The sequence below is a fragment of the Diadema antillarum genome, unplaced genomic scaffold (genome assembly GCF_040938485.1).
Source record: "Diadema antillarum isolate AM-2024a unplaced genomic scaffold, OU_Dant_1.0 seq00000547_RagTag, whole genome shotgun sequence".
Lineage (NCBI taxonomy): Eukaryota > Metazoa > Echinodermata > Echinoidea > Diadematoida > Diadematidae > Diadema > Diadema antillarum.
This window is the reverse complement of record NW_027271493.1, coordinates 291702-580059: the sequence shown is the minus strand read 5'-3', so window position 1 is coordinate 580059 and position 288358 is coordinate 291702. Positions and strand designations below refer to the sequence as shown.

General features: G+C 38.1%; 5 protein-coding genes across 5 annotated transcripts in view; 2 read left to right on the top strand and 3 right to left on the bottom strand.

The window, feature by feature from the left end:
- Positions 1–24987: 24987 nt before the first annotated feature.
- Positions 24988–45321, top strand: LOC139734784 (leucine-rich repeat-containing protein 56-like). Its single transcript, XM_071645576.1, has 13 exons — positions 24988–25123; positions 25733–25899; positions 26511–26598; positions 27985–28142; positions 30570–30652; positions 34919–35033; positions 37239–37452; positions 37976–38128; positions 38739–38851; positions 39634–39788; positions 42285–42559; positions 43044–43272; positions 45115–45321. The coding sequence occupies exons 2-13, from the start codon at positions 25777–25779 to the stop codon at positions 45302–45304; spliced, it is 1896 nt and encodes a 631-aa protein (XP_071501677.1). The 5' UTR covers positions 24988–25123; positions 25733–25776; the 3' UTR covers positions 45305–45321.
- A 16645-nt stretch (positions 45322–61966) lies between these two features.
- On the bottom strand, positions 61967–247553 carry LOC139734804 (uncharacterized). Its single transcript, XM_071645589.1, has 30 exons — positions 247345–247553; positions 246893–246947; positions 245526–245663; positions 209535–209596; positions 208849–208922; positions 208105–208187; positions 205175–205257; positions 204367–204500; positions 110656–110788; positions 108493–108614; positions 101230–101353; positions 99461–99598; positions 98082–98192; positions 96219–96388; positions 95624–95783; positions 93711–93812; positions 92901–93026; positions 86134–86270; positions 85322–85388; positions 84348–84584; positions 83205–83336; positions 82035–82101; positions 80970–81119; positions 78548–78844; positions 77994–78066; positions 76769–76850; positions 76693–76736; positions 65768–65861; positions 63407–65191; positions 61967–62143 (listed from the first exon to the last, which is right to left on the bottom strand). The coding sequence occupies exons 1-30, from the start codon at positions 247393–247395 to the stop codon at positions 61967–61969; spliced, it is 5208 nt and encodes a 1735-aa protein (XP_071501690.1). The 5' UTR covers positions 247396–247553.
- On the top strand, positions 156341–164156 carry LOC139734799 (tetratricopeptide repeat protein 22-like). The gene is made up of 3 exons (XM_071645585.1): positions 156341–156578; positions 161085–161265; positions 162112–164156. Exons 2-3 carry the CDS (start codon positions 161085–161087, stop codon positions 164154–164156), a joined length of 2226 nt encoding a protein of 741 aa, XP_071501686.1. The 5' UTR covers positions 156341–156578.
- A 13869-nt stretch (positions 247554–261422) lies between the features above and the next one.
- Positions 261423–273115, bottom strand: LOC139734783 (prostaglandin reductase-3-like). The gene is made up of 12 exons (XM_071645575.1): positions 272946–273115; positions 271315–271402; positions 270676–270774; positions 269670–269768; positions 268526–268565; positions 267707–267735; positions 266801–266875; positions 266196–266267; positions 265495–265556; positions 263780–263879; positions 262974–263159; positions 261423–262415 (listed from the first exon to the last, which is right to left on the bottom strand). Exons 1-12 carry the CDS (start codon positions 273071–273073, stop codon positions 262344–262346), a joined length of 1050 nt encoding a protein of 349 aa, XP_071501676.1. The 5' UTR covers positions 273074–273115; the 3' UTR covers positions 261423–262343.
- Positions 273116–280618: 7503 nt separating this feature from the next.
- LOC139734781 (prostaglandin reductase-3-like) overlaps positions 280619–288358 on the bottom strand; it is a 14910-nt gene continuing 7170 nt past the window's right edge. Inside the window, exons 8-13 of the mRNA XM_071645573.1 lie at positions 287659–287733; positions 286320–286391; positions 285474–285535; positions 282041–282140; positions 281301–281486; positions 280619–280755 (exon numbers count right to left, since the gene is read on the bottom strand). Coding sequence (XP_071501674.1) covers positions 280684–280755; positions 281301–281486; positions 282041–282140; positions 285474–285535; positions 286320–286391; positions 287659–287733 — 567 coding nt within the window. The 3' untranslated portion in view covers positions 280619–280683. The remainder of the gene's footprint in view (positions 280756–281300; positions 281487–282040; positions 282141–285473; positions 285536–286319; positions 286392–287658; positions 287734–288358) is intronic.

The following is a 288358-nucleotide window of genomic DNA, read 5'->3' as shown; positions in this document are numbered from 1 at the left end:
CACATTCTACAAGCTCTGTCTTTTTAGTGGGTCTCTCCATTTTTCGCACTTTATGCAAGGTTATGCATGTACTTCATTTCGACCACTTCTGTTTCTTTTTTACTACAATGTATAATTACTATAAGGTTCTCAATTATTGTACAGTCTTTTCACTACACAATGTTCTGTTTACCTTATTCTCTGTTATCAAAGGAAGTGAAACATATATGTTTTGTCGAAAAATGAAATACACTTTGAATTGAATTGAATTGAAATGAATTGAATTGAATACTGTGTTTCACATTACTATAAAATACCTCCGAAAAGTTTGAAATGAAAATCATTGTTAATTACAAATTGTTGCAGGGCCCTCATAATGATAATCAAATCATTCAGTAGGCCCTACATGATTACTATATTGGAAATAGCAATTACTGGAACATGATTCATTATGCTGATAACTAAATGCTATTGCCATTATAGCATCATGACGTAATGGTCTTGCAAATAGCAAATCAAGTAACTTTTAATGCTAATGTGATGATCATGTACTAAATAACTTCATATTCGCCCACCCCCTCCCTCCCCCTTAAAATAACACTCCGCCTTGTAAGGGGATGCAAAATGTGATTGGTAAAAGCAATACGATGCGTGAGTACACCGGATTTATTATTTTCTTTAATCGTTTTCATATCATTTTCATATGGGCTTACACTGCAAAGATTACGATGCATGCCAGAGCAACCCGTGTGGCAACAATGGAACATGTGTTGATGGGTACAAGAACTACGAATGCCTTTGCGATGTCGGGTGGACTGGTCCGCATTGCTTATCAGGTGATAAACCATTTAACTAATCATCTCTCCTTCTCTCACGTCCTACCCCTGAACCATCTCTCTCTCTCCCATCCTTCCTCTCTTTACTCCATTTCGTTATCTCTTATTGTATTATCTCTTCATTTCAGTTTTTGAAAGTCGTTTTGAAAATGGCATTTACCTCTTTTTTTTTATTTGAAAACGTTTAGTCTACAAAGAATTAATCGACATAATATTCTGGGATTTTCCGAGGTTTTCATGGGAACTGAGTCTTAAAACCTTGACAGTAAGAAACAGCTATGCAGAGCCATCATATAAAATAGCAAAAATAATAAAAATGCCCAATGTAAGTTACCCTCGAAATGCACATTGATAAAATGACAAGCTTTCTGATGTTGTCTGCATTTACAGTAAATTGTTCATTATTTACCAAAATAATTGTTTCTCTTATCTCTAATTTCATAGATAATATTTGATATTTTAGTGCAGGAGAACTTTGTAAATAAATAGAAATAGTAAAACATTCGAAAAGTGCGCTCTTTTTGTTCATATATGCACACCGGTGTGAGGAAATATTTTGGATGTGCCTGCAGGCATATAAAGGACACGGTATAAGATTTGCACAGAGGTAATCACTATCATTTTAAAGCTTTTAAAGTTTTGAGTAACTGCGCTATCACTATGAATAAACGCGCTTTTGTTTGGTTGGTTGTTTGGTTATTTGTTTGGTTGTTTGTTTGTTCTTTCAACGTAGATATCTTGGAATGTTCTAGCAACCCGTGTGGTAACAACTCCCAGTGCTTTGATTACACGGATGGCTACTCTTGTGTCTGTGACGACGGCTGGGAGGGAACGAATTGTGACATTGGTGGGTGTAAAGTTTGCAGCGAGTCCTCCCCATGTCTTGATTTTAATCAATGCTGGAAAGGGAAGGGGCATAGAGGACAAATACTCAATCGGTGGACACGAGCGCAAACAAAAAAGCAAAAGCAAATCAAAACGAAGAAGACAAAGGCGACAGCTCGTACGCTATACTATATTTTATTCTGTTTTTAAATTAAGTGAATGCATGAATGTCGCTCGTATTTACTTAATTGATATGCATAAACATTTTGTTGCCGTGAAGAGGTGTGGACAAGCAACGTAAAGAAACACAAAAATTTATTTTCATGAAAACAACATATTCTATCAACTTGATACTGACACATGTCAAGGGTAGCAGTTATTCCCCCTGTTTTCCGAAAGCGATTGGTACATGGTCAAGTGATCTTTTATTATGCGTTGTTGTCCCCACATATTACGTCATGGCCTCTATAGCAGTCTCCTCATCCAGCGGTTCCGACACCAAAACTTTAAAAATTCATAGCTTTTTCATAGATTGTCCGATTTTCCTCAAACTTTCATTTATGTGTTCTACTAATGTTGTTGCTTTCAGTAAATCCACATTTCTCACAGTCACGTGGATATTTTCGTAATTTTTTTTTTTTTTTCAATCTTCTTCAAATGGGAGAGCCTCATGATAATCTAAGAACAACGGTGAAAATGGGTCTGATGCTAAAATTGATAAATGATTATACTGTCCATTCTAAATGATAATCGATTTTAATCATTATCATAGCAAATATCGAACTCAAAATGATAATTCCGATATTTACATCGATAATTAAGATAACTAAGATAATAATGATTACAACTGGCGTACTGGTATCTCTGTTTAGTAATTACAATGATAACGTTGTTTTTGGGTGGAAGAAGACAAGAGATTTAAGAAACAATGTTTTTTACCTCTTGTAAGGCAGAAATACGTCGTAGTCGGAGCATCTTCAGATACACTGTATAACGTAATAAGCTGGCTGGAACTCTCTTGTCTAGTTTACTTCGCTTTTTTCAAAACGAATGCCTCAGCAGAAAATTTGACATTCTGATGATTATGATTTGATACCTTTCTTTTTTATTCATTTTTTCGTTATATGATATGATATAGTTTTGTTTTGATTTGGATTTTTTTTTTTCGTCTGTAAAATACCACGTTGTCTGGTATGTGTTCATGTTCTATGTTCGTTTTTGATAGTTTGCTTCACTTGTTTTTTCACCCGTTATCGTCATTTTGGCATTTTCAACCTCAAAGACAGGAACGAGTGTGTCAGCGACCCGTGTCGCCACGGACAGTGTCAGGATGAAGAGGATGCCTTCACGTGTATCTGCGAGGCAGGCTGGAACGGGACTCTTTGCGAAACGAGTGAGATTTCACGACTATCTCTCACTTTCAGACATCTTCGTCATGAACAATATGATCATGGAAAGAACTACGAAATAAGTAATAAGAAGACGACACAATCCATTTGCAACATAACCATTTCTTAAGGGGCAATTCCTGGTCATGTTTACGCTGATCTTTATACAAAGGGTAAAATCGGACCAACCTAGAACGAAGGAAGTTTCAGCAAAATCGCGCATAAACCTTCATAGTTGCACTAATCTAAAGTTGGATATGTTCTCATCGAATACGAACATGTTGGAAGAGGGAATGAAGAGAGCACGTTACAACTCTTTTAATGAATTTGTGCAAATATTCTGGTTTTATATTAAAAAAACAGCATGTTTTTGGTATAGGATTTAGCACCTAAAACCACAAAGTTGTGCCCTAAAAGTTCCGGTCATAAATTCAACTGAAAATTATTATTCTAAAATAACATGTATATTATGCTTTATTCAGACAGTTCAAAGACATTGTTCGTTCAATAACGAACAATATTTCAGAATGTGTGATTTCTCCGGCCACGCAATTATCCTCTGATATTCCTAACTAACATAATACTCCGGTCTTGATTCTTCAGATGTGAACGAGTGTGCCAGCAACCCTTGTGTCAATGGAGTGTGTGTGGATGGTGTCAACCGTTTAACTTGCCGATGCCAAGACGGCTGGGTGGGAGACTTACGTGATCAAGGTGAGGATCGTGTCAAGAAATGGAAGCCCAGAATCACAAAATCTTTTTTTTTTCATAGATAGTACCACGCCGAAAAAAAAGAAAAAGTCACGCGTTTCTTTTCCATGTTTTTTCGATAATGTAAGGTCTTGGCTACAGATGCAAAGAGGAGACTGCATCTTCCTCGACTTCCAGCAACCAATTTTTGTTAAAAGAGTCATAACAAAAACAACAACAGCAACAAAAACAAAAAGTCATGATGAACAGGCGACTGCTCGCAGAAAGGTTGGCAAAATGTCGTCAACTGGTTAGTCTGGGTACCGACTCTTTCCCTTGGTGCAATATACTTTTCTGATTGCGATAATAGTTATACAGACTGCGCACCAACCGATGACCACATATCACAGTTCGCAGCGTATCGCAATGCTCGGATGTCACGCCCTCTTACAGCTTCCCGCGTGCACTGACTTACCGCTACGAGTAAGGTGAGTCGACACGTGGGACTATAGCAACTGCATGGTTGCAAATAATTAGAAATTGGTCGCCTTGAGTTTGAAGATCGCTTCCCTTAGCTTGAAAAGAACAAGGTTGCTTGGTCATGCGAATAAGGGTGCCGTTGCTGTCATTCGGCTAGCTGTGGTCTTATATAGGCCTGCCTTATATGGTATCCCTTGTCCATTCACTTCGCTGACACCCCCTATACAATAGACATGTCTTTGGGAGCGTAGTTATCGATTCTTTGGTCAAGAAACGGTGCATGAATGAAATTTAACTCATTGAGGACGGGCTGGTTTTTGCTACAACTTGAATTTCCCTTTGACACTTGCCCGAGTATACGTGCGCGGCCGCGGGACTGCGTTTAACACTATACAGTAATTGGCATCTGGATGCGGCACGTGGATGCAAACACTATACAGAGAACGTTTGATAATCTGGGCGACGACCACTTTCCAAAATGATAATATTCCGCAGTCAGTTTTTAATTGGTCGGCAACTGGAGTCTCTGTGCTAAATGCCAGAACTCACTGAAGACAAATCTTAAAGAGGTTGACAACCATTAATGTAATCGGTAATTGTCAGTGTTGAAATGTTCTTTCAGTGTACCGTGGTTTGATGTAACTGATATGTTGCTCAATGTGATGCATTACAATTTAGCCTTCGGGCTACTACTTTGCATGTTTGATTCGATAGACTGTAATCAAATCAATTCACATTAGGCGACAAATCAAAGAACAGAAGAAACTATTGTCGAAAAGAAAAAAAAAAGAAACGGTCGCGAAGCGATTGTTGAACGCTACCAATTAACCATATGCCGACTTTCAAAAAAAAAGACAAATCGAAACTTCTCACGCTCTGTGACTATTAGCTATAACTGACCAGTGACTTCAGATATCCTATTCGTAGAATGTTCTTTTCTTATATTGTGACTCGTGCCTTACGGGTACTGCATAGACAGACAGGTTCAAAATGTCCCATAACTAACGAAAACTTTTTGTTTCCCTTGTAGATTCTCTTGTGGTGGATAATAGTTCCCCCGTGAAAACAAAGTTGCCCTGATATTAAGGAAAAGGTGACAAGTTAGATTTGTCAAAGAGCATGGTACCCATGAAAAGGAAATATAAATGATGCCCGCAATTCACGAGCATTTTAATGGCCATTAGCACTATTTTAACTTTCTTCTCGTTTTGGGCTTTGTGTTTTTTTATCTCATTTTCATTTGCCCAAAAGATTTTGACGAGTGTTCATTGAATCCGTGCTACAAGGGACAATGTGTGGATGGACTTGATAATTTCACATGCATGTGTAACCAGACCTCCTCGACTTCAACAACACGCACTCCCTGCAAGAAAAGTAAGTGATTCACAACACAAGAATAATAATTATGTACGAAAACAAATGATCTGCCGTTGAAGGGCTGTCACTGCAAAACTACATTATTGTTATAATAATATTAATAATAATAATAATAATAATAATAATAATAATAATAATAATAATAATTATTATTATTATTATTATTATTATTATTATTATTGTTATTATTATTATTATCATCATTATTATCATTATTATTCCTACTACTATTATTATTATCAATATTATTTATTCGGCTTTCAATCACAAATATCACATTACATTTTTCAAAATCAGAACATACACTGGAGTGGTAACGGTGCACCAGGTTGGGCAGCTCGGGTCTGGAAAGAGCCAACTAAATGTCAAAATAATTCTTATTTATTTATTTATTCATTCATCTATCTATTTATTTATTCATTCATTTTCTACTATCTATCTATCTATCTATTTGGCTGTCTCTCTATCATATATCAATAATGATAAGTTAGTTTGCTATCTGTATACTTATTCGTCATATCATTTCTTATTCATGTGTTTAAAAAAATGCTTTTCAAAGGCGCCTTACATTTTACATGGATGTAAACATTATGAAAATACAACGGAATTACTGTCAATATGTACATGAATTATGCAAATCGAACTACAATGTACATACAACTAGAAAGTGAATGAATCAATATAACGTATCGTTCACATACAAAGTCAGAACATCCATAAATATGATAGCTGCAGCGTAAAGATAATCAGATATCTGCATGCACTTGACAGAGGCAAAAAGTAGAAAATAAAGATAATAAACCACCTGCATTCGTTAAATACACACAGATGTTTGTTTCTGTTCAAATCAAGTCGAATTCTACCGCGTTGCAATGTTCATGAGAGTATTTTGAGCACTAAAGGGGAGTGCATTATAGAAGATAGCGACAACGTATACTATGTAAATGATGGCCTTTCTTATTCCGTCCTTGGACAAGGTACCTCGAGGGTCACTGTGTTGAATATCGCATTCTATATAGTTTTCCAGTATTCAATTTCATACGAGGTTCCAACAATGGTTTTCTGGACCCCTCGGCAGAGCAGCAGTGTCTTGTAGGCACTGCTCAGCAGGGCCATCCAGCCGTATCTCAATTATCATGTATGATTGTTATTTGTGTATTTTTATGTTGATTTAATGCGGGAATAAATACAAGAAAAAAATTGTCAATATACAGTACAACAACGATGGTAATTAATCATATTGAATTTTATAAGCGCGTATTCAATATAGATATTTAACTCGCTCTTCCTTTTCTTGTCACTTTAATGTCACTTTAACAATCTGTGCATGAACAGTCTGCGTGAATCAAGAAAAATCTTTACTAATTTTGTACTTAAATATGAATGCAGAATACAATCTGCATCTATTGCACGATCAATATATTTCTCTAACTGAAAGCAATGATTAAAATGTCCCAAGTACTTGCGGATTTTGGCGCATTCCGGCAATAATACACTGACAAACGGCTACAGCCTAAATCCTACACTCAATATTAAGTCTGATGGACATTCTCTCTTGTTTGTTGCTTTCCGCTGTCTCACTGATTTTAGCTGGCGTCAACGAGTGTAGGCATACTCGTGATCCATGTCAACACGGACAGTGTATCGACACCGAGGACGGTTTCACCTGCGGCTGCGATAAGGGCTGGAGTGGAACACTTTGTATCACGTGTAATGACACCAGTGTAATATTCACGGGCATCTATCGGATCGGATAGATGTTTAACAACTTTGCGGTTAAAGTTTGAAAACAACCGTTGAATTTTGTTGAATTAGTTTTCGACAATCTCTTCTTACTTTCATATTACGCAGAGTCCAAATTAAGGTAACAATCCAGTGAGATCCGAAAAGTTATATCACTTTATAGGTATAGACTCAAGGTATGGCAACTTGGTGGCCACTTTATAAGTCTCAGTGGTCTCCGCAACGTCTCCTGGAGACATGCCGGGTCTCCAGTGAGCCGTGATGGAGTCGAACATGATCGATTTTTTTTTCTTTCGGATTTTTTTTTTCAGTCTCCAGATGGTTTTACGGCCACGTGGCGGCCAAGTATCTGAATAGTTTTGCATGTAAAGTTTCCATGACGTCTCCGCGACTTTGCGGAGACTTGGCCCCCTAAACTGATGGTGAGATCGCAATGACGTTTCAGCGACTTCGGGGCGAATAAGTTGTCATTTGGTTCCGATTTTTTTTTTCTGAGTTGGTGAGAGGGCAAACCTTTTCTTGGTCTTAAGAGTCGCAGCAGTCGCGGTGAATTCTCCCCCAATGAGACAATAGATAATATTCAACTAGAAATGTTGTTATAGGATGGCTCTGCATTTAAGTATCAGATGCTTGTTTTCAAAAATTCACCAAAAAAAAAAATAGTTATTTTGTGCCACCTTTGAACAGGCAGAATAAAACTCATGAGATCATTCGAGACGAGCGGATGATCCTCTCGTCTCGAATACAGACATCCATACCAGCGGCGGATCCAGAGGGGGGGGGGGGGGGGGGCGCCCCAGGTACCCCCTCTTTATTTTTTGTTAAAATAAAAGAAATAATAAGAAAAAAGATGAGATGAAACCCGGAAGTAGCACCAGAAAAAAATTTTGGGCCCCCTCCCCCCCCCCCCCCTTTACGGTATTCCTGGATCCGCCCCTGCAGACCGTGGTTTGGTTGGACTTAAAGTGCAAATTCCCATAGCTCGGATGTAAAACAAATCCAGAAAAGTAAAGAAAGCTGGAATGAATTTCAAATTAATAACCCCATGTCATCGGCAAAGAAAGACGAGTATAAATTATACGTAGATCATGCAAAAAAAAAAAAAGAGAAGAAAATAATACATGAAGTCCCAAGGACTAACACAATATGATGATAGAATACGGGTAGGGGCGTACGTATTCCGTTGGATGAGTAGAATTAAAACGACAGAGAAACTAAATTCATGTGTCAGGAAGAAATGGTAATTGCAATAATGATAACTACGGCAACAAATACGAGGTTAAATGGGAAATGATGAAAATGCTAATACTTATTAAAACGTTGTATTATAGCTGTACTGATGATGATTATTGTAATATTGATGATGATGATGATGATGATGATGATGATGAAAAATAATGAAAGCAAATTATTTTAAAAAAAGATAGTGGTGGTGATAGAATTATGTATATGCATTTGTGTACCTTAAAAGATTTCAACCCCTGTGCCGGAAACCCATGTGAACACGGTAATTGCACATTCGAAACAAAATCCGGAGCGACGTGCAGCTGTCATGAAGGTTGGACCGGCACACACTGTCAATCGAGTAAGTTCTTCTAAATGCTACTATATGTCGTCTAGTGTGCTTACATGCTTACATGGAGGAAATTTGTTGCTCTCAATTTTTGTTGTTTGCTTGTCTCGTTTGCTTGTCTTGTTCTTATTTCGTTTTCAATAAGCCAGTTCGTAATTAGCTCTTGTACACATCGGTACAAATGACCTTTTTTCTGAGTTGGGTAGGCACTTCAATCGTTTTCAAAGCGACATAGGCTATAATGCATATCAAACCTTGCCCGACGCAACAATTTATGGAATTCATATTCAAACAAAGAATGAACTTGCGTTTAAACCAGGTGACGTACCTGGGGCCTGTCTTATAAAGACTTGCGATAGAAATCAATCACAAGTTTTGTGTGTGCTGCAATGCAAGTTGCGATTGATTTGGGGACTTGTGATTGATTTGAAGGCTTTATAAGACGGGGGCCAGAATGACCAATTGACATTTCAGGAGGCATCCATTTCATTGTTCTGTATTGAATGCATTAACAACATTTTCTGTTGATATTGCCAACTACCAGGCATAATGTCAGGTGGATGTGCTGACAAGCACCATCTACATCAATATAAGGATACATAAATAATCATCGCATCACAGATGCTTAAACTCAGTGACTTAACAAACCAAAATGTCTGTACGTACAAATGACCTCTTCCTGCTCTTGCGCAAAGTGGAACTACGAACTGGTCTATCTGGCAGCCATTTACCTCATCTGTAATATTCATTTATTGTGTGGAAGATAGAATACAATAAATAGGTCCTGTGAATACACTTCTCCTCATGGAAATAGAGAGGAAAGGTAGGTGCGCGTAAACTGAGGTGTTTGCTTTTCTTCCCACATACTCCATGCGGAATTTGTGTGTCATATGAAGAGTTTGTTTGCAAAAACCGATAAGTCCATATTTGCCAAATGGAGATATTTGCGATTAAAGGTCAAGAAAAATGAAGAGAATAATAAGAACATTTTTGCTTCTTTTGACCATAACTTCAAAAATGTACCTTTATATGTTGTGACCAATATATCATTTACAAGGTATCATTTTGTACTTTATGACAGAGACCGTACTTCAAAATCTTCAAAAATGGACTTATCGGTTTTTGCAAACAAACTCTTCATATACAAAATTTGTGGAAAGCATTATGCAGACAAGCCTGCCTGAAGGCCACCTGTCCATAGCAGCCTTCCGTATGCGGCCACTAAAAACAATTTCCAGGGGAGAAAAAGTATAATAGTGACCACTAGTCTATAACGACAACTTTTTCGGTCTTCCTTTGGAGGCTGGTATAGACAGGTTTGACTGTAGAAAACACGTTGTCTTATCTCTCAATAGCAATGCTGTAACTCCAGATTTTGGGATAAGTATTCTCTTACTTCAAAAAATCCTCCGATTGTAGAATTTTAGACATCTCTATACCTTTATTACGAAATAATTTACAACAGACTTTTTATTAACATGTCAACGCGTTCGATCCACATCGGTAGTGAGAATTCGATCAAATAAAAAAAAATCGGAAATACATTCATGCATATTCAACACCTGATTAGATAATAGACGACATGTAGTATGGGGAAAGTACTCAACATGTTTTACGACAAATTGTGATTAATAGCTCAATGACAGTAGTGTGACTCATAAGTCGGCAGTTCACGAAAGATCAACTGAAACACGCTTTGTTTTGGTTTTACACATGGTCAATGCAATTACCAGTGTCTGCTTTCACTCACGATGTTTTCTATTTCCCTTCTGTCCTATATCTCCTCAGATATCGATGAATGCTCTAGCAGCCCGTGCCGGAATGGAAAATGTATCGACGGTACTGCCCGATATTCTTGTATCTGCGACGTTGGCTACAAGGGGAGACGGTGTAGCCAAAGTAAATGATTAGCGTCATGTCAAGAAATGTTTATTTGAGGCTCATGTGAATTTCGGGGGCCGATGAATTGGCCGCGCACCAGGAAACCAAGAAACGTGTCTATTTTCTTTTTTTATCTTCTTTCAGCTTTGTGCAGATTTTAAAGCCCTAAAAGGTTTACCGGATGGTGTACAACGCGTTTAAAGCATCGATGTTCTTTGTGCAATGACACCTATCTTGTATACGTGCCTCATTTTGTGGGGGAGAAAAAAACCCAAAAACGTCAGACGGAGGTCTGGACTTGATCTAGAAAGACAGGAAAAAATGAAGACAACAACAATCAAATTTCCTATGTCACCTCATGAATCTAAGATTCCAAACGCCAGATGCAATTAGAGAAATGAATTATTACGTGAGATAATAAGCTACTTTGTGAGGCTATTTGTCCTTACCACTGATGAAATGCATGTGAGAAGAAAGAATGATTATCGAGACCCATTGAAACAACAAAGCTATATAGAGAATGAGAAAGTCTCCTTTTTTAGAACAAACTCACTTGAGTATTACTTTAAAGGGATTGTATTGGTTGGGACCTAATTTCAGGTTTCAAACATTTTTGGTGAGATAATGAGAAACCTCTTATGAAATATGAAAGAGTATGTAATTCCATGAGGAATTTAACGTTTATTTGATAGAAATTGGTTTTGAAATGGCTGAGATATCGAAAATCGCTTTGTTGTACTTTTTTGTGGATGTTTCAGTCATTCCGAACCCGATTTCCATCAAATAAACTTTGAATTCCTCTTAAAATGGTATGCTCTGTATACTATTTCATAAGTGTTTTCTTGGTATCTCGCAAAAAGTTAAAAGCCCAATTCTCATCTCCACCAATACTGTATCATCCCTTTAAAATGAAAGTCCACACCATATCATATTCACACCTTGACCTGTTAAAATAAAGCAACACTATATTAAAAAAAATGAACAAGATCAGACTTATGAATTGTTTATATTTCACACATCTTTACGAAACAGTAACTACAACTGCGGCATAAGCAATACTTCTTATTGTTGGCCTGTATAATTACCGAAACATTCATCGTTTTGTTTGTTTCATTTTTAGTTTACTTGATAAAGCTAAGGTAAAGGTAAACACAGCGGGACTTTGTCCTTCGACTCAATTACGTATAATTTGTCGGAATGGGGATTTTTTGACATGATTTGTGCAATCTCATGAGGAATCACTTCAAACAATGTCGAACAATTAAATTCAACATACCTACCAAGTGAGTTATTTCTGTTTTTGAAGAATGATAACATGAACTTACAACAGATTATCATTTAAAACTGCCAAAGCTCCTTCACTACACTCAGGTACGTGTCGTTTGTCGAAATGGGGATTTTTGAAATGCTTTATGCCGTCTCATTTAATGAGTATTCACGTCAGAGAATATCGAACAATACATTTCGACCAACCAACACACATTATAGTCCAGATGAGTTATTTCTGTTTTTGAAGAATGATAACATGAACTTAGAGTAGATTAATCATTCTAAACTGCCAAATCTCCTTCACTATATAGAATTGAAGTTCTGTTTAAAAGAGTCTTGTATGACTTAAGACCTTTACTACAGTCCGAATATCTCACTGCATTATATATATATTTTTTTTCCAACTGCTGTTCTATCCATTCTTTGTCACAACTGTGATTCAGATATCGACGAATGCGAAAGCTCTCCGTGTGAGAACGGCGACTGTGTCGATCAGGTAAACGGATACCGATGCGACTGTCACGCTGGCTGGAGGGGAAAGCATTGCGCTATAAGTAAGGTTGTGTGTCTGTCACGTGAGTGTTTGTTTTTACGTTTGCGCTTACATATTCGTTAGTAATGTGCGTGTGGTGTGCTGCATGAAATTATCGTTTTCACGGAAAGATTTTAGTCCTCCAATAAAAAAATCCACATGCACAAATAGCTATAAATGCCGACTTTGAATATTGCCTTTATGTCATTGCGGGAAACTTTGTGAGGGGTGTTAGGGGTGAGGAGGGGGAGGTTGGTTGGAGGAGTATATGCTGTATGTAGTTTGTGGTAGGCCCATTCATGAGGAATCATGTCAACAACAAAAAAAAAAAACATATCGAACAATTTATTTCAACCTAACAACGCACTTTAAAGTCTGATGAGCTTTTCTGTTTTTGAAGAATAATGACATGAACTTATAGCAGATTATCATTCTAACCTGCCAAATCTCCTTCACTGGATGAAATAAAGGCACATTGAAGTTAAAAGAAACTTTTAGGACTTTTAAAAGCCCGTTATTACAGTCCGAATGTCTCACTGAATTATCTTTTTTTAATCTCAAACATTCCACTGTTGTTCTATTCATTCTTTGTCACAACTGTGATTCACATGAAAATCAACGAGTGCAGAAGCTCTCCATGTGAGAAAGGCGATCAGGTCAACGGATAGCAGTGCAACTGTCACGGCGGCTAGACGGGATGGCATTGCAGTATAAGTAAGGTTGTGTGTCTGTGTGTCTGTGTGTTTGTTTTTATGTTTGTGCCTGCATTTTCGTTGGTAATATGCGTGCAATGCGACGTGAAGTATTGCATGAAATTATTGTTTTCACGGAATGATACAGACCTCCAATACAAAATCCACATGTACATAATTATAGCCAAGTATCTAAAGGGATGGTACAGTATTGGTGGAGATGAGAATTGGGCTTTTAACTTTTTGCGAGATACCAAGAAATCGCTTATGAAATAGTTCAGGGCATGCCATTTTAAGAGGAATTCAAAAATCATTTGATGAAAGTCGGGTTTGGAATGACTGAAAAATCCAAAAACAAAGTAAAACAAAGCGATCGTAATAAAAGGTGGGTCCCACACTTTATTAGAATCACTCTGTTTTGGATATCTCAGCCATTTCAAAACCAATTTTTCACCCAATAAACGTTGAATTTCTCATGGAATTACATATACTCTTTCATATTTCACAAAAGTTTTCTCATTATCTCACCAAAAAAAAAAAAAAATGTTAGAAACCTGAAATTAGGTCTCAACCAAAACTATGATCCCTTTAATGCCGACTTTTAATATTCAGCCTTATCATTGCTGGAAGTCTTCCTGGTAATGTTGGGAGTAGGGAGGAAGAGGCTGGTTAGAGGGGTACGCTGTTAGTAGGGCAGAATAATTATACAAATGTAGCATAGATTGGTTTTGAAAAGATTCGTCTCCACTGATGAACATAGGAACGTTGTGCCTTTGTCAACAGAATTTTCTTTGCCTGTTTATAATCGCGATTTATCAAATAAGTAGAATATCGTTTCACTTAATAACATTTCCCGAAGTAATCGCAGCTCACAATCAGGTTTAAAATCTGTACCATTCTGTATTGGATAACAAAAAAATGTCGATGTGATATGTGTCTCTTTCATTCTTGCATTTGTTTTTTTTTTTCATTATTGCTAGACGTTGACCCTTTCTTATGAATAAAAGCGATGCAATTTTATTCAGCATCATGCAGTTGGAATGAATCGAAGGGCGCGCGCACGCACACACAGTGATACTACAGCGTGAATGTTTTTCTTTGACAATATCATACACCATGTATAATCCAGATATCGACGAGTGTGCCAGCGATCCCTGCAGCTTCCCCTCTTCGTGCCGTGATGGGGTGAATCGCTACTCATGCGATTGCTGGAAAATCTTCGGATGGAACAAATGCTAAACTTGAATAGTATATCGGCGTCTTCTTGGCCGCCATTTGTGACTTTTCCAGAGAGCTAAACGAGAAACCACGCCGTATATATGGGACGAAGGTCTTTTTAAAAATCATTGATTTCTTTTTATATTGAGCAAGTTTAGATAAACATAGGTTTTCCCGTCTTGAGCACCTGTAGAAAGTATCCTGTTATTACAACTGACAAGAATATCCATGGCCACTTTGACAAAGCATATATACGTTTTACTACACGCTGCATTTAATTATATACATAATTGGTTTCTGAGTCAGCAATAAAGCTGTTCATTTCATGAGTATAAGGGGTTTTACACGTGCATCTGGTTCCGTAATTGTAATGAGTAAGTATGTAGATGTTTTTGTCCTTGCATATAGAAGAATGGTGGTATAAGAATGCATGGACTACCTCGTTTCTACACTAATTGTTAACTTTCATGTTGCGAATTCAGATACATTGGCTTTCTTCATGTGAATATACTAGATGAAGTGTTGTGGTAGGATAACGATTTTGTTACGACCAAAATCACTCTGAGAATGATCGCACAAAAGAAACAATCAACTGATGTTCAGGCGGTTTATTAACAGTGATATTGTGGGTAGTTAACAGACTGGTAATCGGCGTCACATCAGTACAATAATGATCACGAGAAACAAATATAAGTCAGTAATGGAATCACTTACGTACACATTACACGCAATATCCCTGGAAATGTCCAAATACGATGCTTGATGCACAAATGAATGATCCGCGATGCACCGATGAATGATTCCTTCGACGTAAATCCAGAGGCACAGGTTACAATAGTCTGCGTTATAATTCCAGGGTATATGTCCACAATAGATCCACGGTATAATGTTCACAGCGAAATGTGCAGAATCCAACGACCACGTCCAGTCGATGCGTTGAATGATGATTCACTTTATATTGTCCAGCTAGGAATCCAGCCCGTTACAGCTTTGCCGTAGCAATGTCCATTGACATAAGAATGGAGTCTATCTCCAGTGTAGGCAAATTAATTCTCTGCAGGCAAAATGTCTCCCAGGCCTTATCTCCACAAATATAACAGGTCAGCAGGTAACACAGGACTGACTATAACAAGTCGCTTCAGAGCCAGAAGTGACGTAACTCTCAGAGCAGAGGTGTTGGGTACTCTGCCTACTGCAGAATTTCTCTAGCTTATATACTATCTATTCACCCCTTCTAGCACATTCTGTAACTCTCTCCAACCTGGGACCACACATTCTAGCTAGTCCAAGTTCCAGGAATCCTGGATGACTCACTGCCTAACTATGTACAAAACATCATTACCAAGAATAACTACCAATCACATTGGGCTACAGGGACAGTGCCTCACTCAGCCAAACATGTAAGCACTTCCCAGAACTTTCTGGAACAGGTGAAATCATTCTAGATTGAGTGAGCTATATTGTATTTCCTGTTGCATGCATACACTGTATAGCTACATTGTATACCACCTAGAAAATTCTCCACTTATCTGGTCAGCCTGTATGTACTATATCTATACCATATAGAATGTTCTCCATGAATCTGGTCAACCTGTGTACATACACATTAAAACAGCCATGCATACAGTACATCATACATATATATATAACTACTAGTGTGTACATTTGTGACAGTAATGTATATGCTTTAGTGGAAAAACTTTGTCTTTTGAAGAATTGCACAAGGTGTCTTGACACTTATGTAGTTGGAAATGGATGTTTAAATCCGGTGAGTGTATTTGTCGCGTTCTTAATTGTGATAATCTATTAGTGGATTTTAAGTATTCTGAACTTAAAAGGCAATTCCGAAGGTATACTAGATGAAATGTATCAGAAGTGTATAAACGTGATAGCGCTTACGAAAATTGTGATATTGATTTGATGTGATAAAGGGCAATAATAACATCAGATTGTCCGAAACAACATTAAAAAAATTATAATCAGTTATGTTAGAGTAAGAAAGTGATACAACTATATACTATCATATTGGAAAGAGAGATCTTATCTAAATACTGATTTTGATTAATATGATGTTTTGAACTAAAAATCGAAAACTAAGGAACAGCTAAGGAACAACTAAGTATCAAAAGTAATGCTATTATATAAGACATTACATTGCATTTAACCAGATGTAATCTTTTCAAATGGTAAATTGCAAGTGAAAATTTGTGCACATTTTGTTCTGATACTCACGGTCGTTTAGTCGTGTTCTCTTGGAGTGTCCTAAACTGTCGCTGTTTTGGAGAATTGTAATATCACACATTATATTCAATTCGCATTCAGAAAAAAGTCAAATTAGAAGTCATCGATTATTGAAATGGAATAAAAGAGTCCAAATGCAACGAATATAAAGAAAATGATGATATATGCCAATTATGCAATCTATACATAAACAATACATGATGCATTTTTTAGAGGACATACATAATAGCTTTAGAATGTGGGTTAGTTCTAGAAATGGAATACTCTAATTAGACGATGTTCCTGAGATTATATCAAATATGTTGAGATCATTCACTCTAAATTCCTTAGATTGAAATATCATTTTTGAATTATTATTTCAATCATTGAAGAGTCGAAGGTTTGGATTGGGCATGATTTAAAAAAAAAATGATCATATGATTATGATCTTACCCCCCCCCCCCCATAAAAAAAAAGATTACTTATTTTTAGCAATAATGTTAACTCTGGGAAAACTCTTCAAAGCATCCAATCTCTTACCAAAATAAAATGGTAAAGAATTAGGACACTGTAGTATAACTTTTGACCTTGAAATGGAAATTCTAAGTCTGTTCCTGCCGATTTTTTTCTTTTTCGTTCTTGATAAAAAAGTTGTTGTTTTTTTCCCCCCATACTGTCCCTATCGAGCCTGGCGTAAAAATGGGTATCTGGCAATGCTGGGAGTAATGATAATAATGGGACTTTTTGGGAGAACCATGCAAACAATGAAGCGATATATCTTTTTGCTCTACAGCATAATAATGATAATAGTTATAATAAAAATAATTGTAATACAATTATATCATTGTTGATCATTAACAATTAAAATGATAGAGATGATGAAAATGATGATATATTTGATAATAATATCCAGCTCTAGCAACTTGCCATGGATCTACAGTGAATGACGGTGTAGAAGGAATATATAGAGCATTTATGAATAACTATCTACTAGTAAGTTGAAAAGACAAGGGAGGGATATACCAAATCAAAGAAACATCACCTATAAAATAGGGAATGTTAAAGAATCTTGCAATGACTATACACACACAATATTGTTTTTGCTCAAGAAGTATTTTCTTAAAGCCGTGTACTGAAATCAAAATAAACTACAGGTTTGAATATTCACCTTTCGAGTAATCAGTAAACAGTGGAAAAACGTGTTTGTACGTAATGCAGAAATAATATTGCGCCTGAGTTGCGCCTGAGAAAACCATTGACTTGTCTGTCCGCTAGAATGATAATTGCGGTGTTATTATATTAACGTACGTGTGACTTGTTGCTTTTTGATGATTAAAAATGGTGTGTTGAAATAAACTCAATATTGTAGTACTGTACAATCACCATCGACATTGTTTCTTTTGTAAAGTATACCGTAATGGAATTAAGGTACTTCGTGATTCAGCACTGAGTCTGAGGATGTAGGTGTGTGCCGTTGGTTGTATGTGTGACTTTTCTGTGAAATCAAAATCTCTGTTATTTCCGCTGAAGTCAATAAACTCCTACAGAGTTCAAATTCATGATAAATTCATTTCAGTAGATATACACACACAGCTTGCAGTAAGTTGTTGTTAAAACAAAAGAAATAAAAGGAAAACAATGAAATGAAACCCGGAAGTAGCACCAGAATTATTGTTTGCCCCCCCCCCCCCCCCCCCCCTTTACGAAATTCCTGGATCCGCCCCGGACAACAGGACAAAGTACGAGAAGAAATGAAGAGTTTGTTCGCAAAAACCGATAAGTCCATTTTTGAAGATTTTGAAGTACGGTCTCTTTCATAAAGTACAAAATAATACCTTTTAAATGATATTGGTCACTACATCAAAGGTACATTCTTGAAGCTATGCTCAAAAGAAGCAAATATTTTCTTATTGTTCTCTTTATTTTTCTTGACCTTTAATCGGAAATATCTCCATTTGGCAAATATGGACTTATCGGTTTTTGCAAACAAACTCTTCAAATTAATTTAAAGATAATAGAAAATAGGAATGTCAATTTCAAGACAACTGCTGACTAACTCGTATTGATGAAGGGATTTCTTTGATTTGTTTTGTTTTGTTTTGTTTTGAATAAGAATAGCGTCACTCAGAGGAAGCAACATTTTAGTTATTTGTTGTTGTTCGACCAGCATACTCCCGTGTAAAGAGTAAAAAACAAACAAACAAACAAACACAAATCAAAACAAAACCAGAGATTACATGATTATTATCACAATCATTATTGACCTCTGAGCAGAGTTGACTTGAACACAGTTGCCTTTTACTTCCTTCCTTCCTTCTTTCTTTTTTCTTTCTGCATCTCTTTCTTCCTTCCTTCCTTTCTATCTTTCTTTATTCATTAATCTTATTCATGTATTTGTTTATCTATATTCTATTTCTTTCATTGCTCTTCCATTCATTTTTCCACACTGATATAGAGGTTAGTTTACACACATTAAATCAGAATTCGTTGGCGTACTTGGTATGTAACTTTTAATCTAGATACGCGACCAAAAAGCCAGACAGAAAGAATGAAAATGTTATTTTCGTTGAGGAAGTAATTCTGGACATACATATACCAGGGCTCGACACTAACGGTGGCCCGGTGGCCCGGGGCCACCATAAATGAAAGTCGGGCCACCAAATTTCAAAAAAAGAGGCAAATTTGGTGGCCCGCCTCGGGCCACCAAAATTTTTTGGAAAGTATGTCAATAAATTCATAACTTTTTGCGCCGGAAATTAGCACTTAAATTTGTTCAAAGGATGGATGAAAAGGACTGAACGAATGCCTGAGAGTGAGTGTTGCAAGTTTGTTGAAGTTTATTTATGAGTAGATATGTCCAACTTCTAATTCTTACTATCATAAATCTTAAATATTTGACTCATTAAAAAAAAAGGACTTTTAATGTTTTTTATTGTTGTTTTTTCGGGACACCAAATTTTTCTCTCGGGCCACCAAAAAATTTAAATTTAGGATTTTGGTGGCCCCATCGGGCCACCAAACAAAAAGTTAGTGTCGAGCCATGCATATACGCCTAATCATCGAAGATTAACTACAGTAGTGATCCTTGTTAACAAAAAGAAGAAAAAAAGTATCGGAAAAAAACACCAATCACAAGCTGGGAAACATCTATCTACATCATTCACGTTGTACGCCAACATAGAGTGTAACGAAAAATCGTGATTTAAACGAAATCGATAAAATGGACATCGGTTTTCGCAAACAACTCCATTTTTGTATGCATGCTGGGCTTGGTATAGTAATTGCACAATTGTCATGCAGAGAAATGTTACGCAATATAGTGTAAAAACGATAATTTTTTTTTTTTTTTTTTTTTGCTATTATTATTTTTTTTTTTTTGCTTGTCAGCTGATGAAACCCATATGTGGCACCAAAAGTATAAAGTGCCCCCCCCCCCCCCTTCCACTTTTGAAAACGTGGCGCCGGCCATGATAACGACAGTTGTCCTGGTATCAACACTCCCCAAAAACTCCATATACTCTGGGTTATGACAGTATACAAAATAATGACGCACAGGTCTGAGTGCGTCAGTCGGAATTGTGTGCATAAGGTAACTATGGAATGCTTAACCCACGAGGCGAAGCCGAGTGGGTTTAGGCTAAATTCCATAGTTACCGCATGCACACTGTATTCCGACTGACGCACGAAAAGACATGTGCGTCATTTGATTTATAGAATGGGTAATTTTCTTGTCAAAAACCCAGTTTTCTATCGTGTTACCCGATGACAAAATTACTGGATGCATTTCCTTTTGGCTTTCCGTAAAGGGCATGCATACCCGTACTTACCGTTTTCAGAGACCCCAACCCCAAGCACCTTCTGATCTGGAGATTCTCCCGCCCGAAACCCCTAGCAAACGGGAGACTCCAAGTTGATGTGTGCGAAGCGCGAAGTTAGGGTTCTAGATGCTCTCTGGTGCTATCTAAGGCTTATTTTTTCAACATATACGATATCAATAAGTAAGAAATCCTTTCCACCGGGAGACACAGAGCCAGGGCGGGAGAAATCAAATCTCAAGCGGGAGAACGGGAGATCTTGCAAAAATGGGTTTTCGGCGGGAGATCTCCCGTCGAAAACGGGAGAGTTGGAGTCTCTGCGTTTTTACTGGATGCATGGCCAGCCATGCATAAGTTTTTACTGGATGCATGGCCAAGCCGAGTGCGCGAACGCTTGCTTTAGTGCGCGAACCTTTGTTACAAGTACGCGTACTCTTGCTAAGTGCGCGATAACATGTTTACCACTGGCGTTCAGACGATCAGCGCGTAGAGAGATTGTATCGTTTTTACGATCGACCGTCCACACGTGTCTTGATATCCCCCGGTGAACGGGGGACAAATCACTGCTAGGCACCGTATGCGCGTACAAAATGGCATTTTGAGCATGCGCACTCAGCTGCATGAGCTGCGCGCACTGTCCCCCACCAGAATTTCCCTGCGTTCAGACGATCGCTGCGAGGGGAATGTCCCGTTTGCCAGGACATAATCCCATCGTGTGGACGCTCGGTGGGACATTCCCCTGTCCCCCGGCAAGCTTGTCGAGCCCGGCAACAAATTCTGGTGGGGGACAGTGCGCGCAGCTCATGCACTGTTTTTCAAGTGCGCATGCTCAAAATGCCATTTTGTACGCGCATACGGTGCCTAGCAGTGATTTGTCCCCCGTTCAGGGGGATATCAAGACACGTGTGGACGGTCGATCGTAAAAAAGATACAATCTCTCTACGCGCTGCGAAGAGGGGGATCGTCTGAACGCCGGGTTTGTTGCCGGGCTCGACAAGCTTGCCGGGGGACAGGGGAATGTCCCACCGAGCGTCCACACGATGGGATTGCCGGGGGATGTCCTGGCAAACGGGACATTCCCCTCGCAGCGGGGGATCGTCTGAACGCAGGGGAGGTGACTCAGCGTGTGGCCAGTGAACACATAGCTCTCGACCAATCAGATCGCAGGATTCTCGCTACCCATTCTATAATATACAAATGACGCACAGGTCTGAGTGCGTCAGTCGGAATTGTGTGCATAAGGTAACTATGGAATGCTTAACCCACGAGGCGAAGCCGAGTGGGTTTAGGCTAAATTCCATAGTTACGGCATGCACACTATATCCAACTGACGCACGAAAAGACATGTGCGTCATTTGATTTATAGAATGGGTAATTTTCTTGTCAAAAACCCAGTTTTCTATCGTGTTACCCAATGACAAAATTACTGGATGCATTTCCTTTTGGCTTTCCGTAAAGGGCATGCATACCCGTACTTACGGTTTTTACTGGATGCATGGCCAGCCATGCATAAGTTTTTACTGGATGCATGGCTAAGCCGAGTGCGCGAACGCTTGCTTTAGTGCGCGAACCTTTGTTACAAGTACGCGTACTCTTGCTAAGTGCGCGATAACATGTTTACCACTGTGACTCAGCGTGCGGCCAGTAAAAATGAACACATAGCTCTCGACCAATCAGATCGCAGGATTCTCGCTACCCATTCTATACTAGTAATAAAGTGATGACCATTATTATCAAAAATGTGTAAATAGCGACGTAGAGGGCGACAAATACTTAGTGGAGTGACTCTTGAGAAGGTGGCAAACAAACAGTCGAGGATCGCAATGTCTGTTCGGGAGGGATGAGAAATGCGAATGTTTTTCGAGTAAGTTGATTGATTATTTCTGTCCGTATTGGAGCATATTTACTCTTAAGTAGCCTCTTGTTGTGGCCTTTATACATCTTAAATTGATACGAATTCGTCAATATTTCGAGATTTAGTTAATTTGCTGAGGTTTTTCTTCGTTGCGTACTCTTATTCAGCGCGACGATACCACAATCGCAGAATTGATGAATGGACACCGTACATAGTAAAGCTAGCCGGGGTTTGCACGCAAATGTATGGGAAACGGCTTTGAAATCCCTAGCAACGTGACGCTTGTACAATGTACTATAGTACGTAAATGAAGGCAATTGATTTCAAACGACTGACCTCAGAACATGCAGCAGCAAAACCATCATTTACATTATTACAATGTAGATTGGCTGCCATAATTTCACACTAGATCTAACTAGATTTAAAAAAAACCAAAACTGGAATATGCTATGTATTCTGCAATTAAGCCAAAGTCAGCTGCAGAAGCAACTAGACTACACTCTTTTGGTCTTACACTTAGACTAGACTACACTGTCTACAGTCATGACAGTTGACAGATTCATGTAGGGCCTATGTCAAAAAATCGATGCATTCCTGTCAAAGTCAGAGTCAGAGTATGGACTATGGTTGGGTGTCCAGCGCATCGACACCCTTGACTAAGGCCTAAGACTAAAGTAACGTTAATGTTTTTCTGTCAATAGCAGAGACTCCAACCCAAAGCACCTTCTGATCTGGAGATTCTCCCGCCTGAAACCCCTAGCAAACGGGAGACTCCAAGTTGATGGGTGCGAAGCGCGAAGTTCCTAGGGTTCCAGATGCTCTCTGGTGCTATTTAAGGTTTATTTTCTTCAACACAAGATAGAAATAAGTAAGAAATCCTTTCCAACAGGAGACAAAGAGCCAGGGCGGGAGAAATGAAATCTTAAGCGGGAGAACAGGAGATTTTGCAAAAATGGGTTTTCGGCGGGAGATCTCCCGTCGAAAACGGGAGAGTTGGAGTCTCTGCAATAGATAGACTTTGACCGACAAATATGTCTAAGGCGAAAAACTTCTCATTTATGACATTTGCTGGGTCAGTTATGAACAACTGACCCAGCAAATGTCATTATTATTATGAAAAATTTTTCGCCTTAGACATACTTGTCGGTCAAAGATAGACTCTACTTGAAATATCTCACAATTTGCCAGAAATGTTACTCACATGTAACACCGTTAAAGAAAATACTCTGAATTTACAGGCATGCATTGAAAATGCGATTTGTGGTACACACTCCAACTCCAAGATAATGCGGCTTCGAACGCGTGGGTTATTTTGATGCACGCAAGCAGGGCTTCAGTTGCACCGTGAATTTTGAAACCAACAGTAAACACCCCTGACCCCTAGTTACTCTACCCTCCATTGACAATAGTTTGTGTGAAAATAACATAGAACCAGGCCAGGTCTAATGCTTTTCCTACAATGTACACCTATGTGCTATTTATAATGCACAGTCTGACGCCACAGTAACATTGTTTTGCTGTTGATCTCTGCAGCTCTTTTATTATATTGTGTTTTTCAGTAATACATTAAATTATGTATTTTGACATCTTATCCCTACCTAGCTAGGCTAACGAAGAATGCAAAAGCCAAAACAACTGCACGTAGTCTCATGCCTGAAACTTCGTTCTTTACGCGCAATGCTATGAATAAAAGAGGTCATTTTCAATGTACAGTGTCAATGTGTTGGACACCTACAGTGTTGTACAGCAATTGTACATGTACACTGTACATCTACTGTATATGCCATATATTTTGCGAGTCTAAATCTTTGCGAATTGGGAATTCCCAACGATTTTGCGAGTGGTTAAATATGCATTCGTGGAGTCCTGTACTGAACGGAGAAATGTAAACTCGTACGTCGCATCTACATTGGGATCGGAGTCAATATCTTTGAGAGTCTTTAATTTCCCGTATAGCACCTGACTTGCGAAATTCGCGAAAATAAAAACCTTGCGAAATATTTGGCGTATACATGTACTGTACATTACTATTCTATAGTCTATGCATCAAATTCACATACAAATGTATGGCCAACTCTGCAGAGTAATTATCTCAAATAGTAGCAGTTAACTGCAATAAAGAAGACAAGGTGTTCAAGTTTGACATTTTGACATTTTGACAAGCATTTATAAATACAAAACTGTAGCTCACCTAAAAATGTATAGGTGGATGTTCAGACTTCTGCATAGTACATATCTGTATTTCACAAACTGGAACTTGTGAGACTATTTTTGAGTGGCCAAATTTGTTTTTGAAAAGGTCACAGTCTTGGAATGAAAAATCAATATTCTGTCTAAGTTGCCAGAGAGAGGCAAGAGTTATGTCTTTGGAAGCATGCAAATGATTTGCTTGCCCATTATGCTAGTTGATGTCTTGATTCCGCAGAGTTAAAAACAAGCAAAACTCATCTCACCCAGCTAAGCGCATAAAATTACTTTCTCCAAAATATCAATTTTAACAGTAATGTATTGTACGTGAATGTCTATTTTGTGTGTGTGTGTGTGTGTGTTTAGCTGTTAGCCTGAACATGACACTTGTCGGATAATGGACAGATCTGGCTGAGTGTGACCCGGTTCTCCCTGCCGTGTGTGGTCTGGAGGTAGAACTGGTCCCCTGTGGGTAGTGACTACCTGTGGGAGTCAGGTTCTGATCACATGGCTGCAGTCCTTTCCATGTTTCATCCGATGATCAAGTTTCCTCATCACACAAGGTACACTGCATGTCTTGTCATGTAAAATTGGCTGTCCTACCTGTAAAGTTTGACTCAGATTATTCTTGTTTTTCTAGCACTCTACTGTGGATATATACCACCCAATTTGTAAGATTTGAAATTCTCTGCATGCAGTCCATGGAGAATAAGGCATTGAATGTTTATTACAAACTTTGCAAAGGAAGTTGCTGAGGGTTGTTTATTCGTTTGTTGTTATAATGATTATTATCATTATCACCATCATCATCATCATTATCATCATCATCATCATCCCAGATCATCATTATATTACAAGGGATCATTCAGACTATTCATACTACTTTTCATTGTGAGCAGGGGAAATAAATGTATTCTGTGTATGAATGTGCAGAAATAAGTTCATGCCTTATCATTATGAACAAACAATTACAATGTGTCTCTTTTGAAGAAATTAATTGTACTAGTTGTTATAGTTGAATTGATATTTTAAAAGTTTAATTTAGCTGAAACATAGCTCTATGAAACAAAATGAGACCATATTCTTGAAGTTCTTGTCATACATTACAGAGAGTCTCACATTTGTATACATTTCAAAGACCACTGTAACAATTTCTTATCTGTATCTCATAGTGTCAGTTGGAGAGCAGCAGTGGTGTGTTTCTGTCGGCCAAACCATGGCTCGTGCAGGGGTGCACATAACGGAGTATGGAGGGACCCAGGTCAATCCAGAGCCCATCTCCATACCGGAGCCAGAGAACGATGCATTCCTTGAGGATTATATCTCTCCCACCAAACTGGTGAGTCCTGAAATCGATGGCCAGTACAAGGAAGCCTTCCCCAGAAGGGCTGTCTACAAATGTAGGGTCTGGGCTGTGGAAATAGCACAGTAGACTTTGTGTAGAACTACAATAGTTGAGGGCTAATTCTCAATCCAACTGTTTTGAACGGGGTGCCTCTAACTCTGCAGGAAATTGGCTAATAAAGTTCTGTCCAGATAGAAAGCAGGAGGCCAAAATTCTGTCATACAAGTAGAATCTTAGTACAATATGTACTTTGTCTGTAATTGTTGACTTTGAATTTGCTGAGTATTTTATTTCATTCTTACTTGGATAATTATATTCTATTAGTCAAGATTTCTTTGTCATGTATTATTTGTCATTTTACAATGTACATTGTATATTCATGTTTGAAAAAATAAATGCTGAAAAAAGTGTTTGTGTGAATATGAATGTGGCTTTGTGTGTTCTACTGTCCATGTCCTAATGGTGAATACATTATTAATTAAAATATACTGAATTTAAGAGTTGGAAGGTCATGAAGAGTGCTTGTTCACTGTTCTTCAAAATAAAAATCAAATAACCGAGCGGATGTTACTCTTGATACTGTGTATTAACTTGACTTCTGGCAGAGAGCTCTGACTGGGATTGAAGATCTTGAGGATGTCAAATTTCTAGAGATGAAGGTCGACACTTCAGAAACCAGCCTCGGGAACTTTGGTGAGACCCTTATGTATCTGATAAGACAGGCACACATTGCTTTCCCAAAAGTGAATCAGATGTCACACATTCATCTAAGGGCCCAGTCTCACTGGCATTTAGGAAGATTTGTATGTGTGCCCAAAATCGGTTTATATTTGCTGAACATCCACAATATTTGTGAAACATGCTTGTTATGAGTTGGCTGACGTCCACACACATCCTCAATTATCTGCAGAGGCATGATTTTCCGTCGCCAGGATTTTTGAGCTGCACAAAATTTTGGTTGCAAATGTTCAGTAAATGTAAACCAATTTTGTGTGCAATTGATATGCAAATATTTCCAAAGGCCAGTGGGACCAGGCCCTTATCTTGATATTCTATGTCTTTTTTAATTAATGTAATTAATTACCTTCCCCAAGAGAGGTTATGTTTTCATTACCGTTTGTTTGTTTGTTTGTTTGTTTGTTAAATCTGTGTGCGAAATAACTCAAAAATTTATGCACGGATTTAGATGAATGGGAGGCAAGAAAAAGATGATTAAATTTTAGTAGTGATGGGGATATTTTTATGGATTTTATGAAGGATTTTTGATATTTTGGCAGGTAGGGTCATTGAACTTGGGAGTTCAAGCTGCGCATTTTTGAGGTTTTTATACACGCACCAAAGTGTGTGCTGTAGTTTCTGTTAGGCAAGGTGTGCCACGCAGCTGAAGGTTTATGATGTAACAAAGGCATCTACATTGGGAAATCGGGCAATTTTTCAGCATGCATACTAATACGTATGGGTGGAAATCACTGATCTTTGTGGAAGAGCAAGATCATCGTTGGAAATGAAGTAGCTGCTTGGTGGAGGTCTGCGCTCTCAGAGTGCTTTTCTAGTTGATACTTTAAATATGGAGAAATCATACCATGACATACAAATGTATGTAGTATGGCAAATGTATTGTTTGCATACATCACATGCATGCCACCCTCATACACTCATATCTTTTTTCTTCTTTTTCTTTTTAATATGCTAGCTTGTTATTCCTGAAATTCCATCAAACATTTTGATCCAGACTGTATAACAATAAAAAAAATAATGCATATCATACAATGTACATTGTCATGCTCAATGATATTGATAAGCAACTCCTAGTTCATGAAGAGTACGTCTCACATGTTGAAACTCATTTTATAGGAGGCAATGAAGTAAAATCCATAAATACATGTATGTTGCCTATTCTATCTTGTTTTTCTTTTTCTTTTTATCATGCTGAAAAGGGGCCTTCCTGCCAAACATGTGACTAGTACCTTCAATGTGCCCACATATTTGCCCAGCTCTGTGATAAAACTCCTGCTGCATGCTAAACATGAATTCTTTCTCTCTTCCCGCCCCCCCCCCCCTTCCTCCTTGGTGCGATAGGAGCCATGCTGCCCAACCTGAAGCAGCTGAAACTCAACGACAGCCTCATCGCTTCAGTCAGGGACCTGGGCACGGCTCTGGACAACCTGACCGTGCTGTGGATGGCCAAGTGTTGCCTCTGTGACCTGGACGGTCTCAGCTCCATGTCCGCTCTAAAGGTCAGTGAAAGAACCAACACTCTGTCATGTACAGAGTTTATATTAGCTTTTGAGTGCTTTGTATTTGCTGACTTTACACTCTTTGAGAGAACCACTTCAAAGCCATGCAAACCAAAGGAACCTTCATTGAAAGAGCATAGAGTAATTTTTTTTTTTTTTTTTCAAAGGGAAGAACCATGTTAAAATTATGGAGAACATATGTTTGCCTATAATGCCTCTTCTTTTGTGGCATAATTCACTTCAGAATCTGACAAATTACAGACATCAATTATTTTAAATTTGTCTTAAAATGCATCTTTTTATACAGTCTGAACAAACATGTTTGCCTATAATGCCTCTTCATAGAGATGAGAGAGGCATGTATGGATGCAGCACAAACTTTTGTGGCATAATTCACTTCAGAATCTGACAAATTACAGACATCAATTATTTTAAATTTGTCTTAAAATGCATCTTTTTATACAGTCTGAACAAACATGAAGCTTGGTACTGTTGCAGTTATGTATTCTATTGTAGTTTTTTTTGAGTGCATAGCCTTACAAATATGCTATGTGTTATGTGCTCTGAAGGCATTTGTATTAATATTTTTTATCATTATTCAGTGGACATATACTTTCAAGGAAACCAATTTTCCATTTGTTACCCCGCATCACAAAACCAACAAAAAGTCACACACCCCGACTGAGTTTCTGTATTTCTTGAAAAAGCAACTCTTCTACATTTTGTATGTGTTTTGTTTTGTTGTGGGTTTTTTTTCTGTTTTTCTTGAACTCTTTTTTTTTTTTTAAAGAGTAGTGTCATTACAAATGCAGGTGTGTCTTAGTAACCTTCTTTCATTTCTTAGAAACCCTGCACACAATGTTTAGATACTATGCAACTTTTAAAAGAATGATGCTACTGCTTTGAAGGTTAGCATTAGTCATGTATAAAATGTGCTAACAGCAGGTGCAAAATTTCTGCTTAATCTAATAATTCCTTCACTTTGGTTGCTATAGCATTTAACATCCTGTATTTTTTATTTTTATTTTTTATTTTTTGGTCCCATTTATTGGACAGAGCACAGCTTGGTGAAATTAATCACTTGAATAAACTCTACACTTCAAAGCCTCTTATCTCAGTACACACATTTCTAGAGTGTGTGCTTTCTTTTCTCTATGTAGATAGGGTTCACAGGTAGGAAAGTCCAGTGTATAAAGTTAGACATAATTTTAAAGCTTAGGGTCTGCTCTTTCAGAGTCTGCCCTTAATTAAAAACCCATGTGTGGCATTTTTGGTGGTTTTGTGATGAAGGGTCACAAGTACTGTTGTCCATGATATCGTCATGAAGTGTACATTGTAGTATTAGTAGTCTTCTTATCTAGCGATAACGGCACTGAAACTTTAAAAATGCATAACTCTTGATTTGATCGTCCACTTTTCCTCAAACTTTCACCTTTGTGTTCCATTGATATTGCGGCTTTCAGTCAATCCACATCTATATTTGGGCTTTGGTTTCCTTTGACTCTATGAGATTGACAAGCTATTGCAGCAATATAGTACAGATGTATGTGTATCAAACTCTGAGATGAGTTATGGGCATTCATTACTTGGCACATCCATGATATCAAGACAACATTTATGTGAATTTAGTGGAAATTTGTGATCTTGCATGATCCTGTTTAAATACTTCTGAAGAATGAGAGATGATTGTTTTACAGCCATCAAGCCTGGGTGGGAATTTATCATCTTTTCATCATCAAACTGGCAATTCAGAATTTCACTGCGCATTTTGGATTGGAGAAAGATTACAAGAGTTGTAGGTGGAGCTGTCAAATTTGTCAACTTCGTTCAAAGTAGGGAACAGATATTGTACCTATTTTACTAATTTTAGGGAATAGAAAATACAATCTTCTTTAAATATTTTACTAGTTTGAGGATTAATATTATTTGTAAACTACTTCAGAAGGTGTAAGCCTATTGAAAATCATGCAACCACGTCTAACAGCTGTTTGGTATTAAAACACATTTTTTTTTTCTTTTTTGAACAGAGAGACAAGTGACTTTCTATACTCTGTGAAAATCAGCGATTAATAATGTGAAGAATTTGTTTAAAAAAAAGGTACATCACAAAACCAATGACATGTGGTTAATAGACATGATGGCAGCAGTGCTAGTCTAACAACAAGGAGTTACAGCTTTTTTGTATGCTTTATTCAGTGATGAACCATTGTGGGATTGTGTTGTACAGAGTATTTGTCTAGTGTTAACTACTTTCCCTGCAGGAGGCATCATGGGATGATTGCACATGTACAATCTGTGTGCTTCATGTATGAGTGAGAGTAGAACTTACATCTTCAGTAGTTCTTTTGCAGTCGGGCGGTACTATGACTCCACAAAGCTATCCATTTTATTCTCCTAATATTTTCTTGTCAATGTGCCACTTTGCAGGAACTGTACCTGGCCTACAACGATGTAACCGACATCAGCCCCTGCAGTATGCTGGAGTGTTTACAGTTGCTAGATCTTGAAGGGTGAGTTGTCCAGTTCATCGTTAGCTGGACATAATCTTCCCTCAAGTTATGCCCATTTTTTGTCCCCGCCGAACGAGTTCGAGCAGGGGACTATGAAACGGGCTCCGTACGTGTGTGTGTCCGTGTGTCCGTCCGTCCGTCCGTCCGTCCGTCCGTCCGTGCGTCCGTGTGTGCGTCCGTGTGTGATCAAAATCTTCAATTTGCTACTTCTCTGTCATTTATGAGCCAATTTTGATTCTGTTTGCTTTATATGATAGCACTACATGGGAGCTTTGAAACTTCTACACAGAATTTCAGTCGTGACCTTTGACCTTGACCTTTGACCTATATTGTACATTTTGCTAAAAATGCTACTCCTTCGCCATTTCTAACCCAATTTCGATTCCGTTTGCTTTATGTGATGGCACTAGGTGAGGGCTTCAAAACTTCTACACAGAATTTTGACCTTTGACTTCTTTGACCTTTGACCTTGATTTTTGACCTGTATTGTACATTTTGCTACAAAATGCTACTCCTTCGCCATTTCTAACCCGATTTCGATTCCGTTTGCTTTATGTGATGGCACTAGGTGAGGGCTTCAAAACTTCTACACAGAATTTTGACCTTTGACTTCTTTGACCTTTGACCTTGATTTTTGACCTGTATTGTTCATTTTGCTACAAAATGCTACTCCTTCGCCATTTCTAACCCGATTTCACTTCTGTTTGCTTTATGTGATGGCACTAGGTGAGGGCTTCAAAACTTCTACACAGAATTTTGACCTTTGACTTCTTTGACCTCTGACCTTGATTTTTGACCTATATTGTACATTGGCTACAAAATGCTACTCCTTCGCCATTTCTAACCCGATTTCGATTCTGTTTCCTTTATGTGATGGCACTAGGTGAGGGCTTCAAAACTTCTACACAGAATTTTGACCTTTGACTTCTTTGACCTTTGACCTTGATTTTTACCTGTGGGCAAGTCCAAGATAAGGTCCCCTCAGAAGGTAAAATTTCATCTTTGCTCAATATTGACATGTTTGGTATCATTTTGAAGCTTATGAGTTGAAGTTTTGATTTCCGTGGAGGAAAAAATGATATTATGTAAATTTATGCAAATTTCAAGGGCTTCATTTGCATAAATATGAAACACAGCGTTACGTATGGGACATTTTTAAAAATTCATATTAATTCAAAGGAAAGCAAATAATATTTTATTAATATGTGGACATAAGAAGTTCATCACATAGTTTAACTTGGTATAAAAATTTAGGGATTATGCAAATTATTATGCAAATTAGCTCGTGTCCTATCATGAGATGTCCCATACGTAACAAAATGAGGTCATTTTTTTAGGTTTTTTCTGAAATTGCTAAGGTTATTTTAATGCCCTTTTGGAAAGTTCTAATTTATTGTTTAGAGAAATTAAATACCAGAGAAAAAAGAAAAAAAAGTAAAAGAAATATTTTTTATTAGGCATTGAAATAATGTTACGTATGGGACAAATGCGTTACGTATGGGACATCCTCATACATATTGCATGTGAATGCATGTAGCTAGCTGGGAAGGTCTCTCAGTACACAAATGGTCAATCATCCTGAAGAAAGCATCCCAACATTGTAGCTACTTTTTGAGTTATAGACACTTGAAACAATACATGAACTTGACTGAACAATTTTCAGAAAGGGGGAGGGGAAAATGGCAAAATACACAATGAAAAAATCAGCATTAAAGGGATGGTATAGTTTTTTTTTTTAGAAATGGGGATTCAGTTTTCAACATTTAAAGAGATGATTGGAAACCAATTATATGAATAACTTAAGAGCATAAAATCCTAAGACTAGAGGAATTCAAAGTTTATGTGATGGAGATCCAATTTGAAATGGTTGTGATATACACGTATATGGAAAAAAAACAAGTAAAATGATTTTTTTTTTTTATTGCAAGTGATACACAAATTGTCCTTATTCAGTTTTCAGTAGTAGCCACAACAAAATTCATGGGTATACATACTGAGTTGTGACTCTAATCAATGACTTGACTGCTAGACAGACATCATAATATCTCAATCACTGGGGTTCCACGCAGCAGGTATTGCTTATTTATTAAACTTAATATTTCTTGTGTCAAGTTGTTTTTTATTGAAACTAAATGGCAAACTGCCCTTCATCAATGCAAGTAAACACTTTAAACTATTCAATTTTTCAGTAGTAACTATCCTGATAAAAATAGGGCATATATACTCAGGTTGGTCATAAAAAATATAGAATATGATCGAAGGTGGTTATGATGGTAAATATCTGGGGAATATTGTTCCCTTGTCAATCAGGATCAGTATTTGAGTTATTTCAACTGATTCCACCTCAATGATTATGCAAAAATTTGTTTGAATGGGCATTTTGCAAAATTATTTTGCAAAATACCCATAAACATGGTTCTCCACACACTAAACGAATGGGGGACAAAGGGCATGCATACCCAGGTTGGTCATAAAGATATAAAAATATGATTGAATATGATTATGATGGTGAATATTTGGGGAATATTGTTTCCTTGACAATCTGGATCAGTATTTGAGTAGTTTCAACTGATTTTACTTCAATAATTATGCAAAATACCCATAAACATGGTTCTTCACACACTAAATGAATGGGGGACAAACTGTCCCATACGTAACTGTCCCATACGTAACACGTCATGTCTGTCTTTAATTAGATCCTGTAATTAGAGCTTTTTGCCTAATGACATGAAACTTACCTGTGATAATCTTGAGTGTTGTGACTTTCATCACAGTGAGTTACAAGTTGTAGAATGATATACTTTCAGAGAGTTTTGAGGTTGAAAAAAATGTTCAAAAAACCAAAATTTTTCTGGTCCCATACGTAACGGCACATATTTTCTCTTCTAGAATAGAATTGTCTAGGTAATTTTTCTCAATTTTTTACATGATTATACTTCTTCTAGATATCAATCACCATGATGAAGTTCAATATGATCAAAGGCCATTAACACTATTTTTCAGGTCATAAAAGTCTCTGAATGTCCCATACGTAACGTGCGCATTATCTTGGACTTGCCCCTATATTGTACATTTTGCTACTAAATGCTACTTCCGGCGGGGACATATATTACGCACCGCGTAATTTCTACTTTTCCTTGTTTTCCCCTGTTTCATTGATTTTCTAGATGTTTTGTGAAATCTTTTTGCAGCTATGCAGAGTTTCTTATGATGTGTATTTCACTTTTTACTCATTTCTGTCCAATTGCTTGTCCTGATAAAAATTGCAACAAAAAACTGTAAGGGAGACGCAGTTTCAAGCTGCATGTTATATTAATGTCTTGAAAATGAATTAAGGGGGGGGGGGCAGCTCTGATTGCATATGAATACCTCCTAATGCCAGTACCACTGCTTGGTCAGAAGTAAGTAAATGACATGGTTATTAAAATTTTCAGGAGAAACCAGCCCTAGTTGTGAGGAAACTGAAACTAAGAAAATCCTTTAAGTGACCCCCACAGCCTTTGGATGGTTTTGAAGTATCTTCTAGTTGCTATGAGTAACGATTTGGGGTTAGGAATGGGGATGGGGTGGGGACTATGATTCCATTAAACCTGGGAGAGAAATCCTGCCATGTAATATGTGTTGACATTCCAGCCTTATATACAGTCAACCCATTTTTTGTCAAGGATGATGCTGTAAGGAATATTATTGATGCAGAGACTCCAACTCTCCCGCTCTCGACGGGAGATCTCCCGCCGAAAGCCCATTTTTGCAGAATATCCTGTTCTCCCGCTTGAGATTTAAATTTCTCCCGCTTGAAATGATTTCTTACTTAGTGTCATTGTATGCAGAAAAATAAGCCTTAGATAGCACAAGATAACATCTAGAATCCTAGAGTTGGACCCTGGCAGCTACGAACTTTGCGCTTCGCGCACATCAAGTTGGAGTCTCCCGTCTGCGAGGGGTTTCAGGCGGGAGAATCTCCTGATCAGAGGTGCTTGGGGTTGGAGTCTCTGTTGATGATCTTAGTCACCCAGGGGGCCCTGTCATAATTATTACCCCCAGCATTGCCAGGTATCCATATGCACACATGGGACAGGGAGGACATAGTTAACCAAACTGTTTGTCCTAGGATAAATGAACCAGGCGGAGTTCAATCCCCAGACCTTTCTGTTTACAATCCAGAGGCTAATTCACTGCACTACAGTGCTACCAGATGTCCTCACCATGCATGTAGGCCTACAAAAGCTGAATGGGATTTTTTACATCTCCTCTTTCCTCCCTTAGCAACAACATTGACGATGTTGCCCAGGTGGAGTTCCTGGGCCTCTGCAGCAAGCTGCGGGCCCTGTCCCTGGAGGGTAACCCGGTCTGTCTGGCGCCGAGCAAGGACTACGACCAGGTAAGGGCTCGCAGGTTCTACTCACTCCCCATTAATCTTGTGTCTTTAGGCAAGTTTGAGGTTCAAGGCCCCCTCGTGTCGAATGTGACATTTGGCAAGGGCTCGTAGAGCTGCGGCAGTGACACATGGATGTTTACCTACTACATCAGCATCCATATATGTACCACTCTTGTCATTTATCAGAAACAAACAAACAGACGAACAAACACCCGTGTATCTTCTGCAATGTTTGCTGATCCCTCTTCTCCAGTGGTGATGGATTTTTTAAATTCAGATTCTCCGAGGGGATAGCCTTGTACATGTCACATTGTAAATAAGCTCAGCCCCAGAGAAATAAATTGGAAACTAAACCCAGATGAAGAACAGTCTTCCAGGAGCATGCCAATATATATACACATGGTGCTACATAACTTTTGTTACCACTTGCCCCATCAGACAAGCAAATTTTCAAATTGTTGCAGAACACTTGCCGGAACACAAGTTTGTTTGCCTGAAAGGAAAGTCCAAAGATATAAGAAAATGATATTGAAAATTACTTATAAGTCAACGGCTTGATAAAACACATGATCCTTTGAATCAACAGCACATGTACACATGTAGGTTCCCATGCTTAAACACATTGGAGCAAAAAATTTGATTCGATTGAGTGTGGTGTTGCATTGCATTTAGATGTCTTCACGCAAGTGTTAAAAAGTTGCTCAAATGAAATGAAAGATCACAAAACAGTCATTATCTTTGGACTTTTGTATGGTTTGACTTCATCAGATTGAAGGGAAAAAAGTGAGAAAAAAAATGTTGGCTTCAAATTTTTTGCTTGGCCAAATTTGGCAAGCATTTTTCACATTGTTCCAAAACACTTGCCTGACTGATTTTCACTTGCCCCGGACAATTGGGCAAGCTGCGCTTTATATGTGGCACCCTGTATATACATGCCTCATCCACGCATTGTATAACATTGACATAAAAATGAATGCAGAAAAAGAAGAAACTTACCTCCTTTAATCTAATCTACTCATCATCTTTGTTAAAGGCTCTCGATATGAAAAAAAAAAAGTATCCATTAATTTGCAAACTTCCAGTCCACGTGAAATTAAAGTCAGAACAGGGCAAAAACACTCCTCTACAGTGACTTAAAGAGGAAGGCTAGTAACTGATCAGTGGGAATCAGTGGAAATGCTGGGAGATGATTGTTCCAATCCTTATGGGATTCATTCAAGAGTTCATTGTATATCTATTGTTGTGTGAAAATGATTTGCTTCAGAACGGTCTCATATTCAAGTAATGTGCAGATTAATGCCCCGTCACTGACCAGGGACGCTAACCTGGAAGCATTAAACTGCACATTACTTGAATATGAGACCATTCTGAAGCAAGTCATTTTCACACAACAATAGATATACAATGAACTCTTGAATGAATCCCATAAGGATTGGAACAATCATCTCCCAGCATTTCCACTGATTCCCACTGATCAGTTACTAGCCTTCCCCTTTAAATCCCCAAAGGACAACACTGTCCTCATACTCCTAAATGCCGTTGTCTGCATTGAATACTGTACATCAACAAATAACAGATACAAACCCTGGGGGAACCATATTTCAATTGGAAAATGGGCGTCGTTCTCATTATTATTAATAACTGCAGTTATCCTATTTCATAAAAATGTACATTCCTGTGTTTTAGATTGCATCATTTGGTTGTTTAATGACAGCAATAGCCTATCTCATTAATGTTCATTCCTGTGTGTCCCAGAGTAAATATTTGGTTGTTTGTGCCTTCCTCTCTGTATTCACAGTATATGTTTTGTTGTGTGTTTTAAATAACAAGAGTAATATTCATAAATGTTTATAAGAGTTCGTCATGATCCCCCTGTCAGTATGACACAGTTTCATTTTTACTACTACTACTACTACAACTACTATACTACTAGTACTACTACTATTACTACTACTACTACTACTACTATACTACTCACTACTTCTACTATTACTACTACTACTCTTACTCTCACTACTACTACTACTACTACTACTACTTACTGTTGCTGCTATTATCACTACTTCTACTATTACTACTACTGCCATGAAAACCACTACTACTATTAATGATAAAATTAAGTGTAGCAATGGTCATGACTTCAGTACTTGCAGGGCGCATTCAATATACTCTCCTGTCATTTACTGACCAATAAACCTTTCTATCCAGGATAAGAGCGGGCCATACAATTACCGTGCTTCGGTCTGGAAGGCGGTGCCGCAGCTGCAGATGCTCGACGACGAGGTGCTTGACCACGCGTCGACATCGACATCGAGCCTGCGTCCCAAGGCCCTCAACCTCAGCACCGACTGGCTGATCGTCAACAACTCCATCAAAGATTCGCTGGGTTCGGTGGACAGCGTGAACTCGGATGACAGTGGAGGTGAGTCGCGGCCTGCCAGATATTTGTGGAAGTGAGCTTGTAGTCACGTAAATTCAATTGATTGACTGACTGATTTTATTTCTGCGCTTCTTTTGCGTACATATCAATATAACTCAAAGTCAGCTGAAGAAAGAATATTGTTTAGAGCTAACAGTAGAGCAGGTATACAAGTGATTAACTAAAATGTAAACATTATTCCATGATAACACAAAATAAAGATGAGCAGGTGATAAGTTATGCATATTCAATTTTGAGGCTTACCTATGCCTGCCATTCCATAGACTAAAAAAGCAATTTTAACCCATTGAGGATGGTTCGATTTTGCTATAACATGCATTTCCCGTAGACACCTGCCCGAGTTTACTCGGGACTCGTCCTCAACGGGTTATAAGTAACTTGGTTTTGAACATCCTACTGCTCTTGAGAGAAGTTCTTCAAGCATCAAAATTTAAAGGACTGATAACTGACTGATTCATGACAAGTTATCATCATTAGTAATTCTATTATTTCTTGAAAATGGAAGGTCCGAGGCCAAAAACGGCAGCAAGGCCAGGATCAGCCTCGGGCAGGAGACCAAGTTCTGGCAGTCGACGACCAGGGTCCAGCTGGGGAAACCGTCCAGGGACATCGGCAGGCGCAAGGCCGATGACGGCGGCGGAACGGCCGGACACGGGGGGTAAGGAAACTTCTCTTATCATTCCAGTCTCTCAGCTTGGACAATGAGGGCACTGTAGGAGGGACAAGTTACATTTTCACCGCATTAGTTTGTCTTTGTCTCCCCACTTTGGGGAAAGAAAAAAGCCCAACAACCATGTGTGTTTCTCATGCTCAGCAAACACTATAAATCTCGCATGTCATATTTTACTGTGCAACTTCGCCTATTTTATCAGACAGTAAATGCAGAGTTCGAGGATCTGCAGAATGGCAGACTTTGCAGTACCGGTGCTCTCAACAGCCATCGTTAGCTGTACAACAGTTGCAACGTCTGTTGCTGTGAGTTGATGACAGATTTCATCATTTACCACAGATTTGCAAGAATCCAGCAATTTAGTGCAGAGATACTGTGATATTGACCTGAGGGGTGCTTCATAAAGCTGTTCTTTAAGTTACGAATGACAGGAGAACGACTGGTGATCAGTTCTTGTGCTAAATTATTGAAATTCTGATAAGTATAGCACATCAGAACGTGTTCCAGTCATTCTTAAGTCGTTCGTAACTTTAAGAACAGCTTTATGAAACACCCCCCTGGTGTAAGTTGTGTGGTTGGTTGCTCTTGATCCGTCCAGGTTCAGACATCAATGCAGACAACGATGACACCAGCGGTTTGACACACGGCAGCCATGGAGTCATCTGCGGTAATCCCGTCAAGGCGCTCAGGAACCGCCGCAAGAACAACAAGGTACCAGGCAGTTGTTGCAGTTTCTTGCCACATCGAGTGCTTGGTAGTCGTGTGGGAATATTTCTCCTGGTACCGCAAAGCAATTTACTATGCATTTTGAATGTGACTGCTGTCTAAAAGTCATTTATGGAGCAATTATGAAACATGAGATTGTAAACCGTTTGTTCAAAATATTTTTCTCTCGACTAAAATTTGCCATCCAATTTTGACCAGAGAAGTTATTCTCTGTTCGTTCTTTTCATTAAAGTAATCAATGGTTATGACAATGTATCTGTGCAGCACTGTTCCATAGCCCATTAAGATCAAGAAATCACCAATGGTTACCTTCTGTTACAGAGTTGCCATTATTCTAAGATTACTACTGAGGAAAATTTTGAGGTGTAACCCCTCATCATCATCACACATTGTCTCTCACTATCTCACATCACCTACCTTGAATTTTTATCATTTGATGATGATGATGATGATGATGATGATGATGATGATGAAACATCATTTGTATAGCGCCATTTATCTGTAGAAACATTCAAAGGCGCCCAGCTCCCAAAAAGTGTTGCACATCATTCACAAAGTTGCTTGAAAAGATAAGTCTTCAGTTCAGACTTGAATGTATTGAGGCTGCTGCAATTCCGAAGCTGGACTGGTAGAGAGTTCCACAGACGTGGCGCAACAGAAGAGAAGGCTCTACCCCCCATTTGATAGAAGCATGCTCAGTGTCATTTCCAATCTATCTCATTCCCTCCCCCCCCCCCCCCCCCCCCACAAAAAAAAAAACCTTCCAGAACCCCATGGTTCCCCAGAGCACCACACTCTTCATGCTCCTACAGCACAGGCCGGAGCACACCTACGACATGCCAGAGGAGGATGACCCAGACGACGGCAAATCCAAGGAGGACATCTTTGCCGACCTTCGAACCTGGAAGGCAGAGCATGAGAGGTAGGTAACATCCTGGTAGAAAGCACCCTGTTATGTAACATTTCCCCCTTTCTTCTCACCCCCATCCTTGGCATCATTACTTTTGCAAGCGCTCCCTTCTTCTGATATCTACAGTCTGAGTTTTGTTTTCATCTGAGATACAGTTGAACCTCTATTATCTGGCCTCCCTTTATCCGGATCTCTCTATTATCCGGACGCAATCTCGCCGTGATTTTTTTTAATAATTACGGGAAGAAAGGGGGATTCCCAACTCCTTGAGAACTCCTACCCAAACACACATGAATTACATATTACTTCCAATATGATTAGCATACATTGCATCAAATTTCCTTCCAAATTGCTTACCTTCAGACATTTCAACATCCCGAAACATCCCCAAATGTAACAATGAAAAGGTTGCAGTATACACATTGCTACATGTGGTACTACAATGGGCTACATCAGTACATGTGTATGTATATGTACATGTATAAAGCATTGAGTTTCCCGTATCCGGCCAAATCCCTTATCCGGATGAGCCCCGGTCCCGACTTGTCCGGATACAAGAGGTTCAACTATATGTATACAAGTATAGATGAAAAAATTGATGAATAGATTGACATATAATTTTGTGCATACTCAGGTAGATGGATAGATAAATACATACATCGTAGATAGATGAATAGATAGAAAGATAGATAGATGATTGAAAGAAAGATAGGGGGGTAGATAGATAGATGAATAGATAGAAAGATAGCTAGGTAGATAGATAGATAGATAGATATTATTAGTTACCCCCTGCTTGTTCACGAAATACGGGCAAATATCTACGGTCTGGTGCAGTATTCCATGAGGCCGAAGGCCGAAAGGAATATGGCACCAGACCGTAGATATTTCCCGTATTTCGTAAGAACAAGCAAGGGGTAACGATTTTATCTTTTTAAGTGTAAGTGCTAACCTTCTTCTCGCTGATTTCCCCTCGTGAATGATGTTGAAATCGCCGGCTGTCAGCCATGACCATGTTGACGTAGGCCTACATCTCGCGAGCTGATTACTGTGATGCGCGCATACAAATACGTACATGTACACGTACACGCCATAAGATACTGCAGTAGCCAGATAGATATAAGTTGCTGTTGTTTATCAAGCGTCTAGTGGTCTCAGGTTATGTGCATAATACGCTTGAGGACCGCACGCTGTCCATTTGTTTTGTACAGGATTAGCGCGCACTTTCCTATAAGCGTCTTTGGTACACGCGCATAAATTGCTTTGGCTGTCTGTACATACAGATAAAAAAGATCATGACGTCATGATCACGACCATGACGTATACATCTCGCGAGCTGATATGTGATTCAGTACATGGTACACGCCATGATTGCACCAATGATATAAGATTACAGGACCGCACGCTGTCCATTTGTTTTGTACAGAATTAGCGCGCACTTTCCTATAAGCGTCTTTGGTACACGCGCATCTGGCTGTGTAATACAGGATCATGACGTCATATCACGGAATACGGGATATATTCAGTGGTTGATTGACCAATGAGATTACAGAATTCACCATCACTAAAAGATAAAAAGACAGATAGGTAGGTAGGTAAATAGAAAGGTAGATAGATAGATAGATGAATAGATAGATAGATGAATAGATAGAAAGATAACTAGGTAGATAGATAGATAGATAGATGAATAGATAGAAAGACAGATAGGTGGGTAGGTAGGTAGCTAGCTAGCTAGCTAGCTAGATAGATAGATAGATAGATAGATAGATAGATAGATAGATTGGTATATAGATAGATTTGTAGTAGATTATTAAGAATGCCATCTAGATTGAATGTTGATGGCCCAACTGTAGACTGAAACTTGTTGCAATTGCTGTATATTAAGATAAGGCATTTCTTATTCCAAGACAAATGAGGATTAAGTTCTTGGTCTTGAAGCATAACTGACGTAGTCGGGGGACTTGAACCAGGAATATCGTCATTGATAGTCTGTTATCTTGCCCACTGTGCCACAACATCTCCTCGTGAATCAGAATCAGAGTGGAAACTAACATCCCAAGCGTTAAGGAAGCAATACAGTGATATTCACAACAAAGCTGAGCTTGACAACTAAAGCTGAGACTTATGCCAGGAAAATAGAGATTCCTTTGATAGTGTACCTGGTCTGGTCTTCATCAAATGTTGTCGGCAATAGATAAACTATCAAATGGTATTGCCAAGAGGTACTGTAAAACCATAAATTTTCATGTGCATGAAATGTTCGAAAGTTTGGCGAGGAGCCAAGATTCATGGAATCAAAATACACACAAAAGTTCTTGTCTACACTATATGCATTGAATGCCAGTGGCAATTCACAAAAAAAAATGTCATGCTGTGAAAAAGCTGTCGGTTCCCATTTGTGAAAATTGCATGCCATAGATATTTCTGGTTTTACAGTAAACTATTATTTCATTGCCAAGAGATACAAACTTATGAATTCATCTCTTCCTGTGAACACAACCTTTTTTCTAGGCGAGTCGAGAGTCGTCTCAAAGATCTGGAGCCTCAGGTACTGACTATCACTCACAGTGATGAGGAGGAAGGAACTAACAATGACAATCTGCCGGGATTGTCTGGCCAGAGGCACAAGGATGACGATTTCGACGTCGACGATGACGATGAGGATGTAGACGTCGGGGTGTACATCCCGCCCACGCCCACGGAGTCGCCAGTCGAAGAGAGGATGCCTACGCCACCGCGGGCACCCAAGTCGCCAGTCAAGGGGCCCGTTCGACCCAAAACGTCAAGTGAGTACCGCACTTAATTCAGATTCATCCTGTCATAATGGATTTGGACAACTCTTGGTTTGAAGCCATAACCCTGTATGCTTTAAAAGCTCTTCAAAATGCAATTTGGCACAAAATTTACGTGGACTTTGAACTAGAGTGAAGTGAGATTTACAGATTAGTAAAAGTTATATAGAAAATACACGTAAATGACTTAAGCCTCAAAGGAGAATATAGGATTTATGATATTTCCCATGTTTTCACTGAATATTGCAATACGTTGCCACCAAACACACAAAGCAGATGAGGTGATCACTTCTTCCTACAGCTCTGTAATTGCTTTTAAAGTGAAAATATGATACTAGTCAAGTTTTCAGTCAATAATTCAGGATCTATAGCCCTTTTTCCCCCAAGTTGTGCTTCCTAGTCCAGTGAAACACTACACACACACACGCACAAAGTTGCTGCAAAGATTCCAATGATTTTCTTTCCATGCACCGTTTAGTTGGAGACTACAGGGTGCGGCGATTCCGCCAGCGGTCATTTGATGAGTCCACCCCAGTCGACCTACTCCCCTCAAGGCCACCCTCCATGGAGGAACGGTCATCATCGCTGGACGACTCAGGCCACATCAGCCCGGGGGCCTTCCGGGCCACCTTCAGTAACTCACCCGTCCTGGCCCGTCTGGAAGACCGGCCCTACTCGGGCCCAGCGGCCACCATGAGGACTATGCAGTAAGGACATTTCTGTGAATACCTGTGCCTTAACTTATGATGACAAATGTTGCTGGATTGTACTCTGTTCTATGTACTCTAACTCTCTAATTATCGGGCACCTAACTCTCCAATTATCAGGCACCAACTGAAATTTTGTCTTTCCCATAGCCATATTGATAGTTATCTTATTGAATTTTCTACATGTACAGCCAATCGTGCTTAAAGTGTATCTTTGGCCAAAAAATATTTTTTGATATGTGTAAGAGCTACATTTCAGTAACCTATTACACCAAGAATCAGAAAAAAAATGTTCAATATTAGCAAAGAAAAATACATTTAAAGTTATAAACATACCACTAAAACCAATGGGTCTGAAAGCAAGACTATAACTTTGCTATTGTTCCCAGGCTGCCTAATCTCTTGCTGGTTCCTTAATCCCTTGCTGGTTCCTGAGAACAAAAGAAAGTTGATAGTCTTTCCTTTCAGACTCACTGATTTAGTTCTTATTTTCTATATCAAAATATACTCTTTCTTCATTTATATGTAACATTTTTTTCTGATTGTTGGTGCAACAGATTACTAAAATACATCTCTTTCACATATCAAAAAATATTTTTTGACCAAAGATACACTTTAAGTCAAATCTATTTAGACTGAAGAAATAGCTTGGACTTAGGGAAAATTCAACTTATGAAGGATTAAAATCGATAATTGACTTAAAAATTATTTTATTGAAAAGTCCTTTGACTTAGGCAATTTATCTTATGCGAGATTGACTTAGGCAAGGTTGAATGTACAGTGGAAACTCGATATAACGAGATGGTCGGGACTGAGTCGTTTTCCTCGTTATAGCCAATATCTCGTTATATCAGTGGGCATAAAAGAAAGCATAACATAAAGACATTAATTTGCACACGTGGGACTACCCATCATCTTTCAATCAATACTGATAACTTGGTTATGTGTGTGAGGTAATTACTCACCTTTATGGGTAAGAAGATGTTTTTCGCCAAAGAAATCTGACATCAAGAATGTTTTTCTTATTAGTTGTAGATGTTTGAATTTGTAAATCTATGTAGCTTGCGATTGTGTGAAGATCGTCTGTGGATTGGTATGTGGTTATGGTATGGGTATGTGTTGTGTGTGGAAAGCTTGACTATGGTCTGCACAATGCTGGGTGTGTGTGTGACACATTCTGTATGTACATTGTACATTATGACTGCGTGTGTGTGAGTGTGAAGATGGGGAATTCCCTACGTAGAAAGCCAATCACAGCATCAGATTGCCTCACACTTGCTAAACGTCATGATGTCATGTATACGGCTGTCCCACCACATTTTCTGCATGTATCAGTGCGCACACACACACATATACACATACAACATGCGGTGCTAGCTTTAGAGTGAACTGAAGAAAATAATATGTGTGTACAAGACAGTTTTTGGCGCATCGAGCTTTACAATCTCGGAACGTGATAGCACAGGCGAAGTAAAGCTTTACCCGAAGACATTTTGGTTTACCTCGCTATAACAGGTTTGATTGGCTATGTTTTTCTTTGTTTGGAAATCACAAAATTTATCTCGTTACAGCAGTTATTTCGTTATAGCCGATCTCGCTATAAGAGTAGCATTTTACATAGACTTGTGTGGAAGGAAATTTGGGACCGGGAAAATTTCCTCGTAATAACTGATATCTCGTTATAGCAGTGTTCGTTATACCGAGTTTCCCCTGTATTACATAACCTCATTCCTCTAGTAATGTATTGAGGTTTAATGGTGCATGCATTTTTCAGCATTTGTCAGTTAAATTGTTGGCACTCACCCTTCCATTTGTTTTTCTTGTGACCTCTTGTCTCTGCAGTGCCGAGCCGGCTGTCGACAAGAACTCGCCAAAGTCCATCGACCCCCACAGGCCGATCATCCGCTCCTCCGTCCACACCCCGCCCAACAGATTCATGGGATTGATCTCGCGGCCGGTAACCGCCAAGGCGGCGCTTCAGCGAAATGCGCTGCCACCCAGAACTAAGAAAAACATGTCACCAAGCATGTGAATGATGTTCTCTGTGCATGTGAACTTTTAGGGAAGAAAAAAAAAATTCACTGCTCTTTTAAAGCGAGAAAAGGAAAAAGTCTATTGTGTGAAAAGAGCCTCTATTAGACCATGTGATGTTACGCTGGTAATTTCATCATCTACAGAGCTGTCAAGGCTCCCTGATTGTGCAGGGGGCTCACCATGAAAACTTTAATATTGCCTTTCCCTGACTGGAGAATATAAAAGCCCTCCCAATTTGGAAATAACCTTTCGCCCGTTGTGATGCATGCTACACACAGGCATCTCCCTGGCCGGTCCTCGAAATCTCCCCGAGTTTGATGTGCATATGTTTGGCAGCTCTGCATCTATTCTCTTCATGAAATAGGGGATCTTCCGATTGTGTAATGAGATGGACACCTCAGGACCGGAAGCAAAGATGCGCTCTCTGGTCTTGGAAGACTGGATGCCATGAAGCAGGGGCTTCTTCTCCTTCTCCAACTGTCTTGGCCTCTTCAAAAAGGCATGTTGTAGTGTCAGGGTGACCTCAGGGAGAGTGAGCTGCACGACGAGTGGATTTTAGCGGTGGAAGACATTTGATGTGTGAGAATTCTCATTCTGGAGTGAGAGTCATACTGCCTCCTCTGTTCCATCATCCATGTCATCCAAGCATGCGACCATCGTCTCTTCTTCTGATGTCATCACGTTGTTAAAGTTAGTTGATGGATCCCCCTTTTTCATAGGATTGAAGCACTCTGCTACAAAAGTGATCTGCAGTGACCAGAATCACTGTAGCAGCAGCCTGGCAACGAGCAATAACCTGCGCGCATCGTGTTAGTTTTTACATAATTTTTGCCATAAATTATCGCTCATGATTATTGCAAATCTCACAGAATTGAGGCGTCCAAGATGCCTCGATTTTACATAGTGTCATCAGCAATGGGGATCAGATGCAAAATGTGGTTACCACAGCAACCACAGCCGATTGGCTGCAGTGTTGAAGTTGTTGCAGTGGTGCTTGCATCTAGTATGCTCTGATTGATGTTAGTGTCAGTGTCTCACATCTGGTAAGGCCATTGAGTATTGAGAGGGGGAGAAGAAAGGAGGATCGGGCTACCGGTATTTGTCTCCGGCAGTCACCTCAGGCTTTTACATGGTAGGAGGATTTTAGCCTAGGTCTAGCTTTCATACGTTCAGTTTGAAGACCATTATGTCCTGTACCCCACCCCTTGGATATACAGCACATCTGTGCAGAGAGAGAGATAGAGGAGAAAGGAAGAGATGAGAGAGAAATATAGGGAGGTAGGGAGAGCAAATATTGTATACGCCATATATTTTGCGAGTCTAAATTTGCGCGAATCGGGAATCCCCGATGATTTCGAGAGTGGTTAAATTCGTGATCGTGGAGTCCTGCACTGAACGAAATGAAACACGTACGTCACATCCACACCGGGGATCAGAGTCAATATATTTTGCGTGTTTTTAATTTCGCGAATAGCACCCCACTCGCGAAATTCCCGAAAATAAAAACCTCGCAAAATATTCGGCGCATACAGTATATGCTTTGTTGTTTAGAGGCCACTGGGCTATCTGTCAGTGTGTATGATGCTGATAGCTAGTGTAGGCCGTAGACAATTTATCACTCATTTGCATTTTTTATTTGCATGTACATGTATAGTCCGTCCAGTGAATGGTGATACAAATTGTATGTCAAGCCAATTCTTGAGTAACAACTACAGGGGACAGTGTTGTACACCTTGTTTGGTCATTGTTACTAGTTTGTAGATTATCCTCTATCTTTCTCATGTTTTCTAATTCATGAATAGTGCATGAGGTACCGAGACAAGTAGCTGTCAAGCAGTGTGTTTTGAATTCAACCCAAACTTTAAATAGTGTGAATTACGTGGTTGCAGAGAAATTGATAGAAGACATCAGGGAAATGCAAGGAAAAATTAGACAATCTGTTCAAAATTTATGAATTCTTAAAGTTCTGATTAAATTCATGCGCCATCATTGCTGAAAAAAGAAAAGCCAAAGAAAAAAGCTACAAAAATTTGTGGTGTTGCTGTATTGGAAAGACATAAAGTGAATTCTGCAAAAGATCATTTGTATTAAAAAAAAAGTAAACTTTGCCCTGTAAATGACATAAATTGTATGTGAGGGATCCCCTTGCCTTCGATAACAGGCGAGTGGTCTTTCATGATAAATTATCATAATATATAATGATAAGAAATAATAACAATTATGATAAGAACTAAAAAACTTCATGTATTTTGGCATTCAATGCATTTGTATATTTAGAGTAAATTGCCTTTTGAATAATGGTGAACTACTCGACAGATTAACACCAAGTCTGTGCTGAGTACATACTGCAAGGCTCTGGTAATGTGTGTATCATTGTAACTGCTACAGCTGGGATTTCATGGCCTTATGGTTGGCCTTTCTGTGTGGCATTTTGGATAACTTGAATCTGGCCCAAATGCTATTCCTTGTTAGTTGGTCAGACATTATGCCTTTTTCTAGATTAAAGGAATTTGATGTGTCCTCCTTCCCTTACATTTTAGTAGGTAGATTCTCAACGGTTCACTGCTAATTGCAAGTGTAGTGCTGTGGCCATTATAATGCATTGCATCTGGGGAACGTTAATTACTAGTATTAGAGATTCTTCTATCACGTGAATGCAGAGCCATTTTGCTATATTGTCTGACTGCTATTCGTCAGGTAAAGATGAACAGTGTACATGAAAGATCCTTTGCAGTGGGCCATGTGAGGCTGCAAATAGTGAAACGTTGCAGAGACTTATTTTTGGAGCCATTTTGCTTGGAATCTTTGAGGCGACATTGTCGCCTGCATTCCCTTCCTACAACCTTCTTGATCTCATTGAGTATAGTATCATTTATTTCCGCTGAAGAAATTAATATGTATTTTCTTTTTGTAGACAAAGAGAAAATGAAGAATATTGTGTTGAAAAAAAATGCACCATTGGATCAATTATTGTGAATTCTGGTCTGGGATAAAAGTGTATAGTACAGATTTGTTTTTTGTATGAATTGGGTGAAAAAAGAACAAGCTGTTATTTTTCGTAATATCCATAGTTCATTGATACGAGACATTTGACATTCTTGTGCCTTTTAACGATCAGTCGCATTTGCTCTGTTGTGTTTTCTTGTTGTTTTTTGAAATTTTCTCCAACTTTTTGTTTGATTTTGTACACATGAATGCAACTTTTGGAGATTTTACATGGTCAGAAAATCCCCAAGAGAAGCTTATTTGGGAATGGCCTAGACCTTCTTTCCCAAAATTATCCCCAAACAGGTTTTTGTCACTGGCTTCTGTGGTTTGCATGAACATCTACATGCATACTTAGCATTCAGACCAGGTTTGATGAGGTTTTTTCGGAGGGAGTTTGTCTCTAAATTGGAACTGCACTGGAGCCCGAGGACATCCTAATGCGTCTCTGAAAGTTCAGATGCTGATAGGGTCTGAGCAAAAGGCTGTGATTCCCTTCAGGAGTGTGGTCTAAATTCTCTTTATCTTCATGTCCTTAGTCCGTGTCGAAGGGTTAAGGTTTTCCGATATTGCTAGGTTTTCTTTCTGCTCATAGAGCAGGCGGCAGGCTTGTTTATCTTTTATCATTCTCATCCAGGACGGCCCGTTCAAATGTATGCCTGATGAGGTAGGTGACAGACCCTGTGTTGTCCTCATCAATGAGTTTTCTTGTGCCGAGAGGGACTGCAAACTTTGCAGCCATTACTGGGATCTTGTCTTCCTGACTGGAGGAGACATCACTTCCTGCTGGTAACAGGTGCAGCACTGTAACCAAATGCAGCTGAATCTGAAGCTGGTGTAGTAACAAGAGAGCTAGCGATACATAATTTCATAGTTGTAATCCATTCCAACAAATTATTTTTCCTCTTCTTCTGTGTCAAGCAGACTCCTCACATCATGGCCATGAATCTGAGGAGGAGGCAAATGTTCTACCAACATCTTGAGTGTCTTCAATCGATGTTCACATGTTGGGCCACAAGCACTAGCGCTAGGTTCCGACATTGAGGTCATGGTCTGTTTATGCTCTACATGAATGCAGGCCTGACTGTCCCCAAGCAGCTGTTTCGTCACTGGAATCTGAGGTTTGCACAAGTTAGCAAACTTAGCATTCAGACTAGGTTTGATGAGGTCTTTTCTCAGGGAGTTCAGCTCGAAGTTAGAACTGCACAGGAGTCCAGAGGCATCCTGCTGCATGTTTTTCTGACAGTTCGGAAGCAGAAAGGGTCTGTGCAAAGGCTGTGATACCTTTCACAAGTGCACTCTGAATTTTCTGGAGCTTCAGATCCCTATTCCTCGTAGAAGGGTTTAGATTTTCCCCAAATTGCTAAGTTGACTTTAGGCACATCAAGCAGCGGACAGTTGGCTTACCCGTCTCATCCAGTCACAGTGTCACTAGTCCATGTTGAAGGAAAGTTTTTTCCATATTGCCAGGCTTACTTTTGGCGCAGCCTGTTCCAGAGTATGGCTGATAAGGTAGGATACAGATCCCGCAATTTCCTCATCTATGGGCTTCCCAATGCTGAGAGGCACTGCAGATTTAGTGGCGATTAGCTGGAATCTTTTCTTTTCAAAGAGAGGGAGGGAGAGCATCACTCCCTTCAGTGGTAGTGGCAGCACTGTAATCAGATGCAGTGGGGTCAGAAGCCGGTATACAGCCCAGAAGGCCATCATCTTGTTCACAGTCATAATCTGACAACAGAAAATCATCTTCCTCATCTCCTCCCATTTCATAGAGACTTCTCGTGTCAAGGCCGTGAGTCTGAGGAGGTGGCAAATGATCCACCAAGTTCCCAAGCATCTCCTCCAGCATGCTCAAGCAATGTTCAAATGCTGGGCGACCACCACTAGTTCTTGGGACAGAAGCAGACCTCCCAACCATACTGAATTTGGAGGCAAGAATCTGAATTTTGATCATTCCCAGCTGTTGCTTCAACAGAAGTTTCCTATTTTTCTGAATAATTTTACTACACACTCCTATAGGAACTGCTCTTTCTTTCCTTCTTTTGAGCCAAATCATCCCTGTATACAATGTAGTATTTTTCAGTCAGAGAGGTTGGGAGGTCTGTAAAAGCTAGTGGTCCCAACATCAGTTGTGTTGGATGAAATCTTTACATGATTACAAGTCTGACGGTCCATCCTTGGAGTAGGTACTGCATGAATGCATTCTTGGTCAGCAAGAAAACCTCTCTTTTTTTTTATGTTACTATTAGTGGGCTTCTTGTGGTCTGAAACCTCCGTGTTTGAGGACGTCTTAAAGTTACAAACTTCTGTGCTATCCCTGGACAGGAAGTAATCTTTGGAGCTTTGACCAAGACAAGGGCTTTGCATTTGCCTTTGTCTTTTCCACCACTTGCAGCACTCACCACTGCCTTTTCTCCCTGTCTCACCTGGCACTCACTACAACTGTATCTTGGCCCGTGCTTCCCAAAACAGTTTCCTCCCATGGATTTTTTTTTTTTTTTTTTTTTTTTTTTTTATTTTTTATGATGTAAAATTTCCTGAAGTTACATCCATGGTTCAACAAAATCAAACTAAAACTTGAGGAAGGTACAGGAACAATGGAGAAACACAGCATTGCGAATATTGCTGATTGTTAAAAAGGCGTGAGAAAGTCAAATATCTCATGTTAACTCACACTCCTCTTTATACTCAAGTAATGAAAACTAAACTTCAAACTTTTATAAAAGTCCGTATGTAGATTTCGTGATTTGTGTCATATTAGTCATGTGCCTGAACAAGATGGCATGTAATCATACCGCTTTTATCCTCATCAAATAAGAAATGAACCTCATTCCTTGCTATGCCTGTTGTATTCAGATTTCAAATGAATGGACGGTAATACTAGATTGAAAAGCATGGCTTGATTTGCTTCGTGTGTTGACAGATACGTAGAAATCTTTACAGTCGAGATAGCTACCTTGGGTGTGTGTTTTTCATTGCAATGTGTAATGCTGTGAATTTTTGTGGCCCTCAGAAACCTACAACTTCAGTTTGTACCATGCGATCATGTTATAAACCCAGTAGAGGCAAAATATAGGTATTCACAGGTGATTCATCGTAGCATATGTCTTCGACAGCTCATCGTCACACTCAATTTAGGTGTGCACCTGTAGACTTGTAAAGATTTTAGCTTTGCTCTAGCTCATCTGCTTTTGAACTCAAATGCGCTTGCACCATACACATTTATAATGAAATGTGTTCTTTGTAGCTGCAAAACACTAATGTTGGTGTTTCATGAAGAAGAAGTGTTTTGTCTGTAGCAACACTCAGTGTCAGTAATGCCTTGTCTTGCATTTAACTCTTCCGTCCGTAGCAGCTTTAAAAAGATCGACATTCTTTGCTCTGATATTCCGTCTTTCATTACCCTGATTGGCCTTATTATGTGAAAATTAGCTGGATGAATGATCGTCAATTCTTGATGGACTGTTAACAGCGCAGTTATCCGAATCATACTGTAAACCTTGATTGACAGAATGCAGCATAAATTTTCCTCATGAACTGCAACATATTTGTTGGTGGTTCGGTAAACCCATGCATGTCGAAAGTTTGTAGCACACAAGTACAATGTACATGTGTACTTGACCTCTAGCAAAGGGCTTTTTAGTTTCATTATCACAATCTCGCAAGTCCATGAAATCACAAATATTTCAATATGTCCCACAACACTTTTCTTGTATTAAAGAGTAAAGACTATGACTTTGGACATAATTTCATTTCTTCATGCTACCATCCCTCTCCGCCCATCATTGCTTTGCTTAGATTTTGAGTGAATGGTACACGGTAATGAGGTGAGAGTTTGTTTTAAATAAATAAAACATTTGTGTGCAGTTTTTTTATAAAAAAAAAATTATTTTTAATGGGGGTCAAGAGTGGTGGATTCAAAATAATTGCAAGTTTTGAGAGAAGCAGAACATGATTGTAGCAGAACAGGCACAATGAACCGCAAACATTGATGGGAGACAAAGAGAATAATTACTGTATGTGTACTTGACACTTTAATATGCAGTGTAGACTTAAATGCATTTATGGTCATAATTGACAGGCTTATTCAAAAGCTTTGTAAGTAGAAACAATCTAATGGGCGAAATATAACATGGCAGAAATTATCTGAGCATGTTGTTCATAATTGAAGTGAAATCCTTGCATCTTTTGCACCATCTTTTTTACACCGCAAAAGCAACCACATGTGAAGTACAATGAATTCAATGTTTGCAACTTGATCATTGTCTCTGCAGCCAGCATGTGATCACAAGTAATCTTGGTTTGCAGTGACTTCAAGGACCTTTTTATAATATACAACAATTTTCAGTCATATAACAGGGCTCGACACTAACGGTGGCGCGGTGGCCCAGGGCCACCAAAAATGAAAGTCGGGCCACCAAATTTCAAAAAATTGCAAATTTGGTGGCCCGCTTCGGGCCACCAAAATTTTTTGAAAAAATATGTCAATAAATTTGTAGCTTTTTGCGCCGGAAATTAGCAGTTAAATTTGTTTAAAGGATGGATGAAAAGGACTGAATGAGTGCCTGAGAGTGAGTGTTGCAAGTTTGTTGAAGTTTATTTATGAGTAGATATGTCCAAATTCTAATTCTTACTATCATAAAACTTAAATATTTGACTCATTAAAAAAAAACAGGACTTTTAATGTTTTTTATTGTTTTTTTTTCGGGACACCAAATTTTTCTCTTGGGCCACCAAAAATTTGAAATTTAGGATTTTGGTGGCCCCATTGGGCCACCAAACAAAAAAGTTAGTGTCGAGTCATGCATATAATTTCTTTTCCTCCTGTGGTAAAGAAAATTAAACCTTCTCAGGAATTTGCTTGCCCAAATCAGATGTCTGCAGGGCACAAAATAAACAGAGAATGATGAACGCACTTATACTACGGTACATCCGAGATTTTAAGTCTTGTTATTTATCATCTGCATGAAGGGAGTCAACTTCAGTGATAGAAATTAAAGATCAAAGCTGAAATAATAAGTGCATATTTTCAATTCGCACTCTTGTATTGTCCTACAGTGTATTCAAAGCAGCAAATCGTGACATGAGCATCCCACCCCACCTTTCAAATCAATTGCCGCAATAAGAATTTGAATTGTAGAATTGCAGTTGTATTAGACCGGGTGATTGGCTGTGGTGAAAACCTGAATTTCTCTTTTAGAGATTCTCTACTTTATAAATGGTTTGCTTTCTTGGCCATCATTGTAGATTTTGTCGAATGAAAATGCCGAATTGCAACCCAACACATACATATCACCTCTGTTGTAATAAACAGCAATATTAGGAAAACAACTTGGCCTGAAGTCACAAAGGTGTGTAGTTGAAGTAAAATACATGGTGTGGATTTAGTTTATGGAATAAAACAAGCACTGAATATGCCTATCTTTTACACATCAGCATCAACTTCTTATGGGATGTTTTGTGGTGTATGCAATCTGTCAAGCTAATTTACAAAGACAATGTTCATAATCCATGAGCTAGACTGAAACTACCTGTATGAATTCCGGCCTTTGTGATAAAGAGTAAACAGTGTCTTGGCAGACGTCATCCATCAAACATTTTCTGTATTGATCTACTTGTGATCGAGAACAATGTCTTGTCAGTGTGTCTATCATGAGTATGTTGTCATTACCCACACAATTCAATTCAATATAGATCATTTTGCCATTCATCAATAGGATAGATGACTTAGTGTGAAATGAGAGAGGAGAGCATTCCTGAATTGGTGTTGTCCCAGGAAAAGCACCTTTTAAAAAGAAATGCCATCTTGACATGAATTCAAATAACTTTAAATATGTCTTTATGAAATAAGATGTAACGATGTAAATTGTAGTGTATCACTACAACTATTTTTGTGACAAAGAGTACATGGTACAAGAATGCAGTTCTTGTATGCCATTTTGAAGTGTGATAAAATATTTACAAGGTGAATAATTATTTGTGTTCACTTGACAAGATTTCTAAGTTTCAATTAGCAATGGCTACGAGGAAGCTACAGTAGCTCCTGTACTTTGCCAAACTCTTTTGTCTTTTTATGTTGAAGAGGAGTTTAACCTTTGTATTCTTATTACATGTTGTAATACCTTGTGCCTGTCAAAATCTATTGGACAGCCTATATAATGGCTGTATACAAAGAACATTTAAATGAAATGTTCCAGTATGTGTTTGTGTTTGTAACATCATGCCAGGACACTATGTAGTACACGGTGTAGTACACCTACATAATATGTGTACACTCTGTGTATTCATTTGAATTTTGTTTCAAGAAGGAAGGAAGAGAGAGGTGAATTCTACACGATTGTATAACTGTAATTGAGCCAAATTGGATGTTCTGTTTGAAATGTCATCCTCTTTCTACAGTCAAATACGCCTACATATTTCTTAATCCGTGTAGCATGAATAGAGTGTATTCTTTCATTTAGATGGGTTGTTTGATTATTACTCATCTAGTCCAACTTCCATCCTTGATACATTTGGCCATGTCGCAATCATACAAGGCCTCAGTGTTTCTGTTGATATTGTATTTTCAATGCATCAATTTAGCTTCTGTGAGACAGAAAAGAGAGAACAGAAAAAGAGAAAAAAAGCAAGACTAAGCTACATCTGTACCATCAGCCAACATTGCATTCTTGTGGTTCAGTTTTTTTCTGCACTATTAGATTGGAGAGGAAAAAAGAAAAGAAAGGAGTTTCACCATACAATTTGCTCAAATTGTTGCGTTAAACTTGGTCTAACTTCTTTGAGCACCATCAGATGTGGAGGTGGGGGTAGGGGAGGGAGAAATTAACAAGGTGTCAATGTATTTCTGGAAAAGGCACGTCATCAGATTACTGGTAATGTACTACCCTGAGTACCTGGTACCCATGGACAAAATTACTCTGATGTTGAATTTTAAAAACGTGACATTTTCTGTGTGATATTAAACATTTGTTAGAAAGGTCTTAGCCATGATTTCTCTGTAACATTGTTTCTCAGAGAACTGTGTATAAACATCGCATGAAGTGGAAACACCAAGTGGACATTGCAAGTATAAAACCAAATGCAGAAAAAATCCTTAATCATTCCTACAGAGAGTGGATTCTAAATCATCTAAAGATTTGTCACTAAACTGAGTAACTACATGTTTGTTCCTCAATATTCAAGCATATGTGTTTGTACTGTCAATGGACTGCATTGAATTGTCCCTATTTTTCACTAATTGAGAATGAGATGCATTGTGTGAAATAAAGTACTATCCTGTAATAACTTGAAATCTCTGGATGACATGGAGTTGTGTGTGATTGCATTCTCTGCATTCTTATAAAAATCCTGGTAATTATTCCAAATAACAGACAGTTAGCCCTGGAAAATTGATAACATCAAAATGGAGCATAAAGTTTGTTTGAATTTCTGGTACACAATGGACATTTAAACGCAAATCAAGCAAATTGATTTTATCATGTACATGAGTAACATCAAATTCTGCAACACGTGTAATTTTAAAAATGCTAACTTCAAAAATAATATACCTGTATGTGCCATATAATTAGACTTTTTTATAACTCTTTTGGCTCTCTTTTGTAATAAAATCATATTGTGCATCGATAAATCATTTTGACCTGACATATGAAATATAGCACTTAAAGGTTCCAGCTTCTATACTATTCACACTTTGTTCCAGGTTAGAACACACAGTAAGAAAATAAACGAAACAATCTAACAATATTCACATGAAATGCAGTTTATTTATCTGTCACTTTCACAAGGAAAAAAAGACCACAACATCATTCACATTGTAAAACCATTACTTTGCATATTTTGTCTCTTTCTCCTCTGTAGTAATGATACACATCTATATCATTCACAGTATGTACACAATCATAGTCTGATTAAAGGCTTAATGCCCAAAATATACAATTCCACACTTTCAATGTAATCTTCTGGTGACATCATCTCTTCACAAATTTGCATAGTTCATATTTCTCTCTTAGTTACCTGTATTATCAAATTTCAGATGATTTTTCTTTGTAACTTCCTAATATCACATGAGAAATTTACTTTCGCATAACATATACATATGAGACTTCTAAAAAGCAGGCATGTACATGTACTAGTACGCACAATAGTAACTGCATTGACGCAATGTATGCATCGTGACACAATACCAACTTGATATGACTATAAAATGCATGTACAGTCAACTCCAAGTATAAGTCGGTGGTACCTGTACTGTACATGTAAATACATTCATGCATATCATCGCTGGGGTGACAAGACCTTGTATCTGAAATTTTGGTGAAAATGACTAAGATTAATGGTGAGATAATCAGCTAAGTGATGTCCTGTCCAAATTCTAGCTGTTTTACCCCAAAAATTAAGCCACCATGGCATATCAAAGGAAAGGCCATCTCATTTGATATATAGTGCTTTGGCTACCATGTTTTTTGCTCTCCTGAACATTTGACATTTTGTAGATACGAGGTCTTGAAGCCCCAGTGACAATATGTCAAATAAATAATCAGCGAAGTCGATGATACAAAAAGTCCCAAGTTACATTCATAGCTAAAAGAGTGTTAATTCCTCTGTATATCCAAGAGTTGAATATCGCCAGCGTGGATGCATTTCTTCAGTGCCATCAAAAGCGACCTACATGAAGATGACATTACAACATAGTGTTGTAAACCATACACTGTAGATTGGTTCCATATCATTGTGTTATCGAACTATTATCAGTCCTCCTAACTTTCAGCATTACAGGAATGATGCCAGTATTCTGTTAATTTTGTCTCATTCCAGCTTTATTTTGTCGCTCTGCCCTGAATCTCATTCTGTCGTTCAGAGGTCATGTTCTCCACAGTGAAATGACTATTTGCAGCAAGCACACCTTTCTATTTGTGTATGTGAGTTTGTTTTTTTTCTAGAGATTGACACATTACTTGAGATATCAGTTTGATGCATACAATGTACGTGCACCTGTAATATTAAACCAATTTTGCCTGTATATTAAATACACAGAAAACGGAGTGTCTTCAATATAGTTCTGCACATACAAATTCTGAATACAATCACTAGTGTCAACCTCTCATGGACGTATCTCTGAACAAACACAAATATCAACTTAAATATATACAGAACAATATCTTTCTTCACATGTACAGTGTACTTCACGTTGGAAAAATTAACAAGGTCTGTCCTCATATTAACAGAACCGTCCAAGGGTCTGTAAGTCCTCAATTATAACACGCTGGACATGCTCTTTGAGAAAAGGTTCACAAACGCTCACTCGACACGGAAGCAACTCAATTTGCTCATGGAATTTTTGGTGCATAAACAGCTGCGACATATTTTAAGGCAACACTGTTTCCAAATGCCAGTGAGATAAATGCCGCAGAGCAAACCTGGGCCACTCAATTTGTAGATCTTTTCTCCAACATATCAAAATTCATGGCCGGGTGCTTTTGTAGACCCACGTAATGAAACATTTCATTAACCTGCTCCCTCCAATTAAGTTTCTCAGGCAGTTGCTGCTAAGCAAGTCTCCAGCAAGCTTTGTGGGTGTAAGGTGCTCTTTCATGAACAAAGCACCCATATAATTTGAATACATTACAGTAACAGTCTACTGCAAGACAGCCATCAAAATCGATGTGTAAATCTCACCATTAATGTCCATACTATGAACACCAAAAAAATTCAAGACCTAGTAGTGTGGGAATACCATGCAGTGGTTAGGCTGGCCCAACTGGGATATACAATGTATATTGTACTGTAAACTTCCATATTTTTTGCGCAATAAATTTTTTCGCACTGAGGGGCTCAAAAACATATTTGCGGATTCTTGAATTTGTGCTGCACTATTGTCAACCCATCAATGTGCAGAGAAAATTGTGAACTTACATTTCCGTGGGTTTTAGAATTCGGGCTAGCCGAAAGGAGTGCGAAATGCGCAGAATTATTGCAGCATGAAAATTTGTGCATTTACAGTATACGGGGGATCCCCACAGCAATTTTTTGTACAGCTTTATCAATGATCGCTACAGAATCTCGAGTCGAGTGCAACGTTACCGATAGGTGTATCCTGATCACTGCACACGTTCGCTAACAGACTATTCTATTCTAGCATGCCTGCACTAGTCATGGTTTTCTCATACATTGCATACCCCAGTAAGCAGCGCCGAATGAAGATTAAAGGGTGTGTAAAGTTTTGGTCAAGGTGAGGATTTAGCTTTTAACGTTTTGTGAGATATTCAGAAATCACTCTATGAGATGTCAAAGAGCATGCAATGCTAAGGGGTATCAAAAGTTTATTTGATGAAAATCGGTTTTGAAATGGCTGAGATATCCAAAAACAAGGTGAATCAAAGAGATCCCAATAAAGGTGTGGCCTGTTGCCTTTTATTGTTATCACTTTTTTGGGATATCTCAGCCATTTGAAAACCAATTTTCCTCAAATAAACGTTGTATCCTTCTTAAAATTACATGCTCTTTCATATTTCATGAGAGGCTTTTCATTATCTCACTTAGGAATGTTCAAAACATGAATCCACACCTCAACCAGTACTGTACAGTCCCTTTAATCCGATCAGAGCAACCTTTTTCTCCCCATGCTGCCAGGTCTTAAACATATTACTGATGTCTGTCTTTTGAGTATAAATCATGGCACATTTATAGCTACTGGAATGTTGTCAATAAAATTCTCCTGTCCAATGATAAACATCTTAACATTTTTCATAACACAAAAATGAACTATCCTTCACATTTACTTCATAAACTAAGATCAGTTCTATCTCGTCTAATAGTTTCGTGACCTAAAGTGTGACTACTTTATTTCTTTCTAAAACCAGTGTTCCAAAGATACCCACTATCTATCTAGAATATCACATATGTTTGTGGATTAAATAGAGTCAACATAACAAGGTAACAAGGTCTCACTTCAAGTTTTCACTTATTTCAAAATAAAAGAATGATCAGAAGTGAGACAGAGAGGGGTGCTTATTTCACTGCCTTGATATTAATTGCTATTGCACTTAAAACTGAGACTTAGGCCTACACAAACCACATATTGTACATTGACAGGGCGGATCCAGGAATTCTGTAAAGAGGGGGCACCTTTACAAAATTAAAGGGTGCGCACGCGCCCCTCCCCTCATTTTTCTTTTTATTTCTTTTGTTACAACAAAAAATAATGGGGGGGGGGGGGGGTGCGCTGACTGCCCTCCTCCTGGATCCGCCACTGCATTCAATCATTCAACTGTTATTGTTTCTACAAAACCCCTGTAGCTACTGTATATTTGAACTACAAATGTACAGTGTACTTGCTTTGTCCAAGGTCTGTGACTGGTTGAAGTTAAATGATGTTTAATTTTGCCTTCAATCTGCTTTAGTGACCTATATTTTGGGAATAAAATGGACTGTAGTGGATTTGCCCCCCAAAAACTGAAGTAAGTAATGTTGGAAACTACAATATTTGTAAGTCCTAATCAAGCTTCACAGAAATCTGCAGAAGGGACAATGCCTATAAGTTCTCTTTATGAACATGGAGTTCGGTCATGGATGTTTGTATTTATTATCAAACAATATAAGACTAACATATTTTAGGATATTGAAACTTTTCAGAATCTTTATGTTGCAATTATCAAATATAAATCCTTCTAAATGACAGAGATAATTGACATTTGTTTTGCAATACTTCTGTGTAAAAAAGATTCAGCTAACATGTTGGACATAACAGCCCTTCCTTCAAACCTACAGTGTCATACAGAATTCATCATACATTATGCAATGTTCGATGCATGTCAGGGAGTGGTTTTGACAAAAAGGGAACTTGTTCAGGCTACTTGTAAAAGAAATGCAGTGACTGCAATGCTAAGTTTTCATAGGCAAATAGTGGCAGCATTAACAATATGGTGTCCTATGTAGTGTACATACATGTATCCCAGTTTGTGTTTTCATTGTATATGGTTTTCAGCAAAGCATTTCAATACTTTTATTTCTTTTGTGCTTGTGGTTCAACAAACCTTTTGCAGTTCAACTATACACAAACTTCTGAGTCAATCACCAGCATTACATTACAATTTTTTTTTTTTTTTATACACTCTCATCACTGAAACTAAGCTGAATCTTCAAAAAACAAAACAAAACAAAACAAAACAAAACAAAAACAAAGAGATTCTTCCTCATCCTGACTTGTTTACTAAAATATCCTTACCAGGTCAGCCTCTTGTTTTTCACTCATCAGGTAATGTAATTTACACTAAAAAATCCAGCCTTTTGTTCCTTTTGTGCTTCTACAAACATTCCTTTTGTATCTGCACCTGTTCTTTTGTTACAAGTTACCTACACCTATTATAGTCTCATGTTTACCTTTCTACTTACACCTGTTCTTGTGATACCAGATCTCTACACCTCCTTTGTCTGGACACCTGCTAGCTACACCTGCTTGACACCTGTTACCCACACCTGTTTTATGTTTCATTGCATATTCATTATGCAAATAATTATGGGAGTCAGTCATCATAAAGGGGGAATGGGTACATGCTCACACAAAAGATTTGATTCACCTCATGAAACATGACACCCTGTGATGTGCTTTTGTGGTTTTGATTGTAGGGGAACATGGAATATATAATGATGGATTTGATTACAAAATGGACCAAGTGCCATCTTTTTTCCCCTTTTTTTTTTCAACATTTTCAAGCACACTGAAGTCCATCCTCAGAGAGAGAATGAAACTAAACCTTTCCAGTCACACCTCACTTTCATAAAAAACAAGGAATATTCTTGAAGCTATTATGAAAATATCTCACATTTTCTATTTACTTTGTTTGTATGTTTGTCTTATTTTTAAAGCAGCTGTAATCACAAATATCTTAAATTAATGAGAACGGAGTTAACTCCTTCATGCGATCAAACTCTTCAATTGTACATGCAGTTATCATTTCATGGCACCTGAACAGAAGAAAATGAATAAAAGTTTTACAAGGATCTCATCAATTTCTCACAGTCAAGTCAGGAGGTGGCTTTACCAATAAATGCAAATCTTATCAAAACTCTTCAATGCAAACAGCCATCTACCAGTCCACAGCAATCGGGAATGTTTAAAATGTAAAAAAAGACAGTTATTAACTTTGAAGCCTCATTACCATATCAAAATAGTGCAGTATAGTAGCCCCTGACAGTCATGGACAAATCATTGCCTGTATGTGGTCTGGGAAGCTGTCTGTTTTTGTTATCTGTTTTTCACAGCAGTGTTAAACCTGATCTCAACTCAACTCAAGAAAAGATTTGACATTAACCCTTTCTGTGCTACAGACTTTGGACAGTGTTTACAGCGCTGTGGGGTTAAATATGTGCCAATCGGCACTAAAAGCACACAAAGGCTCGAATTCACGAAGGTGGTACAAATGAAACCATGGTTTAAACCATGTACAAAAACCATGGAGCGCCAAGCATCGTATGGAATATATCGTTACGAAATAAGTCATTTCGTCGACGAAATGATTATTTTGTAACAAAATGAACATTTCATCCACGAAATGATAATTTCGTTAACGAAACGGTCATTTTATTCCGTGCGACACTTAGTGCTCCATGGTTTTTGTCCATGGTTTCATTTGTACCACCTTCATACCTCCCAAAAAACCTACCCCAACCCCACCATCTACTTCTTCCGGTTGTACTGGACTCGGAGGAATGCCGGCTGCGTCCTGTGACCTGTAAACCCCCCCTGGTGTATGACGACCTTAGGCCGGTCGTCCCCGCCCTCGGCGAGGTAGTATTGCTTGGCGGACTCCATCAGCTGGGGTGACTTCCGCCCCTTGGCCGACTTGTGGGACAGCTGATAGAAATGTAGAACAGTCAAGAAGCACAACTATGTTACACGTTATAGCAGAGAGGAGTTAATAGATGACTTCATTAAAGTGATTACCTCTTAACTTTAATTTTACACCAAACAATCCACACAAGTCCCACAGAGCAGCAATTTGTTTGGCACGTAATGAGTTAATAATCATCTAGCGAAGTCAACATTCAGTCATATAAATCAAGGAGGCTTCAAGTAGCTATCACGAAGGATTTGTGTACGACACATAGTTCCTAATTCACAGTTTTCATACACTATTGCAGGGCTCCACACTAAATTTTTTCTTTGGTGGCCCAATGGCGCCACCAAAATCATCAATTTCAAGTTTTTGGTGGCCCGAGAGAAAAATTTGGTGCCCCCCCCCCCCCCCAAAAAAAAAAATAAATAAAAACATTAAAAGTCCTGTTTTTTTTGGTTTTTTTTTTAACGAGTCACAGGCTCACAGCATGCATTTATGCATTTCCTGGGCAAAAAGTTACGAATTTATTGACATACTTTTTAATAAATTTTGGTGGCCCGAAGCGGGAAAACAAATTTGCCCTTTTTAAAAATTTGGTGGCCCAACTTTCATTTTTGGTGGCCCCGGGCCACCGGGCCACCATTAGTGTCGAGCCCTGACTACTGTCAGGATGTGAAAAGATATTCAAGTTTGCGGGAGGTCTTCAGCAGAATCAGGGAGACTTGAATGCTATGGTGACCTATCAAATCTTTTCGTCTGCTGAAGACAAAAAGGTGACAACTTTCTTATAGAAGTTTGATAGTCTCCACTTTGAAGGGATTAATAGACTAAGCTTAAATTAAACATATAACACATTCTATCCATAACTAGTGCCAAATTTCAAAGCATTTGCACCATCCTTTCAAAAGTTATTAGCATTGAAAGTGAAGAGAGGGTAAAGGATTTTTAAGAAATGAAAAGGAACCTCGAAGACACATCTAATCACACAATTCTACTAAAGAGTGTTCCAGAAAAACTGCTAAAAACACTATTTCTCATTTGTTTTATTATCTCAAACTTTAGAATTGTGTAGAAGAATTGCTCTTTCAACAAATATGAAAAACTTTTGAATAGGATGACTCATTTCACCTATTTTGAGTCCTCAGGTAAAATCAGGCTGTGTGACCTTTTGTTAATTATGTAATGCATGGTCACATACTTGTCTATTAAGTACAAAAAAAAATCAAGATATTGCATAAAGTTTGTGTGATATGAAAGAGTAGAGAATATTCCAAGCTTACTTTCATGACACTGTGAGTCTTTGGTCTCGGTACAGCAGCAGGTCTCCCAGGGGCCCCTCCGAACATGTGGTCCCCAACCGCAGCACTGCCTCCCCGGGCGGACAAGGGCCCTGGGCCATCGGTGGGCGAGCGAGGGGTGCTGCCCTGGAGGGTTCTCTCTAGGCTTCTATTCTGCAGGGCCAGCTTGGAGACCTGGAAGTACTGAGGGTCGTCGTCCGCTTCCACGCCGGCCGGAGGGTCCCCCTGTCGGGGATGCTGCCGGGGACTGGATTCCCCCCGCCTCTTGGAGGACAAGGGGCGAGCTGTGGCTGGTTTCTTGTCCACACCCCTTGCTCGGGGCGAGGGGACAGCTGTCATTGGTGTCATTCCAACGCCTGGGGGGACTGGATTGGTGCCTTCGTTGCCAGGTTCTGTGCCAGGTTCTAGGGTCACTTTGTACGGGTTGTCAGTCATCGATATGAACATGTCAACCTCATTTTGATCTCCGTTAGTAGGGCTGCTCAGTTCGTGGAGATCCTGAGCGCTGGCGTAGCCACTCCGCGCCCTTTCCTTTGGGATTGGTTTCCTCACCTGTAGAGACCCATCCACGCTCCTATGGATGGTGGAGCGATCCAGGAGTCGAGGGGACTTCTGCAGGGGGCTGGTGGAGTCCATCCTGGAACGAGACGTGGGCGAAGCCTGCTGCTGGTGGTAGAGGGCTTCAGGGACGTGGCTTGTTGATGGAAGAGGATGCGAAGCATGGAGAGGGTTTGCTGGATGCATCCTCTGGGAGGTATCAGTGGTACTGGAGGCAGCGGGTGGGGCAGAATATTGCAAGGGATTCAGCTGGTGTCGGGCATTTCCAGAATGTGATGGACTGGATGGAGAATGGGAAGGTGGGGGAACTTGATTGTCATGTTGGTGTCTAAGATCTTGGGCGTGGCCAGTTGATCGGACAGGAGTTAAGAAATTGCTACCGTGAATATCGACAGGGGCGGTTCTCCTGTCCCCACTGTTGCTGGCATTGATATTACTAGAGAGAGCCACAGCAGGTGATGCACTATCTCGGATGTCCAGGTCAGGGGTTATATGTTTGAACTCTGCTTTCACATCGGGACGCTTTGAAGGGAGGTTTCCTTTGGGTGAATCCACACCTGTTTTGGGGTTGGCCGTTGCATTACATGTAGCTTGCCCAATTGTTTCTTTCCCTAAGTTTGCTTTGCTACGGTCATTGCTGGTTTGGCTTTTTCCAACAGCTCCTGGACCACAATCAGTTGGATCAGAGATGTATTCCTGTTCAGCTTTATGCTGTCCGGTATTTGTGGTTTGAGCGGGGATGAATCCGTCGTCACTTGTTGAGGGTAACTCTTGGCTCTCACCATCCTCTGGGCTAGTACACGCACTGTTGTTACTATTGTTCTGGTTGATCGCCATCTGCCGGCTGACCGGGCGGAGCGTGCCCCGGTAGCTGCGCGGACTCTCCCCCGTCTGCGAAGCAGCCACTGCTGACTGGACCTTACGGCCATATTTGGCCTGGAGTCTCGCGGCTGATCCCAAGCTGGTGGGGCTCGGGTGCTGCTCTGGCTGCGAGGTGGGCGAGACGCAGGAAACCGCCGAGCCGTAGAAGTCCTGCGCCTTCTTAAAGTGGTGGGAGCTAGGAGTGAGGTTCTGCTTGACGTACATGGCTGGGTCGGAGATGGGCGTTGCCTCCGTTGTGCAGCTGTGGTTCTTAGCCTGGGGTGCCCCCTTGGGCCAGTTAAGGGTGCTTGAGGTGAAGGGAGTCTCACTAGAACTGGAACCAGTTTTCTGTTTTCAATAGTACATTAAGAGGAGATATGACAACATACCAGCACTGTTAATTTCAATTTAATCAATCATTGTATTCATGATCAGGTCTGAAGCAAATCTAAGAACTGACAGATCAATAACAGAAGCTTCCTAAAGAAAAACATATGCCCGATATACCATTTGCAATATTGTTCTGCAAGTACCAATATGTAAATAAACCTTGCAAATGACCATTAACTCTAGCATGGATGAATTCTAGCACCTTTCATGCAAGTGTGAAGAATTGGTGTCGGGGGTTACATAAAAAATAATAATGTAAGTACACTGTGAACAACAGTTACCATCAACAGCACTTCAACCATCATGACGACTCTCATGTCATGCAGTACTTTGAGCATTTGATAAAAATGGAAAATTATGGCACTATGGACATGTACATTGTGTACACCTCCAAATCTCATGTACATTATCATTATTTTTTATCATAACTGAATGTACAGCAGGCATTGAGACAAACAATGTACAAGTATATTATGCTCTAGGTCTCCAGCCTATAATCTTGAGATCATAACATAAAGACTTATCATACGGTACCTGGTTTGCTAGTGTCTGACCAGCCACGAGGCGGGATTCAGCTTTCTGGATTGTGGCGAGAGGTTGACAGGTACCACTGGACGATTGGCCTTCCCTGCACAATAGAGGGCGGAAGACTTTACAAAATTAACCCCACTTTTTCCTCTTTTTTTTTTTTTTTTTTTTTTTTTTTTGGGGGGTCCCTAACCTCAAAATTAGCTGATTACCAATGCTATAACCTCCCAGTTACCTGATTACCAATACTACCGAGAAATGTACAAGCTGAAAGGCAACATACACTGTACTATGTCTTTAATTGTATCAGTTAAGGTTGAAATTGATTTTTCTCTTATTACTCTTTTTCCCTCTCCTCTTTCGATCCTCTTTTGTGTAGATGTTTCCATGGGGAAGAATTTACATGTATGTCCTAAATGTGGACAGGTTGTAAAATACAAACATGAAGGAAATGATTTATTTTTCTCACTGACTCTCCTTCTTCTAATGCATGAAAGAAGTAAAGAACTGAAGAGTTTGTTTGCAAAAACCGATAAGTCCATATTTGCCAAATGGAGATATTTACGATTAAAGGTAAAGAAAAATAAAGAGAATAACAAGAAAATTTATGCTTCTTTTGACCATAACTTCAAAAATATACCTTTATATGTAGTGACCAATATATCATTTGAAAGGTATTGCTTTGTACTCTATGACAGAGACTATACTTCAAAATCTTCAAAAATGGACTTATCGGTTTTTGCAAACAAACTCTTCAACTAATCCATACAATGTACAACCCATGATAACTTGTAAACCAATCCATCGGCTGACCTGGGTAAAGTCATTGGGATTCTGCAGTAATGCAGCCATTTTAGTAAAACTCCTGAAGTCTAGGAAGGCCACTTTGCACTTGACAAACAATGTCTATCCATTTTGATACACCAGAATTCTCCAGTCCTTGCTTAATTGAGTGAAAAGAGATACCATCAGCACCTACACTTTGAGGAATGCAATGACTACCTATGATCAAATAATTTGTCAGTCCCTTAAACAACAGTAGACATGATTCAGGGAGACAGAACAGTAATAATACCCATGGAATGGAAGCATGGATTATACTAAACCCTCATTCCAAATATTTCAATATGTCACACATGCAAAGCATGCATATATACGACATGCTGCATACACATCAGATATGCTACCAGCCCCTCCTTTCTCAACCCCCCCCCCCCGAATACATTCTATGACAGAGTATTGAAGTCGTAGGTTAGAGCAAATCAAATTTGGTAAAAAACAGGTTAGGATTAAACATTGTTAGAAAAATTACAAGTTTATATCACGCATGTATCTAGATACATTATTTGCATACATGTATGGCAGGATATGATATCCAGTGTGACCACTTAAAATGTGAGTGGTCACTTTAACCCATTGAGGACGAAATGATTTTACTATGATATGCATTTCCCATTAGACATCAAGTATGTACACTTGTACTGTTGCAGGAGACATAGTCTTCAGTGGGTTAAAGGCATATTTACACTGTTAGCATTGGATCTTTAATTCAAATGGTAAGCAAAGCACTAAAACATGGCAAGAATAACACTAAAACAAAAAGGGAGAAAAAATCAAATGCAAAACAGGGCTAGCAAGACAAATGCATGTAGTAATTAGAAGTAGTAAGGATTAAAGCAAGCACTGTTACATAATCAGCTCTAGGATGAAGTGCAGGCATGATGCATTCAACATATATGAATCTTTAGTGCAATATACTATTTGGTGCACATTGTGAATTGGGATAATTTAGTTTAGAAAATACAGAAATCAATATCTAATAGCATGATCTCCATTCCAGATGTGCTCTTAAACGTCACGTAAATACATGCTGCCATTAAGTACACAACACAAATCTCTATTGCGATTTAAACTTTAAAGAGGACATCTTTTCCTTCTTTATCTGAATTTGCCATGAACTTAAATCAAGTACTAAAGATCAGTTTGAAGTTAATTTGACTAGAACTGGGAACCACTGATTGCTTGGCTATAACGGAGACACATTACACATTTTTTTTTTCTCTCTCACTTGATATATATGTGTAGAGAGAATATGGTACTATAGCATACGATCAACTTGTACAATGCTAGGGGACTTTGGCTGATGAAGTGCATGGGTAAACAAAAGGTTGATAAGCCAGTACTATTCATGCATTGCTATTAAGCATGCAGTGATAACAATTATCTAACTTGCTTGTACAACATTTGCGATTTATAAGTCATGCTACAAAAAAATAAACTGTGAGCACATCTTTGACAAACTACAACATGCCCTTTTCCTACTCATTCTTTCCTCCTATTCAAAAGACTTTAAAATCATCTATACAAATGTACTTCAGCAAAAAATTGATGCATTTTGTCTAGAAGCAGAGCTGAATGTAACAAAACAAAAGAATTTATAATCAGAAATAATTAAGACAGTTGTAAATATTAAGAACATCAAACTCTTTATTTGGGCAAACATGAATGTATTACAGGGTCACACTCCAAACATTGTCAGTAATTTCAAGAGAAAATAAAAGGGGCTGACCTAGTCAAATGTTAAAACCACAACAATAATTCAAACTGATTTTAAAAACAATCATCAAGGACTGTAATCAATCAATTTGGATTAATCTTTGACGAAGGACGCCATCACAGGTTATGGCAGCTCAGCCAATCACCAATCTGGAGGTGTTTACATTTTATCAATGTACAAGTTTCACATAAATATACATGCATATACCATGATCACAACCGGATTCAGTGTGTGAAGTAGTCATTTTTGTCACAGCTCTGTTATTTTATCAGAACCATATCATGGTTGTTTCAAGATGCCTAATTATGCACATTCAACAAAAATGTTGTTAGCTCTGATTGCATATGTGCGCAAACACACAATATTTCTATATTTTGTGATACGTCGGGGCAGTTTCACCTATACTTGTATACGGTACATGTACCTTTCATTAATTGTGCTCGAGCAGTAGCAAATGAATGTTAATGCAAGAGGTTGTATTTACATAAACAAACATTAACTTTATCTGGTTTCATAATGGAAACTGAGATTCTGAAAATACAATTAACAAAACAAACATTTAATCAAGGAAAAATATCAGACCAAAAAAATTTAACTTGCCATAATAGGTGGTATAACAGCCTAACATTCAAGAAACTATTCTATTCAATGTAGTTCACCAGATTCTGCATCAGTTTTCACCCATCTCTTCCCTACACTTTATTATCTTTCATTCGAAACTCAGCTTCCTCCACACGGGCAAGACTGCTCTCCATAAGATAAGGACATAACATAAACAAATTTCTGTTCCACTAAAAACGCAGTTGAGCCATCCTAAGTACAGCGCTCTGCCAGCTGAAATGAAGAAATGATTAAAGAACAGCAAAAAGTCATAATCTAATGCAGACAGGAGGTAAGTTGACATTCACCATCACCGATTCTAGTCCCTCTTCCCAACCAAAAACATCATGGCACCAGACAGCAATGGGAAAAAAATATTGAAGACGGTTCGAAAAGAAAAATGGAATGTGCATACCAGTATGTGAAGCAAACTTGTGATAAAAAAGAAAGAAAAAAGAAGCCAATTTCAAAGAAAACAGAGAGGAGAGAAAGGTATCATAAATCAATGCATAGACTATACCAAGAGCGACTGTAAACCGAAAACCAATTCAAAGAGCAAATGATATCGGACTCCTCAGAAGCATTCATAGGGACATTCCCTTCTTCAAGAATCCTTTTATACCAGGATCAGAGGAATTCTTTGGATTCAAGACATTCTAGAAATAGCTAGTCTTTAGTCAGGCCTAATGGCTTACAGTGTAGTTCCATTTTCCATTCTGCACAATGTACAGTGCAATTTTGTTACAATGACCACAGTTAAAACATGACAATTTCATCGCAATGAAGTGAAAAGTCAGGCTCCAATATCATCATCTACACATCTTCACATACTTCATTTTTCAAATTATACAAATAGGTCCCTCAATCACGTTTGGTATGGCAATCAATTAAATGTAGCAGTACATCGATTACCTAGTGTTAATTAACGGATCACGTGCAAATTATCCATTATTTTACGAGTAAGGTGGGCACTAGGTTGTCAATTCTCTTTAAATATAAAATGGGGTGTTTGGATTGTAAACTTAGATTACGATACATGTACATGCAACTGATATACACACTGTGTAGCACCTGATGATATATCTGAATACATGTACATCAAAATATGACAATGCCGTGTCAAATGCACTCATCACTGTATACAGTATTGCTTTTGTGTGTGTGTGTGTGTGTGTGTGTGTGTGTGTGGGTATATGAACATGACAAAAAAGTCCAATGCCTTGTTAGAAAAACAGGTATCACTGATAATACACAAAAGAAAAGGTAAAAGCATTATATATCATTTTCCATAACGACAGATTGAATCCCTTCTCTCTATGTTTGCCTGATGTTGGAATTCCTACAGTAGTGAGCTATGAATTAAAAAGCAGTTGAAATTGTTCCGTATGAAGAAAAGTACAAAGAAAAAGTAACAATAGGTGCATTCGCATTTTTAGAATTCTCACAGCATTAAATACCATGGTAATTTGTTGGCTCTGTTCTCACTCATGAAATACCTCAGAACAATCTGGTAACCATTGTGCAAGCGCACATCTCCAACGGGAAAGATACAAGGTGAGTCAGGTCATGAGATTTATACACCTCTGTATGATCTGTGGTATCTTGTGACACAATTTGAACTCAATCTTGCATGCATAGTCCATGCGTAGCCTGAATACCATCACATAAAGTACCACAGTATTTTGCAGGATTTATGGATTCACATTAGGAAGTACTATACGCATTACTGTGGTATTTCACCATCAATGTGGATGCTACTAATAATTTCTGTGCAAGGAGAGTGCAAAGAAAGAATAATCCCTTAACCCCCTCAGAACCACTGCCTCCGAATGCAATTGATAGTATTACATAATAGACTCACCTTTCATCATCATGTGGTTAATGACGGAAGATACTAATAATTACACTGTACCTCTTACATGCCAAAGAATCATATGGAATATACATGAACATGCACAAATCCAATATTACTGGGGCATGTTTAACCTTGAAATATCAACTCAATAAATGTCTAATGAAAGTGTAGAAATGAAAAACAAATCATTGGTGAAAAAAGAAACGCATTGCATAGTATACCTTTTTCATCTCAAATATAACTTCTGCACATATTATTTGTACAACTGTACATACACACACACAGATGCACACCTTATCTCTTTCTATCTTTTTCTGTTTGTCTGTTTGTCTGTCTGTCTGTCTGTCTCTGCCTTTCATTCAACATTCAATCTCAAACTTGAAGGTTGTCAATGAGGGTATTCAAAACACACCCACCCATGGTGGACATCAAAAAAGAGTTCCAGTTTAAACATGGGAGTTGGGGGGGGGGGGGGAAGGTGGTTAGTACAGCTCACCACCAAAACCTCACATACTAAAGGGGGGCGGGGGGACAATCACTCCGCAAATGACAGCCTCTTTATACCACCACCTGTTCTGGCTAATCCCCATTAATAGTAAGACACTCCTCAACACCTTGTCTCACTTTGAACTCTACTGACAAAGACCGTACAATGCACACTCTACAGAGAGCCGTCAAAAAATACTACAAAACCACCCACGAACCACCATGGAAACATGTACACTACAAGGTAGATCTCTACAGTAGCTTCATGACAAACTGTCATATACAAGTATGCTAAAAAAAAACCAACAACAAAAAAACACTAAAAATAGAGTTGGCTACAGCTATCCTGGGGCAATACATGTAGAAGACTAGGAAAATGGCCTGTCATTATATGCTTCTGTAAAGCTAGCAAAGTCTCTGCATTTATAATCTTATCAAAGGAAATTCAGTAATTTGTAATAATTTTAATTTGATATTGCCAAAATATCTTACGCACCTCTGTTAACTTTAACTTACGGAAGATTTATGCAAGGGTTTCGAAAGAAAGAGGGCTTCAAAAGCGAAAAGAAGAGAAAATGCACTATCACATGCTCATACGAAGGAACATGGAAACCAGCAAAAAGAAAGAGCAGCATAATTCTGTGAGGTAATTTATGCATATAAATGAATATTAGAATATCAAGAATATGGCATATTTTTCACCATGCATACTGAATGTATACATAGAAAGTGTACTGAACAATATGATTATTCACTGTTACTTTAGCAATGTATATCATTTTCCTTAAATTATTTGCATGGCCCAATAAAGTTTCACATGGATTATCTACAGATTTTTGGAATTTCAAATTTGTCATAGACTTGTTGGTTCTCTACGTATTTGTAGCTAAATATTATGATTACCACATTGAATTAATCGTTTTAGTCGAAATATAATATTCTTGTCAAACTCCATCTACCCAAATGTTGTGTGATACACTTTGTATATCAATTTTCATGAAATTGTAAAATACATGTACTTCGTCATTGGGATGTATTTCTTGTGGAAACACAGAACAACTCTTGATTATCATTTGAGGATTTTTACTTTATTTTCTCCATTTTTAAAACAGAAACATAATCTGACCGATTAAAGTAATGAGAAGCATGATTATGTTAATACTCAAGACAAGGTTCAATATAAACAGTATTCACACACGAGAATAGTATTGTCAGTAAGCTACAGTGTGTAAACCTTCCTTGTATATTCTGAGCAATTAAAAAATAAATATAAAAAAATACAATAATTTCTGTGTGTGTGTGTGTGTGTGTGTGTATGATGACACAGACTGACCTACGATACATATAGTAAGCAAGACCCTGAAGGATTTATTGAACCAATTCCGCCAAAATGTAAATAACTGAATATCCTGATGTTAGATGTCATATGAAGAAATACAGTTTGTATATACGCAATACATACATAAACACCTTTATACATTTCAAATAGATACTGTAACTGTTAATAAATAAATAAATGCATAAATAGAAAAAAAGATAGATAAATAACAGAAGAAATAAATTGATCAAGTGCACCACAAATTACATTTTACTGAACATAATTTCATGACGCCAAAAGTGCATCAATTTTGAAAACAGAAACACTATGAAATGCCAATGCACGCAGAACAAGCAAGGTGAAAAAACAGATAAATGCAAGTGCATGATACATGAATAATACATGCGTGTGGATGCAGCAAAATGAAAACAACCCAAAAAACAAACAGGGGGCAGGTGATCAGGTAAAAATGATTATTAGCTCAAGGACTTCAACCAACACAAAACATCACCAAATTTTGAAAAAAAAAAAAGTCTTTGCAGGTAATGACTGACCCTTGCTCTATTATGGAGCCTTGCGATTGACCGGCACCTTGACCGAGTGTCATGGGGGCGGCATTTGTGGTTCCCGTGACGATGGAGAGATGGAGGGGTATTCCTTGAGATGTCGCGACCTCTGACCTTGCTCCTTTTGGTGCATTTGTTCATTTTTTTTTAGTAGTCAAATTAAAGGAAACGATGTCAAAAGCAGATGAAAGCGATAGTGGCATTCTATAATTACACATATTCTAAAGGCTGGACTCATTTTCAATGTGTACACTGTCGATTACTTCTAATTCTTTCTTTCTTTTCTTTTTTTTGCTTCTTATTTCTATGTCCCAGGAATTAAAACACTCTGTCTATGAATAAAACTGAGCTGACGACTTACAGCAGAGCTGTAACTTGTCAGTTGTCAGACAAAAAAAGTGATAGTTCTCAGCAGAAGGCTAAACCTATCATAATATTGGGTACATTCACTGGTTAAGTCCCTTTCAACTTTCTTGGCAACTTCATTCAAATCTCGTAACTTTGAATTGAGCTAACTTTACAACTTGCAGACAGGTCTGACTGCAAAATAAACCTCTTTTATAACTCTAGCAATCACACTGTGGAGGTAATATTTTCTGGCACAGGATTTTTTCAATATTTTTTTTATTCATTAATATCTTTTCTATCTCTCTCTTCTTCTTTTTTTTTCCTGGTCAATTCCACACGTAAGGTTAATGCTGAATAAAAAACAGTGCATAAATGCTGCACAGCACAAATTTTGTATGCATAAGAATTCAAATTGAGACAATCACTTTCAGAGAGCTTTTTCTTCCGTGGGATTAACACATGTGCTTGTACATTGTGTATTCAGAATATGAATAACAAAAGACAGTGATCTTTTTTTCTGTGCTTGCAAGTTAATCGGACATCAATCCAACACATGTCGTAACAAACCAGCAGGAAATAGCAAAAAAAACAAAAAACAAAACAATTGAAAAAAAAAGGCCACGGCATGTTGACTGTAATGGGGGCACATGTGTATGATTGTGTGAACAGCAACTTGATAATTGGGAATCCTGTGTTGGTGAGAGTTGTGGTATGTAGGGACATAGTAAAATAGCTCCAATACACAACTGTGATCTTGCATCACTGGAAACTTCCAAAACCTTCTAAATCAAGCATTTTCTCGTGTGTGCTCTTTTTTTTTGGGGGGGGGGGGGGGGGAGAGGTAGGGGCATCAGAGGCTTTATTATATGTCTGTAAGTGTGTGTGTGTACAATATGCATGTGTGTATGTGTGTTATTGCAAATGACTTCAACACTTCTCAAAACAGTGAAATGCACACCAATATTTAAGTGTCACAGCACTTTCTCACTTATTATCCCCTTCAAACATAGCCACACGTTGAAAAGATCTCTGATGATTTCAAATTTAGTCAACTGACTTTCTATTCATGATGTAACACTGAGAAATTGATATTTCAAATGAAAAAAGAAAACAAAACAAATAAAAAAACAAGTGAAATCTGAAATACTCTGTGTGCTGAAGAAAAACTGTAAATCCAGATTTTTTTTTTTTATACAATGTGCACTAAAAACACAACTTGTGTTTATGATCGAGTTACTTTGAAAATTCATGGAAACACAAGCGAAAGCATCCAAACCGTATCTGTTTTGAGGCGAGAAATGAGCAATCTCATTTTCTCTGAAATATTTTCCCTTCAGATAGGATGTCACAACTCTCATCAAAGTTGCAGAATCAGACTGAGAGAGAGAAAAATTTCAACATTTCACTCGGGAGAATCTCTTGGTGCATCAAAGATCCCTATCTTTTACCTTCATTGTCATCTTCTGCAAGGGCATTACAATGAGCAAAAAAAAAAAAAAAAAAAAATGAAATAGTTATTGAAATTGATCATCAATCCTGAGCATAAGTCTGCCTTTAAGTTCCCATTTCTCTTCGAATAACAGAGCAATTATAAAACCAATTATTCAGCTAGCAATGTCCACTTTTGATACAGAAAGAAGCGAGTTGAAGTGGTCAACTTGTGTGCGATCGGTCGGTTTTGTCAGTTAGACTTCTGGCTGTGGCCAGATACAATGTAGGCAAAAACTGAAACTAAAGTAAACTGATGTTTTGCATATATATATTTTTTTTTGATGTGGACAAACTTTGTAATCTTCTGAAGATTGGAATTCCTTTGGCTAAAACTGAAACCAAATTCAAACTGATGTTTGGGGAGTTTAATTTCATTTTTCCTTCTCTCTCGATGTAGAAAAACTTTGTTATCTTCTGAAGATATGAAATCCTTTTGTGATTGTGGTCATCTTTCTGTGAAGGGATTAAGCCGTTCGATTCCACAGGAATGTTGCATCCTTACATACCTACATGGTTGAATAAAGGTTTCCTTTTTGGTCTATCCCCATCTCATTACTGTATAAAATTACACTACAGGTACAGGTACTGGAATGTCCATGAATTCTCATTTTTTTATTCTAAATCATTTCAACTGAAAAGAAAATGAAAGTATTCCATATATTTAATTCTATATTCCTACATTTGTGAAAGAGATTCTACCAAGCATGAGTTCATAACCAGACTTCACACTGCGATTTGAAGCCGCAGTACGTACATGCATATCCCTTGCTTTCTTAAACTTAATCCTGTAGTGTAAATTTTCAATAACTGATGATGTAAAAGGGACACGATCCTGGACGTTAAATCTATGACACACTCACTACACATGGGGCATTCTCTCAACTACACTTTGGCACATACACATACATACAGTTACCATCCCAACTACTTCATCTGCTTGTATAAGAATAATCTCGTGTTTTCAAGCTGAGGTGGAGTGATTAGTAGCCACTGCATGCCCCTATACAAACAACACATTAAGATCTTGGCAAGAATATGCTTTATCATACAAAATAAAACATTAATTTGGCAGACAAGCCATATGGTATCCCTTTGCATTTGTTAATATGTTACATTTGTCCATTTTCACCCTGTATGCAGGCTGATATCTAATTATTTTTATTGATATTATTATTATTATCATTATTTTTGATAGACATGTAAAATTCCATGCTGGCAATTCCACTCGATCAATGAAGCAAATACAAAAGGCTGCATTAATATTTTGTGCACATCATTTTTATTGATGTACATGTAACACTCAAAGTTTTCTGTTTTTTGAGAAAAGTCATCTCAGACAATGTTGGCTATCTTCACAAAGAAAACCCGCCCACTAGCCCCCCCCCCCCCCAAAAAAAAAAAAAAAAAAAAAAAAAGGAGGAAGAAAAACAAAAAGAGAACAGGAAAAAAAAAATTACATAGTCTCACAAATTATGTAAACTAAGCTAGGGACTATCAGTACCACTTGCTATCTCAAAGCACTGCAAAAGTTCAAAGACGACCGGAAATTTGCAAGTATCATCCAAATTCTACAGAAATTTCATACTCTTATGGAGAATGGGTTAATTTTTAAAACTTCTTTCTAAAAAAGTTTTAGACTTCATTTCTTGTTAGTTTTCATTCTTTTCATTTTACAAAGATTTCATGTGAAGCTATAAAAGTTGTCCTTACCTCTCCGGCTGATCAGCTCCTGATAGTTTGCTGGGGTTGTGGCCGTCCTCGACCGAGGTATGGCCCCCGAGGGCGCCCCGTCGGGAGAGGAGGAGGATAGATCGCTGTGCCGCCCAGGGACCTTCATGGGCTGTCGGGCCAGTTCCAGCGACCTGTTCCTGTCCAATGAAATAAAAAATGCAAGCATTTAAGAAGTTGTGGGGGATGGGTAACTTCTCAGGTCTCATACAAGCTTGAGAGTTGACACTGCTCTCCTTTTCAAAAACTATCCATGGATTGCATTACCTTTGTTTTTCTTTTGTCTTAAATCTTAAAGAATTATAGTTATTCATACAAAATTCTATGTATTGTGGGTGCACTGAAAAACATGTTTCATACTTAAGTGTACTATTGTAATAACAAATAGATTGTCAGAGCTCATGTTAGTATTGTTTTCTCAATTTCATTTCACATTTCTATGATATTCTATTTTTCCAGAAATTTGAAATAAAGAATGATCAGAGCAAAATAAAGGTATAATTTCCTGAACTGTTGTACATCGTAAGAGGAACCTGGACTTCTCCCAGCCCCTTGGATCTACACCTATACTGTATACACCATATATTTCGCGAGTCTAAATTTTCGCGAATCAAGAATTCCCGACGATATTGCGAGTGGTTAAATTTGCGATAGTGGCGTCCTGTACTGAAAGGAGAAATGTACACGCGTATGTCACATCCACATCGGGATCAGAGTCAATATTTTCGCGTGACTTTAATTTCGCAAACAGCACCTGACTCTCGAAAGTCACAAAAATTAAAACCTCGCGAAAATATTCAGCATATAGAGTTTTCTATGACTTGTCGGAAAATGTTTAGGGTTTTGTGAAGTATTTCATGAATATTTTCTGAACTCTGCCAGGAGTGCCATGTAAACACTTCCCAAAATTTGTTGAAACCATGCCAAATTTTACGACTGGAAACTTGTCTACACTACAGTGGTAAAAGTATAATCCCGACTGACTAAAAAATCAGGGACTGTTAACCATTTACGTGCCGAGTTACGTGCCGAGGCACTCGGTTTAACTTGCCAAGCTTTTTAATCAGCATTTTCAGCAATCTCTCCAAACTTGATCTAGTTGTAAAGTTAGCAAACCCACTCAGGTGTAGCAATGTGCCTCAGTCCAACAGGAAGGCCATGGTGACATACTTGGAATTAGGGTACTGTGTAATTTTGATTGTTTGACAATTACTCTCAGATATCTATGACAACAGGCGAAGTCAGACACAGTAAGGGTTCATCAAAGAATTTGTTTTACTCACGTATCCTGGACGGCGTAGTTGGTTGACGTCGGACAGCTCCCATTTCTCAGTATGAGTGCTTCAGATGACATGCCTCCAATGAGAAAAAGAAATATCCATACAAACACAAAACGATCCTCAATAACTATCTCTGAAGCTTCCTTCTCTTATTCTAGTTTCATGCCTTTTCCTTTATTTTTTTTCCAATTCATATTTTTTAGTTGTCTTGGGGAGTATGCCCATGCAAACAAAGTACACTTTGTTACACTTTCAGTGAGAAAGTCCTCACTGGATCCCCTCTCAATGTTACGAAAAAAAAAGAGGAAAAAGACAGACAAAATATTATTCTAGTGTTGACTCTCAGTTCAATCTGCCTCCAATTTTCATAATATGAATCAATATGCAAATGATGCACAGGTCTGAGTGTGTCATGTTTACTGCTGTAAACCAGCATGCTGCCAGTAAAAAATCAACATATGCATGTAGTTCTCGACCGATGAGATCACATGATTCTTGCTACCTATTCTATAACAGATATTGTTTTGTACTGAAGAATTTGGAAATGAAGATCTCACCCCGTTTGACATGGTCTGGGTGTGTTCGCTGTCTCCGGGTGTCTCCTCGCGCCTCGGCTACGCCGTCGGCAGGCGACACGATGGTCTTTGTCGGGCTGGCCAACTCGCGGCGCGACAGGCGCGACGGGGTGGCGTACCCGCTCTTCGGGCGTCCCGGGTGGCCGTGGGGTGCTGTGGTGGTGATGAGTTGCGATTGGTCGGCAGAGCGGCGGTCCCTGGCAGGGGCCGAGTGGTAGGTGGCGCTCTCCGCGGCACGGCGTGTGTCGATAGCTGTGTGGCTCCAATTGTATTTGTCATCTTCATAAAATTCAAAATGCACATCAGAAATTCATCTGTAAAGTGTACATTAACACTACAACTTCTATTGTAGTCCATAAGGCAATTTGAAATATACAATGTTGACAAAAAGGACATGGCCTAATGACTGTAATATTCTATCATATAATCATTGTTGCATCATAACAACAAAACTGTCAGGATTGGTGGAATACAGGGGACCTAAAAACCATGACAATTGCCTTGCTACCCGTGTATATCAGGGCCCTGTTTTATGAAGAGTTATAATCGCTTATATAGCTGATTTCAATCATATGAAATTGTAGTTTAGTTTAGTTTAGTTTAGTTTATTCTTTATCAAAAATCACTACCGTCACACAGACGGCCGGCCTAAAAAGACCTATGAGTGATACACATACATCAAACATTATAAGTAATACAGAATATATAAATGTATCATGTAAGACATACAGACAATAAAAAATAATTTAACATAACAAAAGAGAGAATATGTGACCCGCTACAACAAAATGGTCCTAAAGTCGCGCACGGTCGAAGCCGTGAAAATCGAGTTTGAGGTCAGAGCATCAAAATTGGTCAAAACTTACGATTTTATGAATTTGACATATTATTAGAGTATGGCATGTCTTCTATCATCTGTCGAAATTTTGAAGCAAAATGATGAAAGGAAAGACCAAAAAATAGCGTTTTTCTGGGCCATGTTTTTTGGCGTTTCAAGGAAGCAGAAACTGGTTCGAACATTTGGATTGAGCGCCACAGATAGGCTCCGCCCCTAACAGCGACCAGAGTGATCTCATTGGTCAGTTTGCTGCTTGCCGCTAACCGAAGCGTGAAGCTCGTACACTGCCCAGTCGACTGGTGCGTGCTGGCGGGGTGCGCTATGCCCAGCCGCTTCTCCTCATCCTGGTCACTGATTGGTCGGTGAGGAGACCGCCGACGCTGTGTTTGAATGAGCATTTTGGGGGTTGCTAGGGCTTACCTTCTATTGTCCGGAGGTGAATACTGACTTGCGTGTCCCTTGATCGGGATTGCGTTGCAAGGAAAACTTTAAGGGCGCTTTTCTCGAAACAGTGATTTCCCAGACGTCTCGACATGCTCTCTTTTAAACATCGATATCTCCGCAGCCGATTATTTTTATAAGATGTGTCATATATCAATGTAAAGCAGAAAGATTAGGGAATTGTGTCATGCAATTTTCAAATAATCGACCTCGCCCGACTTTAGGATCATTTTGTTGTAGCGGGTCACATATGGTGGGCTAAATAATACATAAAAGAGATATTCAGTTGTGGGAATATAATAAATTGTTACGGCACGTTAAAATAAGGTTGGCAAAACTGGCTACTTGACAGCACAGTGACTCTGATGACATTAAAAAAAAAGAATTGTTGGTAAATAGGTAACAATATGTCTAAGGCAGCCTTTGTGGTAAGGAAATTTATAATTGAGTTTGTCTTTTGATAAAGCGGGGCCCAGGTTTCTCACTATATCAGGGTAAAAATCAATACAGACTTGGGACCAGCAAAACCACCTTGTTATAGGAGGGCTTTGTTCCATTCAACCTCTTTATAACAAGATCAGAAGTGCAGAACAAAGTGGGAGAGAAAGATTTCAAGGATGACAACATATCAAAACTACAGAAACACTCTGAGAGCACAGACCTCCGCCAAGAATGTAGCTCATTTCCAGCACTGATCTTGTCCTTCCACAGAGATCAGTGATTTCTACCCACACATATGCACGCCGAAAGTCGCCCGATTTCCCAATATAGAAGCCTTTTGTTACGTCATCAACTTCCAGCTGCGCAGCGCGGCCTGCCTGAGCAGAAACTAGAGCACGCAATTTATAGTGCACACATGCAAACCTCAACTACGCGCCGCAGCCTGAACTCTCAAGTTCATTGACCCTACCTGCCAAAATATAAAAAATCCTTCATCAAATTCCCTAAATATTCGCGGATCACCACTAAAACTTAATCATCTGTTACTTGTGTCATTCTCAACCTGTAAGTTTCATCCAAATTCGCTAACTAGTTTTTGAGTTATTTTGCACACGGACGGACAAACAAACAAACAAACAGTAATGAAAACATAACCTCCTCCCTTGGCAGAGGTAATATTCCCACCTGCAAATGAGAGTCCCGCCAGCTGATTGGCCACAAACTGCTCAGCGAAGGCCTTCTCATGGTGTGGACAAAGCCCCTCTACCTGGCCGAGGGGTAATCCAGTGGCCGCCAAGCCATGCGAGCCTTGGGAGTAACGCAGTGCTGTAGACTCTGGGTGGAGACAAGGGGTAGGGTGGAGGAAGGCGTGAGGGAGAATCCATACGAAGATATACTGTACGAGCTGAAATTTTCGCGTACAGATATTTTTGCGAATTGCTACATGGAGAACATTTTCGCGTGTTGTTAATTTCGCGGTTGCGAGGGTCTAACTGAACTTAGCTATTTGCGCGTCGTTATTTTCGTGGTTCAAAGACGATTCGCGAAATTCGCGAAAATAAAACCACCCTGAAAATTTCAGCTCGTACAGTAGAATATGGGCTTTGCTGTATTACCAAGGAGGTGGGACTTACATTGTACCCTCCCTGGTATTATGTCACTCATATGGGTACTTATTAACCCATTGAAGATGAGTCCCCAGTATACTCAGGCAGGTGTATATGGGAAATGGGTGTTATAGCAAAGTCAGTCCTCAACAACAGGTTAAAGGCATTATTTACCATTTGGAGATGAAACAGAAACCCAGCTTTAGTGCTTCAAAATATGTGTAGTTCTAAAATGCCAGTTATGGATAGAAACAACCAATGTTAACATGTTAATCAGAATCAATCAATCAATGTAAAGTATTGTTTTCTACATACAAAATGTGAACAAAAGTTATAATAAAATTGTTTCTAGGATCAACCTTCAACAGTTAGGGTTTATTGAGAAAAATAGTGATTTCTCCTAATATTCTAGGCTTTATCGTGAGATTTTTATACAATAGAATATTTTGTGATACAACTGACGTACAATTGTACACATATGCATCAAATGTGATAGCTCAAACATTTTTGAAGTTAGTGCTCCCAATAGTAAACAATACCTTTAACAACACATTTATTCCTTGTGCTGATAACTGTACAAACTGTGTGCTGTAAAATGTTTTCAAGATATCAAATAAATATCAGGCTCTGAAGATGTTGTTACCTTCTGCGGCTGGTTTGAGAATTCCGCTCATGAGGTACGCATTGGTGAGAGCTTCCAGGTACTCCGTCTGCAAAGAATTCAAAGGTCAGAGAAGTCAAAATTTATTGGTTAGGCAGAATTAAAAATGATTTTACAACCAACACAATTATTACACTGATCCTCCCTTTGCATCACCATTCCTCAACCAATGCATTTGATGGCATGCTTTGTTTGCCGATCAATAGGCCTACTGTTGTCTTGCAAAAGAAAAAAAAAATACAGTCAAACCCATCTAAAGCAGCCACCCCAAGAGAGGTGAAAAAGGTGGCCATTGTTAGACCGGTGGCCGCAATATAACAGACAGGGTCGTTAACATGGCTTTTCTCTTGGGGGGAATTGCATTAAGTGGTCCCATACGGCAGGTGGTTGTTATAGACGATGGTCGCTATATAGTGCAGGTTTCACTGTACATATTGTACATTGTCTTTCCATCCTCCTGTACAACACAGTGACCTATACGTGGGACTGATACAATGGTTTCCTGGTAGTTCTCTGGGGGTTAAAGAACTGTCCATAAGTAAAGGTGTAACAAGTTCAGGAATAGTGCAAAGGCACAGACAGGTTGAGATCAATACTGCACATCCCTATGGTGATCTGATTTTGACTGACGTGATGGATACAATACAATGCTTTTCCGTTCTTTATTTCATAAATTTTTGCTGAATTGAACTGCTTCAATTTGTGTTGCATCAGTGAGCATTACCACAGTCAATGGCATACATGTATTACATAACTGCAGAGAGAAATATAATTGAATGAACCACCCTTAAACAACACTTCCTGTGCTCTAAAACTTTTTACTACTTCAAAGTACAGAGCACCAAATTGGGCTGTCATAGCCATTCATTTCTATGGCAACTAGTTCTACACAACTTCACCTGGCCCTGAGTGTTTATGCGCACACCCGGGGGGCATTTCATGAAGCGTTTTGTCAGATATTTTGTCTGACAAAATGTTAAAAGCTACAGAAATCCTTACATCTGATTGGCTCACAGCAAATTTGTCCGACAAAGTTGTCGGACAAAATGCTTCATGAAATGCCCCCCTGGTTCCACCCCAAGCTACATTAAACACAAGACTATGAGATCATCACTTTACTACCTTTACTGTACTTGTAAGACTCTGTGTTACCTTTTTAAGGTTCTTAGTATCGCTCCGTTCCTGGACATACGGAGGACCGCCATCTGGCCGGCACGGTGTCTGCCGCCCTCTCCCGGCTGAGTGCAGTGACGACCTATCCCCATGGCGATAACGCAGCTTTTCCTGCGTGGGAATTTTTATGGATACATCTTATCACTGGAAGCAGTTTTTGTACACACATCACTGGAAACACAGCTAGACCATGATTTTACACAGACGATGTTCACTACACATAATTGATGGCAAGGTCTCAGGTTCGGTTCCCTAAACTGTATCTAAAGCTTAGCTGATGTTGTTTAGAACATGCACTTACCTGATGGTCTGTAATATAGGAATTGCTCAAGCAATAAACGTACAGTATACTGTAAAAGTGGAAATTTTTTTCGCCGTTGAAATTTTTGCGCATTTCGTGCAACACGAAACTAGCACAAAAACAAAAGCATGTGAATATTTTTGCTTGCCGTATGTTCCAGTAATTGACGTCCTGATTCTCTGGCCTCTCCGGCCGAGCACTGAAAAATTACTCACTCAAAAATATCCGCTTTTCACAGAACCCCGCGGAGTCATCACAGAAGTTGCTGTACATTACTTGTATAATCCCTACAAAAATAACCAAAAAGAGCATCTCTGGTGTGAGAACTGCAAGCATTTAAATGAAGTGCTGAAGCCATGCGCTGGATATCCACAATGCAGTTTTCATAGCAACCTGCCTCCGCCAACTGAGGGTATTGCCAATATGTCGGTGCCGTGGGCAGGGCAGCGTTTTAGATGCACTATGGGATAGCTCATGGGACAAACTTGCCCCGGTTTTGGCTGCACGTGCACTTACAAGACACTCTGTCTTTAGAAAGAGGTATTTTTTGTTGAAGATTTCTTCGCTTTCCATCATGTGACTAGCACATTGAAGCCTTGCAGTAGTGAACCATGACTCTAGTGACCGCGAATCAGTAAAGCTTAGACACTTTCAACTCTTTTAAGCTGAATTATAGCCAAGAAAAAAAGGGCTAACAACGGAAAAGCAGACAAAGAACTCCATTGACCCGTATGGGAACTGCGACTCGCGTGAGACAACTGGAAGCGAACAAGGGACCGAGGAATCCCACAGTGCACCTGTGACAGAGCTCTTTAGCGTGCGCAGGAGTTTTTTACGTCATTGGCAATAGCGAGAATTACCTTGTTCTCTTTCTTCTCCTTGGCGGACGGAGCCTTCTTCTCTGGCTCAGGCTCCTTGATGGGCTCCGGTGCCACAGACTGCGGGCTGCCAGTGATCCCAGCCTTCTCCTTTTCCTTCTCCTTCTCCTTCCCCTTCTCGGCACTGAGACGCTTCTTGTCTCGCTCCTTCCTCGTCTTCAGCTTCTTCTTCTTGCTCAGCTGCAGAAAACAAAGAAAAATAACACTTATTCTACCCATCTCTCTTTCTCCTATCACCTTCTATTCCATGAGATATTCAAGAAGATATCTCCATTTTCCTTCCTTCCTTTCTCTTTATTCATACTTTTCTTTCGATGTGGATAAACATTCCAGTATGTAAGATGATGTAAAGAAGAAGTAGAGAACATATCAAGGAAGTAGGAATGCTGTTTGGTACAATCATCCATTGACAAAGACAGACTATCCTAGGCTTATAATTCAGCTCAGATCATACACTGTACATTCATGCTTCATACCTTCAGTGGGAATAAAAGTGAATGCTGTCATTGTTTAAAGTGGAAAGACTAAGAATAAAAACAAAATTCAGAGATATGCGCATATTCAAGGTTACGTTTGGGTGAATTACTTTGTACTTAACCCCTTAAGGTCGGACTGATTCTGCTACAACACACATTTCCCACAGACAACTGCCAGAGTATACTCGGGTCTCGTCCTCTACGGGTTAATAATGCTGAAGACAAAGCATGGCAAGTAATACTATATTAAGCACATGACAGGTTTAGAAGAAAGGACAGGTAAATATGTAAGGATATAAAGGGGGGGGGGGTTAAGTTTTGCATGGTAAATCTTGATGCATCAAGAAGTCCTGCAATCCCACCCCACCCCCCCCCCCCCCCCATCCCGACCTTCAGGGATTTTAGGGTGTGCCTACATGATTTGTTGTCATGGAAACCAACCTTTGGTGCCAAGGCAATGAGGTGAACTGGTAGGCCATCATCTGCCGAGCTGTCTGATCCAGTCGTACTACAAGATGGAGCAGAGGGGAAACAAAAGGGCTAAAAATCAAATGCAAATTTTTGCTCAATGCGGATGTACATGTATTTACATGAATTCTTGTCTTCACTGCTTTGTTCTTTTCTAATGCCTGGTAAAATTGCACATTGTGTATCTTTGGATGCCCTTTTCTCCCTTATTCTGTATTACGTAAAGAAGAGAAAGGGATCTTTTAATAGTGATTGATGAGCTCAATGTTTCATATTCTCTACAATTACCATGAAATGTCATTTTGCAAGAATCTGTTGTTTGCTTATTATTGTCAGTATTGTATTTATAGTATTAAACCATATTTTGGTGCTTATGTCATACATATAGGTATAACAGTACTGCTTGCTATTTTTCTTTCTTTTTGAAGTGGAGCAGCACACTCAAGTAAATGAAACGGGGAAAAAAAAATTAAAAAGTTCAACCCACGGCTTGCTCGTGAGCACAGTAGGAGTACCATGTATATCTTCAATGAACAGGTTAACTATACCACTATCTACCTTATCAATTTTTTTCTTTACTTGCATTTCTACACTGTAAATTTATATTCCACTGACATAAGAAATGATCCTTCACTTGGTTCTCTGCATTATGCAACGACAAATCAAGCAATGTTCCCAATAGCTTCACCATCAATGGTCTCCATCAACGCTGTCTCGCCTAATTCTGCAATCATGAAAACACATGAGAGGTTCGAGCAAATGGTACCCGCATTACGAACACATACCTCGACTCCACAGCGGAAGAGTAGTCAGCCGAGAGGTCGATGAACCCGTTGTTGGGGAGGGGCGTGCCGGTCCTCTCTAGGTGGGCCAAGATCTCCCGTCTCAGTTTCTCCTCCAGGTCCGCCAGAATTTGATTGCACTGAGGTAGGGGAGAAAGAGTACAAAGAACACATGTCAATGTCAAACATCACGGTCTATAGCATGCAGAAATGCCGAAGCCAATCCCACACCTGAATTTTTGTGTGGTCTAATTACTCTTCTGTAAGCTGTAGACTTGTGTAACTTTTGTATAATTTGTATGGGACATTGGGGGTACAAATCAAGGTTATTCTCTCATATAAAACTGCTGACTGTGTGTGTGTAATTTTGGTCAACCACTTTCATCACTTCATAACAATGCACAATGACTGCAATGTGGATTTTTTCCCCTTGACATTCATTCAATAACTGATTATTACATCATAAAAAAAGATCTTCGTTGTTGCTGTTATCAGCCATTAATTACTCCACATGTAGTTCATTTTCTTTCAGTTTGAGTTCACTCTGTCTATTCAAGCTGTCTTGAACACGAAGTTGAATTGTATTTGAATTCATCTACACACATCTTGTTGCCCAGATTGAGATACAGTAAGACATGCACAAGTCATCTTATCGGCCCAGCAAGAAAGTACACTATAACTGCGCAAGAATTTCTCAGTGTACAGTACACAAGATTAAAGGACACCTACACCTACATAGAATTGTGGATGGAGTGAATGCAGCAATATTAATAGAACACATCAGCAAAAGTTTGAGGAAAGTTGGACAATCCATTGAAAAGTTATGAATTTTTAAAGTTTCTGCATAGTCACTGCTGGATGAGAAGACTACTAAAGCTTGTGATGTGATATGTGTACAACGATATAAAGAACACATAAAGAAAATTCAAGATATTTTGACTTTTCTTGCATAATGAAAGAACAATTGACTTCCCACTTTCAGAAGGCAGGGAGGAATAATATTACCCTTAATATACCTTGGTGACGAGTCGAGGAAATGTGCACTTTTTTTCAAAAAGTAACATTTTGTGAAATTCTCTTTATATCTTCCTTATATCGTTGTATGCACATGACATCATACACTGCAGTTGTCTTCTCATCCAGCAGTGACTGTACAAATACATGACTGTACTTTAAGAATTCAGAACGTTTGAACAGATTGTCCGATTTTCCCCAAACTTTCACTGATGTGTTCTAATATTATTGCTGCATTCTCTCAATCCACATGTATGTGGAGGTGAACTTGTTCTTTAAGTTTCTGTCAGTTTCTTTGAACTCTCCTATAATTTGTGGTGACTGCCTAATGTGCTACAAACCATACTGCCATCACATAACATTGACGCAACATCCATACACCAACTATCAACCAAAGAGAAAAAGAAGGCTCCATGCTGCTGTCGCGCGTAAATATTGCACATTTCATGTTGTTGCAGAAGCTAGGAAACAACTAGGTAGAGATCTGCATGAGATATTCTGCTTTACTACATTAAGTTCTTGGGAATTCAGTCACAGAAATCATCATCATTTGTCAGCATCTCGGCACCTCTGAATTTCAAAGCATATTTTGTACTCCAGAAATGTAGTTAGACCTGGTTTAATCCATCAACTTTTTCATAAAATTGGGGAAAAATGTGCAACAATTTGCCAATTTGAGAGAGAGAGAGAGAGAGAGAGAGAGAGAGAGAGAGCAAGACAAAAACTTCAATCTTCCACAATGTGTTGTCACTTTAAGAATCACCAACAATTAAAGCGATTAAGAAAATGTTGAAAAAATCTGCCATTGAAACAAATAATTGCATATGAGCAACAAGGACCCATTTTTCATTTATTTGATATTTATTTGTTTACTCTGCCTTATGAAAGACTTATTAACAATGAATATTACATACAAATGCTTTGCCTTGAGAGCTTCTGGACAGGTTAAAACTATGGTCAGAGGTGACTCCAAACTTAATGTGCTATTCACTAAAGGGATGCAATCAACGAATTATTAGTACTGTATGGAGGCACCAAGGCTCATATTTTTAACCAGAATTTCAAAATTAGGCAGAGTTGTTCTATATCTTGGAAAAAAAAAAAAATACTTCAGCAAATAGGGGAAAAAATAGGCGAAGAGTTGTGCGGTAGATGTGGTGTTGTGGAGGGATACTACATAGCTACGTATCTAAAGTGACCACACAAAGCATCAACCTATGATGTCACTATTGCTTTGTGGCATATACTACAGTGATCATACAAAGTGTACTATTTCGAAAGTGTTGTAATAAAAAGTGATGTCATTTTCGGAATAGTATAATCTCCGAGTGTCAAACATGCCAATATTCTGAAACAGATGACAAAAAAAAAATACAATCACATACAGCTCTTTCAACTAATCAATAAGGGGTAGTTTTGATCCAAAATATAACAAAAATCATTTTAAAGTGGTACATCACAAAACCACAATAAGCAGTTCTGGGAGTTGATGGGATAAATTGGAATACACGTTCACAGATTAACATCTGACAAATAGCACAGAGATATACAACATGCAAGAAGGATGCAAGTATTTCAGAACAGCCATAAAGGTACAGTAGGTCAGAACAATATTGCCTCAAATCAACTAGCAAAAGGGAATTGCAATAAATATTCAATATCATATAGGTGATCGTGCATCATAAAACCCTATAAAGAAGTCACCAGGTAAGACATTTTAATTAAGGTCAGATTCTGAAAGAGGAAATAATTCTCTGCTTTAAAACAGCAAATAGTTTATCAAGTATGGATGTTCCTAGCCAAACAAACTTAATGTTTGGATAAATAAGCACACAGGAATGCCTTTGTGATGTAAGTTTTATGTATTTAGTGATCAGTCTGCACATATTGTCGTGGCATCAAAACCTAAATGTAGTCTTAAGGGCAAACCATGATGAGAATGTGAATGACACTGAGCCCCAAATATGACTCAGCCCACTAATCATTAATAAGGTATTGATGTAAAGTGTGGAGACAACTGAGATTAGCAATGCAAACACTAAGACTTCAAAGACCTGCCCACAAAATCTGAGCTGCATTTGGGCTGAGTTTCAAGTTATTTTGCATGGTTAAATAAGAAGCAACCACAGATGCTTGTAAGGAAATGCCCACAAAACTGACTGCTGTAGGTGTTCTACATGTATGGAAAGCCCAGGCACTGCAGTTAAAATACTTTGCAAAAGAGCACTAGACTGCTAACTGCTAAAATGGACTTGAACCTGAGACCTCAAGATCAAGGGTCAATGGGCTCATCAACAGGACCACTAAAGCTCCTAACCAATCACCAGCCACTATTTTACCAGACTTTTGCAGCAATATACACAGTGCAAGCTACGCAGGGTCATGCATTTTATTTTCAAACACATGCAAGGCAGGCACAGGAACATACTACTGTACATGAATGGGTAGATATGATCAAAAACGTGTGAATTTACCATTGTTGTTATCACGGCAGGGACAGGGTGTGGGAGAGAATGGGGGAGTTAGATACAATGTGTGACACACATGATCATGGGTTAGTCTTTGTCCAGCAAAACATGATGAATAAACAAATACAAGTGTCCAAATTTCATGATTCTTGCCTCTAGTTGTTTTCCCTGCAACTGACTGATACATTGTAAATTGCAGTTCAACGTAATTACACAGATTATTCCGTGTCTTTGAGAAATGGCCATGATTAAACAAAGTCATGGGCATACTTGTACATGTATAATATACAAATACTACGGTGGGATATCTCAAGCAACAAAAAAAAAAAAAAAAAAAAACCCTGAATACTCAGCGTGTATTTAGTACAGTGTATGTTGAAGGGCAATTTGTCAATCAGTTGCAATCAATTTTGTTGTTTTGTCAGTCCTAGATCTTAGCAGATTACTTTAATTGTTAAACCACAGGATATCATGCCTTGTTGTAAGTGATAATTATGACTGAATGAATGATTTTCAGAACTGAGTATATTATGCTAGCATCTTTTTTTTTGGCTAGGAGGGAATTTTGTTGACTATGCTACATGTGGCAACTTTTCAGTAAAATGATTCAATCTCAGAAAAGGATATCATTAACAAACAAGGCAAGTGTGAAATTGTGTCTCGCCCATTCGGGTACAAGAATTAATATTTTTCTAACTCCGAGAAGTTTATTGACCCGCCTATGACCTTTGACCTTGTGGTGACCTTCAACTCTCCAAGGGACATTTACCATCCAAGTTTGGTCACAAACGGACAAAGGGATCAAAAGTTATGAGCCATAATCGAAACGCCCCATAAAAACTTAACAATGGGCCCTAAAAATTTGTTGACCCCTTTCTGTGACCTTTGACCTTGTGATGACCTTTAAATCCCCAAGGGACATCTACCGTCCAAGTTTGGTCACAAAACGGACTTAGGGATCAAAAGTTATGAGCCACAATCGAAACGCCCCATAAAAACTTAACATTGGGCCCTAAACGTTTGTTGACCCCTTTCTGTGACCTTTGACCTTGTGATGACCTTCACCTCCCCAAGGGACATCTACTATCCAAGTTTGGTCACAAACAGACAAAGGGATAAAAAGTTAAGAGCCACAATCGAAATGCGCCCTAAAAATTTAACATTGGCCCCTAAAAGTTCGTTGACCCCTGTCTGTGACATCTGACCTTGTGATGACCTTCATCTCTTCAAGGGACATCTACCATCCAAGTTTGGTCACAAACGGACAAAGGGATCAAAAGTTATGAGCCATAATCAAAACGCACCATAAAAACTTAACATTGGGCCCTAAAAGTTTGTTGACCCCTGTCTGTGACCTTTGACCTTGTGGTAACCTTCAACTTCCCAAGGGACATCTACCATCTAAGTTTGGTCACAAACAGACAGATACATCAAAAGTTACGAGCCATAAACGAAACACGCCCTAAAAACTTAACATTGGGCCCTAAAGTTCATTGACCTCTGCCTGTGACCTTTGACCTTAAGGTGCCCTTCATGTTTGGTAAAATGTGTAACTTTGTACAACCACTCTTCCCTCCAAGTTTGATTGAAATTGAAATCCTCAGTAGAGAGTTATTCAAGTTTTTGTAGCATTACGGACAGACGATGGACAGACGACGGACGGACAGACGCCGCAGGCGATCCCTTAGTCTCCCCACACCTCCGGTGGGCTCGACAAAAATGAAACATTTCTTGCATCTTTGGTGAAAATTTCTACAAGAGCACCATGGCACTCACTTTCTTCGGTGGTGAATAAGAAATGTATAGAATAAAAAAAACACACACACACAACACAGCAAAGGTAAAACAAGACTTGCATTGTGATGAAAAACACATTCCCTGTAGATTCATATCGAAGTATTAGAATGTTCGCAAAGCCAGCAACAATGTTATTGGTATGTGGGGAGGCTTGACTGTGTAATGGTTGGGGGTGATTAAAGAGGAGAGGAAAAAGTTTGGGAAGGAAGGGGGTAGAAGAGAGATGGAGGGGATTGGGAGGAGATGAAAGGGGTGGGGGTGTGACTGGTGGGGTGTGGCTGGCGGGGGAAGAAGAGGGAGAAGAAGGGGGTAAAGGAGGGGGGAGAAGGGAAAGAGAAGACGGAAGGAGGAGGTCGAAGGGAGTGAAAGGGAGGGGAATGAAGGATGGGGATGGTGAAAGGTGACGAGGGGAGGGAGGGGAAAGGAGGGGAGAGGAAAGAGTTTGGTAGAAGAGAGAAAGAGGGGATTGGGAGGAAATGAAAGGGGTGGGGGTGGTGGGGGTGGTGGGGGAAGCAGAGCTGCCAACTTTTGTAAAAGCCTTTCAGTACTCTGATGGCTGAAAATCAGTAATTTGCACCTTTTTTGAGTGAAAATCAGTAATCCTTAACAGTGCAATAGAATATATCACAGACAATGATTCCTATAATCAGAAATTTTGTTGTAACCTTCAGTATTCTTCTCCAGTTTCAGTAGAAATTACTGAAAATCAGTACTAGTTGGCAGCTCTGGGGAAGAAGAGGGAGAAAAGGAGGGAAAGGAGGGGGGGGGGAGGGAAAGAGAAGAGGGAGGGAGCAAGTCAACGGGAGTGAAGGGGAGGGGAATGAAGGATGGGGGATGGTGAAAGGTGAGGAGAGGAGGAAGGGGAAAGGAGGGGAGAGGAAAGAAAGGGAAGAGTGTGGAGGGGAATGGGGATGGTGGGGGATAAGGGGTGGAGGAAGGTGAAATGGAAGGAGGAAGGAGTAAGGAGTGGAGAAAAAGACAAGAACAAGAACACAAGAAGGAAGAAAGAGAGAAAAACAGGTTGGGGAAGACTGAAAGAGGGGTGCAGGAAGGTAGAAAGACAGGTGGAGGAGGTGGAGAGAGGAGTGGGGAGATGGAAAGAAGGGTGGGGGAGGTGGATAAAGGGGTGGGGAGGTGGAAAGAAGGGTGGGGGAGGTAGATGGAGGGTTGGCGGAAGGTGGAAAGAGGGAAGGGGAGATGGTAGGGTGGGGGAGGTGGATAGATGGGCAGGAAAAGGTGGAGACAATGGTGGAGGAGGTGTAAAGAGGGGTGAGGCTGTGGAGAGAGGGGTGAATGAAGTTGGAATGAGGTGTGGATGGAGGTTGAAGGTAGGGGAAAGGGAGTGCAAAAGGAGAAGATGGGAGAAGGTGAGGGAAGAAGGAGAGGCGAAATTGGAAAGAGGAATTCAGTCTGTTACAATGGCCTTTTGTCTACACACTCCGGCATGGCCCACATGACACACTTTTTCAGGATCCTCGTGTCCTCTGTTACCTTGCCCTCGTCCGGATCGCAGTAATCCAGCAGTGAGTCACAGAAGTGGTAACCCATGGCCTCAAATTCAGCAGTAGAGAAGTGATGGAGTTTTCGTTCGCCCATCGTGGAACCGCAAAAGGAAGCCTTGAAGGAATAAATACAAATTAAATTCGAACTTGAAACTTGAAAAACTGATCAATTTGGGAGCACTGTTCTTTAGCCTCACGTGCCCAGAAGTGCTGAATTTTCAAACGTTCACACCTAGCATGGCCTTGTTAATAGATTTCTCATTCCAATCTAAGCAAGTTTAAATCACGGCTTTGATGTACACTGACATCATAAATTCTAGCCAATGAAGCCATAATCATCTGCAATGTATGCACAAGTGTTTAGGAATATTTCATCAAAGACAACAATTGATATTCAAAGACGTTAGTTGAAATTGGCTGCCAGACCTGTCCAAAGTGGCCATCTGTCTGTAAGGGCCACTCCTTTGTTTCCTCACAAGTGATCTGTACCGCATGTACGAGATATTGATAGCATAATTCAATATGTTATCTATGCGAAATTAAAATAAGCGCAAGCTTGTGTGCACCTGCTAATTTTCCCTCTTTTTTGTCTGTTTTTGGTTTTTGGTATGTATAATTATGTACGATGATTATTATTGTTTTTGTGAAAGGATGGAAATAAAAAAAAATGAAAGATAAAAAAAAAAGTGATCTGTACCGACAGGTGTGACTGTTTATCTACATGTACACATGCCCCTGACTCTCAGGTCCATGCCTGTGACACTAGACGTGAGAGCTGAAGGGTTAAAGGCCGACTTACCTCCATGGTGTAGCTGTTGAGGATTCCCATCTGCCAGATAACGACACGCCCCGTCCCTTCTTTACTCTTCTGCACCTTAAACTTGCAGTTGTTGAAGCTGAACTGTGGGTACAAACATTTAACCAACACGAAGTTTGATGTTTGGCTGGATAAATACTTTACCATTTGATATTATTTAAAGTGGAATTTCTTTCACGTATACACGTAAAATGTGGATTAGATGAATGCAGAAAATCAAAAGTATACATCAGTGACGTTTGCGACAATTCAACAAACAATCGGTAATAAAAAGCTTGAAGTTTTTAAAACTTTGGTTAAATCAATGTGCTGCCATCGCTGGATGAGAATACTACAACAAGTTGTGATGTCACAGAGGGGTAATTATGTCATGAAAATATAAAGAAAATACTACACCATTTCATTCTGTTCGATGATGAAAATGCACTTTTACCTACCTCTTTTAAAAGAGAGAGGGAATGATTTCATTCCGCACATTTGTCAGTGACAAGTCAAAGGAATGAGTTCTTCTCAAAGAAAGTTTACTTTTTTAAACATTAACCAACATTGCAACTGATTGACAAATTGCCCTACATTGACGTAAATAAGCACTGAATTGATCAGTGTTTTAGTAGTAGCCATGATAAAAATCATGGGCGTACATACTCGAGCAGGATTTGAACCTACGACCTCCTGATCACCAAACAGGCATCATCTCCACTAGACCACCGAACTTTTGCCCGACAGCAAGTGTTGGTTCTAATCCTTATATGTACATAGCATGCAGGATTAGAACCAACACTTGCTGTCGGGCAAAAGCTCGGTGGTCTAGTGGAGATGACGCCTGTCCAGTGATCAGGAGGTCGTAGGTTCAAATCCTGCTTGAGTATGTATGCCCATGATTTTTATCATGGCTACTACTAAAACACCGCTGCATGCTATAAGGATTAGAACCAGCACATGCTGTCGGGCGAAAGCTCGGTGGTCTAGTGGAGATGACGCCTGTCCGGTGATCAGGAGGTCGTAGGTTTGAATCCTGCTCGAGTATGTACGCCCATGTTTTTATCATGGCTACTACTAAAACACAGATCAATTCAGTGCTTATTTACGTCGATGTAAGGCAATTTGTCAGTCAGTTGCAATGAAAACACCTCGACAGAAGAATTTCATGAATTTGAATAATTAACCAACATAATCACAATGTATGCACATGATTTGCCTTTCCAAACAAAATGTGATTTTCAAGGTATATTTACTGTAATTGACTTTTAGGTATTAATTTACTAGTAGCAAAATCACTAAGCAATTCAAACCTATGATTATCAATAAATTCATGGCATAAGTGATGCACACGAAAATAAATGATACACACAGATATGAACCTGAATACATCATTTTCACTATAAACTGGAAAACAAACAATACAGTCCTCTTTCCACCAAGCACAGCAAAAATATTACATCCTATAAAGCAATCTGCATACATTTGACATGTTTTTCAACAGTATTAAGTCTATAACCAAAATAACATTTTAGACATTTTGCGAAATGATGCATGAGGTCCGAATGGTCATATGAACAATGAAAAGATATGGTTTTGTTACTTCTGAATGAGAAAGATTACAAACATCACAACTTACAATTACCCATGGAGAGTTATAGGAATACTGGTCCATTAGTGAGTTCAATCAGCTTTAGAGAGATGCACAACACAGATGTGTGTTGCATGATATAAAAAATGATCCGCTTGCTGCCACCACCAAAAATTTTGCTGTATTAGTAACGACAGCATGTCGCTAAGAGGGATCTCTATCATGAAGAGATTTGCAACAATAGCATCAGCCTAAAGCAACCAATCAGCTTGCACAAATTTTTTGAAAGACTGTTGCTGTGGCGACCAGGCTGAGAGATGCTTACCTTCTCCTCTGCGTTGTTGTGGAGGATGATGGGAAACACCCTCTCCTTCAGTCGCAGGTCGGGGTTCTTCTTGTTGTCGCAGCCGTAGATAAAGACGTTCTGCTTGCGACTGTGACCGTGGAGATCGCAGTACACCACCACCTCTCTCTCCTCCAGCACTCTGGGTAGGTGAAGACGGAAATAATGTGAAGAATGGAAAGCGGTCTCTTCCAATCTATAAATAATAGGGAGCTTAAGATTTTCACAACATAGACAACAGACAGACAGAAAAAACCCCATTCTCATATTTTTTTCTCATCTATTCTCATGTCGCTCATAGGCAAATTTGCTTCTAAAAATCAACCTAGTGTCGTCAGAGAGCTCCATGATGCAATGATCCTATGGGGGCACAATTTAACTTTTTATAGGTTGCGTTCTTGCATAATCTAAAGCTACACTGCAACACGACACAGGGAAAGAGGAGAACGGCCAGTGCAATCGTCTTCTTGGACATCCGCGTTGCAAATCTAAAGCTCTATATTGCAGCACACAGCAGCTTTACACAACGAAACACAAAGAGTTAATCAATCAGTGTCAAAGGTCATGTCACACTTACTTCTTGACCATAGCCTTGGTGTGCGTGACGGAGGGAAAGGAATCCTTGAGGATGGTCTTGTAGTTGCGGTTGAGGTCGCGACCCGCCAACGAGCACCGGTAGTTGCCGACGATGACGCCGTCCGGATTCAGCATCGGCACGATCTTGAAGACGAACATGTCTCTCAGAAGCTATGGTGGTGCAGAGAAGGAATTCATGATGATATGAGCATTTATTTATATGATGCAAACAAAACAGCAAAAGGAAATAAAAAGTAGTTTTTTTATATAATCTACCAGTTTGATTTCTAGTTGTTGTTGGTTTTTTTTTGTATGGGTATCTGAGTTGAGGACGGATTGATTTTGCTACAATACGCTTTTCCCATAGACCTCTGCCCGAGTATACTCGGGACTCGTCCTCAACGGGTTAATTGATATGAAAGCACAATTGAGTCATCGAATGACTAGTTTGCAAAGCAAGTTCTGTTAGACTCTATTAAACTAGAAATGTCGCTATGGCGACTGGTATGCCTCCGCCATAATGCATGATTCTCCTAATAGGTCTATAGTACATGTGGACAATGTGTGATTACATTTTCACAAAATTGGCAAAATATTAAAATGACATGTTTGTCACAAATGTATTGAACGTTTACCTTCCTTGACCTATGTTTAATTGGATGAATAGGAGAGCATGTATTTGGGAATTTAAGAACTTTAACTTGACTTTGACCCTTTCATAAGTTTATGCACTGAGTAATTTTCAAGGTATGGAGAAAAAGTGCAATTTCTGTATTGAACAGTAAATTGTTATCATTTTCTTCTGGCCTTTGATTTATAAGAGAATCACTGTCAGGCAGAACATACATAAATATGTACTAAGTTTCAAATTAACTTGAGCCACTTCCGAGATATGGAGAAAGAAGTAAGTTCAGCACTTTCACTTGATCTTTGACCTTTTGACCTTTGACCTTCTTGGCAAAAAAAAAAAAAATCCCAGAGAATCTCTATTGGGTTATACATGCATACCTCAAGTTAAAAAAAATAATCCTGCTGGCATTGCATAAATATAAGGAAAATAGTAAAATTTTGAAGTATTGTCCTTGACCTTTGACCCCTGACCTTTGACCCCATGAACCCTAAATTCCCTAGATAACCACTGCCAGTCAGTACATGCATATATACTATGTTCCATGAAGATACCTTGAACAATTTCCAAGATACAGAGAAAAAAGTGAAATTTTAACATTTTACTTGACCTTTTGACCTTTGACCTTTTGACCTCATGACCCCAAACTTTCACCAGAGAATCTTAATTTGGTAATACATGTGTACACTAAGTTTCAATAAAATATCTTCAGGCATTGCATAGATATGGGGGAAATAGTGAAATTTTAAGCATTTGACCTTGACCTTTTGACCTTTGACCTTGAGCATGTGCACCCAAAAGTTAATAGGCACAACTTCACCCCCTAATACACATACATGCCAAGTTTCATTAGGATACCTCAAAAGGTTTTGGTAGTTACCCTGTCCACAAAATTCATTACGGACGGACGGAAGGACGGACGGACGGACGGACGGAAGGACGGACGGACGGACGGACAGACGGAAGGACGGACGGACGGACGGACGGACGGACGGACGGACAACCCGAAAACATAATGCCTCCGGCACCACTTCGTGGCGGAGGCATAAAAACAAGGAAAAAATTGTTCTGTTGCAGAAAAAATAATTGAGTAGAAATAACTTTGCTGTTGACAATATACACATGTAGTAGGTAATGACACATTATCTCCTTCATCTGTGGGGGCAGCACTGCATAAACCACACAACTCTTAAAGGCCTAAGGATCTAGGAAGGAAGGAATGAGTTATTAAAAGACCTTGGCATCAGGCATCTCGCTGGTCAGGTAGTCAAGGAAACCTTTCATCATCCAGCTTGAGTTGGTCTCACCTGGGTGGACGCGAGCTGTCACCACGACTGCTTTCTTTGCCTGGCATGACAGACAAAAAACACAGAAATAAACAAATAAATGTGACCAATAAAACAAAAGGATCTGAAGGTTGAGGAGGTCGATTTTCTGGAAATGACACGATATTATTTTGCTTTGAATTCATATATAACAAGACTCATAAAAGTACCAGGTTGTGGAGGTAACAAAGATTTCATGAGAGCATGTTGAGTGGTCTAGGAAATCAGCATTTTGAGAAAACGAAGTTCAAAGTTTTCCTTCCGACGCAATCATGATCAAGGGGAGGTAAGACAGAGTTCATCTCTGAACAATACAAAGTGTGCTCATAGCAACCTCCATGATTTTCATTCAACCTTAGCGCCAGCGGTCTATTTGAAGCATGACCAATCAGTAACGAGGACGCACGCACTGACCAATAAGATAACTCCCTCATTGGCAATTTGGCAAATAGGGGTAGAGTCTATCTGCAGCACTAAAGCCAAATCTTCAGACACATTTCTGTTCTGTTGAAAGTCGGAAAATCGTGGCTCAGAAAAATGCTAATTTCTTGCCTTTCCTTTGATCATTCAGCTTTGATTTTTCAGCACATAATAGACAAAGCACCAGACTACAAAAACAGAAACTCAACCGTCTCAGTTCTGCAGTCAGCAACTTTTGGATCCTTTTGTTGTGGCGGGTCACAAATCGTTGGTGGGGTGACAAAACCTCGTATCTCAAAAATGTCAAATGTTCAGGAGAGCTAAAAAACATGGCTGCCATAACATGTAAGTCAATGGAAACAGCCAACTTTTATTTATCATTTGTGACCTTATTTTTGCAGATGGGCATATAAGGATTGGAAATTACATAGTAATGGTTCCTAGCTTCAATATAATGAAGAAAACTCATTTTCACCAAATATTGAGATACGAGGTTTTGTCACCCCACCAACGAAATATCGAATCCTGCTCGAATATGTATGCCCGCGATTTTCATCATGGCTACTAACACACTGATCAATTCAGTGCTTATTTACTTCGACGTAGGGCAATTTGTCAATCAGTTGCAATGAAAACATCTTGACGGAAGAATTTCATGAATTTGAATAACATGAAACTTATTCTCATATTTGGAAAACCTGTTTTTTCTTCTGAATTTCTTCATAATGTGTAGAAGGCAAAGAATACAGTTGAAATTGTGACTTGATTTTTGGGTAACATGTACTGGTCCATCTAAAGATCAACACCAGAAGCTATCTCCCACCCAACCCCATCTCCAATGACCAACCAGCCAAGAGGGGGCTCTCTCACCTTGGCGTCGTCTGGATTGATAGAGGGGGAAGTGATGGTTAGGAGGTAGACCATGTTGCCGGCGAGGGAGCGACAGAGAATCCGCTGCTTGCAGTACCGGCTGCGGATCGGATCATTGCTCACATTCTGGAGGTAGTCCTGACATTGGGAAAAATGTGAGAAAATGTATTAATGATACACTGTACAACCAAAGCCACATCAATCAAGGATTAAGGATTAGACAAAAATAATGAAGATTTCAGCTTTTAAAGTATGCTGACATGTATTTCTTTGGAAAAATAGATATGATACCAATGTGTAAAAGTTACTGAGCATGAATCACAATTAATATATTTTCATAATTTGAAGTGTTCATCAAGAAAACTGTCTACATGCTACCAGTTGGACAAAATCAAAATGGCTGATATCCCATTTGTGACCGTGCACCTCAAAACGAACATAAAGTCGCACACATTGATTTTGCGTGAGGACTGAAAATAAGTGAAATGGGTCAACCTAGCCGAACTTGACTTTTTCATATTTTCTGAAAGAGCGGGTCTTCTTTTACATCATGCTAAAATTTGGTATCATAAAACGGGCAGGAAAGTGTGTTCTTTTAGCAGTTTATCTCGAACATTTTTGGTAGAATAGTGTGATTAGGTGTGTCTTTAGAATTCCTTTTTCATTTCTGAAAAACCTTGTCCACACTCTTCACTTTCAACTCTAATAACTTTTGACAGGATAGTACTACTGCTTTGAAAGTTGGCATTAATTATGGACAGAATGTGTTAATGAGGCATGCTCAATTTCAGTTTAATCTGATAATCCCTTCATTGTTGTTACTCTGGTGGTTTACTTCCTGTTTTTTGTCCCATTCACCGCACAGCCAGCAAGGTTTGGTAAAGATTACTTGAATAGACACTGTACTTCAGAGCCTCTTTTCTCAGTTCACACTTTTCCTGAGTTTGTGCTTTCTTTCAAATATTTACATTGGTTAGGAGAGTCCATTTGATTTGAGTTATACATCATTTTAAAGCTTAAAGTCTGCTCTTTCAGAATATGGTCTTAACTAAAAATTCATGTCTGGCGACTTTTTGTTTGTTTTGAGGTGCAGGGTCACATTTATACAGGGCATTTAGAGTACCCCCAAGAGCTACAGAAGCATTCTGGATTCTATGTGAGCAGACGACGTGCCATAAAGAGTAATGACCCTCTCGGGGCTACAATGTATACGTTCAGGAGCGCTCCATAGGAATTCTAAACTCTGCATGAATGGTCATCAATGTCTACAGACCTCTAGAAGCAGCATGCAAAGCATGCGCTGCACGTACTAGACGTTCTAATTCCCCACACTTTTGAAGGTCACCAGAACATTTATACCTTTCTCAGCCATCATGGCCCAAATTCACGAAGGTGGTACAATTGAAACCACTGTTTAAACCATAGTTTATGCAAATCTATTTTGCATAAATACGACTGACAGACTGCATACGCCAACAGACGTGCAGTAGCAAACTCAAATTGATATGCGCATGTCAAACGTTTGCGTATTTCATGTTTATTTCAGACCACGGTCTAAATTTGTACCATGGTCTAAGTTTCAACCACCTTTGTGAATTTGTGCCTATGTGTATGGTTGTGATGGGTGATGACTTTCTGTATGAACAAACTCTAAAGTAACAAATGTCAAAGTGCTTCAGGGGCATTCCTGTGCCCAACTTATCATATAGATGGGGTTAAGAATGGCTGTGGACTTTAATACGAGGAGTATGCAACGTTATGTCCCTTACCTGCAGGTCTGAGTAAGTGTACGGGTAACAGTGAGCAAAGTAGCAGACGTCATTGTCGTAGGGGACAGTGAAGGTCCAGGTGAGGGAGTAGTAGAAGCAGCGCTCTCCCTTCATGTCTTTCCGCCTGTTGGTGGCAAGTCAGGCAAGCCGGAGTGACAGGTGTTTGGGGAGGGGGCGGGAAGGTGGAAGGGGCGGGGAAGGGGTGGGGGAAGGGGTTGGGGAAGGGGTGGGGGAAGGGATAGGGAGAGGAGGAGGGAAGGGGTTAGTAATTGAAATGATAAACAGTTGTGGGAGAAAAGAGGGAAATAGAAAAGAAGGTTAGATGGGAAAAGAATGGCAGAAAAATGGATAGGGGAAAAGACAAGGATAGACAGAAGATAAAAGAGAAAAAAGTAAAAGAAGGGAAAGGATGAATGAGACAAGGTAAGACATTGAAAAGTAGAAAGAAGAAAGGAAAGGGCATGGGAGAGATATGAATAGAGAGAAGGTAATAGACAGAAAAGATGAGCGGAAATGGAAAACAGGGAAAAGGAAAAGACAAAAACAGGGAAAGAAAGAAGAATAGGGTAGAAGAGAATAGAATAGAAGAATAGAAAGAGGTTAGGAAATGAGAAAGGATGGGACAGTTGAAACAATGGGGCAAGGGAGAGATAGAAGAGTAAAGTTGAAAGATGCAAACAGAAGAAAATGACAAAAGACAGGGAGAGAAAGGAGGGGAAGGTATGAAAGGTGGAAAGGAAATGAAAAAAGGGAGGATAACAGAATGAAAGGATGGTGAGAGTAGGCTAGGACATGATTAGGATAAAGATGAGTAGATAGAGAGAGATAGAAGAGAAAGGAGGATAGATGAGTACGTGAGGGAAACATGGATGGAGAAAATATCAACAAAAGGGGGGGGGGAGGGTCAGGAAAAGTCAAGATATGGGATTTTAATTTTGAAGGAGAAGGTGGGTGAATGAAAGTATTTTCGCGTTCATATGAAGGGAAAGATGAGGTGGGGAGAAAGATCAAAACAAGTGAATCACAGTACTAATAACTTTTATCAGAACTTGTCACAGAAAAATCAACATGTTCCATTTCATAAACTACAGCTGTGGGGATACTGTAACAAGCTCACAGATATATTCACCTGTTAATAATCAAGATTAGAGATTTAGAACACGAAGTATATAAACGTAATATATCAAAGACAACAGAGTCTGAAGCCACAACTGAGAAAACTTTGAAATATGATGATTTGCCTGAAAATCGAACATACACTATTTGTTAAAAATCAAATGCTCTACCCCTGGGATATCAAAGCTACATTGTTACCAAATTTTACAGCTTTAAAATGTTAACTTAAGAAATTTGAAATTTAGGGCTTTCAATCATGATCATTTCATTACGCTGTTTTGATTGTCCTAAAATAATCACGCACATTTCATCATGCCATTAAAATGCAATATGATAACAAAGCAAATAACGCATAATATTAAAAGTTGGTTTCTGGTTTTTTGCTATGTTTTCTGTAAAAAAAAAATTTCTTTGTATCGACTATCATATCATTTTATATTATTAAAAATATATCATTATATCAATTGACAGGTAAGGGGCTAGAGATGTTCTTTACATGACAAGGCTACCAATAATCAACAAAATTTCTCAGGCTTTTGAGGATACAGAATCATACTGTACATACATGTGTAACATACGATTACGCAAGAATTATATGATACATATATCCATATATACTTACAACGAACTTACAACAACATAATGAGTTTTTATTAGTAGTATACTGGCATATATTATACATTGTATCAGTAATAACATTGATGCAAATTTTGTGAAAAAAAGAACAGAGTGTAGGATATAAAGTGATATGAATGGTTGCGAGAGATGACTGTGTCACTTTTCAGCACTAGCAGTACATCCCTGTTTAGAATAAAGAATAGACACTTTGCTGAAAGGAAAATCCTAAATGTTATGAAAATAAGTCAACAAATTTCAAATATCCCATGTTTCAGCAATGACTGATTTGATAATGATATAAAATAGATAAAATAATGAGTTCCACAATAAAACAAACATTAATGCACCGCTTTGACCCCAGAATAGAGTATCGTCTGAATAGATTACACACAATGAAAGCATTGCAGGTGAATGGTATGTGTGACATAGAGGGGCTGGGGGGTGGGGGGTTCAGAAAACTGGTTTGCCAGGTGCAAGATAAATTCTGGCAAAGTATATTAAGTCTTACAAGCATTATTTAAGTACATATTTAGAGCTTGATGGCAAAATTAATTTTTCTCTATTCTTGTTAAACTGAGATATTTGTGATTAAAGCTGCTAAAAAACAAGGAAAATAATAACAACAAAATATGGGATATCTTGAATCATAACTTCAACGACATTCCTTGTTTATACAAGCATAATGGTATCAATGAAAAGGTTTTACTTTGAACTATTGGATGATTGATTTACTTTAAAATGTTTCAAAATGGGTGCTTTATAGTCCATCAGAGCTAGGACAGAATGGTTACACAATAGGCTTCTAGCTGTGTTTAATGTCCAAGGTATTCCCAGCTGATAGTGCACCTAGTTACAAGTTTAATGCAGACTTCCCAACCTTTCTGATTGAAAAATAGGGAAGATTTGGCATAAAAGATGGGGAAAAAAGAGCAGTTCCCATGGGAATGTGCAGTAAAATTACCAAGAAAAATAGGAAACGCCTATAGATTGAAACAAGAGACAGGACTGGTTAAAATTCAGAAGAGTTGGATGGTCTGCTTTGTGTGTAAAGGCAAAGCGCTACGTGTAGCTCATTGGTATAATGGTATTGCGGGTATTGTGCAGGTATAGTATCGAGTCGAGATGATGGCTTGCACTGTGCTCTGAAAGAAATCTAGCAAAAGGTGATTGCCCCCTCTCCAGTACTCGAGTCCTGTGAGAGAAGGTATTATCACAGTGCTCATTTCCACTCATGTGATCAAAAGCAAAAACAACAGCTGGAAGAAAGCTGCACATTAATCAATGTGATCTGATTTAACAAACATGTGAATGTGCCCACTACAAATGCTTGTATGTTGTATAAACATACATATGTGTATACAATGTACAACTGTAGCTGCAATGAATTGCTCTCCAGGAAATAATGTAGAGTGTGTGAAATGCATTTTGTAGGTGCCAGCTTGATTGCAGTGTGACAACGGTTAAAAAAGAAAAAAGAAAAACAAAAATGCAGAGAGACACTCTATTAAAAGACAAGGAATACTACTTTCATTAGGCTACACCTATACACGTATTCATTCTTATTTCCATTACCAACCACATAAAACTGTATCTTCGGCAGGTAGAGCAGGGCAGGGTTAACAATATTTGTTTTGTACAGTATGTACACGTGTATGTGCTCAGGGAAGCTGTGGCTTGGCCTTCAATTCTATTGGGTGAAGAGGGTCAGGAATCATCCACTTTGTGAATGGGGGTGGCATGTTCTTAGTAGGAGGGATGGGATAAGGGAGGGTGTTACATAGAAATAGAACAAGAGAGAGGTTGAACACACCCTGGATAAGTTCACCTACTATTAAATCACACATACACAAACCCTCTGTTAAGAATTATGATGCTTCCTCTATACACCAAAGAAATAGAACAAAACCCCACAGCTGTCAGACCTGCAGCACAATTTTATTTCAAATAATATACAACCCAGTCACCTGACATTAGAAATAAACTACACAATGGCTCCCTTCACACTATTCTTTAAACTCTGAATAAAAATGGCCTTGAATAGAAATACGGTGTGTTTTAGTATTTGCAAAGTGCCTCAGAAGATATTGGCACCTTTAAGCTCATCAAGAGATATCACGTCTTACCATCTTCACCATTTCATTATCTTTATCTGCATTCCCATCTTTTACCAGTTAATTACACTACAATAAGTTTTACCTCAATCATATACAAAGAAAATCTAAAATGCTGCCAGAAACATCTCAATTTCTCTTGACACAAAAGGGGGTCATAATTTTGAGGTAGCATTTCATTTCAATATTTGATCAATATCATGTCCTTCCAGTTTAAAAGTTTCATTTCTTTTACTTTACTTGAACCTTCAACCACAGTTCATGGTGAGTTTTTTTTTTTTATTATCTTTATTCAATTGCTCATACATGACAAATGATTGTTCCAAATAGTAAGAGGCTGAGTGAGGACCAATTAATGCAATTACAAAAGAAAAAGAAAAGCAGATGTAACGTTACAGGCATTATTTACTCTTTGAAGATGAAACAAAGACCCAGCTTTAGTGCTTCAAAATAGTTCTAAAATGTGAGCTATGGTGCAGGGATAGCAACAACCAATGTAAAAATTCGTATCAGTATAATCAATGTTAGTACTGTCAGATATAGAAATGTGAACAATACTTATAATAAAAATGTTTCTAGACTGAACCGTCTGGTGGTTTATTGAGAATAATAAGTGATATCTCCTTTGGCTTTATTGTAATATTTTTATATGGTAAAATATTTTGTGATAAAACTGACCTAAATATAACATACATTAAATGTCAGTGGTATTTCAAACATTTTGAATATCGCCGTTCCCAATTGTAAACAGCATCTGTAAGGGGGACTTGCTTCACTATAAGAATGTACCGTCAATATTGTTTATATGAATATGAATATCTACAGCAGCTGCACACACATATACATGCTATTTGTTTGGCATGGGGTTGGAGCAAATGTAAAAATTACTGATTCTCTTTTTTAGGGAGTGGGGCACACAAACACCATGCATTGGCAGTTGCATATGTGCGTCTGAATTATGAAATATTGGCTTACCGTCAACATACCCAGTCTACCTTACAGCAGAATATAATCATCAATTTAGTGCTCATTGCATGACCTTGTAATATTCAGGGTGCAGTATATGAGAAATTGAAAGCATTTGTGTTACAAAGTCATTACGCCTAATAAGCATGACTTATTCAAGGGGAGTAAGAAAAAAACAAAAAAAACAAAAAAAACACCCATTTCTACCACATATGGCATACTCCGTGATAGACTGATATGTGTGTGTGTGTGTTGCGTGCATTTCTGCGAAGTGCATCAAATTGACTTTGCAGTGTTTTCCCAAGAGATGAAGAAAAAAAAAATGGCAAGCCAGTAGGAAGTTTTTTTTTTAATGTTTTGATGAAAAGGGGGGGGGGGATTACAATGATAGCATTGGTAGGAATTTCCTGATACGCTGCTTGCCAATATGTCAATGTATCTTGAATGAGGTGAATAATTGCAGTGTGTGGTGGCTGTGACTGAAACAAGCTATACGGTATTATGTTGGAACACACATTAGAAGACTGAACTAGCTCTTTAATAGTACAATGACAGATATATATTGTAATACTATGTCATATCATATTATATTGTATTACATTCCATTACATTATATTATATTATATTATATTATATTATATTATATTATATTATATTATATTACATTATATTATATTATATTATATCATATTCTATCATATTATATTATATTATACTATATCATATTGTATTTTATTATATTATACTATCATTTCACATTATAATATACTGTATTATACTAAATACAATATTAGATTGTATTATATGATATCATATTATATTACATTGCACTACATTACATATCATTGTCTGTAATAATGATAATGATAGGCAACAAAAAACAAACAAATAAACAAGAGATTACAAGTCACCATATTGGCATCCTCCTTTTATCAGATGATATCTTTTGAAATGAAAACTACTTTATTTTTCTTTTTGGCAATCATGTTGTATGCAGGAGTTAAGAGCAGAAGAAAGGTTAATGAAAAACATTCCCCGCCAATATGTCCTATCCAACAAAGATTAATTGCGATTAGTGGAATGGTTAGGATGGTTACTGAGGTATATTATGAAATGAAGCCGCAAGGGATCATGAGAAGGATATTGTAGAGGGAAGAATTTTACAATAATGATGGTTCTACTTAACTTTTCTTGACAACCCGACGGCTGAACGTAAGGTGATAAAAACAATAAACAGTGGGCACATGCTGCAATTTGATTTGGCAGCATAACATAAAAGACTGAGATAACATTCAATACCCTTTAACATTGCAACAAAACAACAATCATACCTGTGATAAGGAAATATTTTAAGTAATACTATGCATCTGCAACCGAGGTAGAAGTAATTTTCTTCTCTCTCTTTTTTTTTTCCAAATGGCAGAATAGGATTATGTTACTTTGTTCTTCTTCACAAAAATAAACCAGTAAAATGGATCCTGTTTAAGGTCAAGATCATTTTAATGTCCACCAACCCACACAATGCTGCCATCAATCAACAGATACAAAAACATTCTACAACAATGCGTTCAAACTACATACAATTTAACATGCACAGAGGATTCTGCTGTCACACACGATGTATAGTTTTACCATTTGACAGTGTGTGGCAAGCTGCAAATTAGACACATACAGATGTAGCCTTGGCAATAAATTGAACAAAAAGACAAACACACACAAACAAACAAAGCAGTCTTTATGGCAACTATCATTGCAATTTGCTCTCTATATCAGGAGGAAAATGTCATGGGCACAAACTGAATGAGAGCATGCTTACGGCAAGCCAAATGTCCCATAAAAGCGATGAACTGAGTTCATCGTTCGATAAACCAATTTGTTTTTATTTATGAGACATTTGGCTTGCCACGCACGCTGCATGCAAGCATGCACTTCTATGACATTGCAGCTCCTCAGACTGCAAGGGTACAGCTACAGAAACACCACTCACATGACATTTCTCTCTCTGAGCCCCTCCCCCAAAAAAAGAGGAAAATAAAGTTGTGCTTGCTTTCAATTGCCACAAACAAAGTGAAAACGCAAAAGAAAAACAAATTGGGATAGTATCAAATCATGCATTTGATGAGCTGTGGTGCACAAGACCACTACAGCAACCAAAGAATGCAAAGAACAAATAAGAACATTCACTGCTCTTTTCATGGATACTTGCCCACAGGATTTAAGGCTTGGCCCACTAGTCTAAGGACTTGGCCTATTGGACTATTGAATATGGCCTACTGGACTCAAAACTTGGCCTACTAAACATAAGACATGTCACAATAGACTTTGATAGGACTTGGCCTATTAGTTATAAGACTTGTCACAATGGACTTTGATAGGACTTGGCTTTACACTGGGGTTGGGACCAGGATCTTTACACATGAGTAATGGACTTGAAATTAGCGATGGGACCAACCTGACGTCGTTCTTGTAGTACTTGATGTCCTCCCCAACCCTTCGCCAGCCGATCCCTCTGGTCTGCGCGTCCTGCTCTGAATACATCAGTGGCCGCATGCCACTATTATACAGGCTTCCAGACTGAAGAAGGTAAGCATGCAACGATTATTAAATAAGAAAAATAACCACACATGAAATAACAACCATACATGAAAAACATTAAATATTACACACATTTGTTTCACCTAAGTATAGAAAAAGAAGGACAGGGAAAAAAAAAAAAAGATGCTACAGTATGTCTTGCCTACTTCCAATAACAATTCACACCATTTGCTCATTTTGATGTGAAATTGCTCAAAACTTATATTCAGGAAGAAGACAAGAATCATAACTGCGTCAGTGACCCCTATCACAAAATCATATTATTTTCTTTGATAGCTGGAATCACACAAAGCAAAACTTTGAAAAGTTTACGAAGAATTACTTCAAGAACAATTCTGAAAGTTTGCTTGTCCATTCACACTAGTGGCCGAACTTCACAAATTTTCAGCTGAGTGTATTCTGAATGCACAATCTTTGAGAAGATTTCCAGTGGTTAGGGAAATTTCCTTAGTTTTAGAAGAAATGTAGCAGGAAGTTATTCAGGAATTTTGTGTTCAGACTGGCAATACTGTAAAACATGATATATTCGCGGCATGAATTTTTTTTGCGAATTGGAGCCGACGGCCTTTTTTGCGGCATGACATTTTCGCGAACTGCCAGTGGCATTCAATGCATATAGTGTAAAGCAAGAACTTTCGCGTGCATTTTAATTTCGCAAATCTTGGCGCTCGCGAAATTCACAAAATCAAAATGCACGCGAATATTCCTCATTTTACAGTACTTCGAGAACTTACACTTTCAAAAGTTTTGCCGGTGTGACAGCAGTTCATGATAACGAAAGGTGAAGAAGGTTTGATTTTTTTTTTGTTAAACAAAAGCACAGGATTATTACAAGAGGTGACATCAACCTCTATCTGACAGGCAGGATGAAAGATGGTGAATTGAGCAAAAGACAATTTAAGGGTGGTAGTTACTGCTGTATTCTATATCAGTGACCATGTCCAAGCTTAAACCAGTGTGCCTTTGATGTTAACAGGTTGGGTGTAACTACACTTCCCAATTTAAATTGGACTGTTTGGCCATTTACTGATAACAGGGCATTGGATTTGACTGTGAGTTGGACAGTGCAGGACAAGTCATTGACTTTAACAGTATTTTGTCCACAATAAGTATTTTATAAAACTGAGCAAAGTCTTCTCTTTCTTTCCAGCCCCATTTTGCTCATTAACCATTGTTCATCTGGATTCAGAAATACAATAAGTCACTAAATCTTAAATTTGCAACATACAGTGTATTTTAGAAAGATTGTAGTTACGTTTCTGTCACAAAACTGGCCTTTTGTTTTGAAAAATTCAGTCATTTCCATCTTTATCTCCCTCTACCACAGGATAGGCAGCAAACTTGTATAAAAAGACTTGCCAATTATGTCAAGAGATAATGATATTCACAGTAAAAAGATTACCCAAGAACTCATTAGGTTAATTGCCATTGAATACAAATCAACTCCAAATCTCACAAAGAACTGGACACTGACAGTTACTCTTGTTTACATACTACACTAATTTGGAGAGTCTATGTGCCAGGTCAAAAGGAGCGAGGCACGTGCAATAATCTAAAAACATCCAAAAGTTTTCAGAAAAAGCAACATTGTGATTCCTGCTTTATTTCTATAAATTTGCTTTGCCAGTGTGAACAAAAGATTGTTGCTTTTTGTTGTTGTTGTTGTTAGAAATTCAGCTTTTCCATACACATGTAAACATGGCTTTAATACCACATACAAACAAATACTGTAAAACACGATATATTCGCGGCATGAACATTTCGCCAATTACAGCCGATGGCCTTTCTCGCAGCATGACATTTTTGTGAATTGCAACTGGCATCCAATGCATATTGTGTAGGCAAGAATTTTTGCTTGCATTTTGATTTCGCGAAATTCGCGAAATTAAAATGCACGCAAACATTCCTCTTTTTACAGTATCATATACACATATATTGTCACTCTGCAAACCACTGGTAGCTGGCTGTCTTCAATGTGTTCAAGGTACCAAATTGAATCAACAAAACAGCTGTTGCCTACCTTCATGAAGTTGGTGATGGTGAAGCGGTAGCGGACGTTCCGCCGCACGTTTGAGAAGCGGAAGTAGAACCACTGGGTGTGCTTGCGGGTGTATAGATCATACCGCAGCTCAAGTTCATACTCATGCTCTGACCTGGAATGGTGGAGATGAGAGCAGAAATGAAGATCAATATTAGTTGAAAGCAAAAAAGATCTCCCAAGTCTCCCAAGACTGCTATTCTTTCCGTAGCTTTGTCTTCCAAAGGGGGTGAAAGGGGTTGTTCTATATTAATGAAACAGATCCTAATTGGATTGGTTGAGAGCATGCATGTGACTAGGCATTTATTTTGCCTGACACATAATTTTGCTTTTAACTGCTGGTCATAAGTTCAGTATAATGACCAGTGAGATCCAACATTAGATCTAAGTTAGATGTAGACCTGGTAACATACAAAACTGTACACTGTAATAGCATTATGTGGGTGATTTATCAAATGACAAGGACCTGCTTCATCATTTTATAAAACAAATAGAACACTAAATGTTTGGCAATCAGTGTAATTACTCACACTTGGTACCTTTGAAACAGTCAAAACACACTCTGCTATTGCCTCAAGTGTGTAAGACTGCTTGGAAATATCATGTGTGGTTAATTTTTACCACTTAATGCCCACACTAATGTGTATTTTTTATGTACTATTGCACAGTCAGGCTTTAGAATGTGGTCATAGCATACCCACAAAGCACAAGTCATTGTTTTTGTTTATGCTAATTCATACTAATAAGGGAATGGCACATATGTACCACAATTTATACACTTTGAAATGCAAGGATCAACAGGGTAATATGGGGGAAAACATGCTGAATTTGGCAGCTGTCACACTGCACTCCATCAAAAGCAATTGGGCCATTAAAAACTAAAAGTCCAATGCCTACCATTCATAAAAGATATACAACTTGTATACTCCATCAGACCCATCATGCCGTTAGCAGCAAACAGGAATTGTGCAGTTAATTAGAAACAAATTTCCATACAATATAACTTGTATTTTTGTGAAGAATTTTACATATTTCCACAGTTTCATTGTTTTTATAGTGACTAAAGCATGTTATGTTTCTATCAAACTTTGCGACAAGAAAAAGTTTACTTAATACCGGTATAAAACTTGGACCCTAATACCATGTTCTGCATGGTCTTGGCCCAGTTTCTACCAGTACACAGTGACATATACGATAGATGGTACGATGGTCCATAATTTCACTTTCTAAAGTGAGACCATTAGGCCTGATGGTTCGAAGGCCAACAGAAATTTTCTTATGGTCTTTGGGTCTGATACAGATTTTCTAGTGGTTCAATATTTCTTTCTCCATATTGAAACCATCATGCCCGATGGTTCTAATGGTCCATCAGCCTATATGGGGTAGGGTAAGAAGAGTAGGGTACAAATCCTCAGTTCAGCACACACAACAAGTGAAATACAAAGTGGTATATTTATCTTTCCAACTGACAAATTTATAGACTTTATTTATTTACACAATAAACATGAGCTTATATGTACATTCTATCATAATAATCGTGATGCAGACAGTCTACATGTATGTGATGTACGACTGACGACATTTGGCGATTGAAAACTTGTGAGTAGAAACTATTGATGGCTTTTAAGAATAATAATTGAAATAATGAAAGCCCAACATACATACAATGTACATGTATAACAGGACAGAAACAAAGGTAACAGAGTTCGGCAAGATTACCGGAGATTATCATACCTTAAAGAGACCAATGGTATTATGTGCCACGCACTTTACTCTCACTTGCCAAGCTCCTTCACCGGCATTTCACTATTCCATCCAAACTTAATTTAGTTGTACAGTTAGCAAGTCCAACTCATGTGTAGCAATGTGCTCTTATTATCTCAACCAACAGGGAGGTCACAGTAACACAAGAGGGATTAGGGTGATTAAGTAATCTCTATTCTTTGACAATTAGATTAAAGATATCTGCGCCAATCAGCAAAATAAGCACAGGGAAGGTTAGGTGAACTACAAATATTTTTTTTTCTTGTTCTTTTTTTAGGACATGATATCACCTTCTCAGGAGCAAAAATCTAACAAGTGCAGAAAACTTGTCAAACTTCAAGCAGGGACATGGAAAGAAGACACTCTCCAGGGGTGTGGAATCTTTCATGCAGCCATGTGATGCAGCGGCACATTCTACTAACTATACTTTATCAAACTTTGTGCACATAATGCACATATCAAACACCTTTACATACTTTCAGTTCACTTTGCATACTTTGGCACACAGTATCTTCAGGACAGTAGACCTACATTTCATTCTGTCAAAATGTGAACTGCACAATTGACACAAATGAAATAACTCACAAGTGTTATGGGGTTTTCTCTTTCCCAAATCGAGACACATTTAAATTTATGACGTTTGTAACAATACCAGCCTACATGAGGCTGGCATCTATACCACAAGTTGACGCTGTTCCCACATACAAGGTCTTTGTGAACTATAATCCTTGTTCTTTTTACATCCTTTTTGGAATGCTTAGAATGTGATTGTTGTATCTTTGATCTCTGTGTTAGTAGTTTTCCGGTCCCATGCCATCCACTTCTCATGCACACGGCTTTGACATACAATAGGAAGTTTTTGCAAGCACGACGCGGCCGGGATTTGAGCGTGCTGTGTGCAAAATTTGCTTCTGCGCATGATTAAATCCGAGAAGTGTCCCGTCCTGGGGAAAACGAGTATGATATAAATTTAGTAAAAATAGTGTTCGGTCCCGATCGGCCATAATCTGGCAGAACTCCCTAAGTCGATTTTGGTCGATTTTCAGGTTTTGTGTGTTTTGTGTGTTTTTTCTCATGCTCTTTCAAGTGGGCCAAGAAATGAGTTGTGATTCGGTACAGAAAGTTATTTTTAGAAAGTACTTTTGGCAATATTCCTCAGGAGAGAGGGCCATTAATCTGGCAGAACTGCATAAGGGCAATTCCATGAGAAATGTTCACTTTGGTGAAAAAATGAAGTTTTGAGTTTCACTTAAGTTCTCAAATATTCTAAGAAAGTAACATATATATTTTCATTTTTCACTAGTCGCATCTTTGTTATTACAAAATTTTGTATTTTTCTCAGTCAATGAAAATACTGTATGATGCGTTGCAGTGATGCAAAAATTTGGCTATTTTTAAAGAGTTTAGTGTTCCTGTCTCTAAAGAAGGCCAGATATGTCCTAGAGGCCTTGTTCACCATAGTCCAGTGTATATACATGTATCAATGGAAAATCACAACCAACTTCCTCAGCATTCATCAGTTTATGACCCATTGATCCTCAAAGTTGTGTGATTTCTATAACATTTGAAGCGTCATGTCCGTTACGTTTTTTACTATAAGTTTTCATAGCCAAGAGGAAATTAGTGTAAAGTTGCTGCAAATTCATTTTCTATGTTAGGATTGAATCCCCTTGCATGTGTGAAAACCACTTTTCTATACCACTTCTAGTTTTCCTGTAAATGGCGTAACGGACATGACACTTTGCGTAACGGACATGACACCTCATATTAGACAAGTGGCAGAAATAACACTGTGGCCCAGTGAAACAGGGTGGTGATTAGTTTTAATTGCTTGAGGATAGTAGGACATTTCTATACTTGAGTAAATGATTAAGTCTGCACATCACTCAATAAAACAAAAACAAGCAGACTTTGCTTTCTGCCACTGGAAGACTGTTGATTTTAGATGATCTTGCTACCCTGTTACACCAATTTGATCCATTTCCACCTCTTGTAATCCTGACTGATAAACAGCAGCTGTCATTCCAAGGAACATTTAGACAATGGAGTTTTCACTGTTGGCCTTCCCTTCAATACTTAAAATGAGCACTTTCTACATATAAGTACATTGTAGACCACATTTAATACATATATCCGCCATGGAGTCAACACAACAGCCAGGAACTCCTGCACAAATGGATCCTCGTGCATCCAATGAACATGATCACTGATGATACAACAACAAAGAATCCAGATGTCACCAGCATCAATGTCTTCAATGATGGTGTTGCCTCATAATTTAACAAAAAAAAGTTTGTGCTGCATCCATACATGTACCTCTCTCATCTCTATGACTCTATAAATCCACACCTTCAGTGGCAGGTTAATGAGATATCACTTGCCAAGAGGGCTGAGAATGGAATTGTTTGCTTTATTAAGCGTGTTGACAGTACATGTAGCTCTATCGTCAGAGAAAGTCGGTCTGAATGCTGCCTATCCATTTCATCAATACAACTAAACTAGATGTACCTCTATGCCAAGGGATATACTGGTATATATGACAGCGCACAGCATCGTACAAAAAGCACAATTTTGAGATGCTATAAGAAGATGTTTATCCACTGAAAGGTACACTGTATAATCATTTACAACCAGTTGGTAGGGAAAGCATCCAGTACTTCAAAAAGTCCTACTCACAAGCTGGTGAGAATAATGTAACCAGTACACCACTCTGGCAAGCCTTAAAAGTGCCTAAGCAAGCAATAAGTTGATTATACAATTTGTACGAGTTGAATTTGCCGTGAAGAAAACAAGATATATTGTTGCCCAGGTGACCACTCTACATGGAAATGGATTATATATGTTGTGAAAATTCTCAGAAAAAAAAAGGGCTTGATCATTCACTTCTAGCCAAGAAAAGAAAGCATTTGTTGACAATGATAAAGTACTGGTACTAGCAGTGGAAGTTTTTACAATAGTCTATCCAAGATTGGATAACAGAGGATGATTCTACTCCAAGGATGACATTAATGCCAAATGAAAGAACTTTGCAGAAATGAAATTTACATACATTGTACGATACCTTATTTATTTCAGATGATAACACTAATTTGATAATGGTACCAAACAGTTTTGTGGTCCTGTTTCATCGCATAAAAGTTGATGCAATCCTGAGTGCATTCTAATGATGTTTTATTCAAACTATTTATTTCATACAGATTTGGTTCGTTCTGTTTTCTTTGCCTATCCGCAGATATGGAGACATGGTTTTCTGTGTTGTACATGTATGCCATTGTGGTACTCTGGGCATTGTACTCCATGTGCTTTAGAGTAGCTGTTAGATCACTGAAACCTGCAATAAAAGGACTTTTTGATGTTTTGTTCAAGAGCATAATGTAGTTAGCAGTGTGCAGTTATTTTAATCTTTTTATTTTGAAACAAAGAAGTGAAAATACGAGTTGTATGGTTCACCTTACAAAAGGTGTCATGTCCGTTACGCTAGTGTATAATACTAAGTATCAAATATTAGGCCACTAAGAAAAAAATAACCATAGTATAAGATAGTAATATGTCCTATTTTGCTATGGTGGGTGGTAGTAACTGGAAATTTGTCTCTAATTGTAGCTAGCTGGTGCAGGAGCGAATTTGTTTTATATTTCTTTGTTTTGTAAATATATACAAAGACTAACCCCCCTAAAATGATATAAATACAAGAAATATTACATGATTGCAGTTATGATGTGTGTCCCTATGTTCTAACCTTACTATGCCAACAATTGAATATCTGCTGTACCTTGTAATAAAAAAATTCTCTTAGCTTACAAAAAGTGGACAAAACTGTCATGTCCGTTACACTCGAAGTGTCACGTCCGTTACGCAATATTTTAAACTATTAAAAAAGAATGAACAGTAAAACTACTCTAAATTAGGACTTCATGAGTAAAGCATGACCTAAAGGTTTAATCAAGACCAAAACCAGCTGCATCTTATCCAAAAATTCACAGGAATTTTCATAATGGTAAGTAGATCAAAATGCCTTGTCCATTTAGTGTCATGTCCATTACGCTCGCTAAAAATGCAATTTCTCAACAACCACTTGATAAATTTCCATGAAATTTTCTGTGAACATTACATATACTTAAATGTGTCTGATAAACTCAATTAGAATCTTTTGGAGACTCCCAATTTCACTGTGTGATGGTTCGAATCACAAAAAAGTGGTCTGAATGTCATGTCCGTTACGCTGGAATTGACCATAAGTCGACTTACGACAGCGCTTGGACAAAGGTGTTTCTGCATCCCGTACGGACATGGTATATCCTAACATGTGCATGCGTGGCCTCGGTAGCGACGAACGCGCTGCACGTTGTTTTGAAGTTAACCATAGCAGTACCTACTACGCGACATCTACGACAGTCACGCTAAAGCAATAGATCCAAAAGTAATAACACTCGTTACTCTTGGGGGGAATTGCCACTTTCTTTCCCTTCATAGACTGGCAGGCTTCAAAACAGGTCAATATGCGGTACGCCTTACTATTAAGTTTTGTTACAAGCTAAGGTTTTTTAAGCCTAGAGCATTTCTAGATCCAACAAACATTATAGATAGACTAGTTTGCATCCTGTCTGACATCACGCTCCAGTCAACTTTAGGCCTAGGGTCTACTTAGTACTGCAGCACATGTCCAGCATTGTTAGTGTATGAAATCAATGTACTGTGAGGTAGGTCACGCGAACAACAATACAGGTAATGTAACGATAATCCATAGCTTCTCATTTTGTTTTTCATTGTAATAAGCGATTAGTTGTCTTGGATCTATGAGATTGATCTCGAGAAGTTTAATGAATATCGAGGATACCGTCCACAACAATGGCATTTTCGATCAAATCCTAAAGACGTCAGAAATTGTCCATCACTAACACTTTTACAAGTTTACTTTCTATACCGGTACCGGTAGAGTTCTTCTACAGTAGGCTACCTACTAAGGATTTTTAGGAAGATCTCATCATGCTGTTACTTAACTTAGGCCGAATCACCGGTTCTTCTGTCTTACTTAGTATTCTATTTTTCTAGATTTAGTTCAGCATTGACAGTCTTTAAGTCTGTAACATAAAGAATATAGTATCTACAGGTTAAAAGCCAAATTATAACCATTTAGCCCTAGAATTAAGATCTAAAAGATCTAGATCTGTGATCTATACTACTTAGTACTAGTTTCTATAGACACTAGGCAGGTTAGGCGTTACGTTGTTGTTAGATCTACTAACGTGAGTACCGGTACCAGATCCCCAATAGATCGTCTAGCTTTAGATTTAGACCCTACCTAACAGTTAGATGTAGATCTAGAGTCTAGACTAGTAGATAGAGGTCTACTAATTTTCATTGATTTTAGTCTGTTAATGATGCCCCAATATGGACGTCTGGATGTAACACTTATTAGACCTAGGAATAAGACGATCTAGTAGGCCTAGAAAGAGTTCTAGACCGTTATAGGCCTACATAGAGGGTAGAACACTACTACCCTACTCCCTACCCTTATAAAAATCTTAGGTTGCGGCAAGCTTGCAGCAAGCTTGCGGTAAGCTTGCGGCAACCTTAATTAGCTTGTATTAAAGAGTGCAAGCTTGCACATGCTTATTGCCATCTTACTGCAAGCATGATACAAACTTGGCATCCCCTGGTAAGCTTGCTGCAAGCTTGCGGTAAGCTTGCTGCAAGCTTGCGGTAAGCTTGCAGCAACTTACCATTAGCTTGTGGACGATTGCAAGGTCGCAGATATGATTGCAAAAATAATCGCAAGCTTGCAGATTGTGTCGCAAGCTTGCAGATAAGTTTGCAAGACCATATGAAAGCTGTGCAAGCTTATGACAAGCTTGCGGTGAGACAACTAACAGCTCTGCAAGCTGGCCGTAAGCTTGCAAGTAATGCAGAAATCTCCGCAAGCTTACCACAAGCTTGCAGGCCATTATCAGAATTTCTGTGAGCTTGTCGCAAGCTTGCAGGTTGTTAAAGAAAACTCCTCAAGCTTACTTAAGCTTGTGAACTGTGATCAAAATCTTTGCATGCTTGCTGCAAGCTTGCGGGTTAGAACTTCGCAAGCATGCAAAATGCAGTCAAAATCTTCGTGAGCTTGTCCCAAGCTAAAGCTTGTGGGTAAATTGTTAGAGCAAATTCTGCAACCTTACCGCAAGCTTACTGCAACTGTATGGCCACAATCAAAATCTTTGCAAGCTTGTCGCAAGCTTATAGGTTAATTGATAGAGAAAATTGCCTGGTGCCCTCTCAGTTACAAAAAAGAAAGTTACTTTGTTCACTCTGAAATTCAAAATGGCGGTTTGACTGTTTCTGTGTGCAGCTTAGATTTAAGGACAATAATTCTGTTAAAGGTATGAAATTGATTAATACTATTATAACTAACTGCATGCATTAACATGCTGAATAACTTCACCATATTTTCATTCCCCATAAACCTCAATAATCTACCCATTTTAACAAAGTAATCATAGTAACTTCCCCTAAATGTGCAATACAGTCCCACCCATTGTAATTTGTGTGTGTATTAACAGGTATTTTTATTGTTACATATAACTCAATACCGGTACATTCTGCATACCTCTTTTTTTTTAATAGTAAAGTAAATGAATGTATAACAGATTTGAGTGTATTATTTATACTTCATCCTGTTTTTTTTATGTTTCACTTTTGTGCAAATTTCAATTAAATTTCCTAATTGTATCCCCCGAACAGAGTTCGGAGGACACTATGGATTTGGCCTCGTTGCACCGCTGCGTCCGCTGCATCCGCGTCCGCCACAGAGATTTTCTTGTGAGAGCGCTCTACTGGCTGCAGTTCTTCGTAGATCATCTTCAAATTTGGCATGAAGGTGTATTATGGTACAACGAAGATGTCTGTTGTTTCTGGTGATGGCGCCCTCGCTTGTTCTGTCTTTATACATGAAAATAAGGTCAATTTAACAGGGTCTGCTTGTGTGTGCAACGTACGCTGGCCTTGTTTCTTGACCGATTTTTTTTTTCAAATTTGCTAGGCCTATGTATTAATGTATCATAGTCAAATCTATACACCTATGTGTATACCTATTGATAATGCTGCCCTCACTGTTCCACCTTTTACAGGGTCAAAGGTCACCCTGATCATGTCAAAATTTGCAAATGTGCTTATATATGCAATAACTTGATTGTTACTGGTACTCAACGGATTTTATTCAGACTTGCTAAGGAGGTGTATGGGTGGTCATTCTACATGAAGGACACAACAGTTTGTGGTGATGGCGCCCTCAGTGTTCCGACTTGGATGCCATGTCACATTTCTTGTGTGTGCTCTATCAGCCACATTTCTTATTAGATTTTCTTCAAATTTGGCAAAAAGGTGCATCATAGTGAAATCAAGGTGCCTATTGTTTTTGGTGGTGGTGCCCTCGCTTGTTCCGTCTTTATACATGAAAAGGTAAATTCAACAGGGTCTGCTTGTGTGTGTGATGCTGGCCTTGTTTCTCGACCGATTTTTTTCAAATTTGGTATGTAAAGGTATCATAGTCAAATCTATACACCTATACCTACAGTGTATTGATAATGCTGCCCTCACTGTTCTAGCTTTTACAGGTTCAAAGGTCACCCTGACCATGTCAAAATTTGCAAAAATGCTTAAATATTTATGCAATGACTTGATCGTTACTCACTGGATTTTACTCAGACTTGCTATTTTAAAGGAGGTGCGGGTGGTCAATCTACATTGTACATGAAGGACACATAACAGTTTGTGGTGACAGCGCCTTCAGTGTTCCGACTTGGAGGCCATGTCACATATCTTGTATATGCTCTATTCGTAAGCTATTTAGAAGCGACATTTCTTGTCAGATTTTATTCAGGCTTGCTATGGAGGTTTTGTGGGGGGTTATTCTAGGTACCGGTAACAAAACATTGACAGCGTCCTCATTGTTCCAACTTTTAAGGATATGTCATATTTCTTGTATGTGCTGTATGGTACTACATGTAACCTCAATTCTTATGGGATTTAATTATTCAGACTTGCTAAGGATCGGTAAACGAATGATCATTGTACATGTACATGTAGGACACAACAGCTTGTGGTGGTGGTGCCCTCAGTGCTCCAACTTAGATGCCAGTCACATTTCTTGTGCATGCTCTATCAGCCACATTTCTTGTTGAATTTTGTTCAAACTTGCTATTGAGGTTTATGGGGAGTTATTCTAGGTAACAAAAATGTTCATTGCCAGTGCTCTCATTGTTCAAACTTTTATAGGATGACATGTTATATTCCTTGTATGTGCTATATACCAGCCTCATTTCTCGTCAGATTTTATTGTATCCTGCGACAGTTGCCATATTATACAACATTCTGGCCTAAAGTAATCCAGATGGGGAATGGGAGATTGGTTCAGGGGATACAATGTATGTGAAGAGTTGTTCGCAAAAACCGATAAGTCCATATTTACCAAATGGAGATATTTGCAATTAAAGGTCAAGAAAAATAAAGAGAATAATAAGGAAATTTTTGCTTCTTTTGACCGTAACTTCAAAAATGTACCTTTATATGTAAGGACCAATATATCATTTTAAGGGTATAATTTGTACTTTATAACAGAAACCGTACTTCAAAATCTTCAAAAATGGACTTATCGGTTTTTGCGAACAAACTCTTCAAGTGCTCGAACGGGTCTCCTGTGCGAGCGCTCTATAGTAATCAAATTTCTTAATTTCTTTAAAAAACTAAGCTTGCAAAGGCTTGCAACAAGCTTAGCAGCAAGCATTCCGCGAACTGGTGGCATAGCACACAAGGTTGCAAACTCCCTGCAAGCTTGCAGGTCAGCTAGCCCTGCAAGGTTGCCAGAAGTCAATACACAAGGCTGCAAATTTGCAGGTCAGCTACCAGTAGCCCTGCAAGGTTGCGGCAAGCTAATATGCAAGGTTTCAAACTTTGTGCCAGCTTGCAGGTCAGCTAGCCCTGGAAGGTTGCAGCAAGCTAGCATGTTAGGTTGCGGCTGCTCATTTGAATATTTGGAACCCTGCAAGCTTGCCGCAAGCTTGCCACAGACTGGCCCGCAAGTTTGCAGCGAGCTAGCCAGCAAGCTTGCGGCAAGCTAAAAACTTTGTGCAAGCTTGCAGGTATGTGAGCTAGCCCTGCAAGGTTGCAGCAAGCTAGTATGCAAATTTGCAGCAGCTCATTTAAATATTTGGAACCCTGCAAGCTTGCTGCAAGCTTGCTGCAAGCTTGCTGCAAGCTTGCCACAGGCTGGCCCGCAAGCTTGCAGTGAGCTGGCCGGCAAGCTTGCGGCAAGCTAAAAACTTTGTGCAAGCTTGCAGGTATGTGAGCTAGCCCTGCAAGGTTGCAGCAAGCTAGTATGCAAATTTTCGGCAGCTCATTTAAATATTTGGAACCCTGCAAGCTTGCTGCAAGCTTGCCGCAAGCTTGCCGCAAGCTTGCCAAGATCTGGCCCGCAAGCTTGTGGCAAGCTAATCCGCAAGCTTGCGGCAAGCTTGCGAGGCATGCTTTACAGATTTGTATAAGGGTAGTACCTTTGGGTACTGTCTACAGTAGGAGTGGCTAGCACAGTACTGCACAAACGAAACCTAGGGTCTATTTTCTATTTCTAATAGAGCTGTAAATAAACCTTTAGTCAGGCCTAGTATTATTTAGTTTAAATAGAGTTTAGGCCTATAGCCAATATGGTCTAGGCCTACTCTTACTTTGGGCATAAAGTAGGAACGATGAGATCTGTGTCGTATGCAGATCCCTCTACCGCTCTACTACTATCGTCTCTAAATAGTCTAGTGTAACGTGAGGCCTGAATAGACTACAGTCTAGACGGTCTACAATGCAGTACTTGTAGTCTTGATGAACATATAGCTTCACATCTAGTCTAATATTATTCTTAATTCAAACACAATGCTTCTTGAGATCGACAATGACCCAAGAAGCAGCCAGACTTTTGATGTAGCGGTATATTACTTCTCGTGCCGCTTAATAAGACTGAAACATTAATACACCAAAGACTTATGCAGTTCTGGCTGATCAAACCGGGCATGGACCAGAGATACGCAGTTCTGCCAGATTATGATCGCAAAAATTTGGCGACGATTAATCTGGCAGAACTGCGTAAGTTTTTTAAATTGTTTATTTTAATACTACTTTAAAATGTCAAATTGTCATTTCTTTGCTGGAAATCCATTCTCTGGACTAATTATGACCAAGAAAAGAAGAAAAATGAAACTCATCGTATCCCAGTTTAGAAAGGTGTAACATTGAATCTTTAAAGCCGATTTCTGGCGTAATGGGTTAAAGGAGATACGCAGTTCTGCCAGATTACGGCGGCAATGCTGGGCAGGAGTGAGCCAGCCAGCAAGCCAGCCAGCCAATCAGCGATTTTGTCCCCACGCCTCCGTCCTGTACAGGAAAGCGAAACTGCTTTAATATTAATATAGATATGGGGACGGGAGTCACAGTACGGGGACTGTCACAGCTGATTGCTTCCGCGTATTCTCGGTCTTCCCGTTGTGTTGCGAAAACTCCCTATTATCTTTGGACACGGGCCCTTCATTATTCTGTGAAATCATCAACAAACCACTTCAAAAGGTTAACTTCACATTTTAATATGAAATAACTTCATGTTGTTGTTATTCTCCCAATCAAGATGCATTTTCCATATGACATTCGTAACAATACCAGCTTAGCGACCATTGAGGCTAGCTTCTATTCAAGCTGATGCTGTTCCTACGTAAAGGGTTTGCAAACTACATCTCTTATACCTGTTTACATTCTGTTTGGAATGCTATTAAAGAATGTGGTTAAAATCTTTGGATTGGTAGCTTCTGAATCCCACTTCACACACTACCCCTAGTCAGGTATACGTGATGTTAACAAAGAAGACAACTGCCCTAGGAAAAATTTGTCTGTGCCAAACTTTTGTTAGCAAATCACTGCCAGGTTGTTTTTTTCTTAATCTTCTTTCATCATTGTCATCACAATCATGTTCAATACTGTAAGTGACACAAATATTAGTATCATGAGCACATTATGCTTTTATATCTAGAGGTAACATGCCACAACCTGTCATCTGATTCCATCATTGATACCACTTTATTTGTTTCATCATTGTACTGAAGGCTTAGTACCTTGTATAACACACTATAGGTAATTTGTGAATTTATGAAGATATCTTTATTCATCAATACTTCTTGCATCAAAATTCAATAAGCTGAGACATATTGGCTCTTTGCCTTTAGTCTTTTCCTCACATAGCAGTGGGATATATTTCTGACAAATTTGCTCTCAGGGCATCAGGATGGAAGGATTTCAGTAGCTTATCAGTTTGCCATAAAAAAAAGAAAAAATATATATCTGACAAAACGCTCCTTGAAATGCCCCCAGGTCTTTCCAGGCAGATCCCATACTTGAGCAGGAACTGGCAGACCCAAAAAGGATGGGGGGCAAAGAAGCAGAGAGGTGGAACTTCCCCAGACATAAAACTATACTTTCCAGGCAGAGAGGTGGAACTTCCCCAGACATAACTAGAATTATCACTAAAGCTGATTAATACCCCCACCCCTAGTGTTGCTTTATAGTATGTGATGTCATGGGGGCAATGACGTTAATACCAAGTTTGTGCATTTGTCAAATTGGAAACAGAATAATTTTAGTTTACTATACAATTACAGAGTTGACACTGAGTATAAAACTTACAGCAAATGGAAACATGCTTTCCCCCAGTATCACTACACTTAAAGACCATCATACACACCGAATTTGACCTTCATAGCTTGAATGGCTTATTTTGATACAAAAATGAGTGGTTACCATGGCAACACATTTTCCTTAAACTAACACATTGGTGTCCTGCAAACTACACTTCTAGATCATGATACATACTAAATTTGACTTTAATGGCTTGAATGATGGAAAAGTTATTCGATCTGCAAGGTTTTGATTAAATTGTGGTTACCATGGCAACGGTTTGTGTGACAATCACAAAAATTATGTGTTCGACATCTATACCTCAGGGCCATAATGCCTACCAAATTTGGTTTCAATTGCTTGAAAACTGTGGAAGAAGTTCACTCCACAGAATTTTTTTAAAAAACATGCGGTTACCATGGCAACGTACTGTGCGATACAAATACAAAGGACATTTTGCAAAACTACACTTGAAGAGCATCATACACACCAAGTTCCACCTTCATAAATCAAATGGTTCAATTTGATACAAAAATGAGTGGTTACCATGGCAACACATTTTTCTTATATTAAGACATTGTTGTCTTGCATAACTACACCTCCCGATCATCATACATACTAAATTTGACCTTAATTGCTTGAATGATGTGGAAGTTATTCAATCCACAAGGTTTTGGTAAAATTATGGTTACCATGGTAACGCTTTGTCCGACAAACACAAAAATTATGTGTTCCACATCTATGCCTCAAGGCCATAATGCCTACCAAATTTGATTTCAATTGCTTCAAAACTGTGGAAGTTGTTCACTCCACAAGATTTCGAAGAAAAGATGCGGTTACCATGGCAACGCGTTGTCAAGTACAAACACCAAGAGTGTCTTGCATAACTACACCTATAGGTCATCATAGATACCAATTTTGAAATTGATTGCTTACATTCTATGGAAGTTATTCCATCCCCAAGGTTTTGGTAAAATTATGGTTACCATGTCAACGCATTGTCCAACAAACACAAAAAACATGTTTTGCACATCTATACCTCAATATCATCAGTTACCCTAAGTTTCATTTAAATTGCTTCAAAACTGTAGGAGGAGTTCACGACGCAAGATTTTGCAACAGACCGACCGAACGCACGTCCGCCCTCCCGACCAACATCACAGTGATTCCTATACCCCCTTCACACTATGTGTGGCGAGGGTATAAAAATATACTTTCCAGGCAGATCCCATACACGTACTTGTAGTCCATGGGCCAGGCCAAAATATGGATACCACCCGAGGTGGCAAAACCTTTTTGGTGTCATTTTGTTTTCGGGCATAGATATGCTTATCAAGCTATGATAGCATTTCTAAATGAGTAGCTTAGTCATAATAAACGAATTTCTAACCAATTTGGTCTTGTTGTTATATCCCTATACTTCTGAATCGAAACTAACCGCTATACAAAGAAGAGCACTGTCTTCTGTATGTCCCACAGTGTTCTGTTGTAAACGCGGTGTGCTTAGTCTTTATTCAAGTCAGTGAAGGGAATATCCAAAGGTTATGATGTTCACAGCGCTTAGTCTTTATTCAAGACAGCGAAGGGAATATCCAAAGTTAATGATACAGTGTATATCCCTTTATTTAAAAAAAAAAAAAAAAGCAATTCCTCATGGATTTTGCCATATTTTTCAATTATTCATCATTTTCCGGTGAAAACGCTTCGATGAAAAACGCTAATGCCACGCCAATCTCCCTTTATTTCCATCCAACAATGAAAGATAATGCAAAATCAATGTACCGGTACACTGCAATACATTATAATAATTTATAATATCGTAAATGAACAAAGTGATTTTTGTTTAAAACTAATGTATTTGTTGAGAGGGTAGTATAAAAACAGTATAGATAATCCCTTTTAGTAGGAGCTTATGATAACGGTACATTGTTTTGTTTGTTTTTATATTTAGCAGTGTTCACCAGAATATTGTTAATCAGGCAAAACACACACACACACACACACACACACACACGGAAACAATTGTCATATAATGTAAAGACGCAGTATTGTAGCAGAAATTTAGAACACATTGACAGGACAATGAAGGTCAAAGAGACAAAAGAAGGGGGTGAGAAGAAAGAAAGAGAGATCTGATGCCACGCAACTCCATCACCAGCTGGAAGTACGAATGTAAGTCGTCCCAGAGCTCAAGGTGAGTTGTTACACTTCACTGTGCTTCTGTTTTAATATAACCGGTGAAATTTTGATGGTGTCATTTTTTTAGAGCATCATATGCTGAACATATGTGCCAAATTTCAGAGGAATTGGTTTAAAAACTTTGAAATTACCAAAGTTCACACTCTGCATGTCTTTGGTCAAAGAGCGTCAAAAAAATTTGGTTAATGACTGAAATCTATGACTAAGCTACTACTCTGGAAATATAGATAGAAATAGATATATGCCATTTCAAAATGCACAACTAGAACTTGCCACCTCAGGTGGTACCAAAACCCATTTTTCTGGTCTTGGCCCATGGACTAATTATGTGACAATTGTTTCCGTGTCTGTGTGTGTGTGTGTGTGTGTGTGTGTTTGCCTGATTAACAAAAATATTCTGGTAAACACTGCTTAAAAGAAAAAAACAAAACGATGTACCGTTATCATTTCTAAAGTTCTTAATAAAAGGAATTATGTATACTGTTTTTATAAGACCCTCTCAACAAATACATCAGTTTTAAACAAAAATCACTCTGTTCATTTACAATATTATTTATTATAATGCATTATAGTGTACCAGTACATTGTTTTTACATTGTCTTTCATTGTTGGATGGAAATAAAGCAACATTGGCGTGGTAATAGCCTTTTCACCGTAGCGTTTTCACCGGAAAATGATGAATAATCAAAAAATACGGCAAAATTCACTAGGAATTGCTTTTTTAGTTGTTGTTTTTAGATAAAGGGATATACACTGTATCATAAGTTTTGAATATTCCCTTCACCGTCTTGAATAAAGACTAAGCGCACCGTGTTTACAACAGAACACCTGTGGACATACAGAAAGACAGTGCTCTTCTTTCTATAGCGGTTAGTTTCGATTCAGAAGTATAGGAATATAAAACCAAGACCAAATTGGTTAAAAATTCATTTATTATGACTAAGCTACTAATTTGGAAATGCCATCATAGCTTGATAAGCATATCTATGCCCGACAAACAAAATGACACCAAAAAGGTTTTGCCACCTCAGGTGGTACCAATAACCCATTTTTCGGGACTTGGCCCATGGACTATTGAGCAGGAACTGGCAGACCCAAAAAGGATGGGGGGCAAAGAAGCAGATTCTAGGTGGAACTTCCCCAGACATAAAAATGTACTTTAAAAAAAATATGAACAAGACATAAAAGCCTCATATCTATTCTGCTCTAGGCCAATAAATCCTCAGCCAATAAATCATCAGCCAATACCTGGATAAACCCCTACATAATTTGCATCACAATCAAACGTTAATTTACTTCACGTTGATGATTGCAGTGGAATGTAGCAAACAAATACAAATTAAATGGAATGAAGGAACTATAATGATATGGCTGTCAGCCAACAGCTTGTTTACTGATGTAAATAAAATATCTGTGCATCTACTTTATAGATTATAACATCGGCCTCATGCCAAAAGGGCACTAATAGTGTACAAAGTCTATGGTGTTAAGGGCCTTTTGACATGAGGCCGACGATAGGTAAAGACAGACAGGATGAGAGAGAGAGAGAGAGGCAGAGGTGGAAATTCCCAAGGAATCAAAATATACAATGACAAAAAAAAAATGACAAAAAAATAAAACCTTTTGACCAACATTGACCAATCATTGCAGAGCCAATCACGGAACATCAACCCATGAAAAATAAGAATAAAACCCATAAGTTGATCAAGCTCATTCTGATGACGACAGTGGATGGTAGCACACACAAACAACACTGTGTCTCAAGTGTACTGTGGCCCTTTTTTTTTTACACAGCATCCAATCTGAAAGCATTCTTCTGCAGCAGAGCTACATACTAACAAGGCAAAGACCAGGTAAAAACAGTCTCTACTTTTGACAATTTTGGGGGATACTGTAAAACATGATATATTCACGGTACGAAATTTTCACGAATTGGAGCCGACGGCCTTTTTCGTGGCAAGAAAAACAACTGTATGTGTCATTTTGTGTATCAGTAGGAATTGTGTGCATAAGGTAACTAATGCCTTAGGGTAAATTCCATAGTTACTGCATTGCACACAATTCCTTTTGACACACAAAATGACACATACAGTTGTTTTATAGAACGGTAACAAATTTTGCCCCAAATCCATTGTTTTATCGTAATTCTGACAATTTGCATGTCTCTCTTTTTGGCTTGCTTTAGATGAAACCACACATTAGTATACAAATAATGAATGGTCATGAGTGCAATGGAACAATTATTCCACACGAGGCGAAAGATGAGGCGCTCTATTGAACAAGGAGCTCTACTGAACAAGGCGAAGCTGAATTGAATAGTGCTACTCATTAACCTTTCACGACAAATGATTGTCATTCCTGTGCTAAATTCAAGAATCTGTGTTGACGTCCGAGGTGTTGTATAAAACAAATAATGTATGTGATTAACTTGTGCAATGGAACAGTGGCATTCCGCACAAAACAAACCTGGTCACACTTGCAGTGTCAATTTTGGAAAAAAAAAATCAGCCAGAACACGTCTCCTTGTTTCTAGTTTAATTATTTATTTATTCATGGTTTATTGAAATCGTGACTCGCAGCAATATGGATTGCTGAATTGCTCACAAGACTTGATGTATACATATGAATATAACAAACCTGTTTGTACTACAGATATAAACATGAAATTGCAATTCTTTATACATACACGGTAAAATGCATAAAATGTAATTCCGATAATTTGCTACGAGTAAAATGCCTCTTGGTGCATTTCGAACAGCTGCTGAGGTGCCTAAAGGATGTGTCTTTAAACATCACATAATACTAAAGTGTATACGGTTATGTGTGTGTGCATTTAGCGTGTGTGTATTCAGGCATACAGTGTATTATGATTTGTTTGTTCAGTACTGAATTGCTCCCATTTGTACTCGACGAACATGCATAGACCTACACAGAACATAACAAAACCATCTTTTACTATACAACAAATGCTATCACAAAAAAACACAACCTTACATATATAAAACCAAATTGTTTAAAATATATAAAATTCAGATTCTTACCACAAGGAAATAACCTCTTGCTGTATATCAAACATGCGCTTGAGGGGAGTGTCTGTAAACATGTGTGTGTATAATATGTATTAATGCGGGTGTGTGTATAATGTGTATGTGTATAATGTACTCTGTATAATTATGTGTAATGTGCATAAGTGTGTGTGTATTCAAATGTATAATATTACATATTTTACGGTGATAAAATCGCTGCAACTTTTCTAATTATACATGACAGACATGCATTCATAAAAACATAACAAAATCGTCCATTATTCCATTATTCTGCCAGTTCTTATTAACATATGAACTGGCATGGTGGCACCTTTTGAATGCTATGATTTCCTATTGTAGAAATCAGAATATATCACACTAAAACTGCATTTATTTGAAAAAAAAATAATAATCCTCCCAGTAACATTTCTCATGTGCAGTTTCGCATGGATAGTGCATGTACATGTACATGTTTAGATCGGTCAATGCATGCAAGCTGTGCTGTTTCCTAGTATATGACATCTCTGCATATATATAAGCATAAATTAGATTGAAAGTCGTTTTCCGATTTTGGTGAGGAAGTGCTCTCTTAAACTGCTATATTAAATGGGTTAGTCAAATACAGGGCTGCCAACTCTCACGTATTGAGCGTGAGACTCACGCAATTCAACCAATTTTGACTGTCCATCTCACTCTGATAAACGAAATCTCACGCTAAACCCCTAAAATGGAATGTACATCACTACAAAAATAAATATATCTCTAAATTCTCTGATATTCCGAATATCGATATGCCTAAGATCAAAATTTCGAGATTTTCCCGCGCAGGTGTAAAGCTTAACCAATAATAATCGTTTTCGGTTTGCGCGCAAAGACGAGCTATTGGATTACGATTGGTTTCTACCTATACCACGTGAGCGTAGCTTGTACTTTTGGCAAATTACAGTCATGGCTATGGCGTGTGCTTTACATCGCTTTGGATTATACACTGACTGTGTACGTAGTACGTACGTACGTACGGCCGCACAGCAGGCCGCCAGGCGCTAGCCAGTAGGTCGCTCCGCTCCCTCGCAGTGTCTCACGCCAAACACTCACTCAAGGTTGGCAGCCCTGCAAATATCGGTTAGTGATTGGCTAAACACAGTCACATGAAGGAGGCACATTCGTTATGTTTGCCCATGGGCAGAAAATTTTCGTAATGTTCTCCCATGGGAAGACATTTTCACGTAACAAATGACAGAACGACCCATGCACAGTGACTTTGGCTCTGCGCGAGCAATGGAGTGCATTGTCCTGGTGGTTAACCCATATAATATAACAGGTGATGACTTTTGTTGTCAGGAACAATACAAGTATGTGCCAAACGTTCCACCTTCAGGGTTTGAAATGCTTTTTTGGGAGGCTATAAGTCCCTCGACTTCGTCTCGGGACTTATAGCCTCCCTCAATAGCATTTCAAACCCTTCGGGTGGAACATTCGATATGTTCCCTCCCCCACCAGTCATCATCTATATAATGTTTGTCACGTTATTTCTTCATAATTACATAATATGTGGAAGACGAATGCTTTATACTGGAGGGTAAAAGTTTATCTTTTGAAAAATTGAAACAGTTTGAAATTTCATTTGAAATTGCAATATCTCTTCAAGGAGTTTCTGGGACAGACACCGCACTAGGGCATTCCATGGCTCACTATGGGTAGGAACACACTGTCTAGCAATCTGGAGGTCTCAGGTACAGATCCTGATGGAATCCCCTTTTCTTTGCTCATTTTTCAGGCATATTTTCAAAGGAAGCTCAAAGGAAAATTTAAACATTAATTCTACAACAGTTACAAACATGACCAAAGTGGGCTCAAGTGAAAGAATTCTAGTTCTAACTTGTGAAATACACAAAATGCAAGAATACCAGATAACAAAAAAAAAAATGTCAACAATGCTTGGCACACATGATATCTGCATGCAACTAGCCTGCCAGACTATTGTTACATCATAATAATTGTTGCATGAATAACACTCTCATGACAAGCAAATCATATGTGTGCAAAAACTCCCAAAATTTCTACAACACAACTTTACATCAAGTGTAAAACTACATGCTAAAACATTGTAATGGGATACTTCACAGCTTGAAAATGGGCCTATAGCTAATCAAAATCATTACACAAGCCCCTTTCCCCTCCCCCCCCCCCAAACCCCACCCGAAGGCACCACAACCATTCATACAAAGAAATTATACTTCCAAGTTTCGTCGAAATCAAGCCACCAGTTTTCATGAAGATGATAAACTATGAGCGCACTGCCATCCCCCGACCCCCCCCCCCCCCCCCCCCCCCCCATTATCCCATTTGGATTACTTTTTAGGCCAATACCGTACTCAAGGATTGTCAAGTTTGGGGGCATTGGAAGGGGTAAGGCAGCAAAGGCGACAAACCCCCTCCCCCTAACATGACATTTAATCTTAAAACTGAAACATTTCAACAAAAACAATACAAACTGTATGACAAACAATATTAGTGGAGTGGGAGGAGTAAATCCGTCACTGGTAATGGCTGTGTACAGGTATCATGACAGGTGCCATAATGAGTATTTTGATTAGTATTTGTAATACACATGTAAACAAAATTATGTATTAAGTTCAAATGAACCTTATTGCCAAAAAAAAAAATAATAATAATAATAGTACCAACAATATAACAATAATAATAATAATCTGAGAACTCTTTATTCATCGAAAAAAAACCCATCAAAGTCTGCAGTACTTATCCTTCGAACTCTGTTCACACGATACTATGAAATCCAATGAGAAATGAGGCTTATATAGCAAAATATGGCGCCCTATAGAAGTCAGAACAATGAGGATGCTGTTAGTGAAAACTTGTGTTACCTATAACCCCCCTACACACACACACACACACACACACACCCACACACACGCACACACACACCCTTAAACCTCCATAGCAAGTCTGAAGGAAATCCGACAAGAAATGTGGCTGACGATAGAGCACAGTATGAGAAATATGGCAGACATGGCATCCAAGTCAGAACACTGAGAATGCCATCAAGTCAAAAAACTGTTGTCCTACATGATGGTTATAGAATGACCACCCACACACCTCCTTCTAAATAGCAAGTCTGAATAAAATCCATTGAGCAACAAACAAGTTATTGCATAAATAAGCAGTTTTGGAAATTTTGACTGGATCAGGGTGACCTTTGACACTGTAAAAGGTGGAACAATGGGGTAGCATTATCAATAGGTACATACGTGTCTAGACTTGACTATGATACACTTACATATTAGATTTGAAAAAAAAAAAATCAGTCAAAAAACACAGCTAGTATCGCGCAGACAAGCAGATCATGAAAAATTTTACTTTTCATGTAATAAGACAGAATAAGCAAGGGCACCACCACCAAAAATGATAGGCATGCTTGTTTTATCATACAATACACCTTCATGCCAAATCTGAAGATGATCCAAGAAGAACTGCAGCTAGTAGTGCGCTCAAAAAAAAAAAAAAAAAAGAATTCCTGCACCTGTCGGCCATGGTGCAACAGGAACAAATCCATAGTAATTCTCCAAACTCGGTTAGGGGGATGCAATTAGCTATTTTGGGGTATTTTTGCAATGTCACAACCCTCTGAGCACCACTACCATTTGTACACACAACGGTCCCCTCCCTCCATTGTTGTATTTTGCAAAGTTTGGTCAAGATCCTGCATGACACAAGGTGCCCGCCAGATGGTAAACAATGGCAATACCTCACTAGAGCCATTTGGCTCAGTTGAGCTTAAAAACACAATTTGTACAATTTATACTACACCTTTAATGGGGGGAAAATGACATTCACATCAAATACCTGCTGCTATATATACTACTTTTCTGTGACAGGTACTTGGGCTTCTCTTCATCTTCACTTGAAGGAAAAGATGGCAGAAAAAGGAAAGATACAACCTGGTCTCCTGCAGTGTCGGTCTCTCAATGTCAACAAGGGACTGCTGACCAGCATGGACCAAAGACAAATCGAAAAACGTATCAAGGATCAAGATTATTATCTCAACCTTGGGCTCTTCAGCAAAGGATTCCAGAATGTTATTCGAAACTTCCAAGGTATTATGAAATACAGTGTGATTCGATTCAACAATGCAGTTTTGTACTTGCAAGCATTTACCTGAGTGGTCACACCTTCCAGACACACACACACACACACACATGTACATTTTTTTTTCAATAATCTTTATTCTTCCACATTCAAACAATTCAAATGAAATATCATTTATAGAAATAAAGATTAAAACTTGATGTTGACGCTTGGCATTCCAGCCATCAACAAGGCAAGTGCCAAAATGTGTCTCGCCCATGTAGAAGACATTAACGTTTTTCTAACTCCCAGAAGTTCATTGACCCCACCTATGACTTTGACCTTCTGGTGACCCTCAACTCCCCAAGGGGCATTTACCAGCCAAGTTTGGTCACAAAAGGATAATTATATGGATCAAATTTGATAGAAGAGATGTCAGGGTAATGTCATGGTAACGTCAGGGTAATGTTGGGGTAATTTCTCTTGCTGGCTAGGGTAAAATTTGGCAAAAGTTACCGTGGTAACATCCCAGCAACATTTTGCAGGGACCATTTTAACAGACCAGACAGAGTAAATAAAGATTACCCAGATGTTACCATGAATTTGCGGCAGTAACTCTAGTTTGTGTAGAGCCTACCATGCATTCACATACTGCATAGCTAGAGTGTGGTGAAATAGAGTATTTTGTACAGTGCTGTCCTCTCTAATTTGTACACAAACAGGAAAACCAAAAATAATCATTCTCAAACCCTGCAGTCACCCACTTCAGTCAATATGTAACCATGGTAATGAAAATTTCTGGTTTCACCCAAGTTGGGCCTCAATAATTTCCACAGTTGGTGAGAAATTTGCTGCGTGTGAAGTGGATCAGGCTTCCATTTTACTTGCAAACACCAAGAGTCAAAATTTTCATGTATTTTGCGCAACCTGAAACTAGCATGAAAATAAAAGCATGCAAATATGTTCCCTTTGCTTGCAATATGTTCCACTGAAATGTTGTCTTGATTCCACCAAATTCCAAACATCTGTCTGAGCGCGAAGAAATTATTTATGGAAAAATATCCACTTTTTTAGAGTAGTTGAAACAGGAATCAGCAAACAAGAAATGCTTCCAATGTGGTAAAGAGTAATATAATTCAATGAGGCAAATATTCAATATATTGTCAATTCTCATTTGGTCACATAATGATTATTGTGTACAATGTTCCATCATATGTTTTTCTTCCCATCTAGCATTACTGTACTACCGAGCATCACAACCTCACAAGGCAATTGAACTGTGGGAAGAGACTCGAAAATGCGACGCCAAAGACCTTAATGCACTGCAGGACCTGGCAAAGGTATATAGTGCTCTTCGATTATCCAGCAAAGCCCTCTTCTACGAAGGTAAAGTCAGAGACCTACTGAAGGGCACGGAGGGCAGCAAGATGTACGTCAGGTGCAAAGTTGGACAGGCCTATGCCCAGTTTTATGATATCTCTGCTACATCATGGACAGGGAAGCAGGACATATGGAAGCAGGTGGAGAGTTTCGACAGTGCTCTCAAGCTTGTTGCCAAGACCAAACTTGATGAAAACGAATACAGGGACTACCTGTTGCACTGTGCAAAAGCTCACGAGAAATTGTGCCACACCTATCTCAGAACTTGGAACTATGAAAAATACATAAAGTCTGTGGGAACAACTGTGGAATTACTGGATGAGACACTTGACATGTGCACAGAAAGTGAAAAGAAATACAAAGCTGAAATCTGGACCATCATGGGAAATACTTTCTCCCGGAAGAAGGCAAAGTTCACTCATCTCCCAAACTTGGTGGAAATAAAATACAGGAAACAATGGAAAGATCCAACAATGTGCTACAAAGTGGCACATGATCTTGATCCTATGAATCCATGGACCTTGGGAAAACAAGGAGTGCACTATTTTAAACATCAGAAGTATGAAAAGGCACTCGAGTGCTTTGATAAATCACTGGCATCTGTAAGAAATGAATCATCTTTCTCTGACTGCAGAGCAAGAATATACATTGCCAAAGCTAAAGAAGTATCAACACGAGAACAAAAAAAATTACTGCAGAAAGCCAAAAAAGATGCCCTGCAGACTTTGCCACATGATCAAAAGCAATCACTTCAGAAAGTCAAAGAAGATGCCCTCCAGGCTTCAGATCACAAGCAACAAGAATCACTGCAAAAAGCCACAGAAGATGCCCCTCAGGTTTTAGATCACAAGCAACAAGAATCACTGCAAAAAGCCACAAAAGATGCCCCTCAGGCTTCAGATCACGAGCAACAAGAATCACTGCAAAAAGCCACAGAAGATGCCCCTCAGGTTTCAGATCACGAGCAACAAGAATCAATGCAAAAAGCCACAGAAGATGCCCTCAAGGCTTCAGCACACAAGCAAAAAGAATTCCTGCAGAAAGCCAAAGAAGATGCCCTCCAGGCGTTGAAACAAAACTTCTACCCACGGCAACTGTGTCTGGCCGGTGAAGTGCACCACATGCTATCAAAGAATGACATTGTCAAAGCAGAAGGAAAAGATAGAGAAAATCTTTTGGAGGCTTTGCTAAGATTTTCCAAGGCTTCTTGCACTGAGGATGGTGAACTTAACTCAGAAGTCTATCAGAAGTGGGCAAGATGCCTGAAAGACTATGGAGACACTCGTGCAGCCATTGAGTCTTACAAGGTAGCTTTTGAAACAGAAGTGGAAAGAAGTTCGGAGGCAAGGCATCTCCCACAGATAGTTCAAGAACTGCTTGATCTGATGAAAGACAATCTTGACCAGATGAAAAAAGATCCAATGTCTCTACTCTACTGTCGTGAGATGGGATTCTGGCTTCTGTACACTACCCTGGCATTCCAATCAATGGAGTCTTACACTGAACAGAACCGTGCAAAACATGAGCAACTTATGGTTCAATGTCTCGAAAAGATGGCGAGTCTGACAAGCGATAGTTTGGAGAGTCCCCATCTACACAAAAAGTACCTGAAGAAATTCTGGGAGTATGCACAAAAGCTTAAAACACTGACTAAAACATTGCATAAGGAAATAGCAAATTTCAGAGAAACTACAGAAAAACACTGGCTAGAAATTCCCAAAAGCAATGGGTCAGAACATGATGATGAGTTATCCAGAGACACCAACAGATCACATGCCTTCCATCAGCCTCCAGACCACTGCCTGACCCAGGAAGAAAACATGGAGTATGACTTCTACATCATCAACAACGAAAAAGACTACGAAATAGACGGATGGGTACAACATTCTTTCCTGACTTACCTTGAAAACCCAGTCATTGGGCTGAAGGGTTACTACCATCCAAGGGATTCAAAGACAGGATGTAATGGCACTAAAGCAAGATCAGAAGCCATTCCCAGGTGTGCCAATCACATCCTTGTCATAAGCAAGGCGTTTGATAACGAGACACCTTTACTTAATGAAATTGTTGACAAAATTGGAAAAAGAGAGATCACTGTTCTCACCAAGAAGCCAGGAAAAAGAATACCTCTCCACAGGGGAGAACACCATGAGGTTGACATGAGAGTATACGCACATTTCCCTGCCCTGGCCAGGCGACTCATGCCTGCAAGTCCATAAGATTATGCATGGTAGTGAATCTTAAATGCTCTAACAAAGGAAGCATGAAACACTCTTCCAACTTACCACTACTAACACCGCATCCATCAGCCCGCTTGATCTGAAATCAAACCTATCAGGAGGCAAAAGTGGCTACAACATGAAACAGCATATTAAAGCAACATATGAACCATTGCTGACCTTCACACACACAGAAATTTTCAGTAACAAAAAAAAAAAGTATGGAGGATCGAAAGGGAACTAGAATCTTGTACATCTAAAGTAGATCTCACAGGGACCAAACTGCAGAGTAAAGCAAGAAAGGGTTGCTGAGACCAGTGCCCTATATTAAGAGAGTCTGGCCAACTCGGTTTTTGGCTTATGTGTTTTGAAGCCTGTGATTGGTCAAAAGCTGGTCCCGTGATCTACACGCGCCATGTCGTTACCAAAGTCAATCACGTGGGCGCGAGCAAAGCTCATACGCAGTGCCCATTGTTCATTATGCGCAGCTACGCGCTAATTTTGTTTGCCTTTGGGAAATCCCCAATATCAGTCACGGTACAGTGGGGATAGTGAATTAGGTGATGCGAGTATCCTCTCGGATCACCTTCTGTTTCTGTACGGATTCTTTGTTCTTCTTCTTCTTCTTCTTCTTCTTTTTTTTTCTTTATTTCTCCCCAAAAGTTGTGCAGAGGTTAGCTCAGAAAGTGCTATGCCTATCAAGTTCAAACTTATACCATGTATGTATCGTGTCCCAAAGACGACAGATCTAGTTGTCATTGCCATTACTTGTCTACTGTATTGAAGTAGAAGGTATATGATATATTTTAAAGCTATTTTGATATCTTTCTGCAAAAAACTGAAGATTTGTCATGCCTTAATTCCTGCCCAGCACGGCGTTGCTTGAACCGACCTGACTCAAGTGTAATGATGCACCGCTTTCCGACAGATCCAAAACGAAGGAGAAAAAAAGTGGGAAATCAGAGTTCGACGGGAAAACTATATGATTTGTTTTCTTTGGATTCCTCGTGGTGTCTTTCAGACTATCCAAGTTTTGATTTACATTTGAAGACCTGAATATAAGAATGACCCAAGTCCAATTTTTGGCCAAATTCAGTTTGACATGGGAAATTGTAGCTTATGCATGGACTCATCTTGTGTATAAATGATAAATCCTAATTACCCCCGGAAGTGCCTGAAATGAATGAGTTAAATCTTATATTAATGTAAGAATGAAGGACTTGGGTCATTCTTACATTCATATAATAGCGCCCTCTCTCATCCTTCTCTCATCTCTATAGCAGAATATCATGTATATGAATCAAAAGAACGACCCAAGTCCACCACACAAAATGGCCTCTCCACAATTAATGTAAATGATAATTGTCATAATAATATATGTTATAATTTGAATATACAATGTTGCCTTCCCATCACAGTTAAATAGAATATTATTGGACAAATAAAAAAGATATGAAGTTTTTTTTAGTTTACTCGAAATGGTCTTCCATGGACTTGGGTCGTTCTTATATTCATATGTGACCCGCTACAACAAAAGGGTCCTAAAGTCGCGCACGGTCAAAGCCGTGAAAATCGAGTTTGAAGTCCGAGCATCAAAATTGGTCAAAATTTACGATTTTCTGATTTTGACATATTATTGTAGTCTGACATATCTTCTATCATCTGTCGAAATTTTGAAGCAAAATGGTGAAAGGAAAGACCAAAAAATTGCATTTTTCTGGGCCATGTTTTTTGGCATTTCAACGAAGCAGAAACTGGTTCCAAAATTTGGATTGAGCGCCACAGATAGGCTCCGCCCCTAACAACGACCAGAGTGATCTCATTGGTCAGTTTGCTGCTTGCCGCTAACCGAAGCGTGAAGCTCACACACTGCCCAGTCGACTGGTGCGTGCAGGCGGGGTGCGCTATGCCCAGCCGCTTCTCCTGGCACCCTGGTCACTGATTGGTCGGTGAGGAGACCGCCGACGCTGTGCTTGAACGAGCATTTTGGGAGTTGCTAGGGCTTGCTCTCTATTGTCCGGAGGTGAAAACTGACTTGCGTGTCCCTTGATCGCGATTGCGTCGCAAGGAAAACTTTTAGGGTGCTTTTCTCGAAACAGTGATTTCCCAGACGTCTCGACATGCTCTCTTTTAACATCGATATCTCCGCAGCCGATTATTTTTATAAGATGTGTTATATATCAATTTAAAGCAGAAAGATTAGGAAATTATGCCATGCAATTTTCGAATAATTGACCTCGCCCGACTTTAGGATCATTTTGTTGTAGCGGGTCACATATACTCATTTGTATGTCACCGCCATAACGTACGAAGTGTCGCCTGAGGCATTTGTTTTGGTCGTCCATCCGTCCTTCTGTCTGTCCTTCATTATTCCGTAATCAATTTTGTGGACACCGTTTGTAATGAAACTTGACATAAGATGCACGTGTGAGTGGACGAAGTTTTGTCTTTAGCTTATAAACTTTTGTGTAAACACGCTCAAAGTGAAAGGTCAAAATCGTGTACATAATGGTTAAATTCTTAAAGCAATATTACTATTTCCCACATATCTATATGCAATTTTTGAAGGTGAGTACATGTATTTCCAGACGAAACTTACTGCGGCGAGTGTGATTCTCTTGTGATTTATTGATTGATTGATTGATTTTTTGGGGGGGGTGGGGGTCATGGGAGGGGGGCTAAGGTCAAGGATCAATGTCAGGTAAAATGTTAAAGTTCTAGTATCTATTGTTCAAATATTATTACCCAGTTCCTCCATACCTTGGAGATTACCCAATGCAAAAACTTAAAACCAAACACGGTATTTGCATGCCATCATTACTACACATAATCAGTTACGCGCAGGGAAAGATTTTGGCCATCCACTGATGGTCAAAAGTCAAGTGAAAATAGTAAAATGACAAGCTTTTCCACATATTTTTAAGATAACCACTCAAAGTATTGCCATGAAAATATATAGATAGGTCAACTTACGAATAAAAATTTCTCAAATTCCTTAATACTTGCTCTCTTAAACAATAAAAGTCATCAATTCACACCTAGTTCAAGGAAAGTAAACACTCGACGCATTATATCATATGACAAACATGCCATTCTTTTTCTGTCAATTATATGAAACTGTCGTGTAACATTGTCAAGACGTACTCTACCGTATGCCCCCCCCCCCCCCCAAAAAAAAAATACAACGGGACCCTCCGCAATGATATCTTTAAAAATAGTAAATCAATCTAAATACAAATTCAGGGTATGAAACTATAACTCATTGCCCACATTTTACAGAAAACCCCATTCGATTTGCTTCAGTGGTCAAAGAGAAATGAGGAGTTTTGTAGAGGATGTCAGAAATCTCTTCCCTCCCTGTCTAAAACATCGAAGTGCTAAACTTGGAAGAATCAGACTCCTGACATGCTTTACAACAATCCACATTTCAATTCAATTCAATTCAATGTTTTATTTCATTTTTCAACAAAAAAGATATGAACATCACTTTTTTGATAACAGAAATTAAGGTGCGTAAAGTATAACATGAGAGAATGTACATTGATTGTACCACCTTATAATAATTATAATAATTATTTCTCTGTGACCGCTCAACCAAATTGAATGAGGTTTTCTGCAAAATAGAGCTGTAAGACTCTGAAGTAGCATTTAGACAGATTAATCATATTGGGTGTTATCAATGCGAAAATCCGATTGCAATTTTTTTTTGACATACTGCACACTTGCTAAGAGAACAATATGGCTGAGGTATACCGGCAGCCATTTAGACAATCTTATTTGTTTGTTTGTTTTTTTGTAAACTTATTTCATATCTATTAAATGGTCCTGATCGTAGTTTATATTTGGTACGGATGTCACTGAGGATATCCCTCATTATCATGTTATCCATGTATTTGTGCTTTCGTTCAATTACAGGTCTTGAAAAAATTATTTCTAAACAATTTGAGATCATTTTACATACCTTATTACGCACTTGCCGATGACGTTTAATGTTGTACATTGTACATAGGCGTATTCCTTTTGAATTATAGTAGGCCTTAATGTCAGTTTCATACATAACTATATGGTACTAAATGGTAATTGATGGTTATTTACGTGCAAAACAGCAATAACTGTAGAATTCGTCTATCGTCTGTGCACTGCTAGAATTGTAAATTTATTTATCATTATTTTGTTATACAATATTCTTGCTCCCTGGACAGCTTGCTAAATACAATATAGCATACAGTCTAGTGAAAGTTTACTCTCTAAAAAAATCGAGTGAAAATATTCACTCTTAAAGGAGTGAATACAAAAAAAGAGTGAATTTAGAGTGAAATTGGAGTGAGTTTTGAGTGAAAATGTTCATTTTCACTTATTTTGGAGTGACCTCAGGGATCACTCGAAGATTTTGGAGTGATCCCTGAGGTCACTCTAAAACGAGTAAAAATGAACATTTTCACTAAAAATTCACTCAAAATTCATTCTCAATTCACTCTTTTTTGTATTCACTCCTTTAAGAGTGAATATTTTCACTCGATTTTTTTTTAGAGAGTACGACACGGCATACTCATTCTTATCTTATTTCTACAGCAAAAAAATTATCATACGGTGTATTTATATTCAGGAGTTATGTCCTTTAGTCTTTAGACAGCTTCCCTATACCTGGGTGCTTGTGTCTACAATGGTCTATTTGAATGTGTAAAAATGATTGACGATTATTGGCTTTGTTCAACATGGATGGAATGAAAGAATGTCCCTCCCCCAACCTACACCATTTCTCTCTGTGTGTCTCTCCCTCTCTCTCTCTCTCTCTCTCTATGAAAAAAAAGTCAAGCAACACAGTGTCTTGCACCTTTGAGACACCTGCGCGTACTACGCTAACGCACACGCTAAAACCTTAAGCGCACTGTACGCTGGGTAACGACATGGCCAGTTGGCCAGACTCTCTTAGCATACGGGCTGAGACTATTACGTAGCGATGGAAGCCAGTGCTATTTAGTTCTACATCCTCCAAAGAAGGCTCAAAGGAAAGTAAGTGCCTTTAACAGTTCCTGACAGTCAATAGAAGAAAAAAAAAGAAAAGAAACAATTAGTGAAAATGAAATTGGCCTGTAGTAGAGCATCTCATGAAAATTACTGATCTAGAGATAAATTTTCATGTACATAAAATAATGTCATACATCAGATGTCACCACCAATAATTCAAATCTAAATACAGGAAAAAGTACAACATATACACACATGCTACGCACTGTTTCTTAATCCTAACTTACCCTTGACGAATTCCGCGACCATTCCGCCGCGCAAAATTTTTTGACTGCGCCGCTCGCTGACTTTTTACTTTCAAGTCTCGCGCAACTTTTGAGACCAAATTTGTCACGCCCAGGCATACCGCTCCGAAGCCACGCCCCTTCAAAAAATTTTCATCAACCCCAAATTGCTCCAAAATGTGATTTTGTGTACAAAGTCAATAAAAATTGTGTTTTTTCTATTAATTCATATAAAGATTCATATTTTTAATTCTAATGGCTGAAATAAATTTATTTTAGTATAATTATGCTTCTAAAGATGTGTATGACAAATTCGGCTGAAAAAAAAACAAAAACAAAAGTTCGAAAAAAAGAATACATAAAAATGATAAAACAATAAAAAACATAAGAAATTAATTTTGATGCTGAATATTTTTTTACACACAAATGTTTGAAATGTCACTAGGAATATTTGCACCAAAAATCAGCATTCCATAAGCTTTTATAAGCCAATTACAGACAAAAATGAGGTTTTTTGCATATATTTGCATAACTGATTAATTTAGAATAGAAACTGACAATTTTTTTTTAATTTAACTGAACAGTCTTGTAGATTACATCCGGCTTTATGTTCATGCAAAATTTTGCGGCGATTGCGCAAACAACGGCCGAGATCCAAAGGGGGGGGGGGGGGGGGGGGGGGGGCATAATGCCCCCCAGGAATTCAAGCTTGCTAAATAGCCCAGGTAAGTTAGGGTTAAAGGGTTTTTTTTTTTTTTTTTTTTCATATTTTACTGATTGCATACTCCTGTGGTAGATTGAATAATTCTCACAGAAGTGGCCTTTATATACTGTAACTTCTAATGTATCTTTAATATCAATTGAAAAAAGGCTTAATCAAACAAATCTTGAAGAAAATGCCACCACAAAAAAAAAAATGTAAACATGATATTAGTTTACTCTATAGAGTGAAATGTACTTCACTTTTTGGCACTTTTGAAATCAAATCATAAGCTGGAAGCACATTATTTATTTGCACCCTATATACTTGAATCTAACTTACAATGCACATATGAGTCTCTAAACACTCTGTGTACATTGAGTACCCATTGGCGCAAAAAAAAAAAATATATATATATTTGAACACACTGTTCAAAGTCCAAACAACGAAAGGGTTATTATATTACACATACCAGAAGTCTCATTCAGACACTGAATTCAAATTTTTGTTTGTTTTGTCTGTTTTTATAAACCCTTTTGATATATGTAATCAGGAACAGATGAGGCCGTTTAAGGAGCAAAAGCCCTTCACTTTATGACAACACTCCACACTCACATTTCTGTGTTTTGGCCTAAGATTATCTTGTACAGTTTTGAATTTTGCATGAAGTCATGTCCAAGTCTGTTGTAATTGGTTCTGTATTAGTACAGATGAATGTTCAATACCTGAATCTATGTCTTCCATTCCGTCATATTCATGTAAAAAACAGATTTGGTAGACATCATTTATTGTAAGCTGAGTATAAGTAACTATGTCATCATGCAGACTAGCACTGAAATACAGCTATTCAACTGAAAAAAAAAGAAGTCACATATATAGTGCTATAAAAACATTTATGTTTCTGTGTTCTACTTTCCCCCACTTTAGATCTGGTTATCATAAACAATTTGACAAAGGGTGCATATGTTTGCTTCTGAGCCATGTTCTATAATTTTGAAAGGTAATCAAATAGTTTAAAAACATAAACAAATTGTGCTGAACTATTGAATATGTACCCAAGTCTCCTGTTTTGTCATGTCAGTGGGTTGTTGTTTTTTACCATGTTTAATAGATTTAGTTATCTACCATTTAAGATCATTGGGCTTTGTATATACTGAAACATGCTGTATAGCATTGATAGAGAAGCATTTTGTTCCAAAGCAAAATTGGGTTTAAATATTTAACATAGGCTATGTATGCGTACTGAACAATAAAGTTCTGTTTGAGCAATCATTATTTAGTTTTGAAATGAAAACAAATTGTGGTTGTAGTATGAATGCACATGTTACCTGAATGTATGTCTCTTATTTTGATTGAGGCATTTTACTATTCTACCGAATGTATCTTGTATATTATTGAACCTAGTACAATAAGTAGAATATATTGCAGTTTCAATTAGTTTCAAAACTTAAAAAATTTTTCTGAACATATATGTAATAAGCAATCATGAGTATTGCAGTCTCTTGTGTTATCATGGTGTCACTGGGTACTGCACCCATCCCCCCGCCACACACACACACAATTTAATAAATTTTGTATATTGTTCAACATGGACTGTATATTGTGTGTACCAAGTTACGTAGTACAGCCCCTTTGAATGGTAATCATTCAGTTTGAAAAGGAAAACAAATCATGCTATAATCTTGAATATAGCCTGTATTTATAAAGAGTCTTGTTTCATTAAATGTCAATGGCTATTCTCCTACACATTTAGTAGATTGGGTTAATGCCATTTCACATTGATATATGAGTATAGGTGACAGAACCAAAACAAAAACAAAATGCTGAAATCATGAATATGTAACCTGCATGGATGTCTCTTGTTGTGACACATTTCTGGTTTGTTTGTTTTTTTCTCCACTTTGGGGGTATCAATTGTGTAGTTGTATATATTCTGTGTAACTCTCCTGAACTTCGCAGTGTAGCTTAGAAAGATGCTTACTAATGAAATCACTTCATACTGAAATCTTGTATGATTTATGTAACCTGTATCTAGATAGTCACATGATCTTTCATGTGTAAATGTTGTTGTTTTTCCCATCAATATTTTTAGTAGATGTGGTTGTAACATACAATTCACAAGAGGTTGTCTGTTCACTGTTATACCACACAGATAAGTTAAGAAATATATAACTATCAATAGTTTAGTTTATGTACATGTAACTTGTGCCATAATGCTCATTAGCTGTGTCTTTTATTTCATCATGCTCACTGTTAGTTTGTTTTTACTTATTCAATAGCAGATTTGGTTATACATCGTACATTATAACTTAACATATTAGCTGTGTAAATGTTTGTTGTTATCCAGAATACCGTAGAAAGATGATTATTACATTATTTGACCATGCACACAAAAATCCAATGATTTGTGTTGATTTTAAGAGAACTTTGACTGAAATACATCACCACTGTTTGTAATCAAACTTATGGCCAATTTTAATCACAACCCAATTTATGTTTTCTGTGTTGACATTTGAATTCAAGTAAGAACAAATTAGAAAAGGAAAGTTTCAGATCATTACACCAGGCTGAAGATGCAAATTCAGAGGTAGGCTTTCATTGTGGGAGTTAGCACATTAATTGAAAAGAGGTTTTTCATGTTGCTGACAACAAGCTTCTAGTAATAGACAGTACTAAAAGGAAACCAAAACCCAGAGAGAAATGTGGATTGAGTGAAAGCAGCAACATTGGTGGAACACATCAGTGAAAGTTTGAGGAAAATCGGATAATCTATGCAAAAGTTATGAATCTTTGAAGTTTTCTTGTTGTAATTACTGGATACGGAGACTATTTCAGTGTATAACATCATTTGAGGACAGCAATATCAACAGAAGTTATACAAAGAGAATTCAACATACTTTAACTTTTCTTACTTCATGAAAGCGTACTAGACTGATCTCTTTCAGAAAGCAGGAGGTCCATACCATCTGTATGTCAGTAACAAGTTCATGGAATGTGTCATTTTCATGAAAATGGATTTTTTGGGGGTAAAATTCTTCTTTCATTTTCTTTATATTGTTGTTCACACCTGACATCATACACTCTAGTAGCCTCCTTATCCAGTCATTACAACACCAACATTTGTACAAATTAATAACTCTTGCATCGATTGTCCAATTTTCCTCAAACTTTCAATGATGTGTTCTACTAACATTACTGCTTTATTACTCAATCCACATTGCTCTTTGGGTTCTGGTTTCCTTTAATGAAACTTGCTACATACTGTACTTTTACTTTTACAGCACTACAAGGAAAAAAATCCCCAGATGATAATTCATTCCCTAAATTAATGTTTGCTTGCATGCATCTCATATCTCCTACTATATTTTTTTACTCAATGGTGATTTGTAATATCCCATCTTATTAATGCCAAAGCTCCAAGTAATTGTACTATACGCCTGTCTTTGAACATTTTATGTTAAATAGTTAATTCATACGTTATTTGCTGTAAGATGCCAGAAAAAAAAAATATAGACTAGTCTGTTGACCAGTGAACTAATTGCCATGATTACATCAGCCTTCTCCTTTCTTCCCCAATTTTTGAAGTTTTTACCCCCCCCCACACACACAAAACAAAACAAAACTGTCATAATGTAAACCAGATTGAAGCATTTTTACAGTGTGCAACAGTATGCATTCATGTTGAAATTAATATCACAGCAATTTTTCATTGGCTCTTCACATTGAATAAAAGAAAAAGAAAAATATAAGCTGTTGAACTTCAAATCAATGAGCCTGGCCTTGCTTGATCTCTTACAGATGTAGACCTACAGTATTCCGTTAGCTGTATTCAAAACTTTTGAGCTATTTTTGGACTCGATTCAAAGGTGTCACACAATTTTAAAAGTAACAAAAGGGTCATGCACCTGGCGCTCTAACACTACAATGTACATACATGTATAGATGTGCCTCTAACAAAGAGAATCAATTCTTAGCACTATGACATAGTGTATGTTACTTTATTCTCATGCCAACATCTGGTATCATAAATGGTAATGGCACATTTTTGGAGGACATCAGGAAGTGGTCCACTTTTGGCTTGATATAGAACAGTATGGTAGAATTCAGGAGCATTTGAGTGTTCCTTTGGCACGGGTGTGGTAATATAAGATACCTTTCAGGAGAGCTCTTGAACACATCCCAGGGTTATGCAACTGACTGATGGAATAAAGTATCAGAATCATTTCATCATAAATCTATGCCAATAGTACTTGAGCCCTTTTCTTCCAAATGAGCACATATTTTGAGTGAAGAAAATGAATGCTGGTAAAATTGTGATGACAGCATAATATCACCGACCATGGGACTGAACGTATGTCCCGAGTACAGAGTGTATGACCTCAGGTTGAAGAACAAAGCAAAATCAAAATAACATGATAGTCTATTCAACCAACAGCTCTTGGTCTATCAATACAGAATCGATACAAAAGCTTTTGGGAAACTTACATCAAAAGGAGACACGCCCACACACAACTTCATACATTGTCAGAAGTTTTATGAAAGCCAAGGCTCCAGTGGAGTGCAACTCCGATACGGTCCAGAGACAAGCAATACAATGTACATTGTACAAAGGCAGGGCTGAGAAATATGAATAGTGTATACCAATGATACAACTGTAACTAGAAATGTTGCTATCATAGTGACTGGCATGCCTCGGTCATAAAGGGTGGTTCTCTCAAAATAGGCCATGGGGTGAGCTGGTTTTTTCGCTTGTTTCGTTCCGACAACTGCGGCACTAAAATTTCTCCACAGCTACGTGTAAACAAATAACTAAAAAGGCTACAGGAAAAAGTTCGACACAAACCCTCCTGCAATATTTTGGTAATTTAGGGGGAAACAGTGAACTTTTTTGTCACTGAGGAGCTGAATATGTACACTTTGCCGTGTACGATATTCATTCGTGAACGATCATGTGATGTATGTTATCCAATCCGAATCGAGAATTATTGTTTACGAGTCAAAATGGCCGCCCCCTGTGAGCCTGTCGACGCGTCTACGTCGTCTGCACAGCCGAAACTTATTATGCGTTATGTTATTATGCATGTAACATCGATGAAGTTTGAAAATTTCACGGCTATGACAAACCGAAGATAGACGAAACCTATTTTGTGTGCCAAAGAGTGGATCAAATTGAGTGGGGGAGACCGTGAAATCGCAGACCAGAACGAAGTGATTCAGCTGCTCAGGGGGACTGACTGCAACCTACGTAGTAGGATAATTTACAGGTTAGTTTACGTGCGTACAGTCGAGTCGTAGCAGTCGACACTGCAGTGCAGTCTCACTCATAATGTTATAAATGACCATGATGACTACAAGTACAATTGTACAACGTTTAATAGCTATGTTATGAACGTTGCTTGTGTAAATCTTCATGTTATAATGGGCGCTAATGCAGTAGCTTAGCCGTTAGCGTGTCTGTTACATTTTAGATAAATTATCTTGAATTTCACCTTGGCATGGCATAGCGTCGTTATAATGTAGCCTAGATGTAATTTTACATGTTGTTCTATGTACAGCCCAGGTTAGGTTGAAGTAGCTGATCGGTGATATTGTTTTGTAAAAATCTTGACACACAGGACTGGATTGAAAAAGGTCTAAACTGCATGTAAATTTATATTTTCATAATCATGGCCATGGAGTATAAATATTAAAAATCCATCCTGTCTCTCTCACCCCGAAATTGGCGAATCCCCCCTCAAAACACACATTTAGCATCTCATTAAATTAACTTATCAATATTTGATATAAATAGGTCTAAAAAACCAACAATGACAATAACATAATTTCAACAATTAAATTCCCTAAAACATATGATTACCATTATGTTGTGCCAAACTATAAAGCAGTGGGTGGTGGCGATAGTGAAAGGCCAAGGATTACTAGTATTAATGATGATAAGGCAGTTGTATTCATAATTATGATAATTGATATTGCATGTGATCAGGTGCTGAAAGCTGTAGATGTAATTTAAAATCAGTAATTGCACTGCAAGTACAAGTTGAAGTAGTTGATGATGACAATGATCATGAGGTGTTAATGATTACCTGGCATAGTACTAGGGCCTATTGGTAATTACAAGATTCAAATATTGGCAGTCAATAGTCTACCGTACATTTAATGATATATTGAGTGTAATGTTCAACCCCTCCCTCTAACGTTTAGCCTTTTTTTCCCCTAACAAAATCCAACGGCTAATCATTGCTGTTCATTTCTCCATTGTATTAAATAGGATTCCATGAAACGTGCTACAAGAGGTTTATAGATAGCAAACGCCTGAATCTCGCTAGGAAACGAAAGCTGAAGGAGGAGCCTGGTCCGTCAGCAGGAGCATCTGTTTCCTCCCCTAAGACGCTCACATCAAGATCAAGATTTTCTTCTGGAAGCTCTTCAGGTTCTGCTGTGTTGCCTGTAAAATGCATCATTTGCAACAGAGTCAACCTGCTCATTACTTGCCAAGGGAAATAGGTTAATACCTTCATAAACATAAGGATTGAGAGAATGTAGCAATATTAGAGAACACATCATTGAAAGTTTGAGGAAAATCAGACAATCCGTTCAAAACAGTACCCGCTGTCTACTGCTATGTATGAATAACTATACATGCGTACAACAATATAAGTATAAAGAGAATTTCACAAAATTCCATCTTTTGAAAAAAGTACACATTCCCCTAACTCCTTACCGACACATGTTATGGGTAATATTATTCCCCCTGCCTTTAGAAAGAGGCAAGTCAAGTGCTCTTTTATTATGCGACCTTTTACATTTTCTTTATACTGTTGTACGCATATGACTCACAAGCTGTCGTAGTCTCCTCATCCAGCAACACAAAAATACATAACTTTTGCATCGATTGTCCAATTTTCCTCAAACTTTCACTGATGTGTTCTACTAATATTGTTGCATTTTCTCAATCCTTCTGTTTATGAAGGTGAACTTGTCCTTTAATATGATTGATATTGAAGCATGAAAACATTGTCATGTTACTAGTTGTCCTTGATAAAATGAGCAATATATATACACCACTGAAACATTCATACACAAAGAACTTCAGTGCAAAGTTCAGAAACAACAGAATGTACTGTATATATGCACCACTGCTTTGGTCAATGTGATTGATATTCAAGAATTGACATCTTACCAAAGTTGTGCATGATAAAATGTCTTTGTAATACAGATTGCTTCCTGTATTTTGAATGCCAATGTTTATGCAACATGTTTTGACTCCTTGCCTCAGTATGTGATTGTTCGCCCTTTAGCAAACATTTCTGCCCACTATTATGATTTGATTAGGGTTGAATTATTCTAAGAACAAAGATGTTTTCCTAAGTGTGGTTTTTTTCATAAAACTGAATGACTACGATTAAAATTTGTTTCTCCCACTCTGGGGAAAAAAAAAATGTAACTATTATTAATACTGAAATAGAATGTTCATGTAGAAAGGTCAGTACAATGTAGGTGTGAGTACAAAATCAGTTTGCTAAAACTAATACCAGCCAAATGAAAATTGTGCATAAGTTGAGTCAGGTTTGCACAGATCCTCTGATATTGGAAGTTAATTGCAATGTTATCAATTTTCTATCATGATTTTTAATGCCAAACCTGTTTTATTCTCTCCAAGATTTTCAGGTACACATTGCCTCCAATACAGAATCCAACAGTTTTCACTCATGAATGGGTAAACTATAATTTTGCCTTTATTTTATATATTGGCATTTTTCAAAACTTTTACACCCTTTCAAGGATATTTGGACCATGGAATGTTCCAGGAAATTTATTAAAACTAGAAAATTTAACAGATTATAATTTTGAGCTATCTTACATGAAAGGAGGTAGTGTCCCACCATGTTGTAACCTAACGATAGCAATGAAAACTTCAGGAAATTTTATGAAGATTAAATTTTCTAAAGTACTGTATAATATTTCATGAACAACGTGATTGCTATGTGATCTAAGTATATTAAAGCTTCTTAAGAAGAAGAAGAAGAAAAGAAAAACATGTTTACTGATAAACAATATGATCTGTTTAATAGTAATGTCTCATGTGTGTTAATGAGTTTGTATGTGTGCGTGTGAGTGTATATAATATGTCAGCGTTTTTATGCACCTGTGTATGTGTAATGCACTGATCAATACATGCATTATATCATTGTGTGTGTTCATGTTTATGATAATCTTTTTTATGATGCTGATGTGATATATGACCAAGGCATGTAGAATAATATCTTAATACACTTGGGTATATTGAATCTTCATAACTATGTGTGTGCTTATGTGTGTGTGCATGTGAGGGTGTGTGTGTGTGTGTGTGTATGTGTGTACAATAAGATTCTCCCACATACACGCGGACACACACACAAACAAACGCACTGAATTTTTTTCTCTTTTTTTTGCCTTGAATGATTAGTCATTTGATTAATAACATATTTGAACAGAATATAAGGCATTTGCCTTGACCTCTGACGGTCAGTCAGTGCTCTCTCTCATATGGTCTCGAACCACTTTGCTCAAGATCTTGTCCTCCTTTGCATAGCCAGCATCAGGAAAAGCTGAAACATGAGATATAATGCAACTATTAAACCAAAACTTCACTTTTTTTTTCTAGGTATATGTCTAAAAGCAGTGCTTTACAAATGTGTGTATGTATTTCAGCTTAGAAACACTATGGGAACTATACTGCGGCTAGCAGCCCCATACGCATAACTGCGGCCAGCAGCCCCATGACGCTATGCGTCATGGGGCTGTGAACTGTAGCATACAGGATCATGACGGATGTTTTATCGCGGACAAATATCAACTTAAAATCGGAAAAAAAAATCTTCAATTTGAAGACTTATTAATAAATTTGAAGTATTGATAACAGAGTTCGTGCAAGGTTTGCTTCTGCAAATAGTTCCTTTCTGTTCAAATTGATGACTAAATGTGACTCGGTCGAGAGGAAACTGGGAGAGCTACACTGAATTGACGGCCAGCGCATGCACACACAGACATCTATATCCAGTCAATGGATTCGAAATTTGTGCGCAGTGATGTGTGCGCCTGCCCTGACCGTCAATTCAGCGTAGTTCTCCCAGATTCCTCTCGACCTAGTCATATTAAGTCATCAATTCGAACAGAAAATGACTATTTGTAGAACCAAACCTTGCACGAACCCTGTTGTCAATACTTCAACCTTACTTGTAAGTCTTCAAATTGAAGAATTTTTGTTCGATTTAAGGTTGACATTTGTCCGCGATACTACCATGTCATGATCCTAAATGCTACAATCTGCAGCCCCATTACGATATGTGTATTGGGCTGCTGGTCGCAGTTTATAAAATATGGATTTTCGCAAAAACTACAGGATATTTCGAGGAGAACTTTTTACAGTATATTTAGGATGTACAAAACATTACATGTCCGCATTCAGAAAGTAGTGCCAGTGTTGCTGGAACGAAACCCATTTTCTAAGCCTCTTTTTCAGCTTCACCCCATGGCCTAAAAGGTCTGGAGTACGTCTTGAAAATATGACAGTTTCAGGCCTAATTGTCAAAAAATCATAATGACACGTTTGTCACATATGTGTTCAGTGTTTACTTTTTTTATAATAATAATAATAATAATAATAATAATAAATCATTTATTAAGCGCAGAAACTATGTCTATATATTCTACTGCGCTTCAAGAGCTCTTAAATTCCTATGTTGCACAATGCTGCATGGGAAGTACAAAAAGAAATAAGCCCACGCTAAAACAAAAAAATTTTCACTTTTGATTTAAAACTATTTAAAGTCTGACATTTCCGAATGTCTAATGGTAATCTATTCCACAACCTAGGGGCTGCACAAGAAAATGATCGGTCACCTAAGGTAACTTTTGTTTTGATTTGGGGTATCTGCAATGTCAATCTATCATTTGTACTGCAGAGATTATGGCTATGAGTCTGAGATTTAAAGTTCAATAATTCACTGATATAACCAGGGGCCTGACCATTCAGAGCTTTATATACCAGCATCAATATCTTGAAATCAATTCTTTGGCGAATGGGCAGCCAGTGCAATTCCTTTAGAAGTGGTGTAACATGAGCAAATCTTGGGAGATTACAAATCAATCTTGCACATGTGTTTTGAACCCGCTGCAACTTAACTATCTGTGAATCCGGTAATCCGTACAACAGACTGTTACAATAATCTAATTTGCTTATAACACATGCATGGACAATCGTCTTCATGCTTTCCTGATCGAAATATTTACGGATGCGTCTCAAATTATATATCATATAATATGCTGATTTACATACACTAGTAACCTGAGATTCCATATTCAAATGGGTATCAAAAAACACCCCCAAGTTTCTCACATTATTGGATGGTTTTATAACAGTATCAGCGAGTGATATACCATTTGATTCAAATTTAGAGACTTGCCGTGGAGTGCCAATGACTAACAATTCCGTTTTCTTATCATTTATATTACATCATTTTGTTTTGTAATGTCCAGGTTCTAATGTACTCGATACATGATTCTAACACAGTTATGCAGTAGTCTTCATTTGGTGTGTTAGGGCGGAATGACAAATATATTTGTGTGTCATCTGCATAACAGTGACAAGTGATAGCAGGAAACTCCTTTTCAATATTTGTGAGGAGTCTACTTGTGTACAGTGTAAACAGTAGGGGACCTAAACGTGACCCCTGTGGGACACCAAAAGGTACCATGAACACATCAGAGACAATGTCTTCCATTTCAACTGTCTGTTTTCTGCCAGACAAATAAGAGTTAATCCATTCCAAAACTTTACCGTCAATCCAAAAATGGGTTTTCAGAGTTTTTGATAGGCAGGAATGATCAATAGTGTCAAAAGCGCCACTGAGATCAAGTAAGAGCAGTAAGTTGATCTTCTGGTCATCCATTGCCATCAGGAGATCATTTTTAATTCGAACGAGTGCTGTGTCAGTGCTATGAAAATTTCGGTAAGCAGATTGATTGAATGGAAGAAGTGAGTTAGACTCAAGGTGTTCAAGGATTTGTTGGGTAGCAGCGCCTTCTACTAACTTTGAAATGTATTGAAGATTACTAACAGGCCTCATATTACTGAATTCTGCTTCAACATCAGACTTCTTCAACAGTGGTTTAACAAGAGCAACCTTCCACAGAGCAGGGAATTGCCCTGTTGACAGAGATCACATTGATCATTGATGTTATGACAGGCAATAATACATCTAGATGTTTCATCAATAACTTTGTGGGTAATGGGTCCAATGGACAAGACTTCTTACTAAGTTTCATAATCAATTTCTCAACATCATTCTCAGACAATTCTTTAAAATCTTTGAAATCTACGATCTTTTGATCAAATGGGGCTTCATCAATTACAAATTTGTTCACATTAATGAGTTTTAATTCTATGTCATTATGAATTTTCTTCACTTTATCCAAGAAATAGTTGCCTAAGTCATTGACAAAAGCTGTTCTATCCGTATTACATGGAATCACTGGTTGCTTGTGTGACATATTCACAAGACCCTTCACAATATTAAACAGTGCTTTGGTGTTTTCTCTGTGTTCAGACACGAGGTCTTTGTTGTGGGTTTTGCGTGCCTCAAACAAGGAGAAACTGTAAGAGTTTCGAAGTGACACATAATCTTTCCAGTCTTTCTCAGATCTTGACTTCAACCAACGTTTCTCAGCTTTCCTCTTTCTACGTTTCTTTTCAATATAACATCAGTTAGCCAGGGTGTCTTAGGTCGCAAGACCACAGTCTTTTCTACCATCGGTAGGTCTCATTGGAATGGTTGGCTAGATTGTTTGAGAGAGCAGGTATTGTATAGACCCCTAGGGATTTTAGCATTTTCACTTGACCTTAATTAGACCCTTACCCTGTGATCACATGACCAAAAATTCTTCTGTAATCACTAACTGGTATCATCCATTTTCATGGCAACACTTTGAGCAACTGACTGACAAAGTGCCCTGCATCGACATAAAGAGGCTGAATTGATGAGTGGAGATGACGCCTGTCCAGTGATCAGGAGGTCGTGGGTTCGAATCCCGCTCAAGTATGTACGCCCATGATTTTTTTATCATGGCTACTACTAAAACACTGATCAATTCAGTGCTTATTTACGTCAATGCAGGGCAATTTGTCAATCAGTTGCAATGAAAGCATCTCGACGGAAGAATTTCATGAATTTGAACACTTTGAGCTTTCTTAAAAATATGAGAAAAATTGTGACATTTGAACAGTTTCCCTTGACCTTTGACCCCATGGTCAAAATCTTTCCCTATAAAATCATTGTGCAGTGATCCATGTGTATATACATACCAGGTACCTAGCTTTATCAAGTTGATGCACTGAGTAGTCCCCACGGAAGGGATTAAAAGAGGAATTAAGAATACTAAAATTTTAGCATTTTAACGCAACCTTTGACCCTGTGGCCCCAAAATTCCCAAGAGAACCACTGTCAGGCAGTACATGCATGTTCTACATGTCATGATGATACCCTGAGTCATTTCAAATATATGGGGGAGTAAGATTTTGGCATTTTCACTTGACCTTTGACCTTTGATCTCATATCCTGCAGCCAAAAACTAATACCTAAGAAGTTTATTTGGCAATACGTGTATACACTCAAGTTTAAAGAAAATACCTTCGGGAACTGCATATGGGGGAAATAAAGAATTTTCAGAATTGAACTTGACCTTTGACCCTTGACCTTTGACTCATGACCCCCAACCTCCTAAGACAAAAACTGTCAGGCTGTTATATGCATAAAGTTTCATGAAGATGCCTTGTGCCATTTCCGAAATATGGAGAAAAATAAGTACAATTTCACCATTTTCACTTGACCTTTGACATTTGACCCAGGGGCCCAAAACTTTTGCAAGATAATCTTTATCTAGCAGTTCACATTTACACTTAGTTTCAAGAAATTAACTTCAGGCATAGCACAGATATGGGGAAAATAGTGAAATCCTAAGAATTTGACTTTGACCTTTGAACTGTAGCATGCGGATGGACAGACAACCCGAAAACATTTAATGCCTCTGGCTACGCTGCATGGTGGAGGCAAACTTTGTACAGCACAAACTTTGTACAGCACAAGAGTGAAGAAGAGCAAGGCACGTGGCGTCTGCAGAGCTAATGTACCTTGCATGTGGCATGCATGAATTATGCAGCTGGACTACATAATCTATGCACGCCACATAGGTGGGCGTGTCTCCCAGACTACAGACTGTGTTAATATGTAAGAACATAGAGCAAGTGCAAGGGAGAGAGAGAAAGAGAGGTGGAACTTCACCAGCAATCCAAAAATAGAATTTACAAATGCAAACACAAACCAATAGCATTCAACAAACGCTGGCCAATCATGACAAAGCCCATGAACGAGCATCAACCCATGGACAGTAAATAGTATCAAACCTAGTAAGAGTTGATCTAACTCATTCTGCTGACGAGAGTGGCTGGAAGCACACACAACCCACAGTGTCTCAACAGTGGCTTTTGCTACATAGACTTTGATCTGAAAACACCCTTCTATAGAGGAGCTACACATAACAAGGCAAAGACAAGGTAAAAACAGTTTCTACTTTTCGCTGTTTGGGAGCTTATCAACATGAGATTCGTTTTCTTTGCACAATTTGTCTGCCATTTCAAATCATCTTTTTGAGAAATGCAAAGAAATGCATGCTAGGTGTGCTTTACAAAGTAAATTACATACTTTGACATATTTCAACAATAATAACATCAAACTTTCCAAGAATTGCTTGTTTTACAGTGCACATGTGTTTTTGAATGTGATAGCTGAAGGTGCAACGTGTATAAAAGGAAATCAAACTACATCAGGCTTACGGGCTGATTTCACTGAGCATGGAAATGATTTGTGGACACGGCAAAAGCATTTACTTGACTATTTGACTGTAAAGCCCCTATAGATACACTTTATGCTTTATTAAACCATGGAGCTACCAAAAAGATGGAGTAACAACGAAGGCCACCAATATTACGTAACCCAACTACGAGCGGTCAGTTCTGACAGACTTCAAAGCACCGCACTCGCTGGGACGGCTTAACTCGTCCCGCAGGGGATACTTTGGCAAACGATGCTCCGAGCCGCAAAAATGACGTCATACTCACCAACATTGCACATACAATATAGTGCTGTATCGAGTCGAAAACTCGACTTGCAACAACATATGGCTGCGCAAAACTTTGCTGAAGACCACGCGCATGCGCATAATATCCACAGGCAAAACAGAGGAGATACCGAGTGCAGTGCACTTTGAACGAACTGAATTGGCCCATGAACAGCGAAGGTACTGTACAGTGTATTGTCGTCATGCTTTGTGACTGTGGTAAAGTACATACCCTAAGAATAAAATTCTTAATAAAAATCCCTCACATTTCTCCACATATTTCAATATCTGTCCGTAAAGCTGACATTTGAAACTACAATCTTAGTAAGTGTTGACTGCGTACAATTGCGTACATTTTATCTATACCGTTGTGAAGCCAGCTGTTATTTGTCTTTGTGTTTGTTCGGGACAGCGTGACGGCCATTATTGATCGTGTCGAGAGTGCAGTGTTTGTTTACATGCCGGTCGTATCATATCGTGATTTACATACTAAACGACGGTATGACATGTTAAACAATTTGTTACACTGCAGATTCACTATTTGTAGCTATAATTAATTCAGAATCATGTTAAATCGAATATGCTCGAAGTCGACGGGGCAGTTGCAGTTTGTGTAGTCCCATGCATTGACGTTCATGGTGGAACCATGGAGCTAGGTAACTCCATGGTAAGAACCAGTTTGCGAACGCGCTGCGGATGACGTCATTGTGCGTACGCACTGTCTCATCTGTCATCGCTCTCGCTCACGGGGGCTTAGCGAGGATTATTTTTTACGAGTCGGCTTCGAGCATCACTTCAAAAGGACCCCAACCGTTGTTACTCCATCTTTTTGGTAGCTCCATGATTAAACCAATCACTACAAACACGTACATTTCCCACTACAAGAACATAAACACACTTTATTGTTGGGTCACATATTTATATACCTCTAAGATCCATTTTTTATTTTTTGCTTGGAGATTTTTCTGCATGATATGTATACTACACTTTATACTGCTGATATGTTTACAATTACTCTTGACTACCTTCCAAACATATTATGTTTTTGAAAAAGTAATGTAATAGGGAAAACAGAAACTTTATTGAACCAGTCCTTAAATCTTCAGAAGTTAGTGCTATGGACAACATTATAGTTGCCAGCATATATTTTGCTTCTTGACTTTTTACACATAAACGAGATCTCTTTAAGTTTACAATTATGGTCCATACATGATATCTTCTGCCATGTTCATCTGGTACATTTTCCTTTACATTTTTACTGCTAATCCTGTTAATCCTGACATATCTCCTGATGTTTTAATCCTTGACATCTTTCCCCTTGATACTGTTCTCCTGACATCTAACTGCTGATGCAATTACCTGTGACATTTCCTCATTTTTTTTTTTCACTGATATCTTTATTCCTGACATTTTGTACCCCTGGCAGGTTTACCTGTGATATTCTTCCCACAACATTTTACCCCTGACATTTTTGTCCCTGACATTTTGACGTATGGCATTTCTACCTGTTCCATTTTCAGCCAACACTTTTACCCATCATTTTGACTCATAACATTTTCAACTACGAGATTTTTATTTGTGACATTTTGTCCCCTGCATTTTCACCGCTGTTTTGTTTTGTTGTGTTTTTTGTTGCTTTGGTTTTTGTTGTTCTTGTTTTTTTTTTATTACCTGCACTGTTGTTCAAAAAGCATAAATCACAGCATAGTTCAGCAACATAAAAAAAAAATAGTGTGAGAGAAAGAAAGAGACCAAGAGAGACCAAGAGACCAACTCTTGGGTAATAGAAGGTTGGCCTGCATTTGGCCTACAGTTGGCACACAGCTGCCCCTATGAATTGTCATATTTGCCATTAGGAGTTTGGTGTTGGTGTTAACATGTCTATGTACAGTCAACCTTGCTCTTCAGTTAACCTTGCATTAAAGTCAAATAATCACCTATTGAAAGATAGAGGTCTTTTCAAGTCCTCTTTCCTAATAGGTCAATAGCACAATCAGGGTATGCAATTGTGTAACAGGGCAAAAATGAAAAAACTTGGTGAAAATGCTTTTTTTGTTGTTTGTTGTAGCTGAGTGTTCAAATTTTCATTTCATGTAAAGAACGAGTCAAAATTTTGCATTAAACTGTGCATAAATTAGCATTTAAATTAGGGGTGTCGAATTACATTGAAATGACTAATATATTGGAAAAATTCATTAAAAAAAAAGGAGAATGTTTTTTTCATCTGATAATGCTGTTAGATATTCCTGATAAATATCTCTTTCATTCACCACCAGCACATAGCCATGACATATCACAAAATATGAATGAATTTCATATTTTCACTTCTCGAAATGGATGATCAATTTTGTAGGCATTATTTTGAATTCAAATAAAACCACTTTTACATATTTTATCATATTTCACTTTTGCCAAAGAGTGAAGAGGCGAAACTTTCAGGAATAGGTAACAGACATATAGTGGCCATTATTACAAATGTTTATGAAATTAGGGCTGGTACTTTGGAAGATATTATATTTTTCATCAAAAAATTATCTGTACAGTTTGACCTTGAATGTGCGCACAGTGTTTGGATCAATTCTCATATTTGTAAACACAGATAGAAGAATGAATGTGAGATTTATGATGACTTGAGTTGATATCCAAGCTGTGACAGTCAAACAATGACATATTAAGCCAAAATAATATGTTTTTGCTTATGATATCTTTAGAAATTGAACAAGCATTGAAATATGAACACTGAACACTTATCATATGACCTTCATGCAGTATAACATGGGTGTGTATCGCACTTATTTATGCTCAGCAATTTGTAAAAATATAAAAAAATAAGTTCCTATTGCTTAAATTTGCTAAAATTTTCACACAATAGATTTCTACATATGCACAATTCATGGTTAAAAAGACAAGGATATTCAATAAGGGGAAAAGAATCTTTAAAGTGGTCAAATTAGGATATACCTCACTGAAAATACTGAAAAACGGCTGCACTTATTTTACTCAGCATTTGAAAATGGTTCAAAACTCAAAACTGGCTGAACATTTATTGGCAAACAGCGCACCATATTGTAGTGTGTCTTCAGTACTTTCAGGAAAAGCAGAAAAATAAGCTGTTTCTCCATGTATAGCTGTACAGCATGGGTTAAAAGGTCACAATGTCACAAAAATAAGCTAGCATTACACTCCTACCAGGATGGGACTTCAGACCTTATAACTTTCTCTAGCTGAAAGAACCACTGTTTTTTATTGCATGCAAGCAATGCCAGGAAAAAATCCATTAATTTGATACCAAACACATAGGGGTAGACTTAAAATATGGACCTCAAATCTTGATTTTACGTAAGTTGTAAAACGCTTTTTTTTGATGCATTACGTGGGTTTGGGGGGACTTTTTGGTAATTAACCTTAAATAATTAACAGTAAATGAGAAGAAATTAGCTATTGTCTTACCACATGTGATTACTGATGTCTTAGCATGCTGCATGTGAATTTTTAAGTCAGTTGGTGCATTCTTTTAGAAGTTACAATTTTTTAAAGTGAGAAAGTCATGATTACATACCCTGATTGTGCTTATCACCAATACTCTATCAATTTCAAATATCTCATAAATCAAATTTTCTCTAGGTCGAAGCTAAATATTTCTTCAGTCCAAATCGATTCAACTTAGGTAAGGTTGACTGTGGATGCAGGATCCACATCTAAATTCACAAATTCAAGTCATCCTTACTCACATCAAGTTAGAAAGCGACTTTAGGGCAGTTGTTTGGGAGATATTCAAACACCACAGCCAGTATTAGCTCTGAACTTGAAATCACCAAATGTGTATGACTTCTTATAAGACCAGAAAACCTTTTGACATAAACATATCAAATACCTACAGATTTGTGACCCACATTCTGTGACAGTCAATTGAGATTTTCCTTTTCTTCATTTGATGGAAAAGATGGCATACAAGGAAGAGATACACCCGGGTCTGCTGGAGTGTCGGTCTCTCACTGTCAACAAGGAACTGCTGACTAGCATGGACCAGAGGGAAATTGAAAAACGAATTAAAGACCAAGAAAATTATCTCACCCTTGAGCTCTACAGTGAAGGATTCCAGAATGTAATTCGGAACTTCCAAGGTATTGTAAAATGCACTGTGTCATTGAACATTACTGTCTCATACTTGCACACACTTTTTTAGGGGGGGGGGGGGGGGGGTCAGTGTACACACTAACAAGCATTTTTATCATAATCATATAATATTCTATAGCATTTTCCAAAGGAGCTGTTACAACAGACAAATGTAAATGAAGAAATTACAATGTATTTTCAGTAACGCAGGTATTAATTACTTTTGCCTTAAAGTAATAAGAGACATATGAATCTATCTTCTGTTTCAACTTAGATGAATCTGGGCAGTGTAATATGAATTTCCTTGGTAGGCATATCAACAAATCAAGTCATATCAAATTTATTTCCAATTTCATGTTTTTGTTTTCAATATAATTTCAAAAAGAACAAACAATACAACAATGAATATTACATATGAAGCTATTTATTCAAAATGATTGGATTATTTGACAGAAGAGGATTTAATCCACATTTGACGATGCCACCAAAAAACGGGCAAGTTTTCCTTATCATACACAAATATTGAAATGAATTCCTTCTAAGTATTTGACTATTATATGGATATTGAGTTAACAATGCACCACATATTCTTTCTTAGGTATGTATGTGTCCCTTTTAAGGGCCTACCTACTCCTGATATTTTGGCAGGCATATTCTTGCCATTTTCATGAGTGAGTACATGAGTTCCCAGAAAATTGATAGAAATGATGAAGTATAGGGAGCAATCTAATCCCACTTGAATTGTAAACTTACTTTTGCAAGAGGAATCATTTTTATTATGAAATCATAAGTTTCAAAATGAAGGTTGCAAAAGCATGACATACATTAAATCATATTCTTCCATTCCCACCTAGCATTGCTGCATTACCGAGCATCGCAACCTCTGAAGGCAATTGAGCTGTGGGAGGAGACTCTAACACACGACCCTGATGACCTCAATGCACTCCAAGACCTGGCAAAGGCATATAACACACTTCGTTTCTCCAGCAAGGCCCTCTCTTACCATGGCAAAGTTAGAAGCCTACTGAAGGGCAAGGGTGGCAGCAAACAGTATGCAAGATGCAAGGTTGGACAGGCCTACGCCCAGTTTTGTGATATCTATGCCACATCCTGGACAGGGGTAGAGCACACCAAAAAGCTGGTGGAGAGTTTTAAGAGCTCTCTCGAGCTTGTTGACAAGACCACACTGGACGACAAGGAAAGCAGGGACTGGCTGTTGCACACTGCAAAAGCTCAGGAGAATTTATGTCGTGCCTATGCAAGAACAGCTGACCATGTCAAATACATGAAGTCTGTAGAAATGACAGAGCAATTAATAGACAAAGCCCTTGCCATGTGCGGACAAAGTGATAAGAAATTTAAAGCTCAAATCTGGACCATCATGGGGAATACCTTCTCCCGGAGACAATCAAAACTCCCTTCACTCCCAAACTTGGTACAAATTAAATACAGCGAAGAATGGAAAGATCCAGAACTGTGCTACAAAAGGGCACTTGATTTTGACCCTAAGAATCCTTGGATCTTAGGTAAACAAGGTGCCCATCTTTTTAGACAAAAGAGAAATGATGAGGCACTCAGCTGCTTTAATGAGTCACTGGAATCCTCACAAAATGAGTCATCTTTCTACAACTACCGAGCAAAAATATTCATTGAAAAAGCCAAAATAGAATCTTCAGCAAGCAAGCAAAAAGACTTGCTTCAGAAAGCCGAAAAAGATGCCCTCCAGGCTTTGGAGCACAATTTCTGCCCTCGCCAACTTTTGGTGGCAGCTGAAGTGCATCACATGCTATCTAAGAATGACGTTGCCAAAGCAGAAGGAAAAGACACAGAAAATCTTTTGAAAGCTTTGCAAAGATTTTCCCAGGCTTCCTCCTTTGAGGAGAGCAAAGAAACCACTGAAGTCTATCTGAAGTGGGCAAGGTGCCTGAAAGACTGTGGAGACAATCATGCCGCAATTGAGTCTTACAAGGTAGCATTTGAAATGGAAAAGGAAAGGAGTTCTGTGACAAAATATCTCACAATGATAGCAAAAGAACTGCTCATCCTGATGAAAGACAATCTTGACCTGAAGGGAGCAAATCACAAGTCTTTACTTCACTGTCATGAGATGGGATTCTGGCTTCTATACACTTCCCCTGCATTCCAAGCAAAGGAATTTGACACTAAGCGCTACCTTGAAAAATATGAGCTGCTTGTGGTTCAATGCCTTGACAAGATGGCGAGTCTCACAACAAGGGGCAATTTAGAAAGTCCCCTTCTTCACAAAAAATACATGGAGGAATTCTGGACGAGGTCACATCAGCTTCAACCACAAACTAAAACATTGCGTAAGGAAATTATAGAATTCAAACAAACTACAGAGAAACACTGGCAAGATATTTCTCGAAGCAAAGGGTCAGAACCTGATGAGGAATCATCCAGAGACACTGACAGCACACAAGCCTACCATGATCCTCCTGACCACTGCCTGACCCAGGAACAAAACATGGAGTATGACTTCTACATTACCAATGACGAAGACAACTATGAAGTAGACAACTGGGTACAACATTCTCTCCTGACCAACCTTGAAAACCCAGTCTTTGGCCTAAAGGGTTACTACCATCCAAGAGATTCAAAGCTTGGACAACTTGACATCAAAGCAAGGACTGAAGCCATTCCCAAGTGTGCCCATCACATCCTTGTCATAAGCAACAGCTTTGATGCCAAGACAGAATTACTCAAAGAAGTTGCCCAGAGCCTTAAAGGAAAAGACATTGTTGTCTTGATGCGTGAGCCAGGGAGAGAAGTGCCTCCACAACTGAAGGTTTGCCATAAAGTTGACATGACAGTGTACGCATACTTCCCTGCCCTGGCCAGGCTGCTTATGCCTGCAAGACCTCAAGAATACGCATGGTAGTGCATCTCTAATGCTCCAACAAAGGAAGCATGGAACACTCTTAAATTTACCATTGCTAACACTGCTTCCATCAGCCCACTTGATCTGAATCAACCCTATCAAGAGGAAAACGTGGCTACAACATAAAACAATGTAAACAACATAAGAACCATTAATGGCCTTCACACACACACACACACACAAAAAAAAAAATCAGTTACATAGATAGAACATAAGAGCATCACGAAAAGCTAGGAGGAAAGGGTAGAATCTCTAGATCTCATGAGGACAGAACTGCTCTACAACCTCTAAAGAAGGCTCGAAAGATAATAAGTGCCTTTCACAGTTCCTGACAGTGAACAGAAAAAAAAACAAAGAAAAGAAACAATTAGGGAAAACCAAATTGGCCTGTAGTAGAGCATCTCATAAAATTACTGATCTAGAGATAAATTTTCATGTGCATATTAAGATAATGTTATAAATTGGATGTCACCACCAATAATTCAAATCTAAATACAGAAAAAAAGTACAACATATACACACATGCTATGCACTGTTTCTTAAAGGGTTTTGCTGTGCATTACTGAGTTCAAGAATAAGTATCAGCTTGTGCATAACACATTGTAACAAATTTGATATATTTTCAACGACTGCATGTCCTCCTGTGGTAGATTGTACAATTCCCACAGAAGTGGCCATAAGGTCTGTTGAATAATATGACAGTAACATGTACCTTTACGCCTGGGGGCGTAGCTGCCATACCAAGAGAGTGGATGCCAAACTCAACTCTGCTCTCCGCACCATCACAGGCTGCCTGAAACCAACCCCCATCCACCTGCTCCCTGTGCTAGCAGGCATTCCACCCTATCACCTTAGAAGAGAAGCCGCTACAAGACAGTTAGCACCATACCAGAAGTCTCTTTTATACATTTTTTTTTTGTTCAATCCTCACAGTCTTGAATAAGGAACAGATGAGGCTGTTTTGACAGGACCAAAAGCTGTTCACTTACAGGGTTGGTACAATATTGGCAGAGACCAGGATTGGGCTTTTAACTTTTTGCGAGAAACTAAGAAACTACTGAAAAAATACAGACCACACCATTCTTAGAAGAATTCAAAGTTTACTAGATGATAATCAATTTTGGAATGGCTGAGACAACTGAAAACAAAGTAAAACAAAGTGATCCTTATAAAAGGTGGACCCCACCTTTTGTTAGGACTGCTCTGTTTTGGGTATCCCAGCCACTCCAAAACCAATTTTCTTCAAATAAATGTTGATTCCCTTGACTTTTCATGCTCTTTCATGTTTCATAAGAAGTTTCTCATTATCTCTCTCTCTCCAAAAAAAAAAAAAATGTTAGAAACGCAAAGTTAGGTTTCAACCAAAACTATACAATCCCTCTAACAGCACTCCATACTCCTCAGATTTCTGTGTTTTGGCCACACAATATCTTGGACAGTTTGCACTTTTCATGTAGGTGAAGAATTCCTTTCCAAATTCTTTGTATTTCATAGTTGTAATTGGTTCTCTATTTGGCTACAATGCAACAGATAAATGTCACCTGAATCTAGAGTGTATGTCTCTCATTTTGTCATTTTATTCATGTAATAAGCAAATCAAGATTCATCATTAGCTCTTTATGGAGTATGTTATCATACTGACCAGCTTTGAAAGATAGCCATTTTTTAATTGAAGAAACATATAAATATTGCTGAAAAGATTGTGTAACATTTCCATGTTTGTATGTTCTACTTTCCCCACATATTTAACATACTGTCAGTATCATATCAGGTTATTTTACATTGTTCGCTTTCAATGCATGGCAGATCAATTCTAAGTGTACATTTGCTTTACCTCTGGTATCAGCTTTTATTGTGTTTGTGCTCCCATAAAATTACTGCGCAATAGTTTACTCACACTTTGAACATTGTACTTGTTATAAAACTGAATGTAGAAAGGTCATGCTCGTATACCAGTGTATTTTTTGTGCTATCTTTTATCAATCAGTAGTTAGTCTCTTCCTTTCCCTTTTTTTTCTTTTCTTTTTCTTTTCTTTTACTTCTTCTGCTCTTTGTACCTCGCTGTTTTATAGCCTTCAAAATAGTTTCGTCATTAGTACTTTGTGTCCTATCTCCATTGAAAAACGAATTTACATTGACACTTTTTTTTTTCCCTGGAACATGCAGTTTTTACGGTTCTATCGTATTACATGTTATAGAGAATTCTCTTTTATGTAAATATGCCGACACACTTTCTTGTAATGACCAACCTTATATCATATTTTGTATTTTGTTAATTTGCTTGTTTGTATTTTGTGTGTGTGTTAAATACATGTACAGATTTGATGTAATGTGATATATTGAAATAAACAGCTGGAACTGTTCACTGTGTCTCAAGTGTAAGACCAGTGCAGTTCCAGTAATTCAATTCAAAATAAAAAAAAAAAAAAATATATATATATATATATATATATATTATTTAACATAGGCTGCATTTGCTTACTGAGCCATGTTCTACAGTTTTGAACTAAGGTAATCAAATGGTTTAAAAACAAATTGTGTTGATCTATTGTATATGTACCAAATTTCATAAGTCTCCTGCTCCGTCATATAATTGGGTCATTGTTTTTTGACATGTTTATTTATACTAGATTTGGTTACCATGAAAATTATGGTCTGTGTATGTGTACTGAAACATGTTGTACAGCTTTGAAACTGTAGATAATCATTCTGTTTAAAGCTTTAATAGGGATACCATTTAACATTTTATTGGCTATATGTGTACTCAAAAATATAGTATTTTTTGAAAGATAATTATTTAGTTTTTAAAACGAAAACAAATCATGGTTGAAGCTTGAATATATGCACATGTTACCTGGATGTATGTCTCTTTATTTCGACATGAAATTGAGGGGTTTTTTTTTACTACGTATTTTACTGAATATGTATTCTGCATACACCGAAGCATGCACAATAAGTAGAACACATAGAGTGCAGTTGTTTCCAATGTTAGTCAATTAGTTTCAAAACAAAACAAAAAAAAATTTGATGAAATATTGAATGAGCAATCACGAGTATTATTATGACAGTCTCTTGTTAATCATGCGGTTATCGAGTATTGCCCCCCCCCCCCCCAAAAAAAAAAAGTATACAATTGAAGGTTTTGTATACCATTTTAACAAGGGCTCTATATTTGTACCAATCGTGTAGTACAGCAGCTTTGAAAAAAAGTCATTCAGTTTGAAAAGGAAAACCAGTCATGCTCTAAATCTTGAATAATAAGCTGTATCTCCAAAGAGTCTTAATCTAGTATCAATGGCTTCTCCTACATATTGTTTTTAGATGGAGTCAATGCCATTTAACAGATGAGTGTAAGTGACAGAACCATTGAAGAATAGCTCTGAAAGATAATAAGTTTCAAAACAACATCAAATTGCTGAAATAATGAATATGTAACCTGTATCGATGTTTCTTGTTGTGTCATATTACTGGGTGGGGTTTTTTTTCTCAACATCAAATAGATTTGGTTATAACTTGTATAATAGTTCAATATATACGCTGTATATCTTTTCTGAACTCTGCAATGTATTGCTTTAAAAGATGATTAAATATATGTAAGCTACTGAAATTAAATCATGCTGAAATTTTGGTATGTAACCTGTATCTAAGTCACTTGATTTGTCGGGTGTCAAATGTTTTGCTTTATTTTATCTATAAACATTTTGTAGATTTGGTTATAAGATACCATTTAGAAGAGGATGTATGTTTACCACATATACCATATGGATAAATTTAGAAATATTTAACTATTTTGTTTAGTAATGTAACTAATTGTGCCATAATATTCACTCAGCAAATAGCTGTGTCTTTTATTTTGTCATGTATATGGATTTTTTTTTCTATTTACTATACAGCAGATTTGGTTATACACTGTACAAAACTTATACATATTAGCTGTGTAAATGTTTGTTGTTATCCAGAATACCTTAGAAACAAAAGTAATCACATCATTTAATCATGCACACAAAAATCCCACAATTTGTGTTGATTCTAAGAAAACTTTAACTCTTTATGTGCCATGGTGTAAACTCCCTGTGTGTCACATTATTTTGAGACTGCAAAGTAATCATGCCTTGGTAATTATTTCAAATATGCCATGACTTTTATAGATTTTTTATTCCCTGGACCTGTACTGAATAAAGTAGTAGAGAGAATGCCAAGCCTAGATTTGATGTAAATTGTACAACAAATTGATGATTGCTTATCTTTCAAATGACCAGTACCTACATTATTGTAGAGACATGACCTTTCCACACCAAACAGTGACAGAAACTTAGAATTTACTCAAAATTCAAAAAGAGAACAATCTCTGATAGTCAATCTCAACGTAAAATGCATGCTACGTGTAACAGGAATGGGAACACGAGAAACGCTTTCATTGTACTGCGGCATTTGGCGATTTATTGATCGATTTGGGCGGGTTTGCGCGTTTGAGCAGAATATGCGAAGTTGGCACGCCGTCGACCGAGTCAGGCGTGCGAACATGGCACGTAAAGAGTTAACTGAAATACATCACCTACTGTTTGTAATCAATTTATGACCAAAATCTATCAAAACCCAAGTTATGTTTCCTGTGTTGACATTTGAGTTCAAGTAAGAATAAAAAAGAAAAGTTTCAGAATCGTTACATCAGTTAAAGGTGCAAATTCAGAGAAAAGCTTTCATTGTGAGGGTTAGCACATTATCTAAAAAAGAGCTTACAACCAGCTTTTAGTAATAAACAGTCTTACTTTAAAAGAAACTGGTGTTATCTGGGCTACACTTTGTTGTTTTTCAGCATTACAGACCCCCCACCAAAAAAAAGCAAAAACAACAACAACAACAACAGTAATCAAACAAACATAAAATCGGCAATAATTTTGTCATTCCCTAATCTAACTTTTGCTTGCATCCATTTCTCCTACTGTAGGATACAGGTACCATACATTGTAATATTGATTTGTAAAACTCCATCTGATTGATGTTAATGCCTCAAGGAATTGTACTGAGCACTCATTAGGTGCGGTCAGACTAGCAAAAGATCGAGAAGTTTAAGATCGTGATCTTTAAGATATGAGATCGAAGTTTTGCCAGTGTGACCGCAAACTTCCGGCGAAAATTCCAATGAAACTTCTCGATCTGTTTGCGGGCGGTGTCTCCGAAGTGTGAGGCCATTGTCATGTACAGATGTGCATTGTTATGTCACAGTGTACTAGCCATTGGACGGCGCACTCTTTCTTGCACGCATACCAATGGCCCAAACTTTGCGATCTTTAACTTCCTGATCTTTTGCCAGTCTGACCGCGGCTTATATGGCTCTCTTTGAACATTTTATACTGAACAGTAATTCAATATAATAATGATGGAAGGTGCAAAAGCTAGTCTGTAGGTCACTAAATCTCTCTGACTGTATCATCTTGTATTTTTGTTTTAATTTCTGTATATTTCAACAAAAAAACATCACAATGTAAAGCCTAATTAAAGCATTTTTACAGTGTGCAACAATATGCATTCATCATGAAATTAACTTCACAATCCTCATCAATTTTCAATGAATGAAAACAGTTTGATTTTCTACACTTGGCTCTCTACACTGAAAAAAATAGAGTACCACAAAACTGGCGATGCAAATAACTAGGTAATGTCTAAGATACATACATTTTCCCAGATTGCCACATGGGTAAGAATAACTGCTTAATTTCATCTGCCAACTTTGGAACTCTTCAAAAAAAAATATTGTTGTTTCAAAATATCAAGGAGCCTGTGTATGATACCGGTCATACCAATCACCACAATGCAAATTGCATCTGTACATGTTTGCCAATATTTGGCTTGTCTCTTTGGAATTTTGAATTAATGAGCCTAATACAGCATCTGTCGCAGATCTTACAAGTGCTTCGTAGAGGCTGCTTGGTACGGACTGTTTCTATAATACAGTCAACTTTGTCACACCCATAAAGATTCAGTGCTAATAAATTGTAACCTCCACACAAGTAACTTGAACTGTTCATCATTTTATGATTTGACTATGGGTAGCTGTACTCTACTTAATAATTGCTTGATAGCAGCCCTGTGGGGTCCCCCCCCCCCCCCAGTTTTAAGTGTTCAAAAAAAAATTGGGGGTAGAGTCAGACAATGAATGTAAGCATCTTCTTGAGGCAGGTCAAAGACAAATTCTTTGTGAACAACACTTCCTGGCAATGAGACCACACATCCATCTACTTGGATGAAAAGTAGGACGATGTAAATATTGATGTGCTCCCACATGCACATTGTATGCTTTCCATAATTACTTCACTGAGCACTTACTGTCATCCTCTGCAATCTGTTCCTTTATTGTGCTGACTATAAAAGGGTATGCCACTGATTTATGGAATGAAAACATAATACAAAAAAAAAAAAATCATGATGATTTGTGATCTGGCAAAAAGACAGATGCCATGGTGTGCTGGATCTGTGGCATCAAACCTCATGAGGATGTCTCTACTGGCACTCTACTTGGAAAATTGGGGATTCGGGAATCGATTGCTAACAGTTCTACGCACCAGACGACTCAGATGGATATCCACAAATGTCACAAACTTAATCCTGTGCATTATTTGATTCATAAAATGGGTCTATGAACTATTACTCAAGTACTATGGGTAAATACTGGTCGGCTAAATGTAGACCTTGCTCAAAAGTTAAGATGTGCGAGGATATATTGTTCCAATTAAACACTGAACATGGAAGCTTAGAAGTTGTTTACTGTAAAATAAGTGATTGATCGCGTGCTTGTAACTGATTCAGTGTGTGCTTCCTAAGTACATACGTACATTGTGACGTCAGTGGGTGTGCAGTTATTTATTTATTTACTTATTTATTTTTGCTGCACACTTTTTGCACGCCCATGAATGTTAGTATAAAGAAAATACAGAGCACACACATAGTGACTCATTTCTAGCGTTTCTGATTGGTCACATTCTTGAAGCCATTTCATAACAGAGTAAAATCACTGAATGCAGTACGAAATTTATGCCCCTGGTACTAGATTCCCACCCATAAGGGGCGAGGAAAGCTGCTTGCGTCACCAATGTCCTAAATACGCATTAACATTTCAGCACAGTCATTAATATGTAATACGTCAAACACAATGGTATTGCAATTATGCCAATTTGGTGCTTGCCAAATTGGTGCTTCCCAAATATAACATGATAGACATTCAACTAATGACAGTATGCCTAATAATGATGGGCAAATACCTTTAACATCAACTAATAAGAAGTAAAATGACAGAGAAATAGAGGTGGAACTTCCCCAGGAATCTAAATTTCGAATTGGAAAAAAAAACAATGACAAAAACAATTTTGGGAAAAAAAATAACAAAAACAAATATCATTATTTCCACCAACATTGCCCAATCATGGCAAAGCCCATGAATGATCATCAACCCATGGACAATAATAAATAGCATCAAACCTTAAGAGTTGATCTGGCTCATTCTGATGACGACAGTGGACGGTAGTGCACACAAACCACAGTGTCTCCAGTGCAGTATGGCCTTTTTTTTTCTGCATTGGATCTGATCTGTAAACACTCTTCTACAGCAGAGCTACACACGATTTATGGTTTCCTTTTTAGTGATAAGTGGATTTCTCTTCATTTTCCCTTGAAGAAAATGATGGCAGACAGACAAAAGATACATCCTGGTCTCCTAGAATGTCGATCTCTCAATGTCAACAAGGGACTGCTGACCAGCTTAGACCAAAGGGGAATTGAAAAACGAATCAAGGATCAAGAAAATTTTCTTACCCTTGGGCTCTTCAGTGAAGGATTCCGGAATGTTATTCGCAACTTCCAAGGTATTGCACACTATAGTGTGATTTAACACCGCAGTTACATAGTTCAATGATTGTTTACCTGGGATCTACATGTATTGTGCACGTCAGACATTTTCATCATCTATACCATCATACTTTTTATTAAGGAACTGTATATATATAGAACTGATAGGTGCGAACGAAGAGATTAATGGTCTTAAAAGGAATGCATTCATTCTTTGTGTCTTTAAAAATAAGAGCCACTTGAAGATTTAATCCATTCCCACATGAATGAGGCAGTATAAAGCAGATTGGTGCATACATACACTGTATAGGAAGTGAACCATGATCTGTGTGCTGTTACAGAAATGTGAAAGTGTTGCATACGATTGTATGTCATACCAAAATATTGAAATCAAATCATTGAAGAAATCTGAAAAAATATGAGTTTCTGAGTATAGGGAGCAATCTTAACATCTAGAACTTGAACTGCAAGCTTAATCCTATGAGGGGTATCATCTTTACTGCGAAATCATCAGTTTCAAGATGAAGGTTATAGTATTACACTTGTATCTAATCCTATGTTTCAATTCCCATCTAGCATTACTGTATTACCGAGCACTACAACCTCTGAAGGCAATTCAGCTGTGGGAGGAGACTCTCACACATGACCCTGATGACCTCAATGCATTGCAGGACCTGGCAAAGGCATATAACACTCTTCGATTGTCCAAGGAAGCTCTCATTTATGTGGACAGAATCAGGGACCTACTGAAGGGCGAGGATGACGGCAAACGGTATGCAAGGTGCAAGATTGGACAGGCCTATGCCCAGTTTTGTGATATCTATGCCACATCCTGGACAGGGGTAGAGCACACCAAAAAGCAAGTGGAGAGTTTTGAAAGCGCTCTCAAGCTTGTTGACGAGACCAAACTTGATGACAAGGAATACAGGGACTGGCTGTTGCACGCTGCAAAAGCTCATGAGAAATTGTGCCACACCTATTTCAAGAAGTTGCGAGTTTGACAAATACATGGAGTCTGTGGGGAAGACAGTGGAATTACTGGACGAAGGCCCTTGGCATGTGCACAGAAAGGAGAAGAAATACAAAGCTGAAATCTGGACCATCATGGGAAATACTTTCTCCCGAGACAATTAGAGCTCCCTCACTCCCAGACTTGGTGCAAAGTAAATACAGGAAGAATGGGAAAATCCAGCACTGTGCTACAAAAAGGCACTTGACCTTGACCCTAAGAATCCTTGGATCTTGGGTAAACAAGGCATGCAATATTGTAGACAAAAAAAATATGACAGGCACTTCAGTGCCTTCAGGACTCAATCCTCAAAAATGAGTCATCTTTCTATGACTGCAGAGCAAGAATATTTAGTAAAGGCTAAACGAGAATCAATCAGCAAACAAGGAAAAAGAATTCCTGCAGGAAGCTGCGGAAAATGCCCTCAAGGCTTTGGAGGAAAACTTTTACCCACGGCAATTGTGTCTGGCCGGTGAAGTGCACTACATGCTATCAAAGAATGACATTGTCAAAGCAGAAGGAAAAGAGAGTGAAAATCTTTTGGAGGCTTTGCAAAGATTTTCCCAGGCTTCCACCACTGAGGATGGTAGAGATATCACAGCTGGATCTATCTGAAGTGGGCAAGATGCTTGAAAGACTGTGGAGACAGTCGTGGGGCAATTGAGTCCTACAAGGTTGCTTTTGAAGTTGAAAAGAGAAAAGAGTCATGTGACACCATATCTCTTGATGATAGCAAAAGAACTGCTCCACCTGATGAAAGACAATCTTGACCAGATGGGAGCAAATCACAAGTCTTTACTCAGCTGTCGTGAGATGGGATTCTGGCTTCTATACACTTCCCCTGCATTCCAAGCAAAGGAATCTGACACTCAGCGCTCCCTTGCAAACATGAGCAGCTTGTGGTTCAATGCCTTGACAAGATGGTGAGTCTGACAACAAGGGGCAATTTAGAAAGTCCCCTTCTTCACAAAAATACATGGAGGAATTCTGGAAGAGGTCACATCAGCTTCAACCACAAACTGAAACATTGCATAAGGAAAATAAAGAATTCAAACAAACTACAGAGAAACACTGGCAACAAATTTCTCAAAGCAAAGGGTCAGAACCTGATGAGGAATCATCCAGAGACACTGACAGCACACAAGCCTTCCATGATCCTCCTGACCACTGCCTGACCCAGGAACAAAACATGGAGTATGACTTCTACATTATCAATGATGAAGACAACTATGAAGTAGACAACTGGGTACAACATTCTCTCCTGACCAACCTTGAAAACCCAGTCTTTGGCCTGAAGGGTTACTACCATCCAAGGGATTCAAAGCTTGGACAACTTGACATCAAAGCAAGGACTGAAGCCATTCCCAGGTGTGCCCATCACATCCTTGTCATAAGCAACAACTTTGATGCCAAGACAGAATTACTCAAGGAAGTTGCCCAGAGCCTTAAAGGAAAAGATGTTATTGTCCTGATCCGTGAGTCAGGGAGCGAAGTCCCTCCACAACTGAAGATTTGCCATACAGTTGACATGACAGTGTACGCAAACTTCCCTGCCCTGGCGAGGCAACTTAATGCCAGTAAGTCTACAAGAATTTACATTGTCCCAGAAGAAGTATAGCCACTCTGTCAAGTATAGTAACTGCTAAAACTGCTTCCATCAACTCTCATAGAAACAGGCAGGACTGGTAACTTTGCAATACTTTTGTTGTGGGTGGTGCTGTTGTTGGTGTTGTTGTTGTTCTACAGCTTGAAAAGAAGGTTAAGCAAAGAACAAGTTTCATGTACTGTACAGATCCTCAGTCATCATAAAAAAGAAAGAATTGATAGAAAAGAATATGAACTTTGCTTGTAGTAGGGAAAAGTGGCGTCTCAGAAAATGACTAGATGTGGGGATATTTCATGCCATACATTCATATACAAGCATACCAACAACAATGATTCAAATGTATCGTAAAAAGAAGGAGAATATATTATGACACATACATGGAGACAGACAGACAGAGAGATGAGACGTACACTGAAAAGATACTTGAGTGCACAGATCAAGCAATGACATTGAAATTTATGAACAGAGCAGTCCTGCATCCCCGTAAAGCTGGAACAGATTAATAAATCAACTTTAAATGGTACAACACAACACATACCTGCCTATCAAAGAAGTGATCTAAATATGTGTGGCAAACTTATCAAACTTGTGTGGTTAGGACTCTGCTGGATGATGTCTTTAATGCAATTTGACTGCATCTTAATCAGTGTTGGTTTGAATCATACACTGACTACCGGATAATCAGTATACAATGATGGAGAATGGCAGGAAAATCGTTCATCTAGATCATACTGGCTTTGAACGATATGATTTCTGTTTTCTTATCAAACTTACATACAGTGCATACAAGAGTTCATGTTTGTACATGTGAATCCGCTGAATTATACCTGTTTTGGCAATTGGAGACTAAGTACAGTTGTAGTTTTCTGTCTTTTGTTGTAAGCTTTGCATGACAGTGTTTACAGTACAATCTTGATTGCTTGTGCATAACAGTTCAGAAATATAAAAGTACCTCAATATATGAAAAAGAATGACTGCAGTTATGGGGAATGAAACATTTTCAATGTCATTTGTACATCAAGTCATTGGTAATGACCTAGATCGGATCCAAAATGTTTTAATAACTGTAATAGATCAGTAGTAAGTAATCAAGTCATGACTGATCACAGTCAATCATTATCACAGTGAGTATATATCAATGTGCATTGTTTCGGGAGCTAATATGCTTCTTAATACTCTGAGTTCATGAATAAATATTGGCATGTGCATATTACACTGTAAGTAATGAAACCATATTGTGTCCAAATACATGTATTACTGTGGTAAAAGTAGGTTTTTTTTAACAGATCCAACTTAAGTGGCCATGCCATACTTTTGAATGATATGGCAGCAAAGAAAAAAAAATCTTCTTGCAGCAAACATTACAGAAAATGTTACTTACATGTATTATATGGAGATTACTAGCTATACTAGTGTATAGTTTCATGGGACTTTTAGTCAGATCACATGCTTGAAACAGTAGTTATTCTCATCATAAATATCTATATCTAAGGTACGATGTAACTTGACCGAAAGATCGGTCTGTATCTGTCCGTCGGGGAATGTTCCGCGGAGACTGCGTCTGGCTTCACGGATCCCCTCCGTATACAGACTGAAGTCAATGATGCCAGCTCCTGTGTGGAGCAGTCGCGCACAGATCAAACGTTACGATAAACCAAATTTCAGACATCTTTTTTATATTCAAACAAGTTTGACATGACATGACACATTATGCAGCAATATTTGGGGTTAATTTCTCACATTTTGCAATCGAAATACTCACAGTAACGCGGTTATAATGCAGAAATTTTATCCATATTGCAACATCGCCGTTCGCTAGCTGACGGTCGCCATTTTGAATCTGTAAACCAATCACATGCGAGGTACTTTATTAAGGCGCACCTGGTAAACTAGGGACGGCGAGCGACGCGGTGCGACGCTTCTGCAAATTTCTTTCAATTTCCGACGTCAAAGGACACCCAGCGACGGTTAGCGACGGCGTTCAATCACTAGTTTAGACTGCGTGTCGGCGGGCGCCGCCGAGCGTCGCAAAGCGTCGGCTAACTCCCAAGTATACTTGTAAAAGACGAGCCCTCACAAATGGACCGTTGCATGTATGAAAAGGAGCTTACCTGGTGGCCGTCTCGCTGCGTCCGCAAAATAAGCTCCTTCCCTCTACCCTCCCGATGCGTCCCGATGCGTCTCGAAGCGTCCCTCGTTGAATGGCGACTATTGTTTCGTAATGAATAGAAAGCTAAAGTGCGACTACTACTAGTGCTAAGCGGAGAAGCCATCGGCAATCCAGGATTTGGGGCCACGCACTGTTTTGACATGAAAATTACACTTACCGTACTGATACATGTGCAAATGTATTTTAGGTTACAGAAATGAATTGTGACATGATTCAACTCCTCAGCAATGCAACTGCGAACCAAATTCGGCAATTAGTATTAAGGAGGAAATGCCATAAATATACTATTGCTTGATGCTTAAAAAAATCGCGAGTTTACCGTTTAATTCGCGCCACTCGCTCGCTTCTCATGATCCGAATCCCCGATACGCGTGCGTGTACGTAGTGCAGCGTCCGAGTATACTTTTATACTTCGGCACACAATCTGCGCCCTGGGCTTGAGATCAAATTTTATGAAGCACAGCTGTGACTTGTGCTGAGAGCTAAAACATCAAATGCAAGTCCCCGCACCGTACGTAAATTTTCATTCAAACGCAAGGAAGTTCATTGCTAAAAGGAAGCGTGATTCCGTAGGCAAATATCGAACGCAACCTTCACTAATCAAATGGAATAGAAAGTGCTACATATTACTAGCAGACAAAGCGGAGAAGCCATCGGCAATAGGACAGGGTTTGGGGCCACGCACTGTTTTGACCTGAAAATTACACTTACTGATTTTCTAGGTTGCAAAAATGAATTCTGACATGATTCAGCTCCTCAGCAGTGCAGTTTCGAACCAAATTCGGCATTAAGTATGAAGGTAGAATTGCTGCCCGATGCTTACAAAAATCGCGAATTTACCTTTTCGCGCTACTCGTTCGCTACAACTCCCGATATCGATCCGAAAATCCCCGATACGCATAAGGTATTATGTGTTATAGCGTGTGGTATAATGCACATAATCTAAGCACTGAGCTTGGGAAATTTCAGTAGTTGTGAGAGGTAAAGCATCAACAAATGCAAGTTCCCGCCCGAGAGCGAGCCGTACGCAAATTTGCATTTTATTGCAAGCAAGTTCATTGCTAAGCGGACGCTCGATTTCGTAGGGAAAATATCGAACGCAACCTTGACTAATCCAATGCCAATTTGCGTTTGTTTCTAATTCAACGCAAAGTTTCAGGCAGAACTCTATTACTTATTTGCAGTTGCAAGTCAAATCTCTCACAGGGCCAGCGAGCCCTGGTCCCAACAACTTTTGTTCAAGGCTGCCAAGGCACGACGGACATCCACTCGTTGGTAAAACTATATTCCAGAATGCGTTCGGAATACCTTTTATCTCAGTGGCGCAGGCATGCACTCGAGAATGCGCGCATTCTACACCCATTCCGGCCGTCGCTTGGGAATGCTCAGCTTAACAGGGCCTAGAAATAAAAGCCGGGCATTCCGGAATGAAACTGAGAATGCATCATTAACAATGAGGGTGACTTTGTCTAATCTCTCTATTGTCTGTTAAAACCTAACGGTAACACTACCAACAGGATTAACAGCCTTTGTCTTCTAGAATGCATTCGATCAGCCCCACGCTTTCACCAGTGAGGTGCATTATACGTACATGCCGCTACGTACTAGCTCACCGTTTTGCTTCCTTCGCTAGCTCTCAGCTCAACGATCGAACAGAAGACGTGCCTCTAGCTGGCCTGGTACATTGCGGTAGTCTTTATCCAGGCATGCTAGATTTCGAATTTTCTATCAAAGGACATTTAATTCAGTTTTCGCCTAGAAGGGATAAATCAATCCCTTGCATGGCTACGTGAACATTTGTGATATCAGGGAGGTGAGGTCTGTTCGCTATATGCTTTTTTTAGGCGAAAAGAAAGACAAAACAGTATCATATGACGTTTACAGGAACTCAAAAGGGGCTTTTACTCAAGACTAGTGCTAGAGACATGTCCCTGGCTCACTCCCACTCCCAGGCCAGACTGTCTAATTGATATCTACACGTGGTTTACAACGCAGGTGGGGTGTGAAGGAATGCATACGCGCATTCCTTTGCTGGCAGGCAACACTAACTTATTAACTGATCCACTCTGCTTTCATGGAAATTTCCACAAGCTTGGCCTGGCTGGGGCATAGGTATCATTCCCATTCATTCAGCTAGCACATGTTCCTTTGTTTGTTTTAGTTTTAGTTTAGTTTAGTTTTTGTTTTTGTATTGTACCGAACTTCTTCTTTGTCGGGTGGGCTGGGGAGAGGAAATATCAAAGTGAGCTGAGAGGGAATGAGACAGGGAGAGGGGAATCAAAAGGAGGAATCGTCTGCTAAGCATGTTGTCTCCTATACTTTTGCACAGTTCCATAAATTGTCATCAAATGCCGATCATAACCGGATTTGGATCAAACAGAATTGAACTGATATGAATAATAATATGAAAATCAGTGCTGTTGCTACAATACAAACGCATTCTACGTCACTACGAATGATTACAAGTTACTGATCTTATACTGCAGGACCTATAATGTATTACAAAGCGTTTCTAAATCGACAGGGCTGTATATGAAATTACAAACCAGCGTGGCTAACGAGCTACCCTCACAACCATGAAGCAAACGGGCAAATTACAGATAGGAAAATTATTCGACATGTATTCTAGCATGTTCCGGAGCTGCATGTTATTGCTATTTACTTTCGAACGTAAAAGCAAACATGTGACATTGTATCATCGTACGGAGTTGAATATTATCGTTATTCATTTCCGAACGTTAAAGCAAACATTCCACATTTATTTTAGCATCTTCCGGGGCCGAATGCTGTTGCTATTTACTTTCGAACATAAAAGCAAACATCAGACATCTATTTTATTATCGTACGGAGTTGAATATTATCGTTATTACTCTCTAAAAAAAAAAATCGAGTGAAAATATTCACTCCTAAAAGAGTGAATACAAAAAAGTGTGAATTTAGAGTGAAATTGGAGTGAATTTTGAGTGAAAATGTTCATTTTCACTCATTTTGGAGTGACCTCAGGGATCACTCGAAGATTTTGGAGTGATCCCTGAGGTCACTCTAAAACGAGTGAAAATGAACATTTTCACTCAAAACTCACTCCAATTTCACTCTAAATTCACTCTTTTTTGTATTCACTCTTTTAGGAGTGAATATTTTCACTCGATTTTTTTTTTTTTAGAGAGTAATTTCCGAAAGTTAAAGGAAACGTTCCACATTTATTTTAGCATCTTCCGGGGCCGAATGTTATTGCTATTTACTTTCGAACATAAAAGCAAACATCCGGCATTTATTTTACCATCGTCCGAAGTGGAATATCATTATTATTCATTTCCCAACGTCAAAGCAAACGTGCGATATCTATTTCAGCATCTTCCACAGCCAAATGATATCCTTATTCATTTCCCAACGCAAATCAAATACTCGTCATTAATTTTAGCACCGTACGGAGCTGAATCTTACCGTTATTCATTTCCAAAAGTATAAGAAAACATCCGACATTTATTTTAGTATCATACAAAGTCAAATATTACCGTTATTCATTTCCCAAAATTAAAAACAAATATCCGACATCTATTTTAGCATCTTTCGGCGGTAAATGTTATTGCTACAGATTCGAACATAAAAGCAAACATCAGACATTTTATTTCATCGTCGTACGGAGTTGAATATTATTGCTATTCATTTCCGAACGTCAAAGGGATCATTCGACATTTATTTTAGCATCTTCCGGAGCTGACTGTTATTGCTATTTACTTTCGAACGTAAAAGCAAACATGCGACAAGCAAACATGCGACATTTATTTCAGCATCTACCAGAGCCGAATGTTATCTTTATTCATTTCCGAACGCAAAATCAAATATTTGACATAAATTTTAGCACCTTAGGAAGCTAAATCTTACTGTATTCATTTCCAAAAGTATAAGCAAACACCCGACATTAATTTTAGTATCATACAAAGTCGAATATTACCGTTATTCATTTCTCGAAAATAAAAACAAATATCCGACATTTATTTTAGCATCTTATGGAGTCGATTGTTAGCGCTGTTCATTTCCAAAAGTATAAAGGCAAACATCCGACTTTTCTTGGTGGCCCGATCATGCGTTTTTTGATGGCCCCGGGCCACCGCTAGTGTCGAGACCTGACGGTATACTTGGTAGGTACCTCCTAGCAACAGGGTTGGCGTCTCAATCTGGCAAGAAAAAATACGAATGTATCGAACTGCGGTACGAAACGCAACTGTAGGCGACGAGTATTATGTCGTAAAAAACAAACTAACCGACACACAGAAAAATCGAACAAAAACAAAATCTCTTTGTTAGAAATCCGTTTCTAGAGACACTTTTACTCATTTTTTTTTTCACACTGCAACAAAACGTGTATAATAATATAGCGCGACTTTTCTTTCTCACAACGCAACAGGGCGGCGTGTCGTTCTTTTGAAGGTCAAAGACAATAGTAGAGGTGCACGAGGCCGCTATCATTCTTCGTGAATGAATGGTTTCAGTAACGCGTCTGCATTCTCGGACGCATTCCGGACGCCTTGAATAGAGGATTTTATAATCCCCATTCTCGGAATACGACGGAATGCCTCTATTTACAAGGCTGAGGGGAGTAACAATAGGGCATTCTCAGTGCAGGCAGAATGCGTGGACCCGGAATGAAGTAGAGAATGCCTGCATGCCGGACGCATTCTGGATTACCGGCGACTGGATGTCAGTCGCCACAGCATACATTTCATCACATTTTATTTTGCTTTCTGCTTGAATGTGCGTCATCATGCGTCCCGAGGCGTCCCTCTCTGAATGGCGACTGCTGTTTTTTAATGAATAGAAAGCGCTACACTGTACTGGCAAACAAAGAAGAGAAGATTAATCATTATCTTACAATGTATTAATGAAGTGTAAAGTTACTCTAAATACTACGGATTTGGAAGTAAAACGTGATTCGTTTTCTTCTCTTAAATGCGTTCTTTGAGACCTTCAGCAAATTGTGATAGTCCCTTACGTGCTACTAAGTAGGTTATAGCTCGTTATTCCGAAGGTTCGTTATTCCCGAATTGTATTTTCGGATTAACGAATCTCCGGAATAACGCCACAAATGTTCGGATTAACGAATCTCCGGAATAACGCCACAAATGTTCGGATTAACGAACCTCTAGGTATAGGTAATTTGCGTGTTTCGGATCAACGAACCTTCGGAATAACGAACCTTCAGAATAGCGAACCTTCTGAATTTTGAATTGATTTGATTTATTTCATTCTCATTTTCATTTTCATTTTCATTTTTTTCTTTCATTCCACAAAACATATCACAAAGTAAATCTCAAATTCAATCATAAGCATATATACATTTATACAAAGTATCATATAACAATCAATGGTATAACAAAAAACTTACAAAGATATGCACACATACTGGAATTACAAAGTTATGTTTTAAGGATAAAAAAATGAGAACTGAGGGGTCCACTAAAAAGCATTGCTTGTAGATTGTGGACCACTCTAAAATATCTTCAAAAATACTTATTATAAATCTTTACAAGTACATGTACATAATACATAATACAGAAAATAAGACAAAATGAAACAAAGAACAGAGACACAACTACATGACATGACTAAATTGAGGGGGATACGATTGAAAGGAATATAGCAAAAAACAAATTTAAGGGAAGAAGGGAAAGAAAGAGATAAAGAGAGTGCCTACACGTTGGACAGAGAAACGGAAAAGGGGATTGTGGAAGTAATTCGGACAGCTGGTGACTGCACGCGCAGCTGTGGAAAAGTTAAGGATATAAAATGTCGAATTTCTTTACTTTGTAATGCCATTCTTTACTTTATAATGAATAACGAACAGCACCCACTAAGTACAGTTGTATTTAGTGGCAAGTATAGATACGAGGCCGATCGTAGTCATCATCATGAAGCATACTAACGTAGTATTTAATCTTCCAGCGCGCGTTGGTGCGTTGTTTGTAATTCTTGGTAAAACCATTGTTTTCAAAGAGAGAACATCATCTTGCTGATATAGATCTGCTCTACATAGCTGTCACATTCATGACAGCAGTTTTAAATTCTGTATAAACCTATGTCATTAAACTTTTCGTCTAAATTTCGTCTTTATATACCCACTGCTTAAATACGAAAAGATTTAAAATGTTCATCAAAGAAGGGGGTCTGGACATTCACATGTTGGCATTAGTGACTGTTCATTCATCACGATTTATTTTTCTCTGTCCATTCACGAATCAACAGTATCATCATTCATCTAGTGGTTCGTTATGCCTAGAGGTTCGTTAATCCGAAAATGATAAGGGTCTGTTAATCGGAACATTTTGTGGCGTTATTCCGAAGGTTTGTTCATTTGAAAATTAAATAGGGTTCGCTATTCCGAAGGCTCCTTTATCCGAAAATGAAACAGGGTTCGTTATTCGGAAGGATCGTTAATCCGAAATTAAATACGGTTCGTTATTCCAGAGGTTCGTTGATCCGAAATGAAAGAGGGTCCGTAACGAACCTTTGGAATAACGAGCCTTATTTTATTTTCGGATTATCAACGAACCTTCGGAATAACGAGCCTTATTTCATTTTTGGAATAACGAACCTTCGGACAATTTAAAGATCCTTCGGAATGACGAACCTTCGGAATAATGAACTGTAACCCTGCCTTACGGGGGACGGGGAATGCTTTCATCTTCTAAAGAGACCTCTTTGTGTGAGAGAATGCAAAACTTTCTAAGGATGTTTTCAATTATTGTTTACTAGAAAACATAGACAAGTGTTGTTTTCAGGCTTTTTCATTTTTCAATTTATTGGATTTTAAACATCATTTTCCGAAGTACGTGAATCCAGTTTCTTTTCCTCTGTCATGACTGAAATCAGAAAGTCTGCCATAACAATAATTATCGCTAAATGCCACGCTGTGTTTGGACGTGCCAGTGTGCGAAACACGTGGTTTTACTTTCAAGTTCAAAGGAAGGCTCTATGTGCTTCTGGCTTCTTTGAGGTTTGTATACTGCAAGTTCGGATCTATGGATCGAATGCGCCGTAGTAGCTGTGCTTAATGGCTTGGTTACGGTAAACAGTTTACGTTCGATACGAAGAAATATTTTTGAATCCAGTGATTAGCAAATCCCTTTTTATAGTTCAGTGAACATTTGAAATGCCTGATTTAATACACTATACAGGCAACTGTTCGATATTTCTACTATGGGCCAAAAAGAAAGGCTATAGAACCATGGTGTGTAGCGTAGAATCATGAGATCACGAGCTAGTTCTTCGATCGATTTAACTTCCAGGTTATTTACACGTTGTTTACAACCAGAATTCCAGTGCGCGCATTCTTTCGTCTGGCCAGCACCTGGGGTCTGGTGCATGCTTCTTTGGAAATTTCCCACAACGGGGCGGGGGGGGGGGGGGGGGGGGGGGGGGTGGGGGGGGGGGGGTGGGGGGGGGGTTGTCGACCGCATACAATCCGTTCGTGTTTTTCCCCTTATTTTTTCCCCTTTGCTGGTAATGAACATTTAGTTTTAACTTTTACGAAGGTGAGGTGTATGTATTTTTTCCATCATTCATGGGAAGAGAAGAAGAGTGAAAGAGGGAGAAATGAAATCAGACGGAGGACACGTAGCTCAACAAGCTGTCTTTTACACCAGCATCAGTAATTATCATTACCATCACTCAGATCATTTGGCCCTTTTCGTATCAGAATTAAGGAACACGACCACCATCATCACTCGAGATAACACCTAAGCAAACTAATCACAAAGTACCAACAACCTCTCAGACAACAACACAAACACTACAAAATATCACACAGCACACCGAAGAGGCTGGGAGCGAACTTCCTTCGAAATACTACACTACAGCAAATTGGAGAAATCGCCGTTACGAAAATGCATGTGCAGTAACCAGAGAGACACCTGAAAGAATTTTTACATACCGGTACTTCGAAACAAAGGGAACGAATAAAGTGACATTAAACGAAAGAAATCGTACCAAACGAGGTATGAGAAACAGCGGAAATAAAACAATGAGTAAAGGCCCTCGCCGAAGTTTGCAGCACCGAACACCACGCGAAAAATATACAAAGTCAACAAGTGGCAACTCGCTATGACGAGATCTTTGAGACAGACATATTTTGTTCTTTGTAATCTTTATCAGTAGGCAATAAACAATACAAAACAGAAAATGAATTCGTTGGGACCGGAGAAATTAGTTTGTTATATCGGGTATTATTTTGCTACATCAGGGTCTCCAATGCCTACATCGAGTTTCCACGGTACACTGGAATCAAAGTTCGAACGCTTTTTCACATGCACAAAATACATGCAAGAACAATTATCGCAGGAGCAAATGTGTCATCATCCAGTTCATTCTCAAAATTGTTGTTTTTTTTTTCAGTCACAAATTATCTTAAATTGTTGTGAAAATTGTCCCGAAACGGGAGAGTGCCACAGAACTTCTTTAGAGTTCTGTGGAGAGTGCCCGTCACCTTCTTCTGAGGGAATTGCTAGTAAGCCCGACCAGACGCAGTGCAATAATCTAGGCAGCGACAGGGCTGGGTAGTTAGTGAATGAGTTGCCTCCTAATCCGTCTTTTGTTCGCACGAGGCGTGGCGTGGACATTCTGTTTTGAAATCGACAAGCCTTAATTGTCTTTGATCAAAGTTACTCTGTACAATGTACTTGAAAGTCTGTGGTGTAGGGGTCATTGAGACACCTTCCTTGCAAGACACAGTGCGATGCGTGAAAAAAGAAGAAGCTTAGTGCTTGTTCATTAATTTTCTATGCCACCACGCCAATGTGCTGAACACGCATTGTATCACGATGTGCACCATCTTGTTGATGAACCCTATGAATTTGTTTAATCAAATCGTTGCTGACCGTAAAAGAGAGGTGGAGATTATAAGTCACGAACTGCCAGCCGCAGACATGACAGAAATGTACCAAGCAAGCAAACAAGCAAGCACCAGTGAATGCCGTTTACAAACGGAAAAACTTGAACTGTTAATAGCAAAATCGACTGATATCGTGTTTAGACTAAGTAAGGAGCTAAAGGGCCTACTCGTACATTAATATTGCAGAGATCAGTTACATGATTTCTAACAGAAAGAAAACTCGCCTTTTAAAATGCAAGGTAAAACTCGCTCCACATCACAATAGGGCAACGAGTAAGTTCAGATTGTCTTTATTCACTTACTGTTGTCAAATCACTACCCTGATTCAATTTTGGCTAGTCCGCAAAAAAAAAAAAAAAAAAAAAAATTGACTAAACAAACATTACGACATATTAGTATGCCTTAGTAATAGTATCGTCCATCTTGTGTACCAGCAGCACGATTATAAAGATTCTCGAGTACTACGTGTTTATGTACTGAGCTACTGTCCGCGATGTATACATGTTTGTGGATTTACAGATCAGCAGTTGCGATCTTAACAAATTTAATTTGTGAGGGAGACAAAGTGAAGAAACTCGCATCTGAACCTTCACCCGTCTGAATAATATCTTTCTTTCAATGCAAACTTTTTGGGTATATTCAGTTATTGTTTACTATAAAACATAGTAATGTATTATTTTTCAGGCTTTTTCATGTTATTTATTGGATTCTAAACATCTTAACTATTCGAGTTTCTTTTCCCCTGACTGATATCACAAAGTCTGCCATAACGATGTTCGCTAAACAGTTTACGTTCCATACGAAGAAATCATGTCTTTTAAACGAGGAAAAAACAAAAACAAAACAAAAACGAATGTTGATAGCCAAACAACTTCACAGTTCGTAGGTGAAGTTCCTTCAAACTTTCCAAAGTAATACGTAGTTTTGAGCGTGAAATTGTCAGGATTTTGCTGTCTACATAACCGGTTAGTGGCTGCATCACATACTCGTAGTGAGTTTGTGTGGGCATACGAGGCCTTTCGTATATTTCTGTGAGTAATCAATCCCTTCCTATACACTGTTAGAAAAAAATCAACAAGGTTGTTTAAAATTTTAAACAACCACAAGTTAACCGGTGAATCGCTCAACTGTTGTTTAAAAATTAAACAACACGTAGTTGTTTAAACTTTTAACCCTTTGTTGTTTAAAAATTCTAAACAACTGTTGTTTAAAAGAAATTTAAACAACTGGGTTGTTTAAAAAAGTTGTTTAAAAATTTAAACAACTGTTGTTTAAAAGTCATTTTATACAACTGGGTTGTTTAAAAAAAGTTGTTTAAAAGTCTAAACAACTGTTGTTTAAATGTAATTTTATACAACTCAGTTGTTTAAAAAAAGTTGTTTAAAACTCTAAACAACTGTTGTTTTAAAGTCATTTTATACAACCGGGTTGTTTAAAAGTAATTTTATACAACTGGGTTGTTTAAAGCAAATATCAAATATTCATGTTTAGAATTTAAACAGTTCTTAATCCCATATTACTGTACAACTCACTTGTATATAAGCACAATAACACAAATGTTTATTTTTTTGGCCAATTATATATTTCCGCACATTTTCACTGTCTATATCACTGACAGCGTATCATTAGAAAACCTTCAATTGGTCAATCTGTCCACTGATGTGCAAACTTATTACAAATAACAAACTGAGCCAATCAAGAATTGTCTCATCCATTTTTAGAATATATACAGAGTAACAATTCTTCTTATACAGTTAACCTTTGATAAGTCGAAGTTCTCGAGAACCGAGAAAAATGTGTCGACTTGCGCGGATTTAGTAAAAATATGCAGTTTGACTGCAGAGGAAAAATCACGAGCTTTTGTTATGCTTGAGTTAAGTGATTTCCCAGCTGAATTGACCTCGACTCATCTAAAGCTTAGTGCATTGTCAAATGTACATTTTGATTCCACTTACATACAAATGGGGCGCTTAACGCCGTAAAAATCACATTTCACAATATTTCAACTAAACTGCAATGGCAAATTGAATTTGAAACATGCAATAATTAAAGAATTAATTATTATGCACAACATGGATGTGTTCAGCTTGAGATTATCTATACCTGTGCCACATTGAATATTTTGTTGCTTCATTTCTCATATTGTGTGGGTGCATGGTGACCATCAGTTGCCCTCAGATGGGTCCAAAAGGGCTAACTGAATGAACAGTACACAGAGAATGTAATTTTTCAGAATGCTTTTACAGTCCAATGCACACCTTACAGACACATTATCCAGTTTTATAGTGATCATACAATTTGTACCCTGACAAGACAAGATAAATCTTGAATGAGTCTTATTTCCTGGAATAATTTTCTGATTTTCCTAGAACCACTGACTTTGTTCTTGAAGTGTTTGTCACTATTACATGCGCTTGGAAATCTCATAAGCGAAGCATAAGGGAATGGTCCTCTAAGGATTTGCTTTTCTGTCCCAATACTGTACTTTGTTGCCCCACTAAGAAAATATTACTGAAGGTATTGCACTACACAGCTTCTCTATTAACTAGATCATTTTTAACAATGTTCAATTTGATGTAACAACATTTTGAATCATTTCAGTTGCAATGCTTTTGGGGAACATCTGCAATAGTAAGTCAGGGGTTATTAGATTATATTTCCTTGACAGTACAATGATGACTGTAAATATACTGCAGATGGAGAAACCATTCACATTAAGAAATAAGTTTTATCTCTTGTGAAAATTCTACTCCATACCTATATTCAGCATATCTGAACAGACCAAATAACATATACAGTACATTGTAATTATAATGAAACTTACTCCTGTTTACTGGTGTAATTTGAGAAGTCATACCTGCTACCAACACATACAGTTTTTTTGTTTTTTTTGTTTCATAACTGGGATGTGCCAAGTACAGCACATCTGTCCAGCAAAGATCATCTCTGTCACTCCTGTGATAGAGATGGCAGTAATGAAGATTACTCTATATACAATGAAATAAATTCATAATGGAAATATACATTCTACGAAACAGTTCATCTTGAATTTTATGAAGGCCACATTTAGTACAGAGTGTCACCTCCATTATGCTCAACAGATATGAGGTTTTAATTTCACAATTGCTATATTTCTGAAAATTGACTGTCATGCTTCAGTATAAACCTGTGAAGATCTTGCCCAATATTTCATTAAGTCACCACTATGCAAAATACCCTTTTTCATTCATTTCTAGCCCATCTTTATCACAAGTTTTCAAGGGCCAACATTACCCACTAATAGAACAATCTTCTCATGACCTTTGATCTTTCCATGTGACATGTATCCATTACTTATTGAGTTATAAACAAATAAAACATAGATACCAAACCTTTGCTTTGACGAATGACCTAAGAGTCAACTTTGTCAATTAAACTTCTGATGACCATGAAAATCTCATTCTATGCATCTAATCTTCCTGATTTGAAGAGTTCAGGTATGTCCTGATCTCTCTCACAGAATTGGACGTCACTTTACCAGGCATTTTGTACACAACTGTCTCCAAGAACTGCCAGGCAGCAAAACATTGAGCCTGGTGCTCTACATCTAGGACATAATGCACTTTGAATGCACAGTCCACAGCCTTTGTCAAAGTTGGAAACAAGAATCCCTGTCTCTCTACAATAGGGAGTTTTCGCAAGCACAACGCGGCCGGGAGTTAAGCGTGTCGTGTGCGAAATTTGCTTCTGCACATAATCAAATCCGAGGAACGTCCCGTCCGGAGGAAAACGAGTACGGTACTTGGCCAAAATAGCGTTCGGTCCCGATGCCGGGCAGGAGTGAGCCAGCCAGTCAGCCAACCAATCAGCGATCTTGCCCCACGCCTCCGTCCTGTACAGGAAAGCAAAACTGCATAGATATGGGGACGGGAGTCAGAGTACGGGGACTGTCACAAGTGATCGCTTCCTCGTATTCTCGGTCTTCGCGTCGTGTAGCGAAAACTTCCTAATGACAAAGGTTTGCAGTTGCTTCTTCCAGGATCCTCCCATCAGCAAGATGAAGGGCTGTGGTCTCTGCTTCCTGTCAATTTGTCCAATGTAGAAAGCCAGGTCTGTGCCCTCCTGTAAAATGAAATGGAAGTGGAAAAGAAACATGCATATACATCTCGATAAAATCTTGATATAATCTACGCAGAAGTGTTGGGTTGAGGCATCATTGGTATAATGAAGTCCATCAGAACAGATATATTTCCCACACCTCCCCAATGTTCAAGGTAGAGTTCATAATAAAGTGCCTGGCCAAATTCTGCAACATTTCATTTGCAAACATATACCCTAAATTGGGTATTTTATGTAGTATACTAGTATAACATCCATGTATTACATTTTCTATTCTTGCAAGGGCTAACCATGACCTGGCTGAATGAATTTTCAACTGTGTGGCCTATGGGAACTTCTGAAAGGCAATTAATTTTATTGCTGGCAAGCCCAGGCAAAAAGTATTATCAAACAAAAACTACTTCTGAATTGCATTTCATTATTTTGGGTAAGTTACTCTTTCCCATACTAGTAGTATAACAATTTTGTCCACTTACATTGTAAATGAACATTAAGGAGTATGCGAGGTCTTTTTTCTTTTTGGTATGGGGGGGGGGGGGGGGGGGGGTGGAGACACCCTGTATCACATTGGATGTATATGAGCGGTATGTGATATATTTCCAGCATCTTGCTGAATATAATAATACCATAGGTCAAGTGCAATATTTATTGATGAATGGAATATTCCTTATTGGCGACATTTGGGACCAATTTGCATTTCATGCGAATTTTTTCCCCTTTTTATCAGAATGAAAAGGACATATTGATATTGGACAAGTGTGTGAATGAGCAGTCAGGCACAAAATAAAGTAAATATGTATGTTGACTATGTAATATAAGATTTTTTTTTCATTAAAAAAAATTTATTGTGATTCACAGCATACATTAGCAAAATAGTAGATTTGCATAAATATGTAGAATCCATGGACTAAACTAACAAATGAAACAGCATAAACTGTGAATTTCTGTAACTATGGACCACAGCGCTTGATGATTTTTATATTTTGTATTGCAATGTCAAAGTCCACCTAAGAGGGCAACACATCACTTGTATTAGAAGATTAGCCTCTGAACAGTTAGGTACTTACAGATTGAAAGTCGTAGAATAACTCCAACGACTCCTGAAAGGAGCACTTGCCCCACACCCTCGCAGTCCAGCCTCGGCAAACTAGCGGCAGCATGCTGAATGCAAGCATCTCTTTTTCCTCTGTGGAGCAAAATGTATGACACAGGGGGAGTATCTTGAATGATAAGTACAAATATACCCTTTAAAAATATTAACACAATCAAGGCTGATAAAGAGAAATGCTGACAAGTATCAGCTCATATTCAGATGCTAGCTTATGTACTTATATTGTACTTGATTGCAACCAGGATTGCTAACTGTGGGGGGGGGGGGGGGGGGCTGTTTTAAAGTTGTTTGGAGGGTATTGTAGAAAATACTACACATTTTGAATGAGGGACTGATTCTGGCAACGGCATTTACTACCAAGACGGGCAAGTAATTGTGAATGAGTAGAGCCAAACTTGTAAGGCCAAGCATTAGAATTATAATGCTGTAATAATCATCATGCTATTCTACAAAGCAGCAATCAGAGTTACCATGAACTTGGATGAAAGAAAGTTGAATGGTGTTGACAGCCAGTGCCTTAATAAGAATAATCTTGCACTACTGTTAAGTGCTTAACAAAGACTATTGCAATATGAATGACATTTGGGCTTTTGCAGGAGGTTCATGTCATATTCTGGCATTGCATAAAGCAAGATCAGTTAATATGCATGTATCTTAATTAGATTAGCAAGAGCAAGGGATGTTCAAGGTCCAGTGATTTTTATTCCAAGTAGTAGGAAAAAAAAAACTTTAATAGTTCATAAAAGACTTCTCTGTTAATGTTTTCCTATAATGACAAAAGCTTGATTATCATGTGAGTTGATCAGGCAGTGGAGAAGAAAAGGGGAATGGTAGATGAAGGAGGCAAGGACAAACCGTCCAGAAGTTTCAGTGTACATGAAATGTGTGGCCGTGGGGTGCTATAATGTGAGAGAGGGGCAGGAGACAGCCTCTCCCAAATAATTGTCCAAGCTGTAGTTACAGTCATTAAAGCTGCACTACCGCATGTGATACAAGGAGCGAAAGAAGCTTGTATGAGCACAATTAAAGATGTTCTGAATCCACATGTCATCTCTTGAGGATTCAGTTCCAGCAGAACGAGGTCCAACATGAGCTAAGGAGGGACAATCTCTGCCTGACTGGCCTGCCAGAGGGGGCTGAGGAGACAGAGGAAGAGCTTACTGAGGGCGAGTCAAATGTTGCCAAGGAAGTTGGCTTAGACATTTGGAAAGAGGACATCTCATCTTCATGATCTTGTCATCATCTTGGGGAAAAGGCAAGAAGGCAAGAGCAGGCAGATCAAAGTCCACTTTATTGCAAACAAAAGGAACAAACTGTATTCTGGGCATTCTAGCCTGAAAGGAAAAGAGAACATGAAAAGTGTGTACATCAATGAAGATCTAAAGGCATGCAATGTGTCACTCGATCAGTGCATGATAAATGCCAAGGAAGCTTATGATGTCGAATCGGCAACAAAACCAAATACGGGAACATGACATGCAAGTTGAATGATGGACAAAGCAGAGTCATTAAGAGCCCGGATGATCTCTTTCATATTGGCTTTGAAATTACAGATCCACTTCAGTTTTTGCAGGTTTTTGCGAAAGTCTTAGAAATTAATTAACAAGCATTGAATGAATTTCTCGGTCTAACAATTTTTTTTTTATAGTCATGTACATACTGTAAGTATTTTGTTAATGTTGTTAATAAATTCACCTCAACTCAAATGCAAAAAAGGAAAGGGTGCATGGTACTGGGGCTGTAGATTAGAATCTCTACACAGAGCAATACTATTTAAAATGTACCTTGGGAAAGGCCGTCGGTGTCACCCGTGTGACGAATAAGCAGCGTTTGCTACGATGGACATCTTGATTCCCCATACTAGAGTACTTTGTCAGCATACATGGCCATGCTGCAAACATCCTGTCTTCAGCCATGATCTCCTGGCTGAAGTCTTGCTTGATCTGTACAAATTAGGGAACAAGATTGCATTTGTAATCATATTAAGGGTGGCCCAGAAAGAATGCTGTAAACCAAATGGAAAAAAATATAATACTCAAGTTAATAACAAAAACATAAATGGAGTGAATTATGCATGATCATTAGCTTCTGCAAAAATGTTCATTCTATAAACATTTTTCTCACAAGTTTGTGTGAATTTGCACAATGTGCTTCGTTTGGCATGGAAATCTTGACAGACTGAGAAGAAAGCTCCTAATCTTTGCATAGAAACTTATTCGAAAGTGACAAAAGTGCCAAAAATTGGTTCCAAACCACCTACCTTCACGAAACAAATAGAACTCTACTAAGATGGTATATCATTACTACAGGCATTAAGTTTACGTGTGGTGCATAGACTATACTGTGCGTTAAAAACACCACAATCTGTTTTCTGTCTTTATCTTCATTTTCTATAGGGGTTCTAGGCCTTTTTTTCTACTGGAAGCGTACGTAGTCCTTAATTCATCGAGCATCATTGATGGCAATGATGCTCAGTAAGGAATGAATTGCTCCAGCAAAAGTGGCAGAACTTAACTTGCACTTTAGTATTGGATTTTAGGGGGTTCGTTATGTCTACAGTAGATTTTGGTTGTACGGTTGGACCTACTACTCATCAACCGCCTAATGTTTATTAGCTTGATAAGAATATTTAACACTGAAATTCATGCAAAAAACTTGACTACGTGATTGAGAAAATCCAGAGCTAGGCTATCAAATGCCTTTGTTCCCTTAGTCGAACTTGCGTGGGCGTGGCCTCGTTTCAGCTCCCCGCGGTAATGCTCCTTATTGAGATCGACCGCTGTTTTTACATTGACAATGCACGCAAACCGAGTTGTATTGAACACCGTGTTGTACGAAGCTTTTTAGAAACTTCCATAGACATTACATTACGATTCGGTTGATTAAATTCCTTGATTAAAACCATTAACTTTGTTAATGAACGGTGAATTTTCGTGTTTTCCCACACCATCCTCATCAACAGTCAAAGCCAATCCATTTTTATGCGCTTTGCGTGCAGTGAAGTGCGTACTAAGCGTTCAGTGCGCCAATTAATACACGGTCGGTTTATTACAAGAGGGTGGTCGATGTAGTAGGGCTATCATACAGCCGACCATAAGTTCTAAATTATGAGGTAGGAAATGATCGAGACAGGTAATTGTGTAATTGAACTTAGTTAGCACTAGCACTGTAGCAGTCTAAAATATAGGCCCTAGCCCTTGACTAGGCCCTAGCATTGTGCCTAGCTAGGCCCTAACCGTCACGTTAGACCCTATGCCTAACTAACTTGTTAGATTTCTACATCATCGAACTCGGACACTGCGCCTATAATTAACAAATTTGTGCATGATGTGATACGGTGTGCCTGTTACAACTTACTGTACAACGAATAGGCTACTGTACCGACTACTGACGGGTACTGTGTCCAACAATGGGAATTTTCCGTACGCTGATTTAGATGATTACTAATAGTTTTTGTAAAAGAAATTCGTATTTTATGTGAAGTTTTGAAAATGTATGTAAGGATTGAATTATGCAAGTGTTTATACAAGCACGAGTTGGTTGAGAAACATAATATACGTACCGGTACAGACGACCTACTGTAACTTAACATTAACGTTAACATTAACAGTTTGTTAGATCTAACGTTTACTGTATTACATGCATGAAGGCGAGGCGTAGCGTAGCCCGGCCAAGAACCCAAAGCGTGAGCCGTGACTAGCTTCATACATCATGCAAATTACAGATGGGCATGAAGCGATGTAACTATCAGTTAAATAAATAAATACCTTGGAATGACTGACAAAGTTCTTCTATAGCTAGACCCCATTTGCTGAGAATGTTCGTGACTCCATATAGCTGCATTGCAGTCATCGATGCATTGCAGTCATCGTCACCGCCGTCCATCATGATGAATAGCCGCGCTACTGTATAGCTATATGGATACGTACATAAACGTGTGATGTACGGTGTGTGTGTGAGGCGCGGTGGCCGCCCGGCGGCGATCGATTGCGACGAAGGATACATGCAGGCCCGATGATTGGTTCATTACTATCACATGACTTTTGCCCATCAATTTCTAAACAACCGTTGTTTAATTGTTTGGACAATCATTCCGAATTGTTTTTAAACAACCGCTGTTTAAGGCAATCAAGCTCCAATTTTCTATATTTAAACAACATTGTTTAGAATTTTAAACAACAATATTTTAAACAACGAAATTTTACACAGCGTTCTAACAGTGTACAATTTGTAGTTCAGTAAACATCTAAAATACTCAAGTAAGTACACAATAATAAACTGTTCGATATTTCTACTAACGGTCAAAAGAAAGGCTATAATTAGAATCATGATCTTTGCGATGACAGCTCATGAGCTATAGTTCTTCGATCGATATTTCCAGGCTATTTACACGCGGTTTATTCCAGTGCGCGCATTCTTTCGTCTGGCACCTTCGGTCTGGCACCTGGTTTTGTGGAAATTTTCCACAAGGAGGGGAGAGGGGTGGGGTGTCAAGTTTCTCGTAATGCCAGAGAGTGATGCACAATCTCTTTGCTTCAGTTACTGTCGTGTTTTTCCCCTTTGCTGGTAATGAACGTCTAGATTTAACTTTACGAAGGTTGCTAGCACGTGGTTCTTTTTGTTGTGAGGTGTATGTATTTTTTTTTTCATCATTCATGGGCCGGAAGGGAAAGAAGTATGTTCAGCAAGCTGTCTTTTACACTCGCATTCAATAACCATCATCACCATCACTCAGATCACTCAGCCTTTTTCTATAAACATTCAGAAACATGACCAACATCATCATCAATCAAAGATTATTCCTCCCGTCTATATTTCTTTTCTGAATTATCCTCCACTGCTCGCTTTAATGATTAACAAAAGATCGTAACTGTTCGTTACTTTGAAAGTTTGCAATTTCCGAAGTCTCGTTATTCGAAAAAAAATAAAAGCAACAACAAAATTGTGTTGCTGTTTTGAAGATTCGTCAATTCAAAAACGAAGGAAGGTTTGGTTTTCTAAATGCTGCTAATCCGAAAACAAAACAAATTTTTGACCACGTTATTCGTTTTCAGATTAACGAACCGTATTTCCCATTTTCAGATTAACGAACCTTCGGAATGTCACAAAATGTTCGGATTAACAAACCCTATAGTACACTTTCAGATTACTATAGTAACAAACATGGAATTTGCGTTTTTCGGATAGGCCTACTGAAGAACGAACCATCGGAATATAAGTACACCTAGCATCATACCTGACTCTTTTTGGAATAATAACCACCACGCAAAGAAATTAACAATGTCAAACTGAGAAACTGATTTCTTGCCTCAAAATTTTCCCTGATGCCGTCTATATATTTCTTTTCTGAATTACCCTTCCCCCTCCACTGCTCGACTGAAAAACAAACAAACAAAACAAAACATAAAGTTACAGTTCGTTACTTAAAGTTCGTTATTCCGAAGGCTAAGATTCGGAGGAACGAACCAATGGAATAAGTACATGACTCTTTCCAGAATACAAACATCACGCAAAAAAAAAATTAACGATATCAAACTGAGAATTTCACTTACTTGTATTTCTTGCCTCAAGATTTTCACTCCCTTCTATATTCATTTTCTGAATTACCCCCCCCCCCCCCATCCCCTAATCGACTGAAAAAAAAATAAACATAGTTACAGTCATTCCGAAGGCTCGTAAATCCCAAATTGACGAAGGGGGAAAAAAAGTTTCGTTTTTTGAAGAATCGTCGACTCGAAAACGACACGGGGGTCGATATTCTCAACGTTGTTAAACTCAAAAGATAAATGAATAAATAAACAAATAGATAGATAGATAAATAAATAAATAAATACATTTTCGTGCCGGATTAAGAGTTTTCAGACTAAGGCACCTTCGGAATAATCCCACACACTGTTAGTTAGTTAAAAGTTGATGCCTATTTAGGTGGTCAAAACTTACGTTTGAAATGAGAAAGTGGGAGCATTTGCAGACATTTAAAACATCCGACATTAACGTTTTAGCACTATAGAGAGCCGAAAGTTACCGTTATTCATTTCCGATTGTAAGAGCAATCATGCAACATTTACTAGTATTTTAGCACCTTACGGAGCCGAATGCTACCGTTAATCATTTTCAAATGTAAAAGCAAACTACCGACATTCATTTTAGCATCTTAGGGAGCTGAATGTTATCCTTATTCATTTCCGAACGTGAAAGCAAACATCCGCTATCTATTTTAGCATCTAACTGAGCCGATTGATACCGTTAATCATTTTCAAATGTAAAAGCAACAATCTCTTATTATTTTAGCATCGTACGGAGCAGAATATTACTGGTATTCATTTCCAAATTTAAAAGCAAACATCCGACATTTATTTCATTATCATACGGAGCCGAATGCTGCTGTCCACTTCCGAAAGTGAAATGAATCATCTGACAATATTATTTTAGCATCGTACGGAGCCGAATAGTAGGGCCTACTGTTGTTCATTTTCAACGTTAATTAATGCAGATATCAGACATTTACTTTCCCATCAAACGCAGCTGAATGTTACTGTTATTCATTTCGAAATGTAAAAGCAAATATCCAACATTTATTTTAGCATCGTATGGAGCAGAATGTTACTTCTATTCACTTCCGAACGTAAAAGCAATCATCTGACATTTATTTCAGCATCTTCCGGAGCCGAATGTCATTGATATTTACTTTCGAAAGTAAAAGCAAACATCCGACATTCATTTGATCATAGTACGGAATTGAATATTATTGTTATTCATTTCCGAACGTCAAAGGGATCATTCGACAATTATTTTAGCATCTTCCGGAGCTGAATGTTATTGATATTTACTTTCGAACATTAAAGCAAACATCCGGCATTTATTTCACCATCACACGGAGTTGAATATTATTGGTATTCATTTCCAATTCAAAGGGATCATTCAACATTTACTTTAGCATCTTACAGAGCTGAATGTTATCGCTAATTTACTTTCGAACGTTAGAGTAAACATCCGGCATTTATAGCATCTTCCGGAGCTGAATGTTATTGCTATTTACTTTCAAACATAAAAGCAAACATCAGACAGTTATTTTATCATCGTATACGGAGTTGAATATAATTGTTATTCATTTCCGAACGTCAAAGCAAACATCAAACATCAATTTTAATGAATCAATGTTACTGTTATTCATTTCGAAATTTAAAAAGCAGACATCCGACAATTATTTGAGCATCGTATGGAGCAGAATATTACTGCTATTCGCTTCCGAACGTAAAAGCAATCATGTGATAGTTATTTTAGCATCTTCTGGAGCCGAATGTTGCTATTTACTTTCGAAAGTAAAAGCAAACATGCGGCGTTTATTTTATCATCGTACGGAGTTGAATATTATTGTTAATCATTTCCGAAAGTCAAAGCAAACATTCGACATTTATTTCAGCATCTTCCGGAGCCAAATGTTATCCTTATGCATTTCCGATCGCAAAATCAAATATCTGACATCAATTTTAGCACCGTATGGAGCTGAATCTTACCGTTATTCATTTCCAAAAGTATAAACAAACATCCGACGTTTTAGTATCATACGAATATTACCATTATTCATTTCCAAAATTAAAATGAAACATCTGACATTAATTTTAGCATCTTGCGGAGCCGATTGTTGCCGCTGTTCATTTCCAAAAGTAACGGCAAACATCTGACTTTTTCCTACAGGAGAAATAGGACAACTTCGTAATACATTGTATTTAGTTCTTGAGTCACTTGACAGAGAAAAAAAGATCTCACCTCATGCATGCAAAATTTTACATGTATGGAGCTGCCTAATTAAGGCATACATTCGCGTATGAGTGTAGACCTACATGTGTTTTCATAAACCCTCTTCGATCGCTACTTTCAAAGTGTTCCCCGTTCAGTGAGATCACACCCCATAATTACGTTTTCTTTTCACCATCTTAAAGCCAAACGAAACGCAAATCAACTCATAACCAATGTTGAGACAAAGGAAAGCGTCGGGACACGTCGCTCATCGTCGGGCTATCACGAGCATCATTTGTAATCAGGAGAGGTGCGTCTGGACACGTCGCTCTCTATTCAATTTGAGCACTGGCCGTGACCATTCAGAAATCTCGCTACATCTCAAGCGCCATGTCCCGAAACGTCGGCACTATTAAAACGAACACTTGCGTGAGCGGAGGTCACGCAACATAGAAATAATCAACAGCTTCTTTTGAGGGTGTCGGCAAGTGTCAGCAAGCGTCGGCAAGCGTCGCGGTATCATCAAAATGATGGCGCGTAGTGCTTTGACCGACGCTTAGCGACGGAGTAAAAACATACTGCGACGCACTTCATTGTTCTCGCAATATGTCCCCGTCGCTGAGTGTCGCTCTCCGTCGCTCGCAGTCCCTAGTTTACCAGGTGCGCCTAAGTAAAAAAAACACGTAGAAACTACCTCGCATGTGATTGGCTAATAGATTCATACTGTATGTTTCTGCAGTTTGAATGCGACGACGCGACGGGCTGGTTGATGTGTGTTTTGCGTTGAAAATTCGACCGAAATATTGGATTATTCATTAATCTGGTGAGTGCAGTCTATTCTTGAATAGTTGATTTAACTATTCAAGCTTAAATTTGCCGACCTAGGGCCGTGAATTAGACGCAATCGAGAAGGGTGAGGTACCTCACCCAATTTTCCATACAGACAGTGGTTAAGAACATCCACACAGCAATGGGTACTACAACCTTCCGTCTGTCTACGGAGGACGGCGTTAATGGCAAAATATAAAAGAGTCCTCCGGACAGACGGATCTTTCTGTCTACGATGTAACTTGCAATCAGACAGGACAATGAACAGTGGTGCACATAAAGAGTCTTTAAAAGCACATCATAAGTCTCATTCCCGATTTTGATTCTTTAATTTATGCATGTTTTACCCAGGAACAGATAAAGGCTGTTGTGATAGGACCAAAAGCCCTTCTCTAATAACAGCACTTCTCAGATTTTTGTGTTTTGGCCACACAATATCTTGTACAGTTTGCACTTTGCATGCAGACGAGGAATTCCTTTTCAAATCTTTTGTATCTTTGTATTTTAAAGTTGTCATTGGTTCTATATGAAGTTAGAATGCTCATGGTACCTGTATCTACATCTCTTATTTTCTCCCGTTAATGTATTAAATTCTAGGTTTACTGGTATATCATTTCATGTAAGCTGTTTACATGCATGTTAATATGAAAATTAGTCATTTAATTAAAAAAAAACCAAGTAAAATGTGCTTTAATGAAAAAAATGTCACCTTCCTATGTTATATGCTCTATTTTCCTATAGTTTAATTATAAATCATTTAACACAGACTATGTTTGATCAGATTCATGAAATTCTTCTGTCGAGATATTTTCATTGCACTGATTGACAAATTGTCCTACCAAGCGTACATTGAGGTAAACAAGCGCTGAATTGATTCAGTGTTTTTAGTAGTAGCCAAGATAAAAGAAATCATGGGCGTACAAAGTACTCGAGCAAGATTTGAACCTACGACCTCCTGATCTCCGGACGGGCGTCATCTCCACTAGACCACCGAGCTTCCGCCTGACATTATACATGTCCTACAAATCTCATTGAATACATTATTCAATATGAATGACTGAACCTGACTAATAGCTCCAAAAGGTATTCACTTGTATGAAACAACAACAAAACATGCTGAAACCTGGAATAAGCACAAATGTTACCTGGATCTATGTCCCTTGTTTTGTCATGTTATCAAGATTGTTTTTTCTCCTTTTCATTTGATAGAGTTCATAGTCAAGTACAATTTAGCATGGGCTGTATATGTGCACTGAACTACATACAATAATGTAGCAAAGCTTTGAAAGATAATTAATAAGTTTAAAAAACAAGTGTGTACATGTACATTGTGTTTTATTGCTGGAAATGTAACACATACTGTAGCAGTGTCTTTTATTTTGTCATGTTTATGAATTTTTCTATGGTTCTAACAGATTTGCTAATAAACAATTCAACATTTAAGCAGTGTGAATGTTGTATTATGTACAATTCTGTACAATGCTCCTGCCTGTTATCATTCTTTTATGCTAAAAAATAATTCTTTGTTTAATACATTGAACAATAACTCACTTTGAGAGACAGGCTAAATTTGTTGATCAACCGGTCTACTGGTACAATTTTGTAATCTAACCTCCCTGAAGTTCTGTAAAAGGTTTATTTGATAAAAAGCCACTATCATGAAAAGCCCAACTGAAACAGTTTATGCAGTATACACCAATATGTATGTAATCTGGCTTTAGATGTTAAAGCAACATGCACGAATATTTATTGAAGTTTTCCTACACTACGCTTGCCTCAGTCTGTACATTGACAGATGTTTTAGCAATGGAGGTGTTTTTCTGCTCCTGAGTTGACACAATGTACTAACATGCACTATTAATGCAATAAAAATATAATCTCTAAGCTCAGATACTTCTTATATCACATTACCCTGTGGTATTCAAGAAAAAACAATTCTTGATTTCATCTGCCTTTTTTTTTTTAAATGTCTCAAGAATTTTGTCAAACATTCCATAGTCTCAAAGTAGAAATGTCGCTATGGCGACTGGTATGCCTCCGCCATAATGCATGATTCTCCTAATAGGTCTATAGTACATGTGGACAATGTGTGATTACATTTTCACAAAATTGGCAAAATATTAAAATGACATGTTTGTCACAAATGTATTGAATGTTTACCTTCCTTGACCTATGTTTAATTGGATGAATAGGAGAGCATGTATTTGGGGATTTAAGAACTTTAACTTGACTTTGACCATTTCATAAGTTTATGCACTGAGTAATTTTCAAGGTATGGAGAAAAAGCGCAATTTCTGTATTGAACAGTAAATTGTTATCATTTTCATCTGGCCTTTGATTTATAAAAGAATCACTGTCAGGCAGAACATACATAAATTCAACATTTACTAAGTTTCAAGATAACTTGAGCCACTTCCAAGATATGGAGAAAGAAGTAAGTTCAGCACTTTCACTTGATCTTTGACCTTTTGACCTTTGACCTTCTTGGCAAAAAAAATCCAAGAGAATCTCTATTGGGTTATACATGCATACATCAAGTTTAAAAAAAAAATATCCTGCTGGCATTGCATAAATATAAAGAAAATAGTAAAATTTTGAAGTATTGCCCTTGACCTTTGACCCCTGACCTTTGACTCCATGAACCATAAATTCCCTAGATAACCACTGCCAGTCAGTAGATGCATATATACTATGTTCCATGAAGATACCTTGAACAATTTCCAAGATACAGAGAAAAAAGTGAAATTATAACAATTTACTTGACCTTTTGACCTTTGACCTTTTGACCTCATGACCCCAAACTTTCATCAGAGAATCTGAATTGAGTAGTACATGTATACACTAAGTTTCAAGAAAATATCTTCAGGCATTGCATAGATATGGGGGAAATAGTAAAATTTTAAGCATTTGACCTTGACCTTTTGACCTTTGACCTTGAGCATGTGCACCCAAAAGTTGATAGGCACAACTTCACCCCCTAATACACATACATGCCAAGTTTCATTAGGATACCTCAAAAGGTTTTGGTAGTTACCCTGTCCACAAAATTCATTACGGACGGACGGAAGGACGGACGGACGGACGGACGGACAACCCGAAAACATAATGCCTCCGGCACCACTTCGTGGCGGAGGCATAAAAAGACCTGTGTATATCATCAGACAAGTGAATGGTATACCATTTACCATGAATGTGAACTGTAGCTGGTATTATATGCTTGCTTATGATTAGCTTGTTCCTCAGAGTTTTTAAAGAGCCTATTAATGTTTAGTACAGACACTATCAATATTTTGCAGTTGCTGCTTAGTACATACATGTGCTGTTTTCATTACAAATTCAACTTTGTCACAGCAAAAAATAAATTCAGCGCTCATAGAACAGTAGCCTCTGCAAAAGAGATCTGTAATGTTGCATCATTTCATGATTTGGCTGTGTGTAACTGTACCCTTCTTTTATACTTCTGTCACTACCATGATAGCTCTTCTTTCCAGTGTTCAAATGGAGTGAGGGACCTGATGGGGGGGGGGGGGGGGGGGGGGGGGGTATTAAACTAGCATCACCCTGCAAAGACTTTGGACTTGATCTCATAATCAGACCGTAAATTAGAGAGCAGGTCGAGGAAATGCTGCAATCTCCTTGGATGAGAGCCATACATCAGTATTTACAAACTGCACGTTCGATACTGGGTACCAAACAATCATTATTGCAATCCCTAAAAAATCCATAAAAATTCCCGGATCACTACCAAATTTGAATGTGTTGCTTGTGTCAATATTGACTATTCATGCAAGTTTTATCTTAATCCGCACATGACTTTTTGAGTTATTTTGCAAACAGACAAACCAACACCGATGATCACTTAACCTCCTTCCTTGGCGGAGGTAATAAATGTCTTTAAAGGACAAGTTCACCTTCATAAACATAATGATTGAGAGAATGCAACAATAATAGTAGAACACATCAGTGAAAGTTTGACGAAAATTGGACAATCGATGCAAAAGTTATGAATTTTTTAAATTTTTGTGTTGGAACCACTGGATGAGGAGACTACTACAGCTTGTGAGTCATATGCGTACAACAGTATAAAGAAAATGTAAAAGAAAATTCAACATATTTTCACTTTTCTCGCATAATAAAGAAGCTCTTGACTTGCCTCTTTCTAAAGGCAGGGGGAATAATATTACCCATAACATTTGTTGGTAACGAGTCAGGGGAATGTGTATTTTTTTCAAAAGATGGAATTTTGTGAAATTCTCTTTGTATTTTCCTTATATTGTTGTACGCATGTGACATCTAAGTTATTCATACACTGCAGTAGTCTTCTCATCCAGCGGTTACTGCACAAAAACTTCAAAAATTCATAACTTTTGAACGGATTGTCTGATTTTCCTCAAACTTTCACTGATGTGTTCTAGTATATATCCTGTATCATAAACAAAAGAAAACATTACAAAATTACAAAGAGACACAAGGAGACAAAAAAGAACACACACTTCAACAGTCCTCAATGCATCCTGTATCATAAACAAACAAAACAATACAAAAGTAAAACAAAGAAACAAGACAAAAGAACAAAAAGTTGAACAGTCCTATATATGTCCTGTACAGACCTCCCAACTTTTCTGACTGAATTCAAAATAGGGATGATTTGGCTCAAAAGTAGGAAAAAAAGAGCAGTACTGTTCCCATAATAGGAGCATGTAGTAGAATTATCAAGAAAAATAGGAAACTCCTACTGCAACAAAAGCTGGGAATGGTCAAAAGTCAGATTTCTTTCCTCCAAATTCAGAATGATTGATAGGTCTGCCTGTATTATAAATGAAACAATACAGCAGAACACACACTTCACAGTCCTAAGTGTTTCTTATCTTCATCAGACAAGCACAAAGAGAGAGAGAAAAAAAGGAAAGAAAACTCACACTTGAATAGCCTTCATCAGGTTCCCACTCTCAAAGCGTGATTCAAAGATGAGCGTCGAGTCCTCTGCCGACTTTAGCTTGACGGCTCGCGGGATCGGGCCGTTCCTGTTTCCACCAATCCGTGATCGAAGAAACTGGAGTGGCAGAGAGAGAGGGGGAAGTTGGGTGGGCAGTGTATAAAGCAAACAAGGAATAGGGACAGAGCGATAATAAGATATTTACAGCTGAATATCAAACATCAGGCAGGGAAGTGTATTCCACAAATGCAGAAAGATCAGTAAACCACAACTGTAAGAGTTGATATTTTCGCACGACTAATTTTTTGTGCTTTGCCAGGTAAAAAGAAGTTCACATGTTTTTAATTCCGCAGAATCAAGACGTCAACTACTGGAACATAATGGCAAATACATCATTCACACGCTTATATTTTTGCGCTAGTTTCTGGTAACACCGCAAAAATTTCCACTTTTACAGTATATAAAATTTTGAGGAAATTTCTTTTTTCGTAAAGTTACGAATTTTTAATATGTAATGCCATGTCCTGTGCTCTGTAGCTGGGAAATCTATACAGCAAGCTGTCACAGTTGTAGCCTACTAGAAATTATAATATACCTGTAGAAGGAATTTTGCAAATCTGCACCTTTTTTTTAAGCAAAACAGCACATCCTCTTGACCTGTTATGAGAAATTATACAACAAATAGATTTCTCTCTGCCTTCTGGAAGGCCTGTTCAAGCTAGTACTTTTGTCATGTCCTAGAACAATGAATTTTATGCAAAACTTAAAAAAAAAAATTTATGAAAACTTACATATTCCTCCTGAGTAAGTGGATGGTGGTACACGACTCTGCCTTCCCCTTCTGGTAGTGGCATTGGGGTCTTCTCAAAACCACCTGGAAACGTGGAGGGGGCGGAGGGAGAGAAGAGTAGATGTGGGCAGTGAGAATGTGGTGTATGGGGGGTGGGAGGGAAGGTGGGGTGGGGGAGATAACGCGGTGCTGGGTTCTACCAGCACCGAGTATGTAAGTCATAACGAGTGACACCACTAAATGCTTGCATTGAACTTGCATCACATATAAACAGATGCCCAAGGATTAAAACATCTTCTTATATCAGTTTCATCATGCTTTCAACAACAACAAAAAAAAAAAAATAAAGAGAGAGATAGAGAGAAAATCAATGTTAAAAGCCATTAGTATGAATAACTTTACTATAAGCTTCATGATTAAACCAAAAATTAATTTAAGCTGCATTAAAACAGGCCTGGGATTATCATGTATGTTGAATGTCTGACCTCTTTTAATGCTGTCAAGTGGGGGTACTTTGATTAAAAAACTACTTTAAAGTATTGAGTTTTATCAACACTAATATTAGAGCGATATGTGAACAAGCACCTGCTTTATAACTGAACAAGTCCTCATATATCTGTGGCAGTTACCATCCATGATAAGGCAAGGTGTGAACGTAGCTGATGTGTACAGCTGGAGTAGTGGTACAGTATAGGTACATGTACTATACAATTATGCTGATAAAAAAAGGGGGAAAATAACAGTGATTGTATGCTAATAGCAATATACTGAGAAAAAGTTTTATCAACTCTCAGCTGTGGAAATGTATAATGCATATACTTCTTCTGATTTTTCACTTCTTCTATTTCTTATTTTTTCTTTACCACGATTTCTTCCTTTTTTTTTTCTAAATCTTCAAAGGGCTATCTATATGTGTAGCCTACAATGATTATGATTTTGAAAAGTGTGTTCAATCGTAAAAATGGCACACGATACATGTATTATGCAGAAGTGGCTGAACAAATTCTGTAAAAATCTAATCCCAAGAACTTGAAGGCACAAATAAGATTCTGGTATCTTCTATCATTCAGGGACAGGAAAGTTTTTGCAAAACATAATCTAAGCCTCTCTTACATCCCGTCGTGCGTGTTTAGAGACTGTGCGGACTCGGAGTTCCTGTCAGGCGTGGAGTTGTCGCAAGGTGAAAATTAAATCGTTGGGGAAGTATGTAGTAAGACAGTGTGTCTTGCTCAAAAAGTGAGGCCCGCAAGTGGTCTGTACGCCTTTTTAGAAGTAGGAAGAAGTAATGAGCACGTAAGATCTCTACTTCTGTCGCACACAATGAGTGGGATAATTGTACGTGAATTGCAAGTGAAGCGTGCATTTTCAGAAATCATACAACTACAAAGTAAGAGAAACGTAAGAGAAACGTAAGGAGCACGGAAGTGTTAAGCAAGACAATCGTGCGTCAAATTGGAAGAACGCACGGATAATCGCAATAAAATAAAAGGGTGCACTGAGTCTCTTCATCATTCATGTGGACTCACTGCAGAAAATGTTGACGCGGAACTGAAAGCACGCTGTCCGTATCAGCTTTTATATAGGAGCACGATGCACCTGAGCATGTCTCAACATAGTACTTCTGACGCACTTTTTATCGTGCTGATCACGTTCGTCATCTGAGCGTGACGTACTTCACAAGTATGGTAGTAGTACTCATCACGCATTTTGGAAGTAGGTAATTCGCACAGAGGAAGTGCGCTCACCCCCCTTTTGTTAACACGTACATTGAAAGCAAGTGGGAAGTAAGAGCCTCTTGCGTGGTAAGTACGCCTTCGTGGGAAAATATCCCCCGAAATTGTTGCATGTTTTGCCTGCGTTACATGCACACCTATCGAACTTTTTGTCTTGCGTACTCCGCGCGTGCCCCATGCATGCTAATTGTCGCAGCCAGGTCGTAGCGAAGAACTGGCCGGCCAGTTTTCAGGCTGCGTGCTATGCGTCGTGTTTGCGACCACCAAAAAAAGTACTTTCCACTTGCGTGCATCTCACTACTTGGCCCATTTTTGGCACACAAACCACTCGTAGGAGCACGCACGACCGGATGTACAAGAGCCTTTAGGTAAAAGAATTGTGCAGTATGAATATTCTTATGTATAATAAACATATGTAATTTTCCATTGTGCATATTTTTTTCAGAAGCTCCCCATACATAGTTAAACAGGTAGCTTTAGATATCAATAGATAGATAGAATGATAGATGGATAGATAGATAGATAGATAGATGGATAGACAGATAGACAGAGAGATAGATAGGTAAATAGATGGATAGATAGATAGATGGATAGACAGATAGATAGATAGATAGGTAAATAGATAGATAGATAGATGGATGGAAAGATAGATAGATGGATAGACAGATAGATATACATCAGATAGGTAGATAGATGGATGGGTAGATAGATGGATGGATAGATAGATAGATGGATAGATAAATGGATAGATAGATAGTCAGATAGATAGATGGATAGATAGATAGATGGATAGACAGATAGATAGGTAGATAGATAGATATTAGATGGATAGATGGATAGATAGACAGATAGATAGACAGATATATAGATGGATAGATAGATAGACAGATGGATAGATAGATAGATAGATGGATAGACAGATAGATAGATAGATATAGATAGATGGATAGATAGATGGATAGATATGATATATAGATAGATGGATAGATATATAGATAGATAGACAGATAGATAGATAGATAGATAGACAGATGGATAGATAGATGAATAGATAGAGAGATAGAGAGACCTATAGATCTAGACAAATAGACAGATAGATAGATGGTAGAATGGATACTAGATAGATAGATTGATAGATAAATAGACAATGTAGAAAGAGAATAACATTCAATTGTACAGAGAACAAATTTCAACGTACTTGGCTGATAAAAAGGTTCGGCTTCCTTTGGAATGTAGTCTATATGTTCGACCCTTTGGGGAAGCACCTCGATATCTGCAGGCCTGCATAGGAGACGGACAAAAAGAAGAAGAAGAAAGATGAAGAACGAGCCAACCACCCTGCCATGAAAACAATAATCATTAGGAATGCTTAATGTAGGAGGAAAATGGTTAACAGACATATAACTCAACTGTTTTCTCTGTCTTGTATATTTTTGCTTCCCAACACAAGTACGTAAACCATCAATGGATGAAGGCAATGAAGTGTGCTCACACTTCTGCTATGAAAGGATTTGGTTTTGATAAACAGAAAAATACACATGTTGTCAATAGCAATGTTCAACATGAAACATCATCATCATCGATTCATTACCATTACATTTACTATGAATGCAGGAGCAGAAATTCACAGAGCTGAATTTCGCTAGGGCAAGAATATTCTGGAGCAAAATAACTCCACAACTTGACAGCCTGGAATAAAGTTTAAGAACTGAATTCAAAGATACTTTGCAACATCATTATCCGCTAACTTCATGGTATGTGTTACAAAGATCCGTTCTTTGGGGTTTTAGAAAAAGTTTCTCTGAGCACACCTGAGGATTCAATGAAAGAAGAAAGATTTGTAAAACACCTAATAAAAATAAATAATGAGTGAAATGCTCTTCAGCGAAAGTCTCGAACCGCTCTGGCTCTTTTACACATCACCATGGAAACTGATACTCACCATCTGGGAGCCTGCTGGGGACCCGAATCTTTTGAAAGTGCGTAGAGATTGCGCGGCTCTCGCAGTTTTGGCACCTTTAATGTTGAAGAGGCGGGGAAGGAAAAGACAATGAGATAAAGAGAGAGCAAAGGGAAGAAAAGAGAGATGGAACAACACAATTATTATGCTAGCCAGGAATTTCTATCTAAGCTTCTGTTCATGTCTCACTCTGTCTAAAGTCATTACAGTCTGTGCCACTCCCATCATTACAGCAAAAAATTATACAATCATCAAAATTAATTTAACAATCATCAAGATTTTTTTTGAAATGTCAAAGAGACTAAAATAGGCCACATTTGAAATTAACATGTGAAGAGTCCCATTCATGTGTTGTTGTTTTTTAACCCAATTTTTTATTTCAGTTATCGTAATAAATGATACAGCACTCAAACGAGAAATATCCATAAAGAATGATTTTGAGAAAGAGAATCTCTGTCATGCATTGGGTACTCCTGTGACTGATTATAAATCAAGAAGTAACTTTGAAACAATCATTATACACATCCGCCTATGAACATCACAACAGAAAGGTTTTCAAATCTTGCAGTATATGCTTAATAGGACTAATTGAAAGTAGATGGCCATCTTGACTGCGGCACAGAACTGCATCTGAAAGTTCCTTTTGACCGCAAAGCAGGTCATCTCACCATTTTTCCAGCACTGTAGCTGAAGACGACTTGAGTTGTACGCTGACCGTCTGCAGCACGATCTGAGACAAGGAGAATAAGAGATTCATATCAAATTAATAAACTATTTATTGCAAATATAACAACTGTTCTTCACATTGACCATTTATTATCCTATAAAAAAAAAGTGTACAAGGGGGAAAAATCAGTCAGCTTTTCATTAGCGAATTATACAGAGAAGAGCAGAATACCACTCATAAACAGAAAGTGTCTTTGATAAGCTGTTCTGTATCAATGCACAAACCGGGGCCCGTTTCATAAAACTTGATATCAGTGACAACTGCCACATTTCTATGACAACTTTGCTCTCAGCCAATCAGATGCAAGATTTCAATAGCTTGTCACATCTATGACAACTTGTCACTGATGACAAGTTTTATGAAACAGGCCCCAATATGGCAAAGAAAGTGCAAAAACTAAATATACTGTACTATCACACAGAAATTGAAGCTGTGAAGGAGAGGTTGGATACAATATCCTTGATCCTTGCAATAAGTAGATTTAGTGCTACTATAAATGCTGTTCTCAAAAGTAGACTTTCTTCCATGAATAGCATAAATGGCAACACACAAAATAGTTGGTCAAAGTTTCATAAAAACCAAGACATCCTCACAAAGGTAAAGAATTTTCAAGTTTTGCATATTTTCACACAAGATTTACAATCATGGTAGAAAACAATTTAATGCACAAAAACAGTCGAGCGTATAATGTCATAAGCTCAACGCTCAACCATTGGTTTGTGCATTGAAATTAAATTAAAGTCATATTTTTGATGGAGAATATACTATACACTGTCAGGCTATCATTTTTGCACACAAATATTTTTGCGGGTTAAGAGGTCACAGACATTTTCGCAAGATGCTGTTTTCACAAATTGTTGTTGTTTAATAGTGCACTTTTACCCTAGCACACAGTCAACATTTTAACGTATTGTTAAATTCGCAGCCCTACAGTTGTTCATAAAAATTTGTGAAAATTAAACCCTGATGAAAATAACAGCTTTATACAATGTACAGTACTTAGTGATTATACCCCCCCCCCCCCCCTCAATCATTGCTAGGTCATTTTGACGTGCACAACAAACATAACATAGGACTACTGTATGTTCTTTTTTTTTTATTTCACAAAAAAGAAGAGAAAGGAAATTTGGCCCAAATTTGTTTACATTACAGTTCAAGTGGAGACTTGTGATACACCAAAATCATCACCTGAACTCACTCTGACAATTCATTATCTCTGATAGATTTTGTGGTGATTTCTTTTTCACAAAGTTGGCGAGTCAACTGATTACAAATTCGGCCACTCACAAAATTTTGTACATGTAGTGATTCAATATCAGAATACTACAACATTGTACACACGCGAAATATATGAAGCATATAAACAGCCTGTGGTGACCACTTACACTGTCTGGGGAAAACATTAGTAAGCAAATTATCAACATTGGTGAAGGTGATGGGACAAAACCATCACTTCCAAGGCAATCTGGATGTAGTATCTTTCCGAAGCGCAGCTGAGGAAAGATAGCGTACACATTCAGATCGCAGAGGAAGTAATAGTTTGTCTCATTGCCTGCGCTTCGGAAAGATAGCGTACACATTCAGATCGCCGAGGGAGTGATAGTTTGTCTCATTGCCTGAAACAAAAAGTTGATTATTTGCTTTATATTCCACATCTAGGGTCCTAGATACTCCCATTTTATTCCATATTATTACAGCTTAGGCTACGTAATTCACTTTAGACGTATGCGCGTAGATGACGAAACAACGAATTTGCTCGGCACCCCGCGCGTGGCACAGGAATAAGTGTGTTGCACTGTGGTCTATCACTTGACCCAGGTCAAATGATAGACCACAGTGCAACGCACTTTTATTTCCCACGTACTAGTACTCAAAATTGTCATATCACACTTTAGGACTGTGTGGACTAAGAGACCAACGAAACAAAACGACTATCATCATAGAGTGTAACAAACTTTCTTCTCACGTGATGTGATGGGAAAACTACGCTTTATCATGTGATCAGCTCTTGGCCAATCCTATCTATAGCAAGATTCTTAGCATGTGGAATATCATATTTTATCTATAAAAATGCAACTCCAAACTTCCACATTCTTTCTTTACTATAATATAAATTTTACACTTTGCCTGATTTTGATGCAACTTCTACAATGCACAGTGTATACACTTGTACATGTTAACTTTTATCACAAAAATTCAGCAGATTTAACTCCAGTAATGGTGACTTTAACATATTGAATTTGTGGAATTGCACTTTATCGGGCTCCAAACTTCCAACATTCAGCATTGTTGAAAACTGTACTGTCATACAGTATCGACAAAACTATTACATCCACATCACCATGTACAATATATGGTAAATAAGCATACACTGGAAGTAAATATAAAGAAGTAATTGGAACAATAATAACTTTCCTGAATCTTTTTATTTTTTGCTTGAAGCCAGAGACAAGAGGTATAATGTTGTATACAATCATTTATGAATATTTGAGATCCCTCTGAATTCAAGCAGTACTTACAAGTACGTGTAGACATCATACACAAAAGCAACTGCAGTCAAGTACGGTGAGTAATTACAGAGTGACAGAGATATTCACTGAACACATGAACAACTGAAAAATGAAGCTTAGTATATTTTGTGAAGAAAAAAAAAGGAAAGATGGAGCAGAACATCACTAACAATAATCAAAGGATACTTCAATTTACTTACTCTATGAACTGTAATAACACTGGAGACTTTACAAGTAAAATGCCAAACATATCTATTGCATCTTGTACTCACAAATTCCAATCAGTTGCAGAGATATCGGCCATAAAAATCATTCGGCACAAAGAGAGTGTCCAGGTATAAAATATGCATTTTTATATTTGTAGTGCACAGGCATGGATATAAAACAGATAGCTCCTAACAGCAGGTGCAGTCAAAGAATTGAACGGAATGAATCGCTGCTTGTTTTCTGCCGAGGATCACCGCTCACACTGCAGTCCCCTCTTGGAGGAGAGAGTCACGTATGATCCACTGGGCAGGCTCAGCATAGATCTACAGGCCGTCTGCCCGTCTCTTCTAAAGGGAACGAGACGCCAAGCAGGGCCTGCTGGCAAGCTATCAATGTTGAAACACTCATCTAGCACTACATTAGCATCGTTGCAGAATGGATGATGCTGCGTTGCCCCCGACAACAAGCAATGCATCCTCCGCCCCTGGCTGCTTCTGTCTGCCCCAGCACACAACTACTGACTGAGTATTAATTTTTTTTTTCTATCCGCTTTGGATACAACGTCATAAAGTATGCACCAATTAATACAGGCCCAGGTCAATAATCAATCAAGAGGAATGCATCAATTATGCCCTATCTATTGACATTCTTTTTACCAGCTGTCCCACTTCATTTTCTGGCAAACATCATCCACTTCCCTGCCTTCTCCTCACGCATCGTGGGACTGTGTACCCTGCATAAATCATCGAAGGCCGCCCTCCTCAGAGCGGAGCAACGTCCTATTCATCCTCGGGCGCCGTTTAATAAAACCATTGTTCCCACATCATCCAAGCGAGAAATTCATTGCTTCATATCAAAGAGGACATGGGTATGACTTCCTTTGTGCAGGGGACAGAGTCAATTGACATACAATGTAGGTGATTCAAGTTGACTGGCTGTGTTAGAATGTTTTGAAGGGTTCTGACACGGTTCTTGACGACCATACAAAGATTTCCCACCTGTTTTAAATAGTCCTTTTAATTGATGATAGTCCTCTGTTATTAGGTGTCTCTTTCTGGCTTGTGACAGAGCGATGAATTGCACACTCTAGCAGTACACTGTACTATTAAAAAATGGGGTTGCTGTGGAGAAAGTTTTGCACATTTCACGTACACAAAAGCCAGCGTGAAAATGAAAACACATGAATATTTTTGCATGCCATACAACGTATGTTGCAGAAGTTAAAGGGGAAGGCTAGTAACTGATCAGTGGGAATCTGTGGAAATGCTGGGAGATGATTGTTCCAATCCTTATGGGATTCATTCAAGAGTTCATTGTATATCTATTGTTGTGTGAAAATGATTTGCTTCAGAATGGTCTCATATTCAAGTAATGTGCAGTTTAATGCTTCAAGGTTAGCGTCCCTGGTCAGTGACGGAGCATTAATCTGCACATTACTTGAATATGAGACCGTTCTGAAGCAAATAATTTTCACACAACAATAGATATACAATGAACTCTTGAATGAATGCCATAAGGATTGGAACAATCATTTCCCAGCATTTCCACAGATTCCCACTGATCAGTTACTAGCCTTCCCCTTTAATGTCCCAATTCTGCAGAATCAAAAACATGTATAATTAATCTTACCCGGCCGAGCACAAAAAATTACTCCAGCACAAAAATATCCACTTGACACTAAGTAATTGATTTTAGGTCTAAGAATTATCTTTGTACCTTTCCAGTAACTCTCTTCTTTTGAGTTTGACATGTTATATATCTTTGTGCAATCAAGGAATCATTTCATTGATTATAATGATAAATGATTACATAAACTGTACAAGAAAACAAGAAAAGCAAGGAACATCTCATAATCTACTCATCTACTGATTTAGTATTATTAAGTCTCATTGAAAAAATATAAAAAAATGTTAGCATTGTTTCTCCCATATCTGGCCAAATCACAGGTGGATCCAGATGGGCATCAGTCCTGACATGGCTGGATAACACCTACGTAGGTTGTAATGTGCAGTGTACAAGGGTTTGTGGGATTTATAATTCCATTCATGAGGTAGCACTTTTAAAAAAATCAATTGCCTAAAGTCATTTTATTTGTGCACGCTTTGTATGGTTAAAATGCACTTGGGTACAATGGCCCAAAATCAGATAATAATCTATTGTCACAAAGTCAGAGCTCTTTGCTGCCCCCCCCCCCCCATCCCCACCTTCCCCTATTCAAATCACAGTCCTTTCTGTGTAACAATAAGTACCACTGCTGAGGAAAACCAGCACATTATAAATTCTTCCCCAATGATGACACTTGTTCACAAACACTAACCTCAGTCTGATGTATACACTGGGACATGTGCATAATTTTCAATATTATACCACACACACACAGGTCTATTAAAATTGTCTGAAATTGGCATTCCCAATACAATTTGTATATATTCTACATTGTAACAGTACGTACATTTTGTGACTTCAACAAATATTGGCGTATGTCTCTTCTTCATTATTTTTTTTTTTCTCCAAAATTGTCTTTTAAAACATTCCTCACCAGGGCAGGAAAACTATCCGATGGGAATGATCATTTCGACTTGCAGGTCCTTTAAGACTCTAGAGACTGAAAACATCAAATCACTAGCACATAAACAAGCATGTACGTAGAAGCACAGCCATATTTAAAGATAAGAGACATCTCAGCCAGAGAGAAGCTTTTAGTGATTCTCCCTGGTGAAGAGTTTTTAAAAACACCACGCGATGTTTCCTTAATGGAATCTAGGAAGCAAATGGATGGAAAGAATGCTCTTGTGACTCAAAGCTACAATTTTACATACAAGTATACAGTATGCTTTTTGTAAATGCATGCAGTCGCATCAATAGTTTTAATCATTTAAAATTATTAGACATAGGAGACTGTAACTTCAGGAAAATTAAAGTTAATATCATTCTGACATTGGAGGAAGAGGAGGAGCAAGGGAGTACTCAACAAAATAGCAACCATCCTCTACACTGTAAATTCCTGATCAGAGCCTCTACAGAGAGTGATTTCCATCTATAATCAATCTACAAGTTTAATGTAAATGCAGAAGAGTCTGGGTGTGAGAGAGTACCAGTAATATTAGTATGATATTACCAACCTCTTCTATATTGCCAAGGCAACAGAAGATGTTGAGAAAGCCAATTAGCAATCTTAACAATGTCAGTCAGAGCCTGACTTGACAACATCAGGACTATTATGTTCGGACACTGCCTCAAAGTGTGCTATACAGCCTGAGTACGAAAGAAAGACAATTTTTTAATCATTTTAAAGACAGTTTCTATTTAATAGCAGTGCAGAACACTGGATATCTGCAGGAAGAGCATTTGATCACACTACTTAATTCTCATGATGTAGCAATCGCAAATTTGGGTTCGCTGAGGGAAGACTAAAGGTACTAAGCTTCAGCATAACTAACATCAGAGTCTGAATTTACAAGATGGACAAAGACTAGCAGACTGACCGAGTACCCTCAATGCACTGTGTGACAGATCGCGGGGAGAACAATAAGGCTCCCCCACAAACACCTTCCATTATTGATTACTTGCGGGCAGAAATCCTCTCCCAAACACCGGTTAACAGAACAGAAAATATTGATCTCCACTGTTGCACGATTCCCCTTGGCCCAAGCACCCATACTGTATCCCCACTGATGGCTGGGATTAATCAGATTCCTTCAGTATGTCAAGATGTCTGGCCTTTTCAAAAACATTGCTGGCCTTGAATTATGTACATTGTACAATACACACATTAAAACATGGTATAAAGCATTCACCATTTAAAAAAAAAAAGAAAAAAAAGAAGAGAAAAATCAATCAATTATTTGTGATTCAGTTTTTGTACAATACCTTACAATATGTACATTCCATCATCATACTCAAGGCAGCTTTGGTAGGTTTGGCCACAGCATTCAAGGAAAACAGTTACTGTAAAAGTATCACCTAAACTTTTATATACCAGGCAGTTTTATATTAAAGTGTTTATAGAAGTATTTTAAACAAGTATAATATGTCAGTTTTAAATTGTTTAATAATGTAGACTATATTTGATCACTCTTTCTTCAATGCATTTTCTACTTCACTTGTTCTTTTTCTCTGTTCTCACTTTACCAGCACATAGAAATATGATAATAAGCGCTTAATATTTAAATGTTGTCGTTATGCTACAGATACAGTATTTGATCAGCATTTAAATGATTCAGTGCACTTTGAAGAGTCAGCAATTGGTAAATTTACACATCAGACAAATTGTTTAGTTCTTTACATTACAATATTACAATATTCCTATGGGCTTGCACAAAAATATGAAATATAAAATTTAAATCTCTATTTTGTAGGAATTGACAATTTAAGGTACATACAGTATGTATGAACCCACGCTAAAAAGCCATTTAATACTACACGTGGACTTCAACAATACAACTTGTAGGTTTGTTGTTTTTTTTTTAATCGAATTATATTTCATTCTGATGGGAAAGATACAATTTTTTGACATTTCCCGCCAAAACAAAACATAACAAAACAAGTCAGTGAAAAATTGTATTCTGGAAAATGGGCAAATTTTCAGTGACCTCATAATGTTAAAGCAAATTTCATGAAAGGATAGTGACCCACAGCTGTTTGGAACAATGTGCATTTTTGCACTTTTCAAACTGTTTTCATGTATTCAGTGAGTGGGGTAATAATAGTACTGATCCAGATAAGTAGAGTGTGCACCAGGTAATGCAGCTTGAGCACTCTACAAAGTGGATAAAAAGCACAATGTATAAAATTGCAAATTGCTCTTATCATGGTCATCATTTTTATTAATACATACTTTGCATTCATTTATGACTTCTTTTATGTTACGACTGCTTTAGACGCAATGATTTTCTTTTCTTTTTTTTATAAAGCAAGCTACAAATATGTACCACACGACCAATGGCTTTGAACGGGTCCACCTCTAAAGACTAGGCAACGTGATAAAGGATTGAGTGCTTTGCATAGGGCATAACCACTGCAACCAGACAATTTGAACCACAGACATCAGATTGGCAGTAATACAATTTACATTTTAAAACATATCCACTCAACCGTATTGATCAGCTCCTCATAATAAGTCATAAATCATTTCATGTAAAAAGGGGAAATGTTATTCGTAATATAATGTCATAAATCATTTTGATGCTTAAAGAGAGAATAGTCTTCAGATATGTGCATGATGCACCTTCAGACCTGGTAGCATGGAGACATGTAGATGGCATAATCACATTAAAGGGACTGTACAGTACTGGTTGAGGTAAGGGATTCATGTTTTGAACATTTCTAAGTGAGATAATGAGAAACCTCTTATGAAATTTGAAAGAGCATGTAATTTTAAGAAGGATTCAACGTTTATTTGATGGAAATTGGTTTTGAAATGGCTGAGATACATGTTTTATCCAAAATAGTGATAGGCGACAGGCCACAACTTTATTAGGATCTCTTTGTTTCACCTTGTTTGTGGATTATCTCAGCCATTTTAAAACCGATTTTTATCAAATAAACTATTGATATCCTTTAGAATTGCATGCTCTTTGACATCTCTTAGAGTGGTTTCTGAATATCTTGCAAAACGTTACAAGCTAAATCCTCATCTCGACCAGAACTGTACACACCCTTTAAAGTTCACCATGTGGATTGAGTGAATGCAACACTATTAGTAGAACACATCAGCGAAAGTTTGGGGAAAATCGGACAATCCGTTCAAAAGTTATGAATCTTCAAAGTATCAGCGCAGTCACTGCTGGATGAGAAGACTACTACAGTGTATGATGTCACATGCGTACAATGATATAAAGAAAATAAACAGAGAATTTCACAAAACTTCACTTTTTGAATAGTGCACATTTGTTACTGACATATTGTTAAGGGTATTATCATTCCCCCTGCCTTCTGAAAGAGAGAAGTCAAGTGTTCTTTTGTTGTACGAGAAAAGTGAAAATATGTTACATTTTCTTTTAATTCTTTCTTTATATCGTTGTGCACATGTGACATCACAAGCTACGGTAGTCTTCTCATCCAGCCTTGAGTGAGCAGAAACCTTAGAAATTCATAACTTTTGAACGGATTGTCTGATTTTTCTCAAAATCTCACTGATATGTTCTAATATTATTGCTGCATTCACTCAACCCAGATGTCTATGAAGGTGAACTTGTATCTTTCTTTGCTACAGTGCCGATCGCGGGAAACGTCACGCTTTTCCGAGATCTGGACGAGGCCACTGACGCGTATCCCCGCGGGTACCCGCGGGTATACGCGTTCAGTGGACGAGTCCATCCGCCCGCACGGATAATCCATCCTCGGGAATTTGCGTCTCGATTGACGCGGGTTGGACGAGGGTGGACGAGGGTGGACGAGGGTATTCAAGGGCACATTCCCGTTAAGCTTTATTTTGACCGCTCAATCAAAATACATTTCATGGAGTTCCGACTTTGCCCATTTTCATCAAATTCCGATTTCAGGGGCTTCTTTTCGATTTAATCACACTCTGATGTCCACTGCCTTGATTGTTCGCTACTTTCTAAAGAAGTACACCTGCGGAAGTTGTGCACATGCGTTCATCACTCAAGTATCAATAATTATTAGAACATATCGACATCGGTTACGATCATCTCGCTATTCACGACTTTTAACGACCTGCGCCACCAAAATTTCATTGCTGAAAATTCGGTGGCCCAATCGGGCTACAAAAAAAGTCGGATGTTTGCCTTTACTTTTGAAAATGAACAGTGGTAACAGTCGGCTCCGTAAGACGCAAAAATGAATGTCGCATGTTTACTTTTGATTTTAGAAATGAATCACGGTGACATTTGACTCCGTATGATACTGGAATAAATAACGAATGTTTGCTTTGGCGTTCGGAAGTGAATGATAATATTCAACTCCGTAAGACGATAAGATAAATGCCGGATGTTTGCTCTTACGTTCGAAAGTAAATAGCAATAACATTCAGCTCCGGAAGATGCTTGAGTAGGCTATATGGTCAGTTTTACAGTAAAGGGTGTAACTTTGATGTGGCAAGGGTCAAAAATTAAAGTTGTGTTTCCATTTTTATCTTTGCTTTTATTTTATATAGGAATGTCTATATTTTCAATATTTTGTCATTCCAGAGCTTAATTCTTAGGCTAAATATGAAAAATGAAGTTACTATTATGGAATTTTAGATAAATTTAGGTAAAAACAACAAGAATGTTTTGGTCACCCACAGCAACCAAATGAAGATAAATGGTGGAGGTAATGCAACTTTTCATTTGCTGTGAACATATATTTGAAATATCAAAACACTTTTCCCCCAACAGATATTCGCTCTTGCAATTATTTGGATGTGAACTTCAAATTTCAAGGTAAAAATGGTACCTGACAAACTATTTTTAAGTTAAAAGAATGTTCTAGAAGCAAGAGCCACTCTAAACATAGCCCTAAATAATCTCTTGGTAACAAACATTTATCAACCCAAATCCCAAAGAAATTTGATTATTTTTGACAAAGTTGAAATTTTCAGACTTGTGAGTTTCGGAGGCTTCAGTTAACAAACTAATGTGTTTCGGAGGCTTCAAAACTGCTAACACAAAGTTCTAGTCCTGTATTCACTTAAAATAATAAAACTACAGTAAGCAACTATCACTACATGCTAGAATAAGAACAAGGCATCAATAAAATGTGAATAACAGTATACAGATGTACATTTTATGGCAGTGCATAATGTTTACCCTTCATACAAAATGTACTTATTATTATAAGGAAATTGGCTTCCACAAAAGTGAATAACAAACCGTGTACACTTTGAGCAATGCTCAGTTCGAATTTATGACATTACATGAGGCAATATGATTCTAAAGGAAACTTGAACAGTAGCAATAAAAGTACACTGATTAGGAACATCTTTTTTTTTTTTCTTCTTTTTTTGCGGTTTAAAGTTAGCAGCAACGCATGTTTCGGAGGCTTCATCATGACTGTTAACATGCAAAAATGGCCCATTTTAAGGTGATATGAAGTACAGTAATGCAGCTGATTGTTTCCAAATAACTAACAATGTTGTAACATGTAAAATAGTATTTATTTGTATGCAGAAAAAAGACTTTCCAACATATATGTTAAGAGACAAAGAAAAATATTTTAAATCTTTATGCTCAGTTGTATACATACACTGTATAATTTGCATATCCATGACTTTGGCAATGCAGAACATGATTAGGCTACACACATGAACAGCTGTATGCATTTGTCAAACTTTTCATCATAATGCAGTAAGAATTACTTTCGATGAGTTAGAACTGTAGCTATAGACTTAATGCAAAGATTATGTTTGCTTGCTTTATAAGTGCAGTTTGTGGGATGTATATTGACATAAACCACCCATCATAATTGTTTTATATACATATGTACATGTGAAATCAATTTCAACTGTTGATGAGAAAGGGATAGAAAATAGACTATGTGATGGCATGACGGTTAGATTACAACATAGCATTGTAAAATATAGAAAGGGGAAAAAAGGTTTATAAACATTCTTTTGCATATGACCATGCCTGATATCCCCTACTATAGCTATCAAATGCAGTGATCATGGTTATAGAACAGCAATCTTAAACACCGATCAGCCATTCCATGTAAGGGTCATCATCAAACTGTCATCATCAAAATGGAGTTGGAATAATCAATATATTGGTGATATTATCATGGAGCTCAATAGAAATTGAAATAGTCAAGATCCCAGTCATCTTTTTGAATCGCCTGTTGAAAAGATAAATGTACATACCCTACCCATGACTGTGTACGAATTTGAATTAAAAAAAAAAATGTTGACCAAATGTATAGTTCCCTATAATATCATATGATAGTTAGAATTTTACTTTCTTTTTCTGTGGTATACAAGTCACCCCTGTTTCATATCATTTTCTTTTTCTTTTTTTTTAATTCTTCAAAGGCTTTTTTTTAATAGTTATTTTATAAAATTCCAGTTTGTGTGACTCCTGTGACAGCTAGGAGGCCTGTTTTTGAAGGTACGCATTGAGAAATTGCTAACAGAACTTTTACTGTTTCTAAAAATGACAACCTTTTTAGCAAAAAATTGAAAAGCAGCAAATGTGTTTAAATATCTAAGTTTTTTAGAAACCCACAAGTTTGTTTTAAATAGTATATAAACCCACAGACTACAGTTTTAACCCTTTGAATTTCAAAATAGTTAGGGGCTTGTAACTTTTTCCAGAAAAGCCAGGACTAAACAGATTATAAAGATTTCAATCATTTCAATATTGTTCTTCATGAACATAACTTCTCCAGTCACCCACCCATGGAAACTACATGTACCCCATGGCAACAGGCTATCTATAAGTAGAGGTCTATATGTCATTTATAAACAATCCTATCCCAACCATTACTGTCCATTTACTGCACTGAGAACTACATCCGCAAACATGTCATAGAGTCTCACACATGTATATGCGAAGAGATGTTTCGTAACACAAGTTACATTTTGTTTAATCAAAAATAGTCAAGTGGTCACTGCCAGCATGATAAAGTATGGAAAATAGGGTATAGTATCAAGATTGTGTTGCACCTTGCATGCCTCAGATCTGACATACAGATTGATATGAAAACCTGTCTGAATGAAGTAATCAAATGTCAAAATTCCAAAACAGTACCCTGTGATCCAAGTCACACCACAGAAATGATAATCTGCAAGATGTTAGCTATTTTCAAATCCAATCACAAATTTATTGATTATTAAATTATTTTCCTCCAAATAAGTATTGAAATGAAAGCCAAAGAACTTGTTAAGAAATGGAAAGCTGAAAAAGTCAAGATTTTAGTACATGGCAAAAACAAATGCCATGTGAGTAACAATGGAATGGATTTGTCAATGGGTTATAAATGGACATGTAAAAGATTGTGTTTCGAAACTATTATACTCAGATGATAGTGAGTCGAAAGTGTAAAAATCCAAAAAGTATTTTCCACCATTTGCTCTGGATCATGCATAAAAGATACAACCTTAAATTCAAAAGTAATATATTTCTTAGTTAAGTGTATGCTTCCCTCTTGAATAACCATCTATTAAAGTCCTTGAATCTTCAGGACAGGAATAGTGTTCAGTTCTTTAAAAAAAGTGTATTTAACACTAAATAATCAATTGTTTGTTCTTCATTATCAAAGTCTAACCAGTCAAAAGAGTGATACAAATATGGTCACAACACTTCAACTTCTCTCAAGAGTAAAAATGAGTTATCCAACTTATGAACATTGATGTATCCACAACTACTTGCTTTGTTGCACTACTGTTGCATGATGTGGGCATGCACGCAAGCTGGAAGTCACTTTCATTACTCACAATATCTAGCCTGTTCCATTGTTTCAAGAGGAAACCTACAAAATAAATGCTTTTCATACATTTAAACAACTATCTACACCTTGCTTGAGGAATCATTAAGTCTCATTCAGTCCAAACAGTTATTTGATAGACTTAGAATTACAAAATTGTAATCAAAACATTCCATTTACCAGCTGTTAACATAAAATGAAGCCTCCGAAACATCTGGAAAATTAATCTGGTATGCCTTATGTTTTTATGAAAATCATGTATGTTATGTAGAAAGTGATGGGTAAATTGTGTCTTTTTTAGTTGATATACACTGTTTAAACATATTTGTGGGGCAACATCCTCATCTGCTAATATTTTATTGCTGAATGAAAAGGTGAGTTATGTGTGACACGTCTGCACTGTTTAAGAAAAATAGGTAAATCGTATAGTAAATCTATATTGGTGAGTAAACAAAGCAGCCAGAACACTGAATGTGATTAAATATCTTTAGATATGTCATAAGCGATCATTGGGTGGGTGAACAATAAATCTAATTTGATTTTGTCCAGAGAAAATCACAAAAATGCAGTGTTAACATCCTTTTGAAGCCTCCGAAACCACTTTTTCTCTATAAAGTGTATTAGCTCAAAAAATTATTGCAGTATCATAATGTTTTTATCATTTTTGTTGTCTGTCCATGTCTGTTGATGATTTCATGGCATAATTTGGGGCAGACACTCAAAGAATTTATCAGAAATGTCAAATTAGATGTTTTTGCTGTTTCGGAGGCTTCATGCGTCTCGGAGGCTTCACGTGTTAACGGAAAATTTGTATTGTCTCCTATTTTCAGAGAGTTTGGCGGATCTTAACTATTTTTGGTCTATTAGGTTAGGGCCCCATATCCTACATTTTGACATATAGATTAGGTCGCTTCTCTTATCTATATTCATATTATTTGACTAAACACTTTGTTTCGGAGGCTTCAAAACTGCTAACGGAAATTTCACTTGATGGAATCAAATTATCACAAAATTTCAAATAGCCCTAGAATCAAGTAAACTTTGATGTAAGTCTAAAGTTTAGCTGTACCTTACTATTTTCAGCATAAAAGAAAGTAACCAAAACACATCCACTGATCATTACTGTCCATCAAAGTTTGTAAACAATTGTTAACGGAAAATGAAGCCTCCGAAACCTCAAATTTGAAGTCATAGTATTCTAAAATAAAGGGCCAGATACAAACCAAACTAATTAGGTCATTTCAATTGACCATACAACTATGCTTTTAACATAAAAAATTAGATATCTGCTGTTGCTGTAGAAAATTATTAACATTTCAAAAATGTTATATAAATTTCAATGCAACAAAATAGTCATTTTTAGGGTACATATGTGACTGTCAAAACAAAACGCATCAATACCTGGACCTGATTATGCTACCCAAGGTGGCTACTCATAAGGTGACTCACATGGGAAAAAATCTTTGAGATCTGTAAATCTATGTGTTCAGGGTGGGCTAAAAGGCTAAAAATTGAAAGTTACACCCTTTACCGTAAAACTGACCATATGGGCAATTCCGTGAAAAATGTTACCCGAGGGTGGAAAAATGAAAATCAAGAAACAACTTTGTTTTACCCTGGAAAGTATTCAGGAAGGGTCATATCAATCTGATATGATGAAAAAATTTGGTACAATTTGGAAAAAATGTAATTTTTTAGGTATTGAAATTGTGTGTTTTTTCTAAGATATTGCAGAAAAATTCAGTATAATTTACATGTAATTCTTCTGAAGTAGAAATTTTCCCTATAAAATGACTTTCAGGCAACCATTTTTATGCTATGATAAAGTTGATGACTCATTTTTACATCATCCTTCTTGGTATCGAAAGAAAGTAATTCTTACTTAAAAGATGAGCATTTCAATTTTTTGAATTTCCACCTCTTTCAAAGTGTAATGTCCGTAACGTTTTAGATGTAAAAGTTCTTGTAACACACTGTGTTTTGGTCTAATTTTGTTCTAAATTCAAACGCAAAGCTAAAATGTGATATCACACAACATATCCACACAGTTTTTTTGGGAACCTGCATAATTCCTTTTAAAAAGCGTTACGGACATTACATAACCAATGCGTTACGGACATTACACATTTGTGGCAAAAGTATTAGCTACATAATGATTGTTAGGAATAGTTTGGATTCTACCCTAAAATATTGATCTGTCAAAATGAATGCCCTAGCCCTTGCATGAAAATTGATTTGGGACTTTACTCAGCAATGAGTGCAGTGTTTTGACAAGGTTTTGACTAATCTTCTGCATTCCTCTACAATCTTATTTCATGTGTCTACTTAATTCTACCATGATATACGTGAACATGGATGCAAGCTATCTTATACAGCAACAACACATCAAGTAGAGTAATTATACTGTGATGGCAAGAATGTATGTTAAAACATTGTTAAAGAAGAGAAACAGTCAAAAACATCTGTGGACAAGGACTTTTACACAATGTATGGTCAGTTGCGGTCTGACTTGTCTGTTAAGGAAATAAGTCCAACCTCAATATCTAACCATGTCGTGAATGGTAGCCATCTGGATGAAATGATATTGCGGGATAAGGGAGATATGCTCATATGTACACAAATTGTGTAGGATATTATTAATGGACTATTCAATATTATAATTTACATGAAAATTTAATGTTTTTATTATTCAATAATGTGGAAATCAAATGGAATGTGAATGAAATGCACTTCCTCATTATTCCTTCTAGCAACAGTATTTTGGTTGGTTATAATGTTGTACCATAGCAATTAACATTTATGTCCTGAATCACAATTACTTTGTAAAGAGTAAAAAAGTGTTATGTACTTTTAGTCATATTTTGCACCGAATTATGCAAAGAAAATCATGTGCCAGTCCATTCGGGGATATGGATAATAGAGCAATCCACAAAAGTGATTGCTGGATAACTAAGGTTGGACTTTACAGTGTATGTAATGAGGATAATCCATCGATTATGAAATTTCTGAAAAGACAAGAATCCATGAATATTTCTTTGAGTGTAGTGAAGGAGAGCCATTTTTAGAAACAGGAAGGAATCATAGTATTAGACCCTCTCCAACAACACCTTTCTTGCTTCCAATGTGATTTGGAAGCAGAATAAACAACATTCTCCAAAACAGACTTTTCTGACCCTGGAAAAGACTGTTGTACGTCAACAAACTGTAGGGAAAAAAAAGAAAGTAAAACTAAACATTCATTGTGTACAAATACATACTGAGCATTTGTTGAACCCTTATTTCATTTGATTTTGATTATGCATTAGTTTTGATTAAAATAAAAGTTGTTTATTCGTGCAGAGTTATGCTCAGTGATGGCTATGTAGATGTGAATAAAAAGTGTAATGTCCGTAACATTTCTTTAAAATTACATTTTGAGTAATTAAAAGTTTGAATATCATAATAGAAAGTCAAAAGGTTGATCTATATGTTATTTATAGATCACAACTGTATTTCAGGCATTAAATAAGTTGATTAAATTCCAAGATGATAGAAAAGTCCACAAATTGTTAAAGTAGGGCTCCACACTGACCAAATAGTCCTCAAATTGGCAACTCCTGAAATAAAAGATCTCATGAAAGGGCTATAGTAGCATTGTCCATGTGTATTGATTACCATCCAGTGAAAAGGATAAAGAATATTAATACTTGCATGTGACTCCTGCCACTTAATGAAAGTGGACAAATCTGTAATGTCCGTAACACTTAGAATGTAATGTCCGTAACGCCACAATTATGGCTCTAGGAGGTACATGTGCCATCTATTTCACTAAATTTGATTTTATTTTCTTGAAACATTTCTTTACCTTCCAATTTATTCCTACATTGGTCTAATTATGTGCTTAAACTCACAGACTTTTCAATGATTGTATAGGCATGCAAAAAGTCATGTCCAAAAAATGTAATGTCCGTAACGGCCAACATTTTATGCAGTAAGTGTCATATGGTGTGGTGAAATGGATTGAAATTTTCACTGTTTATGAGTTAGCCTCATATGTGAGTGATTCCATTGTATGAGTTCAGAATGAAAATATTTTGTTATCTTAATGACCTTTTGAAGTTGCAAATTTTGTCTGAAATGTAATGTCCGTAACGCTGGAACTGCCCATATGTCGAATGATCCCTTTGACGTTCGGAAATGAATAACAAAAATATTCAACTCCGTACGATGATAAAATAAAAGACGGATATTTGCTTTTACTTTCGAAAATAAATAGCAATAACATTCGGCTTCGGAAAATGCTAACATAAATGTCAGATGATTGCTTTTACGTTCGGAAGTGAATAGCAGTAATATTCTGCTCCATACGATGCTAAAATAACTGTTGGATGTTTGCTTTTAGATTTCGAAATGAATAACAGTAACATTCAGGTGCGTTCGGTGGTAAAATTAATGTTCAATGATTGCTTTGATGTTCGGAAATGAATAACAATGACATTCAACTCCGTATATACGTTTATAAAATATACAATGTATATCTGATGTTTGCTTTTACGTTCGGAAGTAAATAGCAATAACATTCAGCTCCCGAAGATGCTAAAGTAAATGTCGAATGATCCCTTTGACGTTCGGAAATAAATAACAAGAATATTCAACTTCTTACGATAATAAAATGAATGACGGATGATTGCCTGTACTTTCGAAAGTAAATAGCAATAGCATTCGGCTCCGGAAGATGACAAAATAGATGTCAGATGATTGCTTTTACGTTCGGAAGTGAATAGCAGTAATATTCTGCTCCATACGATGCTAAAATAACTGTCGGATGTTCGCTTTTAAATTTCGAAATGAATAACAGTAACATTCACCTGCGTTCGATGGTTCGGAAATGAACACAATAATATTCAACTCCGTGTATACGATGATAACATAAATGTCTGATGTTTGCCTTTATGTTTAAGAGTAAATGGCAATAACATTCAGCTCCGGAAGATGCTAAAATAAATGTCAAATGTTTGCTGTGACGTTCGGAAATTAATAACAAAAATATTCAACTCCGTATATACGATTTTGCGTTCGGAAGTGAATAGCAGTAATGTTCTGCTCCATACGATGCTAAAATAACTGTCGGATGTTCGCTTTTAAATTTCGAAATGAATAACAGTATACATTCAGCTGCGTTCGATGGTTAGGAAATGAACACAATAATATTCAACTCCGTGTATATGATAACATAAATGTCTGATGTTTGCTTTTATGTTCAAGAGTAAATAGCAATAACATTCAGCTCCGGAAGATGCTAAAATAAATAACGCATGTTTGTTGCGACGTTCGGAAATGAATAACCAAAATAACTCCGTATATACGATGATAAAATAAATGTCTGATATTCGGTTTTACGTTCGAAATATAACAATAACAATCAGCTCCCTTCGACTTTCGGAAATGAATGATAATAATATTCAACTCCGTACGATGTTTAAATAAATGTCGGATGCTTGCTTATAATTTATATTGCTATGTACTTTCGCAAATAAATAGCAATAACATTCGGCTCCGGAAGATGCCAAAATGATTAATGTCACATGATTGCTTTTACGTTTGGAAGTGAATAGCAGTTACATTCTGTTCCGTACTATGCTAAAATAAATGTCGGATATTTGCTACATGTGTATTACATTTCGAAATGAATAGTAACATTTGGCTGCGTTTGATGGTAAAAAACAAAACAAAAACAAAACAAAACAAAACAAAACACACACACACACACAAAAACTGTCTGATGTCTGCCTTGACGTTCAAAATTCGGCCCCGTACGATATGATGAAATAATTGTCAGATGACTCATTTCACTTTCGCAAGTGGACAACAGTGACATTCGGCTCCGTACGATGATAAAATAGATGTCGGATGTTTGCTTTTATATTTGGAAATGACTAACTGTTAAATTCTGCTCCGTATACGACAGAGCTGCCAACCTTTCGAAGCACAAATTAGTACTCAGCAGCTCCAAAATTCGTATTTTCCACCAGAATTCGTATTTTTTTCAATCTCCCTCTTTTTGCTATGAGGCCTACAGGCTCTAAACATAACGTTATGATGCCGAAGCATGACCAGCACGATTGCAATTTCAGCGTCGCAATGTGTACAAGTGCAAGTTTGTACCTCCAAAATCTTTCTGGGCTGATTATGGAAGCTTCCATTTTCTAGCAGGGGACGGGGAATGCTTGATCTTCTCAAGAGAGCTTCTGTGTGAGCGGATGCAAAACTCTGTTCTGTGTTTCCAATTATGTACTATCAAAACATAATCATGCGTTGTTTTCAGGCTTTTTTCATTTTATTGGATTTTAAACATCAGTATTTTTCGAAGTATTCCAATTCCTTTTCCCCTGACTGGAATCGGAAAGTCTGCTATAACGATGATCGCAAAATGCCGCGCTGTGTGTGGAAGCGCCGATGTGGTGCAAACACGTGGCTTCATTTTCAAGTTTAAATGAATGCGCCATGTGCTCCTGCCTATAAGAGGTTACTGCAAGTTCGATGGATCGAATGCGCCATAGCTGAGCTGAGCTGAATGGCTTGTTTACGGTAAACATGCAATTTACGTTCGATATGAAGAAATCATTACGTCTTTCACGAGGGAAAAACACACAAAACAAACAAACAAACAAACAAAATACACCCACGAACGAATGTTGATAGCCAAAACTTTGAAAAGTAATAAGCAGTTTTGATGCGCGTGAACTGAAATTAATTGTCATTACACGTTGTATTTTGCTGTCTAACCAGGTGATGACTGCATCTCATTGGACCTTCTCGTAGTGAATTTGTCTGGGCATACGAGACCTTTCATGTATTTCTGTGATTGCATTTTTAATTGACTAAATAATCAATCCTTTTGTTATTGTTCAGGGAACATTAGATATTCGATCAAGTACACTATAATCCACTCTTCGATGTTCCCTACTATGCGCCAAAAGAAAGGTTATAGACATAGAACTATGATATCTTTGGAATTTTTCCTTTAATTCAACTAATGAGCTGGTTCTTCGATCGATATTTCCAGGATACTTACACGCTGTTTATTCCAATGCGCGCATTCTTTCGTCTGGCACGCACCTGGGTGTGGCACCTGCTTTTGTGGAAATTTCCACAAGGGAGAGGGGTGGGGTGTCAAGTTTCTTCGAGCCGAAGAGACTGCATACACAATCTCTTCGCTTTTATTTATTGTCATTCGTGTTTTCGCCTTATTCTTTGCTGATTTTGAACATTTAGATTTAACTTTACGAAAGTTGCTATAGCACATGGTTCGTTTTGTTGTGAGGTGTACGTAATTTCTTTTTTTTTAAATCATTCTTGAGAGGGGAAAGAAGAGTAAGGGGGAAAGAAGACTAGAGGGAAAGGGAAATAAAACAAACGTCACGTACGCTGAGCATTCACAGGAAGCCGTCTTTTTACACCAGTCACCAGCATAGTTATCATCACTATCAGACATCACTCAAGATCATTTTAGCCTTTTCCTATGATCAACATTAAGAAACACGCATAATCCCTCGAGAAAAATACCTAGGAAACTCAATAATAAATACAAAGTATCAACACCTCCCAACAACACAAACATTTAGAAAAGACAGCAAATAGCACATCGAAGCGACTGGGATCAAACTCCGTCGCTTCGATTGCAGCGAAGCGGAGAAATCGCCGTTACGAAAATAACAGTGCGAGACACTAAGAGAATTACGTTTAAATACTTCAAAGTATAAAGGGAACAGATAAAGTGATATAAAATGTAAGAAATCGTACTAAACGAGGTGTGAGAAACGACGGAAATAAAACGAAGTTTAGTAGTAAGCTTAGGCCCTAGCAAAAGTTTTGCAGCACCGAAAGCTACGCGAAAATAAACACACATATAAAACTCGGTATTGCGACGAGATCCTATGGGATCAAGTCAATAAACGATACAAAACAAAGGAAATTGATTCATTTTGACGGGAAAATAGTTTGTTATAAGTATTCTGTTATATGAGATCTCCTTTAATAGGCCTAGAAATAATCGAGTTTCCACGATACTCTGGAAAGAAAGTTCGAACGCTTTTCACCTGCACATATACTGCAGAGGGCAGTGCACATCAGTCATCAATACACGAACAGAAACTCACCTCTACAACTTCCTCGCAGAAAATGATGCAATAGCGTTATAAAAAAAAAAAAAACAGACAACACTCTAAAAATCATTTCGTACTTGGGAGGCAAGGGACAAGAGGATGAAAAGAAGAGAAAAAGAAGCAGACATTGCACAACGGGACGCTTTCACCCCGCCTCATACGGTACTGTAGTGGCAGCTGGCTACATGCCGGCGGATACTGTTTTAGAACAAAAAACGCCGCGGAACGCTATCTGCCGCTACACCGGCCGGCCACACATTGGGATACCACGGCGATCCATGTAAACATCCAGGGTCCGTAGGCGACAGGGGTTCACGCGCGCGAAGTTCTGTTCGGTGTACACAGTACGCAAGCAGCGATATGCGTGTGCGCACATTTTTCTATTCAGCGCTTTCCACATACGGTGCGTACGCGTTGCATCGATATCCCAGCTGAATACAGATAACATGGCACATGCGACGTGCGTTTGCTATATTTTTACCCATTATTTTTCCCCACTGTGAATTCGTACTTTCTAAGGACGTTTTCATATTGTCGTATTCCCTTCGATTTTTCGTATACGAATTTTTCGGAACGGTTGGCAGCTCTGGTACAATGCTAACATAAATAACAGATTATTGCTTTCACATTTGAAAATGATTAATGGTATACTGTATACATAGGCTCAGTATGATGCTTAAATAAATAGAGGATGTTTGCTTCACATTCGGAAATCAATAAGGGTAACATTCAGCTCCATAAGATGCTAAAATGAATGTCGGTTGTTTGCTTTTATACAGTGTATTTGACAATGATTAACGGTAATATTCGGCTCCGTAAGGTTCTAACATACTATAGTAAATGTTGGATGATTGCTTTTACAATCAGAAATGAATAGCGGTAACTTTCGGCTCTTTACAATGCTAAAACAAACAATCTGGAAATGCTCCCACTTTCTCATCCCAAAAGTAAGCTATGACCACCTAATAGCATAGGCATCAACTTTTATAATTATCTATAAGCCTATTTGCTAAATCTTAGAATTCAGAATAATGGTGATTGAGATGATCTACTTTTGTATTCATTTATTTTAGACATGGGTACCTGTCACGTCAGTAATGCTTAATAATTGTTTTTAGTAGGACCGATTTAGTTTTTCCTATGTTTTTCTTGATTTTTTTGGCCACCAAAAAAAAAAAATAGAAATCAATGATTTTGGTGGTCGAAAATAAAAATTAGTTTGGAGCCCTGCGATATCATTGGGCTCATCATTACTTAATCTTTCCCATGATACGCTAATATTTATATCATCAATCTGCCGACGTCATCCGACAATTCATGATTCAAACCTTTTTTTTTTTCATCGTCCGTAACCCAACTTTGAACACAGACAGGGTATTCTTTCTCATTCTAGAGTAATGAAGGAGCGCACTTTCGGCTGTGATCTAAGTCCTATTATCATCATGAGTTCATGTCGCCGTTTAGTGATCTAAACTTCAGCTTTGCTGAACTGTTCAATGTCTTGAGCAGGAAGCGAAAACAATGGCTGGACTAAGGAACCTTCGTTTTTAAAAGGGGGAAACAAAAAACAACACTGAAACCGAACAAGCCGGCCGAGCATTGTTTAGGTTAACCACGCGTGGTGATAATCGCGCCCATTGATCGCTCTGTCCAGCTGGCTTAACCCTATTCTAACTGGGAGGAGTTTTTACTGGGGGTGACCCCCCCCCCCCCCCCTTCAGATCTCGGCCACCGATCGCGCGATCGCTGCGAAATTTTTCCTGAAGATAGAGCTGGATGTCAACTACAAGATTACATGGTCATACAATAGAAAAATATTGCCTTTCTATTTTTAATAAATTGATTATGCAAAGTTGTGCATGAAATCATATTTTCACCTATAACTCCATAAAAAAGACTGAAGTACATGTATTGCTAAATTTTTGTGTCAAAATTCCTCAAGACATATAAACCAATTTTCATTTAAAAATAAAGCACAGTCAAAACCAATTTCTTTTGTTTTTTATTGTTTTGTTAATTTCTTATGTATTTTATTGATTGTTCGACCTTGTGTTTTCTGTTGTTTTTCAAAATTTGTTGCAGGCACTTTTTCAGGCTTATCTACACTATATAGAATTGATTAGTTTCAATGGTTCAAAGATGAAATACTATAATTTATATCAATTTAACCCCCAAAACACAATTTACATTCAATTTGCACACGATATCATGAATTTGAGCTGTTTTCCGGTTGACATGCATTTGCATAACATTACGTAACTTCAGAACGGTGTACTCAGACGTCGCAAATTTGGTCTCAAAATATGCGGAAGACTTCAATGAAAAAAGTTGTGAAACGACGCGGCAAAATCTTTGCGCGTTGCAGAATCGTGACGCGAAACGTGGGGGGGGGGGTCAATTTGACCCATTTGACCCCCCCCCCCCCCCCCCCCCACCCAGTTAGAATAGGGTTAAGAGTATGCATATTGACCAAAAATAGTCAGAGGGATGCTAATTTACTCTTACAAGCTATCGCTACTATTTAAGTTGAAAACTGGAACTTTCTGAAAGGTTAAAGATGATCGTAAAATCAGTTCTGGCTACAGGATTTTATAATAATTATAATAGCATACAACATGTACCAAGTTTTCATCGTTTACCTGTCTTATCACTCCAAAGCAGTTCAGCTTAACTGTTGGCTTATAGAAGTGATCATCAATCGGTAAGGATTAGTCAGATGAATTCATGAATTCACTTTATGCATCACGGCTAATCGAACTATTCAACATCGTTGAAGTAACCATACTTTTTTATTTTCATAGTTCAAACTATTTCTTAACATTTATATGCAAAACGAAAGTACTCTACACGTTTTTCAAAATGCTCAGATGTAATGAGTCAATTCCACAAAGATTGCATTACAGCAACCTTTACTGACCTAAACAAGTTTTCTATAGAGCTATCAGTTCTATTATAATGGCATTCTGATAACTTCGACTGCGTTTTGAACTCGTACCGAGCACAGCATTCAAAACAACGGGTTCCTCAGGTCCTCTTTAGGTACTGGTATACTTGCTAAAAGCATTCTCTTTAGCTTCCATTGACAACAACATGCCATGGGAGGAGAATGGAAGCGATCAACTTTCTCGGTAAATGAGGCTTTTCGTATATAGCACACATTGCGTGCCTCTTTCTTTTTTTCTGTTTCTGTTGTTTCAAACTACACTGCAGCCGACACACAACACAAACACACCAAAGTTTACATTCAGGCAACCGTATTTTGGTATTGGTTAGAATCGAATTATATCAGATCTGTCTTGTGATTGGCTAATTATCTGTAGCAAAAACAAAACAAAACAAAACAAAACAAAGACAAAAACAAACAAACACAAAAATGCTGAAAACTGCTTATCGAATATCAGTGGCGTGCCAAAGGAGTAAAATGGAGTCTATACTCTAAAGGGGCCTGAGCTTTTGATTCCAGAAGAATCTTCGTCAGAGGCAAAATGATAATCAGGCAGGGAAAGCAATCACATTATAAAGAAGTTCACACAACACGAACAGTCAGGGACAGGCTAGGGACACGGAACAAAGAAAACAAAAGGAGAGGATGGGAGGTCATGGGCAAGGAGGCCAACGTGTGAAGGGAGGGGGATTAAAGCAGGAGGGTGGATAGACAAAAGGCATAGGAGGGTCAGTGATAATCCTGAGTGCCATGGGGGTGCATCCATTTAAGAATGAATTTTCTCACACACCCAAGCTGTCGCCATTTATGTGTGTGCGATGAAGCGTTAACGCCGTCGCTAAGCAGGACTGTTGCATCATGGGGGGGGGGGGGGGGAACGGGTTGTGAGCTTGAACATAACCTGAACTTTAAGGGCGATTTTCTTTTTTTTTTCTTTTATGACTTCTAGGGATGCGGAAAGGGGTTGTTTTATATAGTATTGTAAAGATAAAACTATACAATGTATGTAGAATTCAAGTATTTATATATACATGTGTAGACATGCCTAAAATGTCGTTTACTGCGACATACGCATTTCGACCGAGCGCATCACGACCTGTATGGACTACGCACATGTATTCTTTTATCTTGCGCTCTGCTTTTGTGGGAATTTCTTCAAGCATAGGTGTCAGGTTTTCCTACGTTACGTCTGCGGTCATTAATTCCATATTTGTTAGTTTGTCTGCTTTCTTATTCTGTGTTTTATGCATTTTACTTGAACTTAAAGGTCTAGACATTTCGTTTGCTAAATGCACGCGAGTCACGTTGCATTGTATGATGTATTTTGTTTCGTTGACCATTCATGAGAAGCGTTTCTTTGAGCAAACTCTCTTTTCACACCAAAATCACTTATAGAAGGTAGTCATCCACATTGGTTATCAAAATAATAATTCCGTCATTTTCCTTTCGTTCAGAAACAGGAATCAGAATTCTCAACACGTCATCCACATTGGTTATCAAAACAATTCCGTCATTTTCCTTTCGTTCAGAAACAAAAATCTGTTATTCTCAACACGTTATTACAAAAATTACATCTCACAGCGATAATAGGGCCTACTAGAACCAACTCATCGCAGCAAAATGACACATTACGGTTACGAGGACATACACAATGCTTGAACAAATTACTTTGCTTCAAAATGTAGAAACAGATGAAGTGACATAACAAGAGAAAGGGCGCACCGAAAGAGGTACACTGTATCAAGATCAACTAAGATAAACTCTAACAAAAAAGAAGAAGAAGGAGGAAACTATTCCCCCCCACACACACACACACGCACACACATACACACAAACGAGTAGATACACAAAGGTCATATGTTTACCTTTGGGAGCAGTGATTTAAAAGATGTTTTAGATATCACATGTGATGCATAATAGGTCCGTTGTGCAAAGCATCCTACATAATTTTTTGTAATAAAGCCTAGAATATAAGGAGATATCAGTATTTCTCTTATAGATTGTAAAGAACCTTCGGAATTAGGACCTTTGTTTCATTTTCGGATTAACGAACCTTCGGCATAACGAACCTTATTTCATTTTTTGATAAATGAACCTTTGGAATAACAAGTTACAAACCTCATATTTTCGGATTAACGAACCTTCGGAATAGCGAACTGTAACCGTTCACATAGTGTACTGTATTTTCGATCATACGGATTCATTTTTTTTTTTCCAGCGGTTGTTTCTATCCCTATAACTCACATTTCAGAACTATGGGGGTTTTGTTTCATGTACGTGGTGAATTCATACGCCTTTAACGCAAGAGCAAAAACATGGGAAAGTTTGAATGCTTTTCACGTGCACATCGTCACATAAAGAGAATCAGGTGCTGACGGACCATAGAAGTGTCTCAAAATCAATACTGCCATGCAGCTTGCACCAAAATCACAATTCTGATAGGTATTATCCCGTAACAGGGGCGGATCCAGGAATTCCGTAAAGTGGGGGCGCGTTTACAAAATTAAAGGGGGGCGCACGCACCCCTCCCCCATTTTTTTTTTTTACATTTCTTTTGTTTCAACAACAACAACAAAAAAATAAAAAATAAAGGGGGGGGGGGCGGGCGCCGGTTGCGGTCCTCCCTGGATCCGCCCCTGCGTAACCAAGTAAGTTTGAGAGAGAAAAGTTTGAGCCAAAAACACAGCGTTGACAAGTACTACCACAAATTGCATTTTAAATATGGTATATAGTACACAGTACGAGAAAGTATACAGCACGAGATCTCTAGTTTGATTTTCATTTCGCTTCGAATAGTAGACGAGCAGTGACAATCCGTCAAAGTGCAAACTACAGCTAGGGCCTAGCGGCACAGTTTACAGGTCTACCTTCTGTTCACTGCATGGTACACATAAACAAGAACAAAAGCCTTTTCTTCTTTTGCATGTTAGCATGGGGACGATAGTGAATTAAGTTCACCAAGATTCAATGTTTGTAAACAAGAAAGCAGCGCGTAGCAAAGACTTCAGATCGTTGTTATAGCACACGTGCATCTATTGTGGTAACATTTTAATCAACGCACTAACACCATCTGAACATACTGAACGATCATGCCACACAATCACTGTGAAGGGGAAATGTTCAGCAACAACAAGAGCACGAGTATGTAGCCTACCATATACTGTACGCGCATTCATTCCGTGAGTGCCAAATACAAGCTAGAAACACACGCAATAAAGAAACATTGCAAGTTCATGAACTGAGGGACCTTTTTTTTTTTGTCTTATATCTTAATTAACAAGATAAAGACGTTGTGATTTCGGGTGCTGTTCGTTATTCCGAAGGTTCGTTATTCCGAAGGTTCGTTTATCCGAAACACATAAATTCCCTAAACCATAGAGGTTCGTTAATCCGAAAACGAAAAAAGGTTCGTTAATTCGAACATTTGCGGCGTTATTTCGAAGGTTCGTTAATCCAAAAATGACATAGGGTTCGTCATTCCGAAGGTTCGTTAATCCGAAAATGAAATAGGGTTCGTTATCTCGAAGGTTCGTTGATCCGAAATGATATAGGATCCGAAATGATATAGGGTCCGTAACGAACCTTCGAAGTAAGTCGAGCTTTGTTTCATTTTCGGATTAACGAACCTTCGGAATAACGAACCTTATTTCATTTTCGGATTAACAAACCTTCGGACTAAAGAAGCTTACTAACGAACCATCGGAATAACGAGCTGTAACCGTGATTTCATATCCAATTTGTTTAATTGGACCTTTTAAAAGCTATGATTGTATCGAATCATTGAGAGCAATGAAATTTAACGGCCTTCTGTCCGCCGTATCAAAAGTGTGATGATAAAGGGGATGTGCGCATTGTCATTCGAAATACATGTAACTACATGTAACTCTACATTTAAGTAATTAGTCTGATTATTATATAGCAACTGATTTTTGGATTGATAGTCACTACTGACAGTTTTTATTCTCGTAAACGGCACCTGTCAATCTCACAGGCGTCAAGTCGAAGCACTCACACGTCATGAATTGACCATAACGTAAAAACGACAGAACTCTACACACAAGAGTTCTGTGATAAAAACACGCTGGGCACACAAGATGAGTATGTTGGAACCACATGGCGCACTCACTGCTGGCAGGGCAAGCACGTGCTTTGCTCATCGAACTGATCGTTTTTATAGCGATCATAATATCGCTGCACAGCAGAGATTCGTATTCCAATGCACAGTAGGCCTACTCTCTCTCTCTCTCTCTCTCTCTAAAAAAAAAAAAAATGGAAACATTCACACTTGAAGGGGTGGATACATTTAAAACGGAGTCAATTTAGAGTGAAATTGGAGTGAATTTTGAGTGAAAATGTTCATTTTCACTCGGAGTGACCTCCGGGATCACTCGAAGATTTTGGAGTGCTATTGATGTAGCGCGATTCCGCTGCTTAAGCATTCAGTTTTGCTCATAATCATTAATTTCATCCTTCTTTTTTTTTCTTGGAAAGCAAGCACTCCTTAAAGAGGGAAAACACCGATTGGACAAATTGCGACGTAAACATGCATTGACATAGTTATGTGATACGTATAAACAATTTATCATGAAAGGAGAGAAGGGTACCTACAGTACATGTATCCAAGATAAACATTATGCATGCACGTGTAGTACCACTTCTCGGGGACTCGAGTGAAGTTAAACGCAGCTTTGTTGATTACATAATGCCACTCTGGTGGTTTCGCCATACCCTTCTCTCTCTCCTACGTTTTCTTTGTTTTCTCCCTCTCTTTGTCTTTTTCTTTTTTCCCTACAAATCGTGTACTTTAAGAATAGACAGACGGTGTTAAACTTCAACTCGATCTGCGCCTCTTTCATCCATCTTAGGGACCGTGACACTATTGTGAATGACACAATTAAAAGCATCACACAAGGACTTTCACGCCTCGTTAGACCTTTAAGACTCAGATCTTTTTCTTTCTTTTTATGTGTGTGTGTGTGTAGACGTGGACGCCATTGGGAAATATCAAGCTCGAGACAATAAGTGGCCACTTACAATATAATGACCGACCGATGTTGAAGGTAGATTAAATCAGTAACTAAGTCAGAAATTGGGGAACCAGTAAATAAATAGGCAGCGATCGACACTTCGACGGTTTGCCAATCTAATGTGCAGCGATCGACGTCGAAAGTGTCAATCAAATACGTTATTTACGGTCGACGTCGAAGGTTGATAAAATCAGTAAGCAGCGATCGATGTCGAAGGTTGATAATCGGATGGGTGCTGTTCGTAATATTCCGAAGGTTCGTAATTCCGAAGGGTCGTTAAATTCGAAACACACAAATTCCCTAAACCTACAGGTTCGTTAATTCGAACGTTTGTGGCGTTATTCCGAGGGTTCGTTATTCTGAAGATTCATGAATCCGAAAATGAAATTAACGGAACAATATACCTTCTGAATAAGGAATCTTCGGACTAGAGAGCCTTCGGAATAACGAACATCGGAATAATAGCTACCGATGTGTAAGGTTGATGAAATTATTAAATAGCGACCAATGTCCAAAGTTGATTAGGTCATACCGTCCGACGTTAGTGATCGAGAAAACTATAAAGTAGCGGCTGATGTCGAAAGTTGATAAAATAAGGACAATTAAATCAAATAGGTATAGCGTCCATAATGTCGAGATCAAATAAAATTGAGCAGCAACGAAGTGTCGAAGGTTTATGCAATCAACTTGGTATCGCACGACGTCGAATGTTAAGCAAAATTATCTGATTTATCCGACATTTGTTTTAGCATTGTAAAGAGGCTAAAGTTACCATTATTCATTTCTGATCGCAAAAGCAATCATCCAACATTTACTAGTATTTTGACACCTTACGGAGCCGAATGTTACCGTTAATCATTTTCAAATGTTAAAGCAAACAACCGACATTCATTTTAGCATCTTACGGAGCTGAATGTTATCCTTTTTCATTTCCAAACGTGAAAGCAAACATCCGCTATTTATTTTAGCATCTAACTGAGCCGATTGATACCGTTAATCAATTCCAAATGTAAAAGCAACAATCTGTTATTTATTTTAGCATCGTTCGGAGCAGAACATTACCGTTATTCATTTCCAAATTTAAAAGCAAACATCCGACAATCATTTTAGCATCGTACGGAGCCGAATGTTACTGTTTTTTCATGTTGAACGTCAAGGCAGACATCAGACATTTACTTTACCATCAAACGCAGCTGAATGTTACTGTTCTTCATTTCGAAATGTAATAGCAAATATCCGACATTTATTTTATTATATGGAGCAGACTGTTACTGCTATTCACCTCCAAACGTAAAAAGCAATCATCTGCCATTTTCTGGGCATCTTCCGGAGCCAAATGTTATTGCTATTTACTTTCGAAAGTAAAAGCAAACACCCGACATCTGTTTAATCATCATACGGAGTTGAATATTAGTGTTATTAATTTCCGAACATCAAAGGGATCATTCGACATTTATTTTAGCATCTTCCGGAGCTGAATGTTATTGTTATTTACTTTTGAACGTAAAAGCAAACATCCGGCATTTATTTTTATCATCGTACAGAGTTGAATATTATTGTTATTCATTTCCGAACGTCAAAGCAAAGATCCGACATTTATTTTAGCATCTTCCGGAGCTGAATGTTATTGTTATTTACTTTTGAACGTAAAAGCAAACATCCGGCATTTATTTTTATCATCGTACAGAGTTGAATATTATTGTTATTCATTTCCGAACGTCAAAGCAAAGATCCGACATTTATTTTAGCATCTTCCGGAGATGAATGTTATTGCTATTTACTTCCGAAAGTAAAAGCAAACATCCGACATTTATTTAATCATCGTACGGAGTATTATTGTTATTCATTTCCAAACGTCAAAGGGATCATTCGACATTTGCTTTAGCATATTCGGGAGCTGAATGTTATGGTTATTATTTTACTTTCGAACGTAAAAGCAAACATCCGGCAAATTACTGATACTTTTCAAAAGATTTTCGCGGATCGATTTCAGCTAATTTCCTTCATGTAGCCGATGGTTGACGGGAGAGTTTGATTTTCATATCATTAATTCCGCGCTGGAGCGCTCGGGCAAATGCGGGTGTTTAGACGAGCGTGAAAGTGCGGGCGACTTCCCTCGTCTGTACGCGTCCAAACGCCCGCGTATTACCTAGTACGCCCGGACGAAAGGGCTTCCCGCATTTGCCCTAGGGGTTTTCGTGACGTTTCCCGCGGTCGGCACTGTACTGTATACGCTATAATTTTCGCGTACATAAATTTTCGCGAATTGCCGCTGTCACACATTTTCGCGAGTGGTTAAATTCGCGATTGGGGGACCAGAGAAAATATGAAGTGGCAAAGAAAGTGTGAATTTTCAACTTACTAGCAAATAAGAATGATACTAGTTATACACTGCATGAAAAAAACTTACCAAACTCTGCGAACTAGTAAGTTAGAATTCAACATTTTTGAAGTGGTTAAGTCCATCACGCTAGATTTCTGACGAGTGGTCCCCTTGCGATAATGGATTGGCTCTCTACAGTATTCGTAAGTACGGTAGATGTGGACGTGCGTAAACAAGCTTAGCCAGTATGGTCTGTTCGGTAAGCCGTGACATGGTATACTAAAATTTTAGTACAGAAATGTTCGTATCATCAAGGCAAGGGATTCATTTTGGAAGGTAATATTTTCGCGTGTTGTTAATTTCGCGAATAGCTCCCGACTCGCGAAATTCGCGAAAATAAAACCCCCGCGAAATATATAGCGTATACAGTATTCACCAGATGTACCTTGTTGTACATCCAGAAACCATGCACTATAAGTGCCTGTCAGAGAATACATTTGCAACGATGACCATACAGTCATCGTTAACAGTTGATTTCTGTCGAGACTATTCAACAGTGCAGAGATCAGTGATAGAATTGTACACAGTTCATTACGATCAAGGATTATGGATAATTATACCACCATGCAGACAGCCCAGCCTTCTCAGTCCATTGCACATCCCAATGCTCTACCATGTAGACCTTTAAACCTGTCATCACTTTATGACACTGAATGATGTCAAGTTCAAAAGCCCTTTCGTTTTGACGTATGGCCATAATTCAATGCTCTGTCTGAATGGTGAATAGAAAGCATGTACATACAATACAAGTAGTGTGCATGAGTGAAAAGCAAATATTTGCCTCTCCATGCAGCTGTGATGTTACCATGGCAACATACATCACACCACTGGCATTGAAGAATAAATCAATACAGCAGAGTGCAGTGATGCAGAAGATATGATGTACAGACTGTACATGAATGAGCATACTCCGGTTGAAGAAGTTGAAGAAGGAAGACAAAAATTCTTCAAAAGGCACACCTGGATCTCCCACAGACTGCTGTTTCAATGCACAAATAATGTTCCACTCCCCACATTGACTAAAAGTATTATGATTTGAATTCCACTGTTGGTCATTCTGGTCCACTAGGCTTTGATGAATAAAGCCCATTCACACACATAATATGCATGTACAAAATTAACATTCTTTTCAAAAATTGATCTTTTTTTTTTTTGCACAATAATGCAAGCAAAAACCATTAATTCCTGTGTATCGATGGACACACAAAAAAATTCTTAACTCTTGAATTAAGCATCACCATGCGAAAGTCTTTTTGTGTGTGTGTGTGAATTTTAGCATCTACTGTATTGTCTTTCTTTTCCAAAGGTTATTTCCCACATATTATACCATACAATACACTCAGACCTCATATTTTAAAGGGCTCATATAGTTTTGGTTGAGACCTAATTTCAGGTTTCTAACATTTTTGGGTGAGATAATGAGAAACCTCTTATGAAATATGAAAGGGAATGTAATTCCACGAGGAATTCCACGAGGAATTCAACGTGTTGAAAATTTTTTGAGCTGAGATATCTATAAAGTGTGGGACCCACATTTTATTACGATCGCTTTGTTTTACTTTGTTTTTGGATGTTTCAGTCATTTCCAAACCCGATTTACATCAAATAAACTTTGAATCCTCTTATAATGTTATGCTCTGTACTATTTCATAAGTATTTTCTTGGTATCTCACAAAAAAGTTAAAAGCCCAATTCTCATCTCCACCAATACTGTACCATCCCTTTTAACTCCTTGCCTGACACAATGTAAACCCCTGAGTGCCAAATTCTTCTCAGACCACAACACACGAGCACTTTTGGAGAGCACCATTTTTTGAATGCCACATACAAGTAACTTTTTTAACATTGCAGAAGTATTTAGATGTCTAAAATGCATGAAATTGAAGAAAAGTTGAACAGAAAACTGCATGATTTGCTGTGATGCAAAATTTACGACTTAAAGGCTACATGTAATGGTTATGATGGACTTTCAATCAACTGTGATATAGCATATTGCAATTTATCAATCGGTTCGTGTGCCGTGATGGATTTGAGCAGAATATTCAAAGTTGGCAAGCCGTCGACTGAATCGCATGTGCAGACGTACACTGTAACACATAAAGAGTTACTATTGCACTGATGCATCTAAAATATGAACCTCTGATGTGATACGGTCTACCTATGGGTTAGGTAACACTAGAGGGAGCTATGCATGATTATCACTAGCTCACACATTACACACACAAAAATCAACAGCATTTACGCATTGTAGTTTTTATAGCCAAGTACTGCACACACCATGTGCAACTGCTGCCGAGCAATTCACTTCCATCATATCTATTGCATTTTGAGCAGCCCATGCTACAAATATATGGTGGGAGCACATACATAGTGGTCAACCATGCTACTACTTTTAACTTTCAAATAAACATCAGAACACAGTGAGAATGGTTCTGGCTGGTGTACAGGTCTAGTCCTCAATTCCTCAGAAATTAATCATTGGTGGAAAACAGATGTCTTCTTGAGCATAAACCGGGTCCTCAGCCTGAGATTTTAATGTTTCAGAATATGTCTGAACAAGAGAGGGAGCCCTATGCTATGTGCAGATAGATGCTGATTGACCTGGGCCAAGTGCAAATATGAGGAGCAATTTACAGATAAAAGGTTAATCATGCATTCAGGAGGTGCACCTGTAAACTTTTGATGTGCAACCCTTGTCCCCCCCCCCCCCCAATGTCTGCCATGAATGACAAGGAAAAGAATAACAGTCAAACCTGTCTATAGCAGCCACCCAAGGGAGATGGAAAAAGTAGCCATTGTAATAGACAGGTGGCCGCCATAGACAGGATCATTAAACATGGCTTTTCTCTCTGGGGGATTTGTGTTTTAAGTGGTCGCATATGGCAGGTGGCCGCTGTAGACGGTGGGCGCTATAGATGGGTTTGACTGTATATCACATAAAAAATGTCCGGTCCAGCTCAAACAGTCTCTGTGACATTTACCAGGCAACACAAAGTCTTGTTTAACCCGTTGAAGACTTGTAAGCCCGAATAAACGTGGGCAAGTGTCTATGGGAAATGGGTGTTATAGCTAAATCAGCCCCATCCTCAACATGTTTAACTCTTTATGTGCCATGTTGGAACCCCAGTGTGCCACGTTATTCTGAGACACGAAGGTAGTCATGTTTTGAGAAAGAATTCTGTTTTTCCAATCTATATAACTTCTACAAATTTCTGTTAAGCTAGACATAATAGTGAGCAAAATTGAAGAGGAATGCCAAGCTTTGCTTTGATATAGATTGTATGACAAATCTACTTCTATTTATATTTTTCATGACCAGTTGCTTCATTACTGCAAAGGCATGACTTCTGCACATGAAACCGTGAGAGAAACTTAGAATTTACACGCAAATTTAGTGGGGAGCACCGCTTGGTAGTCAATCACCACATAAAATGCAAGCTGTATGTAAAAGGAACAAAAGCGCAGGAAAAGCTTTCATTGTACCGCGGGATTAGGCGATTTATCGATCGGTTTAAGCGGATTAGTGCGTTTGAGCAGAATATGCGAAGTTGGCGCGCCGTCGACTGAGTCGGACGTGCGAACATGGCACATGAAGAGTTAAGCCCCAGTCACATAGACATCCTGGACCACCTAGAGATCCGTGTTGATAGCTTGGACATCCTTGGACATCCCTGTATGTCCGTGTAGATCTGGGGACATCCGGGAGGCCAACACGGCAACGTTTGGAGGTCAAAAACATCCGGAGTCATCCGGGGATTGCCGTGTTGGCAGAGCAATCCGGGATGGCCCGTGTGGTTGCCGTGTAGCTGCCGTGTTGATCTGTGTAGCTGCCATGTTGATCTGTGTAGATGCCGTGCTCTTCCAGCCTTACCCATGTAGATGCCGTGTTAATACCATGTGTACAGTAATATCAACACTCGTTGACACTCCATCGAGGTCGAAACTATCCCGGATCTCCCTGTATCTCCCCTGGGGGGTGTTTCATGAAACTTTTTGTCGGTGATTTACACTGACAACTGTTAAAAGCTACTGAAATCCTTGCGTCTGATTGGCTGATAGCAAATTTGTCGGTGAAAACCTCCGACGAACTCGTTGATGAAATGCCCCCCAGATCACCATGTAGATCCTTGAGGATCCATGCTTATCTATGTGACCGGGGCCTAACCATCTACTCCATAAAGGTTACAAATATTGTTGGAATGCAGAAAAAAAACAAACAAACAAACAAACAAACAAGGAGTATTCTTACCACACAATCATGAGAAATTGCAGAATACAAAATTGATTCTTTCGGATGAGGGCTCCAGACATACACTACATGTAGGGATGAAAAAAAAAAATGGAGGCCCACTTACCAAGATCAGTTTTGTCGCCATCTTTGATGGCCTGGTTCTCGTACTCTGTGTCCGATCCCCCATCGCTGAGGTCATATCCGTTAGCCTGGTCCCACGCTTTGAGTGCTTTGTTGGGCGTGCGGTAGTTTTCATTGCGTCCTGTATGTGGTACAGAAAGAAATGGATGTGTGCTGGTGGTTATGCACATCCCCTCACAACTAGGCATGTTACATTGAAGGAAAGCATTTTGATAAATGGCTGGGGAAAAAACAAACAAAATGGATTTTTATTATTTCTCATATCACACAATGCAGTTATTTACAGAATATAGGGTTAACACCAGCAGGAGTAATTTAATTAAGCAGCTCATCTTACCCAGCTCCTCAATAAATTTTGAGATACACATGAGATAATAATCTGCTTGAAACACAAATTTCAAATACATTTGAAGGAGTTGCGGACCTGTTTAGTTGTGAAAAAGTCTGGGTACGGTACTACAATTGTAGGTTATTCTACAGTTTAGGAGCAGAAGTTGCAGAGGCTTTGTCATCCCTACAGTAGGCCTACTGACCAGTCTCTCATTTCTGCTGTGTGGATCTGTGCTTTCAGAATGTGCAATGTACAAGGCAGTCACACATGTATACGTGTGTCTCTAAAAAAAGTAAACCCAACTTCAACAGCGAATTTTCAGAAAATTATCAAATATTTGCACATTATTTTTTCATGGTTAGATAGTCCAATAAGTCCTCTAACCAATGATACCACGTAGGTAATGTAACTCTCATGCATGACTGAGCATGATTCAACTTAGTGAATGGATGTGAAATCATCACTGTGGCAAGTTATTTCTTGCTATTGTCATGCATTCAGGGCATATTTGAAGTTAAATTTTTGTCACATGTTAAGCCTACGATTACAAAACAACTTCAGCAAAGGTTGTTCCTGACACAGGCACACTTCACATGCTTTCCAAACATGGTACAGTTGACAATTGAGCCGAGAGTATTCCTGGTAACTCGATACCAGGAAACAAGAAGTTTCGTGGAAGTTCAAGAGGCTTTTTGGGTGCAGTTCCCCGACAGGCAGCCTCCAACAAAAAGAGCCATCTGGTACAATGTGAGAAAGTATGCTGATCACAGAACTTGCCACAGTGATGATTTCACACCCATTCACTAAGTTGAATCATGCTCAGTCATGCATGAGAGTTACATTACCTACGTGGTATCATTGGACAGAGGACTTATTGGCCTATCTAACCATGAACAAATAATGTGTAAATATTTTATAGTTTTATTGAAAATTTGCCGTTGAAGTTGGGTTTATTTTTTTTAGAGACACCCTGTATAGGTCCTACATCTACAAACATCTGTAATATAATCCCCACTCACCTGTATAATAGCCATAGTGTTTGAGATGGTTCCTCATAAAACTTTCATAGGGATTCTGCAAATAAGTAGACAAACAAGAGAAGTATGGTAAAATGTGAGATAAATAAAACTGTTCACACATCCCTTTGTAGCAGCGAGACTTTGCAAGTACAAGTAGGGCCTACAGGCAATTCCCATTATTGTCACAAACGTCCTTGCGACCAGCACTTTTTCTTTCGTTGTGTCAAAACTGCATTGTATATAGTAGGCACCCGTATCCTAAGTGTATAAAGATATATCTACACGTAGAAACATGCTTATTTTGGGCCCTGAATTTTACTTTGTTGTATCAGGAAATTTTTTTTTTTTAATCAATGAGAAAGATGGCTTTAATGAGATCAATTTGATGCTTTTCACACAAATTTTGTGTTATGAGTCTGAGTTTACATTCAAATAATAGATCCGTAACTCACCAGGTCATATTCAATTGTAAAGTCATGGACCGGTCTTGAGTGGTAAGACATTGTGACTGGAACCCTGCACCCCGGGCAGTCAAACTCTGTTCACTAAATACAACGCATGGAGAGCCAGGAACTTCTCTGTTTACATCTTGCTGTAGTCACAAGAATAATCTGGTCTGTCCAGCTCTGAGGGGCGCATTCAAATCGAAGAAGGCAAGCGATTCATGTCAGTGCTATCTTCTCGTTTTCCATTTTCTGGGCAAAATAAAATGTAATAAACAGTCACACTTAATATAATGATAAAATGACAAGTTTGATGTTTAATGGTAAATGACAAACTGGTATAATAATAAAGTGTCGAAAACAACAGGAAACCATCATTACCATCCTCTATATCATCATCATTTCTATCATACATTGTACAAAAATGCTATTAAAGCATTACAGTGTATGTTGATAAAGTGTTTGATAGCAATAAAATGTGGTTATAATCATCCAAATCATTGTTTACATAAAGTAAAAACAATCATGGACTTCTGTAAGACTACTATTTTAAGAGTTAAAACAAAATAACACAATTCATAATTTTACAGCTAATCTTGTACACTATGGCATTGACTTAAAGGAATTTTAAAAGGCCATTTTCCTTTTACAGGTATATGAGTTTTATTATGAGGGAAAATACATCTTTTTTAGTCAGAGAAAAGTAAGAATGCAGATCTCTTCCACTTTTAAACGTATGTACACTATATGTACACGCATCTATGTTGATGTTGATGGTGACCAACAGTGTTTCTGTTGATTTGGAGTGTCAAGTCACTGTGCAACGCAAGTTTTTGAAATACATTAAAATTAGGAATTAGGAATAGGATTGAGTTCAGTGTAAATTTCATCTACAGTCAAACCTGTCTATAGCGGCCACCCAAGGGATACGGAAAAAGTGGCCGTTATAGACAGGTGGCCGCTATAGACAGGTAATCCAACTTTGTGTACATTGCCTACATGTACATGTATCATCGTTGTATACATCTATAAACACTTACATGTACATGTATGTGTGTACGTATGCACACATGTGTATCATGCATAAAACAATGCCGGTGTTTGTGAAATTGTTGCACAGTACCGTAGCATGTGCACAGTCATGAAGAAAACTTAACACTAGTGCATTATTGGGACTGAATAAGTGATGAATGCAACGATGGCGATCACTGAACGTTGCCCAGGAATGACTGGCACGGCTAAAAAGCAGAAACACACGCTGAATTATCGGCTCGGCTACGGCTCCATCAGGTTTTTGGCCGCTATAGACAGGTTAAAATCTACCACGGGAAACAAAATTTGTGGCCGCTGGCCGCGTTAGACAGGTGGCCGCTATACACAGGGTCTTTAACATGGCTTTTCTCTCGGGGGGATTTTTCAGTGGCCGCTATAGACAGGTGGCCGCTATAGAGAGGTGGCCGCTAGGGCAGGTTTGACTGTATCTTCATTTCTGGGGATACAGTTCCAACGTACACATTACACTGCATGACTGACCGGCCTAGGTAATGATAAATGATGGCATTGCAAAACAGAATGTCATAAAGTGGCCCTGATTCTATGGCCTTTCAATTGTAAATCAAATGTACAAAATGTAAAATCACACGCCACATGCACTTCGAGGTTAGTCAACGGATTAAACAGTGTTTTTACTAACTAGAAATAGATTCTATATACACAGCCCAGCGCAGTCGCTGTACATAGCGCGACAGCGTATTAACAGCGTCTGGTCGGGCTATGTTTTTACAAGACTGCACATCATGAATATGATGAAAAAGTAACCTCTTGACTCATAATTTATTACTAGTGTCTAGGCCTAGTATCACTAGCAGACTAACGGTTAGTAAAAATGAGTTCTAGACAAACATGCAAACAATATGAAACATGGCATAAGCGGTGATGACGATCATGTTGATCCTTGATCTCACTACTCGATGGTACTGAAAGATGTTAACGACTTGTATAATACAAGTCTACTACTCATCGACCACCTATTTTTAGATCAAACACCCTCGCGCAATGGCTTTCTCGCATAAAAATGAAATATATGTGTGGGATCATGGGACAGGCCTAGGGCGCAAAACAGTCAATGGAACATTCGAACATGAATAATTTCACAAATCAAGAAAAATCAGGAGGATACAGGTAAATAATCTAAGCTGAGGAAGCAGGAAGGAAAAGAATTGAAGAAAATCCTCATTAGTAATACACGAAATTATTGTTAACATATATTTATTTGCCCATTCACTGGATTTACGTGAATGAATGGTTTGCCCGATGACAAAACAAACGCACACACATACACATGACACTGTACTGACAATTCTGTACACCAGACCATCACAACAGGCTAGCCCGACGGAAGCCCGTGAACGAGCTTAGCAACAGACCAAGCGGTTCTCCGTCGCGCTGAGTAGAGTAGCCAGACTACCTACTAGCAGCTTCATCTCCACATATGCTATAACTAGACGTTCGAAACTATTGATTCAGAAGGTGACTTCATGTTTGCAACAGCGACGAATATTGCTGTCATACAATTCCGAAAGTCAACTTACCTGATCATTGCTTACAAGTTTTGATTCGATTTCACATCATATTCGTTAGCCTTGGCCTCTCACCACCGCGTTGGCTTACTAATTAGCGGCACTTACTTACATACAGTACATTGTAGCAGCACGCGCGTACGGACCTACGAAGATCGTGTGTACGTGCCAAACGTACTACCCGTAAGTGGACGAATCTATTTGAACCTGACAATGCAAGGGTGCAAGATAATAATCTCTTAAGAAAGATAGCAATAATGGTTTGTTCGATTCTAGATTCTTGTAATAATTGAACATGGACATCAAGTTTTGAATATTTTCTTGTTAAATATGAAAAATCAGGATTTATTGCATAACGTTCTTTTACAAAGGAGAAAAATATCCCTCTCTAAAGTACTTTCCCTATCCTCTCTTCCAACCAGTGGACGAAACGCAACAAACTACAGAGCGTGTATAGCGCCATCTACTGTTGTGTCCCATACATTAGTCTTTTCTCCGTCATCCAGAGAAGCGGACATATATCTGACAAACATGGTACAGAAAAACATTTGTTTGAAGGATTTTTTACCCATATTTCATAAAAATATCTGTTATCAACTTTTTCTTCACAATATTCTGTATCAGTACCTTGAGTCGAATTTAGATACATGCCTTTGATGCTTAAGATGTAAGTGGATGAATATATGCCTTGATCTCGAATCGGATATATTTCATAGACCCAACTGTGGCAAAATATGATGGGTTTAAAGGGAAATTGTGCATACTACAATGTATACTGGACGTGCCAGTCTCTCATTTACACGCAGTCTACAGACAGACTCATTTCATTAAAAAAAAAAGAAGTTAGTAATATGATAGCAACTCCTTGTGGATTGGCAGTTTTTATGGCAACGACAAGAATCGGCTATTTCTATATCGTGAAAGATTACCCCACTCATTCATGTTAAGTTAGGCCTGTAAAGTAAACTAATAAACTTAGACTCTAACTGTTAACGTTAAATGAAAATTTTACTATGGTGGCAGCTCGCCTGTTTAGTCAAAATTAGTGTTTATTTACTCGTGTCGTGAATTCAGCCCCACTGCACTGTCACTGACTGCGACTGTGTTGTGTGGCGTTCATCGGTAGATAAGCACGGCGATGGGGCTTTAATTCCACAGTAAATTATGATACATGTAGGGTCTACTCGTGAATGCGGCCCCACCAAACGGCGTTTATGCGAGATTGATACAGCGGTGGGGCCGATTTCCATAGCACAGCATTATTAGCAGTAGCACCTTTCGTCCTCCCTTTTCCTGTTTTTCTTTGGTCTTCATCTTTATATTCTCGGAAGGACTCCCGAGTTTATGTCATTCGACTGATATTTAATGGCCAATTTAACCATAAATACACAACCCTACCTAACCCTAACCCTAAACCTAACCTTGCTAGCTAATGCACGGATGTATGCGCACTGCAGTGGGGCCGGGCCTACGTATTTCACAATTTTGCCGTATTGCGTGTCACACCACCTCAATTCACTTCTTTTTTTTTTTACTAGGAAATAAACGAGCGTGAACATGCTGAATAGGTGAGGTAATTTTTCAAGGTAACGCCCAAGATTTCAACAACCTGATTGGCTGTTGCTATGAGAAGTTGCCATTCCAGCGAGAGTTGCTATCCTATTCCTAACATCTCCAGGCTATATCGTGAAAGATTACCCCACTCATTCACTTCGCAGTATCGTATTTCTGGAAACATGCGTGTGTCGCACATACACACCACCTCCATTCACTTTATACGCACGCGCACGTGCCTGCATGCACTGAATACAATAAGTAGGGTAATTTTACACGATAATGCCCATCCATGTTTTTATGTTTAAAGCAAGTTACCCATTGTTTGACAGCCTAAATTGCGGAAGCAAAATAGCATGCATGATTCGAACGCCTGCGCTGAGATCATCGTTCCAACGCCTGTGCTCATTGTTCGACCCCATATGTCCGTGCTTTGACATTCGCGACGTACCGCGCCGTGCGCTTGCCATTCCTATGAATGGATTTGGAGGCGCACATGCTACGCGCGGGTGAAACTGTAGATACTAGTACATACTAGTAGAAACTACATCGCACTATGAGAGCGCGGTACTCCATGTACTCCGCGCTGTGCGAGAGATTAAACGCATACATAACAAGTTGCGATCGAACCATGGCGATACCACATATTCTGGCCCGGGCGGCATGCAAAATATAGAGTTCTAGATATCGCGTAAACGCTCAAGTTATCTCAGAAACTGCAGCTATTGTGGCTGTAGGGGCACACGCTGTACAGATTCAATGCAGATTTATAAACGGACTAGTAACTTCGAAACTTGGAATGAAACAAGTCTATGCTGCTATGCAACTTTACTTACCCGTTACTTACCCGTTGAACTGCCTATGCGAGCTGACCCGGGAGAGCCGCGACAATGATTTCGGGGGTCCGGCGACGTGGTCCACTGTTTGCTCTTTCAAACACGTGTGGAGGTAGTTCCATAGTTTGAATTTCGCACTTGATTTGCGCCAATTTTTGTTCATGAATTTCAGAGAATTTTTGTTTGTAAGAGTGGTCTATTCATGAAAACAGTCGAATCAAGGGCAACTTGCTTTAAATTTTAAAAAGGCAAGAAATAAGGCCCAGCTTGGGTGTCTATGTAGGAAGTTTGACAGATTGCCATTTCATGCAATCGTATGTGCTAACGTGTGAAAACCTGGTAGAAACTAATGCACGATAATTTATCATGTTTATTGTAACGCCCATATTTATTTCTTCGTCTTGTACCGTCTATATTTATCCACTGTTTTGACAAAATTAGTTCGTAAAAGGTGAAAACGAAACTGAGAATTCTACGTCATTTATTTCAGATACAGTGCACTCCCGTTATAACGAACACGGTTATAACGAAATTCCGGTTACAACGAAGTAAAATTTAGGGCCACAACATTGTCAACTCTATGTATTTTTATTGTTTATTCATTCGGTTATAACGAAATTTCGACATAACGAAAGAAAATAGCCGGTCCCGAGGACTTCGTTATAACGGGAGTCCACTGTAACTGTAGAATCTACAGAGTAATTACTAAACCCACCAGTTTTTGGACACTTAAGCTTTTCTGCAATATTTGTTCAACTCAAATGACCATGATGCATACAAAATTATATAGTCTACAAGTACAGCAATGTATGTAACTATGTTGAATATGGACCACTATAGACATCTAATAAATAACTAGATCCTACTTCTATCTCAATGTTGATTTTGTTAAATGAATTTACATCATAAAATTTCACAAAATCCCAAAACATATCACCTTGATAATCCCCCAGAATCTGGACTTAGCTATGAGCATTCAAAGGCAATACACATACAAGGCCACTGAAAAATGCGCCTCTCGCCATATCGTGTTGGCGTAAGGTTGCATCGGGGACATTTCAGCACCTGTTCGTGTCCGAATTCTGGTGACCTGGCACTTGCATTCTGCCCCTGAGCATTTAGTCACTGCATCGGCACATACAGAGATTTTGTTTTTCTTTTGTGTTTTTGAGGATACTATCACACTGATCTTGCGATAAACAAAAAATCTCACAACAGAATGGCGTAATCTTTATCAATTTTTAGCGCTTTTTTGGTGACCCCGATTCTTAATGCGGGACTTAGATACCCTAATTTGCCGATTCTCCTTTTTGATGGGAAAATTCGGGATTTTAGATGGATTTTTTGAGGTGACTCTGGTACTTTCGTGCTGTGAAGAACTGTTGACATGATTTGCATGTGTTGTGACAGTAGAATTTGCTAGCTTGTGATAAGTGTCTGGATTCTGGAGACTTGCCAAAAACTGGGTGATTATACTCAATTTCAAATTTCATGGCGCAATGATGTTTCTAACTCAAGAAAATTACCTTTCCTGAAATCATGCCAATACGTGTACCTACGGCTGTACCACTTCTTTTTACCAAGAAAATGTTCACAAATTGCATTGTAAACTGAAGAACTGCAGCAGTTTGCTAGCAATATGTACACTGTAACACAAACAAGTCAATGGAATGTGTATTTTTCGTGAAAAACGAAATTTTGTGGTATTCTGAGATTTTTGTTGTATTATTGTCCATAATGGTGTCATATTAGTTGTCTCCTCATCCAGCAATGACGGCACCCAAATTCCAAAATTTCATTTACGAACCCCATACACTGTACCAAGTTTGACTTCCCATGCCAAAATTCAGTGGTATGCAAAAGCATCTGGAAGGTTTTATACGCAGCTAGCAGTCAAATTTTGGACAGCATTATGGTTGAATTATGGCCGGCTTGCTTAACTTTTGAACTTACTGTCCAATTTTCCTCAAACTTTGATGTGTTCTACCGTCAGTACTAATATTGGTCCTTTTACTCAATCCACATTTGTATTGGGCTTTGGTTTCCTTTTATTGTACACACATACATGTTTCAGAAACATGTTTCAGAAACATGCTCATACTGGTTACAGATCTAGAGGTCTAAAGTTTTGTTCCCTTTCCCCCTTCCTCTTCCCTACACTAGCCGTCGCACAAGACCTTCAAGATCAAGCAGAAGCTTGCCAAGAAGCAGAAGCAGAATCGCCCCATCCCACAGTGGGTGCGCCTCAGGACTGGCAACAGGATTCGGTAAGTCTGGCTATACAACCCATTACAGTGCACTCCCATTATAACAAACACGGTTATAACGAAATTCCGGTTACAACGAAATAAAAATTTAGGCAGGCAAGGCAGCAATATTACAGGATCTTTTTTTTATATGAATTGTTTATTTGTTCGGTTATAATGAAATTTCAATATAACGAAAGAAATCTGCCGGTCCGGAGGACTTTGTTATAACGGGAGTCCATTGTATTCCATGTAATTTTCAAGTGTGGCAGTGCATAGAGACAACTAGGTTATCACTTGTACCTAGGTGATGTGATCATCAGAACGTTCGCAGGCCATGTGCCTCTAAGTCTTGGTTGCGGAGGGTAGATGGGTATTACAATTATTTTAATTGACAAATTTGTGAATAGTGCCAAATCCACCTAGTTACAAGCTCAAAGTATAATAGCTGGAGGGAAAAAAAAAAGACAGCCCAGGAAAAATGATTTTGGTAGTTAAAGTGGGTAATGATATGATGGGACATAGCACACTGGTAATCAATAAAGAATTTGAGCTATTCTGGGGGCTAGTTCTTGCCCCTTCTTATTCAAGGGCCAGACGTTGCTATACAGCATAGATTTTTATAGAGTAGGAGCAAAAGTACCGAGTCTATTGCACACAATTGCTCAATGATATATAGTCCAGGCTAGAAGGCACCCAACCTTGTTTTTTGATATATACAATGATTTTTGATGGTTTCTTGTCAATTCGAGGGTGCTGATTCCAAATCCGATTGATGCCACTCGCGTAACTTTGAGCATTTTCGGCAAAATGCAAAAATCCAAAATGGCCGCCAGATATGCTAATTCGGCCATGGTAAACACAATAATGTGCATTATATGACCAATTATTCCACCAAACTTTGTACATTTCTGTTCCTAGAGTTACTCCATCTGCATTTGCAAGCAAATTTTCATTTTATATAGGTTCATTTAGCATTTAAAGCTCATTTTTTAAATTCAAAATGGCCGCCATTCCTATGCTTATGTACTATATGAATGGCATAAACATATGCATGGAAATAAAGAACAAATTTACAGTCCTGAGGCGAGTTCGAAATGGATCATAGCCTCCATCACTTTGATATAATTTAATTTAGAAGTGCCGCCTTGATATTATCGAGCAAACCTGATTTTCTTCTTGAATTAAAACAGCAACAAAAACTGTTGAAGGCAAAAACGAAACTGTCCTAATGCAATACCGTACAAACTATTCATTAAACATCAACCAAGGAGCAATGTGAGATACCTCTTTCAGTTCTCTCACAGTTCCCAGGTGTTGATAATATACACTTTGACATCATGATCTCATTCAGTCTTGTCTTAAAACTAAAACTGTCATTTTTATTGTCTTTAAAGAAGCCTTTAATTGTATGTTTAGCAGCAGGCGACATCAGCCCCAAATTTGCAGAATTCTCAGGCTAAAGATGCATATTAGTCCTGCAATTGTTTTAATTGCAACCACATCTGGTGATGTTCAGCACTTCCTCAGGGGTCAGAGGGCGATTATTTGCCATAGAAACAGGATGAAGACATGAAGACTTGCTTGATCACCACCCGTTGAAGCCCTATGGCTTTGTTGCCAGGCCAGAGACAGTGTTGTCGGTAACTTGGGTGGTAGAAGAGATGACATCAGACCAGCATCTGCACCAACCTGTTTTGGGGTCAAAGCTTTCAAGTTACAGTAGGGAAATCTAGGCTTGTGGGATTTCAGGCGCATTGATGGCAGGTTGTTCAAGGGGGCATTTCATGAAGTGTTTTGTCATATCTTTTCTTTTTGACAAACTGTTATAAGCCATTGAATTCCTTGCATCTGATTGGCTGAGAGCAAATTTGTCAAACAAGTTTGTCAAACAAATTTGTCAGACAAAAAGCTTCATGAAATGCCCCCCCCCCCCCCCCTCCATGCTATCGTGTTTGGAAGGTCAGGGTATGGGTTGACGGCACTGGTGACACTTGCCATCCTTTCCTTCCAGTGTGAGGGAGTGTGATCGAGTGTCAGTGAAGGAGGGTGGACTTCCTTAGCCTATGCTTGGAAGGCTTGCCACAGAGGGCTACCTTGAACATAGCGTTGGCAAGATGGTTACTAAGATTTCAATTTCAATTTATTTTCATATTTCTCGATGAAAACTTACATCAAATATAACAAAATTAAATGAAATACATGTCATACATAGAATATTGCAAATATGTAAAACATAATAGTGGTCGATCTGTTCAGTTTGGAATCTGTGAATGAATGCTAAAGAAATATGAAGGAACCTACTTAAAAAGCGAGCTTGTTGAGCGTAGGTCCCGGTTAAAAACGAGTTTAAGATTGAGAAGGGGAGCACGGGTACAACAATGACCGGAACATAAGAGAAAAACAAAATAAAAAAGTACAAATATATATATATATATATACAATATGTATAAGATATATATATAAGATGGAAGACATGGGTCTCATGATAATCTAATAAAGGTTGGGGCAAAGTCTCCAGAAGATGAAGTACTCCACTATTGTCTTGAGATGGGTCAGTACTCGGCTCATGTCATCCAAGGACTTTCTATGAGACGTAAAGGCAAGATCATCGGCAAACTTCCTACGTGAAGTGAATGTAATGTCACCACATATATGTTAAAAAGACCTCTAGTGGAGTTAGTTTACAGCCACCATTAAGGAGGCCATCATTCAGAGTCCTAACACAGCTGGTCTGGTTACCGAGAGCAATCCTGAATCTGCAAATACTGAAGATTAAAGACAAGCAGTGTGAAGTTGTTATAACACTGCTTTCAGAATGAGGCAGCACTGTACAGATCTCAGTCTCCCTCGACATCATAGGCCTATACTCAAACACATTCACTCCGAAAAAAAAAACGGTGGTAAAATTCATCTACCATATATAATTCATCTGGGTTAACATTAAAAACTTTGGGGCATTGTTTTCATTTCAGAGATTTGACAACAGGAAGTGAGGTGGTCCCTTTTTTTCCACTTTCCCCTGCCTCATGTTCTTTCTTGGATGAGGGGACTGAAAAGTTTGTATAATATCGCTTTTAGATAATGTAGAACAGGACAGTTGATTCCTGATAAACGATCTTTTCAAGTTTTGGTGGATTTTTTCCAAATACCTAGGGAAAAATTCAGATTGAGGTAGCAAATTTGGATGTTTGCATCAAAAAATAAAACAGCCTTTGATCAAAAAATAAAACAGCCTTTGATCAAAAAATAAAACAACCTTCTGATTTATAGTCAGCACACAAATTGGTAAACAGTGTACCTGAGTGACAGAAAAAAAAAATGTTTATTTCACACGCTCTGCCGTTCATGTTGTGCAGGGGTATATGAGTGGCATCCATTTTGAAGTTTTGTATTAAGAAGAATATAATAAGCCCCAAAACAATAAACTTTCTGTTTGTTTGCTTGTTTGCTAGCTTGTTTTGCTAGTGGCACTCCTCAGATTTGCATTACACATGCACAACTTGATAAAAGCGTAGGTATGTGACTGAAAATTCGTCTTCTATTTCTATGCATATTTTTTTGCCATTCATATAGTACATGAGTATAGGAGTGGCGGCCATTTTGAATTGAAAATAAGCTTCAGATACTAAATGTACCTCTTCAAATGAAAAATTTCTTGCAAGTGCAAGTAGAATTACTCAAGGAACAAAAATTTTTAAAACTTTGATGGAATAATTTTCATAAAATTGACATAACTGAGATTATCATGCCCAAATTAGCATATCTAGCGGCCATTTTGGATTTTTGCGTTTTGCCGAAAATGCTCAAGGTTACGCGAGTGGCATCAATCGGATTTGGAATCAGCACCCTCGAATTGACAAGAAACCATCAAAAAACATTGTATATATCAAAAAACAAGGTTAGGTGCACTTTCTATGGAGCCTAGCCTGGACTATATAAGAGCAATCAACACGGGAATGGGTATACCTGCTCTTGCATCCAGAATAAACAGTTTGCGTTTATGTTTGCCTTCACTGTAGAGTTACTTCGGAAAGTGCAATTAATGGTGTAAGGTGGTGTATATGCCTGCATTATACATAGGGCCTACTTCAGTTGAAATAGTATTTGAAGTACCCGTATTGATTGCACATTACAATTGACAATAAGACATGGGGGAGGGGGGACTCTGCAAAGTACTGACATTTATTTCTACCCACTTTAACTGTCATGGCATCAAGTGTAGTCAATACAAAGTTCAAGCTTACAAAATTTTGCAGCATTAGGCGTCAGGATGACTGCATCTAATATATGTTTTTTCTCTTGTCATACTCCTCTGCAGCTACAATGCCAAGAGAAGGCACTGGAAGAGAACCAAGCTCAACTTCTAAGATGATATGACTGTTCACAGTGCAGTTACAAAAATTTCTGGAATTCCCTTTACATGAACAAGCATAGGGCATTGCCTTTCCCTCACCAACATCAGCTTTGTTAGACCACCCCCTCTTGTTCAAACGAACCGAGGCACACATGGTCTTGCATTAAGAATTCAAGGACGGAAAAAAGGAATGCAGAGCAATCTACCAATGCCATGGAAACAGCACATGACTGCTAATCTTCTGGACACAAATATTGACGTCTTGGAATTCCCTCCTTCTCCTTCTCGAATCTTCTTCTTCTCATCATCATCATCAAATCGTCATCATCATCACAGATGCCAGATTTTGTCCGTTGCAGCGGAGTCTGGTAGACTGGCGCGAAATTCCAGGATATCTTTGTTTGGTCCAGAGAGATGCAGTTTGTGTTGAATCCCAAATTGTCTCTACCAGTTGAGATCTGCAACTGTTCATGTGTTTGTTTCTGTTCAATAAATACAAGTTTTTTCATGTAAAGGGAAAACAGTGTGTTCATGTCTGATTACTTTCATTTCTATGTGGTGGCAATTCAAGTGTAATGTAGCACAGAGAATTGTGTTTGAGTACTGTGATGCAGGTATGCTGGCAAACAGAAGGCAAAATGATGTTTTGTATGAATGAATGTGTATGTGTACACCATGGTTTCAGTAAAGCCAACCAAACTACTAGTGTTGTTGGCAAGCAGTGCCATTGCCCAATGATACCCACCTATCCCATTTTCTGTTTTTGTGATTGCGGAGCCCAAGAAAAATGTTACATACTCAGTCTCTGATCTGTGCATGTTGATAAGACTAGTCGTCAGAATTTTGCTTGTTAATGCTAACCAGTGAGTCAATTGCTGCTGATTAGGAAATTTTAATCAGAATTTAAAAATTGTACAATGTCTTGCACTTCCGTTACTATAACAAACACAGTATACAGTCAACTTTGACCAAGTCTCATCTATTTACTCAGAAAAAATAGCTTTGACTTAGAGAAAATTTGACTTATGAGGAATTAGAATCAATAGAATATACAGAGAGAGGACTTAAGACGTTCGACTTATGCGAAGTCGACTAAAGCAAGGTAGACTATGTATCAACATTCTTGTTGGAAGAGAGTAAAAATTCATGTTCCGAAATGATCATCTCTCTTTATGTACTCAAATACTGTTCAGCTGTAACAAAATTTTGATATAATGAAAGAAAACTGCCCGGTCCTGAGGACTTAGTTTTATCGGGAGTCGCCTGTACAGAGAATGACGAGTGGTGGGAAAGGGAGCAGTTGTGATTGAAGAAATGAAAAGGAAGACAGAAGGGAAAAAGATAGAACCAAGTCACTGATTGATAATGTACAGTGTACATCTTGTTTCCAACTCTCATTCACCACTTCTTCTTCTTTTTTTCTTCTTCTTCTGTTTTTTTTTTTTGTTTTTGTTTTGTTTGTTTTTTTGTGGGGGGGGGGAGGGAGGGGGAGGGTAGGGTGTCCACTTAAAGTGAAGAACAAACTTTGTACAATCAACCTTGCCTTTGGTCAACCTTGCACAAGTCAGAGAAAAATTCTACCTGGACGGATATAAAGACGTTCATTCTGTTGCGTAAGTAAAATTTGTGCAGGTCAAAGGACTTTCCCTGGGCCCTTTGGATTCGACTTAGGCAAGGTAGACGTGTCACACGCATATTCACTTCGCACACACACAGACACAGCAATCACTTGCACTAGAACTTAATTTGGATACATTTGAATAACACTTCCAGCCCTGAAATAGTTTTGATATTCCTTTAATAATTTTTTTTGTTTGTAAAAATTGTGAAAAACATCGGATACATTTTTTAAAGATTTTAAAATGATTACACAGATATATCTTTATACACATGTACAATGTACTTGTAGTTAAAATTGCAGTGGCACAATTATCAAGATGCAGAACAAACCCTGAATGGTTTCTATTATCTGACTTATGTATAAACCTCATTCTGAGGTCACCAGTTAATCACAAAATTACAATCAAAACTTTAAATTTAGCATCTTTAATGCTTTCACATTGTGGTGAAATTGCAGTAACATTACGGGGATTAATGCATATTATGCATTGTATCAAAGTAAGATAACTACAACACACTGGCTATTTGGGGACACAATTTGTCCACTGAAATTTGCATTTTTGCACATTTAAAAGTGCCCCCTGGGTGCAAAAATAATAATTCTGGTGTCATTTAAATTCTCAAGTTGAGCTAATATTTCAGTTTCTTTCTTGGGCAATACATTTGAAAATATGCAAAAACATACATGAATATTTCTTGTATTCTCAGTCTAGTCAGGTTTGTTTCTGTTTTGCAGTAAAACATTAACTCCCTATCAAAATTAGAATACACAGGATAAAACTGTCTACACTTTTCAATCATGCAGTACACATCGTCGGGTGCCCGTGCATTGGCCGTTAATGCAATACAATTTGTATTGCGTTAACGGCCAATGCACGGTCACCCAACGACATGCATGAATATTTCTCAGGTTCATAATCAGGAGTTTCTGCTCTACACAAAAACAAACACTATATATCAATCACATACGGCATTACATACAAGCACAATAAATTGCCTGCATTTTCCAAACATCCATGCACTTCAAATACATCTACTCATCAAGAGGAAGGTTTTCCAAAAGTTTTCATGATCAGAGACTTCGATTCCCATGATTTGCCATCAGGTAAGAATCAATTCTTTCTGAGATGGCTGCTGGTCTGACAAAAAGGGGCAATTCTTCAAGGTCTCCTCCAGCATGTCATAATCATCCTCATTCAGGCAAAAATCACTAATGACCTAGTTTCTCATACCAGTGTTCTGCATGAGTGTGGTCTACTGTGCAATCGTATACTGCCATGAAGGTACAGCAATACAACAATCTTTTCCATTTCATTTTTTTAAGCAAAAGTGGTTTTTATACACATTTGCAAGTGGAAAATTAAGTTTAACAGAGTTGCATTTTCCTTTTCTTTTCTTTTTTTCTGAAAGGAACATGGACAAATATCACAACTTACTTGATGTGTATTGCACATCTCTTAGACTCTACTCTGGCACTTATTACTGACTTGAACGTCGCATGGACTCCCAAAATGAAAACATCTCACATTTACAATAGAAGATCATTCCCTGAGTTGCATGTATCTGCTTCTTGGCTGGGAGAGAAATGGATACAATTAAAGACTGCATGGCTGTGAAACACTTACAGACTGCATGGCTACATGTCACCTAAGAATGGCACACAGAATGTCGGCCTACACATCAATGGCAGCATATCATATCATCTTATTACAGGGAATTAAAGCAAATTTCAAACGTATTTCTAGTACTGATCGGTATAATGCTACGAATTCATCAATCATTGGCCTCACAAAAAGTTGTTGTCATGCCGGCGGCTTCACAGCTTGGCGGTGTCCTCTTGATTCACCTCGACCACAATTTTCCCTTCGCTCTTCTTTGAATACAGATACTGAAAATGATAGAGAGAAAATAGTACCATTTTTTTTTTTTTATAATTAGCGTATAATTAAAAGCACATTCATATTCTCAATAATATCCTAGTTTTATACTTTTATGCAAATTCTGTAGTTCCTCAAAGGGTACTAGTATGAACAGTGCACGTACAAGGGTTTTAATGAAACGCTCTACTTCACTGTTTGGCTATTACATAATTTCAATACAGTGAAAGAAAATTGCGGGTCCCCAGGATTTTGTTACAATAGGAGTCGCCTGTACAGAGATGTGCATGATTATTTCAAATTCATGGTTCAGGTAAGCAAATGCATATCAACCAAGGTACAAGGTTGAATTGACAACCCACCTTAAAGCAATAAAAGACTTTTAAAAAAGAGGGGAGAGGAGCAAAATCTGTCCTTCATCACATTTACTGGCAAATGACGTAATAGGTAATACATGTACAATGTATCTACCGGTATACGTTTCTTCTATGGGTGGTAGCGCCACAATGCTCCTAAAATGCACCAGCATGCATGGCATAGACCCTTTAAAGAAGGGACTTGTTACTTACGTCCACAGCATCATAAATGCCTTCCAAGCCCTTGAAGGGTCCCTTGTTGTCATGCTTGCCGAGATCGTAGCCCACCTTGAGGTCCCCAGTCATCAGGAGCTTGGACAGTTTGGTCAGGGACCTTGAGTACAGGTTGACGTAGTGGAAGAGAAGAAAGCCACGTATGGAGGCAGACTTTGAGAGAACCTGTTGGGCAAAAAAGCAAATTCCAAGCAAGCTAAATAATCAAGATATAACATTAGATGGAGTAGGCCTTTGTACTACATCATCAAAGTTCCTACACGGGTGTGCATGTCTCCTACACGGGTGTGCATGTCTCCTAGACTTCACAACTGGTTCCTAATGGTTACATCCACATGGCCATTTGTTGGTTTGTTTGATTGTTTGAGCTCTATCATATGATTTGTCTAGAACCTTCCTTTAAGTTGCCTGCAAGATTGTAGATGAACTTTGCTCATTTCTTTTCTCTCTCTCTCTCTCAAGCAGACACTGTCAATTCCCTTTGTACATTTTTTTCCAAATACATGTACTGCAAAAATTCGAGCAAAATACAAGAAGATATTTTATTACAGCGATCACAAAAATGAACCTACTACAGATGCATATAACAGTCACCTTCAAGCAACAGCGCACATAGAGGCAAAAACTTCTGCTGAAGTTTTCATTTCTGTATCCTTCCAATGATCACATCAGTACATGGACTACCATACACACTTAATGTCTCTTTTCGAACAACCGCCAAAATGATTGCAACACTTCATCAACTTATAAATATATTTTATATTCAGACAAGCCAGTGGGCTTACTGTAGACGCCCAGGAAGCTTCATTCTTGGGAGCCAGGGGGCCATCTTGCTGGTAGTTTGTAATGAAGCCGATGACAATCAACCTTCCCTTGTTGTTTAAACTGTACAGACACAAGACAGAACAGAAAAGAGAACTTCAAAAAACTCACACACACACAAACTGAAAATTAAACTGATGCAAGAGCTGTCAACATTCACGTGCATATTTAGGGAAATTCCACAGGACAATATTGGGGAGAGATGCTTGTGTGTCTTATGCATTATCATCAGGGGGCAGAAATACATTCCTGAATCAGGGGGATTTTAAAGGACAAGTTCACCTTCAGAGATGTGTGGATTGAGTAAATGCAGCAATATTACAAGAACACATCAGCAATAGTTTGAGGAAAATCGGACAATCCTTTTAAAACTTATGAATTTTTGAAGTTTCTGCTTTATAGTCACTGCTGGATGAGAAGACTACTACTATAGTAATACAGCTTGTGATGTCACATGTGTACAACGATATAAAGAAAGTATAAGGAAAATTCAAGATATTTTCACTTTTCTCGCATAATAAAAGAACGCTTGACTTCCCTCTTTCAGAAGGCAAGGGGAATAATATTACCCTTAACATATGTCAGAGACAAGTCGGGGAAATGTGCACCTTTTTTAAAAAGTAGAATTTCGTGAAATTCCTTTATATTTTCCTTATATCGTTGTACGCATGTGACATCACACACTCTAGTAGTCTTCTCATCCAGCAGTGACTGTGCAGATACTTTAAAAATTCATAACTTTTGAACAGATTGTCCGATTTTCCCCAAACTTTCATTGATGTGCTCTACAAATATTGCTGCACTCACTCAATCCACATGTATATGAAGGTGGACTTGTCCTTGAATGTGCACTAGACATGAGGACATATCAAATTTTTGAGGAAACCTCATGTAGAAACAGAAGACTTGGAAGCTCTGGTGGTATAGGCACATAGTTTCTGGCAAATACACTGGAAGGTGGTACAGCCAGAGCAATGGTAGGATTTAGAATTTCATCTACCGGAATCTCTGTCCAGCAATAGACACACACCATGGGCTGGCAGTCATAACGTGGTCAATGGTGACAAGCACTGAACACAGCTGAATTTGGAAACGAGCCTTGATGGCAAATTCTTGAATGATTTATACTTCCTGCAATCTACTGCAATATTTTTGCATACAGATATTTTTGTGAATGAGGTCACATATATTTTAGTGGGATTTTTTGTGATTTGAAACCGAGACTATTGGAAGTGCACTAATGCCTGGGACTACTGCCTGCCTGTAAACTGAATGTGATCAAGATCAGGTGGCAATATTTTCAAGTGGTGTTAAATTTGCGGCCCAACAGTGATTTGAAAAATTTGTGAAAGTTAAACCCTCATGAAAATAACTTCTTTTATAGTACCAGCACTCTTGAATATCCACAATGAGAATCGATCATCATAACAGTCTAATATAATTACAGCAAACCTTCTCAAGTCAAAAAAAAAAATTCTGTGGTTCCATGTGTCTCAACCTGAGCAAATTTCCCAGAACACTTTAATACTATTTCAACATTTTAACCAGATTCTGCTTCAGAAAGCCTATTTTGATAAAACCAGTGGATGATGAGTAGTTATAACTGCATGGCTAAAAAAGGCTGTGGAACAAACTACAATTGTATTAGCGGAGAACATTGGTAAAGAAAGGAACTCACGCTTTCAGACAGGTGTCAAACATTTCTCCCCCGATGGTCTCATACACTACATCAATGCCTCCCTGTGAAGAAAGGGGCACAGTCTTGTGTTAATTTAAAGACAAGCAATGCAGGCATCTGACCACGACAAATAATTATGGTTCCGTGGTAGCAAAGAACATTTTGTAGTGCACCTGTCCACAACACACACACAGTTGCCTGGTACCAAAGGGCATTTTGTGGTGAAGATCTAAATAGAGTTTTACAATTCTCATATCTATTGGGTGAGTTTTCTGGTAGCATCTTTAACAGTATACTGGAGATTTTATCACAATTGATTGATTTTCAAGTAATTCAGTGCAATGAAAACCAACATATCTAAAAGAGGTCCAACCATGTTGAACCTATACAACTAACCATATCTCATAATTACATTTTCCTGGTTTCAACTTCATTTCAAAAGTATTATTATCTATCTGTCAGAATCTTTCAAAATAATTCGGTGGTTGCAGGTCTGATTTCACTGACCAGGGTTTTCAAACTTGGCAAATTTCTATGATCAGCAAAACCTAGCAGAGATATCCAAAATTTAAATTCGTATTATGATTGCTTTCGTTACTACCAATATGACTACCCTTAACATCATTATCACTTTTTCCATCACAGATTGATAATACACAAAAGAAATAAAAATCCTTGTTTGGGTTAACAAAAGATCTCACCGGAAACTCTGAGCGGAGGACTTCCTTGAGGTTCTCTTTCTTGTAGTTGACTGGACGGTCACATCCAATGCTCTGATCAGAGAGGACGACATATCAGGTTATGAAGAGAAAGAAAATTAACTCATTATGTGCCCGAAGTTATTACTATTCTCACTAGTTTCATTGTGTTCAATTTATTACCCACAAACAAAAATGATCACTGATGATAATAAAGCCATACTCATTCGTCATAGAATCTGATGTGTGTGCAACATTCTCCAAGAGGTTTCTGTAGTTATCAATACATAATGTATTACCACTTCCTACAGACTACATCTGATCAATTTTTACGGCTAACTTTGACAAAACATGTATCATAACTTCCTTGCACATCACATATAATGCCTCTTTTGGGGGGGGGGGGGGGGGGGGGGTTCCATTGTGACATGAAAATAAAACCTTGCAACTTTTTTTCTTTTGAGTACTTTCCCAAAAAGTGAACTTCAGGGCTTTGCTACAGAAAGATAAAAATAGGTTGTCTTCATGAAAAAAAAATAATAATAATAAAGATAATGGTAGTCTCATAATCAGGATACAATTACTGCACCACAGAGGATTGACCTTACCTTGAGAAAGTCCACCTTGGAGTCTGTAGAGCATGTCCCGATCACATGGCAGCCAGCAAGCTTGGCAAGCTGCACCTGAAACAAAAAGTTTACTTGCTTGATATGTCATAGGTCCTAGTATATGGAATATCTTTTAAAGCATGCATAATGCGTGAAGCTGTAGATGAAGCTACCAAGATGTAACTTATACCCACTACTACCCACAGTTATAAGATGAAGGTTATACAGTAATTGTCTCTGATGCATAGAGCTTATACTGTAAAACATGATATATTCGCGGCATGAAATTTTCACGAATTGGAGCCGATGGCCTTTTTCGCGGCATTACATTTTCCACGAATTGCCACTGGCATTCAATGCATATAGCGTAGACAAGAACTTTTACATGCATTTTAATTTTGCAAATCTTGGTGCTTGCAAAATTCGCTAAATTAAAATGCACGAGAACATTCCTCGTTTTACAGTATGTTTCAGCTGTGCAGAAAATATACAATGGAACAAAGGTATATGATGCACATGTACATCGCTTTCCACAATATTAGACTGCCATGGTGTCCAAGCCTTCAAAATCTTAACCAGACAACATCTTAAAGAATCACACAACAAAATAATGGTATGATTCTCTATCTGTAGCATGTCCATTGGTGTAACAATGCTTGGAATCCCCCCCCCCCCCCCCTTTATCCACAGCTACTCTGAACTCTTCCAACACTACCGCACCTACTTTCATATCCAACTTTCCCCCAGCTCTCCTTTGCACATTCTTTTCTCTACCCCCTGTGCTCCACCACACTGATTAGGGGTCGTGTCAGGTCGGGTCGGGTCGGGTCAAGTCGGGTTGGGTCAGGCCAGGTCGGGTCAGGTTCCCTTCATAAGCTCACAGAGTGCAACAAGTACTGTACTTACTGCAAACTGTCCGGTGCCACCAGCAGCAGCTATTCAGAAACAAAGCAGAAACAGAATAAAATGGGCTATGACTTTGTCAAGATTAGGTGAAAAATATGCTTTGCTTTAAACCCCTCTATGATTACTTCAGAGCATACAATGTACATGTAGGGTCACATTCTCCAATCATGTTTATTGGCATCAAGAGATTATAAAAAGGTTAAACTTACCTCTCTGAGCCACATGTTCATTATGGTATTTAAATTTAAAAAAAGGAATGCTGAAGTATCACACCACACAGCACAAAATTATTTTGTTCTTTCTTTGAGGGGATAAAAGGAGCGTGATATCATTTTGTACACCAAGAACTAAAGAGTTGGCAAGATAATCTTTTTGACATTTGCATGGATGTGAGATTTGAGGCTGTAAGTATTAACACCACTAAACCCTAGATGATGAATTCTCTTTCATTTGGAGTATCTTTGGGTGAACTCTTAGATGCTACCAAGTATACAGTTACACAGGAGGATTCTATTAAAGGTTACCATGACACCAAGTTATAGTGCATCAGCGGACAATCAAATCCTGTGCCATACTTCTCCCTTCCACAATTAAAGCAAAATATAACAGACAAGAAAAGAGAGAAAAATTCACGATGCACTTTTAAGTAATACTGATTCAGTGGATGAAACCAAATTGGCAAGTTGTTGATATTTACACCTATCAATTGCTTGAGATTTCACTAATTAAAGAAATGACCAAAAAAAAGTTAAAAACAGGGGAAAATATCATAATTTGGTGCCATATGGAAACTGTTAAACTGACACAAAACATACAAACCTGTAATTAGCACAGTCTCGCCTGATTTCAGGTCACCAACCTAACGAATAGAAACAGATCAAAATACTGCACATCAAATGTAATCACAGACAAGCCTGCCAGAGCTAGATATCGAGCAAGATGCAGACAAGTGAAATGACACACAGGGACAAAATGGCGATCATGTTCAGGAAATCATAGCATTGGGTAATTTTACCCCATTCTTAAAAGGGCCTTAAGCTCTACGATACCGTTGACTCCATTTATAACAAAGTCCTCAGGATTGGCAGATATAGAGATAATAATTTTGGGACCTGAATTTTTACTTCACTGCAGGGCTCAACATTTTGTGGCCCCGTGGCCCGGGGTCACTAAAATTTTATGTCCGGCCACCAATTTTCCAAAAATGCTATCTTTTGGTGGCCCAATTGGGCAACTAAGACTCAAAAATGGATTATTATGTGTCCTTTCATTTTGATTCAATACATTTCTTTTTTGGCTCACCAAAATTTCAAATTAAACATTTTCGAGGCACAAACGGGCCATCAGAGAAAAATATTAGCGTTGAGCCCTGAATAATAACAAAATTTGTTAAAAAAGCATTCTTTAAAATTGGAGTGCACAATAATTGTACCACTGAGATTGACAGTCTAGGTTACTCTGTCTCGATTTTCAACAGCATGTACCTAGACTCTAGACCATCAACCAATATCACTAGTATTAAGTCCTAACAGGATGTAATACAAGTGATATTGGGTGATGGTCAGAAGTATGTCGATCTCAAAAAGTCAAACTGTCTTCACCAAAGCTTTTCACTATGGGGTCAATACAAAAATTCAAGCATTTTACTCACAATCCAATAATTTCATCTTTGTATTGGAACAATAGAATGATGTACATGTACATTGACTAAGTTTTACTTCATATCATTCTCAAGTTGTCATGAAAAAAAAAAAAAAAAAAAACATGTCCTGATGAACAGACAGGAAAGCATGTTTCAATCATAATGCCTCATGAGGCCTTATATGCATCACAGAACAGTCATCAATTGGCTTCAGATATAGGCCGGCCATATGTGTGCTTCTAGTACATGTACATAATTATGTATCTGCCATCCTGAACAATTTATCCAATTATGCAAGAATGTGGCTGAAAGCACACTGACCTCCGAAAGGCTGAGGTCAGCGGTCATCCCGCTGACCATGAGAGTGATGAATTCCGGCTTGGCCGCTGGGATTGGAATGGCGAAGCTCTCTGGCAGCACCTGGACATCAAACACAAATAGCAACATTTGGAAAAGACAAATAATCAAACAAAACAAAAGACTAAATGCTACTTTTTAGATACAGTACAGCTGTACAAGGTTTATAACAGCTTTGGAATTGTAACTTATTCCCTCAGGTACATTGTATTTGTGTGGGTGCAATGTGTGAAGACGCGTGTGCTTTTTGCCTAATTCGTATCATCTTTGCGTCACCCTACTATGCAAAATTTCGATGAATATATGGTGGATCCATTCTATCCAATGTCAAAAAGTGACAAATTTATTTCATCCTTGATCTCATTTGTAGAGGGTGATACTCCATGACATGGTTTGACCAGTGCTATTTTTGAAGGTTGTAAAGGACCACAACCATTTTGAAGAATTTAAACGATTCTTCTTGTCATAATGTGTTCTGTTTTGAGAATCTCTCACAACACAGGATCTCCATCAGAGGAACAGAGTGCTTCATCTTTTTCTGGAGTGTGTCATGATCTTTGAAGACACCAATGCTCCGTTAGTCGCGACTGGAATCTATTCACAAACTTTAAGGGAGTTTAACCTAGTCCACAGATCGTGCAAATTTCATCTGCGAAACTGAGCACAACACACCCAACATAATAAATGAGTAAAAGAATGTGACACATCAGAAGTGAGAAATGAATCCCTTGCGCTCTCTTCTTATTTCATTGTTTATTTTTTAGCAAAATATGTGTAAGCAGAAAGGCTGTATACATGTAAGTGGACTTATGCCAAACTTATACCTAAAACAATCGCATTAATTCACAAGTCCTTCTGCACAGCCTATCAAAAAGCAGTCACCGCTGTTTGGAAATTTTATACCGGTATCAAATTTTACAAGCTGATGCCAAAGTTCATAGACCCATTTTATTAAACAAAAAGTGCTTACCGCATACTCAGAAAAGGCACCGAAATTCATGGCGGCAATGGACTGACCAACCTTGAATTTCTTCACGTCACTGCCGACTTTCACGATTTCACCGACGCTCTGCACAAAAGTAGTCAGGTTCATAAGATCAATGCACCGAACATACTGCAAAAAGTTTTCAATCAGTAGGCCTATATCAGTACAGTAACATGATATATCTACATGTCAGAAAAAGTTTAATTTTTATAAGCATCGGTTGGGAGAAAACAACCGTGTAACTCACATAGTTAATTTCACAGCCGGCGCCACATTTTAAAAAGGGAGGGTGGGTCAGTTTATATTTCTTGTGCCACTTCCAGGTTTAATCAGCAAACAAACAAACAAAGAAAAAAGTTACAAAAGAAGCTTAAGAACGACTTTGTTGTTGTTGCTTTTTTTTTTTTTTTTTTTCTGGAGCCAGTTCCAGGGTAAAGAAAAAAAAGGGGGGGGGGGGGCCAAGTGAAGTGGTAGACCCTATCCAATGTACTATAAAAAAAAAGGGGGGCTGCTGGAAGACAAGAATTTAGCTTTTAAACCAGCAACAGTTCAAAATCACTTCAAGAAATATTCTCAACAAAGTTCAGGGCATGAAACATTAAGGACAATATTGTCTTTAAATACCTCCATCCCAGCACCAAATGGAGGTTTCCCAGTTGCTTCATATCTGCCAGCAGACATGTTGATTTCCGACGCATTGATTCCCACAAATCTGGACAGTCAAAGAATAGGAGGGGAGAGAGACAGGTGAAAAGATGGGAAAAGGAGAGAGAGTTTCTAGACAGAGAGATTGAAGGAGATAGAAATAGAGAGAAGGAAGAAGGGGAAGAAAAAAGGAGAAAAGGAGAAAAAGAGACAAGGAGAGACAGGGCCAGTGAGAGAGGGGGAGGAAAGAGCAGAATAAGGTGGGAGAGAAAGGGAAAACCAGGAGCGAGAGATTGACAATGTGAGCATTTGTTTATAAAAAAGCTACTCACCTATACTCAACAGTGAAACAGCTGTGACCGACTGTACTTTGATTTTACATCATTCACACTGTTATGACAAATGAAACTACAATGAGTACCAGACACGATAGATTAATTCCTAATACTGTCATAAAATGGAAATTTGACAAGATTAATTTGTTAGTTGGTAGAAGTAAATTCGATAATATTGTTGTTATTATGGCTCATTAAGATGCTTGGAATAGAACACTTCCCTACAGCGCATGAACGGGATTAAAAATGAATTTGTATACAGTGTAATCCATTGTATTGCTGTTTTTGCCTCAAAAAAGCAGGAGAATAGCTCTAATCGGGATGTATTTCGTAGAAAACCACTTGACTTGCGATGGCATCATGTGGTCATCTGCGAGCAAGAAAGTAATTCTTCTAGAGAAAATTATAGAACAAAAACATCGGCTATATCTGATATTTTCAGATATAAGTAGTTTCTGGCATTGTGATTTTCAAAAGGTATGTTCATGTTTATTTCGCTTTATGGAAAACCAATATTATTTTAGAGTATTAAAGAATAATAATTTGGAAGAAAAGAGTGATTGGGTCAGAAATCTTCCTCGGGTCAGCTCGGAGAGACCGCGTGAGTTTCATTCGCTCTAAGAACGGCCAGAGGAAGAGGACACGTTTTGCGTCGCAGGAAAAGTCAAAGTTTTGGACAATCATCCCGATTTTGGAGAAAATCCGGGTTTGTACGATGTGACAAACGGGAACTCGTATACACAACAGAGATTCCTGAGTAGGATTGAGGTATGAGTAACGCTGTAGATGTTTTGTGTTTTGAAAAGGATTCAATGAGATGAAAGTTGTTTATGCAATTGAAGGGAGATCAGATGTGATCCCTCCTTTGCATCATTTTGACGAGTCATGCATGGGTTTTTGGATTGGTTTGAATAGTATCATCGATTAGATTGGGTATACAAATGTAGTTCGCATTTAATGGGAAGATATAGATTGATTGTACATGATTGTTGCTCAGATTGAAGAGAATATACATGTATAACTGATGCAATTTGCGGTTTTTACTAAGGTGACGAGAACCCACGGGGGGGGGGGGGGATTCGGAAATGGTTAACAGTGCTAGCATCGTTGTTGATGGTTGATTTGATCGTAATGATCCCCCTTTTGTTTATAAATGAGCGATTCATTCCATTTTCATTTCACCTATTTCCAATATAGTGATATTTGAAGCAGAAGTTATTTGAAGCAGAAGTGGTACAAAAAATTGTGTCTAAAGTATAAAAAGTGTAGGCCTACCTTGTTTTCATTAGCACCTCTGATGGTCCAGGTTCTACCATGGGGACTGAGACAATATTCACTGCTTCACGGAACTTTGTTGTGAGCCGGTTCACGACCATCTTTCGGAAAGTATTTGGTAGTGCCATAGTTGCTTCCAAATTAGAGGGAAGACTTTTGACAAAAAAAAAAAATGCTGTAAGGAGAGGGGAAAATGCAAGAGTTTACAATATGACACAACAATTAAACGGACATTTTTCAAATTATTACTCCATATATGGTATCTAATACTGTGCCTGATCAAGGATACTATTCTGTAAAAAGTGGTAAACTACAGTATTTAAAAAAAATAAAGACGGTTAGACCTTTAAAAAAATGCTGAAAGTACAGTGTATTGCAATTAAGTTCAGTGAGTTTAGACACTTTGAAACTACTGTACAGTAAGAAAAGTACCACCATAACCTTTATCTCACATGATGATTTAAATTACCATGACCCTGAGCTGAGAGCCAAATCATGCATTATATTATAAAAACAAATTATTGTATTTTAATCTTCGTTTGAATAAACTCTGATCTGGACTTCACTACTCTTTCATGATAATTAATTCACAATTGCAATTCACAATATAGTGTTAAAGACGAGTGTTGTGATACAAAAAGTAGCAAGTCATTTTACCATGCAAATTTGTACAGGAAGAGATAATGCAAACACAGGAACGTAATAATACAAGTGACAACTTTTTGTAGCCTTAGACCTTGAACCTGAAACCTGCTTAAGATTTGTTGTTGCTGTTGTTGTTCACTGCAATTGGATCTCCATACCACATTATTAATACATTTAAACAAAAATATTACCTTCGAATATTTTAATTTAGGGCCTACTGATGAGAGAAGTTCATGTAGGCCTACCTGTTTTTAACCGCTCACATGCACATTTAACAACTTTGTACAAGATAGCCAGAATCTAGCTAGGTTTCTTCTTCTTCTTCTTCCTTTCCAGTACAGTCCACCAATGAGGTGTATCGTCGTACTTTAGCGTGATGTGCAGTGTGCTGTGCAATACTCCATAAAAACTAACTACGTGCGAGTAAAAAACCATGCATCCTTCTAGCGGAGCTGGATCTTTTGCACCTCCTCTTTAAATTGGTTTGTGGAGGTGCAAATGGTCGAACTTGGCAGTGAGTTCCACAATCGTATGGAATCGGGGAAGAACGATGTCTGGAAAGCCTGTGTTCGGGCAAAAGGAATATGGAACTTGTGCCCATGTCCTCTGAGTGAGCCTCTGGTGGTGATTGGTATAAGGTAGTTGCTCATGGGTATATCTACTATGGAGTGAATGATACGGTGAATCATGATAACTTTATTCCTTGTTGGGTTGTTGTTGCAGCTTGCAATTAAAAAACCTGTGCAATCATCAATCATGTCAATACTACTTAGGTCGTATATTATATAGAGCAGAGTGCGAGTGAACTTGAGGTACTACACTACAGCAGACTCGCCCATGACTTTGCATTTTTTTGTGGAAGAAGTTGAATAGTTCGATATATACAAGGGATCAAGAGCAAAATGTGAAGTATGTTTGCGTAGTCATTGAACCGAGTGCAGTGTGTGCGGAGAGCTGAGCGCGAGCGGAAAGACACAGAAAAGCCAGGTATGATGACAGGTCATTAGCTGACCTACAACTCGTCACCGGAATTTGGACTCCGACATCGCCGTGTACTCGGGCTCGGTTGGTCGACAGAGTTACGTTGCTGCCAATGCTGGAACAGCCGAACAAATTACAGAATGTAAACAATCGTAAATATCATTCTTTCTTATCTAACATGTCCGACATTAACAACGAATCCTCAACATAACCCTCGCCTCCTACATGTACAAATAGAACTTCGCGTACAGGATGCTTAAGTCAAGATAAGAGGGATTTACTTACCAAAACTAGTCTAACTCACAAATACCACAGCACGTAAACCAGCCAGCAGGAGTGTACAGCTGATTTGCTGCAATAGATGGCGCTGTCTAAAAATATGCGAATTAGTAGAGCACAGACAATCATCCTAATATCATCCTAATCACCATAGAGTTGTCATCCTAATGAAATCCTGTCATCCTAATGAAATCATGTCACAGTATGGCGGATCCAGAGGGGGGCGCAACCGGCGCACGCCCCCCCCCCCCTTTAATTTTCGTTACAATAAAGAAAATAAAAAGAAAAAAAAATGAAATGAAACCCGGAAGTGGCACCATTAGTCACGCCCCCCTTTACAGAATTCCTGGATCCGCCCCTGTGTCTCCTAATGAAATGGGGCCTTAGGCCCCATTTCATAAAAGATATTAGGATGACAAGTCTTGGTGGAATGACAACTTCAAATAGTAACAGCCAATCAGGAAGCTGGATTCTTGTCGTTACTGAACTATGACAATAGTCATTCCAGCAAGAGTTGCTATATCCTATCAACTTTTTATGAAATGGGGCCGGAGGACCTGACAAGAGTTTTCGTCGCTAATTATAGCAACTGTTGCATTCTGCGCCATCGATGGCTAGCTCTGCAGAGCTAGCCATCACATGTTTCACATCCAACATCGGACCTAACTGCATGGGTTCTGTCTACTGACCTGTCCACTAGTCAAGATCATAATTATTTACCAGAATAGACATTAGCGTAAATCTCACGTCATTCCTGCAAGTACTGTAATAAGAAAAAGGTCTCTCTCTTTTTTTTTTTGGACCGTGGGGGTCGTGGGGGCTCGGGCCCCTACACTTTTTTTGTGTGCACCATACAAAGAATTACATAAGGTGTCATCATTTTGGGTCCCCACACTTTTTTTTAACCCGGAAGTACGTAATACCTACCTTTAACCTTTATTTTCGTGTCCTTTTGAGCTGGGTAACTTTTTTTTTTTTTTTTTTTTTCTTGCTTGTCAGCTGAAGAAACCCGGAAGTGGAAAGGGAGAGAGATGGGCTGAGTTCTTTTTTTTTTTTTTTATTTTTTTTTTTTTTTTTTTTTTTTTTGCTTATTAGCTCATGAAACCCGGAAGTGGGCCCCCACACTTTCGAAAACGCTCCGCCGGCCCTGATAATTGGATAGACTGAGAGGAGATAGAACTCTTATTGTATACGGTCATGTACCTCCAATGAAAGTTGAAGGTCACTGAGAATTCAGATCCTATACTCGCAGATTCCAAAGTAAGGAATGGTTTAATGTGTCAGTATATTAAATGACACGTTATGGGGCAAATCATATTTGTATATAGGTCACCAATATTTTCCTCTCTCTTCCGTTTTTCTTTTAAACAACAAGATATCACGATAGACCTACAATTCAGTCTGACTGATCTCAATCGGAGTTTGATCTTAATATACATCATTTCATAGGATATTAGAGTTAATTGCAAGATGTTATCAACTTGCAAGTTTTATGATATCAATTTTGTAATTGATTATTCTAGTCACTTGAAGACTAGGCCCATGTGAGGGCCGGTTAGAATCCTCTGACATAGGCTTACACACTGTAATCTTTATAAAATCATATACATCGTAATGTCATTCATCAGTGTTCAAAATGTTACCATGATTGATGATGAATATCAGTTTTCATAATTGATTTTCAGACTTAGACTTATTTCGCATGATCGATCCTTGAGTCAATTATTATACCAAGGAGGTCGAGAAATTGAGTAATAACAGTCTTATTCGCTTTGATCCATGCTCGAAGCCGCAACTCAAAAATATTTGAAGTCAACAGTATATGCGTCAAACTGGATCTGCCGCTCAGATGCGAAGACAGACTCGTGTCTCATTGCATAGTCACCTGCCACTGTCCTTAGGAAGAGAGTTTGTTCGCAAAAACCGATAATTCCATTTTTTAAGATTTTGAAGTACGGTCTTTGTCATAAAGTACAAAACAATATACCTTTTAAATGATATATTGGTCACTACCAAAAGGTACATTTTTGAAGTTATGGTCAAAAGAAGCAAAAATTTTCTTATTATTGTCTTTATTTTCTTGACCTTTAATCGCAAATATCTCCATTTGGCAAATATGGACTTATCGGTTTTGGCGAACAAACTCTTCATATGCCTTTGTGATGGTGATTACTTTTCGCTATCCCTTTGTACTTACAAACGATGGGCGGTAGACAATGGCAAAGGCACGGGGTGCGAGAAAAAGCGAAAAAGGTGATTCCACTAACAAAACTTCGGGATTACAAACTTTATAATCGTCTTAGGATAACCGAACCTTTGAAATAACAAACCTTACTCAATGTTTCGATTAGCAAACCTTCTTCGAAATAACGAACCTTATTTCATTTTTGGATAAACGAACCATACGAACCTACGGAATAGCGAACCTTTCTCATTTTTTGATTTACAAACCTGCGGAATGATGAACCTTTTTTCACTTTCCGATCAACGAACCATCGGAAAACGAACATATTATTCCCAAATCTTTGGAAGAGCGAAGCTTCAGATGAACGAACCTTTGGAATCCCGGGAATGGCGTATACCTTTGGAATAAAGAGCTTTCGGAATAATGAACCTTAGTAATAACGAACCTTTTGGAATAGCGAACTGTATAACCGAATCCTAAAACATCACTTTCTATACATATATATGTATTTTCTAGCTAGGCATGAAAGTACAGACAATTCTATGCTCTTTTTTAGATGTAATATTTAAACGAAATTAAAAAGATGGCATCCCATTTGACATAGCTTTAAAGTGTATGATGAGTATAATTCAACAAACTGCTTATAATACAGACGTAGTTTGCTTGTTTTTCATTATATATTACTGTTATTGTTCGGTTATAACGAAATGCCCTACTCCTAATCCTATCTTAAACTAACCTGTGACCTAAGTTTAGTAAACATGTCTTCACGCATTACAACATTTTGCATGTATAATGTGATAGGGTATAGTTACAGTAGTTAGGAATAGTAGGTATAGATGGTAAGACATTAGGAACAGGTTAGTTTAAGATAGGATTAGGAGTAGGGCATATTAATCCCAAAATTGTGCCAAACATAATTTCATAACTAATGATATCCAATTCAACCCTTAATCTTTATTTTTGATAATACCATGTGGTAATAACATGGGAATATGGGTTACGTTATACTGGGTATTGGGGAAATGCAAAAATAACAGGTGGTAATAACATGGAAATATCGGTTACATCATAACAGGTATTATTGGGAAAATGGAGTAATATCAATGGTATAATAACATGGAAATGCCGGAAAATATCATTTTCATCATAATGGGTAATATTGAATAAATGCAGTATATATCAGGGTAATTGGGTAAATGTATGCAGTAAATATCAGGGTAATATTGGGCAAATGCAGTAATATCGGATGGTAATAACATGAAAATGCTGGAAATATCGGTGACATCATACTGGGTAATATTTGCAAGGTTTTATTTGCAAGGGCAAGGTTGACTGTATCACATGCATATTCATCTTGCACACACACAGACACAGCAATCACTTACAAAAGAAGATAATTTGAATACCGGTACATTTGAATAACATTGAAAAACATTTCAAGCACTGAAATGGTTTCGATATTCCTTTAATCATTTTTTTGTTTGTAAAAATTGAGAAATACATCTGATACATTCTTTCATAACTTTGAAAATGATTACACAGGTATATAGATGTGTTTATACACAATCATGTACAATGTACCTGTAGTTAAAATTGCAGTGGCACAATATCCATACAGATGCAGAACAAACCCTGAATGGTTTCTATTCTCTGACATACAACCCTCATTCTCAGGTCACCAGTTAATCACAAAATTACAATAAAAACTTTAAATTAGGCACCTTTAATGCTTCCACATAGTGGTGAAATTGCAGTAACTTTACGGGTGATTAATGCATATTAGGCCTATGCATTGTATAAAAATATGAAAACTATACAACACACTGGCTTTTTGGGGGCACAATTTTGACCACTGAAATTTTCATTTTCGCAACTTTAAAAGTGATAAAAAAATAGAAATTGTTGTGCTATGCACAATTCTCAAGTCGAGCCATTATTTCAGGTTCTCTCTTGGGCACTGCATTTGATGCAAAAACATACATGACTATTTCTTGTGTTCTCAGTCTAGTCAGGTTTGTTTCTGTTCTGCTAAAATATCCACTCCCTATTAAAATTAGAATACATAGGATAAAACAGTCTGCACTTTTCAATCAGCAGGACAAACGCATGAATATTTCTCAGACTCATAATCAGGAGTTTCTGTTCCGCACAAAAACAAACACTCTGAATCTATCACATACGGCATTACATACAAGCACAATAAAATTGCCTGCTTTTTCCAAACATCCATGCACTTCATATACATCTACTCATCAAGAAGAAGGTTTTCCAAAAGTTGTCATGATCGGAGGCTTCGATTCCCGTGATTTCCCATCAGGTAAGTATCAATTCTTTCTGAGATTGCTGGTGGTCTGACATAAAGGGACATAATTCTTTCAAGATCTTCTCTGGCATTTCATATAGTCATCGCAATCGGGCAAAAATCTTTAATGAGAGTGTCTCATGCCAGTGTTCTGCATGAGTGTGGTCTACTGTGCAATCGTGAAATGCCCTGAAGGTAGAGCAATACAACATTCTTTTCCATTTCATCTTTTAAGCAAAAGTGGTTTTATATACATTTGTATGTGGAAAATTAAGTTTAACAGAGTTGCATTTTCATTTTTTTTTTTTTCTGAAAGGAAGAGGGAAAAATATCACACCAGACTTGATGTGTATTGCACATCTCTTAGACTCTACTCTGGCATTTAATTACTGACTTGAACGTAGCATGGACTCCCAAAATGAAAACATTTCACATTCACAATAGATGATCATTCCCTGAGTTGCATGTACCCGCTTCTTGGTTGGGAGAGGAATGGATGGATACACTTAGAGGCATGGCTATACATGTCACCTAAGAAAGGCACACAGAATGTCGGCCTACACATTGATGGCAGCATATCATTATTTCATCACAGGGAGTTAATGCTATTCTCACCGGGACTGCATAGTTGGATTTTTCAAATTTTAATTTGTGTATTTTATATTAATTAGTTTATGCTGATTTATGGGGGTTTTTTTGGCCTATTAATAAAAAATAAATAAATTACAAGACTTCTAATTTTTGGTGAACATATTCTTTACAATATCCTCAACAATAATATTGAAGAAAAAATTCGGCTTCATAATTATTTCTTATGCATTTTGTTGTTTATTGAATTTCTTATGTATTTCTTTGTTTTTTTACTTTTTGTTTTTGTTGTGTTTTTTCCGTCAAAATTTGACGCAGAAAGTTTTTTTTAAAGCATAGTCAGGCTAAAATAAATCATTATCAGCCATTGAAAGTAAAAATATTTATTTTCATATGAATTAATTGCAAAAACACAATTTACCTTTGTACATAAAAATCATGTTTTTGAGCAATTTTTGGGTCGACGAATTTTTTTTCAAAGGGGCGTGGCTTTAAAACGGTGTACCCGGGAGTGACAAATTTGGTCTCAAAAGTTGCGCGATATTTGAAAGAAAAAAAGTCATAAAATGTTGCGACGAGAGCATCACACGTTGTAGAATAATCACGCGAAACGTCGAGGGGGGGGGGCAAAATGTCCCCCCCCCCCCCCGGTGGGAATAGGGTGAAAGCAACTTTCAAGTGTGATTCTAGTACTGATCGGTATCATGTTATGAGTTCATCAATCGTCTGTCTCACAGAAAGTCGCTATCACGTCTTCACAGCTTGGCGTTGTCCTGTGGATTCACCTCAACTACAATCTTCCCTTCACTCTTCTTTGAATACAGATACTGGAAATGTTGGAGAGAAAATAGTACCATATCTGTTTTATATAATAAGTGTATAATTAAGAGCACACTCATATTCTCAATAATCCAATTCTGTAGTTCTTTGAAGGGTAACAGCATGTTCATCGCGTTTCCGTTATTAACAAGAAGGTTATAAAGGAACTCTCTTATACTAATTGTTTGGCTGTGATATAATTTCAGTACAGTGAAAGAAAATTCAGCCCCCAAGACTTTGTTATATCATGAGTCATCTGAACAGAGATGTGAATGATCATTTCAAATTCATGGTTCAAGTAAGCAAATGTGTTTATCAACCAAGGTTATGACGTTGAATCAACAACCCACCTTAAAACAATGAAAAGCCTTTTAAAAAAAGAGGGGAGAGGAGCAAAGTCTGTCCTTTATCACATTTACTGGCAAATGATGAAATAGGCAATACAATATATCTTTACGTTTCTTCTATTGGTAGCACCACATTGCTCTTAAAACTCAATGGTTTACACCAACATGCACGGAATAGATCCTTTAAAGGAGGCTAATTTACTTACATCCACAGCATCATAAATGCCCTCCAAGCCCTTGAAGGGTCCCTTGTCGTCATGCTTGCCAAGATCGTAGCCCACCTTGAGGTCCCCGCTCATCATGAGCTTGGACAGTTTGGTCAGCGACCTTGAGAACAGGTTGACATAATCGAAGATGAGAAAGCCGCGTATGGAGGCAGACTTTGAGAGAAGCTGTTGGGCAGAAAAAACAAATTCCAAGCAAACTAAATAATCAAGATATAACATTAGATTGAGTAGGCCTTTGTATTACACCATCAAATTTCCTACAAGGGTGTGCATGTCCCCTTACCGTGACGACTGGTTCTTAATGATCTGAGCTCTGTCATGACATTTGTCTAGAATCTTTTTGTAACCTGCAAGATTGCAGATACACTTTGCTCATTTTTTCCCCTCTCTCATTCTCTTCACTTGTAATCAAGCTGACACTGTCAATTCCCTTTGTACATTTTTTCCAAATTGCTGCAAAATTCTAGCAAAATACAAGATATTTTATTACAGCAATTCAAAAGCGATCTTACAGCAGATACACAAAACAGTCTCCTTCAAGCAAATCGCAAACACAGTGGCAAAAAAAAAGACTTCAGCTGAAGTTTTCATTTCTGTATCATTCTAACGATCACATATGAAGTGGACTACTATACACATTTATGTCTCTTTTCAAACACCTATGGCAACACTTCACCAACTTATAAGTCTCTGCTATATTCACGAGCAAGTGGGCTTACTGTCGCTGACCAGGAAGCTTCGTTCTTGGGAGCCAGGGGGCCATCTTGCTGATAGCTTGTAATGAAGCCAATGACAATCAACCTTCCCTTGGTGTTTAAACTGCACAGACACAAGACAGAACAGAAAAGAGAACCTTGATAATAACTAGAATAAAATAATAGTAATGATCATGAATTTTTTTTTAAAAAAATCTGAAATGAAACTGATGTAGGGCTGTCAACATTCACATAAAGAATTCAGGGAGATTCTACAGGGCAGTCTTAGGGGTGCTTTAGTGTGAAACTCCATCCCAACTGTCACAAACAACTATATTCCTAGATCAGGTAGATTATAATGTTTTCTCAAAGGAGATATCCAGATGATTTCAGATTTTCACATGTGAACAACAATTAATTGGTTATACTAAGAACAGAATTTCAGAATCAAATTGCAATGAAGAAGGATGATGACATGCAGCCTCACCGTATACAAAGAATGCGTGAGGTGGAGTTCAGGGAAACAGAACAAAAGAAGAAGGAATGCAGACATTCTAAACAGGTGACTTTGTCACTCAAGCGGTATTGTAATGCAATTACACTGCTGCATTTCAGAAATACATGAGGCTCCTTTGTCATCATGACTGTTCAGTGTAATTTCGTTTAAGATTTTTCAGAGTATTAGTTTCTCTGCTCAAAGACCACGATAAATTCCACAAATCTATACATGGAGCTGTCAATTTGTGTACTACCCCCAGTCGTTTTTCCCCAACTGAAAAATATATATTTTTTTACATATTTTTCGGACATATTTTGAGTATTTTCTGCATAAACTGCATATTTTGTGATATTTTTTTTTTTTGGAAAATACTCAAAAATAGCATATTTTATTCATATGTATTAAAAAATACTCTGAAAAATAGCATATTTGGGGGGGGGGGGTTTCGAGTCTTCGGATGAGACGAATATTTTTTTCTATATTTTTTCATCTTCCCTGTAAACGTTCTTGTCAGTTTGTAAAAATACTCTAAAAATAGGATATTTGAGGATATCTTTTTCAAATTTGAAATACTATTTATATTTTTCCGTATTTTTTTAGCTTAATTATTGAAAAACAAATTAATACACAAACATTAGAATATGCTTTAACATTGAAAATGTGGTAAAATTGTGGTAAAAGTGATTTCAGGTGGTACAAATTGAAGTCAGTTGACATTTCAACTAGCAAACTATTATGTAGACCTGGTATGTATAATGCTCTTGTGTGTGTTTGTGTGTGTGTGTATATATATATATATATATATAGATTGATTATGTATATATGTGTGTGTGTGTGTGTGTGCGCATTAACTTGTGTGTAATCAGTTTGTTGACACTTGAAAGCTATGTACCTGACTGGGCTTGCTTACCAGTTCATTCTAGATTAAAACCCATTAACCATAATACCAGTTGATTCCAGTTGATTTTTACTTGTTTCTACTGGTCATGCATATTCATAAGCTATTCAATTTCTCTTGGAATGGAAAAAGACAAATATATAGTTCTAATTGTTTTTATGATTACAATAAAGTCTGAACTGTGTTAAAAAAGTTTACTCAATATTATTGTTGTGTTATTCATAATTTCAACTTGTGTTATGAGGAGGCATTTTCATTTTTCAATATCAAACGTGTAATTTACTTGGTAACCACGCCTTAAAATAATACTAAATGGCTATATATACGTGAGTGTGATGTGTCACGTACTAACTAGGTATAGAGTGTAGATACAGGTGTACATAGGCCTAGGCTCTAAGACAAGCTGAAAGGTTATGATTGTGAAAACTTAATTTGGATATTGATAATGTCTTGATATATAAAGAATGTACCTATATTCTATATGTCTTCTGGGATACGCCCAAACATCAACATAACTCAAGAAAATAATATCTGTTTTGTCCAAACTCGAGCATGTAAAACAAAAATGTTTGAAAAATATATTTTTGCAGTATTTCTGTAGCCTCAAATCATAACGACATCAAAAATAGCTAGAAAACATATTTTTACAGTATTTTTTTGCTGTAGCAGCACGACGTGAGAAGAAAATATATTTTAAAATTATAACTTTAACATACAGTATTCGGTGTTCCAAAACTGTATAAAAAAATATTTTAAAATCATGATTTTAACATACAGTATTCGGTGTTCCAAAACTGTATGAAAAAAATATATATTTTCAAAAATATATTTTTGAGGTACTTTTCTTGTATTTTCAGTATATTTTTCTTTACAAAAATATCATAAAAATATACTTTTGGGTGATATTTGAAATATTTCTATAATATTTTTGATATATTTTACTTCGAGTAGGGACATGATGTGAAATTATGAAAATCGTCTGGAATGCTCTGTAAGAAGTGGCATTGCTTCCATTCAGTCAAATAAAATTACAGTAAACCTCTTTCTCTATTCAACAAAATTTCTCTAGTCCCATATGCATCAACTTGGGCAAAGTATACCGCACATTTACTATTTCAGTTAGTTGAATCATAATATTCTGCTTCAGAAAGCCTATGTTTTGATAAAGCCACAGGGGACAATGAATAGTTTTATAAAATGGGTTCAAGAATGTAGCCAATTAGAAGCGCTGCAATGAGTCATGTGTGCACTCTTAATATCTTCTTACTAACACGCATGGTTGTGCAAAAAAAAAAAAATTATGAAAAGTCATTAAGCACAACATGTTATCCTATGGGACATTACAGAGAAAGAACGTACTGCTCAGTCACTGACGTCACAATGTCTACACTAGCAATGCGCATTCAATCAATTGTTACAAGCGCATCAGGAGTTTCGCGCTCTCAATCTCTGTAAAGCAATTTACAGTTCAATTAGCCGTCTACTGTTTTGTGCATTGCTTCCATGTAGTCCAATAAAATTACAGTACACCTCTCTCCCTATTACAAAATTTCTCTCTTTTATACATCAACTTGGGCAAAGTATACCGTCATTTACTATTTCAATATTTGCAATCATAATATCCTGCTTCAGAAAGCCTATATGATAAAGCCACGTTGTACTGTAGTATTGTGCTGGATTTCCGAGTGCATAAATGTTTGGGACAACATCTTCAGACATCTGGACTTTTGAGCAAGTTCTACATATGTATCTGACTGGTATTGACCCATAAAGTTACATGAAAAATGCAGTTAGTATTCAACTCATTCTATAAATCAAATAATGCACAGGTTTGGAAGTTTGTGACGTTAGTGGAGATGCAGCTCACTCTCAGCCAGGTATTTACAATGTAGTGCATGTTTCACAATATTGTAAATACCCTCGTAGTGCGCTGCATCTCCACTAATGCCTTCTCACCTGTGTATTATTTGTATAATAATTGCATGGCCCGAGTATGCTGTGGAACAACCTAATATCAGAGCACATTGATGAAGGTAAAGGAACTGACCAAGAAAACTCACGATTTCAGACAGGTGTCAAACATTTCTCCCCCGATGGTCTCATACACTACATCAATGCCTCCCTGTGAAGAAAGGGACACAGTCTTGTGTTAATTTAAAGACAAGCAATGCAGGCACCTGACCACGACACACATGGTTCTCCGGACACTTTGTGGTGCACCTGGCCACAATAAACAATAAACAATAAACAATAAACATAGCTCTCTGGCACCAAATAATATTTTGTGGTGCAGAGTTAAATCAAGCTCTATTTTCCTCCCTATCAAGCGGTACAAAATTTCATATATGCCTTGAAGTGGCAATCATGTTATGACTAATCCAACCTGTCAATATTTATATAAAAGTGATGGTTTCATGGGCACAACTTGACTCATTCTAATTCTAAAATCTATTGGGCAGGTTGTCTGGTAGCATTTTTAATGCTATACCGGGGAGTTCATCATTATTGGTTGATTTTCCAGTAATTTATTTCAATGAAAGCCAACACATGTATGAGGTCAGCAACCATTATAGTTTGTATAAATACAACTAGCAATTTCCCATATTTGCATTTTCCTGGTTTCAACTTAATTTCAAAAGAATTGTCATCTATCTGTCAGCTAAAATGATTCTGTGGTTGCAGTTCTGATTTCATTGACCAGGATTTTCATACTTGGGAAGATTCTATGATCAACAAAACCTATAGCAGGAAGGCCCTAAAATTGGAATTTCTATTATGACTGTTTTCATTATCATTACCAACATGATTACTGCTAACAACAACAACATCCCCACATAATCATAAATTGAAAGCTTAAAGAAAAAAAAATATATATAGCTGTTTAGGGTAGCAATTTTAGATCTCACCGGAAACTCGGAGCCAAGAACTTCCTTGAGGTTTTCCTTCCTGTAGTTGATTGGACGGTCACATCCAATGCTCTGACCAATGGACAAAATGTCGGGAAATGGAGAGAAAGGAGAGTTATTCAAATTCACAAAATTCTTCCGTCGAGATGTTTTCATTGCAACTGATTGACAAATTGCCCTACATCGACATAATGTTGCTCACACTTCAGACTCTATGATGGATGAATATGACTTTATTTTCATCATCATTCATTTTGTGAATAAAGTAAACACAATGAAACTAGTGTGACATGCAATGACTTCGGGCACTTGATGAGCAATTCTCCTTTGCAACTGATTGACGTATTGCCCTCCATCGACATAATAAGCACTGAATTGATCAGTGTTTTTGTAGTAGCCATGCTAAACAAATCATGGGCGCACAAACTCGAGCAAGATTCGAACCTACGATCTCCTGATCTCCGGACAGGTGTCATCTCCACTAGACCACCGAGCTTCCGCCCGACAGCAAGTGTCGGTTCTAATCCTTATGGCATGCAGTTGGTACGTACTGCGTAATTATTCAAATTCATGAAATTCTTCAATCAAGATATTTTCATTGCAACTGATTGACAAATTGCCTTATACATCGATATAGGGCAATTAGTCAGTCAGTTGCAATGTCCATTGTAACATAAGATTATTGATAAATGGAAACAATGGCAAACTAACCAGAAACGTATATAATTCATAAATGAAAAATTGAGCGAAGAAAGTGAGATTCCATCAGGATTAGGACTTGAGACCTCCAGATTGCCAAATCAATGCTCTACCAAACTGAGCTATAGAAAACCCTATTAGTACACTGTACAGTGCTAAGTCCAGAAATGCTTAATTCTCAATGCTCTTTTGGTCAGAAGCTATTGTAGAGCACCGGTCCAGTAATCTGGACGTCTCGGGTTCAAATATGTTGAAATTCCATTTTCTTTGTTTAGTATTTATTTCATAAAAGTATAAAATATTGCAATTCATTTTGGGTGTGTGTATGTGTGTGTGTGTATCTAAAAGAAAAATCACTTCAAGAACTTTACTACGATAAGATGAAATGGGGGGGGGGAATGATAACAAAGATAGCCTCACAATCATGATGCAATACCTCACCATCAAAACTTGATCTTAACCTTGAGAAAGTACACCATGGAGTCTGTGTGTATTCCCCCCCCCCCAAAAAAAAAAAAGAATCACATCAAGATTTACTTTGCTAAAGGAAGATGTAAAGGGGGGAAATTCCAAGATAATGATATCAAAGATAGCCACGCAATCATGGTGCAACACTTCACCATCAAAAATTGACCCTAACCTTGAGAAAGTCCACCTTGGAGTCTGTAGAGCATGTCCCGATCACGTGGCAGCCAGCAAGCTTGGCAAGCTGCACCTGAAATGCGAATTCGGCATATTAGAGGTCTTGGTATGGAATATTTTTTTAAGCATACACGCGAACATACTGCACGAAGCTCAACTTCAGCCTATCTAAACATGTAACCACTTAAAAGAGCTGAAAATCAGCTAATATATAAACAATCATTACAAAGCGAAGGTGTAACTAATACTAGAAACTTTACTACTGATTCGCTGAAAAGATTCATCTGATAGGAATATCAACTGGATGAAAGCCTACAGATCCGGTAGGTGAAAGTCTAATCCAGAAAAGGTAATTTACAACTGATTGTGACAAAACGAACTTTCAACTAATTACTAGTGATTGTTTATTAGAGGAAGGTTATACATTTATTGTCTTTAATGCATAGAGCTTTTAGATGTCAAGATGTGCAGAAAATGCACGATAGGTACAACGTTGTATACAAATTATGCCTTTCCACGATATCACAAACTGTTGTGGTGTCCACATCTTGTAAATTTTAACAAGATGACACATAAAAGAGTGACACAACAAAATACAGTATTAGTATACTGGTATATTATTCATTGTATGTAGCACATGCATTGGTTTAACAATGCTTGTTTGGTGTTTGCTGCTGTTATTATAGTTGTAGTAGTGG

What these genes read in the sequence shown, in the direction of transcription:
- LOC139734804 (XM_071645589.1), bottom strand. Translation starts at nt 247,395, where the DNA reads ATGTCTTACCACTCAAGACCGGTCCATGACTTTACAATTGAATATGAC. An exon ending in CCATCACCAACTTCATGAAG is followed by an intron (nt 108,615 to 110,655) that starts GTAGGCAACAGC and finishes TACCTTCTTCAG; the next exon opens with TCTGGAAGCCTGTATAATAG. An exon ending in GCGAGATGCCTGATGCCAAG is followed by an intron (nt 96,389 to 98,081) that starts GTCTTTTAATAA and finishes GCACCACCATAG; the next exon opens with CTTCTGAGAGACATGTTCGT.
- LOC139734799 (XM_071645585.1), top strand. Translation starts at nt 161,085, where the DNA reads ATGGCATACAAGGAAGAGATACACCCGGGTCTGCTGGAGTGTCGGTCT. An exon ending in TGTAATTCGGAACTTCCAAG is followed by an intron (nt 161,266 to 162,111) that starts GTATTGTAAAAT and finishes ATTCCCACCTAG; the next exon opens with CATTGCTGCATTACCGAGCA.
- LOC139734784 (XM_071645576.1), top strand. Translation starts at nt 25,777, where the DNA reads ATGGCTCGTGCAGGGGTGCACATAACGGAGTATGGAGGGACCCAGGTC. An exon ending in GCTCCATGTCCGCTCTAAAG is followed by an intron (nt 28,143 to 30,569) that starts GTCAGTGAAAGA and finishes GCCACTTTGCAG; the next exon opens with GAACTGTACCTGGCCTACAA. An exon ending in CAGTTGCTAGATCTTGAAGG is followed by an intron (nt 30,653 to 34,918) that starts GTGAGTTGTCCA and finishes TTCCTCCCTTAG; the next exon opens with CAACAACATTGACGATGTTG.
- LOC139734783 (XM_071645575.1), bottom strand. Translation starts at nt 273,073, where the DNA reads ATGGCACTACCAAATACTTTCCGAAAGATGGTCGTGAACCGGCTCACA. An exon ending in CCAAGGTGGACTTTCTCAAG is followed by an intron (nt 266,268 to 266,800) that starts GTAAGGTCAATC and finishes CTCTCTGATCAG; the next exon opens with AGCATTGGATGTGACCGTCC. An exon ending in AAGCTTCCTGGGCGTCTACA is followed by an intron (nt 263,160 to 263,779) that starts GTAAGCCCACTG and finishes TTTGCCCAACAG; the next exon opens with GTTCTCTCAAAGTCTGCCTC.